The sequence below is a fragment of the Ceratotherium simum genome, chromosome 6 (assembly GCF_057802395.1).
Source record: "Ceratotherium simum simum isolate JZ-2026a chromosome 6, ASM5780239v1, whole genome shotgun sequence".
NCBI classification, from domain to species: Eukaryota; Metazoa; Chordata; class Mammalia; order Perissodactyla; family Rhinocerotidae; genus Ceratotherium; species Ceratotherium simum.
The window spans coordinates 63,021,999-63,263,334 of record NC_141905.1 but is presented as its reverse complement, the minus strand read 5'-3'; the positions used below and the strand labels follow the sequence as shown (position 1 = coordinate 63,263,334).

At 39.6% G+C, this 241,336-nt stretch overlaps 3 protein-coding genes across 6 annotated transcripts; all 3 read right to left on the bottom strand.

The window, feature by feature from the left end:
- Nucleotides 1-2,522: 2,522 nt before the first annotated feature.
- CNNM2 (cyclin and CBS domain divalent metal cation transport mediator 2) lies at nucleotides 2,523-146,400 on the bottom strand. 3 transcript variants are annotated; one of them, XM_004428022.3, is made up of 8 exons: nucleotides 144,580-146,400; nucleotides 35,858-36,001; nucleotides 32,497-32,634; nucleotides 30,269-30,438; nucleotides 18,350-18,443; nucleotides 15,397-15,462; nucleotides 11,318-11,502; nucleotides 2,523-10,620 (listed from the first exon to the last, which is right to left on the bottom strand). In XM_004428022.3, exons 1-8 carry the CDS (start codon nucleotides 146,195-146,197, stop codon nucleotides 10,411-10,413), a joined length of 2,625 nt encoding a protein of 874 aa, XP_004428079.1. In that variant the 5' UTR covers nucleotides 146,198-146,400; the 3' UTR covers nucleotides 2,523-10,410. The 3 variants fall into 3 exon arrangements, with proteins under 3 accessions (XP_004428079.1, XP_004428080.1, XP_087288658.1); XM_004428023.3 differs by lacking the exon at nucleotides 15,397-15,462 and having other exon boundaries at nucleotides 144,580-146,398; XM_087432532.1 differs by lacking the exons at nucleotides 2,523-10,620; nucleotides 11,318-11,502; nucleotides 15,397-15,462; ... (2 more) ...; nucleotides 32,497-32,634; nucleotides 35,858-36,001 and adding an exon at nucleotides 134,457-138,207 and having other exon boundaries at nucleotides 144,580-146,390.
- Nucleotides 146,401-158,124: 11,724 nt separating this feature from the next.
- AS3MT (arsenite methyltransferase) lies at nucleotides 158,125-173,291 on the bottom strand. Its single transcript, XM_004428021.3, has 12 exons — nucleotides 173,284-173,291; nucleotides 172,789-173,006; nucleotides 172,563-172,603; nucleotides 172,164-172,291; nucleotides 171,062-171,212; nucleotides 170,410-170,546; nucleotides 169,401-169,470; nucleotides 168,171-168,252; nucleotides 166,757-166,888; nucleotides 166,295-166,437; nucleotides 164,450-164,584; nucleotides 158,125-158,721 (listed from the first exon to the last, which is right to left on the bottom strand). The coding sequence occupies exons 1-12, from the start codon at nucleotides 173,289-173,291 to the stop codon at nucleotides 158,614-158,616; spliced, it is 1,353 nt and encodes a 450-aa protein (XP_004428078.2). The 3' UTR covers nucleotides 158,125-158,613.
- A 4,694-nt stretch (nucleotides 173,292-177,985) lies between these two features.
- BORCS7 (BLOC-1 related complex subunit 7) lies at nucleotides 177,986-186,705 on the bottom strand. Of its 2 annotated transcripts, none has more exons than XM_004428020.3 (5): nucleotides 186,530-186,705; nucleotides 179,981-180,043; nucleotides 179,833-179,876; nucleotides 178,829-178,865; nucleotides 177,986-178,320 (listed from the first exon to the last, which is right to left on the bottom strand). In XM_004428020.3, exons 1-4 carry the CDS (start codon nucleotides 186,665-186,667, stop codon nucleotides 178,841-178,843), a joined length of 270 nt encoding a protein of 89 aa, XP_004428077.1. In that variant the 5' UTR covers nucleotides 186,668-186,705; the 3' UTR covers nucleotides 177,986-178,320; nucleotides 178,829-178,840. The 2 variants fall into 2 exon arrangements, with proteins under 2 accessions (XP_004428077.1, XP_004428076.1); XM_004428019.3 differs by having other exon boundaries at nucleotides 178,845-178,865; nucleotides 186,530-186,702.
- Nucleotides 186,706-241,336: the final 54,631 nt, after the last annotated feature.

The window sequence follows — 241,336 nt, the reverse complement described above, 5'->3', positions numbered from 1 at the left end:
GCAGTGGGTCCAAAGATTGAGACATAAAAGCACACATTTGGACTAAGTAAGAATTTCACTGCTGGTCACAGCTTTTTCAGAACTACCAAAATATATTTTAAAGAGGTAGGATTCCAAAAGAGTCTAAGACCCAGAGCAGAGTGTTGCTTCTCTGTATACTATTCCTGTTAGAAGAATGTGCTGGGGAGTAAGTGGGCCATGGGCAGGCACTCAGGGCAGCTGTAATTGAGCTTGTTAAAACATGAATGTGAGTTTCTCTCTGTTGCCAATAGTTTAAGGAAGCCAAACTCAAAATGTATACTTTTCCTTTTTTTTTTTTTTAAAACCTGAGGCGTCTTAGACTGAGAAGACAGACTCCCAACTCTTCAGAATTTCTTTCCTAGGTACTTGGAAAACACTACTTATTTTTAGGCTGTGTAAAGCACCAGGCACTCCTTCTTGGGTGGTAGACTGAACTCCCAGTGTTAGGGCATGTACAGGCTAACAGGGACCCTGCCACACCGAGCAGGTGATCAGAGGCACAGCAGACCCCAGCCCTGCTGGGTTCCCTCTGCAAGAGGACTTGCCCCACACATTCATCTCTGCAGGGATAGTCAGTTAAAGCTCAGGTAGTGTGTTTCAGCAAAGCTGCTTAAAGCCAAGACAGTGTAATGTTCCCTTTAGACTTTTGGTTTTCTCCTACCATAAGCATAGGTCTGCTGAGAGCTAAAATAAGAAAGCAAGCCCTTCAACCTACCCCTTCCAAATAGAATAACTTAGAGCTGCAAATCCTTCAGTCATGTATTGTTTTTAAGCAACCACTTTAAAAAGCTACTTGCAGTTACATGTCAGATTTAAAAGTACTTTGTCCATGTTTAGATATTTCTAAAGCAGATTTATTTAAGAAATATTTTGTCAACAACTTTAAAGCCCTGCAATTTTTCCAAGGCTGCCAGAGCATTTAAAAATACTCTGCTTATTCACCACAAATAGCCTGAGACAAACAGCTGCATATTTAAGTCTGCATTAAGGGTAGGAGCCTTGTCCACATTCCATGTTATGGAAACTATTTAACCTTTCTTTGATGGTGGGAAAAATGGTAACTATGATCTAGCTATTGCCATACAGTTAATGGCCCAGTTCCTCACTTGGTTTAGTGGTTTACGTCTCAATACTTAGGTTTCTCATGACATTCTTTCTTGCTGACTAGAGCATTGAGTTGTTCTTTAAAGTTTTTCCTCAAATGGAACAATGTCAAATAATACACAGCTTTGGGAGGCCCTGAGAATGAAATCTCTACCGTGGAGCTACCTGAGCAGCCTTGAAGATAGAAGAAAAAGGGTGCACTACACCCAAGAACAGGAGGACAATGCACATGCACAGCAGCCAGGAAGCAGAGCCAGGGGACTTCCAGGAACCCACACTGTCCCATCCTACACCTCTGCTAACAGTGACGTGGCATTTCACACTGTTCTCACTGCTGAGTATGTAGAAATAGCGGAAAGCAAGTCATCTAAAGAGAATTCATTTGCTTGCAGAATGAACAAGGCAGCTTTTCTGTTTAACCTGACAATCTCAACTATCTTTACCTGTCCTCAGACTCAGTGTCTTCATCCCAAGGCTACAACAATCTGACTTGTCCCACCAAAGGTATGTAATTTTCAAAAATAAAAATATATACAGTAGTTTAAGTCCCTCTGAAGAGCTTTAACAGAAAAAGGCACTCCCAATTGAACACAGAGCATTTCGTCTCAAGCTTGCTGTTACTGCAAGTCTAATCTATATTTTCCAATTTAAAACAAAATGACCAGTTTTTGGTCTGGTCCCTTTATGTTTCTTTGGATACCTTTGCTCTATTTTATTACTAGAAAAAAGGTGGATTAGACAGATTGCTTCATGAATCAAATTAGGTACAAATATGTCCCAAATGCTCTGCTCTCCCATTGAGCTCTTCCTAAAGCCTTGTCTGGCCAGGGCTGTACAGGAGGCCTGAAGAGTCTGCGCCAACATAAACTTCACCACACACACTGGAGTGCAAGCAGCTGGGTGCACGTTCTTCCCATGAAAGGCAGCAGTAGTCCTTCCAAGTCTCACAAGTTCCTGAGATACTTGAAAAGAGGATTTGCCAAGCAAACCTTCCCAACACTGAAAAATGTTTATTAAATGTCCAGTCTTGTTTGAGAGAAGGTTCTCACCAGAGGTCATCTTTGACTTGTGGGTGTGGGTATTCTGAAGCAAGTAACTTCATTTTTGGACCCACTGCCCTCAAGTCAATGATGTAGCAGAATTGTGGTAGGGAAGCTGGCTCAATCTAAAAATTCCTGTCATGTGTTGGCCTGTTTGAGCACTTCCCAATCACTAATTCCCTTGCAGGAAAAGCACTTTGACCAAGAATTCTGGCAGCTGATTCCTCACTCATCCACCAGGGGAGATGGCATTGACACCAGAATGTCACAAAGGGCCCTATATTCCTTTGTTCTGGGACTTGCTCAGAGTAAGAGCACAGATGTGAGGATCTTGGAGAGAAAATGATGAAACAATCATACAAAGAAGGCAAAAGACTTTATTAGCCATCTATATAATTCAACTTTTTGGCTTTAATAAGGAATCATCTCTTTATTAAATTCAATTACGTTCAAAAAGCATAAAATAAGTTTTCAGAAATCAACCCCAGGTCAGTTTGTACCAGTCACTTTCTCTACAAGACCCTCTGATCACACTCTGTCCTCAGAAGTGCTGAGTTGAGAAGAGGTACTGGGGAGTAAAATTTGTTATATGAAATAGAAACCCCAGAGCTTTTTTCACAATACAGCTTAGAAATGAACCAACAGTTGGGGACCCCATGGATGCAGAGGGCAAGCTGAGGCAAATCTCATCTTCACCGTAGGAAAAATCACCTCTATTTTCCTTGGAGAATTTGTCCCAATTTGAGCTCAGGACTCATCTAGACAAAGTGAGTTAAGTAGGAAAAACTAAGCAAAGCAGCCAGCTGGGAGTGGATGTGCTGCAGAAAGACTTCCTCCTCTGGTTCTGCTCTGCTTCTAAGGAAAGCAAACAGGTTCCCAAAAAGCTAACACTTCACTGGAACACAGAGCTACCTCTTTCTACTTTTCAAGAAATCGGGGGTAATGATTGGGGAGGTGGGAGTGGTGGTTAGGTCAGACAGTGGCTCAAAGCCAATCTTGTCAGCAGTTCATCACTGAAATGTCTCCATTCACAGGACAAGGGTAAGTAAAATAGACCACAAACACCATGGTTAAACAGTACAGTGGGGAAAATAACGGACCAGTCATCAAGAGGCTCAATTCTCAGCATGATCCTCTTTGGAATGTAAAATAGAGACTAAGAGTAGAGGAAAAAAGATGTGGTCTAGGAATGGATCCCAGAGGGGCCATGAACCTTGACCGGAAGATCCTCAGGGTCTGGGCACGTGAGTGAGGAGGGTAAAAAGGAACAGAAGACTTGAAAAGAAGTGACGGGAGAGGATGTGGGCCACACACACTGGATTATAGGGGACGTGAGATGCCTGCTGAATCCTGAAGAGCATCTGAACATGACTCAGCTCACTCACACTTGGTGTTTTGACTTGAGGGTGAACCATCTCTGCCTGCTGTAGCCTTTCTTCTGGGCTTCACATAGCAGAGGAGGACCTACAGAGCCCTTTTCATCTCCAAGAGCCAACTGAAAGGCTTGAATGAGGCCTTTGGTCTTGCCTAGGCAAAAAAGAGCTTAGACATGTGCCCAGCTGAACTGTGTTGTATTACTGACGGAGCAGCAAATGTCTGGGGTAATTTGAGTGGATATCCTCAGTGTCCTTATCGAAAATGAACTCATACGGGACAGACTACAATCCTTGCAAAACAGAACAGCCCCCTGGAATTGGCTGTATCAGGCTGTGAGCTGGAGGCACAGTTCTAGCACCCACTTCTCTTCTGACATAAGACTTTGTGGTGTACATCCAAAGGAAATGCCCTGATGTGTTGCCATGCCGACAACCAATCTCAGCTTTCCGATCAGTGAAGCCATACAATTGGGCAGGGGACTGAAGCTGGTGTTGCAGAGATGAAAGGGGAAAGACGGAACACACATCCGCTAGAAGGGTAAACAGAAAATCATCATTTATCTAAATAGAATAATAGAAATGAACAAAAACCTTTTAAAACAATCAAAATTTACAAATAAATTGGTACAAAATAAATAGGAGAGATTGTAAATCTACAACATCATTTGAATTATAAAACGCATTCATCATGACAATCAGCTCATGAAACCTATACATGTCAATTGTGCTTATTTAGGTTTATGTACACAGCTCTGAATACTGTGTTCAGAAAACTTCACTGCAGAAAAGCATGAAATGTACACTATGATACAGTGAGTAAAGGCTGAGGAAGATGACAATCAGACACAAAGCAGGGTATTACTTGAAGGCCACGGCAATGTTGGCATTGGGCCTCAAAACCAAGAAAAGGCATATCAGAAGCCCAGATGGGCAGGCAGCCTCCATGGCCCAGAGAGATGGATTCTGCAATCCAAGGTGGGAATTAGAGGCCATCACTGTTGTAGGGCCAGGCCACTGACCTGGCTTGAGAGGGTAGGAGTGAGGAAGGAGGCTCTGGTCTCTCAGCCATGCTGTACCACTACATAGAGAATCAACCCAGTCACCAGGAAACCACCTCTAAAGTATTTCGTGGAGGTACCTGAGAGGCCCTGCCACAAGGTAGGAGACCTGACTCCATTCTCATCCCGGACACTGGTTGTCAGGGGACGCTAGGACCAACATAAGAGCAGCAACCTGCTTAAAACAGAAACAAGAACAAAACTGCTGCCCTCTCACCCACTTTGAGACAACAGAACCCTAGGATCCATGGATGAGGGGCTCCAGAACAGATCTTGTCTTCGTCACAGATGATGTACTAACAGTAGAGGCATATGTACATAATAAATAATAATATAAAATAAAGCATATACATTTGTGGATTTAAAGGACTCCAGAAACAAGAAAAGTCAATGAACTGATACACTCCACCTACACAGTAGACTTCAGACAGGGAATAACAAATCAGAAGCTGGACTGGGGCTCTCTGGGGAATGAGAGTCCTGAGGCCTTATTCTTCCCCACTCCTTTCTGTTCCAGGAGCCTGAGACCAGCTGTCTACACCCAAGGGGCCTGGGCCTCCAACAAAAAGGGCAGGCACCCAAGCCCCACCAGGTCCACTTGATAGTTCTCTCCAGGGTTAATCTGAAGAGGACTCTAGCCCCAAAAGAATCACTTCCCGAGTGAATCCATGTTGGTCTGATGTGGGCAAATGCCAGAAGATACTCTGCCAAATGACGCAAAACAATACCCCTGGTCATTCTTCCACTTTGTTCATGTTTAATACCCAGTGGGTATTAAAACTCAAGAACATTGTGTACTCAAGTCTTTCTTATAGTATATGTTGGATCTGTGTACATATAAACCTTGGCACACAAACTCCTAGAACTTTATTCTCTTGCCACTAGAATCTTTGTTTCCATGTTGCTTCAAGTACAGCCTGGTATTTCCCATCAAAAGATATTTAAAACAATTCTAGTGAGATGATGTCAGTGGCTCTAGCATATACAGAGAGAAAGCTTACTTGAGCTGAGGCAACCACAAAGATCTAAGAAGCAAAGGAGGTCCCCAGCCCAAGATCGTGGGAGGAAAGATGCTCCAAGCTCTGCGGCTGCTATGAACTGCCGTCTCCTCCTCCTGTCCTTAGGGCTGACCAGGGACTCTGGAATCCTCAGACAGGACAGAAGGAAGCAGAAGGAAAACCAGCATGTAAGCATTAGCTGTGGGAAGAATGCCTGCACGTGGTAGAGGAGGAAGGGCCTCTGTCGCTGCCTTGAGGGACAGGAAAGTCAGCAAGCTTGGCATGGGTGCACCACTCACCCTCAAATGGAGGTAAATGAACCTCAGAATTCTCTGAACTCATCTCTCCTATCAGCCCACTTGAATGCAAAAGAAAAATGAAAATATAAATATTTGCAAATGGCCCTGAGGTATAAAAATCCACTGAGTAGGTTGCTCATTGATAAATTTACATCGGAAACATTTCTGAATCCCCAAATCACCTTCATATTGAACTCTCTAAATCTCTCCTAATTCTGGGTTAACCTACAACTCACCCAGATACCGTTGCTGGACAGAAGCACCACTGACTAGCCCAGTGCTCAGAATAGAACCAAACCTGATCCAGCACAAGAGCCTGTATCCTCAGTAAGAAAGTGAGCACTGGTGCCTCAGAAACCTCTACACCCTGAACTGCCAGCTCAGCCTTGGAGTTCTCCTCAAACCCCTGGAAGAAAAACCTGTCTCTGGGATCAGAGCTGAGAGGGGAGTTGTTGCCGCTGCCCATGCCACCAGGAAGCATGGGTCGTGTGATGGTACCAGCCAACCCTCCCTGGAAGCCTCTTGCTTGGAATCCCAGGGAACAAGGTGAGCACCTTCCTGCGCCAGCCCAGATGAGTCCTCTGCCTGGGATCACCCCTGGGAAACACTGGAGGAATCCTGGTCTCCTGGGCCCAGGAAAGGCAAAGATGGCCACAGACCCCTGGTTGGTTTTCAGATGATGGGGTTTTGTTTTTGTTTTTGACCAGCCAGGGCCTACTTGGGTCTGTTCCTCAACATGAAAGAATTTGAGGGCAGAAGTTCATGGTCCCTGCTTAGCCTAAATTCCTGTTGCTTTATTTCCTAGGGAATGCAATTCTACTTGTATCTACCACTATTTTTCTAGACTTGTAAAAGCTGGTCCTTTAGTCATACAGCACTGAGGCTAGCACAGGTAAATATATTCACAGTTAATGTTCCATATTAGTGTGAAGTTTTGCATAAAATGTTTGCACAAAAGTTCCTTGAAATAACATTAGAAAGTGGCAAGATGCCCTACTCCCTCCCACTTGAGGAAGCCAACCATATCAGCAAGGGCATGGAGCTCTCTTCTGGGAGTGAGGTGAAGAGGGAGGGAAGAACAGAGTTAAATGGGGTGCCCTTTCAAATTCAAATTATGTAAGAACCAAGGCTTAAGCTAGTTAATTAGCACCCCAAATCCATATACAAATCTTAAAGTTCTGTTTTTCTAAGAGTTTAAATATATGACTTGCCTGCTGAATACAGAGCAGAGAGAAATAAAGAGAGGGAACCTCCAAGGCAGTAGGAAAAAAGCCCCCTTCATTTATAAAGAGAAAGCAGACTATCCTGGGAACACCTGGATACTAAGGATCCAGTTACAGATGGAAACTTCGGGATGTGAGTGGCTGCTTAGGAGCCGGAGGAGGCTCCTGGTCTGGTCCCACAGAGCTGGGGCAACAGAGGCCACCATAGAGGTGTGAGGCCCTGGTCTGACACCAAGGGCTCCATCAGAATTCAGGACCCCGGGACCTGTGTCTGCTCCACAGCCCACTCCCCTCCGTGCTTACAAAGCCAGCAGCCCCAGGAGAGGACGACCCACGAGTGTGTGCTAAGGACTGCACATTGAGATCTCAACTATTTGATGGTCTTTCTCTGCCTGATTCCCATTTACTTTATAGACATGAACTGCATAAACCTTCAAAGCCAAAATCATTCTGCTGCTGCCCCAGGGAAGCCATGGGCCAGCATTTCTCCTTCGACAGCCCGAAGTTAGTTTCCAGGGAAAGTGGGGCCTGGAAGAGGAATGTGGTCACTCAGACGTCGAATGTTATTTGAAGGGTCTTGAGCTCTCCCCAAAGCAGATGAAACTATAGCCAAATGTTAGCCTTCATTCCTTCAGGGACCAGACAGGAATTATTTTGGATTCCCTGTTATAAAAAAGTGTGCATAATCAAAGGTAAAGAGTGGTTTATAGAAAATAAGTACAAACTTGGGAGGCTAAAATTTCATCCTTTGGGAGCCCCACTGCAAAGCCACCCCTGCCATCTCCTTTATAGAGAGGACTTTTCAAAAAGCCACCACACTGAGCAGATAAGACAGTACTGAGAAGTTATCTGTTCCTCCCTGAAGTCAAGGAGGCAGCAGCTGGAATCCTCTCTCCACTCCCCGGACTCTTACAGAGCTTTAGGATTTCTGAAGGAATAGTGGGGCTCTGAGAAAGATCTGACACATTAACTAACTCGGATTCCAGAGGCTCCTTCCAGGAGCAAGGCACCCCGAGACAAACTGTGTGTGGAGAAGCAACCAGGAGAGGCTGATGGGGTGATGCTCCTGAAGGCCAGAGGAACCACGGCTTGGCAGGCCAGGCTCCACCAGACCACAAGAAAGGCAAGTGCTGTCCGGGCCAAGAGTGTGGCATTGTTGTTGGGGTTGTTGTGAGCCCCCTCCCGTCCCCAGGTCCGGGTTTCACCTCATTAGTGGAAATTCACTTCTGCACACCCTACAGATAGTCCCAGTTCCTGCGTCACACTGGGGTTGTGCTCAGCTAGATGCATCTTAAGAAACAGAGACCTTTTAACTTGGATGGATCTGTTTATAAAAGGGGATACTCACGGTGCAGGGTCCCACTAATGTCAAGCTACACGGTGGGGGATCCATCCCATGGCAGCAGGTTGGATGCCAGCAGCAGGCCACTTAGCCCCCTTAGAAGGCACCTCCCTGCCTCTCTACCAGGTGAGGCCAGCACTTCCCTCACTAAGGGGCTTGGCCCCTTCTGAGGAAGACACTCCAGGACTGACATCCTAGAGGAAATACTGCGCCAAGCATGCATATGACACTGGAGCCACCAAACTGCTTACCAGGAGGCAAGCCCAGCACGTGGCTGGTTATTCCCCAACCATAGCTCCCGCAGCCTGGGGTGCACATTTCTACCTTGAGGAGGGGCTTCCCTTTGTTCAGTGAGACCCAGTGGAGACGACGCTGTCTTCTTGGCTAGTGACTGGATGCAGCGTGGACTGACAATTCTATATGAACACTGTGGTCGGTATCAATTCATTTCAGTGTACGAACGTTGCCAACAAAACGTACACATCCCTTGGGCTAACACTTAAAACACAGATAAGATAGTTAAGAATTCAGTCACTCAAGAAATATCTCCTGACATTAATTCCACTACATGTGATGAATTTGGTATTAAAATAAGATAGAGACACACATGAAATGGCCACAACACACATTTGGTTTCTGAATCCCTGTTTGGGGCCAAACTGACCCTGGCTGTACAGGCAGCCTCTCTGGCGTGGGCCGCATCTGAGGCGGGAGGCACGGAGGTCCTCGGGCAGGGGACACAGCCACTGCTGGGCCCCACGGGCCCAGGGACAGAGGGGAAGAGGGACAGTTGGCTCCCTGGAAGGAGGGGCAGGGGCTGACAGTCCCCAAAGTTCCCTCCTTTAAATACATGGGTCTAGAAATGCCTTCTCGGCATGGAGCACAGAGCACAGCTGGAAGGTCCAAATCCTTTTCTGACAATGACACACATCCTGGTGGGAAGAGGAGGAGCTTGACCTCCACACCACATGTTTACTCAAAAGCCCTGTGGAAGATTTCCATTTGGCATCTGTGTAGCAGCATCTTGGGTTAATAAGAGCAAGGATGGGGAGGTGGGTGATGACACTCTGGAAGCTGGGGCACAAGGCTGGGGAGGAGGCCGGGCTGAGCCAGAGATCCCAGGCTGTAGGAATGTCAGGATGAAGTCAACTTGCCTCTTGCCAGTGATAAACCATGGGTTTAAAATTCATTAACATTCATTTTGGTGATAAAAATTCCTTAGAGTGGGAGCAAAAATCACATTCCAAGCAAATGTTAAACCTTTCTAAGGGAAAGGGGCACAGTTAAACACTAACTTAAAACAACACTGAGCTCAGAGGCAACTGCAGGTCCCTGTAGAGGCTCCACCCCACAGAGCCGACAGACTCGGCAGGTCCGCAGCAACACAGTTTTCTTCATTCATCCTTCAAGTTCAACAGCGACACCCACTAGGGCACAGGGGAAGGGTGTCCCACCCTGGGAGGGCCAAGGAAGGCCCCTGAGGGGCAGGTCCATCCTATTAGGGTCACATCATGGGGTCACAGCAGAGTTCAGACAGAACAACTTAAAACTCTGCAAAAGACACTTTTAAAAAACATGATCTCTTGAAAAAAATAAATTGCAACAATTCTCAACTTCATGCAAATCGAGGAAGGAGGAGAGTGAGTTATGATAAAAGGTACAGCTGAAAAAATAAACATGATTCTATTCGGGTGGAAGAAGTTCATCTCCAAAATCTCAAATGCCACGCCCTAGCTGTCGATTTCACATCTCTGATTTCCATTCTTCCCCTTTCCATCCTCCTTTGCTGCTTCCAGGAAGGGGACAAAGTCTTTGGTCTCAGGATGTTGCAGGATGCAGCATGGCACACAAGCTCACACTAACGGGATTCATGGTCAGATGGAGGATGAGGCTGAGCGGCCTGGCCTGGGGCCTCGGGGTGGGAAGGGTGAGGGCTGGTGGGGGCGCCCCTAGATGGCACCTTCGTTGTGCAGGCTGTGATTGGCCTTGTTGTGCGTCACACAGTTCTGTTCATTGAGAAGGTTGGCCGTCTCATCTGGCAACCCATCGTGCAGCTCCGTAAGAGTCAATTCAATTTTAGTGTTTTCACTGTCTGAAGACTGAGGAGTTTTGTCCATCCGGGATGCCATCAAGGCATTTTGGTATTGCTGTCTCGAGATCTGGGGCCAGAAGATGGCACAGAAAACAAACCAAGATAATGCTTATTTTTAGGTTCTCTTGTCTCAACATCATATTACACATTAAATCCTTTGAGAGGCCCCTAGTAGTACCTCTAGGAGAAAAATCCTTGAGTACAAACTGAGCCAATTTTGAAAGTTCAAGTTGATTCTGGTGAACAAGTCTGTTTTTACTGATACAAGCCATTTCCAAATTTTGTCTCAAAATTTCAGAGACTGGAAAATGGAGATAGGCTTCTATCAGCTAAAGCTGGTTCGTTCTCCAAAAGACGTCTTTATTTCAGATTAAGAAAAGAACCCTGTCTCCAGGGCAGAAGATAAGCGAAGGGTTCTTCCCACCCCATCTGGGCAAGTCTGCTGAGTCTCCGACCTCAGCCGCTTAGGAGCCAGAGCCACTAGCGTCGTGAGCTCATGAAAACTCACTGAAATAGGGTCACTCTTTTCCTCACCATTCCCAGTCCTCGCACCCTGAGAAAGCCACATCTGACTGGGCAGCTTGTGTGATAGAGCCAAGGAGATCAGTGTTTTCCCAACCCAAACCTTGGGCACAGGGGCCAGGGGCAGGGCACCTGCAAAATGCCAAAGGGAAAGCTCGGGGGAGGGGCTGCGGAGCCGAACAACTTGCTGTGGAAGTTGACCTCCACCAGCCAGGTCCCGCCAAGCCCCTCTCTCCTCTTACCTTAACAAACTGGAGATCAGACAGGGCTCGCACTGAGTAATCAGGGATGTAGACTTGAAGGAATGAAGAATTGAGCTGGTTATTGCTGCTCCCCAGCGTCGGTGTTACTGCGTCAATCCGGTCACTTCGACTGAGAGAGTCTGAGTGATTCAAGCCACATGGGCGAGGAGGTGACTTGTTTTCACCTGGAAAAGGAGGAGAAAAACCCAACAACCTTTTATGTGAGGTAGATACAAGCAATAAAGTCAGCTCTTTATTTTCCAAATAATAAAAAAGTAATAATTAATAGACAAGCTCAATCAACTTGTACCAGACGTCTCAGCCACAGGGCTCACCACGCAGGGCCTCCTCCGGCCCTCTCACTGGCCTCCCGTCAGCGACGGGGTCCGTTTAGTTCAGCTGCTTGGCCCTGTTCATATGAACAGACACAACCCTCCCCGAGTCTCCGATAGCAAAACCCTGGGGCTGCACCCCTGTGTCAGGAGCATCATGGAGTGCTGTGAAACGCACAGACCAGGGGAGGCGAGGCCCAGGACACAGAAGCTACTTGATACAGAACATGGGCTATGGGAAGGCGGCACTGCGTTATCTTGCCAGAAGCAAAAGCAAAGGACTCTTGAGAGTCCTTTATAAGTCAGTATATGTCTTAAAGGGATCAGAATAGTTCTGTCTGCTCAGGCTATACACCCAGCCAAACCTATTATCTTTGTCTCTGACCCTGATAAAATCCCCCTGTCAGCAGCCCGAGGATGTCTCAGGACTTCAAGATCACTAGAAGACACCAAACCCTTAAAGGGTTTGATTAAGTTCCCTTAGGTGCTGCGGGATTCTTCAGTAAGACTGACAGTAGTCTTTCATTAAAACAAAGTCAAAGGAAATTCAGGTGAGTCGAAGCAGTGTTGCTCTTAAAGGCAAGTTCACTGTAGCTTCTAACATAAATTTCATTAAAAATAATTTTTTATTTTAAAAATTCCATTTTTGCTTTTCTAATCAAATCTAATGCACAAATATTAACGGGGTGCCCATGCTGGATAGGTCCTGAATTGCAAAATGTCACAGGATTGGAGGGGACCAATTCTCCCATCTGATGGTTGGCTCCTCTTTGCAATGTGTCCCTAACACAGGCTCCCACAGAGGAGCTGGCCTTTGGCTGGTCCCAACCTTCAATTATTGGAAAGTCTGTCATCATGCCCACCAAAATCTTACTCTCAACTTCAAATGACAGTCTCCCCTCCACTCTATGGAGCTCTGAGTAACTTTCATTCCTGTGCTACTCGAAATAGCCCTTTAAAGTCTGGAGATAGTTATGTTCTCCTTCAGTCTCTGTCTCCAGGATAAATACTTCAACTGTTCCTCACCTGACGTGTTTTCCCACCCCTCACTCCATCCTGACCACCGTCTGAGATTCCATTCAGTAAATGTCCCTCTTAAAATATGACACCCAGAATCAAAACACGGTAGGTATTCAAGGAACCTCAGATGACAAGTTCACTTTCTCCTAAATTTTTCATGTCACAACTTTCTCTACAATTTTCATGTCATGAACCGATGGTTTCCACTGCCAGTCAAAACTGAACTCACAGTAGCAGTTCCTCTTGTTGCTTCCACTTATCTTCTAAGAGAACAAGGCAAATTAATAATTTATCAGTTATTTTCTATTTAGCAGAACAGAACTTTGATCAGATGACCCACCCTTGCTAAGCTTCAGATTCCTTATCCATAAAAGGCAGATAATAGTCATACCTACCTCATAAGATCTGATGACAATTAAAAAAATAATGTACACAGTGCTTAGCACAGCATCTGACACCCAATAAGTACTCGATAAATGAGCCTTGTTAACATGATATTCTTTCCTGTTGGCTTCTTCCCAGCCCTCTCCACCACACCCCTGCCCTCACGATCAAGCCTTTCCGTACTTGTGATAACTTTACCCAGGCTGACAGAGCGAAGAGTTCTTTGAAACAAGGGATCCCACTGTATCCCTGGGCTTCAGCCCCACATCCCATCACCATTTCTACAGATACCTTTGAAATGGTGTTTACTTCTGTGTGTTAAAATTTAAAGGTTATAAAAACAGAACATTTAAAGAGCACTTTGTTTACTGATCAGACCCTGTGCATTAGCAGGTAGATGTTTGAGGCCTGACATAGTACTTCTGAGTCTCCTGTTACTTTCTCCCAAGGAAGATTACAGGGCAATTTCTCTGGTCTCCCAAGGTATCTAGACAACTTCTTCAGACAGCTTCCTCACAGACAGCTTCCTTCCTCTCAACCTGCTGCCCTCCATTTTTGTGAGATGGGCCCTCTCCTTTGCCAGGAGTCCACTGCCTAGCGTCACAGCCACGTCTGGGGAAGCGGACCCTGTTTTCCAGGACCTCTCCTTCTGCAGCTTGAGGCGCACCCAGCATGATCACCATGCAGTGAGGTGTCTGAGTAACCACACCAGGGAGAATAAAGTTTATAAAGTTTAAGTGGCCATCCCTCAGCTCAGGTCATGTTTTGTTGCCAAATTTATGTGCCAAAATTTTATGACAATAATTATGAGAAAAGCGTTCAATTTAATTCTTCTCTGCCTTCTCAGAATTGTTTTCTTTCTGCTTTTTGTCGTTTTATTCATCCCACCTAGGAGTCCCTTCTTTTTGCTAGTACGCTAGAAAGATACTATAAAGAAACATTCCCAGCCTCCTCCTTGGAACCACAAGTCACCTTTTGGAACAGGAGAAATCATTGGTTTAGATCAACTCCCATTTATCAGGTATCATATTATTGTAATGCTATCCCTGAAGGCCTGGGCCCAGAAAATGGATTTTTCTATTACTGGATCACTGGGAAGAGCTAAAAAATCTCTAAGTTCCGTGGAAAAAATAAAATTCAAATGATATTTCCATGAGCTTCATCCAAAAGTCACTCGACTACAGCATCTGTGATATTTTAAATGGACAGCAGATGCCAGCAAATAAAATGGGGAGAAAAAAACACAAACATATATACATATACATAAATACATATTTATGTGTATAAATATGTGTGTACCTACGTGTCTGTGTGTATGTATGTATATTCTGCCAGCTGGTTTGATTCAAATAGCCCTATGAATCATATCTTACCCCCAAATACCCCAAACTTTTTAAGATCAAAGATTTGAGGGAACATTAGCTTCTTTCTAAGACAAGTATCACCTCCTTTACCAAATATCAGCATTTTAGAGTTTTGCTGAAATTGGATTATGAAACAAATTTCATCAGTCATATTTTTAAAATATAAGCTATATGGAACAAAATAAACACAGAAAAGTTGTACTACCAAACATGAAAGCCCAGCAACTTTAATTAAAGAAAGATTAAACCTTCGCCTTTCTTTTTAGCAGCTGGACATATCAGCCAGGCATGACCAAACTCTCCTGCAGGGCAGTAACCAGCAGCTGGTTAGGAATGTACATGGTACTAATTTCAAAACAAAGAGAGGGAGACAGGAGAAGTGGGGCCACCTGCCTGACAGAGAGCAGAAATACATGCCGCCCGTTCACATGGATGCTGGAAAAAGGACCAAAGAGACAGGAATGTGTGGGCCTCTGCAGATGCAGTTCTCTGCTTATTTACCAAGAAAAGTTCATAGTCCTTCAGGCTTTTGGCTGAACGTGTTCTGCAGAAGTATCCTCAGGTTTTGAGGCCCTTGGGGCCTCTGCAAACTCCACACAGCATGACTTTGCTGACGTCAGAGAAAGAACCAAAAGCAGCCGCCTTTGCTGCCCTGAAAATCGAAGGTCAGCAGTGTGTTTAGGGGGTGGGGGACAACAACAGCTAGATGATCCACGTCAGAATCATTCCCCCTGCCCATCTTTCATCCCGTCACGTTCCAAGATTCCCTTCCAGTCTCCCAAACCCTTTCTGCATCTGTCGTGGGCTGATACTTCCCTCGATAGCTCGCTATTAAGTCATAGAAACGTGGAGTTTTAGAGCTCAAAGAAAAACTGAAAATGGCCTTGACCAAATAAAGGGAGCAGACCCGGCAGCCAGGCTTTTGTGGGGTGAAGGGAGGCAATCAGGAGAACGATGAAAAGGAAGCATGCAGAATTACCTGGAGAACCTGCTGCTAACAACTCTGTTCTGCTGACAACAAAGGTACGAGACAGGGACAAAGGAACTGAAAAATGGAGAAAAACAGGGTGAGACCATATCAAAAGGCAAGAAAGGAGATCTCTGCAACAGGGAAGAGGAGTGGATACCTATTCTACCAATATGAGCATTCAATGCCGGAAATGCAAAAAGTCTCTATGATATCATGTAAACAAAAAGAACACACACTGCTTTCCAGAAAGAGGACTACAGGGAGGCTGAAATCAGGAGAAATCCTATTCACATGCTTCTTTACTAACCTAGAAATCTCTTAATCCGTTAATACCCAATTGGGGTTTGTAGCTCAAAACACGCTCTTCTTAAGGACTTAAATCACAACTAGTCACACAAAAGCGTAGCTCAATTAATCAACCGCCCCAAGAGCATGCCCAAGCCGCCTGTGCCGGCACCCCAATACTCATTCACTGCACAGCCTACAGCATCTTTACCTGTGGCAAGCACTTAGTTATTCAATTCATTTACATTCTTAATTAGTCTGATTGTAATTCTGACCTGATGCTTTGAATTGCTTTGGAATACTTTGAAATTTCAAAATAGAGGAAAGTAAAAAGAATGTCATACACAGATTTCCTGGGAATGGCAGACCAAAGTCACCCTCATCACCCCTGACTCAGAGAGAGAGCTGTAGCTTCATGTGATTGAAAACTCTCATCGACACTGCCCTACTGGGCAGAAGTCATATTTTCTGGGCAGGTCTTGATAAATGATTGCTGTAGGATTTTTCTAGGCAATCTGCATTAATAAATAGAAACATTGTCTTGAGATTACTGTACTAATTGCATCTCTCAATGAATATAATGAAATCTCAATCCTAATTGTAAAGTCAAGTAAACTACTGGGCGTTGTAATAAGTAAGACGCTATTAATGAAATTCCCTTCCTTCCTAGCATTTCCAAATTAGGTAAGGCCACTGCAGCCCCACAGGCTTTCCATACAGAAGGCCGGCTCTTGAATCCCTTTTCTGAGTGGGATTTATGCTTACACAAATCCATAGTTCAATGTGAACTGGGTTAATATTTAGGTTTCAAGAACCAGTAATCAATAAAAATGTACAACTTACTCCTCCAGCTTTCTTTTCAAAGCCACTTTATAAATCTGGTTCCGCTAACCTGGGGCTAATTTTAGGCTGGTTGTCAAACAACTGTCACAGTCTCAATACCTAACTGTTATACCAACATTTCCTCTTGTGCTTTAAAGGTCACAAAGCACTTGTGGTAAGTGTCATCACATTCTATTCTTCTAAGAATCACAAGCGGTAACCTTATTATATCCTTTAATAATGAGGAAGCCAAAAGCCTTTCTCAAAGTCAGGCAACCCACATATGATGGAACTGAGGCTGTAAGCCAGCTCTTCTTGGCCTGGTTAAGAATCTCACTGTCTCCTCATTAGCAGTGAAAACAAGATGCCTTCAAGTTTACAGCAGACAACTACTAATTAAGTGGGGTTAGGCAGATCCATGTTCACACTGGGTGTTAGTCAGCAATTGACGATGGGGACACTGGCCCATGTGCCTCAAAAACCTGCACCAGGATAGTGAGAAGATGCATCTGGGGCAGGGGAGGTTTAGAAATGGGAGAGAATTCTTGACATTTCCCTGCCTTTCTAACTGGAACATCCTTGGGTATCTGAGACAATGCGTGGCGCAGTAGATGAGAACCATCCCCTCCTCTTTTGAGACTGGTTTTCAGAAGCGACAGCTTTCTTTTAGGATGGGTTATTTTTAAGTTTGAGGTTTGCAGAAGTTGTTTCCTAGCACAGCATGTCATCTGGCATTTTGGCCACAAGGTGGCACTCCAGCACCTCTGTATACCTGCCTGCCCTGTTCCAGCCTGGGTAAGGTAGCAAGCACATGCGCACACACGCTGTAAAGCAAGCAATGCAAAGAGGGACTGTCAAGTCCCATCCCAGAGGAGAACTAGGCATCTGTGTCCATGTTCCTACTAGGACAGACACCGCTTGCTGTCATTTTATGCTCAGAGCACTTCGCCAGTACCCCACAGCACACCCACCCTTAGCTGGATGACTCAACTGGCCACCTCTCTAGATAAGAGCTGGCTATGGGCAATAAATATATATATTAACAACCTCATTCATCGTCAGGAAAATGCAAATTAAAAAACCTCCAGGATAGTAAACACTTAAAAGACTCAACATCAAGTGGTGGATGTAGAGCAAATGGAACCCTCGTTAGCACAGGTAAGAGTGCAAACTCTTACAGCCACTTTCGAAAACTGCTGCGCAGTAGCTATTGAAGCTGAAGATACCACTTCCTGTGACCCCGCAATTCCCAACGGAAACGCACACACGTTCACCAAAAGACATGTACAAGCGTGTTGTTCACAGCCACACAGTGCAGAGTAGCCCGAAACAGCAAATGACCCCAGTGTCCAACAGCAATGAAAAGAATAAATGCATTGTTGCATATGCACACATTGTTGTATATGTACAGCAACGAGAAGACAAAAAGTATAAGCACACACAACAATACAGATGAACGTGAAAGAAGCCAGGCTCAATATAATACATCCTGTATCATTCCATTCATATAAAGTTCAAAACTAGGCAAGACTAGGCAATGCTTAGAAGTCAAGAAATTGGTTACTTTTGGGGGATAGTGACTAAAAAGAGAGCGAGATGGTGGGGATTCTGTGGGGTTGATGATGTTTTGTCTCTTGTCTGGGTGCTCGTTTACAGGAGTGTTCAGTTTGTGAAAATTCATGGAGGTATATACTAGTGATTTGTGCAGTTTTTTTTGTATACAGGATATACTTCAATAAAAGTTCAAAGAGTAAATAAATAAGGTTAGCTGGCAGGTAGAGAGAGAAAGATGACAGTAGAAGGGCATTATTTCCTAAACATAGCCCTGCCCTAAGAGGCTGAGAGGGAAACTCACCTGGAGAGGATGTAAGGGCCATTACACCATAGTATGAAAAAGCACTCGCTTCAAACTTCATACCTTCTTTCCCAGCTTCCACTTCCACTTTCCCCTGTCAAAAGAAAAGGGGAGCATTTTCAGTCCAATTACTTGAACCTATTTGCACACTCTATGCAAGATTTGGTCCTTCCTCAGATTTTTGTCTAAATTCCTTTTCCAACAGTCCCAAGGAAATAAGGCCTCAGATAATCTTTCCCACTTAGAATGGTAGATAGAGGAAAGGGTTAATTCATCTTAAATATGAAAATTGGATTTGGCCAGAGACACAGAGATGACAATAAAAGCGTGATGTTTCATTTCTGTGAGTCCACTTAATATTTTCCCAACATCCTTAGTTCATGGATTCTTCCCATTAATAATAAAAAGCCTTCCCAGTAATAAAAAGATGGTGTTCTTGCTCCATCAGTGGGACAAACACTGAGAAGATGCTCAGTGAAGGTCACCCAAGCTGTCCTGCAGGAGCCCGAGTTGGAGCAGAGTCAGAGTCAAAGGTCAATATGGTCTGTGGCCATAGAGCAGAGATGACCAAACTGGTTCCCAGGGACAGAACTCACTCTTGTCTCACGGTGTCCTGACCCACTGAGCAGATACCTTGCAGGTCAATCCCTGGTTGTCCAGACTCCCCACAGGTGCTGCCACACCATGGTACTCTCTCCTCACTGTCTTGGAAAAGCACCTTAAGAAAGTCTCCTTCCACCAGGACAAAACCTCTCCTAAAGTTTTCCCTTTTCTTTCCTTTTTCTAACTTGTATACAATTTTTCCTTCACTCTTTTATCAGTTCCTCTGGGATGGACTAACTACGCCTTATTTATCCCTATAGCCTTAGAATCCACCATAATCCCTTCATGGTAGGTGCTCAATCTGCATTTTCTGGGCTATTTGAAATACTCTGATAAGTGAGTTGCTCTTCTAGATTTCCAAGCCAAGAGTCAGAATGGCTCTTGTTCATATTACCTATAATTGCCTCTCCAGTGAGAGGGTACCTCCATGGCACATCCTTTATAATGGGTAAACAAAAATTAAGCTACCACTTATTGAAGAGGAACTGTGCTAACAATTCACAGTGCTTTACTAATTCATTCAATGCTCATAACTCTATGAAGCAGACACAATTATCGGCCTCCTATGAATCAGGCGAGTGGGGTACAGAAAGATTAAGTAACAGAAGAAAAAGCTCTTAATCAATATGCTACACTATGCCACCCACTAATGGAAACTCTATTATTTTGATCACTCCCTATACGATTCTACACTAAATTCCCAATTATGGAAGACTTCTCAAATCATTTTTTCAGAAAACTATCTGTTGTTTCTCTTTTTGGTTTTCCTTCACTCAATGGAAAGATTGGTTTTACCAACCCCCAACCAATTCTCTTGCTATAAGAAAGAAAGTGAAAACTCCACCCATAATATAAAAATCAATCTGCAGACAAATAGGTGCTGAAAATCCTGACCAGGCAGAGTCCCACAGGGATGCTGTGGAGCCTTGTGAGAAGACAGTCCTTGCCCTCTGAGAGCTTACAATCCAACAGGTAGAGGAGAGGACATGACAATCAATGATACAAGGCAGTAAACCAAAATTCTATGTGAGGAAAAGGACAATAAGAATATATGGAATTCAGAGAAAAATTACCTCCTGTTCTTGTGTAAAGACAAATTTTATACAGGAAGGAAAATCTGACGAGGAGTAGGATCTGATTGAGCCAAGAGAAGGGAATGGTGTGAAGGAAGGTCTGAGGTGGGTGAGAGCAGACTGCAGGCTCACTGGGTTTGCACAGGGAAGAAGGGGGAGATGGGTTTGGAAAAGCAGTGTGGTGAGCAGGTTAGACTACGGAGCTCCTTGAATGACGATGACAGGCTAATGAGGTCAGGGTCTTGAGCAGAGGAATATGGTTTCAGAAAGATCAAGTCTAGACTTACACTAGGGTGGTAACCATAGGATTGGAAAAAGATTGCTACGAGAGAAGCTATGGACAAGGAATCATCATGATTTGGTGAAACCATTAGGGAGAAAGAAGTGTAAGGGAGGGAGGGGGAGTCAATAATCACAACAAAAGTTTGCTCAGTGACCTGAAGAAGGGACACCAGGCATGGAGATGGAAAAGTTGGGAAGGGGCTGCATCAGTGGTGGGGCTGGAAGCAGAAGACAGATTTCCTTCAAGAACAAGGCCTTTTGAAGAGTCCATCAAAAAGGCTGAAATGGAAGAACGAAGGTTAAGAGAAAGACCAGAACTGGAAATGGAGATCTGGGAGTGGATGAGAGGGAATAAGTGGAAAGAGAAAAGGACCAAACTACAGCCCATGATGGAGAGCAGGGGGAAGACCAGAAAACAGTGTGGAACCAAAGGAAGAGACAGACCAAAGCAGAACTAGACCCCTGCAGCAGCAGAGAAACCAGGGAGGGGAGAACCTCATGAACAGAGGGAGGGTCAGAGAGCAACATGACTGAGGAGGTGGTGGCCTTCAGGAGTATTTTCCTGAAGAAACTGACAGCAGAGGGAAAGGCAGAACAGACAGGAGAAAGCGCAGCCATCAGGTCTACGAGGGGAGAAACAGCATCAGGGTGAGGAGGGCAGCCTCGGGGTCAGGTGAAGGCTGATTTGCATCAGGGAATCCAGGGCACACGTGAAAGCCGCGCGGCAGGAAAGTCAGTATGGCGGGAGAAGACGTGGTAACTGAGGGAGCAAAGCCAAAAGCTGGCGGGAGAGAATGGACGCAGGGCAGTGACTGACCTCAGAGGAGGCAGGGTCCCTTAGGAGAGGAGGGAGGAAGGGCATGGGTAGGGATAGATAATCCAGAAATGCTGAGCAGTAAACACGGAAGTGCCTGGTGGCGAGTATCTTCTCAATTACTTATCCATTTCTTCATGGACTAGTACCTGATGTTGTATCAGATAGCTAATACGTATGTATACGTTATTTGAAAATGTCTGCCTCTGTAGCTGTAAGCTCAAAAGTGGCTGCAAGACCATCTCGCAACTTGAATTTCTATGCAGAAAATCAGGAGGAGGAATCAAATGCAATAAAGCCTCATAATAACTTTCATCTTTATGGATATCCAGTTGACCGAGATCATTTGTTTTACGAGTTACAGGGTCTTCTGTGTTCTGTGTCCCTGCAAATAGGTGTCAGTTCACAGTTCTTTTGTGATCAACTGTCAGAACCAGCAGGGCAACCATCAGTCCCAAATAAAGGCTGTGAATAACAACACCCCGTCTACCTCTTGGAAAGGACTGTTCCTGGGCAGTACTCATGACTCGTGCTCGGAACCTCTGCCCAGTCAACTCAAAGGAAGTGATCCCCAACCCTTGCTGTGCACTGGAAACAGCTGGGGATCAAAAAAAAAAAAAAAATACTGGGCCAGCCCTGGTGGCCTAGTGGTTAAGTTCAGCACGCTCCACTTCAGCGGCTTGGGTTCAGTTCCCAGGCGCAGACCTACACCGCTCTGTTAGCAGCTATGCTGTGCTGGTGGCCCACACACTAAAAAAGAGAGGAAGATTTGCAGATATTAGCAGCTCAGGGTGAATCTTCCTTAGCAAAAAAAAAAAAAAAAAAAAAAAGACGTCTGGCGCTCGCTCCCAGGCATTCTGATTTAACTAGTATGATTTAACTAGTATGGGGTGCAACCTCGGCATTAGGATTTTAAAAAGCTCTCTGGGTGCCGGCCCAGTGGCATAGTAGTTAAGTTCATGTGCTCTGCTTCGGCGGCCTGGGGTTCGCAGGTTTGGATCCCGAGCACAGACCTATGCACCACTTATCAAGCCATGCTGTGGCAGGTGTCCCAGATATAAAGTAGAGGAAGATGGGCACAGATGTTAGCCCAGGGCCACTCTTCCTCAGCAAAAAGAGGAGGATTGACAACAGATGTTAGCTCAGGGCTAATCTTCCTCACCAAAAAAAAAAAAAAAAAAAGCTCTCCGGATAATTCTAGCATGCAGCAAAGTTTGGGAATCATTGCTTTAAGGCTCTGTTGGTGAACAATGGCCCTAGCTCTGGAAACTCTGTGTACCCTGGCCTGTCAAGAGACTCCCCCAAAGTCACAACGGCTGTGAGTCTGCTACTTAAACAAGGACACCTGTCTGAAGATCCAAAGCTCTAGACTGGCCCTTTCCCTGATCTCTCTTCTGGACAAGACAGGCCCCAGGCAGGGGACGAGCGGCTATCTTCCTTCTGCATTCTGCCTCGTCCAGCTCCATCAGGCTACAAGGCAGATACACTAGGTCATGGGTTCCTAGATGCTTGGGTTCCAAGAACTAATAAAATGCACCTCCATCCTCAATACTGGGGACGGAGAGAAGGCTCCCAAATTTTTATTTCTTAAAATAGAGACATTTTTAGAAACACAGCTATCTACTGTTACCATTTCATGAAAGACCAGACATTTTAACCCCCCAAATATAGAAAATATACAATTTCAGAACAACAGACAGGTCTTTAAACTGAATACATATAATTTTTTATGAAGAACTCACTGCAACTGTATTTTTCTCATTTTGCCTCAAACTGGTGAAAATTTTGTCAAGTATTGGCATTCAGGAACCACTGCACTAGACTAACTTTACTTCATTTATAAAATTGCAATAGATTAAAGGATGCCTGTGGTTCTTTTAGTTCTAACATTCTATGATTCTACAATTCTAACAGTTTAAACTGCCCATCCCTCAACCCCTCTCTACGGGAGTGAAGCTTCTCTGGCAGGGAAGTTTTAGAAACATTGAGGAAACACAACTTTTATTAATTTGTGTGTGTCAACGGCTCCAAAAAGTGACCATTTTCAAATAAACCTACCTGCAAAATTAGGGCATCCACATGAAGAAATGGCTTGCCTGGCTCAAAATCAATCAGGTATCTTCTTAGATAATGAGTTTTCCCACATAAGGAAGGTGCTACGTATCAATTTTACTTTTGCAACATTCATAAATTTACTCTAGCATATCACCAAAAAATCAGGACAGGACATGATGGACTCCCAAAGTGGGCTAGAGCCTCATGCTGTTAAACTGACCAAAGAGGAAGAAGGCCTCACTGTTCTGAGTGAAATCGGCTTCCCGAGTAAAGTTATCATCACAGAATCCTACCTGTCATGGGAAGAAGGCATTAGATAACTCTTCTCAAAGTTTCTCAGTGTCCACAAAGTACTCAACAGTCTCGCGCTGTACCTGGCCTCAAGATGGAAGCCTACACTATCCTAGGCAGCGCAAACCAGATCACGTGACCAACGGATGCCACGGACTCATGGAGACTTCCTCAGACACCATACACTGAGCATCTACTTGGTCTCCCGCTCACTCTTGAGTTTTTTGTTTTGCTTTTATTTTTTAAATCACCATCACAAAGTATTCAGTGGGGCTTGACGCCTGAAAGGAGGTAATGAAATGCCAGTGGTGTGAACGCCAGGTTGTGTTCACCAGCACTGCCCAGCAGTCCCAGTAAGAGAGGAAGCATGATCCAAAGATGTCTGTGCATGGCCTTGGGTGACCCTGGCGCTCAAACATCCTCTAGCACTATTTTTCAGTCTGGAGTTTGCAAATGTAGTCCTGGGACTCTGCAAGTTTGTGTCATAAATGTTTAAATTTTTAAAAAAATTTTTGATGGTCAAAATCTAATTTACACATATTTTGGACCATCTAGTTGACCATCTTCTAACCAAGTGCTGCCACCAGATGTCAGTGCCAGCATCTGCCCTGGTGTTCACCATCACACTGCCAAGAAGTTGCTACTCGAATCACCATGGTAAGCCTTGCTACTGGATCACCTGGGAGCCTGTTAGAAATGCAGCATCTCAGACTCCACCCCAGACCTACTAAATCACAGTCTGCATTTTAACAAGATCCCCAAGTGATTCCCATGCACATCCAAGTGGGAGAAGCACTGAGCCAAAGAGAAAACAACAGAGGAGGACCAAACACATAAATAATTCAGTCACAATCAGTGGAGGCCAAATAACAGCACAAGACACTGTACAAATATTCAAAGTAGCTCAAACTGAGCAAAGGCTGGAGGGTTCAGTCATTGCTGGGCACCTGGAGACCCAGGTGTGCTGAATGTGCTAGAGCTCCCTGCCACAGTGCTGGGGCCAGTAGCGCTTTCCCATCAGCCAAACAATGTCACTCATACATTTAGAATTTAATGGTAACTGCAAATTTATTTTGGTTTATGGTTGTATATAAGAGTTGTAAGAAAAAGGAGCTTAGGCCTAGTTTTATATTTATACATATTTAAGTAGCATAAAAAAAAGTAGGGTCAACCGTGGGTGTCCAAGTAATTTTTTTCTTTAAAATGGATGTGTTATCTGTACTTGACTCAAGATTAAGGATCCATTCTTCACTGGGACACACAGACCCTGCAACTCAAAAATCTGCGAGAAGGTTTGGTATTGAAGGTTTAAATTCCTCTCCTAACAGCAGGTGATACGGTATTCAGTACTATCAAGGGCTGTGTAAGTTCTCAGATGCTACGGATGCTCTCAGAAAAGAACGGATGATTTTACTCTGTAGGGAAAAATCCCTTTCAAACCCAGGTCAGAAGTCCTAAAAAGAGAGTGTGGATGGGGCAGTTAACAACAACAAAAATCTGAGGCATGAAATCAACAAGAAAAATTAACACCAGAAAAAAAATGTATTCCTTTCTATTGATTATAATTGGCAAAGAAAAAAAACCATTCCTTTTGTTTTCTTATTATTCTTTATTTTACTAAAATCATAATCTGGTGATGTGATGTGGAACAGCAATCCCATTAGTTTTTATTTGCTTATTTAGACAATTTACTCCCCAAAGGACCAACAAATCCTTCACTATTAAACACCAACTGTATAGATTGTATAGAGATCTATTCCTCTATTTTTATTTAAAAAATGGTTTATAATAGTTATAATTACTGCGCACACACTACTTTATTTACTTGACATATTTTTGCATATGCTTTCCACGTCTTTCATTATTACATAATGATCCCTCGAAGGACCACCTCAATTTGATTAGCTTAGACGTATAGACTATTTCTACTATTTCATAATCAATAGATTTGCTATAAATATACTTGCACAGATAGCGTAATAACACAATGATTTCTTTAGATGCACAGGTGGGAGGCATTGTACGTACATATTCCCAAAAGGAGGCTGCCAGTTTAAGGACCTGAGGGCTTTTACAGCACTTTTTCTTTTTTGTTCTTGATTGTGGATTTTTACAAAGATTTTGTTTGTTTGTCTTCTAAAGTCAAGAATGGATTGCTTAATTTTGTCAGCTGCCTTTCTGATACCTACTGATATGAGCATAATTAATTATGCTAATTAATGTGGCATATTTTGGTTTTGTTGTCCTTATTTTAAATCAACCCTGCATTCCTAAGATAAACCTAATTCAGTCTCAGTCACAGTGAATAAGTCTTTGGGTATGCTGTTGTCTGTTACCTGTTACCTTTTTATTTAGGGATTCTCCCATAGACTGGCCCATAACATTATCAAACTTCAGATTAAGCCTATCAGTCTTAAAGAATGCTTTTGACTATCATACCATCTTGTTCTATTTGTATAATACAGAAATTGAGTTCTTTAAAGTTTTAATTTTTTTCAAGCAAGTCCTTTGATTCTAGGTACTTTTGTGAAGAGAGGGGAGAACTTCCCATTTTGTTGTTTTCTCTTTTATCACATTCATTATGCCAATTGAATACTGATTTGGTTAATTTTTTAAAAGAACCAAATCTTGATTTTATTTATGGGTTGTAAGGCTTTTTCACATTAAAATTTATTTTCATGACAATCTTTACGATTTAATTTGTTCTTCTTTATAGTTTGCTGCTTTGCTCTTTTTCTAGATAATTATAGATTTTTTTCTTAAGTAGTTAGATGAATAAAATTTCTTAAAATTTTGACATACTGCATATATGGTGTTCACATTATTTAACAATAGTCTTTTATGATACTCTATATATTTTCTCTTTAATTTAGTTGCTATTTAGGGTTTTTAGTTTGCCACTAATAACATTTTTTTTGGCTGAGGAAGATTTGCCCTGAGCTAACATCAGTTGCCAATCTTCCTTTTTGCTTGAGGAAGATTCACCCTGAGCTAACATCTGTGCCAATCTTCCTCTATTTTGTATGTGGGTCACCACCACACACGGCTGCTGATGACTGGTGTAGGTCCACACCCGGGAACTGAACCCAGGCCACTGAAGCAGAGCACACCAAACTTAACCACTAGGCCCCAGGGCTGGCTCCCCACTAATAATATTTTTAACAATTATTTATCTATTTAAATAGGTAGTACACACACATGGTAAGAAATTCAAATTCAGAGGGAGAAATAAGTCTCCCTTCCATTCTATTCCCAGTCCTCCAAGTCTCCTCCTTAGAGGCAACCACTGTTACCAGTTTCTTGAGTAACTTTCCAGAGATACTTCATATATATGTGTGTGTGTGTGTAAAACACAGCTTTTTCCTTTATACAAATGAGAGCCCATTATACACTCTGTTCTTTGCCTTCCATATAAACCTTTGTAAGAGAACTGATCACAATTTTTAAATGGCTTAGTACATTTGAATTATGCATTTTACGTCTAATTTTATTTCATTATGATCTAGGCAGGTGGTTTTATGAAATTTCCTTCTTTCTAAATTTACTAGAATTTACATGTGACATAGTAAATGATCAATTTTTATGGAAGAGTCACACAAAACTTTTTAAAAAGTATATTACCCTGGCTTTATACTTAATTTTCTCCAAATTTCTGTTAAGTTTATTAGTTATGCAATTTAAAACTCTAACATTTTTTCTTGGTATGCTTGCTCCTTTATGATGGTGGAAAAAAATTTCCACCACAATTACATTCCTATCTATTTCTACTTTTATGTATTTTGTTAAGTTATTTAAGGCATGTAGAGCCAATGACATTTTCTTTGACTATTTATTGTACTTGTATCACTGCTTTTATTGATCCCTCAGTACATTTTAGTTAAAAAATCTACTTTTTCAGATACAACTTGAAATTGTAGCCTTTTTATACATATGTAGTGGGAGGTACGTGCCTGGTAACTTATAGAATACTATTTTTTTTTTTTTTTTTTTTGGCGAGGGAGATCAGTCCTGAGCTAACATCCGTGCTAATCCTCCTTTTTTTGCTGAGGAAGACCGGCTCTGAGCTAATATCTACTGCCAATCCTCCTCCTTTTTTTCCTCCCCCAAAGCCCCAGTGGATAGTTGTATGTCATAGTTGCACATCCTTCTAGTTGCTGTATGTGGGACGCGGCCTCAGCATGGCCGGAGAAGCGGTGCGTCGGTGCGCGCCCGGGATCCAAACCCGGGTCACCAGTAGCGGAGCATGTGCACTTAACCGCTAAGCCACCGGGGCGGCCCTAGAATACTCTTTTAATTAATCTTACTTAAATGATTTGCTTTGAATAAATTAAACTTTATTTCAACTCGGGTTTAAACTCAAAGTGATGTGTTTCTATTTATAATTATATTCCAAACATCAACTACTTAATAAAAGAGGTTTTTCTAGCATCTGCAGAAGAGGGCAGCTCCCAGGCACTGGGGCCAGGAAGGAAAGGCAGATCTTGCTGCTTTCTCCTGATTTAATGCTCTTGAAATGCAGTGGAACATGCTCAATAACCTGGCATGAATTTCCAGTGTTGGATTAGTGACATTTTAGGGTGGAATATGCTTTGTGAGTGATGAGAGCTATGCTGGGTTGACAGGGTATTATGGTATTTCATTTTGTTATACTCTGGATACTTCAGGTAACTGGCTGGCCTGCAAGAACATGATTTTCACCCAACTCTATAGTTTAAACACCTCCAAAAAGCCCTTTTAATCTAGCATGTACACTGTTTATAAAAAAAACCCATGACATCGTCAGTTCAACAATTCAAAAAACCTGTCACGTTTATATAAATATTAACATGACATAGGTATTCAAATACAGGTACATATACATAAATGCCTTATCCAGAATATCTTTATTTTAAAGGCTTACTTGTAAATGGACAGGGATTATCAAGTCCCTCTTCCATAAAATCTATTTTTAGGTCCACCAGATAGAAATGGCTTTATATACCAATAGAGCACTACTGAATCACAACTTCATATATGCGAACTACATAAAAAACTGACAATTAAAAGCCACATAGTTTCTAATATTACTACTGAAATTAACAATGTCAATCCTCGAAGTTCTTCTAAATAACCATCCTTAATGTAATTCAAAGTTTGTCTAGGTTTAAGGAATATATTCACATCTAGCTTTTATGAGAAACATGAATGTTTTATCTCCTCAGTGCAGTAAATAAGCCCCCTCCAAGTTTCAAGCTTGTCTACCTCCAGAGAAAAAGAAAAACACACTTCAGGATTGAATGAGGCTAAGATTAGTAGAAGAATCAGGATACTGAATTAGAAAACCTGCCAACAGAAGTTTCCAGGAATGACGGTATGAAAGCAGCATGTAACCAGTTAATCCACGGATTTTTCTACAGTTCCTCACTTTTGCTTCCAGACGCCACAATACTGCCCAAACATGGGGTGTGAACACAGCACTTTCCAGAGTTTCTGACATCTAGACATCTTATAAGAGTTAGTTTCAGGGGCCGGCCCAGTGGCTTAGCGGTTAAGTGCGTGCGCTCCGCTAATGGCGGCCGGGGTTCGGATCCCGGGCGCGCACCAACGCATCACTTGTCTGGCCATGCTGAGGCGCGTCCCACGTACAGCAACTAGAGGGATGTGCAACTACGACGTACAGCTATCTACTGGGGCTTTGGGGAGAAAAGGGGGAAAAAAAGGAGGAGGATTGGCAATAGATGTTAGCTCAGGGCTGGTCTTCCTCAGCAAAAAGAGGAGGACTGGCATGGATGTTAGCTCAGTGCTGATCTTCCTCACACACACACAAAAAAGTTACTTTCAAATTAAAAGAAACTTCTTAATTCATTTAGATAATGGGAACTTGCTGGACTCATGTAAATTACATGAGCCTGCTAAGTACTAATTATACTCTTTCTTATAATGATACCTCCAACTCACATCTAGGAAGTAACCAAGAAATATGAGAACGCTTAAGGGGCTAGTATTCTTGTATTGAAATAAACTCAGATTTCCAATAAACGTAATTCTTCAATAAAGAGGTACAAGAAGTCAATAAAACTAGCACTTTATTCACTGTAATGTTCATCTTAGTCTCATGCCAAGGACAGTGTCCTATTAAGTGAAACTGTGATATAACAAGGGCCTCCTGTCAACTCAAGCACCAAAGCCCCTCAAAGAGGGTTTGGAATGAACTGACCTTCCAACCTAACCCAGTGGATGATGTTATACTGAGAAGGAATTCAATTACCATGGCCAGGAGAGGCTGTGATTATCACATCAGTTCCTCTGCAAAACAGAGTCTAGTTAGTAAAGTAATAAAAACAATAATCAATCGATTATTTTGATAGTGTTAAGGGAAGAGATAGTAAGATATCTCTAGGAAGCTGTATAAGACCAAGTCCTAATGAGGGGTAGAAAAAAGACAAGATGATAAAAAGAAGACCCAAGGAACTCAAGACACAAATTTCAAATGCCCAGCCAAGATCTGGCCATGTACAGGTAATTCCCCAAACTCTTCAAAAAATGCTAACAATTGAATTCACCATTCTTCACTTGACTCAATGCCTCGGCAATCACTAAAGTGCCCTTCAGTAGTGGAAATTAAAGTAACTAATGACACTGCTTTACACTGGAACTATTTTACAGACATAAAAACAGAGAGATTAAATTCTCCCACTTATAAAGCTACCCCAGAAGTTAAGTATGTAAACCTTGACACCCATTCACTGACACCAAGTCTCCCCAGAACTGGAACGATCGGTACTCAATGAGATCAAACAACTAACGAATAACTCTTCTGACCTGCAGAATGAGAACGAAGTAGTCTACAGGTTTGTTTCGCTGGTAGAGGTAGTGTTCTGGTGCTTTCTTGTTCTTCTCATCATGCTTCAGCTCCTGGATGACATTGGGGTGCTTTAGCAGCCTTAGCAGAATCTTCTCTGACATCTGGGATGGGCTAAATGCTTCTACTTCTATAGATATAAACACAACTTGATATTACACTTCAAATGGATGGAAAAAATTATACTAGTGATTAAGGTGTTTAGATAACAAGAATACTTAGAATCAAAGTGATACAATATGGATAACGAGACTTCCGTTTGGTGATCCACTGGGGGCAGGTTACCTGGGAAAAATTAGAAAATGCTGAATTCTCATATTTGTTTCTTTTAAATTCTTCCTTTTCAACCTGTCATTTGTTTCAGTTCTCATAAAAATACCCTAATTTTCTGACTGATAACAAATGAAAATCAACCAGAAGCAGGCTCCTTCACTGCCAGGATGCCCTTCAACAGGCCACACTAGTCTGACTGTCCAACGACAGCCAGAGGAAGAAGCGCAGGTCAGGAAGCATCAGATGTGGGTTAGTACCAGGTGCACAGACACAGCGCTCCACATCTCCCTCTCCCACCCAGCTGCCCTGAGGAAGTCTGGGAGCAACGGAAGGCAGAGATTCGGAATAAACACAAGGCGCGTGCACACATCAACATGCACTCCAACTTGCCAATTAAAAAAAAAGTAATGTTGATCTGTATTTATAAAGATATCAATTTTATTTAAGATAAAGAACCCAAAATTACTGATTTAAGGGTGCTATCCTGACACTGGACTTCATGGAATCTCAGAGGCAGAGTAGGATAACATTTAGTTTTAAAGTGTGGTTCTTAAATGATGAAGACTATTATCATAGCAGAATTGAAAAAGAATAATAAGTAAGTTAAAGATATTGTTTATAGGTTTTAAAATTTTTTAAATTATGCTATATGTGAAAATTATAAATTCTGTATTAGCTTCTGTGACTTTTTTGTAATAACAAAATAAGATAGTACATTGCAGACATTTTGGAAAATACACAAAAAGAGGAAAATAAAAATTACCTATAAACCAACCACTCATAACCCTTCTGAGGAATTGGTGAGCATTTCTTTCCAGTAGGCATCTTGCCTAGGTATCTGTGCCTGTATATACGTGTGTGTACACACAAAATAACAACTATAATCTTACTGTACACAAAGTTGTATATTTCTTTTTTCTCGCTATTAAATCATGAGTATTTTCCCATATCAGAAATATTATATTGTGAGCATTTCCATATATCTGAAAACATGATCTTAAAGAGTGTATAACGTTCCATCATGTGGTTGCTGTTAGCCTTCTTTTCAAAATATCTTAAGTACACTGCATGCAGTTGAAAGGTACTGGCTGCCCATCGTGGACACAGACGTCTTCTACAGGCCACTGGGTACTTTCAGATTTTCTCACACGTCCCCTGGCCAACAGAGCTCACCCTTCACCTAGAGAGGCAATTGGGGATGTGAGAAGGATTAGTCAGTCTCTTAAGTCCATTCAACCTTGACCTCTCTGGAGCAGTCAGTGCTGGCCGGGTTGGTGGTTTTAATAATGTGAACACTTGCCTCCTCGAATGGGCCCAAGTTAACAATCTGATTTGAAGAGGCCGTCAAGAAATCCATGTTAGAGTTCTTAGAATTTCTGATTTCGTTAAAACCATAAAAGATAGATTTAATTTTTAAAATCTATTTTTCTTCTTCACAAATCATAGCACCTGTGTTACCACTGATGTCCAACTGTTCTTCCAAGGCAAGCTGAAGAGAGAATTACTCAGCTGTCCAACAAACAATGAGGTGGTGTCTGGTTCACACTGTCAGCCTACTCCACCAGCTGGCTTTCCCCTGGGCTTAGTTGGAAGCAGATGACCTGGCCTACTGTTCACATGCAGTGTGGCACTAACATTCATCCTTACCTTTCAGACCAATTTTAAGTTACTGGTCCACCCCTGGTAAATGTCTCAGAGGGTTCATGCCGACACTGAACATAGGAGAGGAGAGAATTTAAAAAGAAAAAAACAAAACAAAACAAACAAAACAAAAAAAAACAAAAAACAAAACACAAAAGTGGCATTACTTATCACCCCATTTCCCAGTCTCCACCCCCAGCCCACCCCTCAGCGGTGGGTGAGAAACAGGCTCCAGGGTTGGTAGAGATTTCAAACTGTGATAAGCTGCACTTGCCTGTTGCTAGGAAACGGTGCATGGCCAAGAGAAGCTGTGGTGATATTTTAACCTTCATCTCGCTGTCTGTCTGCTTAAAGGCGGAAAAATCTTGCTTTCTTTCACGATGGGCCACTTTCTTTTTTGTTCTGTTATCAGCTGAGGGAAGAATGAGAAAAGAAAAAAGTAAGGAAATGCATTCCATTAAATCATGGCTCTTTTTAAATGAAAATGACAAAATATATCGGAAAGGCTAGACTCTCTCTCCAGATGGTGGGCACTCTGTGTACAAATACCACATGGAAAGAGGAAGGGAGAGAGAGAATCCTCATCACATCAGTGCAGCAGTCATGAGACAATCCAAAGTAAGAAATAACAGGCAACCTGATTAGTAGCAACTATAAACATACCTCATGAAGACCTTTAGAGCCCTTGAAAGTACATTATTGGGCAGCCTTGGACAGAAACCCTCATTGATTCTATACAACCACATAGCAGCAGAGTGTGTAGCCTGGAGCACACACAGTCTCCTGCTATTCAATGTCACCACACCGCAGTGAAGAACAATCTTTGTGCCACAGAAGACCCAGGGAACTGTGTCCCTGCCTTTGAGAGGCTCCTAGCCTCTGCCAAAACAAAACACATCAAGAACACTTTCAAAGAACAATATTTTAATAATAATATCTGTGAGCTTCATTTCTACCCCAGACCATGAGACCCTCAAGGTCAAGCAAATATGAAGAAAGGGATAAAGGTCAGCGAATTTCCTCTGTAAGAGGCTAGACAGTAAATATTTCAGGGTCTGCGGGCCATACGGTCTCTGCTGCAACTACTCAACTCTGCTGATCAGCAAAAGCAGCCATATGTAAACAGATTAGCATGGCTGTGTTCCAATAAAACTTTACTATGGACATGAAATTTGAATTTCATGTCATTTTCGCTTGTCACAAAATAATTATTCTTTTGTTTTTTTCCAACAATTAAAAAATGTAAAAGAAAAACATTCTTAGCTTGTGGGTCATACAAAAAGTGGTGGCAGGCACTTGTGGGCTGTAGTTTGCAAATCCCTGATCTGGAAGGTGTCTAATGCAAAACCTTTAATCAGGTTGCCTGTTATTACTTACTTTGGATTATGTCATGGCTGCTGCACTGATTTGATGAGGATTCTCTCTCCCTTCCTCTTTCCATGACAAAGAAGTGGTCAACAAAACAAAACAAAACAAAACACTAGGTTAAAGACAAGACCCCAATCGCTTGCTCCTTTCCCAAGAACCACAGGTGTTTGCATTACCATTTCATGCCTAGGGCAAAATGGATGGATTACTAGGCTTGTTCTGGGGAGAAGGCAATTACAACGTATAATTTTCTTGTCTCAAATTCTTTTGAGAATCAGACAGCATAAACCAACACAAAATTTTACAATAATTTTCTAATGGCAAAGGCAGTCATCATCCCTGATCTCCTATCTAGATCAAGAATATATGTGGGCCGGCCCCGTGGCTTAGGGGTTAAGTGCGCACGCTCCGCTGCTGGGGGCCCGGGTTCAGATCCCGGGCGCGCACCGACACACTGCTTCTCCGGCCATGCTGAGGCCATGTCCCACATACAGCAACTAGAAGGATGTGCAGCTATGACATACAACTATCTACTGGGGCTTTGGGGGAAAAATAAATAAATAAAATTAAAAAAAAAAAAAAGAATATATGTGAAACCACAAGTTAGCATTTCGTTATCAGTAAGTCACGGCAGGCAACGCTTCAGTAGGAAATCAGTCTAATGGAGGTTTAAAAGCTAACTGGAGTGCAAACATAAGACCTCATCAATGTCTAGATTCTGTCTCCTATGCTGAGGACTACCCCTGGGGAAGCACATCAACACAGAGAGACACACTTGGTGTTAAACAGTCACCAGTTAAACAGACAGACGAAAAGAATGTAAACACACAAATAATATTCTCTATCATGAGACCTCGACCTCCTCCCCAAGTGTCAAAGGATAAAACGCATAGGCACTGGTGTTTTTTAAGAACACTATAGGGCCGGCCCGGTGGCTTAGCGGTTAAGTGCACGCGCTCCGCTGCTGGCGGCCCGGGTTCGGATCCCGGGCGTGCCCCGACGCACCGCTTCTCTGGCCATGCTGAGGCCGTGTCCCACATGCAGCAACTAGAAGGATGTGCAGCTATGACATACGGCTATCCGCTGGGGCTTTGGGGGAAAAAATAAATAAATAAAATCTTTAAAAAAAAAAAAAAAAAAAAAAAAAGAACACTATACAGATGTGAGGAAAAAATAAGACACATTTTCAGAAGCAGGTCATTAGCTAAATATGAAATTCATTCTTTTAACGGTGCACGGAAGACTCAAATTTAAAATGAGAGACATTCCCTTCTGGTGGGACTGACTAAAATCACTCTGCTTTGGGCAAGGCCGGCTTTGTCCCAGGTGCCCCAGGCCATTTTAATGGTCTATTTCCTCCTCCAAGTCATGTTTTAAAAGCCAAACGGGACAAATAGAGCCCAGATGCTCTTTCTCTATCCCATCTTTGAGAGCCCCAAACATCTCAGGCCTTGGGCCATCTTTGGCATTTTTAAACTCTGGAAAGAGTCTGACTTTGCTAAGGGTGAGGCTGAGGAAGAAGGTTTAGGCTCCACAGTCCAACAATCCAGCTGTGTACTTTCATGAGACAGGATTCAGGTTCAACACCCAGCCCAGGATCAAGCCTACCCTTGGGCAAACAGGTACGGGTAGTCCCCAACCCCCCACCCATCCCCCAAAAAAAGAAGGCAGAGAAGCAGGAAAGGGAAAAAAACATTCTTATTTTGTACCCTACCCTGTCCTGCCTCCTATACCCCTACCTCGCCACCACTGCCCCAACAAAACTACACTTGTAACCTCACCTCTACCCTTGCCCATGGCTTCTGAAACAAGGGAATTGAAACAGTTGCTATCCATCAATTTAACAAATCCTCCTCACTTTTTAAGTACTTGAATTACGACCTTAAGTAGAAAAAGAAATTTATCCAAAAACAATTTACCTAGTTGTGTAAAATGAAAATTTAGTAATGAACAATTCTTCTTCCACATGTAAAATAAATGTAAAAACCAAGAGTGGAGTTTTCTGTTCAGGGCAAGTAACGCCCAGCTCAATGGTCAGAAGCAGCTGGCTTTTCAAACAAACATGCCACTTAACATTACAAGATCTGCCTCTTCCTTCTCCCCCCGATGAAGGGACTGGAATACACTGACAGGTTGTATACAGCCTACACACATGGCACGTAATTAGAAACAGAGGCAAACAACTGGAGAGATGTCAGATGACCCACAAACAACGTGACCAAAAAAGCAAAGGTTTTGGGAAATTACACTGAGACAATGCTACTCACTGTATAAATCTGTTTCATCTAGAATCTCAGATTTGATGATTTCTTCAATCACATCTTCTAATGTGACAATTCCCAGAACTTCATAAAACGGATCCCCCTCTCCCTCATTGTTTACTCGCTGCACAATAGCCAGGTGAGATTTACCTGCAAAGAAAAGAAAACAAAGTTTAAGACGTAATTTTCTGAATTTCCTGAATGAAGCCTTATAGATGATTATGGTAAAAATAGCAGCAAACAGATACCCTATTACCAAAGTTTGCATTTCAGCATTTAAAAAATGTATGGAATGTGGAAATACCACAGACAAATGGAAAAATTTCATGAGCCATCAAAACAAGACCAGTTAAGCCAGAAGACTGTCACCTTCTACACACACTGTCCTGCACCACAATACATTTGCTTCCTAATGGATTTGGTCTTCAGTAATGGCAGCTCTTCCTTTGTGATCTTTTAGAAACTGCTACTTTACTTTAGGAGAGCAATTCCCAAAGTGTGGTCCGTGGACCCATAGGGATGCCCAAGACCCTTTTAGGACGTTGGCAAGGTCAAATTATTTTCATTAGAATACTAAAACGTTCCCGGCCTTTTTCACCGTGTTGATATTGAACCAATGGTGCAGAGGTGCCGAGCACAAATCAAGGCAGTGGTAGCAAACTCTACCAGTGGTCACTGTATTCTCCACGACCACGCACGGAAAGAGGGAAAAATGTTAGTTTCTCTTAAGAATATCCTTGATCAAGCAGTAAAAATTGTTAATTCCATTAAATCTTGACCCCGAATACCTGTCTTCTAATATTCTATGTGACAAAATGGGAAGTGTCATGAAACACTTGTGTTGCATTCTGAAGTCTGACAGCTGTCCTGAGGAAAAGCACGTGGGCCATTGTTTGAGGTGCAAGTGACCAGCCATTGTTTTCACTGACATGATTTTTACCTAAAAGAACGGCTTCCAAACAAACTATGGTTATTTAGATTTGGATATTTGGCAGATATTTTCTTGAAAATGAACAAACGAGCCTGTTACGTTAAGGAAACAACAGCAGCTTCTGCTGCCAATGATAAAATTTGAGCTTTCAAGGGAAAATCAGAATTTTGGGAAACTTGTATCTACCATCATGAGCTTGAGAGCTTCTCAGTGAAGACTTTTCTGGTGCAACAGGTAGTGATATTAACAAATGTGATTTTTTAAAACATTGAATAATGAAATGTGTCAACATTTCAAAGATCTGTGAACCAATATTTTCCAAATGACCATGGTAATGACGTTACCAAATCACGCAGGAGTAAGCGATCTAGCAGAGTGCGAGACATAACAATGGATTTTTTTAAAGTAAACTTTTTAGTTTGCAGTAATTTTAGATTTACAGAAAAGTGGCAAAGATAGTATGGAGAGTTCCTATATACTCGTCACTCAGTTTTCCCCATTGTTAACATCTTACATTACCATGATACATTTATCAAAACTAAGAAATTGACATTGATACAGTAAGTAAATTCCAGACTTTATGTGGATTTCACCAGTTTTTCCACTAATGTCCTCTTTCTGCTCAAGTATCCAATCCAGAGCACCACACTGCATTCAGCTATCACGTCTCCCCGGTCTCCTCCGGTCTGTGAGAGTTTCTCAGTCTTTCCTGGTTTTTTATGACATTGACAATCAAGGAGTACTGGTCAGGTATCCTATAGAACGTCCTCTGATTTGGATTTGTCATGTTTTTCTCATGATTAGAGTGGGGTTACAGGTTTTCTAGTTACCTCATATCAGGGTCTACATGACACCCACATGACATCACAGGCGATGTTCACCTTCACCACTTGATTAAGGCAGTGTTTCCCAGGTTTATCCACTGTAAAGTTACTAATTTTTCCCTTTCCCTAATTCTATTCTTTGGAAGCAAGTCACTAAGCCTAGCCCAACCCCAGGGAGGGGTGAGGGGTAAGAATTAAGCTCTTAATTCTTGGAGTGGGGGATTATCTACATATATTATTCAGAATTCTTCTGTAAGGAAGATTTCAGACCCAAGGATTTTAATGTAGCAGTGCATCAAAAGTCCACTGGTATAGTATCAAAAGAGAATATCCACGATTGTCCAAAAAGGCTATTAAAATACCCTTCCCTTTTCCAAATACATATCAGTGTGAGGCAAGATTTTCTTCACATACTTCATCTTCCATTTAACTAGATATCTAAAAAAGAGATATGCGAAAAGGTACACAATGCCACTCTTCTTACTATTTTTATTTTGGAAAATAGGTTTTTTTAATGAAAATGTAATTTATGTTAACCTGTAATGGATTTATTACTGTCTTTTGAAAATGAATTAATAAGTAAACAAGTAAATGTTTTAAATTTCTCAGGTTTAATTTCAAATACAGTAAATATCAAAAGATATAACCCACAGGGAAGAACACGTGCTCTGAGTCGAACAGTCCCGGATTTGAACTTCAGCACTGCCACTTATTAGCCATCACTAGCAGTGTGATCATGAGCAACTACACAACTTTTCTAAGCCTCAGTCTCCTCATCTCTAAACCAGGCTCACAATAATGCTGCCACACAGGGCTGTTATGAATATCAGAGATAACGTTGGTAACTGGCAAAGACAGTGCCTGGGATCCACTGGGTGATCAATAAATGGTAACACATTAATTTATTAATATTCTTTCCCAATTCTAAGGCACCATCAACTTATTACCAACTTAGAGGGAAAAAACACTATATTAAATGTACACCTTGATTAAAAGATGCATCTCAATTTCAGAAAGATCTTTTAAAATATCAAATGCTTCTCTCAAATACCAATACTGGTTTTCCCAATCCAAGGCATGCGAGACATCTGAAACATATCCTTAAGTTAAGCCAAGCAGACATGATCTGGAAATTTCATAATCAGTCAACATGTATATTGTTTTTTTAAATGACAGGGTGGGGTTTTCGGGGGGAAAGGGCTGGGGGAAGTCCTTTAAATAAAGTTTACTTAAAACCTCAAATTGGGCGAGTTCACTCAGACACAACCAGCCAGACAAACTAAAAATATGCTGCAGGCCAGGTCCGATCAGGTTCCCAGCACTTACTCAGAAACTGGCTTTGGTTCTGTGGGTTTGTCAGCCCCTTTCCGCTCTGCCTCAGGCCCCTTTATAGGCAACAACGTCTGGAAGCCTAGAAGTTTAGATTATTAAACAATTAGGCATCCTAACAATTTTCATCCTTAGCATGCTCACGCTCAAAGAATGAAAATATTTTGAGTAAATGAGAGTAGGAGGGAAACTTATCAGCAATAGATATAAACATCGCATCAGGTCAAGTCAATTCTAGTTGAGTCAATTCAGCCCAGTCAGTTTCTCACATCTGCTTTCCCAAGGACCCAAACATAAGCAGTTAAAAATTCTTGGTGAATGCTGTCTGTCGAAAGTTAAATTCTTTTGCTATTCCCAGCTTGTGATCATTTAAAAGGAATTTTCCAAAGCAAGGTCTAATATTAGACTCAAAATGAAGTTTCCATTCCACTGAGGCGCTATTCTCACCAAAGTAACTACCGCATAATCAGATTGTCTTGGAGCTATTCGTTTAAATGCAGATGGACATACTTGAAATACCAGCTCGATAGCACCAACGGATCTGACTGGAAAGGGCCTTACTCTAGGAGAAATTATGTGAGTTAGGCTTCTTAGATTGAAAATTCTTAAGTTTTCTTCCAAGCTCACATGTAGCCTTCTACACCCCAACCTCCAGTGTTAAAGCTTCTGCATCTGCAGAGTTACATTCTTTGAGCTTGGAATTCCTGGTGAGAAGTCCTGTTTTTTGAACCTTCTTCCTGGTAAGCAGTACAAAATAAAATGACACCCCTCTTCTCTAATCAAGCTTTTGGAGAACAGGGATACAATGCACCTATCCCCCACTTCAACACTGACTGCAGGGAGTTCAGTTTTCAGCCTCGTCAATGGAGCAATCAAAAGGAAAATGTAAACAACTTGTCCGTACAGAAATTCAAAAAATTGAACTCAAATACCATCCTCCTTAACCTGAGTATTGGAGGGATTAAGTCAGGACTGAAAGCAGAAAAGCAACTTTGGGAAACTAATAGAAAACTAAGCCAAAAACTGAAAAAGATTATGAATTGATAGATTCTTAACTTCCAAAGAGTAGAATGAAAATATAGCAATCAATACAATATGCAATTATAGGCACTAAATAACACTAAAACTTTTAAATATACACAGATTAAATAAACTTGATAAACTGTATGTAGAACAAATAAAGCATAATTGCTGTCACAGTTACGGCTTGGAGACGGCCCTTTTTGGCTAGTTGTAAGAGGTCTTGCAGTATTCCAGTCACTTCAAAATCTTCTGAAATTTAAACCCCTAGCCTCTCTCCCCCTATCTGGTCCTAGAAATGGAGGACAAAGGGATCACTAAGTCAGGCCTAAGAGAATCTAAGCAGGCCTGTCTTCAGAGTATAGGGATCTATTAATATATCTCTATTCAAATTCAGAATCATAAGCAAGTTATTATGAAACGTAACCTAGACTGTTCATCTTTCCTTAACTGCTACATGCTCAAGGCAGGGCACCTGTGCAGATGAAATTACAAGAACATGTCTTCATTGTGAGATGGACTAAGTAATGAAAATAATCTATACACGGTAAAAATGGGATCAAATTTCTGCCTCTGCCTGCTTCCACTGCTCCCCAAATCAAAGTTTATTACTGGTATATTCTCTCTGGAGAACCAGCCCAGAAGGGTAGCAAGTTGCCTCATTTGTATCTTTTAACCTTACTACAATGCTAGGCTCAAAGTTTGAATGACAGACACCATTTATATTTTGACAGGAATAATTAACTAGATAGTGATTAGACTAACAAAGGGTACCTGTAACTGCCTGATGAAAATATGGACTCATTTGCTATAACACAAGTTTGATGTCAATAAAGTGAAATGGAACAGTAGACAGACTAATTGAAATAGCTAAGGAAGAAAGCCAAGAGGGTAGATGAAATAGTATGGAATTAGGAACAATTTGACACAGCTGTGCTAATAAAAAGTGAAAGACAGTAGTCAAAAAGACCTAATAATGCCAGCACAAGGCAAACAGAGTCCATGGGGTCCTAAAATGCCACTCAAACAGCAGGAAGAAAATAAACAGAAGATTCAATAATGAGAAACTAAAGCAAAACATTTTACACTCTCCATTACTGCTGTGTTGCACAACTCCAGGGGGCACCATTAGCACAGAACGCAAGGCCTAACGGTTCCTCTGAAGTTGTGCAACACTGTGGCCCCTCACTAACCAAGGGCAGGGCAAATGAAGCATTTGATATGCCTTTGTTTTTAAAGGATTCCCAGTCTATCTAATATAAAAATTATAATAATTCGGTAAGTAGGAATCAATAAAGTTTCTAAGAGTAAGCTCTATGGGACTAGTGATAAAAGAAAAAAATACTCTATAAGCCAGAATTTAGGTCCCACATAACCAAAACAAAATGGGATGGAGGATGTATTTGAATGCATCAAGAAAGTCAATACACTTTACTTATAATTAGAATTAAATTTAGTCTGATTTACAAAAAATGAACAAACTGATCAAGTGAGCTAATATATATGAACATAATTTATAATCCACAAAATACAATGCTATGCAAGTACCAGTGACCTATAGTCACGCAAATTCATTCATTCACTCAATAAATATTTACTAAATGCCTACCACGTGCCAGGCTCATATCTCAGAAAACAAAACAAAGTACCGGCTCTCAAGGAACATTCTAGAGGAGGAGACAGACACTAAAGGAAACAGACAATAAAAAAGCATGTCAGACTGTGTAAAATGTGCTGCGGAGAACAACAAAGCATGGGCAGAATTTTTTTTTTTGGTGAGGAAGATTAGCCCCGAGCTAACATCTGTTGCCAATCTTCTTCTTTTTGCTGAGGAAGATTGGCCCTGGGCTAACATCCGTGCCCATCTTCCTCTACTTTATATGTGGGACACCTGCCACAGCATGGCTTGATTAAGTGGTGCATAGGTCTGCACCTGGGATCTGAACCTGTGAACCCTGGGCCGCCAAAGCGAAGTACATGGACTTAACCACTACGCCACCAGGCTGGCCCCCATAATTATTTAATATAGGATAGTCAGGTTAAGTTAAGTTCGGCACGCTCTGTGTCAGCAGCCTGGGTCGCAGGTTTGGATCCTGGGCGCGGACCTACACCACCTGTTGGCAGCCATGCTGTGGCAGCAACCCACATACAAAACAGAGGAAGATTGGCACAGATGTTAGCTCAGGGACAATCTTCCTCAAGCAAAAAAGAGGAAGATTGGTAACAGATGTTAGCTCAGGGTGAATGTTCCTCAGTGAAAAAATAAATAAATAAATAAATAATATAGGATGGTCAGGGAAAGGTCTCTCTAATAAGGTGACATTTGAGCAAAGCTGAGGGGCTTTAAGTAGCCAAGTGAAGCAGATACGGGACTGGGTAGGTTAGTTCAGGTGGAGGGAACAACAGAGGCCCTGAAGAGGGAGAGGCTTGACGTGCTTGAGGAAAAGGAGGCCAGTGCGGCTGGAACAGAGTGAGCAAGAGGGAAAGAGGCAGGCGAGGGCGGTGTGCAGATCATGTAACCATCACACAGACTTTAGCTTTTACTCTGAGGTGGGAAGTCACTGGAAGATTCTGAGCAGAAGAGTGACATGATCTGTATTGTTTTAGAAGGATCACTCTGGCTGCTGGGGTGAGAAAAGGCTTGGCAGCTGGTGGGAGGAGGAGGGCAGTGGGGAAGGGCAGCCGCAGTGAAGAGGGAAACCCAGTTGGGAAGCTATTTCAGCAATCTAAGCGAGAGGCGATGGTGGCTTGGACCAGGGGGTAAGAGCGGAGGTGACAAGAAGGACGTAGATTCTGAATATGTATTTGAGAGAGAGCCAACAGGTTTTGTTGATGGACTGAATGTGGGCAGAAGAGAAAGAAGAGTCAAGGCTGACTGTAAGGCTTTTTGGCCTGAGCAACAGGAGGAATAGAGTTGCCATTTACTGAGGGAGGACTGTGGGAGGTGCACGTTTGGAAGGGAAATCAGTTCAGTTTTAGACAGGTTAAGTGTGAGACAGACATCCTAGTGGAAATGTCAACTAGGCAGTTACATACCTAAGTCCAGAATTCAAGAGACTGAGAGAGACGTGGGCTAGAGACGAAAGTTGGGGATCATCAGAGCTTAGATGGCGGTAAAGCCGGAAACCGGATGACATCACCGAAGGAGTGGGAGTGGACAGAGACAAGATCCCAGCACTGAGCCTGGGGCAGGCCAACTGTCTGTAGGTTAGGAAGTTAAGATATAACCAAAAAGGAGACTGAGAAGGAGAGGCCAGTGGGGAAGCAGAGATAAAGAGAATGGTGTTTTGGAAGCCAAACTAAAAAAACAATTTCAAGAAGCAGAGAGGAGTCAAAAGTATCAAACGCAGCCCAAAGGTTGTGAAAGATGATTTTGGTGACAAAAGATGCTCAAGACAAGAAAGGTCACAGATGAAGAATCTAAGGATTATCATTTAAGAGCCACGCCCAAGTCCCTGTCCAGTGATTTCCACTACAGCCCTTCCTGTTGCTGACAGAGAGACATGAACCGGCCTGCTTCTGCCAGGCAGCCTGACCCAGAGAGAAGAGGCCTATGTCGTTAGGACAGAGGTCAGCTTGTCCTCTCTAAAGTAACACCTCCTCCTTGAGTACCTACTTCTGGAAATGATCCCATTAGATTCCCAATCACTCAGGCTTAAAACTCTGAAGTCATCTTTGCCTCTTCTCTCCCTCATTTCTCCCCACCCTTTTTTTCTTCCTTTTTAATGAAGAATGAATGAATGAATACCTACATACAGTAAAGTGCATAAAATGCACAGTTCAGTGGATCTTTACAGATGTGTGCACTTGTGGAGCTACCACCCAGGAGGGGCTAACAGGAGTCAGGGCAAAACAATGGACTCAGCGGTGAGTGAAGCAGGAGGCTGGGGAGGGGGGCCGGAAGCAGGGAAGAGGGAACAGAGAGTGACAGGACGAGTGGTAAGTAGGGTAAGCAGACTTCACGTTCCAAGGCGGAAACAGGCCTACCTGTGGCCTCTCCAGTAGGACCTCCTCTGCCCAACCCCTTCTCTTTGTTGAGGGCAGGTCCCTAAAGGAAAGGGAGAGCACGCGGTGGTCGAGCAACATATTATCTGATGCTGATGAAGTGGCAATACAATCTCAGAACAAGGTGATTCTCCTACCATACTTAGCCTTATCTAGAATATTGTATTCGGGTCTGGGTTTTGTATTTTACAAGAGGCAAATAGAGGAGAGAACTACCAAGATCCTGTAAGATGTAAAAACTATGTCACATGAGGAACAAATAAAGAAGCCGGAGACATTTAGCTAGAAGAGAAACCCGAGCAGGGATGAGACATGACAGTAGCCTTCACATCTCTGAAATGAAAAGCAATCATTTGGTTCTAGTGCCTACTCACCCAACAACTTGTTCCCCACACTTGTACCTCAATTCACCACAAGGTTAATCGTCTCCTTGATTAGATCATAAACTCCTTGATGACAGGGGCCTTGGTTTTATTCATCCTTAGATTATTCCTCAGCCCCAGCCCCCAGCCCCCAGCCCCTGCCAAGTCTACACAACACCCAACACTCCAGTCCCTTCCCTACTCCTATATACACAAAGGTAAAACTTATTAAACCACAACATAATCACATTATTCCATTACTCAAAACTGCTCATTTCCCAACAACAATCAAATTAAGGAGAAAACTTCTTACAGTAGGGTTCAAAGACCATCAGAGCCTGGACCCCAACTGCCCCATCCTTCCATCTTGGGTCTCCACCTTCCTCTTCTTATGCTCCCATCATCCAGCCAATCGAATGACCTGACTTTCTCCAGTCATAACCTCCATGGTTCTACTCATCCCTTCCTCTGCTCTCCTCACTATTCTGATCCTTTTTAATCCTTTAATCCTTTTTAATGTTGCCCTTAATTTAGAACTCCACTCAAAACATCACCTTCCCCAGTAAGCCTTTCTGTGTGCCCAAAGGTAGAAATTGTCTTTTCCATTTCTGAACTCCTATAGCATTATCTGAATTTCTCTTAAGGCAGTTGGCACTTTCTGCCTTATGTTAGGTTTGTGATCTCTCCTGCTAGACTGGAAGCTCCTTGCCTATCTCCCATAGCACCTAGCTTGATGCCCACTCCACCTCCACAGAACATGCAGGAAGGAGCCTCTCCCCGGAGGAAGGGTTCAGCAATCACAGCATGCCAACTCTTGCACTCACTGCCCTAACACAACCCACTGGGCCTGCCCTGCCACAGCCACACCTGGGCTCTGCCCTGGCCACACCTGAGCCATGCCTTAGCCACATCTGGCCTCTAGTTGTGCCTAGGTCTCTATACGCACGTTACTCTTAATGGCAGATAGGTCCTTTCCCTATGCATTTCCCTCTCAATTCCACAGCTGCAAAATAAAAAGAAAAATAAACCCTGAATTACAAGCCACAGTACACAAACACATAAAGCCATTTTCTCACAGATTTTTGTAAATTAATACATGAATGAATTCTTATACGTGCCTTGCAGGTCTTCAACTGACTAATATGGTACTAGATCTAGTATTAAAATATGAGACAATGGTTAAACTTGCTTAAGGAGAAGCAATACCATTTCATTTAGGGAGCTATCACCTAGCTATATCCACAATATTTAAAGCTAAAACAAAAACAACAAACTTCATGTGTTTTTTTTAAAGTACTTATTTTACCTTACCACCCCCACCAGGGCTAAGTGCATTTTTTCCAATTGAATTTTCCCACCATAAAATACACCAAAAAAATGTGACACAGATCTTAAAATAGTCCTATATAAACAATACACGAGTATATATATAGAAGCACTTGCTTTATATAGAAGTCACTGGTTTTAAGTGATCATAACTGTTGCTATTCTGGGAGACAAAAGCCCCCTTTTACCAAAAGTTTTACTACTTCCAAAAATTCCAATGGCTGACCAGTAAGTGACTGGCCCAAACCTCCCCGGCAGGACAGGTCCTCTACTCCAGACATGTGGAGGTCATCTCAGTCATCAACAGTCTCACTCCCAGTTAGGTCATGTCCACAAGGAGGTTTACTGGGGTCGAATACAGAATCATGGTTTCCTAAAAAATCTAATTTTTTTGGCAGGGGTAGGGGTTTATTTGACACAGATAATATTTCCTAATAGGACCATTTCCTGGATAGAACTCTGAATTAATCTACTAATTTCGTAGATTATAATAGCTCTCAGGGAACAGGCCTGCTATTTGTTGGCCACTCAAACTCAGAGTAAGGAGGTAGCCACTCACTGAGATCCTCAGCCTCTAAAGGACTTTTTGTTTTTTTAAGGAGAACAAAGCAGATGCCTTCCCTGATGGTAACTGCAAGGACCTGGGCACAGTGCACGAGCCCACAGGAGTCAGAGCACACAGGCCAGGTTTCCCAGGGCCCAGCCCCAATGCTGCACCTGGAGCTGACCTCTCATTGTCCCAGGCTTCCTTCTATTTGCTATAAATACTTATTTCTTAACATTTAAACTGAGTTTGGTCCCACCTTCCCATTCTTAACTGTAGTTCCTTATTCTATATCCCCAAAATAGAAATACCTGAGAAGGAGAAAAAAATTAGGTTGAAAATACTTTTGAAGACAATTAAGTTTAAAAGAATTATGTTTGTAGATATCTTTAAATGTTATTATTTATTTATTGTTGACTGGTTGAATTTCACTTCTCCATAAAAATCTCTCATGCAGTAAGATCAGAAATAGTATACACTGAGAAAATCCAATGCATGTGGTTCTCAGATTTTGATAGCTACATCAGGGGAGATGTGGGGAAGGCATGGCTGCCTTTGAGAACATCACTACTTACATGTTAGGAAAGTTCCTGAAATATATTAAAACTATAGATACCTGCCGGGCACATTGTAGGCATACAAATATTTATTGAATGAGTGAATCCACAAATTTATCTAAATCCTTTATATTTTTATTTTCAATCTATACAACTTTCTAACCTAAAATATTTTATTTGTCCTAAAACTACCTCCTGCACATTTTTACGGCTTTCCTCCAGGTTTATATTTTAGATTTTTGTTTGGCATTATTTTTGAGATTATAACCATATCGTCTCTCAGTCATCGTCATTATAGAGTGAAGACTCCATCATTTTACAACATGCCCAATATTTCATCTAAGAATTTAACCTTGATTTTTACAAAACATTTTTATATTAAACACTACACTCAGCTATCACCTACTATTTTCTTATCAGGCATATCTTCTTCCACTCAATATATACTGAGTATGTACTTTATTCCCAGCACAGGGCTAAGAATATACAGATGTCTACCTCCTTAAGAAAACATGATTATTTTTAAAAAGATTAGAAAATGATTATTCACATTATGAAAGGATTCTTTGCTTTATAAAATGGATCATTTTTAAATTAGAATTTTTATTTTGAGATAATTGTGCATTCATATGCAGTTGTAAGAAATAACAGAAAGATGCTGTGTATTTTTACCCAGTTTTCCCCAAAGGTAACATCTTGCATAACTATAGCACAATACCACAATGAGGATATTGACATCGATACAGCTGTGGTAAAGAACATTTCCATCCCCACAAGGATCTCCCATGTCACCCTTTTATAGCCGCACACACTTCCCCTCTCACCCCCCAAAGCAGATCATTTTAATAGTTGCTCTGGTGAAGTAAGTGCTCACAAAATGGCAATCAATAGGAAAACATTTCAGTCAACAAAAACTTATTTTACTTGCAACTTCTGAAAACTCAAGAGTGGGTCCAAGCCTAACAAGATTAGCTGACCAGGCTTCCCTGGTGAGGCACACAGCGGGTAGTTATAGAACTGTGAACGCTCAGGTAGGACTGTCTTTAGAGAGGAGTAGAGACACCAGCGTTGATTTAGTAAATGTCTGCAGAGGCACCTCTGCAACAGTATTATTTTCTAGGCAGCTCCTCTTTAGCTTCTCTCAACGTGATGAATTTTTTGATGTGGCAACTTGGATAGGTAACAGTTTCCAGTAATTCAATTAAAGACTTATCTAGGTACTGCTGGGAAGGGATTTTGCGGACCTAATTTAAGTCCCTAATGGGTTAACTTTAAGTAAGGGTGATTATCCTGGGTGGGCCTGACTTAATTAGTGGAAGGCCTTAAAAGCAGAGTGAAGGCTTTCTGAGGGAGAGAAGAAATTCCATCCGTCAAAAACGGCTGTAGACATGCCCGTGGGCTTCCAGCCTACTCATGATCTTCCCTTCCTGATGACCTGTCTTACCAACTGTGGACTTTCCTCAACAGCCCCCACAATTACATAAGCCTGTTCCTTATAATAAATCCCTTAATGAATGTTGTGTGTGTGTGTGCCACTGGTTCTGCTTGTTGAACCATGACTGACAGACTCAGGATCCACACCACAAAGGGATTCAGAAAGCCGATACCAAAGGAAAATTAGCATTATACTGTGTTTTCATTTCCCAAACCCAAGTCAATGGAAGATTGATTGTCTATGAAAACAAACTAATACTTGTGCGCTGTGCTAGAGAGACCTGTTCAAGGAACTTCCTGGTAGAAATAGCAAGTAAATAGCAAGTAATCTTTTGGAACAAAAAAATTAACCTAAACTTTGGCTGTATTTAAAAGACAAGAAGCCAAATCATTTACTTCAATCCATCCAAAGACAGCCCTTTGGCCCTCCCACCTAGGTTAGGATTCCAGGCCCCAAACAATGGATGGGCTCACATTCCCACACCACCACCAGATTATTCTCTCTCTTCCGTTTGTTTGTCAGTCTTGCTGCCAGATACTTTAGCCAGAAACCCAAGTGAGGCAATTAATGTAAGATTCCAGTCATTATGTGACTTGCTTAATGGCCCATCCAAATGATTTGTGAGAAAATCTTGTGAACCAAGAGAACAGAAACTGAAGAGTTTTTTCCATTATTCTCTCTCCCAGAGTATTTAAAGACTTGGATTTTCCCATCTTTTGGGGAAATATTTTCTTATAAATAGTGAGGCATGCCGGGCATCTCCACTTCATCTTTTTTGGTGGTCTGTAACACTCACTGTATACTCACTGGAATGTTTTCCTAGTAAACGATTAGCAATGGAAAACACGGCTAAAACAAAAAGATGGCTTTCAGACTGAGATGATGGGAACCTTCCTATCTTTCCCAAGAGATAGGTAGTTCTTCTATAGAACTGTGGGTTTATTTTAGTACCAATGAGTCTATTTCTGTCTTTCCTCAGACTTGGAGCCTTCAGAAGGACAAATGAGGACTGCCCATACTAGTGAGGTAACAGACCAACAGACTAGTAACAGTCCAACATATCCAATAATAAGAGATTTTAAAAAGAGAAGTATACTTCTGCTGCTGAGGCCAAATATCAATGTTTTAATTTTATGATTTGCTCTTCTGGTACCTCCTTGTGTCTTAGTTTTTGGACCAATAATCATTTAGAACTTTGTTTTACAGCCCAAACCTCTTGATTTCAACTAAACTGATTTCTTGGATGATTTCTACAACACTAGTAGACAAGATCGGTAATTACACAAAGTCATACATAAAAACACGATCCTCTTGTGATAGTCACAGTGAACAAAAACTACCTAAGACAATGTGCTAAAAACTCCTGCAGAGCAAACCACACCATACATTTGCTTTAGGAGTAGGAAATTTAAGGACAGGAGTGAGGTCATCAGTTCTTTTTAAACCTGCTTCAAGGGGAAACTAAGGGCTAATTTTGTTAAAAGAAGAAAAACATTATCCCCTTTTCTCACTCAAGTCTCCTGTTGACCTGCCTGATGACCTCAAGGTGGAATGAGGATGTGAGATTGCCATTATACAGTGAATATAAGTTAATAATAATTATATATTATTATATAGTTAATAATCATGTGATGAGGGAACAGGGCTATCAAAATTATCAGAAGTCACTGAGTCCTGGAGTTGGAGAGAAAAAGTCATCTAGTTCAAATTCTTATCCAATGCATTAACCCCTTCTGCGAATTTTGTGCAAATAATAATCTTGAAAAAAAACGAAAGGGGTAAAAGTATTTTGCGGTTTTCCTTATTGTCCTGAGATAAAAGAAGTCCTAGCATTTTACTCATCTGTTTCCTGTCCTTAGAAACCTCAAGCACTTCATTGTCATTATGGAGGAGAAAAACGATGTAATCAGATGATGTTAAAAACCAAACATTTTCTATTATAAATTCCTTCACAATTCCTTCTCACCATCTCCATTATCTCTCTTTCCCCTCAGTATCGCTTAAAAATGTGTTGGAGATATAAGAAAGAAGTTTTTCTATTTCTATGAGGAAAAAATCACCCCCTAAATATCCATCAATAGAAGCCTGGTTAAACAAATTCTAGTATATGCATACAATGGAACACCATGCAGCTTATTAGAAAGAATCAAAGTAGACCTACATAAACTGTTGTGAAAAGTTACCAAAAATACTTTATTAAGGAAAAGAACTGGAATACTATACCTAGTATGATCCCATTTGTATAAATTGTATATACATAGAAAAATTCTGACAAGAAGTAGTTAACATTAACATGTTGACTGAAATTTGTAGTAATGTTACAAGTGTGTGTCCTGCAAACAGAGTAATTCCGGTAAGATCTCCCTGGTGTGATTCTCATCAAAAAGGAAAAAAGAATGTAGATTTATAATTGCATATACTGCGTGACTGTATATAATCCTAATAAGAGAGAATGTTTGACTAAGAACCTATGAGAACAGAATCCTGTCAACATCAGACACCTGTTAAGCGCTCACTTCAAAATCCTCCAGGCCCCACTGCCTACTCCTTCCACTGCCACAGCACCAGTTCCACACAGCTTTGGAGTGGCTTCATGCTCGTGCAATCAGTGCAAGCGACATCACCTCATGACACAGCTCATGTACAGCTCAATATGCCTCTCACTTCTGCCTTGGTTCTTCTCCTGAAACCCACTCTGCAGTTATGCATATGCAATCCAGAATCGGGGAGGAATTAATGCCCATAGGAGGATACTTCCCCACCTTTTGTACTTGAGCACAGTTCTGAGAGCATTTCATAAGGCTCCTCAAAAGGTCCTAGGTAGGATAGAATACCTATTGCCTATAGCCATTGCCAATGCACTACCACATCCTTGAATTTTCTCTCCCTCCTTCCCATTTCACTTTCCTTGTGCTGAACTCTGCTCCTTGGGATCCCATTTCAAATAAACTTCCCTGTATGTAAGGTTTTGTATCAGGCTGACGTTCAGGCTAAGACATCATCAGATGAGTGGAAAGTTTTTCTACTAACCAGTTTCTGGCTTCATACCTGTCATCCTCTTCTATTTCCAGGATTCCAGTGCCAAATGTGTTAGGACACATTCATATCTTGACACCACGCTGCTCCTGCACTTCTGTGTCACAATACTGGATAAGGTGGCACAGTGGGCGAGGATGTTTCTCAACGTCATTCCAACACTGGAATGGCTAGCAGTAACTGAAGTGACTCCAAACCCAAACTAAATGTATCCCCAGCTCAACTTCCCCACAGCTAGATTCCCAAAACTGCCTGGGACATTGCAACATCACCAGACACAAGGAGAGTGAGAGGGTAATTCAAAGGGGCAAGAGAGCAAGTTTGACCAAGTGTACCTAAAATATCTGGATTTTGCCAATTTTACAAAAATATATGACCAGGTAAACACATTTGCTAATTAACTTTATGGTAAATCTGCTTTTCACTATGTACTAATCAAGAAACGGTAACAAAAGCAGACATAACACATAGACTAAAAACTCTGAGATCTATTATCTTCTCTCCTAAACTTCAGATACAAAAATATCCCAATTGCCTACTTGGTCCTCTTCACTTGTCCTGCAAGCATCTCAAGTTCCACACATCCAGAACTAAATCTACCACCTTCTTTACCAAACGGTTCCTCCACTTCCATTCCTCTTGCTGACCAACTGCCCCAGTATTTAGCAAATGTGAAATTGTGGAAGTCACCTCAGAGGCCTCCTTTTCATCTGGTTTCACCCTGCTTGACAAATTGGTTACCAAACATTGTGATAAGTTCTAAATTTAAGACTACTTCCTAAGTATCCATTGAATCTCTCCCATATTCTCCGTCCTGGTTACCAGCTCACCCTAGTTACAGGTCCTCATTATTTCTCTTCTGAACTGCAACAACCTTCTAACTTTTCTTTCTAACTTTAATGTAATCTCCTAAAGCCATTTCACTGATGCCATAGTAATCTTCTTGAAAAGCAAATCTGAACATGTTATTGTCCTGCTTAAAATTCTTTAATGGCTTCCAATTCCATTTAGGATAGCTTAAACGCTTCAGTATGGCCTACAATGCCCATGATGACCTGATCCTTAGCTCTTGATGAGCCTCATTCTCCTACACCTTTGCTCATTCCATGTCAGAGCACACTTTTTGCCATTCTCCAAACTAGATACCCTACTTCATGGTTCCCTCTGCCAAGAACACCTTCCTCCCCTTGGCTCCTTTACTCTTCCTCTTCCTCAAAGACGCAATTCAATAACCTCTCCTCCTGGAAGGCCTCCTAACCTCACCTATGCCAGCTGGGTTTGGTGTCCTCTCTGAGTGTTCCCATAGAGCCTTCACTAGCTCCATCAGAGCATGTATTATCGTGTATTATAATTTTCTCTCTCCTCTACTATACCATGAGATTCTTCAAGGCAAGAGTTCTCTTTCACATCTAAAGCCTCAGAAGGTAGCACAGTGCCTGGTATACAATACTCTCAATAAATGCTGAATAAATAGCTCAAATTAATCAGAAGAAAATGAGAAAGGGGATGAAGATTAGGGAAAAAATGGTATTATCTTTGCAAGCTCCCATCATAATTGGAGATTGTTTTTCTTCCTGGGACACAACGTAGTACATGAGGCTAATCAGTAACTGCTGGTTGATGATAATTTTAGCAACCATTTCCAAGAATACTGACCAATTGTTGTTAGCCAATCTAAGGCCTTGTACATAAAAGACTCTCATTTCTTATTTAATTTAATTATACTGATTTTACTATTTAACTCATAATTGGAGGCAAATTCTAGGAAAGTTACAATAGGGTTTGTCCCCAGATGAAGCCACCTTGAAAAAACAAGTAGAAATCAAACCCTGTGCTCCTTCCTCTTGAGCTCGAGAATATCTTCAAAGAATTTCCATTGTCTTCTTAAACATACAATAGGAATTTAGCCTGGAAACTGAAACTCAGATACACAAATATGACGGCTTGCAAGTAAAAAAAGATTTGCTTTTAGCTTACTGAATGAACGAATTCTCAAAAGAACTCAATGTTCATTTGCTTACGTAAAGATCTTTAAAAATAGACCATCCTTTTGATGGATCTGCCCCTTGGTAAAAATGACAAGTTTCAAGCTTTCTGGAAATAGTTACTACAACTACAACTACCTGATAAGAACATTATTTTAGTTCCTGACATGACATTCAGAAGAACTACGTCACCCTTGGTCACTGATCCCTCACTAAAAAGTCACAGTTTGTAGAGCTCAAATATGTGTGATGGGACCCTAGAGAATACTGTCAGCGGTTAAGGACCCTAGAGAATATTGTCAGTGGTAAGTGGTTTAGCTTGAACTAAAATTAGACAGATCTGGGTTTGGATCCTTTGGTTCTGCTACATACTAGCTGTGTAACCAAGGACAAGTCATTTACTCTCTCCTGGCCTCTCACTTTAATCATCTGTAAAATAGGATAAACCCTAAGTTTACTATGAAAATCGAATGAAGAAGTTTAGAATTTAACACAGTACCTGGCACGCAGCAAGTACTTAATATGATTATATTATTGAGGTTCTCCTGGTTTTGGAAGCTAAAAATCATCTCAAATGTACATGTATAATACCTTTTCATATCTATAGAAACAGGATCTTGGAATCACTGGGATTATTTAGCTACAAGTAGCTTCTTTTAAAATATAGGTTATTAGTTTCTATTGAAGAGCATAATTTATATCATCTGAGCATGCAACCCTACGTAGGCTTGTTTTGTTCTTCAGTACAGCAACTCTGCAAATTGTTCACTCTGTTTCTCAAAACCAAAACTCTGCAGCTAGGAGGATCAAATGGGTTATGCAGATTGTCCTCCCTCCCCTCTCACCTCTAGAAGTAGTTGCTCCTGCTTACTGGATGAGGCAGTGGGGCGGGCGGCCCATGAAGGAAGCTTGTACAGCCACTGCCTTTGTCATATTTCCTCTGTGAAGAAACAGAAGACTTCAGTTCCTGGGATTGGTTAAGCTCTAGAACAGAGAACTAAGGAACTACTTTGTATTCTCCTAGGAATCTCATCTCTCTTTGTGCATAGTGCCATTGCAACAAAACTGTTAGACATTCTTTGCATCTTTGTCAGGAAACTGGAATGATAATAAACACAGGTGGCTAGCAATACACAAATAAATTGAAGGAAATTGGCACAGAGCAGAGAAAGACTCAAAGACTGAGGGAATGAGAAGAGAAAAAAACCAATGGAAGAATAAATGATATACAATGACCATACCAACTCTGACGTTTGCAAAGATATTGCAAAGATTAGTGTTTAAGATCAGAATTCACTTGAGGTCAATACTGTCTCCTCTGGTGCTCATCATAGATTCATTCAACAAACATTTTTATTGAGCACTCACTATATGCAAGGCACTATGTTAAGCACTAGGGATTAAAACAAAAACATACGAATAAGACTAGTCTCTACTGCCGAGGAACTGGGAGTCTAGTGGGGAAGAGAAGGTAAGTAAAATCACAAAATGATTTCACTCTCTCTTAAGTGATCTCCATGGAACAATTTGCTAATCCACTGACACACTCCATTCTCTCTGTAAAACACACTGAGGCCCAGAGCACACTACATGCTTTTAGCTAGTAGGCTACCATCTAGTACTCTGCATACTCTACTTCCATAGATTAAGTAGAATGTTTACTAAAAGTTGGTTATTTTTGTTCCCAAACCTATTTGTGACATCTGTACTTGATGCTGCAATTATGTAATTTAAATATTATAGAAACTGATGAGAATAAAAAGAGTTGTTGATTCCATGGAAACTATGATGAATCCTCTAGAAAGAATCAGTAAAAGCAAGTTGCTTTAAAACAAAAAAGGCAGAAACATATTGAATTAGCAGTGGGCAAGAGAATTATGAAAAGTAAGGAAAAATCTAGAAAGATTTGGCAGTGGCATTGCTTAAAAAATGCTCTGTAATGCTCATTCCACTTAAAAAGAAAAGAAAAGAAATTTAGAGAAGATTTAGAGAATTTAGAGAAGATACATTATGGATGCGGGTTACACACCATTATAGGTAACGCCAATCAGTGAACCCACACTCAAAGAAAATGCCTTGGTCCTACATCAGAAGAATACTATTTTCCAATGCCTGTTGAAATAAATTAATACAGGCAAAGAACAGTAATGGCTGCTAAAACCATTAGGGGAAAGGCTGATGGAGAAAAGAATATTCATGTGGTGCCAAAGTGTCGCTCCACAGATTACCATGGATTACTGCGATAATACTTGGAAAGGGGAAGACATATCTTTACAATGGAGACTGCTGGCAGTCACCACCTTAATCGAGTGATCAAATTTAATATCCTTAGTAGTGGACAACCAGATTTTATGTGCCACCTGATGTGATGAACTCTGAAGTACTACATTTCATCCTCTACAAATTACTCTTGTTTAATCAAGAATTTGGATCTAACTTGCAGTGCATAGGAAATACAGGAGATAGAGAAATTAGTTAAATGATAATCATGAGAAAACAATCATAGAAACCCAAAATGTAGGACACTCTACCAAAGAACTAGCCTGGATTCTTTACAAAGTTAATGTCATTATTAATTTGGTTGGTGTTATTATAACATCAATTTGGTTACATAAAATCTCTCTTTTTTTTTTTAGAGTTACAAGGGGGTGAAGTGACATGATGTCTTGAATTTGTTTTTAAAATATTCTAGAAAAGAAAAAAGATAAATGAAGCAACTATGGCAAAATGTTGAATTTATTGAATCAGTGATGGATATATTGTGGTCCATTGCCTATTTTTCTACTTTTGTATACGTGTGAAATTTACCAAAAATAGAAAACATTCAATGTCATGAAAAAACTGAGGGGGGATTATTCTAGCTTAAAAGAGACAAAAGAGACATAAACAAATGCAATGTACAGACCTCGACTGAATCCTTGTTAAAAAAAAAACTATAAATGACATTTTGGGAAACTTACAAGTAGAAAAATCTGAATATGGACTGGGTAACAAATGATCTGAGGGAACTATAAATTTCTTAGTGATGATGAAATTAGGATTATGTAGAAGTATGCTGAACATTCAGGGTGAAATGTCATGGCGTCTACAATCTACTTTGAAATGGTTCAGAAAAAAAATTAAGAATTATCAAATCTAGGAGATAGGTATAGGAATGTTCATTACACAGGAATACTCATTATACTAGTCTTTCAACTCTTCTGCATTTTTGAACATTTTCATAAAAGTTTTAAACAGTTTGTCAAATGATGGCAAATTTTTTTTCAAAATAATATATTCAAGGTATGTATATATAATTTTTAAAATTCTATACTTCAGTTAACTTTGTTGTTTAATGAACCAACTAAAGGTCAGAGGGGAGAGGTTCCAGACAGTGGGGCACTGATAAATGTTTAACAACCAGCTCTCTGCAAAAACAGCGCTGGTTTGCAGCATTTGCCAATTTCCATGGTGTAAATATCCCTACCATGACCAACTCCAAGTTACTAACATGAGGTCACTGAACACAGAGTTGGGAAGAGATGATGAGTACAACTGGTCTTTCAAGCAAATAGGAGTTTCAACACACCACTGGATCCAGATTATAACAGAGACACTTCAGCTATACCAGGAGAGAAAGAGAAGATGGTTTGCAGAAAACAAAGCAAGAAGCAAGGGCATCAGCTGACAAGGCGGGATGAGGGAGAAAGAGGTTTAAGCACAGAAGACAAAGTATGATAGTATCTTCCTCAAAGGGCTATTATGAAAATTAAATAAATTATATATAAAATATTCAGCACAACGCTTAGTATACAATAATAACGAACCTAACCAAGCACTTCCTACTATTATTATTTCCTAACCTGATCCATAATCTAAAAGGTCATCTCATCTTTTGAAGAAGTCATACGGTGGCTGCCTCTATGGAGGGGAACTGAATGACCCGGCAACTTGCAGACAGGGGTGGGAGGGAGACACTTCACAGTTTTGAGCCTTTTAAATTTTGAAAAATATGAATGTATTACTTAATCAAAATACAAATGAAATTCAAACCTATAAATCTTAGGATATAAGTCTCTTGAAAAAGCTCTGCTCTTCTCTTACCTTAAGCCACTAACCTGACATGTAGGCAGTTGTGCATTCTTCCCTATCATTCCTCATATAAGAATTTAAAATCAACAAAGGCAAACCAATAAGAAAAGTTCCAGATCAGTATGCCCAGCTGACATGGTAGAAGCTGGAGTTTCACAAGTCTATTTATACATGGAGAAGTCAGAATCTTTGCTGCCTCAGGACCCATAATAAAATTCACATGAAGTCTTCAATCACTCAGAATGCCACATTTCACTCAAAAATACATTCATTCAACAAATCTTTACTGAGCATCTCCTATGATTTTGGGCCTAGGAACACAGAAATGAGTAGAACACTCTCTCCAACCTTAAGGAGTTCTAACTTGGCCTGAGAAAGTCTCCTTTACCAGGATTTATCTTATCTTAGCCAAATATCTTCAGGCTGAAATTACTACTAAAATATACACTATATTAACAGTAGAAGCAATTCTTACTTAAATGAATCAATATTTTCTCCTAAGTTTGCTGGAAAACACATTTTGTTAAATGAATCCTGTTTTGAAACCATAAATTAGGGGTGTATTCTTCTGGGGAAAAAGTCCATAAAATGATTCTTAGATAATTAGCAGTGGTAAGTCCAACTCCACAGGACTCCATGGCTCCACTGGCAGGAGTCAAGTGAAGCAGCAGAAATCAAGAGGAAATTGCAACACTTGGAGTAAGACAATCCCCCTGCAGGTCTCCTCCATCACTAAGGTCAAGTGGGAGCCCCAGAACTCTTTGTGTTTCTGGCAAGACCACTCCCCTCTTCCCCCTCAATACTCACAGGCTCTTCACCACTGCCTGCCTTGGAACCATCAGGACTAATGTCATCAGGCCCTTTACGGTGGTCATCACAAGAAGCCCAGGACTCCAAGGCCATCCCTTATTTTTTGCCAGTCTCGAGTGGTTTCCTCACACACACGCATTTAATACCCCTCTGCTAAGGACTCAGGAGAACGCCGTGCAGATCTCTGGAGCTCTCTCCTCTCTGATATTCTCTGAATTCCAGTCTCTCTGACCTCCCAGAATTCTCAACTCTGTCTCTTCAACTCAGGGAGACTTCCAGGCTCTGTTCAGGTTGCCCCTCCTTGTACTACAACCTCCAGGTAGTAAGCTGTGGCAATCAGAAGGCTCACCTTCTCTCAAGGATCATTTTCCTGCAGTGCCCATGGTCCAATGTCTGAGAAGCGTTGTTTCAATACACTTTATATGGTTTTCTACCTGTTTAAGGAAGAAAGGTAAATCCGGTCCCTGTTACTGCATCATAGGCAGAAATGCAAGTCTGTCTTCTAATGTTCCAATTTTCCTTCCTAACTTAATCACTTTCTTCCACGGCTACTCCTTTGACCTTGTCATTCAAAATTACTGCCACCTCTCCAGGATCTCAATTCCAAAGATCTAGTCTCCAACCACCACCTCCTATCTTTTTATATCACTCCTTCTATACCCCAATTCCAACAATCCTTTGCTTCACTTCCATTGTTCCTATCACCTTCACATCATCTTTCCCCTCCCAATCTAGTTCTAATTCATTCCACTGTCAATCACTTTAATTGGACTCTCAACAACCTGGCCCTTCTCACCTCATCTTATTTGCTTGGCTAAACCACAACCCAGGTTAAATCCAACTCACTATCCAAGAAATAATACATATTTTATATTTTCATCTTATTTGTTGTCTTCTATCCCACTAGAAGGAAAGCTACATGAAGGCAGGGATTCTCATTCACTTTGTTTATTGTTGTATTCCCAAAGCTCAAAACAGTCTCCAACACAGGGAAGATACTCATTAAATATTTGTTGATTGGTTTAAACAATAAAATCCAACACTCAAAATAAGTATTCAAATGAAAATACTAAAAGTAAAATGTATCATATCTAGAACATCAAACTGACCATTTCTTGCTGTAAAAGAAGTCATCATTAAAAAAAAAGAGAGACAGGAAATGTATATATAATTTTCATCTCTGTTTTTTTCAACCTGCCCTTTACTGATTTAACAAAAGAAAAGTTATACATGGTTCTGACAAGACGGTAAACTAGAGTGGGCTCCCAACACAATCTTGGAGATTCCAGAGACAGGTTAATGAAACTGTCACACTAACATAAAAGCTGTGAGAAAAACCTCAGGCAACAGAAGGCAGCCAGGTTTCAGCTGGGAAGAGAGGCCCATGCTAGCCCAGAGCAGATGTCATGGAGAAGACTAGGTAGGGAAGAAGTTTCTTTAGGTGTGTCTTTTTCTTTCTTCATATTGCTCATGCTTTCTTTGCCCCCACTGCACACAGCACTCTTTGCACAGTTGGCAGTAACAGCACTCGTAGGGTGGTACGCTCAAGTGGGCTGGCGAGCAGTTAAATATAGGTGCAAGCCACCGCAAAGCACTAAGTGTACCTTCCTCTCCCTGCTCACCTTCACAGCCAAAGTAAGGTGATGACAATTGTCAGAGAAGACTCTTAGAGACACAAGCTAGTGCCTAGGCTTTGCTCAGGAGTCCAGGAATCCATCAGCAGATGAGATGGCTAATGCTCCAGAGAAAATGAACTCACAGAGAAATAGATGAACTTGTCTATAGCACAACTTTATATAGAGAACAACAACAAAATCAAACTGTATCAGCCAAACTCAAGTTAATGGATCAGTATGGAAAACAATAAAGTAGTAAATATCTTCAAAGAGATAACGGACGATAACATGAAATACAAAGCAAGAACAAGAAGTTTTAAAATAAGAACCAACTAGAGTTAATGGTACAAAAATTCTAAGAGCTGAAATAAAGAACCCAACAGCTGGGCTGAATAGCCAAAGAGCAGGTTAATGACTCTCCTAAAAGACATTAGGAAGGGATAAAAAGATGGAAAACATGAAGAAACATTAAGAGATAAAGGACCGAAGTGGAAGTGTCAATATATTTATGTAATAAGAGGCCCAGAGGAAAGGCCGGGGGGGCAGAAGGAGAAAATATTTGAAGAAATAATAACTGAGATTTTCCAGATTTAAAAAAGATGTAGGGGGGCCAGCCTGGGGGCGCAAGTAGTTAAGTGCTCGTGCTCTGCTGCAGCGGCCCGGGGTTCCCCGGTTCAGATCCTGGGCGCACACCGATGTACCGTTTGTTAAGCCACGCTGTGGCGGCGTCCCATATAAAGTAGAGGAAGATGGGCACAGATGTTAGCCCAGGGCCAGTCTTCCTCAACAAAAAAAGAGGAGGATTGGCATCGGATGTTAGCTCAGGTCTCGTCTTCCTCACACACACAAAAAAAAGATGTAGTGGCTGGCCCAGTGGTGTAGTGGTTAAGTTTGCGTTCTCTGCTTCAGTGGCCCAGGGTTTGTGGGTTCAGATCCCAGGCTCGGACCTACACACCACTCATCAAGCCATGCTGTAGTGGCATCCCACATACAAAATAGAGGACAAGTGGCACAGATGTTAGCTCAGGGACCATCTTCCTCAAGCAAAAAGAGGAAGATTGGCAACAGATGTTAGCTCAGAGCCAATCTTCCTCACCAAAAAGAAAAAAAAAATTAAAAACAATGAAAAGAAATTAAAAAGATGTAAGACCTCAAACTGAAAGGACTCACAAAAAGGGAATAGAAAAGGGAAAAAAATTGACAACTAGTCACAGTATAATGAAATGAAAGAATAACAAAAAAAGAAAATTCCAGAAGTCTACAGAAAAAGTAAGTGATTTATAAAGGAGAAACAAGAATCAGATTACTCCAGGATTCTCAAAAGCAACATTGGTTCTAAGTCAATAGAGTGATATTTTCAAAGGTATGAAGAAAAAGACTTCAAACTTAAAATGTATACCTAGTTAAATTATCATTTAAATACAAAGGTAAAATAAATATATCTCAGGCATACACGGCCTCAGAAGTTTTGTCTCACAAAAGGCCTTCTTAGAAGTATTCTAGCAAGAATAAATACATATTCTGGAATACGCTATAAAAATGGGAAGTAAGGGCAAGCAAATAATTTATTAAGTTTATTATTGTCTAAACAATGTACAAAACAAAAAAGTAAATCCATAGCAATTCCAGAACTTTTTTTTCTTTAAAAAAAAAAAATCAAAGCACTTTTTCAGGGGGCAGGTGGAAAGGAAGGTGACAGCATCTAAGATACTCATCTTTTTTTAAGTGTGGTGGGAGGGGATACATACATTTAAAGGTTTAAAAAAAGTCAATGGGAAAAACAAACATAAGTATGTATATTATCAAGTTAAGGGTTAAGGACAACTACCAAAAGAATAAAAATAGAATGTATAACTTTCAAACTAGGGGAATATTTGATCTATCCAACAGGAGGTAGGAAAAGAGGAAAGCAAAAAGAAACAAACAGAAAACCTGAAATAAAATGGCTAAAAAAGTCACAACACAGAAATATTTTATCATTGATATAAGTGGATTGAGCTCACTGACATTATTCAGAACGACTTTTTAAAAAAGGTATAAGTAATATACGCTCACTATAGAGAAAACATGAGAAAGTAATTTGGAAAACAATTAGTCTAATGAAGAAATTAAAAATCACCCATAATCCCACCTTTCAGACATTTTTCTCTGCTAAAGTGTGTATATGTGCATACATATATGTTTATACATATAAAAGTATGTATATTTTTCACAAAAAATACCCTCTTTCTGCACTTAAGTCTTGAAAAATCTTTCCACATCTATTAACATAGAACCTTATAATGATTTGTAGTGGCTAAACAGTAGTTCCCTCTATGGATATAACAATTATGCCTATAAAACAATGTATGTAATTCCTCTAGGTTAGACGTTTCCAATGTTTCCTTCTTTCACATAACGTTTGATACTTGCTCCTGGTAAAACTTTTCTTCGCTGAGTGCCACCTGCACCTCTGTAGGATTTGGAGGAGGCCCACAGAATTCCACGTGGTAATACTGCCCCCCCTCCATCACCGGGCTCTCCTTCTCTACTGGAGAAATCTCATTACCACATTAAAAGCCTGAAACATTTCCCATCTTTGAAACCAAAAAACTTCTCCATAACCCCTCTCTCTTTCCTGCTATCACTCCATTTCTCTACTTCTCTTTAGAGCAAAACCCTCGAAAGAACTGTCTCTATTCACTTGTCTCCCTTTCTTCACCTTGCATTTTCTCTTAACATGTTCCAAATCAGTCTTGTCCAATGAAACCACTCTTGTGAAGATCTCCAATGATCTTTCCTTTGGCTAAATCCAATGATCAGTTCTTAAGCCCTCAGCTTATTCAATTTTTGATTACTCCTTTCTTGAAACACTCTCTTTACTTTGCTTCCACCACACTTCCCTGGTTTTTCTCCTTAATGGCAACTCCATCTCAATCTCCTTTGCTGGTCCACTCATTCCCCTGACCTCTAAAAGTCAGAGTACTCTTGAACGTCATTCTTGGATCTCTTCTCTTCTCTATTTGTACCTGCTCATTTGAGTAAAGATCTCATTTAGTCTCAAAGTTTTAAATATTACCTATATGCTGATAACCCCTATTTATATCTCCATCCAGATCACTCCTCAGAATTCCAGATTTATATATCCAATTGCCTACTTAACATCCCCCACTAGGCTGTCTATCAAGTAGATCAAACTTTATTTTTCTAAATCTGTTCCTCCTTTGGTGGGGGAGGGATGAATCAACATTCACCCCGGTGCTCAAGCCAAAAATCTAGGCTTCATCCTTAGTTTTTCTCTTTCTCTTACTTCTAAACCTCTGAAAAATATCCAGAATTTGGTCTTTTCTCACTATCTCCACTTCTACCTTCTTGGTCTAAGCCACCATTATGTCTCATCTGAATTGCAACAACAGCTTACTAACTGGTCTCTCTGCCTTACTCTTGCTCTTCACAATAAATTCTTTGCAGAATAAGCCAAAGTAATCTTTTTCAAAAGGTCACTAAGATTCTGTCACTCTCCTGCTCAAAAACTTCCCAACACCTAGAGCAAAAACAAACCCCTTATCATGACCTACAGGGCCCCACTGATCCCCGCCAATCTTTGTGACTTCAAGTTCCACTGCTCCGGGCCTGGCTTCCTCCTCTCCAAACGCTTCTTGCTGTACCTTTAATATGCCAAACATATTCCTGTCTAGGGTCTTTGCTCTCCCTGTTCACACTGTGGACCACTCTTCCCTAGATTTTCATGTCATTTACACCCCCACTTCATTCAGGTCTCTGCCCAAATGTCATGTCTTCATGAGGCCTTCCCTGACCCTCTTATCTAAAATAGCCCCCTCCTGCCCAAGTCAATATGTCTTCTTTCTGTGCTATGTGTAGCACTTATCAGTACCTGATATTATATTTCATATTTATTTATCTGCTTACTCTGCTCCTCACTTAAATACAGAACACACAAAGCCAGGGACGTTATCTTAGTGACACTGTATCCTCCATGCCTAGAACACTGTCCGGCACGTAGTGCACCTAGTAAATCTTTTTTGAGTAATACTGACTGAACATCCTCAGTCTTATCACGCATTCATCGATTAAAAGCTAATGAACCATCTTTTCCTACCCCTCCAAAATCGAGAGTCATCAGAGTGGAACAATGTTAAATATGTTATTACAAAATATTTCAGACATAAAAAACAGTATAAAATGAAACAAACATCCATGTACCTATCACCCAGTTTAAGGGATAAAATATTGTGAATATAGTTGAGCCCCATGAATATCCACTCCACTGAGGCAACTTAATATCAGGTTTGAAGAAAACCTAAAGGAGAGACAAGTGTTTGATTCAACTGCTATTTTTTTTTTTTACACAGAAAAAACTATTTGACAAAGCAGTAAAGAAAAACAAAAAAGGCCCAGGTTGCAGTGAGACCGGGGTTTTTGGATGGAGAAAACAAAAGAAAGGGAAGAAACAAACACTATGAAGTGGGCAGGAAGCTTCAGAGACCTAGCGGGGTATTCCCAGAGACGCCAAGAGGTGGCGACTGCAGCCAAGAGCAAGGTAACATCAGAGACTGGGGGCTGATCCGAAAGTCTGCCCTACTGAACATATGATTCCAGAACGATTACAAACGAAGCCTGGCTGAGGGATCAGGATCTAATTAGGTACATCCAATTCCATCACAGAAAGTTTAGACAATACTAATGTAATCACATAGTTTGGCATATACATCAAAGTTGGTAAGCAAATGTTGTATGTGACAGAGCGGAAACAGGCTGGTGTCTCAAAACATATGTGAGAAAAAGATGGAAAATCTTCAATGAGAATAATACTTGAAGGATTTAACAAAGTTAGAGTTAAACTGGAAACACCATGACTCATTATAAATAGATCTTTTAGAGCTTTGCCACTAAAGAGCAGTATCAGTAATCCAGCAGAACAATTTGATATGTAATCGAATCTCTGATACATCTAATAGAATCTAATACTATTCTGCCACAAAAGCTACTGGCTCCATGGAGAATAGCTGATTCTAGTCTGGTCTAGGAAAAGAATCAAGATGGGGCTGGAATATCTTGTTTTTGCCAGAAAGTCTAGAAAGGAGCCAGTTTAAAGGGTCAAATGGCAATCTGGCCATTAATTCTGTGAAACTTCATGAGTCTTAATGGTACTTAAAAGGGGAGAAATCTTATGAGCTATAGGGTTCCTGTGGTGAAAAGGACAAGTAGAGGTTAAAATCCAGCCAGGCTTAGCTAGCTGAACCTGGAGTCTTGACCTGGGGCCTTTTTGTAATTCATCTACCTAGAGGGGCAGCTTTCTCTTAATTCACAGAAACTGCTTGTGCCAGAGATGGTTCTGGGTATAGATTTATGTTGTATATGAGTTTCTGATAATATTTATAAAAAATGTTACATATCAATCAACCCAAATTACTTCATATGATTACTGGACCAAGGTCTATCAATGTAAATCAGACAGTAAAGATGCAAGTCGGGGTAGGGTCTGCAGAATCCTGTCAGCTCTAAAGTAGGTAAGAGACTCTGGTCAAAAATTGAATGAGTACAACATACAAAAAGAGGTACAGGTTTAGGGAGTCCCATCACTGAAAAGGGGTTTAGGCCAATAAAACAAGCCTGGGCAGTTACTGACCCCATCCTATATCTCCAACCCATAACCCTACAGTAGGTTTGAAATGGTAATTCTGTCCATCTTCATTGGGTAAGTAAATGTGTAACTCCTGAATGACGATAATATGCTCCTCAGTGTACGCTTTTTAAAAAATGTTTAAAGTTCTTAAGAGACTATCCGACCTATTAAAGTCCTACCTTAAAGACTTATTTATTTATTGGGAGAAGGTTGAAGTACTTGAGGAAATCATACATTAAATTCGTAAGTATGGTTTAAAATGTTTAAGGAACTCCTATCAAGTTTATAAATGGTATTAATAAGGGAATTTCATCTGTCAAATTTAAAAGCATTTGAGCATCAATAAAAGAAGAAGATATGTTTTGAATATTAACACACAAATAACCAAATTTTAGATTTATTATATTTTAAGTTGTGTTTTAAGGTTTAAAGAAAAATTGTCTTTTAAAATCATAATTTTTGGGCCGGCCCCGTGGCTTAGCGGTTAAGTGCTCGCGCTCTGCTGCTGGTGGCCCGGGGTTCGGATCCCGGGCGCGCACCGATGCACCGCTTCTCCGGCCATGCTGAGGCCGCATCCCACATACATCAACTAGAAGGATGTGCAGCTGTGACATACAACTATCTACTGGGGCTTTGGGGGGGGAAAAATAAATAAAATAAAAAATAAAATCATAATTTTAATAAGCCAAACTCTGATCAAAGTATAAGTAACTCAGGGGCTGTGTGGCATAGTGGAACCAGAAGCTGCCATTCAAATTCCAGCCCTGCTATCCCACCTTAGGCAAGTTACTTGAATTTTTGTGACTCAGAGGCTTCATCCGTAAAGTGAAATCATAACAGTACCTGCAACAAAGCCATTGTAAGGATTGAGGTAATATACACAAAGCACTGAAACAGTTACAGAGCAAACTGTAAGTGCTCTATAGATGTTAGCTATGATTATTACCATCGAGTGATTATCACCTGACAAGACTATGAATGCCCTGAGGACGAGAATAATGTCTTATTTGTCTTTCTATTCCTAGCATTTAGCACATTGCCTGTACCCAACGGGGACTCAATAAGTATTGTCTGAATTTAACTGACTAGTCTAAAATTCTAGCTACTAGGTTGTGGGCTGCAAGCCGTAAAACACAAAGGGAATCAACATGATAAATGGCAGGAGCAAAGATAAAAGGGCCAATAAAAACAAGACCCCCAAATTTTATACAGTCAAAAAATACTGTTTCTTGGAATGGTTTTTACTTACTCTCTAAGTTTCTCAAGGTCCAAATTGTACTAAGGGAATTTCTATCAGGACTGGATACTAACAGTTGATCAAAATCTAGACCTGGATCTAGAATTACAGATTCAGCATAGAATTTGAGATTTTGCACACACTCCCCACCCCCGCCAATAAATTTAACCTAACACAGTTTACTGTAGAATGAATTACTTTAACTTTTTCCAATCACCAAAACTTGTTTCTGAATTAAAGTATAATACAGTCTTAACCCATTCAATACAGGGTGCCCTTTTTATTTTCCATTGCTCTTGGATTTTCCAGCAGTTTAGTCTCATTTGGGTAAATTGCCAGTACTCTAGATGGAAAATTTCCCTGGTAGGTTGTTCCATTCACAGCCATTTAGAAAGCACTGCTTGCGTCAGACTCCGCTTTCTGCTTGGCTAAAGGGGGCTGTTACTTCAAACCCTAATTTTTTTTGGCATCCCGCAGTCACACTTCACTGAGTGCACCCTGTGCTTGCCTTCTACTAATGACCTTTCAAAGCAAAATGCTTTATCTAACTGCCCAAGTTAGCATTACCTTTCCTTAGAGAACAGATCAAGTCCACACAGGCTATAATTCCATCAACAGACATCACGTGACTGCAGTAACAGTAACAATAATTCAGAATTATTGAGGGCCTGTCTATGCCAGGCACTGTGTTCATATATCTCATTTAATTATCCAAGAACGCCCTGAAGAAGAGATTACTAATTCCATTTTATAAATCACCAAACTAACCTGAAAAAGGCTAACTAACCTTCCCTGAGTTTCTGTTCTCCCTTCAAAGGACTTTAGTAGATTACTCAAAACAGTTTTCTCTTGGGGCCGGCCCCGCGGTGTAGTGGTTAAGTGCGCACACTCCGCTTCCTCGACCCAAGGTTCCCTAGGGATCGCAGGTTCCGATCCCAGGTGCGCACCAACGCATTGCCCGTCAAGCCATGCTATGGTGGTGTACCACGTAATGTAGAGGAAGATGGGCACGGATGTTAGCCCAGGGCCAATCTTCCTCAGCAAAGAGAGGAGGATCGGCATCGGATGTTAGCTCAGGGCTGATCTTCCTCACAAAAAAAACCCCCACAAAAACAGTTTTCTCTTAGACTAGGGCCCTATAAACTACTGTCCTCATTTCACAAATTAAGAAATTGAAGATCAAAGATTATATAGCTAAGAAGTATACAGAACTAGAATTCAGGTTGGTCTGATTCCAAAATCCATATTGTTGATTATTTTGCTTTGTTATCTACACAATTTAATAAGGCCTTTCATAGAATTTCCTTCCATTCTCAGCTAAAGAATGAAAAAATCTGCCTGAAAAGGCTCTATTTATTTTGTATTGTACTTCTCTTTTTATGTTTGAAGAAAGATGGGGAAAGGAAAAAGAAGAAAGGAAAGGCTGTGGTAACTTTTCTCTCCAAAGAGTCTGAGACTGTTATCTACAACAGCAGACTACACCAAACTGGCTTGAGTCAGTGAAATGTCATTAAGTACTGAACCCTCTAGAACATTCTCCAATGTTTTCAGAACATCAGTAAACTGCTTGGCTTGCAGGTAAATAAATTTGACCATTTTTTGCAATTCAACTCAAGATTTCTTTTTCAATAGATGTATCAAGTCATCTGTCTTTTCGCTCAAAACCCAATTATAACAGGTTATTCTATAACATGTATCATACAATGCTCTGCTCAGCTCAGTTTGATTGATGAACTTGCACTCACTTATTTTTAAAGGCTCTCATTCTATAATTCCTACTGGTAGAAAATATTTTCAGAATTCAACCTAGTATTCAATGCTCAGTTTAACTCACTTTAAATAAATTCAGCTATACCAGATTATTTCTTAACAATAGTTATCTCTAGCAAGGTTTTGTTGTTTTTTGGTTTTGTTTTGTTGGGGTGTTTTTGTTTTTTTAAATGAGCCTAGAATTTAAAGTGAGAACTTCAAGGAACATTCATGTGTTTAGAAATTATCAAACTTCCATTGAGTTCAATAATTTAATGTCTCCAACAACTACAAAATTATTAAATAATCCTGACCTGAAACCTACAGCTATATATTGTAATCTAATCTTACACAAAAAAAGTACAAAAGCATCTTCAAGATTACAGCTTAAAAATATTTATAAAATTGAGCCCAAATAATATCCTAATCATATAAATGAATACCTCCCTAATTCAGGAATGGACTGAGATGAAATTTACTAAGAAAATAGTTTTAGGTATTATATTTTAATGGTATTAATAAATCTACTACAAGTCTATTAAAGAACATTTAAAATAGACAAAAGAAGGTTTATTTTAGAGTTTGATACATATTGCACCAAAATGCTTTCGAGAAAGAATATGTTAACCTAAAAATAAAGAGCCAAAACAAGAGGCAAAGAGGCGTTTATTTTAAGCAAAGAATTGCAATTCTGGGAGCACAGAAACCCAGGTCGTGTCCTGATTACGGGAGAGGGGCTCAGGGTTTTTATGGGAAAAGGGGAGGAAGATGAGGTACGTTGTATTAAAGAAGAGTTCATGGGTGCTAGATGGGGTAAGGCTGGGTTTGTGCTTCATTGATTGGGGAGTGATTCAGTCATCAGCAAAGTCCAGCTCCATTAGTCCTTACAGACAGGATATTCTTGTCCTTACTGACTTCCTGGAATGTTGTTGGCACTTTGGTCCAGTTTGGAAGATAAAGAGACAAGACGTGCAGGGCAATTCCTCTGAAATGGCTGCTCTGGCTCTATTTTAACATGGTTCCACTCATGTCATCTTTCACAAGTGCAAGACAAAGTCTATTTTTCCATACCTCAACATTGGATTTTGCCCATCTTTGCATTTAATGAAATGCATAAAATATGATGTCTTGTTTTATTTGATTACTAGGGAAATTTAACATAGTTTTTTATGTTTATTGACTACTGGTATTTCTTTTGTTCATATCCTCTATTTTTCTACTGGTGTGTTTATCCTTTAAAATTTTTTATGCAAAAACTCTTTGTAAATTAAGTATTTTGTGCTGTCATTTGTTTTGCAAACATTTATCCCGATCTGTGGTTGCCTTTTAAAATAGTTTATGGGTTGTCGCCAAATCTGTCAATCTTTTTCTTCATGAATTCTGGATTTTGTATAATCTTAGAAACGCCTTCCCCAATCAAGAGTATGAAAATAATGTATTCTCCTACAGCTGATCCATCTGGATTTTGTTCTGGCACAAGAAGTGGCCACCTGCTTCTTTTGAATGTCCCATATACTCCTAAATTCTAAAATTCTTAAGACATGTTGATCAAAAAGTTAGTGTGTGACACGCATATTTTTCATGATTTTATAAAATTTAGTTTTCATATTCCACCCTCATTAGTTGTCATTTGTTTTTCCAAACAGGAATACTTATATCTTAGCCAAGTCATCCTCCTAACTATTTTAGTTACCCTGTTCCAGCTCAGTCATGTTTTTCTTGTATTATTGCATTCAAAACTTAAACCAAGCCTTCAGATGTAACAATATGAGATTTTAATACACGACTAGGATGGTGTCTCTGTTAGGTGTCACATTCCTTCTTAACAATGCCCAGTACTTTATCCACCAAACTATACTGAACCACTGTTTTTACAATATGGTCTACAATAAATCTTAGCTCCTATTCCTCTGACAAAAAGTATATACTTTATCCTTGTCCACACTGAATCTCATTTGTCAAGAGTTTGATCACTCACATAGGGACATAAAAAATTCTTAAACATTATCAATGATACTTAGGAAGTTATAACATATGCAATCTTTCATACATTGCTGGTGGAAGTGTTAACTACTTTAACTTCATCGGAAGGCAGTTTGACCAAATCTACCAAAATTGCAAACACATATATCCCTTGATTTAGCAATTATATTTCTGGGAATCTATCCCACAGGTAAACTTATACAATGTAAAATGACATATGAACAGAAAATTCTTTGTTGCACTGTTAATAGTAGTAAAAAGTTTGGAAACAAATATCCATTAATAGGAGACTGGTTGAATCAATTGTGATACATTCATAGAATAAATACTGTGCAGCCATAAAAAAAAGAATGAGGATGTTCATTTATGTACCAATATGAAACTATTTCTAAGATATATTTTTTAAAAAGCATAGAAATACACATACAATATGCTATCATACGTAATAAAAAGGAGAATACACATTTTATTTGTGTATTTCTGGAAGGATAAACAAGAATTAATAACATTGGTTGCCTTCAGGGAAAGAGTACTGGTAATAAGGGGAAGAAATTTCACAATATATCTATTTGTACTTTAAACATTTTTATAGGGCTGGCCCCATGGCTTGGCGGTTGGGTGCGCGCGCTCCGCTGCTGGTGGCCCTGGTTTGGATCCTGGGTGCATATCGACGCACTGCTTCTCCGGCCATGCTGAGGCCACGTCCCACATACAGCAACTGGAAGGATGTGCAACTATGACATACAACTATCTACTGGGGCTTTGGGGAAAAAAAAGAAAAGGAGGAGGATTGGCAATAGATGTTAGCTCAGAGCCGGTCTTCCTCAGCAAAAAGAGGAGGATTAGCATGGATGTTAGCTCAGGGCTGATCTTCCTCACAAAAAATAAATAAATAAATAAATAAATAAATAAAAAGTTGTTTATATACTGTGAATGGATTACCCATGCAAAAGAAAAAAATTAAAACAATAAAATGTTCACCATTGCTTTTTGAATGTTCTTTTTAAACTTATTTTTACCTGACAATCACAATTTGTAGGCTTTTCAATTCATTCTCACACTATTTTTCATTACATATCCTTTGCTTAAAATAGCTTTTTTACATTGCCAATGGTCACAGAATGCTTTTATTAAGCAAAGATGAGATTCCTATCGACAAACACCTTTCCTAAGTACGTGCAGATATTAACTAGATATCTCCTATGTGCCAAGCACTGTGCTGGATGTTAGACTTAAAAAGACATAGAGTCTCTACTTAAAGTTATGTCACTATTATTACCCTTTTTTTAAAAATGAAAATAGTTTTCCCTGATTACAAAAACATAATATAGGCTCATTGCTTAAAAACAACAACAACAAAGAATAATGGAAAACATAAGAAAATGAAAATCATGTTTAAGCTATCAAGAGACAATGATTATGAATATTTCACGTTTATCTTTCCAAAGGTTTTTTATTTCACATATATCTTTTAAAAAACCAAAATGGTGGTCATATTATACATACATAGTATATATACTATTTGGCAATGTTTATTTTACATTTGAAGAAAATATATAAAAATTTTCCTATATTATTAAATACAATATTGAAATATGTTCTAAATTGTTTTAAATCAAAGTAATATATATATGATTAAACATCTCCTGCTTATTTCTTCCAAAATGTTCCAACTTCTTTTAACCAGTTTCCTTTGGAATTATTTCCATATCTCTAATGTTTCTACCATTATTTCTTTTATGAAATTTTGTAAGATTTTAATGAAATAACCTTTATTAGTGAAGTTCAATGAGATCTTTGCATTTCACGTCTCTACTAATTGTAAAAAGTCTTAAATCTCCTCTATTTGCATGTGACAACTACAAACCCAGACTGATATCGGTATGCTGCATTGATGAAACAAATGCCTTAAGACGAATGGCTGTAAACAGTGTAAACATCCAAAATAGAGAACAGCTGTATTAAGTATTTCTTGATTTATCCCTTTTAGACACGGTCTATGGACTTCAACTCAATACGGATCATTTTCATCACCTCCCATCTCTAGTCCTCCCCTCTCCCAATATGGTTTTAATCAGTAGGTGTACATTCTTTTACTGGTTACCTTCATAACTTAAAGTAATATAATTATACCTTTATTTTCTTTTCTATCATTTATAGACAATATCCTTTGACTTACCCCTTTTAAGATAACGATACTGGCACTCCTTTTCTATTTACCTCTCTTCCCCTCCTCTCCCCTCTCAACTTCTATCATCTAAATCTATTCATTTATACAATAGAGTTAACAACATCATGTCTAATGGTTGCACCACTTTCTCTTGTATGGATACACCATAATTTACCTGATTAAACACCTCTACTGAATGGATATAAGTTGTGCCCAATTTTTTACTCTTAAAAGCAATGCTGCAATAAACATTCTTATATACATCTTGTAAACGTGTCCAGTTTTTTCTTGAAGACAAACTCTTAGAAGTAGAACTTTCCGGGTGAAAGGCACCTTGTCAAGGCCAAACTATCTTGAAGAAAGATTTACAGAATGAGAATATGTGGATTACTTTTAAAGACTAGCTTTAAAAATTGATTAGACGGGGCCAGCCCAGTGATGTAGTGGCTAAGTTCACAAGCTCCACTTTGGTGGCCCGGGGTTTGCAGGTTCGGCTCCCAGGTGCAGACCTACACACCACTCATCAAGCCATGTTGTGGCAACATCCCATATACAAAATAGAGAAAGACTGGCACAGATGTTAGCTCAGGGCCAACCTCCTCAGCAAAAAGAGGAAGATTGGCAACAGATGTTAGCTCAGAGCCAATCTTCCTCACCAAAAAAGAAAAAAGAAATTGATTAGAAAAATAATCATCCCTGAACTTTCATATTTTCTTTCATACTTCTTTTTCCCAAAATTGAATTTTATTGAAAGGTCTGGTTCTCATTAAGTGTCACATAGCAAAATGTATTATTTATTTACATATATGTGCATTTGAATAATTCCTCTATTATATTCTCAAAAAAAATCACAGAAATTAAAATGTTTGGTTATATTTACATATTCTTAAAGTGGCGCTTTTGACAGTTTATATGAAAAAGCCATATAACTCTTTTTTCAAACATAAATCACAATTTTATTTCTGATCTAAGGTATTACATGATTATTAATGCCTAAAATTAGTCTCAGTAGAAAACTTCTAAATGAATCACATACTTCTCAAAATTTCAAAATTGATCAATCAACTAATTAAAACATACATACACACACACACACACACCCTTAATGAGACCATGTACCTTTTTTGAGCTTAAGAATACACAGATTTTCTCCTGAGGATATCTTTCTTTTAAATATTGTCTCTAAAATCTAATTACTGAGCAATACTTCTCTGGTTGAATCTTAATTTTTAAAAGTCTACTCAAATGTCATAAACCAATATGAAATTTTTCTTAAGAATTATTTTTATGTGTCATATTTTTAATAACTCTCAAAATCTTCCCATAGCTGAGTGTATCAGTTGTCTAAACTGAAGTGTCAGTTGTCTAAACTGACAGGCATTTAGCTAATATTATAAACTGTATTATAATTATAAATGGAAGTTTGAAAAATGTGATTTTTCAAATGCTTAGGAATATGCATTTCAGAGTCCACATTTGTGAAAGTACAATGTGAGCATTTGAAAAATTCTTTTAAGAATTTATTTCCATTTTAATTTCTGACTTAATATTTCTAATTTAAAGCTAATCTATACACAGTGTGACAGCAGAAGTGGCTTCATGGGCATGCGACCTAGGCAGTTGCACAGGGCCCCATGATCTGAAGGGCCCCATGCTTGGTTTAATGCTCTTCTTTTGCTGTCACAAAATTCTTAATTTTTGAGCAAGATACCCCACATTTTCTTTCTGCACTGGACCTCAAAAATTATACAGCTGTTCCTGGATGACAGTAAGCCCCCCCAATAACTTAAAGCTAAGATAAATAAGGTTTCTCTCTAGAATTGAAAACAGAAAGTAGCAAAAACAAAACAAACCCAGCAGTTCTCTAGCACAAGAGATTGTAAATATGTAACTGAAAAGATCTGGAACACACAAAACTCCACTCAGTGGGATTTAGGAGCAATCTCAGAGAAATAGAGCAATAATGTGATTATTATTTTAGTGAAGAGAAACTTACTATATCCAGCTTTATGAACATAGCTAGAAGGGCAATCCCTTAAAAAAGAATGAGAGAGAAAAAACAAAGAGGGTAAGTTATGCATATCCAGCCATGAACTGCTCATGAGCAAGAATGCCCCCACCACTCATATATCGCTATCATTAAGGATTCATTGGGTTATCAGAGCTTAAGGCCTCAAGAATAAAAATCACATAAACATCCATTTAAGTAAAAACATATGCCATAAGACAAGTTTCAAAGGATTAAAATCTTAGAGTATTTTCTCTAATCACAGTGCCGTGAACCTACGAAGCAGTAACAAAAAGATAAGTAGAAAATCCCAAATACAGTTCTGAATTAACTATAAGTAAAAGAAGAAACCACAAGGAAATTAGAAAATATTTTAAGCTAATATTAAAAATAAGACATATAAAAACTTGTAGAATGCAGCTAAAGCTGTGTTTTAAGGAAAATGTATAGCCCTATAAAAAAGAAGGCTCAAAAATCAATAATTTAAGTACCCATCTCAAAAAATTAGAAAAAGAACAGCAAATGAAACCCAGAGAGACTAGAAGAAAGAAAATAGATAAGAGTAAAAAATAATGAAATAGAAAACATGCAATAGAAAGATTCAATAAAACAAAAGTTGGTTCTTGGAAAAGACAATCAATAAGCACTTGGTAAGACAAATCAAGAAAAAAAAAGAGAGAAAACACAAATTACCAATGTTAGGAAAGAAAAGGGGCATTAATAACTACAGGTCTTGCAGATATTAAAAAGGTTCTTACGAACATGTTTCGAAAAATTTTCAAGTACACGTTTCTGAATATTTTCAAAAATACATTTGAAAATTTAAATGAAACAGAAATTCTTAGTAAAACACAAAAGCTGATTAAGAAATAGTATAGTCCTGTATCTATGAAATACATTAAATTCATAACTAAAAATCTTCCCTCAAAGACATCTCCAGGCTTGGGTGCTTCACCAATAAACTCTTCCAAACATTTAGAGAAGACACAAATAATGATCTTATATAAACTCTTCCAGCGACAGAAAAAGGGGAATAGTTCCCAATTCATTTTATGAGCCCAGCATAAAATCTGACAAAGATATAACAAGGAATATCACATACCAATCTCCCTCATTAACATACATGTAATAATTCTTAATAAAAAACAGCCAACCAATCCAAAGATATATATAAAAGGGATAATACATCCCAAATTCCAAGAATAGATCAGTTTAACATATAATTCATCATATTAACAGAATAAAGGAGAAAAGTCACATACAATCACTTCAATAAAAGGAGAAAGAGCATTTGACAAAATCCAACATCTAGCCATGATTTAAAAAAAACATCAACTTAGGGCCAGGCCGGTGGCACGAGTGGTTAAGTGTGCACACTCTGCTTCGGTAGCCCGAGGTTCACAGGTTTGGATCCCAGTTGCGCACCGATGCACTGCTTGTCAGGCCATGCTGTGGTGGCGTCCCATATAAAGTAGAGGAAGATGGCCACGGATGTTAGCCCAGGGCCAGTCTTCCTCAGCAAAAAGAGGAGGATTGGCAACGGATGTTAGCTCAGGGCTGTTCTTCCTCACCAAAAAAACAACAACAACAAAAAATCACCTCTTAGCAAATTTAGGAATATAAAGAATTTTTTAATCTGATGAAGGGTATCTACACAAAAGCAAACATCATACTTAATGGTGAAATGGGAAATAAGACAAGGAAACTCACTATCACTTTTATTCAACATTATACTGGAGATCCTAAGCGGTATACTTAGGCAAGAAAAAGAAATAGAGTATAAGGTTTGGAAAGGAAAGAAACAAAACTGTCATTATTTGCATATGACATGATGGTGTTCACACAAAAAAAATCTAGTGGTTAATTTCGGCACACTCCACTTCAGCTGCCCAGGTTCACGGGTTTGGTTCCTGGGAACGGACCTACACCACTCACCAGCCATGCTGTGGTGGTGACCCACATACAAAATATAGGAAGACTGGCACAGATGTAAGCTCAGGGACAATCTTCCTCAACAACAATAACAACAACAAATCCACAAGATTCTATATACAAACAATAAAAATTACTAAGTGAATTTATCAATATGCTTGATTAAAGGTCAATATACAAAAATCAATTGTACTTCTACATATCAGCCACCAACAATTCTTAAATAGAAATCTAAAAATAAAACCATTTACAATAGCATTAACAAATGAAATACTTTAACTAGTATAATAAGACCTCTAGACAGAAGACTATAAGTGTTACTGAAAGAAATTAAAGACCACATCAATAACAGCAGGCAATAACCCATGTTTAGAGATTTGGATATTGTAGAGATACCAATTCTTCCTCAAATTGATCTATAGAGTCAATGCAGTCCCAATCAAAATTCTAGCAAGTTTTTGTGTGTGGAAACTGATACTAATTATTAAATTTAGATGAAAATGCAAAGGTCCAAGAAAAGCTGAGACAATCTTGAAAAGAAATACAAAGTTTGAGGACTTTATTAGCAGATATCAAGTCTTATATAAAACTAAGGTAATTAAGAGTGTGGTCCTGAAACAAATAGAAAATGATTGATGCAACAGAATAGGGAGTCCAGAAACAGACTCACATATACATAAACAAAGGAATCTCATACACTGCTGGTAGGAATGTAAACTGACACAACTACTTTGAAAACTGTTTGGCCTCATTTACTAAAACTGAACATAAGTACATCCTATGACCTTGCTACTCAGTGTGGTCAATACAACTGGCATCCCCTTGGGCTGCTAGAAATGCAGACTCTCAGGCCCCATCCCAGATCTACTGAAGTAGAATCTGCTTTTTAACAAGACCTCCAGGGGAGGTCACATCACAGTTTGAGAAGCACTGTCCTATGACCCAGCAATTTCACTCACTAGTATACACCCATTGGAAATGCACACAGATGTCTCCCAAAAGACATGTACAAGAATATTCATAGTAACACTATTAATAGCCAAAAAAACAGGAAACTACCCAAATGCTGAACAAAAGAATAAATTGTGGTATAATCACAAAATGGAATACTACTCAGCAACGAGAAGGAAGACTCTATAACTACAACTCACAAATATAATGCTGTGTAGAAGCAGCAGACCAAAAGAACACATCTTGTATGTTTTCATTTACATAAAGAACAAAAACAGGAAAAACTATCAGTGTTGAAGCCAGGGCAGTAGTTATTACCTTTAGGAGACAAACAGTACTCCTTCCTACAGTTACTGCTTCTTGATATGCATAGTTTTACATGTAAGGGAAAATCCATCAAGCCGTATACTTGCATTTTGTGAAGTTCATTAAAGGGGCCAGCCCATGGCGTTGTGGTTAAGTTCGGTGTGCTCCACTGCGGCGGCCCAGGTTTGAGGGTTTGGATCCCGGGCGCAGACCTATGCCACTCGTCAGCCATGCTGAGGTGGCAACCCACATACAAAATAGAGGAAGACTGGCACAGATGTTAGCTCAGGGCTAATCTTCCTCAAGCAAAAAAAGAGGAAGACTGGCAACAGATGTTAGCTCAAGGCAAATTTTCCTCACCAAAAAAAAAAAAAGTGCATTAAAAAGTACTGGAAGGTTAAATGGGTCAGCTATATAGTATATGAATTATACTTCAATCTGTTATTTTAAAAAAAGTTCTGAAAGGAAGTATACCAAAATCCTAAAAATAGTTACCTCTGAAAAATGAGATTTATAATGCTTATTTTCTTTTGTTTGCTCTTCTGAGTTTCTCATTTCTTATTTCCTTCCACTAAGGACACTAATTTAATAAATCATTTTACAAAGTTTTGTAGAGAAAAACTGGGAGATTATCCCTAGTGGTAACCTCCCAACGGTATCCAAGTCACTTCTCAATGACACTGGGGAACCATTCGAAAACTAAGTAAATTCTTATTATAACTGAACTAAAACATGTTAATTCTAAAAGCTTATTTATGGCACCTATATACAAGGCAAACTAAAACAAAATTTATTCTACGAATTACCATAATCTTTTCCAGTTTTTGAAAAGTTCCTAAAGAGAATATGAACCCAGCTAGCTCAGGTAGAGAAAATACAAACAAAACTTCAATGCCTCAAGTTGAGTTCTGCAGTATTTGAAAAAAATCTTAACCAGGAATATATATGACTTTTATCTTGTTAAGCTATAGTATCTTTTCACGTCAATATTTTTAAACCTTATCCCTCCCCCTTTTCAAACAGCTTTGACATATAATTCACATTCGGTATATTTCACCCATTTAAAGTATACAATTCAGGGCCTGCCCCGTGGCTTAGTGGTTAAGTGCATGCGCTCTGCTGCTGGCAGCCTGGGGTTCGGATCCTGGGCGCACACCGACGTACCACTTCTCTGGCCATGCTGAGGCTGCGTCCCACATACAGCAACTAGAAGGATGTGCAGCTATGACATACAACTATCTACTGAGGCTTTGGGGGAAAAAATAAATAAATATATTAAATTATTAAAAAAAAAAATCTCCTCAAAAAAAAAAATAAAGTATACAATTCAATGGTTTTTAGTATATTCACAGAGTTGTGCAACCATCACCACTATCTAATTCCAGAACTTTTTCATTACCCCCCATACCAAAAAACACTTGTACCAATCAGCAGTCACTCCCGTCTCCCAACTCCTGACCCCCACCATTAGGCAAGTACTAATTTACTTTGTCTTTCTAGATTTGCCTATTCTGGACATTAAACAGTTTTTTGTAGTTTGCAGAGTACAAGTTTTACAATTCCTTTGTTAAGGTTATTCATAAGTATATTGTTCTATTGTAAATGAAATTGTTTTCTTAATTTCATTGTTGGATTTTCCATTGCAAACGTGCATAGCAATGCAAGTAACTTTCCTATACTGCCTTTGTACCCTGTCTGCCGCTCTGCTGAACTCATTTATTAATTCTAATAGTTTTGTAGTGGATTCATTAGGATTTTCTATAAACAAGATCGTGTCATCTGCAAATCGAGATAGTTTTACTTCTTCCTTTCCAATATGGGTGCCTATCTTATCCCTTTTTTTTTTGTGAGGAAGATAGGCCCTGAGCTAACATCTGCCAATTCTCTTCTCTTTTGCTGAGGAAGACTGGCCCTGGGCTAACATCCATGCCCATCTTCCTCTACTTTATATCGGACGCCGCCACAGCATGGCTTGACAAGCGGTGCGTCGGTGTGCACCGGGATCCGAACCGGCGAACCCTGGGCCACTGCAGCGTAGCACGCGCACTTAACTGCTTGTGCCGCCGGGCTGGCCCCTATCTTATCCCTTTTTAAGGGCTATATATTATTCATTCTCTTATAATCACATTGACATTTTAAAGACTATCCTGCCTAGAGGCAAGGCAGTATTTTTCAAGTTCTTTGAATTTGTTCACTTTGATTTAACATATATACATGAGGAATACATGTTATTTTCTGTATAACAATATACATGTTATTTTCTGTAACAAAATAGTAGCCTGAGAATAATACACTATAGTATAATACTTACATGGAGTTACATTTGATAGCCAAAGAAAAGAGTGGAAAGTACTTATCTTTAAAAGTACTGAGTAGCTTGTCAATTATGCATATTGATATGGTTAGCCAGGCCATTCTAATTTCCTTTGCTACTGCACAAAATAAAGCTCTGAGGCGCTTCCTTGTTCTAGATGCAGGTAATACTTTGCAAACAAAAGAAGTATGCATTCACTGAGCATCCACCCCATTGCTAGAAGTCACATTTGCATTAATAAGTAAGAAAGCCACAAGGATGGCTTCAGTATAAATAGGGGACTAATCCTGCTTTTGCAAAGCAGGATACAAGTACCCATGAAAAGAGCCACCTATCCATTATAAGAGCCACCTAAGTGGGTACAATTTAACGTAGCATCAAAATAGATTTTACAAACTCTCTCTAACTTAATCAGATATCCAGTACCAGGGAAAAAAATAAAATAAAAATAAATTTAAAAACCCTGGAATGCTGACTTAAGACTATAAATATGGTATGTCCTGTCTAGTGCAAGCCATGCTAAACATGATTTTTTATTCTCAAGGAGGTATGTGCTCTAAACCTTCATGAAGTCTAGAGGTAACATCACTTTATTCTTTTATTCTTTCAGTGTTTCATTCTTTTAGTTGCTACATATTATGATATGCTCAAAGTTATTTTAAAGGGGGAGGAAATGAACTATAAAATCATGTTAGAAATCTAATGGGACTCCCAAGAAAATAAAAGTAAATGTATCCTTCCTGCTTAATATTGTAGCTTTCTTTATCTCTGGACAAAACACATTACACTGATTTAACTTTGTTTCTAACTGCAGAGAAACTTCATATAGAACCCCACAATGGTACGTTTAATCTATACTATTTGGGTCTTTTTCCTGAAGTGTCTTTTCATGGAAAGTATACTTTACAAATATTTCATAGACTTCATTTAAATATAGGTGCCCTATAGCACATGAAATTCACATTTTAGACAGATGCTGCATACATAAATATTAAAACCAGAAAGCTAGAGTTCACTTCAAAGCTAGAAAGCATGTCATTGTGTAATCTAGTCCAGTCTGTTTTCCCATTATTTAAATTATTCACCAGAATTTGAAACAAACTTTTACATACACTCAATCTCTAGATTATAAGCCAGTGTATTCCTAAAAATGTTTCTAAATCAATCAGAAAAAAATTTCCCACAGGAATGATAAGTTGTAATAAGATTTTTCATAAAGAGCTATTTATTAGAGTTGCTAAAATATATTATTTAAAATACAGTATTGACTCAGCAATAAATATAGTCAATAAACTTTTCTGTGCTGTCCTAGTAATCCAAGCATTAACTATGATAACATAAAACATTATTTTTAATATTTGCTATGGGAAAAAGCAAAGGAAGTTGCAACTTCAGGAACACAACTTTTCTTCTTTACCCCCTTTAGCTATGGCTATGACCACGTGGCAAGAAATTAAGAAAAGTGCAGAATGCCCTTATACACACTGTGGTAATGTTCATGCAAGATGTTCATGAGCCATGTGCCTTTTGTATTTCAGAGTGCCCGTATTCTTTCAAATGGTATTTCAAATTCCAACAGAAAAAACATCTCTATTTTATGTCATTTGAGGATATAGAAAATACCAATGAATTAATTGTATATGGTCAGATAAACTAAATATATTCACTATCATGAATATACTCACCCTCTTTACTTGAGGAAGACAATTATTTAATAATCTACATTTCCAAATGCTCAATGAGGTTTTTCACTCAGGTGACAAGACTTTTCATTTGTGTTCTCCAAAAAGTATCAGGCTTAAAGAGAAGGGCAAACATATGTCAACATAACCTGAAACCTAGTCATTCCTTTCCCCTGGACCTCCTCTGGCATTAGGGAACCTGGATTTGCCTTGGTAATAACAGGCTATTGAGGGACCTGGTGCAATGTTCCTGGAGTGAAGGGTCAGATCCCCAGGCCAGGAACAGTTGGTTCCTAACAGGGCTCATTAGCACACTCTGTTCCCTCTGACCTGTGAACCTATTGCTACTGCAGCCCTCCCAGTCACTTCCTCCACAACCTTTCTTACCAAATCCTCAACCTCACTTCTTTCTTTCTCTCTCTTCTCTATCCCTAGCCCTCAAATCTACTTACTGCTTGCCCTAAATGGATACTTTGATCATTCTGTTTGTTTATACTTTACTACCTGTTGTTTCATAAGTGGGCTCTAGAACTAGAAAATACTCCTCAGGAACAAGGACTCACCTGGAGGTATCATCAAAATGTAAATGTTTCAATATTAAGACAAAAGTGTTATTTTTCACACAGTTATCCTAGAAATCCAGTACTGTGCTGTTAATGGGTGATATGGAGTCCAATTCCCTGCCCCTTGGGTCTGGGCTGACCCTACTGACTCACCAGTAACTACAGAATGAAGCAGAAATGATGTAATTTCTGAGACTAGGTCAGAAAAACCATAGCAGTTTCCTCTTGCTCTCCTGGGATGCTTGACCTCTGGACACTGCATCTCCAAGGCTCCCTGTCCGGACTCCCTCTCTCAGAATACAGCCACTACACTGTGAGGATTCAAGTTACATAAGAGGCCATGTGTAGGTGCTCTGGTCCACAGTCTCAGCTGAGCCCAGCCTTCAAATCATCCCAACCCTGTCACCAGACATGTAAGTGAAGAAGTCTCCAGATGATTCCAGCCCCAGCTGTCTGAGTCATCACCAGCCTTTCAAGTCTCCTCCGCTGAGGCCCTAGACTTTGGAGTACAGAGCAACCCATCCCCAGTATGCCCTGTTTGAAATCCACAGAATCTGTGGGTGTGATAAATGGATGTTTTTAAACCAGTAACTTTTGGGGTAGTTTGTTACACAGCAATCAATAACCATAACAGAGTTCCCATAGTTAATCATGAATTCCAGAAAGAGAAAACAGAAAGGAGAAAACTATCAAAGCAGTATTTGGAAAAAACACGCAACTTCAAACTAAAATTGCCTACCAATGGCCAATTCAACGAGTTTTAAAAGGTCTATGTTAAGACATATCATTGCAGTCTTTCAAAACGTTGAATATAAAATCAGTAACCTACAACGGAACAAGAATAGGATAAGACTGGCCCCCTCATCATTAAGACTGGATGCTAGAAGACAATAAAGCAATCCATAAAAATTCTCACAGAAAATTCTTTTTTTTTTTTTTTTGTGAGGAAGATCAGCCCTGAGCTAACATCCATGCCAATCCTCCTCTTTTTGCTGAGGGAGACTGGCCCTGAGCTAACATCCGTGCCCATTTTCCTCCACTTTATATGGGACGCTGCCACAGCATGGGCTCACAAGCAGTGCGCCAGTGCACACCTGGGATACAAACCCGGCCCGCCAGCAGCAGAGTGCGCGCACTTAACTGCTATGCCACGGGGCTCGCCCAGAAATTCTTTTCAACCTAAAATTCCATGCCCAACCCAACTAGCCACCATATTTACACACTGAACAAAGGAATTCAAAGTGTACTTTCTTCACATCCTTCCACAGGATGCTCCTTAAGGATATGTTCCATCAACATCAGGGAGAGTGTCAAGAAAGGAGAGGATATGGGATTTAGGAAACAACCTCATCTAGGAAAGCAGTAATGGGAATTCACAGAATGACAGCTATGAAAAAGGCCTAGAGAGGAATCAGTCCAGTTTGGAGCAACAATGGGTTCCATGAAGGTTTCAGGGAAGGGAAGGAGCACAGCACTCAGTAGAATATGTTATATAATGGAGAGTCTGAAAATAATTGAGGATGTAGTAAAGGCAAACACCTCAAACAAGAAAGGCAATTAGAAAAAAAAAAAACAATAATGCCACACTACAAGAAAAAAAATATAATCAAGGTACAGTACTAGGGCATAAAGTGAACAGTATTTCTATAGTCATAATAATGTAAATGATTTTCAACTTTTAGATTCAACCTATACACAAATCAAAGAAGTCTGAATTACAGTTACATTACATGATGAAATTACATCAGCTTTGATAATATAAAAGTCCTTCACTCTTTATAATAATAAGTAAAAAGAAAGATGTCAGAAGTTGGGATTATAAGAGGAGAGATGAAAAAAAGGTAGAGGCACTTTACTGTTCTAACTATTGAAAACAGAAAAACAACAGAGAAAATCAGTAAAACCAAACTTTGGTTCTTTGAAAAGATCAATAAAATTGATAAGTCTCTAGCAAGACTAATAAAGAAAAAAAGACATAACACCAATTATAATATCAGGAATGAAAGGAAAAAAGGGGATTTCACTAGAGCTTAAAAGGATAAGAAGACAGTAAAAGGACAAGAGAATTTTATAAACAATTCTACATACATAAATTCAACAACTTAGATGAATGGACCAATTCCCTAAGAATTCAAAACTATTAAAACTCATCCAAGATGACATAGATAACCTGAACATTTAATGAAATTTAGTTGTAGATAAAAACTTTCTGGGGAAAAAAAAAATCTTCAGGCCCAGATGATTTCACTGGCAAATTCTACCGAATGTTTGAAAAAGAAATAACACCAATTATATACAACTACAGAAAATAGAAAAGGTACACTTCCCAACTCACTTTATGAGATCAGCATTAACCTGACACCAAAGCCAGACAAAAACACTATAAGAAAAAACTACAGACCAGTATCCCTTGTAAACTTATATGCAAAATTCTTCAACAAAATATTAACAAATACCCAGTCAAACCTAAACAACAATCCACTCTGGCCATTGGAAATGGATAAGGCACACCATCCTCATAGCAAACTTTACACCACATGAGTTTATCAATGCACACAGGAAGTAAACATAATTATCAGAAATCCAACTACTATGGTAGACTCAAAGGGGAGTACGCATCATCCATTTATTCAATTAACATTTCCTGAATATCAAGTTCTGTAAGCCAGTTACAAAAACAAGTAAGACAAGGACTATGTCCTAAAAGAACCTACCATCTAGAGAGAAGATACAGATATGTATGATAATACTTTTAGTCAAATGGCCTCTTTCAGGAAGGCTGATTGTGCAAGGTAGAGGATAAACTGATCTACCCATTAATAGGGCAGAAATCACCTGTTTGCCACTATCAAAAATCTCTCCTAGAGCATCTATACCTGGGAAGGCTGTAATTATGATCCCCATTTTCCAGATCAGGAAATGGAAGCTTGGAGAGATTAACTTGATTTGTTCAAGACAGATCCCACAGCTGGAAAATGATAGCGCTGGGGTTCAAACCCAGGGCTGACACCAAACCCATTGCTTTTATTTTATTTATTTACTTATTTTATTTTTTTGTTTATTGCAGTAACATTGGTTTATAACATTGTAAAAATTTCAGGTGTACATCATTATACTTCTATTTCTGCATAGATTACATCATGTTCACCACCAAAATACTAATTACAACCCATCACCACACACATGTACCGAATTATCCCTTTCACCCTCCTCAATCCCCCCCCTTCCCCTCTGGTAACCACCAATCCAATCTCTGTCCCTATGTGTTTGTTTATTGTTGTTATTATCTACTACTTAATGAAGGAAATCATACGGTATTTGACCTTCTCCCTCTGACTTATTTCACTTTGCATTATACCCTCAATGTCCATCCATGTTGTCACAAATGGCTGGATTTCATCGTTTCTTATGGCTGAGTAGTATTCCATTGTGTATATATACCACATCTTCTTTATCCATTCGTCCTCTGATGAGCACTTAGGTTGCTTCCAAGTCTTGGCTATTGTGAATAACGCTGCAATGAACACAGGGGTGCATGTACCTTTACAAATTGGTGTTTTCAAGTTCTTTGGATAAATACCCAACAGTGGAATAGCTGGATCATAATTGGAAAGGAAGAAGTGAAACTGTCACTATTTGCAGATGACATGATTTTATATATAGAAAACCCTAAAGAATCCACCAGAAAACTTTTAGAAGTAATAAATGAATATGGTAAAGTTGCAGGATACAAAATCAACATACAAAAATCAGTTGCATTTCTGCACACTAACAACAAAGTAGCAGAAAGAGAAATTAAGAATACCATCCCACTTATAAGTGCAACAAAAAGAATAAAATACCTAGGAATAAACTTAACCAAAGAGGTGAAAGATCTGTACACCGAAAACTATAAAACATTTCTGAAAGAAATTGAAGAAGACACAAAGAAATGGAAAGATATTCCGTGCTCTTGGATTGGAAGAATTAACATAGTTAAGATGTCCATACTTCCTAAAGCAATCTATAGATTCAATGCAATCTCTATCAAAGTTCCAACAACATTTTTCACAGAAATAGAACAAAGAATCCTAAAATTTATATGGAACAACAAAAGACCCCGAATAGCTAAAGGAATCCTGAGAAAAAAGAACAAAGCTGGAGGTATCACACTCCATTGCTTTTAACTACGGTGGTAACGGTGTGGCAGGCCCGAGACTCAGGGACAGGCAAGGAATCACACTCCACTCACAAGGAGGTAGACAGCGCAGAGCTCCACCTCCCAGCCCTCCCCTGGGTGCATACTCGCCCTCCCATTCATTAGCATCCCACATACAAAGGAGTTGGAGCTGCTCTCAAACAACGTCACCCCCCATTAAGGTGAGTACTTGAGCAAAGTCTTTGAGCAAAAAAATATGTTTACTTTGGGAGTAAGAAGAACGCCTGGGTATGTGATTCCTGCCCTCAGAGGGCTTAGTCTAGTTTATACCCAAAGATTATTTGCTCCAAGTGTCCACAAATATGTGGTATGCTCAGGGACTGTAACACATATGCACATACATATCTATGTGTGTGTGTGTAGCAGATATAATAGTCACATAAATGCACATACATACGGAGAGAAAAGCTGTAGATTTTCTCAAAAAAAAAATCCTAGTATTTCCACTCTACTTAATAATGTAATAGTTCATATAGGTGAGCTAAATGTACCTTTACCCTATGAGGAAAAAAACCAAGGTTCTCTTTTACTCTTTTTCTCTTTTACTCTTATTTAAGGGTATAACCAAGACTCTAAAGGTTACTGGTTAAACTTAAGAACTCTTTCAAAATAGCCTCAAGCACTTAGAAGTATCATTTACATGCAAAACTAAGGCTCAGGTAATTGTAAATTCCTTAAGGATCATACTAGGTAACATACTGTGGTTCAAGTTTTTAACGCACATATATGCAAACGGAAATGTAACATGCCTTGAAAAATACTCTGTATTTAGGATTTTAAGCAAGTTTAGACTCCCCTTCCCTCTACTCCCTCAAATATTACAAGTTAGCATGGCTTTACTATACATGGTGGAATTTAAGAAATAAAACAACCAAATTATAATTAAGCAAACCAAACATGAAAAAGTGGGAGATCACCATAATAGAGAAAATTAAATGGCACAATTCAAATCCTGAGATTATAAAGCACAATTTTAAAAAGTAAGTAATCAAAAAGAAATAAAAATAAATACCCATTTTAATCAATGTCTTATTTTTGTCCATTAATTATTTCCATCCCGTTTTAGTTAGGAAGGATTTCATGAGGCAGGCAAAGTAAAGAAAGGGGACACACTCTTTCAAAATCAAAAATTTCCTAGAACCACAATGAAAAATATAAAAATTGGGTCTCAATCTTGGAGATATCTCATCTTACTCTCCAAGAATAATGCAAATTCTCCTTTTAGTTTGGGGATGGGGTAAAAGAAACAGGAAGGTAAATTTCCACAAAGATCTTTAAAGTTCCACACCCTCAAATAATCATTCAAGGCACTGCACAATAAAGAAGGGACAAACACGCTGCCCTCACACCTCGCACATCAAAAAGAGGAAAGGAGGGGCCAGCCCTGGTGGCTTAGTGGTTAAGTTTGGCATGCTCTGCCTCATCAGCCAGGGTTCGGTTCCCAGGCACGGACCTACACCACTCATCTGTCAGTGGCTGTGCTGTGGTGGCAGCTCACATACAAAACAGAGGAAGACTGGCAACAGATGTTAGCTCAGGGAAAATCTTCCTCAGCAAAAAATAAAAGGGGGGAGGAAGATAAAGAGTATCAAAATTACACTAGAGATCACTTTGCCACATTACGAAAATCTGGATAAAGGTCAGTGAGGGGTGTTCTAGATCAGGAATTAGGCTTGTTCTGTCCTCACCCCTTTCATTGGCCTTTGCCCTGTCTACTTGAAAGCTTAATGAACATGTTACAGTGTTGTTATTCAACAATACTGTTCATACAATCACTAATGACCTTAAATGAGCCAGTAGCGCTATAGTTTAGCAAATGAGTGAAGAGGACATTAAAAAAACTCCCAAGTATCTTTAAGTGCTTCATTTTCTTAGTGCAGTTAGTCATGACTCACTTCAATTAAGAATGCACATAAAGGGGCCGGCCCAGTGGCGCAGTGGTTAAGTTTGGTGTGCCCAGTTTGGGTGGCCTGGGGTTCACAGGTTTGGATCCTAGGGGCGGACCTACAACATTCATCAAGCCATGCTGTGGCGGCATCCCACATACAAAATAAAGGAAGATTGGCACAAATGCTAGCTCAGGGCCACTCTTCCTCAAGGAAAAAGAGTAAGATTGGCAACAGATGTTAGCTCAGGCCAATCTTCCTCACAAAAAAAATAAAATAAAATAAAAAAATGCATATAAAGCAAATATTTTTTCTTCCTTAACATACAGGCCAAGCCTAAATAAAAATAAAAATTTATTTGCTGAAGTAGCTTCAAAAAAAAAAAAATGGAGGAGATTAAAAGAAAAAACAAGACTATATCTAAGTTTTTAGAAAAGACAAAAGTTACTCAGTGAATGATGTGTAATTTTCTTCAGGAACTGTTCAAGACAGCTGAGAAGATAATGGAAGGTTCCCCTGCTCATCCTGACATCTTGCCAGGGCTTTAGCAACGGTAGTTTGCTTATCTATCTAGACAGAAGTTACTCAGTGAAGGGGGACTGTTAAAATTACTCTTATCTACCTAATGGAACTCAATATTCACAATTAAAATTGGCTCTGTCTAGTATATAAAAAACCCAAGAGAACAAGAAAAACTCTGAACTACACAAAATGAACAGTACATTATTATAAAAGCCAATGGAATCTGACAACTAGGGTGACTATAGGCTATTACTTATTCTAAATCCTATACCCAGGACTCCTAATCTGCTTAAGTTGTTAGGAGTCAAAAACTACCCCCCTTGAAAGGACTCATTCACAGGTAACTCCTGGAGCAATTGAGAAAATCGGTCACAGAAGTCATTACAGCCTCGCTTCCTGGAGAACAACCTCATTGACCAAAGCACCATCATGGCTTCGATGCTGGACTCAAGAATCTCGTCTCTAATTATGGATGGAATGCTTACTTTTTTAATGCTACTTTTAGGTATAGTTAACAACTGCCAAAAAAAAAAAAAAAGAGAATTTTATGATGGAAGAGAAGCTGAATTCACTTGATGCTCTAGGTAGGCTGCAGGATCTAGATAGCCCCAAAAACTGTGTGCCAAATGGTGTGCATGCGTGTGTGCATTCTTCTGGGGAAAAGGTCCATACTTTTTGTAGAATTCTCAGAAGGATATGTAAACAAAACTTTTTAAAGAACTACAGACCTAGAAGATTCCTTCGGCGTCGAATGAAAGCGCTTTCACGGTATGGGTGTCACTAACTTTCAGGCAGACCTCTGAGCTTCCACAGGTTTCAGTCCAAAAGTAATAATACTACTGGTTACAGTTAAGGTTTGGGGCACTGTCTTTGTCCCACACATTTTCAGTTTTCTAAATCAATTAAGTAATCTGGTGCATACAGTGGGTTCCGAACAATAGGTCTCCAGATTTATCTACTGCCTAGTTCAGGCCTTCACATTGAGGCCTCATAGAGAAGCCGGTGGACTCTGACCTTTGGCTCCTGTCTTATTCTCTCTGGAGCCTCCCTGTCCTCTAATTTAAGAAACAAAAGAAGGATAATACTGGCCCCAAACATCTCATACAATTGTTGGGAGGGACAACGTTGAACTAAAGAAGCCAATGTTCACAATACACTGGGCCATCTTGATGCCAGTTTCAGCACAGTGATATAATAACACGGCAACAACAATAACACGTCCCCACAAAACAAAAACTTAAAACAAAAACAAAAACCTAGCACCTCCTTATAGGATGCTTCTTATAGAAGCATAACACAACTCAGGGCACTGTACCTAGAAATGCTCTTCATACATCAAAATCCCATGGAGTCCCACCTCTCAAGGATACAGCCATGGATTCCTTCTCACCCCAACTAATCTGCCTCATCCTCTCTCTCTGCTAGTCTTTTTTCCCTAGAGAAAAATGCTCATCTCACTACTTTATCCACCCTCCTTTTCTGATTCATTCACCACAAACTGGGGCTAATATCACTTCCCTGGGTGGAAGGAGGGAGAAAAGGAAGATACTACTATATACTAATAATTTTCTATTTTTGCTTTTCACTGGGTCACACATATATAGCAATGATCTCTGTAAACTTCTAAAGCCTTATAGAACTATAGTAAGGTAAATAATCACCATCAATTAACTCATGAATCGTAATAACGAATGGCCTTCCGTTGAGACTCTCTTTATCAATTATATAAAAAAATTTGTACCAAATACCCAGAAACTCTCTCAAATCCAATTTCACATTACTCACATGTTTAAGGACTTAAAGGAGGAGAGCCTTATCATTTATCTGATAACTAAACCCTACACCTTACTATTTTCAAGACTCCAACTTTCTCATTCACACACACACACACACACACACACACACACACACACACACACACATCCCATACCCATCTTTTTCTAGCAGTATCTTCAGCTCAGCCTTTCCCTTCAGTCCCACTTGCCTTACTCAGGCCCATCTGTGCATGCTCATGCTGAAGCCTTCCACTGTCACCCCAAGAAGAATCCTCTCTTTTCTATATTCTAGCACATGTTATACACTGAGATGCTGGGATCCCCTTCTTCACGGGAAGGACTCTTATTTTGAATCTCCAGCATCTGGCAAAGGCAGGCACTCAACATTTGTTGAGCAGTGAATAAATGTTGTCTACCTACCTCTGAGACTCTGATTCATATTTATCACTCTTTTTCAAGCCTTGGCTTCAGATTCATGTTTGTCTCTGAAGACTTCCCCAATTAACCGACTCTACACCAATCCTTCCATTACTACCAACACCATCTCAGCAGTCCTTCCTTCAGCAGATATTCACTGAGCCTCCATCACAAGCCACGCACTGCTCTTGGGCCTGGGAATAAAGCAATGAACTAAACAGACAAAAATCCCCGCCCTCATGGGGAATACATTCTAATAGGGGAGAAACATCTCATATTCAGTTTGAACTTCATTATAATTCACTTGTTTTGATTCTTTATTGATTGAAGTGACTGTCTAGACTCCTATGGTAGACTGTCTGTAAAGATAGCTACCAACAATTCCTCCTATCCCTGTAGGCATATGACTGCTCCTCTCATCAAGAGGTAGGGTCTACTTCCTCTCTACTTGAACCTGAGCCAGCCTTGTGACTTGTTTTGATCAATGGAATCTGCAAAAGAGACTGCTGTGGCAGTCCTGGGCCTAAGGCCTAAGAGGCCTGACAGCTTCTACTCTATGGGAAACCAGACATCATGTAAAGAAGTCCAGGCTATTCTGCTACAGGTAAGGCCATGTGGAGAAAAGGCCCTGAGGATGAGCGACCACGTGGCAAGAGAGGACTCCTGGAGGAGAACCATGGCACTCCAGCTGACAGCCAGCCTCTGACATTTAAGTGAGGCCACCTCAGGCCTTGCAGCCCTGTCCAGCCACCAGGTGAATGCAGCCACAGGAGTGAGCCCAACAAATGCCACCTGGAGCAGAAATAAGCCATCCTTGATAAGTTCCTTAACTACAGCATCATGACCAATAAAATGGGTGTTGCTTTAAGCCACTAAATTTGGGAGTAGTTTGTTAGGCAGCAATAGATAACTGAGACATTACCTTAATGAAACTATGCTCCTAACCAAAGTCACAGAAGGTATCTTCTACATTTTTATAACCCTTTGTTATGTCCATTATGGTTAGGCAAAAAGTAAACACCTAGTCGACATTTGATGAGTGAATATTTATAAAACTAAATGAGAGAGAGGATTCTGGGAAGACAGCAGAGTAGGAAGCACCAGGAATCTACCTCCCTACCTAGATAACAATTGCACTGGCACAGTCTATCTGATGTAACTATTTGGGAACTCTGAGGTCTGCTGAAGGCTTGCAACTTCCAGGGGAAGATTTGGATGGTAAATTATAGTTAATATCAGTCAATTTTGGCTCCTAGCACAGTAGCAACTACCCATCCCCCATCCCCACCCCATTGGCAGGCAACTGTACATGTGTTCCTGGAACAGCTACACACAGGTTGTGGGAGCTAGGGTGGGCAAAAAGGACCCTGTCCTCCAAATACTGGGGATTTCTAGTCATAGTGCACACAAAGAGGTGAGCAGCCATTATTGTTGTACCTCCCCCCACATTGCAAGCCCCTCCTCTTCTAGCTGAAGTGACTTCCAGGGAATTTAAGGGCCAGAGCCCTTTTTCCCTCGTTAATTTTTCACTTTTTTCTCTTTCAGGAACCAGATATTAAAAACTAGAACATTCAAAAACAACTGCATATATAGAGACAATTAGAAAGTGGCTGTGCATGCCCAGGAAAAGGCTCAGAAAAGACCTGAGAAGACCTCACATTTACACCTCAGGCTAATCCTTAGCACAGAGACAGCCTACAACAATGAAAAACAAAAACAAAAAATAAGATAATAACCAAAAAATGCAAATCTTGGGGCAGGGGCAAATCTGACTACAAGAGTTACCATATCATTAAATTCAAAGATCCAATGTTCATCAAAAAATCACAAGGCATAGACACAAAGAGGAAAGAATAGCCCATTCAAAGGAAAAATATAAACCAACAGAAACTGTCCCTCAAAAAGACCTAAAGGCAGATATAATAGACAAAAACTTTAAAACAACTGTCTTAAACATGCCCAAAGAACTAAAGGGAGGCCGGCTCCGTGGCTTAGTGGTTGGGTGCGCGCGCTCTGATGCTGGCGGCCCGGGTTCGGATCCCGGGCGCGCCCCGAGGCACCACATCTCCGTCCAACCCGGGGCCGAGTCCCGCGTACAGCAACTAGAAGGATGTGAACCTACGACATGCAACTATCTACTGGGGCTTTGGGGGGAAAAAATGAATAAATAAAATCTTTAAAAAAAAAAAAAAAAAAAAAAACTAAAGGGAGATGTCAAGAAAGTCCAGAAAACAGTATATTAAAAAAATGGAAATATTAATAAAGAGACAGAAAACCCAAAAAGAACCAAAAAGAAATTCTGGAGCTGAAAAGTACAATAACTAAAATGAAAAATTCACTAGAGGGATTCAAAGTCAGATTTGAGCAAATAGAAGAAAGACTCAACAAACCTGAAGATGAGACAATGGAAATTGAGTCTAAGGAAAAGAAAAAGAATGGAACAAAAGCAAACAGAGCCTAACGGATCTGTGAGACACCATAAAGTGGACCAACATACACATCGTGGAATGTCTCCCAGAAGGAGACGAGAGAGAGAAAGGGGCAGAGGGAATATATGAAGAAACCATGATTAAAAACTTCCCAAATTTAATGAGATACATGAATATAAACATTCAAGAGGCTCAATGAATTCCAAATAAGAAGAAATCAAAATGACTCACACCAGACACATTAAAAGCAAACTTTCAAAAGCTAAAAAGACAAAGAATCTTGAAAACAGGAAGAGAGAAGTGAATCATCACATACAAGGGACCCTCAATAAGATTATCAGTGGAATTCTCATCAGAAACTTTGGAGGCCATAAGACAGTGGGCTGATATAGTCAAAGTACCAAAAGAAAATAATCTGAATAGTCTTACAACTAATAAGGAAATTTAATCAGTAATCAAAAATTTCCCAACCAAGAAAAGCCCTGGAGCTGATGCCTTCCCTGGTGAACTCTACCAAACACTTAAAAAACTAATACCAATCCTTCTCAAATCTTTCCAAAAAATTAAGGAGGGAACACTTCCTAACTCATTCTGTGAGGACAGCTTACCCTGATACCAAAGCCAGATAAGGACACCACAAGAAAACTACAGACCAACATCCTTTATGAACATTGATGCAAAAGTCCTCAACAAAATGCTAGCAAACAGAATTCAGCAGCATATTAAAAGGATTATACACCATGACCAAATGAGACTTATTCCTGAAATGTAAGGATGATTCAGCATACAAAAATCAATGTAATATATGCCACATCAACAGAAAGAAGAAAAAAAGAAAAAATCACCACATGATCATCTCAATTGATGCAGAAAAAGTATTTGACAAAATTCAACACTCTTTCATGAGAAGAACACCAAACAAACTAGGAATTGAAGGAAACTACCTCAACATAATAAAAGCCACGTGTGAAAAACCCACAGCTAACATCATACTCAATGTTGCAAGACAAAGCGTTTCCTCTAAGAGCAGGAACAAGCAAGGATACTCACATTCAGCACTTCTATTCAACACAGTACTGGAAGTTCTACCCAGAGCAATTAGGCTAGAAAAAGAAATAAAGGCATCCAAAGTGGAAAGGAAGAAGTAAAATTATCTTTGATTGCAAATGATATGATCTTATATGTAGAAAACCCTAAAGACTCTGCAAAAAAACTATTAGAACAAATAAATTAAGTAGCAGGATACAAAGCCAACACAGAAAAATCAGTTGCATTTTATACACAAAGAAAAATTTGAAAAGGAAAATTACAAAACTGAAAAGGAAATTAAAATTACAAAACACTTCCATTGACAATAGCATCAAAAAGAATACCTAGGAATTAACTTAACCAAGGAGGAGAAAGACTTGTACAATGAAAACTACAAAACATTGCCTAAAGAAATTAAGACATAAATAGAAACACACTCCATGTTCATGAATTGGGAGACAATATTGTTAAAATGTCTGTACCACCCAAAGCGATCTATAGATGCAATGCAATCCCTATCAAAATCCCAATGCTGTTTTTGGCAGAAATAGAAAAATCCATCCTAAAATCCATATGGAATCTCAAGGAACTCCAAATAGCCAAAACAATCTTAAAAAAAGAAGACAAAACTGGAGGACTCACATTTCCTAATTTCAAAACTTAGTACAAGGCTACCGTGATCAAAATAGTGTGGTACTGGCATAAAGATAGACATACAGCCCAATGGAATATACTAGGGAGCCCAGAAATAAACCCTCGCGTAAACAGACAAATGATTTTTGACAAGGGTGCCAAGACCATTCAATGGGGAAAGGACAGTCTTTTCAACAAATGGTGCTGGGAACTGGATATCCACATGCAAAAGAATGAATCTGGACCCTTACCTAACATCATATACAAAAATTAACTCAAAATGAATCAAGTATCTAAATGTAAGACCTAAAAGAATAAAACTCTTAGAAGAAAATATAGGACAAAGGCTTCACATATTGGATTTGGCAATGATTTCTTGGATATGACATCAAAGGCACAGGAAACAAAAGAAAAATTAGACAAATTGGACTTCATGAAAACTAAAAACTTTCTGCATGAAAAGACACTATCAACAGAGTAAAAATGCAATCCAAAGAATGGGAGAAAATATTTGCAAATCATATATCTAATAAAGGATTAACATCCAGAATACATAAAGAACTCCTAAAACTCAAACAATAAAACAACCCAATTTAAAAATGGGCAAAGGACTTCAACAGACATTTTTCCAAAGAAGATATACAAATGACCAATAAGCACATGAAAAGATGCTCAACATCACTAATCATTAGGGAAACGCAAATCAAAACCATGAGATACCACCTCATACCATGAAGATGGCTACTATCAAAAAAGCCAAAAACAGTAAGTGTTGATGAGGATGGGGAGAAACTGGAACCCTTGGGCACTGTTGGTGGGAATGTAAAATGGTTCAGCAATTGTGGAAAACAGTATGGTAGCTCCTCAAAAAATTAAAAATAGCATAACCATAGCATCCAGCAATTCTACTTCTGCGTATATACCCAAAAGAAATGAAAGCAGGGTCTTGAAGAGATATTTGTATACCCATGTTCATAGCAGCATTATCCATAATAGCTAAAATGTGGAAGCAACCAAAGTGTCCATCAACTGATAAATGGATAAGCAAAATATGTACAATTTTATGTATATTATTATTCACTCTAAAAAAGGAAGGAAACTCTGCAATATGCTGCAACATGGATAAACCTTGAGGTCATTAAGCTAAGTGAAATAAACCAGTCACAAAAAGACAAACACTGTATGATTCCACTTATATGAGGTACTTATAGTAGTCAAAAATCATGAAGACAGAAAGTAGAATGGTGGTTGCCAGGGGCTGGGAGGAGGGGAAATGGAGAGTTATTGTTTAATGGGTATAGAGTTTGTTTTATAAGATGAAAAAGAGTTATGGAGACGGATGATGATCATGGTTGCATAACAATGTGAATGTACTTAATACCACTGAACTGTGCACTTAAAAATGATTATGATGGTAAGTTTTATGTTATGTGTATTTTAAAATAAAAACTAAATGGGAAATACATAAGCATGGAAGACGTAGAGTATTTTATTTTCTAGAGCAGAGGCCTCAAACCATATTTTGCCTGTGTATTCTATCAGTTAATTATTAAGCACACCTCCGCAATATATTTATATGTTATACACAAATATTACTAAATTAATATATCATGAAATGCCCACAAAAATAAATTTAAGAATATATAAGTAAAACTATTTATATAATATATACTTATGTTTAAATATACATGTAAGTCCTACTGCATCCCAGTGTTTGTGCATGCAACTTAACTTGGGGACTACCGCTTTAGAGTATATAAATTTCCCTGTCATTCTCTAATTCTTTCTTCCTCCTTCAAACTCTCTCCCCTTTGCCTTTGTACCCTAAACTATTCTGGTTTTCTTTTCCTTCAGCAGTTCCACTTCCTCCTTTCACCTTTAAAATACAGGTTTTCATATGTGACGGTCTGCTCTTCTGGGTACACCCACCCTTGGCAATTTCATCTTGCTCACTGACTAACCAACAGCAGAAGTCTTCTCAGCCTGTTCTTTTTCTCTGTATTAGTCTACGACCACTGAACATTTACACCTGAACCAAACATTTACACCTGAATCAAAAGTCTGACCACTAGTATATGGTCTAGCCCACCCTACCCACACTTCAATGCCCACACAAAATCCCTACAATTGCTTATCTAGCTTCTGCTGAATCACCCCCAATACAACTCTACACATCTAGGGGCAATACAGTTTCAAACCGCTCCACTTATTGGAAATTCTACTTATATTAGGCTGAAATTGACTTCCCTGTAACTTCCATACTGGTTCTAGTTTTGGCTTCGGAGGTCTCACAAAATGCCCCACCACCACCTACACTCAAATTTAAATCAAATGCACTATCTTGGAAATCTCTGAGATTCAGTGGCAAGGCATGATGACTTCCTCTAAGTAAAAACAGGGCAGGTGAACTAGTTCATGCCCTGTAAACCAAAACAGGCACTGAACACTACAGGGGAATCAGGGCAAGTATAGAACAATGTCTAGGGGGTAAGGCACAGTTTAGGTAAAGAGATGGTAACACAGGTATAAAAAAACTATGGGTCCCCAAGCTGATGGATAATATACCAAAGTCTGAGCATGCCAACAATTATCATTTGGGAGGTCTCTCCTCAGTTGGCAGGGCATATTTGTTCTCTGTTTAGAGAACTAGGAAAGTCCTCCACACTCCTAATTCTGCTTTTACTACTGTCCCTTGATGAGCTGTTGTGAACTGATGACATTGTAGATTAAAGAGCTAGCCCATCAACCCGGTCTGGTAATTTAAAAACAAAACAAAAACACATTATACTGTAGAATAAACCATAAAGTGCTTACCTAACCACCAGGAGCTCTGGGGTACTCACCACTTGGTCATGATGTTGGAGCGGTTGATGGCTAGAAGGAATGTGACTAAGAACAGCCAGTAAGACCCCAAGGAAGAATTTGAAGTACTGTAGGGTGACATGTCAGCCAAGAATATATATAGCCACAGACTACCAAAGGGAAGACAAATAAGACTGTAGTCTTCTGGCCTGTTTAGGGCTATTCATTTGGAATCAAGGGACCATCAAGATTTCTGAGATTTAGTTCTGATGATGGAAACTTGGTAGGTAAAGAAGACTTGCGAGTTCTGAGTGATGTTTTAAGAACACTTGGCTGTATCAGACAAAATACGAAGATACAGAGGAGGATTCCTAATTAAGTTAAACATGAGGGTGAGAAGAGGAAAAACATGTTTCAGATAGAAAGAAAGAAAGACATCAACTATTCAAATTCTTTTGGGAAATAAACAGACAAAACAATCTAGAGCAATTTAGAATTCTCAAGGTCTGCCAAGGTTTCCTACACAAAGCAGGCATTTTGTCCAATTGCTACAGAAAGAAAAGATTTTCCCTTTCATATTTCCCTTTCATGTTAGAAAAGATTAACAAAATTCAGTCTTTTTCTGTCCTTAACAGAGACTGTAATTCAAAAAAGAATAATAAGATTATCACACAAACATATTTAAGTTATATTTTGGGCTTGGATTGTCAAAGTAATCTCTTGTTCTAGACAGAGTATTTCCTAAGCCTTTATACATACTTCTTTAAAATTACTAATAACATCAAAATTTGTTTCCGGCAAAAACCTGGTACACATAGAGACTTGGAGCCATTGCTATAACTAGCATTCCCTTACTTAATGGCTATTGGGAACTATAATAATAGAAATTACTGTTATTAGTGTTTCTCTAATTCTATTAATATATAAAACTTTCTAAAGTCGTCCCACTCTTCAGCTTTCTTAAACTGGCCAATTTAGCCTTGGCTATTCCACTAATTGTATAATCACAGAAGTCTGTAACTCTCTGGTCTTCACTCTTTATCCATAATGTACATTCATTTATTCACTCATTCAACAAATATTTACTGAGCAACTAACTACTGTCAGCCAATGGCAGCCTCATAAGACTTATAGTCCAAGTGCTACAAAAAATGAAAAGGCTAAACTAAGATGTTATTGTCCCTTTAAGATCTAAAAGTCCATAATTATATATATAACTTGTATATTTACTACTTAATTGAAGCATCCAAAAAAAAAACACTTGTCCTTAATAAGAAATATCAATATTTAGACCACATCTGAGCAAGGTCTGTTCCAATCCCGGGAGCAAATTTCCAGCTCTCTCACAAGTTCCAGTCCTAATGATTAAAGTCAATATCTGTGTTGAACAAACAGTGGGTCACAAAAATACGACTCTTTCCAAATTATGAAAAGGCTGGAATGATTAAATAGAACTAAACATCATAGATTGAATGGTTATTTAAATCTAAGTAAGCTCATGTTTGAGGAACAGTTTTTTAATAGTTAGTTACTGAGTTTATTTGTAGAAGGCTTTCTATAACTTAGGTTAGTTTAATTAATGTTAATTTTTCATACATTCAGAAGTTCATACTATAGTATAAGTTTACTGAATGCAATACCAACCACAAAACTCTACTGCAACTCAGTCACTGATGAACTTAGAAACATGTCTTTACTCACTCATCTGAAATAACAATGAAAGTACTGTATTGTCATCTAATTCAGAAGTCAACAATAAACACTCATATATATCAGTAGGAATACTCTGGTTTCCAGCTGCTTGCAAGTTCCAGAGTCATAATTAATACACTGATGAAAATAATTACTTATATCTGGAAGTCCTACAGCCACAAAGAACTAACTACTAATCAAAGCTTTACAGTCTTGATTACACAGGAGAATGCGGCTTGGCCCAAAAAAAAAAAAAAGCGGAGCCAGCTTCTCTCTCCTGCAAATTGGTAATGTTTTTCCTCTCTTTTCTGCCAAATCCTTTTTTTTCTTTTTTTAATAAGGAAGATTGGCCCTGAGCTAACATCTGTTGCGAATCTTCCCCTTTTTGCTTGAGGAAGATTGTCGCTGAGCTAACATCTGTGCCAATCTTCCTCTATTTTGTATGTGGGATGCCACCACAGCATGGCTTGATGAGCGGTGTGTAGGTCCGCACCCAGGATCCAAACCCACGAATCCCAGGCCACCAAAGTGGAATACACGAACTTAACCACTACCCCACCGGGCCAGCCCCTGCCAAATCTTTGAAGAAGGAACACACTTCACATGCAAAGACTCAATAAAAAGAACCTAAAAATACCTCATATTCCTGAGATTTAATCATAATTTATCTGATAAATATTCATTGTGTACTTACTACTGCCAGCTCTACGCTAATCCTCTGATAGACATGGTCCCTGTCTTCAATGAAGGTTAAGGTCTAGTGGATAGACCAATATGAAACAACCAGTGTGATAAACACTGTGCAAGAACAATAACAGAGTGCTAATAGAGAGACTCAGAGGAGAATCTAACCAAGGAAGGCAAAGAATACCTCCTTGAGAAAGTGATATCTAAACAGATATCTGAAGGAGGTTAAATATCTTAAATTTTTTCTCTGCACATTTCCACAGATAATTTTTTTTTTGGTCAATAAAAAGGTTGACTCTAATTCCAAAACAGAATTTTTTTTTTTTTTAGTATGCAGCTGGTATACTTAAAATATAAGAAAAGCACTTATGCATTTCTGTTTGCCCTCTGCCATCACCATGTGAAAATCACACCTTGGCCAGATTGCTGGTCCCCCAAGGAGGATGAGACACCTCAAGCAGAGCGAGGTCACCCCAGTCATGCCAGCAAAGACCATCCTAGATCAGCCAATAGCCAGCCAACTCCCAACCAAGGTCAGCAGAGCCCCCTAGCCAACCACCCCAGACATGTGACCAATAAATACTTATTGAGTACAACTGACGTTTCTCAGTTACCTGCCTTGCAGCATTATTATGGCAGTAGACAACTGATACACAAGATCTAAAGAAATTTACCATTCCCGCATCTTTTCTCTGGAAACTACTGAAGGATAAGTTCTCCCAAGATAAATGAATAAACCAAGAAAGACTCCAATTTGGGATCCAGAAGTGAAGGATTTAACACAGGAGAAAAGATGAAGAGAATTCTTTGGTTAATTTGTGAAGGTAAGATTCAGGGCAACAGGCCAGTATGGTTCTACAGTTCTAGTCGACAGTTCTAGGAGAAATACCTCGAAAACAACCTAAAGAACTGATATATAACCTGATGTGTTTGTTTCAGAATTCTAGCAGAGTACGGAGATAATAAGCTAGTGATGTGAAGAAGAGTATGCAAACAAGAAAATAAGAGTTATGGAAAATTCCAGAGGAAAAAAAAGTTGTTGTATAAGAAAAGACATGTGATCATAATATATTACTTGCTCCCAGTGAATAATCTTTACATTCTCCTAATAATGTGAACACAACACATTAGTTTGATAAGAGAAGTTAGGGAACACTTCCCTGAGAAAGTCACATCTTAAGACACCTGAAAGCATCTCTTTAAATTTTTGATAATTATACTGGGAAGACAGGGGAAAAGAAGTATGTGTGTGTGCTGGAGGGAGGGAGGAAGTGAGAGCAAAGAAGATCCTTATCTTCTAGTGTAAGAAGCCATTAAATAAGATCTAAAACTGAAATAAAGGAAGTAGTAATTTAACAACAAATTTTAGAAATTTCAAGTTTAATAGCATAAGAAACAGCTAAAAGAGTTGAAAGTATTTAACTTTGGAGAGCGGGAACTGGGAGGAGACAGAAGGTTGTTACTTTTAATCATAAGCCCTGCGTCTTTTGAAGCTATGCGTTTATTTTATAAAAATTAAAGTAATTTGTATCATATCTTCCATTCTCTTCAAATTCCTATTTTCACACTTTATGTCTATTACAAGTACTCATTTTATGCATTAATTTATTCATTCAACTACTTATTGAGCAGTAGCTACTAATGTCACTGTTTTTGATGATAGGGATATAGCAATTAACAAAAAACAGTCTCTAGTTGGCTGGGGTGGGGGAGACAAATATATCACATACATAATATATACATAATATTTATTTTAGATATATTGAACATATATTACAGATATATATGCCAGGTAGTAAGTGAGAAGAGGACAAATAATGCAAAATAAAGGAACAGAGATGGATAGGAAGGGCTATTTACATATGCTGGTGACATTTAAGCAAGCGCTTGAATTTAATAAGGGAGCAGGCATCTGCAGATATGTGGCAGAAGAACAAAGGAGGTGGAGGGAGCAGCTAGTGCAAAGGCCCTAAGATATGTGTGCTTAGCATGTTCAAAGAAAAGTAGGGAGACCAGGTTATATAGGACCTTATATGCCATTATAAGAACTCCAGCTATTCTTCTGAGTGAGTTGATAAACTATTGACGGGTTTTCAAATGAGGAGTAATAGGAGTAAATTTTTTAAAAAGATCACTTGCTGGGGTACAACCACTTTGGAAAACTGTTTAGTAAAATATAAGGCTGAACCTATACATAGTCTACAAACCAGAAATCCCACTCCTAGGTATATACCCAACATAAATGCACACATATATCTAGTACATGCCAAAAGACATGTACTAGAACGTTCATAGCAGCATGATTCGTAATAGCCAAAAACTGGGAACTATATGAACGCCCATCAATAGTAGAATGGATAAATAAATTGTGGAACAGTAACACAATGGTATAGTATGCAGCAATGAGAAGAAATCAATTTCATGCAGTATCATGGATGAATCTCACACACATAATGTTGTATAAAAGAAGCCAGATGCAAAAATCACATATTGTATGATTCCTTTTACATAAAGTAAAAAACAGACAATAACCTACGCTCTCAGAAGTCAAGACAGTGGTCATCCTTGGGGGAATAGTGACTGGAAGGGAACATAAGGAGTTGCTGGTAATACAGGTGTGATCAGTTTGTGAAAATTCACTGCAAACTCATAATATGTGCACTTTTCTGTGTGTTTATAAATGTCAGTAAAGTTCTTTTTTAAAGATAAACCTGATTGCTGTGTGGAAAATGGATTCTAAGGAGGTGAGGATGAACAGCAGGGAGACCAGTTAGGAAGCTAATCTAATTATCCAGTATAAGATGATGGTGGCTCAGGTGGTGGAGGTAGAGATGGTGTCAAGCGGCCATATTTTGGAAACATTTTGAAGCTAGAGTCAGTATGATTTCCTGACAGATTAAACATAAGGGTGATAAAATAGAACTAAAGGATAACACCACGGTTTTTACCCTGACAACCAGAAAAACAGAAGTGCCTTAACTGAAATGGAGAAGACTGCAGCAAGTGTAGATCTGGAGAGTGTGGGAAAAATCAAGAGTCTAGTTTTGAACATATTATGTTTGCGATGGCTCCAAGCAGAGCTGTTGAACATATAGTTAGATATATGAATCTGGAGTTCAAGAAAATCTGGGCTGGAAAATAAATTTGGGAGTTGTCAGCAAAAGCATATAGTCAGTTTTAAAACTAAGGGACTGACTACCTCAGCCAAGTGATCAAGGTTAACATCAATAGTGATTAAGTCATGTTGACAGTACATACCCTTGATATGAGGTGATGAGAATGGCACTTTACTTTGTGGTCTTCCTCCCAAAACTCTTAACTCCTGACAAATCATTCTACAAAATACCTGACCAGTACTCCTTAAAATTGTCAAGATCATCAGAAACAAGGAAAGTCTGAGACACTGAGGACTGGAGATTCTGTCTATAAGCATCATTCCTCCTGTTCACCTATTTTCCTCACTTCTCCTTCCTTCTTGCCTTCACACTGCCTTTCAGCTCAGAGTGACCTTGCCTCCACTCTGTTTCTCTCTCTGTTGGACAGCACTGTCCAACAGAAAGTCATATGATGATGGAAAGACATGGGCTATACCTGGGCTATCTAATACAGTAGGCACTAGGCACATGTAGCTACCGAGCACTGACAACATGTCTAATGTGATTGAGGAACTGAATTTTTAACTTTATGTAATTTTAATTAATTTAAATTTAAATAGCCACATATGGCTACTGGTTATTATTTGGACAGTACAGCTCTAGAGTTCAGGGTCTCTTATTTAATCCTTTCTTTTCCTGACCCTATAACCAGCCATGATACCTCTGACTCTCCATACTTGATTATCTTGGCTCTAGAATATCTTTAAACAATGTCTGAAGCCAGATTTCACTTAGTCTTGGTTCCTATATTTCTACATCTACATAGTATGAATGGAAAAGGACAGAAGCCACATGGTCCAAATGATTTCCCTCACTAATCTGCCTGTAACTCAGGCCTCAAAGGTCACTAATAGAGATTGATTCCTATGAATTTAAGGAGAGTGTTTCTCAAATGTGAATTTTTTTTGCAGGAAAAAGAAAAAGATTCCCAGTGTTAATTATAAAACCAGATATTAAAAATTCTTTCAGGGGCTGGCTCAGTGGCATAGTAGTTTAAGTTCACGTGCTCTGGGTCAGCGGCCCAGGATTCGCGGGTTTGGATCCTGGGCATGGACCTACACACCGCTCATCAGGCCATGCTGTGGCAGCGTCCCACATACAAAATAGAGGAAGACTGGCACAGATGTTAGCTCAGGGCCAATCTTTCTCACCAAAAAAACAAACAAAAACTCTTTCAAATTAAACACAAAATATGAAAACAATATTCAAATTAACGATATCAACTTAGTGAGATGGCAATGAATGTCATCCTGCCAAAACTAAACCACTATTCACAATGTGAATACGGTACCAACTCATACAGCACATACTGCTACCACTTTCCCCTATTCAAACAATTGTAAAATCTTCATTTGTACAGTGTGTCTTTACAGCCATTAGGTATGAAGACAGCATTCTATTAAGTCCCTTTCTCATTAGCACACAACAATTATGAGAGTATAATTTGGTACTGACCCAAAAATGAAGTGCCAGGGCTCAGCGATAATGTAATCAGCCAGAAGATCCAGAGTACACACACATTAATTTTGAAAATTATTGAAATAAATAATTTTTTAAAATTTTTTCACAAGGAACTCAATGATCCTGAGAGTAAGGTCTCAAACCGAGAACTCCAGTTTGAGAAACAAACTATTCCCAGCTGAAATACAAACATCCATGGAAGAGTAACTAACAAGAGCTTGTCATAATCCAGCTATCAGACGCTTTCCACCCTGCAGTCAGATGAGAACAGCTCCTCACAAAACTACTTTCACAGAGGTTAATGTCTTTATTTTTTTAATCTTTGCATTAGGGACAGAATAACATAAGTAGCCTCCCCATACCCAATACCCAATTAACCAATTACCAGCCTGCAAAGGTTAAGTTTTAATAGCCAAGACAAGTTGCATAGTAAGGTTACCAGCAACACCTCAGAGAAGTGCCAAGACAATGAAAGAGAAGGTAAAGGGGCTCCTATTTATTCACCAACATTTATTAAACCCTTACCATACATCCAACCAACTCTGAAAGTCCAAAAACACAAACATGGTCCTTGTCTTCTTGAAGCTTACAGTCTAGGGGGTTTGAAAACACCCAACCAATTACAAAGCAGTTTGATACATGATATAACAGCCAAAGTAAAGTACCAGGTAGGCACCTAACCCAGATTTGAAGGCTGGAGGAAGGTTAAAACATGAAGGATGAGTTGAGTATGCCAAGGGCTGCAATTCTGCCCTCCTCTTTACTACACTCTTCTTTCACTAATCACAGGACTCTACCCATGGTGCTTTTTCTCTTTTTAAATCCACTATCCCTCCAAAGATTTTGCAAACTTCAAAGAAAATTAGCACAAGCATGCATGTTTTAGTCTATACAGGGCTCAGATTGCTTTAAGATCTTCTCTCAGCTTCTAAACCTCTCAGTCTGCTCAATGACCTTACACTCATCAAATATTATTTTCATTAACCACTCTTTTCTGAATTTCTCTCTTCTCTACTCTTAAGAATGTCAAGGTTCCTCAACTGAAAGGACCTAGTGAGTTTCTTTCAAGAGAAAGGAGCAGAATTTCACCTCAGACTGAAAGTGGCCCATAGTGCCACTAGAGGGATTTACCACAAGGAGATTCTCTTCTCCCCTGCGGTAAGAACATATTTCAAACTGCTGACTTCATTGTAACTATGATCCCCAAAGCTGTGGCCAAATTCCAGAGGGGCCAATTATAATCCAGCTAAATTTTCTCATAATTTTAATTGGCTACGCTTCTATTACTCCATAACCCTAAACTACTGCCTAGCATTTATTACAAGATCGTATACCAAAGAATTTTACAATTGGAAGGAGTCCTTAGAGATCATTTAGCACAATGGTTTGCAGACCATTCCAGAGAAGTACTTCACAGGCCCTGCCAACATAGACACTCCAATTTTAACATACTAAAGAATTCATTAATTCGGTTTTATGAAGACTCTGGCATAAAGCTCCTCCCTGCCTTCTCAGTGCATGTATATTTTCAAGTTCTTATAATTGTGGCAATGATGAGAAAAGGCTGTAACTCTGTGGGGGACCTTTTGTAAAATAAAAAAAAAGTTTCCACCCCACACAATCCACTCAGGTAAACCTGCTCAAGTAGCTTCACTATCCAGTTCGTTGTCACCACTCTGCTCAGTTCAACGTCATGAAAGGCTGAAGCGCATCTGCTGGCTCATGCTCTCTAAAGGCATTAGTGTCGGTTGCCAAATAAGAAATGAACTTGATAACATGTTAGGTTATGATAGTATATTAAAATTTGAGTGCCAAAATAAACAGATGTTTATTGCCTTTTCAATTTATAATGAGGAAAAGTGAGCAGTTGTTAGTGATTCAACTTAAATCCCCAAAAACATGGCTGCCAAATGATTGGTCAACCAATGCCCGTACACCTCTAGCGACAAGAAGTTTACTATCTTCCACTCAATCGTTAGACAGCTTTCACTGTAAATTATTGCTTAAACTGAGCTTTCTCCTGTGGCTTCCATCCATTGGCCTTAGTTCTATTCCCTGGTACCACAACGTACAAATCCTCTTCCTTTACAAATATTTGATTGTGGTCCCCCTACGCCCCAAGGTGTCTCATCTCCAAACCGAATATTCTTTCAATCATTCTTCCATATGTGGCTTTGAGTCCCTTCACCATCCTGTATATTACCTCTGAATATACTCCAGAATCTGTATCCCAGAACTGTCCTGGATTCTACGGTTGTATCCACCCTAGTACAGAATAAAATAGAATTATCATCTCCCTCAATTCTAGATATTCTTTTTTTAATAATACACCTGAGATTTGACTCTTTTGTTGCCACATCTCACTACTGACTCACACTCGGCTGTTGACCAATGACCCAAAGTGCTACTCTAAGCCACATATCCCTCTCAACATCATCCTGTGTTTACTTATGCAATTGGTTTTATGGACCAAAATAGTTAAACTTCATCTTACAACCACTTCATCATCTTAGTTTGACAAAAACATGATTGAATTCCAGTTTGGACATGTACATGTCCTCTTTATCCTAGACCTATTGTATTTTTTGTGCTCTTTTCTCTCCTTCATTCAAAGGAAAAGCCTGATCAGGTTACCTAGCTTCAGGCTCACACACACTAACCCACACATCATTTCCAACTCCTCCATCTCAAGCCAAAAAGAATCATTTCAAACACATCTTCACCTGGAATTCAGCTCTTCTCCAAAACCACGGTCAGCAAGAGGAAAAGGTGAGGAAACGATATTACCTGATTCCTTCAATATCTTTCTTAAAACTCTCGAGTTCCTAAAAAGTTTCCCTATTCTTTTTCAATAGTTATCTCACCTGCAGTAATTAGCAGCAGCAACTGCATGAAGGACACAGATGACACAGAAGCTGAGCTGTAAAGGACTGGTAGGATTTAAATGGGCAGAGATTTGGGGAAACAGTAGGGAACAATTCCAGGTACGGATTCATTAAGCAAATATACAGAGGATGAAAAAATGGGATGTATGAAAGATACCGTTAGCTTAGTGACTAAAAAGGTGTACAAGAGGAAGTAAAAGGTTAGGGAGGTAAACTAGTATTTCATTCAAAATGTCTGAAATGTCAGGCTAAAAGGTCTGGACTTTGTTACAGTTGTTTGTTATTAAAAGTTACTGCATAAAGTAGTAATTTAATCAGAATCATAGTTGGAGAAGATTAATCTGACCGCAATGTATAAAACTAATTAGAGAGGACGAAACACTAGAGGAGTAGAGACCACTCAGAACATGAAGACCAACGTTGAAAAAAATTGTACTGATGTGCTATAGATACAAAAGTGAAAACAGAAAAGTATCCATATTTCATTGAATCTAAGATGATTTTAAGATGCACCATTACCTTATGCACAACTATGAAATAAAAAATGTTGGCAAATAAACTATGATATACTATCATCCCAATTTCACAGATGTTAAAATATGGGGAAAAATGCATTTTATAATCAATAAAATATACCCTATAGTTTTGCATTTGTTTAATATAATTGGCTCAAAATCAAGAAACTTGATTATTTTCAGGGTACAATACACAACAGTTTTTCTTCTTACCAAGTGCATGAAATCTCTCCTTACTAGTTCTTCAGACCTGTCATAGGAATTCAATGAATGTAGGTGAAAGTAACCAACTAGCACCACTCCCTTCATTCTCTTAAAGAAAAAAAAGTCTGCTTTCCATACTGTGAATTTTAACCAGGGTTTCACATGAGAATCATGAGGGGAGCTTCTTCCTCTCCCTTCAAAACAAAACAAAACACAGAATTGGACTCCACACCTGATCCACCAAGTAAGAATATCTTGGTTGGAAACCACAGCATATGTACTGAAACACTCTTCTAAGGTACTATGATGCACCTCTGATCAGGAATCACTGAGTTAAAAGATAGTTACACTGAAAATATTAAGGCACAGAAACCCTTTCTAAGCATAACTCCAAAACCAAAAGCTATAACTGCTCGGCAGATTTGACAACATAAAAATATAAAACTTATGTGGGCCAGCCAGAAGTGGCATGGTGGTTGGGTTTGGCGTGCTCCGCTTCGGTGGCCCCTGTTTGCAAGTTTGGATTCCGGGCGCAGACCTACGCCACTCATCAAGCCATGCTGTGCCGGCGACCAACATGCAGAGCAGAGGAAAGACTGGCACAGATGTTAGCTCAGGGCTAATCTTCCTCGCCAAAAAAAATAAAATAGAATAATTAAAAAAAAAAAAAAACTTCTGTAAGGAAAAATTCCACCATAAGTTAACAAGAAAAATGATAAATTGTGAGAAAATACTTGCAGATTATGCGTTAATGTCTATAATATATAAAGACCTCTGATCAATTAGTTAGAAGATACTAACAACCCCAAAGAAAAATAAGCAAAGCAATAAATAGTCAATTCATAAAGGTACAAACAGCTAATATATGAAAAATGTTCAGTTTCACTAAAGAAGTGCAAATTATAACAATGTGCTATTTTTCATTTATCAAATAGGCAAAAATGTTAAAGATGAATAATAACCAGTGTTAGTAAGGCTAAGTGATGCATATGAGCATCATTTGTACAAGCAAGAACCTTAAAATTCATCAATAGTTAAGTAAATTATGGCAGAATCATACAAAGGAATGCTATGCAATTGCTAAAATAAATAAGGCAAATCTATATGTATGCACATGGAAAAATGTCCACCATATGCTGTGCCAAGTTAAAAAAAAACTTTGATTTTAGAACAATATGTATCCTATAATTTCATTTTTGTAAAAGCCACAAAACTCAACTGGGTATGTTTATAGTTGTACAGAAAAAAGTCTAAAAGTAAACAGACCAAATTCTTAACAGTGATGACCAGTAAGAGTTTTGGTGAGGGGGTGGGTGATGTGGATGATGGAGAGACTTAACTCTTACTTTATATACTTTCTCTATTGTTTTAATTTTTACAATGAGTAATTTTTAAAAATTATTTTATTGAGGTCATATTGGCTTATAACATTGTGTAATTTCAGGTGTACATTATTATATATAAGTTTCTTATAGAATGCATCGTGTTCCCCACCAATAGTCTAGTTTTTATCCGTCACCATATATACATGCCCCTAAACCCCTTTCACCCTCCCCTCACCCCCTTTCCCTCTGGTAACACTAATCTGCTCTCCTGATCTATGTGTTTATCTTCCACATATGAATGAAATCATATGGCATTTGTCTTTCTCTGTCTGACTTATTTCACTTAGCGTAATACCCTCAACGTCTATCCATGTTGTCACAAATGGCACGATTTTGCCTTTTTTTATGGCTGAGTAGTATTCCATTGTGTGTGTATATGTGTGTGAATATATATATACCACATACCACATCTTCTTTATCCATTCATCTGTTGACAGGCACTTGGGTTGCTTCCACAATGAATGTAGGGGTGCATAAATCTTTTTGAATTACTGATTTCATGCTCTTTGGATAAATACCCAGTAGTGGAATAGCTGGATCATACACTATTTCTATTTTTAATTTTTTGAGAAATCTCCATACTGTTTTCCACAGTGGCCGTACCAGTTTGCATTCCCACCAGCAGTGTACCAGGGTTCCCTTTTCTCCACATCCTCTCCAACACTTGTTATTTCTTATCTTGTTAATTATAGCCATTCTGACAAGTGTGAGGTGGTATCTCATTGTAGTTTTGATTTGCATTTCCCTAATAATTAGTGATGTTGAACATCTTTTCATGTGCCTTTTGGCCACCTGCATATCTTCTTTGGAAAAAAGTCTGTTCATATCCTCTGCCCACCTTTTGATTGGGTTGTTTGTCTTTTTATTGTTGAGCTGTATGAGTTATTTATATATTTTGGAAATGAACTCCTTGTCGGATATATGATTTGCAAATATTTTCTCTCAGTTGGTGGGTTGTCTTTTTGTTGGTGATGGTTTCCTTTGCCATACAGAAGCTTTTAGTCTGATGTAGTCCCATTTGTTTATTTTTTCTTTTGTTTCCCTTGCCTAAGTAGACATGGTACTCAAAAAGATGCTGCTAAGATGGGCGTCAAAGAGTGTGCTGCCTTTATTTTCTTCTAGAAGGTTTTATGGTTTCAGGTTTTACATTCAAGTCTTCAATTTATTTTGAGTTAATTTTGTGTCGGGTGTGAGATAACGGTCTGCTTTCATTCTTCCACACATGCTGTCCAGTTTTCCCAGCACCATTTATGGACAACTTTCCTTTCTCCTTGTATGTTCTTGGCTCCTTTGTTGAGGATTAGCTGTCCACAGACATGTGGTTTTATTTCTCGGCTCTCGATTCTGTTCCACTGATCTGTGTGTCTGTTTTTCTGCCAGTACCATGCTGTTTTGATTACTATAGCTTTGTAGTATATTTTGATGACAGGGAGTGTGATACCTCCAAATTTGTTTTTTTTCTCAGGATTGCTTTGGCTACTCAGGGTCTTTTGTTGTTCCATATAAATTTTAGGATTCTTTGTTCTATTTCTGTGAAAAATGTCATTGGGATTCTGATTGGGATTGCAGTGAATCTGTAGATTGCTTTAGGTAATATGGACATTTTAACTATGTCTATTCTTCCAATCCATAAGCATGGAATGTCTTTCCATTTCTTTACGTCTTCAATTTCTTTCAATAATGTCTTGTAGTTTTCAGTGTATAGATCTTTCACCTCCTTGGTTAAATTTATTCCTAGGTATTTTATTCCTTTTGTTGTGATTGTAAATGGGATTGTATTCTTGATTTCTCTTTCTGCTAGTTCCTTACTAGTGTATAGAAATGCTACTGATTTTTGTATGTTTATTTTACAATGAGCAATTTTTTAAAAAAATTTCTCAATTCATTAAAAAGTATTGGTTGCACATCATCACTTTCCAAACTTAGTACAAATAGTTAACATGAGACCTTCATCTATAAAAGTTCCATTCCCTTCACCCTTCATTTTCTGGGAGACTTTCCTAAAAGGTCCCAGAGACTAACTTAACTCTTCTAACTAGAGCCATCAGCCAGGAAAGAGCTCATTAGCAAACAAGTATTTCAACATTTCAGTCTCTTTCCTTCCCAGGCAGGCAATAGTCTGCAAATGTCCTTGGGTTTTTCTGTAGCAAACTGGAAACCAATGCAAGAACTGAACCAAAACAACATGTCAGTAGTAAAATCTTTTCTTTGACTAGGCAACATCTGGAACAGGTGAGAGAAATTAGAGCAGAAGTCGGCAAACATTTTCTGTAAAGGAGCAGCTAGCAAATATTTTAGGTTTTATAGGCCATACAGTCTCTCTGTCAACACTACTCAAGTCTTGCCATTATAGTATCAAAGCAGCCATAGATAAGTAAATGAATAGGCTTGGCTCTGTTCCAATCAAAATCTGACACTGAAATTTGAATTTCATATACTTTTCATGTGTCACAAAACAGTATTCTTTTGATTTTCTACCATTTAAAAATGAAAAAAAAATTCTTTACTCTACAGGCATACAAAAGCAGGCGGCAGGCCAGAGGCAGTAGTTTGCATCAGAAGATGATTGTACAAATCTCAAAGAGAGTGAAAACAAGCAAACAACAGTCTCTAGTAAAATACTGTCTGGATTCTTTACATACAAAAATTCTTTCCAGGGTAAAATATATAGCTGGTGAACCACAGAACCAATGTCACTATTTTAAGAGGAGCTTTCTCTCAAATAGCTGACAGAATTTACATTAAAAGGGATCCCTAGTCATTAGAAAAATGCAAATTAAAATCACAATAAGATATCACTACACTCCCACTAGAATGGTTATAATGCAAAAGACTGGCAATACCAGGTGTTGAAGATGTGGAAAAACCAGAACCCTCAAACATTGCTGGTTTGTAAAACGGTACAAGCACTTCGGAGAACAGCTTGGTAGTTTCTAAAACGTTAAATATGTACGTACTATATGATCCAGCAATTTCACTGCTAGGTATCTACCCAAGAGAAATGAAAACATATGCCCACACAAAAACATTTATGCAAATGTCCAAAGGAGTATTATTCATAATAGCCCCAAACCTGGACACAATACAAATGTTCATCAACTAGCAAATGAATAAAAATGTGGTTTATTCATAGAATACAATTAATCAATAAAAAGGAACAAACTACTGATACATGCAACAACAAGGCTTAGCCTCAAAAACATTATGCCAAGTGAAAGAAGCCAGACACAAAAGACTATATATTATAATATTCTTCACCCAATTCCAATGTCTGGGGTTTTTTTCCCCCACACCAAGCAATTCTCCGACACTAGCTAGGTGTCCCACAATTCAATTCAATTCAATTCAATTCTGACATTATCTATCCGGAGATAGCAAGATATTCCACAGGTTAAGGGCTTAGTCCCACAAGACTGCCCCACTTCAGATGCCAATTACTAGTCCACACTGTTATCTGTGCTTCTGACCAACTGGCTATACATCAGAGGTTTCCACCACCCCCTCCTCGGGTTCAATTAATTTGCTAGAGCAGCTCACAGAACACAGGAAAGCAGTTTACTCACTAGATTACTAGTTTATTACAAAGGATATTAAAGGATATGAACCAATAGCCAGATGGAGAGATACATAGGGTGAGGTCCCAAACAAAGGAGCTTCTGTCCTGGTGGAGTTTGGGGCCTGGCACAGCGGCACATGGATGCGTTCTGGTTCACCAACCTGGAAGCTCTCCGAACCCTGTCTTTTGGGTTTTTATGGAGGTTTCATTACACAGGCATGATTGATTAAATCATTGGCAGCTGGTGACTCAGTCTCCAGTTGCTCTCCCTTCCCAAAGGAGGTCAGGGGGTGGGGCTGAAAGTTCCAACCCTCCAATCACATGGTTGGTCCCCCTGGGCATCAGCCTTTATCCTTAAGTGCTTTTCAGAAGTCACCTCATTAACATAAACACAGCTTCAATTTGTTATGAATATCAAGACAACTTCATCACTCTTATCACTAAGGAAATTCCAAGGGTTTTAGGAGCTCTGGGCCAGAAAGAGGACAAAGACCAAATATGTATTTCTTATCATACATCACAGTGTCACATTATATGATTCCATTTATATAAAATTTCTAGAAAAGGCAAATCTATAGAGACAGAAAGCAGATCCAGTGGTTGCCTGGGGCTGGAAGTGAAAGCAGGGATTGACCATAAATCAGCAGGAGGGAACTTTGGGGGAAGAAGGCAAATGTTCTAAAACTAGATGGGAGGGTGGTTGCACAACTCTATAAATTTACTTTAAAAATCATTGACTTGTACACTTACAATGGGTAGATTTTATGGTATGTAAACTATACCTCAATAAACTGTTTTTAAAAGGGGAAGGAGGGGCCAGCCCCATGGCATAGTGGATAAGTTTGGCACGGTCTGCTTCAGTGGCCGGGGTTTGTGGGTTCAGATCCCAGGTGTGGACCTACACCACTCATCAGCCATGCTGTGGCTGAGACCCATGTATAAAGCAGAGGAAGACTGACACAGATGTTAGCTCAGGGCTAATCTTCCTCAGCAAAAAAAAAAAAAAAAAAGGTGGGGGGGAGAAGAAGGGAGACCCTAGATAGCCCAATGGACCTACCAGTTGGCTCGCAGCTCTCTGCATGCTCCCAGGCATTTCCTGATTCTGTGCCTTTGTTCTGGGTACTCCTAGAGGGCCTCCTTAACCAAGTACCTCCTTCTGGAAACTTCTCCATCCCACCTCACTCCCAAGGAGACTGCTTCTTCCTTTGAACCTTCCCAGCACTTTGTGCTCAGCACTTTTTATCTTAGTCTCCCTTATGCATAACCTCTTAATTCTGTGATCAATTCTTTGAGGAAAGAACTGTGAGTCATTCATCTATCTATTCTTTTTTACACCCCACAAAGAGCAGGCACTCAATGAATATTTGTAATATTGAGTTACAAAATCTACGGGATTAGGCAGTTTCTAAACAAAACCCTCCTCTACGTTAGCATGAAGAGCGGCAAAAATCTAAACCTTTAAAACTACCACCCTACCTCGTACTCCCTCCAAAAAACCATTATCTAAATTGCTCCCAATTTTTCAGAAAACATTTCTAGTTTATTCATTCCAGATTTTTTCAATTTAATCAAGCAAAGACAAAAATCACAAACCACATTTCAATGCTGAGCACGAGCAAACTGTTGACAACTGAGTATGAAATCTACAAGTCGAAAAGAACTTGAGAGACAAGAAAATACGGCTCCATATACCTCAACCAAAGCCAAATTTCCACCAGCATAAAATTCCCAAACTAGAAAGAATATCATCTCTAAAATGATGGTAAAATCCTGGTTAAGATGAAGATTCTCAGCTTCTCCTTAGATCCTCAATGATAAAGGCTACCCTTTATCTTAAGAAGTTGTTAGTGCTGGTCACTCTCGCCTAAAACAGAGAAAACAGACAACACAGACACCTTGAAGCTCAGAAACGTTCTAGCAACTACACGACTTCTCAAATGCTGGACCTCAGTTTTTTTACTTCTTATATAAGGGACTTCTGAAAATTATTTGCTCTTACTTTCAAAGAGGGTAAGACAACGCAATTTCTTTTTGAAATCACAATTTGCGTCAGATGGAATTTAATTCTCCCAAAAATGATTCACAGAGATAGAGTATATAAAGGCCAAACACTGATAAGGATAAAAAAGCTGACTCAAGACTAGAAAAACAAGCTTTAAAAGAGTGACCCAGACGCTATGGGGGATTAAAAGCTATCCACTGGTAATCTTCAATGAAGAAATCACTGAGATTTTAAGAAGTTCAGTTTTCAGTGAAACAGCCAGTATTAACTAAGAAAACAGTCTGAAGTGACTACACTACCCTGGATTGGAGGCATACTACTGCAGCTACGGAAAAATTGATTTGCCACTTGTCTTTTCACTCATCTCTGCAAATAATTAGACATCTATATTAAACAGTTGTGATTTTATTAAGTATAAACTCTCTAGTATTAAACATCTGTGTTTTTATGAAATAAATACTGTATAAACCATCCCAATTTGAGAGTAACAGGTTCATCTTCAAGAGGGAAAAAAGAATATTGAGAGTATTTTTAATTTTTCATCCTTTAATGGCTGATCCTCCAAACAAGCCCAGACATGGTGGGGAGGAACTTCATTTATTGCAAGCTATGCCTCATTTACAATATCTCATTGAATCCTCACCTGAATCCCATGATGTGTTTTAAAGATGAGAAGACTGAGAAGCAGAAAGGAGAAGGAAAACTTAACGCCCAGAGCTGGCAAGTAGCAGAGCCAAAGTTTACACTCTTCCTACTATATCACACCACCTCCCTAGGCTGAGCAGTTTGTCCAGTTAACTAGCTCTAACTGCCAGTTAATTAATTACAGGACACTTGATACCAATACTACTCTCTTGATTTCTCCATTAAGAACATCTAATTTGGGGCCAGCCTGGCGGCCTAGTGGTTGAGTCCAGTGTGCTCTGCTTCCGCAGCCCGGGTTTGGTTCCCAAGAGCAGACCTTCACCACTTGTCAGCAGCCATGCTGTGGTGGCAACTCACATACAAAATAGAGGAAGACTGGCACAGATGTTAGCTCAGGGAGAATCTTCCTCAGAAAAAAAAAAAAAAAAGAATATCTAATTTTCCCAATTGATTATTTCTATAACTTTTATTTTTTATTTATTTATTTTTTTAAATTTTATTTATTTATTTTCCCCCCAAAGCCCCAGTAGATAGTTGTATGTCATAGTTGCACATCCTTCTGGTTGCTGTATGTGGGACGCAGCCTCAGCATGGCCGGAAAAGCGGTGCGTCAGTGCGCGCCTGGGATCCGAACCCGGGCCACCAGCAGCGGAGCGTGCGCACTTAACTGCTAAGCCATGGGGCTGGCCCTATAAGTAACTTTTAATATTACTTTACTTTATGTGTAAAATTACATTTCATTACAATTGGTAGACTACAAACTCCCTGAGGATAGGCTCAATAAATATTTGTAGAATACTTTTAAAAAACCATTAAGCCACTCTGAAGTTCGTTACCTAAAGGATTTGTATTGAAACATCTGCCTCTTTCCTTCATTTATCCTAAAATAAAATAAAGCATACAAACAACAGTCCATTTGTTTAATTTAAAAAAAGAACTAAGGGCACCGGGCCCGTGGCTTAGCAGTTAGTTGCACGCACTCCGCTGCTGGTGGCCTGGGTTCCGATCCCTGGCGCGCACCGACATACTGCTTGTCTGGCCATGCTGAGGCAGCATCCCACATACAGCAACTAGAAGGATGTGCAAATATGACACACAACTATCTACTGGGATTTTGGGGAGAAAAACGGGGGGAAAAAAAGAGAAAGAGGATTGGCAATAGTTGTTAACTCTGGGCCAGTCTTTCTCAGCAAAAAGAGGAGGATTGGCATGGATGTTAGCTCAGGGCTGATCTTCCTCACACACATAAAAAAAGAACTAAAATCTAATCTAAAAAAGAACTAAAAAAATATGATTCCATGACCAGAAAAAATTGCCTCCTTTGAATTTCCACACACTTTGTGTCTGTCTCTTTAAGCCCTTATCATCTCACATGTATATTAAAATTATTTCTATGCATGCTTTATCTTCTCTACCAGACTTGAAACAAATTTAATATGGTGCACAGCATACAGCATAGCAGATGCTGAATAAATGTTTAAATGAAGAAAATTCTTTCTCTTTTTTCCTACATTTCCATCATATAGATGCTCAGAATCAATGTGGTTAATAAAAAAAAGAAAAGATTTCTACAATAATAATGAGATTCTCAGGGAACAATCAGCCCTGAATCAAAGTTGATTTCTGTCATCAGGTTCTAATTAAGAACGGCAGATAAAGCAGATGGAGAACAGCTTTAATCTTCATGCTAAGTTGATCCTACTCTGGTGAAAACACAGAAAAATTGTTTGGACAAGCCAACTGAACAAACATGATATTGGATGTCTGGAGGCAAGTCATTCTTAAAGAGTCTTCTTTCCACTAGATGGCTATCTGAGCTTTAACCAAGAGAGTCAGTCAAAGGGAAAGGGATCACTTAATGTTACTGTGCATTTCAGCTAGGCCAAGCAAAGTGGGTGGTGGTAATGGGGGAAAAAAAAAAATCAAAGACAGGGAGGGGTCTTTTTTTTCCCCCTATTAAAAAGGTTTCCCCTTTTGGAACTACTTACTTAATCCTCTTCCCATTTTACTTGCTTATATCAATATAGAAGTATTTTCATAGAACTGACGAAATGGTGCCAAAGTTCTCATCAAAGAAGTTTAGCATTCACTTACACTGATTTGCCACTTGATTTCTGATGCAAGCTCTCAGGACTTTGTTTTGCCCATCTAAATGTGGAAATTTACCTACATGAAGTATTTCATTTTTTTATGAATGGCTCCAACATAAAGGTAAACATTAAATATTAAACGCTACCAAATAATTTTTCCATTAAGTATAATGTAGTGTGATCTATAGAGTAAAACTCTGGCCATATAAAGTGAACCACTTAGGGCCATTTGTTCAAAATCATTATTCTATACTAATGTTTATTCACTTCTTTCTGATTACAGAATAAATGCTCATGAAATTTGGGGAAACTTTGAAAAAGCATTTTATTTTGTTTCTCTCTAATCTTTAAAAAATTTTTCTATGCAAATATATTGATTATTACAAAACTGGTATAATATTGTAATATATAATGTTATAATATATAATGAACTGTTTCCAATATTTTTCTGGTATGAATAATACTTTGATAACCATCTCTGTGCATAGTTCTATGTCTGACAGGAAAGATGTCCTCAGGAAAGACGACTAGAAGAATAATTGCAAGAATCCCAAACACAAATGTTTACCAGAAAGGGTGTGTCAAGTCCCACGAGCAGTGAATGCCCATCCCCTCATACCAGGGTCAACACTGAATTTTACCATTAAAAAAAATTTTTTTTTGCTAATTAGGCAAACACTGGTATCTTGCTGTTTTAATTTGCACTTCTTTTATTACCAAGTGGAATTTTTCTTCACTTTTTAAATTTTAAGTAGCTTATTTCAAATCAGAAGTCTGTTTTTCATTAGTATGATTAGACAGCCTTCTTTCAAACTTTGTAAAATTTCAACTGGCTCTAAAAGACTTTATTCTATACCACAACAGATTTAGCTATTCTTAGACAGATTAACCACTGCAAAGAAAGAGTAACATCTTTAAAACAGAAGTTTCATATAATCTAAGTTAACTTAATTTTTAAATCTTACCATTGAATTTTACTATTAAAATGCTAAGCTAGTTACACTGCATTAAATCCAGGAGCTAAAAACAATGTAAAATTCTCCATTTCACAGGAAGAAAAACATTTCATTAATGTTTCCCCCGGAAAATGCAAATATTTCTTTTTATAAGATATGCTCAAAGTGAGTTACCAGAGAAATAGCCTCAGCATTGCAAAAAATATAGTTAATCCTTGAGTATAAGTAAATGCTTTTTCTTTTCATATTCCCAGCATCTTACATTATAAATGAGAGATTTCCCGGCTCATCATGAACACTTAAATATCAGTTAAAACAGCAGAATCAAATTATTCAATGATATATTACCAGAGCTTGGTGTTGCCTGTTTTAGGTTACATTATTTGATGCAGAAAGGACAATACAGAGGTAAAAATGGTCTGACGGATCTGGTAGGATGTTTCTGTGTAGCCATTTAAAATTATGTTGAGTTTAAGACATGACATTAAATAGAGGTAAAAAAAGATACAACACTATAATCTCAATTATGTTAAAAATAAATAAAGATAAATATACACTGGAGGAAAAAAGATACGTCAAAATGTTAACAGTAGTTTAATCTCTGTGGTAAAAACACAAACGAAGAAAAACAAATGGCATTGCTTGCAATAGCAATAGCGATGTACAACAGTACGCACATTAAACTGGAAAGTGGTACTGAAACGCTCAATATACAAAGCATCCACCATGTTTTAAATGAAATGCAAGCAAAGATAGTGTTTTTTAAAACCACTTTTTCTGAGCATTTATGTGTCAGGCACTGTGCTGAGCTCTTCACATGGATTAGTTCATTTAACCCTCTCACAACCCTAGAATACATTACTACTCTTCTCTCTCTTTATTTTATTTCTTTTTTGCCGAGGAAGATTCGCCCTGAGCTAACATCTGTTGCCAGTCTTCCCCCCCTTTTTTTTTTGTTTGGGGAAGATTCGCCCTGAGCTAACATCTGTGCCAGTCTTCCTCTATTTTGTATGTGGGTCACCGCCACAGCATGGCCACTGATGACTCACATAGGTCTGTGCCCAGGAACCAAAACCAGGCCGCCGAAGCGGAGCACGCTGAACTTAACTGCTAGGCCATTGGGCCAGCCCCCTACTATTCTCATTTTAAATATGAGAACACTGAGGCTTACAGAAAAGCTAAAGTAACCTGCCCAACGTCATACAACTATGAAGCAGAGGAGACGGGGTTCGAAGTCAGATGTCTGATGCTGACTCTCAGGCTTTTATAGAGAATGAGAGGTTGGCATTTCTTCACTAACTAGACTGAGAGTGTAAGCCACATCAAATATTCCAGACTGAGATTCCAGATACAGATTGTAACTTCCTGGGTTACAAACACACCACCATTTACTCTTCCACAAAAAGCTTGAGAATCCCTCCTGAACAGAATAACATATTTAGTTCACTTTTCTTGTGTAGTTTATTGGTAAATGTGGTATTTTATTGTTCTACAATAAAATGATCTCACTCAAAACTTCCAAAACAAGGATAATCACTTCTGCCTCACAACCTGACAGCACACGTTGCATTCTGGCTATCATCTAAAAAGGGCTTGTAAAAGCACCAATCTGAAATTGCTTCACAAACCAAAGCACAATGTCCAAGCTGTAAAAACTGAACACAGGTTGCTGGAATTCAGAACAAGTCAACTCAGACTCAACAGTCTATACAGGAAAAGGGAATCGTTTTAAGGTGAAGCCATGCCAAAAACCATTGACTTCAAATTATATTCACTTTAATTCTTTTGCTTTCCACACAATATTGCTTTTTGAAACTAAGTGTAGAGAAGAATCCCAAATTATTCAACATAGGAAGAAAACATGAAAAGCAGACCTTCTAAAATAGCACACAATTCATTACTTCCAACTTTCTCTCCCAGAGCAACTGCTACTTAGTGTTGTATTCTAGACTGCGGTAGGTGTAGGGATTTATTACAGAGAAGGAAAAAGTAACGCCAAAGTGAGCAGTCTACCAGTCTAACATAGTTCAAAATGCCAGATTAATTACTATATGGCACCTCAAACCATATCAAAATTAAACAGAGAAATTAGTCAATGTCTTAAAAAGATGGTTTTCCTCTGTCAGTGCTAGGACAAAAGTCAAGACACCTCAGACCTGTAAGAAATCCTGACCTAAAGAAAGGCTATCAAAAGAGCCATCTTTAGTGACAAAAAAAGCCGTACAACCCTAAAAACAATAGTTTGTTAATTTCTTAATATATTAAGTGACTAAGCATAACAGATGCTTGATAAATTTTAGTGAAAATATAATTACCTAATGCATAAAGTTCAAATCACTCATCCAAGCACTCAAAAACTTTCGCTTCTAGACCAGTTTACCTTTCAGGCCCCATCCCCCACTGCTCTCTCTTCTTTGCCTTTCTTTCCCACTCATCTCTCAAGAGGAAATGCCCTCTCCCACCCCTACATCTCTACCATCGGAAATCCTACTCATCTTTCAAGGTCCCCCTCTGAAGAGGACTTCTCCTTGAAGTTCTGTCCTTCCCCAAGTGGTTCTTAACAACGTTCTTTTATCTATCTCAAAGCACCAAGTTATCCAATAACTATTGGCAACATCTTTCTCCTCAGCTAAGAGACTGCTGCTAATCCCTGGACCGAACAGGGGGCCAAGATTCCTCAGCTCTGCACCAGCCACATAAGCCTCGCAGCTTCGTGCACTGCACAGTCAGCTCAATAAATACTTTTTAATAGGAGATATTAAAGGTTGATCTATATCAGGTCCCTCGCTGTCCTACAAATATTTATTAACTGATTTATGAACTTCCAAAAACCGAACTGTTAAAAAATAAACAATTTTACAAACAGAATGCACCGTGGTTAAGTGTCTTTGAGCAGTTTGAGATTCAATTCCCACTCTGCCACTTACTTACAGAGTAACCTTGAGCAGTTACTTGGCCCTTCTGAGCTTCAGTTTCCTGCCTTGTAGATTAGGAATAATAATCTCTATTTCACTGGGCTGCTGTCAGGTAAAATTAAATACCACAGCACCTGGCACATAGTAAATACTCAATACATGGAGCTACGGTTACTATTACATGAAAACTCTTCCTTTTTCTAGACAAGTTTTAAGTAACAATCTAAATAAAACCTGAAACCAGCATTTTTTATTTTTTAGAACTTTATTTCCCATAGATCTTCCCCGAGAAGTCACACATCACTATCCATGAAGTTCCATAACATAACCGGTGGGATACTGACATTTTAAAGTTCAGCAGACTGACTCAAGAGAATAATTAGTTAGTTTAACACATATCAAAGTCAAATTTTCTTCTCCTTTACACTCATCAGTAGGAAATAATTCCAAGTTTCCTTATAATATACCAATTGACCCTACGATGACATCATCAACACATGGGTCTATCGCTGACCCTATTAGCACACCCTATGTGTTTCCAGCACAGAACCAGGAAGGCCTTCTGTTTAAGTATTGAAGCAGAATTACTTTTTAGGTACAGTTGCACTGATATATTTAAGAGGCATATAACATGCCCCACAGGGCTTCTACCAGAGGGGCATGGAATACTGTGCTGCCCTAACACCAAGGTTCCTCAGGAGACAAATCCCAGTGTTCCCCAGTGCTATGCTAATAAATCCCAACAGGCTTATCTGAAACAGTACTTATTTAACATTTTTACAAAAAGAGTATTAAGATCAGCACCCAAAAAGTTTAGACAAATAACCACAAAACACATATCAAAATAGAGGAAGATTCAGTTCGGCAAGTTCTCGTTAAAAGCAGGCAGGCATGCTCAAAGCCCACAGAATGATAAGCGCTTAAAAGAAATAATTTCCCATTGTCCTCAGGAGGAACTAAGATTACAGAAGGGGGAAAAAATATGAGTATATCTTGCTTAAAGAAAGAGAGATATTCTAGGGGCCAGCCTGGTGGCGTAGTGGTTGGGTTTGAGTGCTCCACTTCGCGGGCCAGGGTTGTGATCCCAGGTGCGGACCTATACACTGCTCGTCTGGCCCTGTTGTGGTGGCATCCCATATACAAAGTAGAGGAAGACTGGCACAGGTGTTAGCTCAGGGACAGTCTTCCTCAAGCAAAAAGAGGAAGATTGGCAACAGATGTTAGCTCAGGGCCAATCTTCCTCACTAAAAAAAAATAAAGAGATATCCTAATAAAGTTTCTGTAAAACAAATACTAAGTGACTTTTATCTTGTAACTCTTGCTTTATCATCATTTTATTGAAAAAAGTGTCCCCTTAAAATTACAGTTTTCCCCATCAGTTTCAAAGAAAAATAATCGCTTCCTGATAAAATATTAATACCATACAAAATAATCATATGGTATTAACTTTTAAAAAAGTGCACAGTAAAAAATACGGTAAAATTGTTTTTCATGGGAGCCGGCTTGGTGGCGCAAGCGGTTAAGTGTGCGAGCTCCACTTCAGCAGCCCGGGGTTCACAGGTTCAGATCCCAGGGGTGCACCGACGCACCGCTTGTCAAGCCATGCTGTGGCAGCGTCCCACATAAAGTGGAGGAAGATGGGCACAGATGTTAGCTCAGGGCCAACCTTCCTCAGCAAAAAAAAAAAAAAAATTGTTTTTCATATTATTTCCACAAGGTAATGCTTAAAGCAATTTAGCTAAGTTCTTTACCAACCTGAAACTTTAACGCCTATAACTTAAAAACTTTTCATTTTTACCTTAAATGTACTTTCTCCTACGAAATTAATCAACCAACTACTTTCTGGACATCTTGCCTGACAACACTTATACTTTCTTCTTGTTAAGGAAGTATCACCACAAAACAAATGAAATGAGCAGTATTTACCTGGGACTAACTCTCGGCCCAAAGTCCTTCCTCTGGGCTCCCCCAGCATCCTGAGTATGGCTCCACAATGGGAGTTACACTATAATCTATAATCATAGGTTTGAGTCTTCTCCCCTACTAGACAGTGAGTTCTACAGTGGGCATGTTTTAGGCATCTTTCTATAACTAAAACAGTGCCAGGAACAGTATGAGCTCAATAAATAAATATTATCAAGCAGATTGGCAAACTGTGCCTTTATTAATAGGCCTTTTCTCAACCAAATAGTTGGAATGGAGTGTGTTTCCTCATTAGAAGGTAGTAGTGATTAAAACGACATCCAGTGAGCCTGATAAAGCAATGCTCATTGTCAGATAGGAGTTTGCTGCCTAAATTTAGGTTTAATGCACAGGAGCTGAACATTTCAGTCTGTGTGGTATCAGTCAGAGGATACCTAAGTTCTCCAAACTGAAGGTTCTGCTCCTAAAAAAGGCGGAGTGCCATAAAAGAGAGAACAAGCGGGTTTGAGGTCAAACACCTAACTTCAAGTCCCAGGTCTACTTCTACTTACTGATCATATGATTTTTGGCTCTTTGGCCCTCAATTTCAGAGATAATACCCATATTTGCCCCTCTCTCAGTACCAGTGAAAAGAGGTTTGGTTAAGTCCTGTCTTTTTCAGCATCTTGAGAATCAGTCCGCCTCTCCCATCCCAACCACCATCTCCTTAAGCCCAGCTGTCATCATCTCTCACTGGACTTTGGCAATAGCCCCCAACTGCCAGCCTCTCCACATCCCTTCTCACTCCTCTCCAATTGGTTTTCCACACAGAAGACAGTAATTTTTTCAAAATGCAGCTCTAATCAGGTCATCATATACCCCCAATACTTCAAAGGTACATTACTGCTCTTAGAAGAAATGCTAGAACCCTTAGTATGGCCTGCAATGGCTTGACTGGTATAGTCTATGCTTACTTCTCCAGCTGCATTTTCTGTCACGCACTACCCGCCAACACACACAAATTCTCTGTGTTCCAGCCACACTAATCTTTTTTCAGTTCCTTGAATATACAATGTCACCTCCCACCTTATCATATCATAATGTTCTCTTTTCCACACCCAAATTTCCCCTAGTTGGCTCCTACTTATCTGTCAGATCTCAAGTCACTCAAAAGTCACTTCCTTTCCTCACGTCCCACCTGCCAATATTCTCTCACAACACCAAGCACTTTTCCTCCAGAGCACATCCCATGATAGCAAGTTTATGTGTATGATTATTTGATTCATGTCTATCTCCCCCACTAAACTGTAAGCTCCAAGAGACAGCAACAGTCCTACTCATCAATAAGAAATACAGAATATGTTTCAAAAAAGAAATGATTTTTCGAAACTTGATAATAGAAAATTATGAGACAAGTGTTTTTACTTGTGTGTTTTCAGTGTTTTTCTACATTTCTTCTTTGTAAGTATTTCCAAATATTTTAAAAATCCTGGCCGGTATCTAAAATCATCACAATGTGAAACACTCGAAGACTAACACATTTTTCTAAAACATAGAAACAAAGGCATTCCACATCAAAAGCTTTTGCCTGCCTGAACTTATTTATAGCTTTATAACACTGTGAAACATGGCTATTAAATATAAAACTGAACCTTTTATAGGTTTATTTTAAAACCCAGGAGACTATAAAAGGATTATAGCACCTATGAAGTAGTAAGAAAACGATTAAAACGTATGCCAGAGAAGGGATTACAAAACATATGACTAGGGAATTTATGGCAACGAGGTTAGTAACTATAAACTTGTCCAGAAAAGCCAGTATTTATAAGAAAAAAACCCAGTTCTTTCATGGTTCACACTTCCTGCCTTACCAACATTTACTGTTAGCAAAAAGTTCTGGTATTTGGCAAAGAGTTATTCAAAATATAAGAAGAAGTATATTTTAAAGAAAAAAAATGGACACTGATATATTTAAAATGCATGTGTTTTGTTCCTTCTCAGAACACAATATTGTTTTCTCCAAATTGCTACCTCTGATTAGCATGTTGCAGGGTTTTCTCCTTATTTGAAAAGTAAAAAGCTGGAAAATAAGTACCATGTTGAAGTCCCCAGTCGTTTCTCAATAGTGCTTAAAGCCCTATCCTGGATATAAATCAAAGTAGTTAAGTAACTCTTGCAGACTACAGAAAACACTGCAAATTCAGAATTGAAGGAACAATGCCTCATAGGTTTTCAATTATTAATGTACTTCCCCTGAGGCTTAACCTACCTAAACTGAGAGTGAAGACTTGGGGCTAAAGAGTTACATGAGTAGTGGAGAATACTTTAGCTGGAACAACGACTACCACAAGTGCTTTAAAAAGTCCTCATGGTAGAAACTGCTCCAACAAGAGACTTTTCTGGCAATACAAGTGTTCAATTAGGATCAGTAAATGGACCCTAGGTATCCCTAAAAGCGAAATGGAAAAGACTCAGGACAGCATCTAGTGTACACTATACAGAGGGCAAAGAATCCGAAAAGCCAGTCAAATCAACTGCTCAAATTGCCCCAAACACAACTTTTCTGATTCTATGTCTTTCCCAGTATTGTTCCCTCCAACTGAAATGCTCTGACCCTTATCTCAGCCTTTGGCCTCCTTCGAGACAGCCCTAAGAACACCTCCTTCCCCTCATTACTAAAGCACTTCATAATATTCCCTATAGCACCAATTAACTCATCCTGTCTTTTTAAATTTTTATTTATTTTTTTTGTATGTGAGGAAGATTAGCCCTGAGCTAACCTCTGTTGCCAATCCTCCTCTTTTTTGTTGAGGAAGATTGGCCTTGAGCTAACATCTGTGCCCATCTTCTTCTATTTTATATGTGGGACGCCTGCCACAGCATGGCTTGATAAGTGGCGTGTAGGTTCGTGCCCAGGATCTGAACTGCGAACCCCGGGCTGCTGAAGCAGAGTGCACAAACTTAACCACTACACCACTGGGCCAGCCCCACATTCTGTCTTTTTTATAACTACAGTCAGGACTTTACCCTCTATGTTCCTTGAAGACTTGCATAACATATAAAATAGCTTCTCACTTTCTACACTATCTTGCACATTATAGGTCAAGTATTTATGGAAGCTGTCAGAACTGGAGGGACTTGGAGGTCTGAGTCTCAACCATGTCTTTATGGTAAAGCAATCAATGACGACAGAGCCAAAATGGCTTCACTGATAAAGCAAACTTCGATTGAGCACTCTAGGTGGCAAGCCCAGAGATGAACTAAACAAAATTCCCGCCCTCAGTGAGCTCACAGTCCAATAAAAGAGAATAACTGTAAACAACAATTACCAAAAGAAAAAAAAGATCCATACGGTGATATATGAGGTGTGAACAGGGTCCTATAATAACAAAAGAGGGCACCTAACTCAGCCTGCTGGTAGGTAGTTAAAGGCCTCCTCTGCAGAACTTAGCTCATGTAATAAAAAGAGAAGGGAAAGAGGGGAAAGCCTCCTTGACATTGGTCTTGGCAGTGATTTTTTGGAATTGACACCAAAAGCACAGGCAACAAAAGCAAAAATAAACAAGCAGGACTATAGCAAACTAAAAAGTTTCTGCACAGCAAACAATCAACAAAATGAAAAGGCAACCTAGGGCATGGGAAAAAAGTATTTGCAAACCATATATCTGATAAGGGGTTAATATCCAAAATATATAAGGAACTCATACAACTCAGCAAAAAATCAAATAACTGGATTTTAAAAATGGGCAAAGAAGACATACAAATGGCCAACAGCTCAACATCACGTAATCAACAGGGAAATGCAAATCAAAATGACAATGAGCTATCACCTCACACCCATTAAGACGGCTGTTATCAAAAAGTCGAAAGATAAGTGTTGGTGAGGATGTGGAGAAAAGGGAACCCTTGTGCATCACTGGTGGGAATGTAAATTGGCACAGCCATTACGGAAAACAGTATGGAAGTTCCTCAAAAAATTAAAAACAGAACTACCATATGATCCAGCCATCTCTCTTCTGGGTATATAACAAAAAAAAAATAAAATCACTATCTTAAAGAAATATCTGCACTCCCACGTTCATTGCACCATTTTTCACAATAGCCAAGATATGGAAACAACCCAGGTGTCCATCAACAGATGAAGAGATAAAGAAAATGTTATACACACATACACACAAACACACATACACACACAGAGGAATATCATTCAGCCTTAAAAAAGAAGAAAATCTCGCCATTTGCAACAACATGGATGAACCTAGAGGATATTATGCTAAGTGAAATAAGCCAGAAACAGAAAGAAAAATACTGCATCTCACTTATACGTGGAATCTAAAAAAAAAAAAAAAGTGGAACTCATAGTAACAAAAAGTAAAATGGTGGTTACCAGAGGCTGTGGCAAGAAAAGGGGAGATGTTGATCAAAGGGTACAAACTTTCAGTTGTAAGATAAGTTCTGGGGACCTAATGTACAGCATGGTGACTAGAGTTAATAATATATTGTATACTGAAATTTGCTAAGAGTAAATCTCAAGTATTCTCACCACACATACACAAAAAAGATAACTATGGGAGGTGATGGATATGTTCATTAACCTGATTGTGGTTATCATTTCACAATGTATACATATATCAAAAACATCATGTTGTATACCTTAAAAACATATAATTTTTATTTGTGAAAAATAATTCTTTTTATCTAAAAAAATAAAAATAAATTTAAAACAGAAGGGAAGGAAGAAGGCAAGAGGCCAAAGGAACAGCACATAGGAAGACAGAGGTGAGAGAGCACAGAGCTCTACTTTAGGCTGGCTGGAGCTTAAAGGATATAGGAGGGGTGGGGTGGGGAGAGGAGGCTGTCTGCCTCTTTTGAACAAACGAATAAAGGAATGCATGCAAAAGAAAAACTAATACATGCTTTCTTTCTACTTGCAAAAAATTTATACTCTATTTGAGGTAATACATATTCGTTTTGTGTTTTGAATTATTGGTTAAGAGGCAGCTGGAAACAGCACTATATTAAGAACCAGGAAACCCAGATTCTAGTCCTAACTTTATCACTAACTACACAATTGCTCTTGGGCAAAACATTCAATGCTCATCTAGAAAATAAGATGTTTGAACTAGATCCACTACTATCTCTTCCTCTCTCAAACATCTATCTTCACACTAGAATGGAAGAAGGGACAGATTACTACAGACAAAGACGGACAAGGGAGACTTGGCAGAATGACACTTTTTAAAAGGAGAGAGATGCCAAACCCATTAGATGAAAGTTTGTGGGGGTCCAGGATATGTATACAATCTCAAAATATCACCCCACAGATTACTCATTAATTATTAAGGGAGCAGGGTACTTTACAATGTATTATTCTTGACAAAAAAAACGATTTAACCTTGATTCTAATTATAAGGGAAAAATCAGACAAACCCAGATTGTGGAACATTTTGCAAAACAATTAGCCTAGACTCCAAAAATGTCAATGTCAAGAAAGAAGAAAAGGAAAGGGAACTATTCTAGATTAAAGGAAAGCAGGTAAGTGTTGCAGTGGAAGGGCTGAAATTGTAGATAGGAAGGCCATAGGGAGCCTCACTGAAGTGATCTGAAGGAAGAAGGGAACCATAAAGCTGTCTTGGGAAAGGATGCTTCAGAGAGCGGGAACAGCAACTACAAGCGCCCTAAGGCAAGAGGACGCCTCGAGTGCCTGCAGTATTCAAGAAAGAGCCAGAAGGCCAGTGTGGTTGAAGCAGAGTCAGGAGAAAAGGAGTAGGAGATGCAATCAGAGAAGGGGTCCTCATCCCACGGGCCCTTGATGGCTGCACATTATCATTTTTTTCTTTTCTCTTCTTTTTAATTGTATTTTATTATGGTAAGAATTCTTAACATAAGATCTACCCTCAACAAATTTTTAAGTGTACAATACAGTATTGTTAACTACAGGTACAACATTGTACAGCAGACGTGTAGAACTTATTCATCTTGCTTTTATCATTTTTTCTATCTTGGCTATTTTGACACGTAAAAAGATCATGTATTTGTCTGCTTGGGCTGCTATAACAAAATACCACAGATGGATGGCATAAACAACAGACGCTTATTTCTCACAGTTCTGGAGGCCAGGAAGCCCAGGATCAAGGTGCTGGCCAATTCAGTTGCTGGTAAGAGCCCTCTTCCTGGCTTGAAGATGGCTGCTTTCTCACTCTGTCCTCACATGGTAGAGAGAGGGTGATCTCTCCCTCCTCCTCTTCTGATAAAGCCACTAACCCCATCATGAAGTCCCCGACCTCATGACCTCATCTAACCCTAAGTACAACCCAAAGGCACAATCTCCAAATACCATCACGTTGGGGGATTAAGGCTTCAATATATGAATTTAGAGGGGTACACATAGCAGATAGTACCTTATTAATTATAGGCTTTTGATAAACTGGTAAGATGAAAGACATGTTTAAGGAAGAGCAGACTGGCAGAGGTATACTTGATGAAATAGACAAAATAAGGGAAGCCATATTACAAGTTTTACAATAACCAAGATAGATAGATTCATTCATTCAAAATGCATTTATAGAGCACCTAAAACATAGTAGGCACTGAACAAGGCACAAACAAAAGGGACTAAGGGCTGGAGTAGTAGCAGTGGGAATGGAGAGAAAACAAAAAAGGTAAGAGGCATTTTCAAAATAAGTCAATTAAATTTGGTAATAAGATATAGGGGAGGAAAAAGAGTATAAATTCACATGTATTGCAAGTTACTTGAGAGCAGGAAATATATCGAATTCATTTTTATATCCCACACAGTTCTTTTTATGATGCTCAATAAATGATTATGGATCAAAGATGAGTCAAAGAAAGTTTTCTAAAGATAGGAAAAGACCACGGAAGGGAGAGATAAGGACAAAATCTTGGAGAATGCTCAATTAGAAATAGAAGGAAGAAATCAGGAACCTAACAGGAGAAAGAAGGGAGTCAGCAAAACAGGAGAACCAAGACTGTGCTGTGCCGCAAGAGCCAGGCTGGTTACAGAAGAGGCATCCTCGCCTTAGTGCCAAAAGCAGCAAAGGAGTCAAAGACGCTAGGAAGGATGACAACCAAGATGTGGATTTGGCAATAAAGGAAGTCATTGGTTGTGACAGGCTGAAGCCAGTTTCTACAGGATTAAAGGTGAAGCCAGGGGCAAGGAAAAGGAAGCAGCTATCTATTCCTTAAGAAATCTTGCAGTAAAAGAAGAAAGGAAAAATAGACAGGTGATGATTCCCTAAGACATAGAACTCTGCCACAAATGCCTACATCAGCCTCTGAATGTGCAGTGAGGCTAAGCAAGCCTTAAGGAAGTATTTACAACATCTGACCTAGTTGGGAGCCTCACACAACAGGTGAGTTGAATGAATACATGCAAGATTCTATCTTTATACCATGTATGAAGAGACAGCAAATCTTCACATTTGTTACTAATAGCTGGTTTGGTAAGTGGCCTTAAGAGGTCACAGAGAAAGTAATACCTGTAGTAATAACTGCTGGTTTGCTGGATTTTAGCTAATTCGCGCTAAACCAGCTTAAGTCAATTAAGGTTCTTTTTTCTGTTTGTTTTAGTCTCACTAGGAAACTATTAAAGGCTCTCCTCAAACATCCAGAGATGTTTGGCTGTCCACTCATATTTAAGAGGCTTACACTTAAATGCTGCCTGGAAGTTCTGTGTCAACTGATGAGCTTCACTGTAGAGTAACAAAACTTTTATATATTTTTAAATATCAAGGAACTGAGTAAATAATAAAATTGACTGTCTAATATGTATGGGACTATTTAAGAGCAATAATGTTTTTAAGTAAAGAAAATATCAAATTCTCTTCCTAAAATGCTTAGTTTCCTTGGGAGGTTAGATAAAGGAGTAGAGGCAAAATCCATTGTCATAATTTTATGTCATTTAAAGCAGGACTTTAGGAAAGATGTCTAAATGACAGCTAACATCCTACAAATAAATATAAAGTTTCTGTATACATTCAGGAAAAAAAAGAAAATCATACCTTTTTATCTGTCTGACATAAATGATGTATAACAGATGCATAATTTTATAGGAATATAATCAAATCAAATAAATACCTGATCCTCACCAAAGTTAAAATGTCTTTATTTTAGCAAAATGTATAAGATAGTCTGGAAACTATTGAGCTTCAAGCATGTGTGGTTCCAGAACATTCCTTTTATTGTCTCCATTTAACAATCATCACTGGATTTACAGTGACGTTTTCTACAGATAAAAGGAAACATCAGTTTCCAGAATCTCAATGTGCCCAAATGAGAGATATCTTGGGGTTACAACTTTATGCAAAAAGTACAAATCTAGTTGAAACTCAACTACTTCACCAATCTTTATTTAATAAGGACAATCAATTAAGTATCAAACAGCTTCATTCCAGGCAGCCCAGATACAAATCTAAACAAACTGGATTTTGTCACCTAATAACACGTTTTGAAAACAAATGCAACTCAAAAACCTAAATTCCTTTTTTTCACATGCAAAATTATTATTTTACTAAACTGTTGTGCACGCACACACACAACCACACATGCACACATATCTTATGGGCTTTAAAATCCTATTCATCGGGGCTGGCCCCATGGCATAGCGGTTAAGTACACGCGCTCTGCTGCTGGCGGCCCGGGTTCAGGTCCTGGGCACGCACTGACGCACTGCTTATCAGGCCATGCTGTGGCGGCGTCCCACATAAAGTGGAAGAAGACCGGCGCAGATGTAGCTCAGGGCCAGTCTTCCTCAGCAAAAAAAAGTGGAGGATTGGCATCGGATGTTAGCTCAGGGCTGATCTTCCTCGCAAAAAAATAAATAAATAAATAAAATGCTATTCATCTTTCACCTCAAACACTAAAGATTCTAATGAGAGGGATAAAATGGCACAAATGATAGCATGGCTGTACCATAACAAAATATTCCATATTTCCTAAGGAAAAAGAAGGATGAATTTCACCTAAATACACTGAATTTCACTTAAATACCTAAATCAGTGGTTCAGGTTACAAAATTTATACTTTCAATTAACATTTTAATGGATTTTGTTTCCCCCTAAACATTACAAAATACATGCTTAAAAAAGACTTGAAGCAACGTAGAAAAACATACCTCCTCCCCTAAAACCCACCATCAAGAGGTAGTCATTGTTAGTTAACATTATGGTTAGTATTCTTTTAGTCTTTGCAGGTAAATGTATGTATACAGGAACAAGGAAATAAAAATTTTAAAGAAAAAACCTAAGCAGATGGTCCACACCATATGATTACAACAGTACCTTATCTAATTGACTTGCTTCCAGCAGAATCTCACCCCCGACCCCAGTCAGTCCCGTGCCCCTAAAGTATAAACACTGGGGCAAAAAAATGCCTCTGCTCAGTAATCAGCACCACAGAGACCAAACTAGTCCTGCCACACCTTCAATCAAGGAGGCACACTAGTGACTAAAGGAAGTAAATCTTGAAGGAAACAAGAGAGTATGTTGTCTTGTTCTAGCTGTTTTTAATGTTTCCTCTTAAAACCTGCTCAGATATTTCCATCTCTTGCGTGATTCTCAGGACTGCCTAAGCCCCAAATGCCATTCTGCAGAGGCTCCAAGTTGAGTCAGCACATTGTTTTTATGATTGCAGATGGGCAAATGGAAAAACTGAGGCTTTGCACACTGGCATAAAGATCAGATGATGCCCTCAGTCTCTCTTTGCTAGCTTGGGAAAACATTCTCCCTCTCAGATTACCAAGCCCCCACTCCCTTGCATAAAAAAAAAGAAAGAAAGAAAGAACAAACAAAAAACAAGCCGAGTTTTATTTCCTCTCTTCTGGTTACCTGGTACCCAAAAACCTCAAGGATCATACTGATGATGGCAGTATGAAATGCAGAGTGACTAAAAGTCAGGGTTTTTTCTAGTCTCTGTAAAAATGACCCAAAGAAGACCCTTGATAAAATGGCCTGGAGAAGAAAGGCACTACAAAACCGTTTAGATATTAAGCAAACACAGTCTTTTCTGTGCTCATCTCCTAAGCCAAATCCCAAATCTGATACAAAGCCACTTTAAATAGCAGATAGAAACAGATCAACTTTGAAACTCCCAAACTCCAGCTAGTTATAACTTTGGTCTCTTTGACCGAAATATTTCATACAGCCTATTTCTTTTTTTCCTATATCTAATCTGAGATAGAAAATTTACTCTTTCCTATCAAATTTCCTAAAGAATGACATTGTCAACAATGAACAGCAGGTGCTTCACTCTATATATATGAAACTGGCAAGTAAAATGCCTACATTTTTTTAAAGAAAAAATAAAATCTACCACAATCACATAAAAAAATCACATAAAAAAAGATAACTGCAAAAAAAACTCACGTTTTTTAAAAGCATTTTTATATTTTGAGAAGTATTTGTTACCCAATAAACGAGTTCAGCAAGGTTGCAGGATACAAGATCAATATACAACAATTATATTTCTATATACTAGCAATGAACAATCTGAAAATGAAATTAATAATTCCATTTACAATAGCATCAAAAAATAAATTTATTCCTAAGTATTTTACTTAACAAAAAGATTGCAAGTACACTGAAAACTACAAAACATTGTTGAAGGAAATTAAAGACCTGAACAAATGGAAAGATATCCCATGTTCAGGGATGGAAGATTTAATATTGTTAACACTGCAATACTCCCCAAACTGATCTACAGATTCAATGCAATCTCTGTCAAAATTCCAAGTGCCTTTTCTGCAGAAATAGACAAGAAGATCCATGAAAAATTCATATGGAAATGCAAGAGATCCTGACAATAAGGAAAAAGGAGCACAAAGTTGGAGAATTCATACTTCCCAATTTGAAAACTTACTACGAAGCTACAAGAACCAAAGCAGTGTGGTACTGGCATAAAGACAGATATAGACCAGTGGAACCGAATTTAGAGTCCAGAAATAAACCCTCATGTTTATGGTCAACTGACTTTCGACAAGGATGCCAAGCCAATTCAATGAGGAAAGCAGTCTTTTCAACAAACAGTGCCGGAACAACTTGATAGGCACATGCAAAAGGATGAAGTTAGACTCCTATCTCACACTGCATACAAAAATTAACCCAAAGTGAATTAAAGGCCTAAATATAAGAGCTAAAACTACGAAAGTTTTAGAAGAAAATACAGGCACAAATCTTTGTGACTTTGGATTAGGCAATGGTTTCTTAGATATGACAATAAAAGCACAAGCAACAAAAGACACAAAAGAGATAAACTGGACCTCATCAAAATTAAAAATTTTTCTGCTTCAATGGTCACTACCAAGAAAGTGAAAAGACAACTCACAGAATGGGAGAAAATATTTGCAAATCATATATCTGATAAGGGACTAGTAACCAGAATACATAAAGAACAATGACAACTACAATTCAACAATAAAAAGACAACCCAATTTAAAAATGGGCAAAGGATCTAAATAGACATTTCTCCAAAGAAGATATACAAATGACCGATAAGCACATGAAGACATGCTCAACATCATTAGCCATTAGGAAAATGCAAATGAAAACCACAATGAGATACTACTTCACACCCACCAGGATGGCTATAATTAAAAAAAAAATAAAGGACAATAACAAGAGTTGGTGAGGATATGGAGAAATTGCAACCCTCATACATTATTGGTGGGAATGTAAAACGGTTTCCAAAAGCAGCCACTTTGGCAAACAGTATGTCAGTTTCTCAGGGCTAAAAAGTTACATATAACCCGGTAATTCTACCCCTAGGTATATACCCAAGAGAATTAAAAACATGTCCACACAAAACTTGTATACCAACGTTCATAACAGCATTAGTTACAATGGCCAAAAAGTAGAAACAGTCCAAATGTCCATCAACTGATGAACGGATAAACAAAGTGTGGTATATCCATAAAATGGAATATTTTTTGACCATAAAAAGGAATGAAATACTGATGCATGCTACAACATGGATGAACCTTAAAAACATTATGCTAAGTGAAAGAAGCCAGACACAAAAGGCCACACTGTGTATGATTTCATTTATATGAAATGTCCAGAATAGGCAAATCCATAGAGACAGAAAGTAGATTAACGGTTGCCAGGGACTGTGGGGAGAAGTGAATGGAGAGTGCTTGCTAATGGGTACAGGACTTCTTTTCAGAGTAATAAAAATGTTACAGAAGTAGGCAGCTGTAATAGTTGCACAATCTTGTGAATACACTAAAAACCACCAAATTGTACACTTGGAAAAAGTGAATTTTATGAATTATATCTCAATTTTTTAAAACTTAAAAAGAACCATTTGTTTCAGCAGTAAAATGTTCCTAAGGAGAAATGGAATGAGTTCCCTAATATGAGCAAAGGTTAGTTTTCCCAAGATCAGGACTCATAATGTTCTCAGCAGATTTTAATTTTTTCCAGGTATATTATTGTACAAAGTTAACAAAGAGGTTTCTGCAAAGACTGGCTATGATCTTTCTATCCTACCACATCAACTATTTTCACTTTTTCCACGTTCTCTTCTAGTCTGTAGACATGTATATTTTTACATGTCTATAATCTGTGCAAAATAATCAGTATAAATTTTCTCATATTGCTATACGGCCTTCAAAATTATCATTAAACGGTTGCAACTGGTTGACATCTACAATTTTCTTAACTCCTTTCCCTCCATGCCCTGCCTTGAAGTGTTAGATATTTAAGTTATTTCCAGTTTTCTACTATTTATAGATAATGTTGCAATATACATGCAACATGAAAAGCCAACATAGCTCTTTTCTTCTCTTGAATTATATCATTGAATTAAGATTTCCAGGGGAAAAAATTATTAAACCAAAGAGCAGGACATTTTTTTTTTTTTTTTTTTTAAAGATTTTTATTTATTCAGTTTTTTCCCCCCAAAGCCCCAGTAGATAGTTGTATGTCATAGGTTCACATCCTTCCAGTTGCTGTACGTGGGACTCGGCCTCGTGTTGGAGGGAGAAGTGGTGCCTCGGGGCGCTCCCGGGATCCGAACCCGGGTCGCCAGCATCAGAGCGCGCGCACTTAACCGCCAAGCCACAGAGCCGGCCCAAGCAGGACATTTTTATGACTCCTGGTTGCCTTCCAAAAGAATTACAAATCTACCTTGTTATACATGACAAAAACTTGCTATATTAGACATTACCATTTTTTATACTTTTGATATAATCAATGTTAAAAGATTTTATCAGAGTAATTTGAGACCTTCCTTTAGTCTTCAATCTCTCGTTATTTAAAGGGCTTCCAAAATTCATGACTACTTGCTCTATTTCTTTTAAACTTCGTTGTCTTTTTCACTTATAGTTAAGGAGAATGAAGAATTTTTTTAAACTCAGTATTCTTACTCGAAGGAGAATAGAACATGTAATCAATTGTTCTGTTTTCCTTAAAAATATATACACATGTGGCCATGTCATCAAGTAACAGCAACTGCTAGAAAAGTAACAAAGCCTAGAATTCAATCACAATAGAAAGGAAAAGAAAAAACCTACAATATTTAAGCACTTTCAAGATTTCAACATCCCTAACAACTATGAGCACAATGGCCTAAGGTGTCTTCTTGACTAGCAATCTCTAGCCTAGAGAGAGACCAAGAACAATGAAGAGCCTATAGAATCATCACGATAAAAATAATGGTTAACTGAGCACTAAGTGCCAGATACTATTAGAAGCATTTTTACATTCATTATCACATTAATTAAGTACTCTCTGAATTAGAAAATATCCCATTTTACTGTGGAAAAAACTGAGGGCTAAAGAGGTAAATTACTTGTCCAAGGTAGATCCAGAAAGAGCACATTTTTCCTAACCTTTGCGTTGGCAGGTGCTATCCTCCCCACCGGGTGTGAATTCAAAGAGAAACATTCCTACCTAGATCTGAGAGCAAGGAGGGGTTAAGGATGAAGAAAGAAGGATATCACCATCATTCCAGCAGTGTTTATGATCAATGGTAGCAGGAATGTAAAACGGGGAGTGTTAGCAGGCCCATGATCTCCATCAACTCCTAAGTCAGCCTAATAAACATATTATCTACAGAGGGTTCTTGTTATTAGTCCCCTAGCTCCCCCTTCCAGAGCGTGCCACCCCTAAAATCCCTCTATGTGGACGTTCTGGAGTTGCCAGTGTGTGTGATGCTGAAGGAAAGAATGCTTCTTCTTGTCTCTGCTTTTCAATGTTGGAGGACTTGAAGTTTCTTGTTTGTGTGTTCTGAGAAAAAGAAGATGAAAAGATAATACTAAAATTATATTCAATCCTAGTCATCCATTTCCATGTATTTAAATTTAATAAATATTCTTTATATGCCAAGCAAACCTTACTGGAATTGAAATAGACTACCAATAAAATACATGCATTTAGAAGGAAGGGCCCCTTAGAAAGAAATATACTACTTTATATGCAACTAAAGTAAACATCTAATTAGAGTCCAGAGGTTTATTCTTAAAAGTTTAAGTAACCCAAAAGCAAATAAAACCATAAAATATTATGTTGGTTCAGTCTATTTTGTGGGTTTTCCTGGTTAATAATATTTTAAAGTGTGCTTAGATTTGCTAATAATTAAAATTAACCAGTCTCTTACAGTAATTCGGAATGTTTCAGAATTTAAATAAGTCTGAGGCCTTTTGTGGGGAGGGGACAGGTGCTGTGTAATCCCCATAAAAACCAAGAGAAAAAGCAGAACAAGGTCCTTTCCTGTTTCATCCAGATCATACCAAGTCAGAGCTGGTATTCAACTATGGTGTCTCCTGACCTAAGAGGCTATGCTCAGGCTTCGGTGATTCTATTAACACAAATAACCTCCAAAAATCAGACACAATTCTCTGTAAGAATTTAACTTGCATTACACAAAAAAAATTTTTTAAAAAAACTGAAAAAGGACACATAGATGCATGAATGGGACACAGGCTTCAAATGTTTTGATGAATATCTCAATGGAAAATTTACAGACCTGTACCGCAAACAAAAATTAAAAGAGCCAGGGGCCGCCCAGTGGTGCAGCGGTTAAGTGCGCATGCTCCGCTTCGGCGGCCCTGGGTTTGCGGGTTCGGATCCCGGGCGCACACTGATGCACTGGTTGTCAAGCCATGCTGTGGCAGCGTCCCATATGAAGTGGAGGAAAATGGGCACAGATGTTAGCCCAGGGCCAACCTTCCTCAGCAAAAAGAGGAGGATTGGCATTGGATGTTAGCTCAGGGCTGATCTTCCTCTCACACACACACACACACACACACACACACACACAATTAAAAGAGCCAAAGAAGTTTCACCTCACAGTCCCAAATCCAATCTTCATTCCTCTCATAGAAGAAACAACCAAAAAGAAAATACATCACTCAGTGACATCCAAAACAAGTTAACTGAAAAGAAACACCTTACTTAACTACCTGAGGCTTCAAGCAAAATAGATATCAATACCCATTTCCTAAAATACCTTCCTAGTCTGACCTTAGCAGAGTAAAAAACTCAACTAAAGTAGGCTAAAATAAAACGAACTCACACATTCAGACTTATTTTCTAAGAAACAAAATGCCTGTCAAAGATGGCTTGAATCCAGCATATCAAAAATATTGACATCAAAATCACGAGACAAATAAAAACCAATGGCAAACCTGAATATTTGCTTTCTCAATGATGCAGCTACCTTCAACTCTGGTCAGAGTTAAGGTACCTTTAAGTTGGGACCAGAAAACCAGCTTGTTGGAGTGGAAAGAATTCTAGTCTAGAGTCAGGGACACGGGTTCTAGTTCTGTTGATGCTACCAGCTAGGTGAGTAGCCTTAAGCAAGTCACTTAACTTTCTCACCTTCTCAGGGTTTACTTTTCTTATTTAAGAGGTTAAGTAGACCAGTGTTTCCTAAACTCACCTAACCTCAGGTTAACTGTTAACAATATGGATTCCAAGGCCCCTTCCCTGGAGATTCTGCTTCAGGAGGTCCCTCTGAGTGAGGCCTGGGACCTATTCTTAATAAGTGATCCAAGTAATTCTTATCATCTGCTAAGTTTCGCAAACAGTGGATAGATGATCCTCGAGTCGCCTGCCTTCCAGCTCTGATTCTATACTCTGGATATTTCGTAATTGTGTTCTAAAATCACATAAAATTAGAATAGCCTGAAGTGTGTTACTGCACAAAAATAACAAATGTACAAGATCATAGAAACAAATACATCTCCCCCCATACCCAACATCATTCATACCTTTAAACACCAATAAAAACATCCTCCTAGATTCTAGGAGAGTGGAACATTTTATTCAGTGAGAAAAAAGTTTTTATTTATTTATTTATTTTTATTTATTTTTAAATTTTATTTATTTATTTTTTCCCCCAAAGCCCCAGTAGATAGTTGTATGTCATAGCTGCATAGCCTTCTAGTTGCTGTATGTGGGACGCGGCCTCAGCATGGCCGGAGAAGCAGTGCGTCGGTGCGCGCCTGGGATCCGAACCTGGGCTGCCAGCAGCGGGGCGCGCGCACTTAACCACCAAGCCACGGGGCCGGCCCGAAAAAAGTTTTTAATGTTAAACTCTCAACACATTAATGTGAAAAGATTTGTTGTGTTATAGGAAGAGACAATTGTACACCTAATGTTTTAAGTAAAAACTATACATTGCATTCTTCCCTTAAAGGACATTATCTGGTGATCCTACCTGCTCCTAGCTAAGAAAAAGCTAGGAAAAGCCTGCCTAAGTCCCTAGCAGCTATAAAACAAGCATCCTCTGTAATACTGGAATGCAATTGTTACAACACTAAAAGAAAACAAAACAAAACAACAATAACTGGTTACTAATTCTTCAAATTCAACCCCAGTGGAGACAGCTGGGTGGCTAAGAGTCCACAACGTTTGTTAGGAAGGTTTTATCAGGTAAATGGAGAGCTTCTGCACACAAGGTAGCAATCTTTAATTTTGTGTTTCTTTCCTCTACACTCTTTTAGACAGTTTTTCTAAAATTCTCATAATCGTCTAGGGGGATTTACTTTTATTCTTTTAGATTTATAAGTAACTACAAAACTAACAAAAGAGAAAGACTGATTGCATGACGCACAGGGGCAGAGCTGTAAGGATGGTCATTAGCAACCAATTATTATATAGGTGGCTACAAAAAATGTAAATAAAATCAAGATTAAAACACAAAACTGAGTTTGAGTCACCTTTGCAACAGAAACAGATAAGAAACTAAGAGTGAAACATTACTACATACCACTTTAGCTGTTAGAAAAACAGTTGTCAGGTAGTCCACTAAAGTAGCACACAAGTATACTATAACTTTAGGATAAAACGTTTCAAAATAAATCTTGATGCTTGACGCTTGACGTGGAAATGTGGGAAAGAGAATTCTTTAGATTTACGATCACACAGGCCAAAAAATTAATTTATTTTAATGGCAAAAGTGGGGACACCAATTGTTATGGACATCACAGAACCACTGGATTTAAAGCCATACATATGTTTAAAGGCATTTCTCTATCTGTTGCCCAACAAGCTCCCAGGCAACGTTTTGACAAAAGACCACACCTCACACTCACTTAAAACAGAAATGTGCCAATCAGGATCCAGGGGACCAGAATACTAGAATGTGAAGAGCGCCGTCACACACACCTTAGTTAAAACCCCAGGTCAACAAATTGCTGCGTGACCTTGAACAAATCATTTAACTGAAGGCTCAATTTCCTCATGTGTAAAATTGAGATAATGCTTCACTCAGCCATTATCAGATTTAAACAAGGTGATTCATGTAAAGCATCCAGCCCTGTACCTGGCACAGAGCAAATAACTAAGAAATAATAATAATAAGCTAACTGTAAAATTAGCATAATTACTGTCTTCCAACCTCAAGTAAAGCTAAGAGTTTCCTGGAAACCAACCAAAAAGTTCTAATTGTCAGAAAGACAACATTCACATCTGCTTATATAAAGGTAGTTTTTCATTTCTTTCCACATTACAGAAACTTTCCCCTCCTTAGTAAAGAATAACTCAGACTAATGATGTACAGCCATATACAGGAAAGGCTGAATGCAGACATTCTCAATTAGGAAGGGTAATTTTCAATGAGATCCGGATTAATGATCTAACCAGTTTTGGGGACTACAGTTGGTATTGTTAGGAGAAAGAGGGAAAGAGAGGAAGAAAAAGCCTTCAAACCATCACACACACCACTATTCAATAGAGAAAAATAACAGACGGTTGACTGTTCACATTATTTCATAATTGAATTAGAAAATGAAGAAAAAAATTAAGTGAAATATTTTACCTCATACAGAACAACGAACTAACACAGCTGTTAGTAAGGTTAAAGGGACCAAACTCATCAAGAAATCAAGAAAGGGAAGGTGAAATAGCAATTATTCCTATAGTTTAGTAACAATGCCCACTCTATCCCTTTAAGATCATGGCTCAAATTTTCCGTTTGCAACCGTCTTTGCCTGCTCTTCCGAATATGCCACCAGCTTGAATGTACCTTTAACTTGTACTATGTTCTTAACCACTACATCATTCTGATTAAGGACAAAAATAAAATCCTGTGTATTATTATTCTTCTGGAATTCATGGGAAAATATTAGTAATCCAATCATTTAAAGAATACATGTCAAAGAAAATACTAGAGAGAATTTTGGGGAGAAAAAAAGTTCCTCATTAAAATAAATTAGTCCTAGGAAAATTGTTCAAGGTCAACCAAAAACAAGTTTCAAAATAATGCAAATTTTGAAATTTTGGGTTGGGGCAAGATTAATGAGTTGTGAGGTGCAGAGCTAAATTCTCAAAGAAAAAAGATGCAGAAGTGAAGAAAAGACGTCAGCAGGGAGTACACACCAGTGCTATCGATCCATCAGCAGACGTGCAAAAATTCTGAATAATAAAAAAAAACATAGAATAAGTTATCTGTATCAATATTGGGCAATTTAGCAACAGAATGAAAATAAAAGTACTATTTCAGAGGCATTTTCAAACATTTCAAGATAACTTTCTGTATTTCAGATATTACTGCAAAATGAAAGAAGAAACTCGTTAGATACTCTAATTAACAATTTAGTAGTGAAAGAATAATGACACCCCAAATGAAGTTCTGTCACCTAGAGATAATGGACATTTTCTTTTTCCTGTTTAAGAATCCGGAAGAATGTCCTTCTGCTTTTAAATGCAAATTACCAATCTTCAAAGCACATTCTGCTCTATTCCTTTATCTGAAAATTACTGCAATGTGATCCTGTTCCAGAGAGGACACCATTCAGGCAGGAAAATGGAATTAGGACAACCACATACCCTGTGAGTATGTTCAGATCATCACATCCAGTGAGCTGTCACCACTCACACATCGCCATTTTCAGTGAAGAAACCACTACTGGTGCCCAAAATTCTATTTGAAGAAGGAAAACTTAGTTTTGAGGACTATCAGGTCGTTAAAGGTTACATACACATTTTAATATGTGTGCAAGGACGAGCATCATAGCGATTCAAACACTCAGCATCCCTTGTTTTCAAATAACAACACTAGCTATTTACTGGAAACATTTTTAAAGGTAGAATATCAGTAACAATAATATGAGTTGCTATTTACCTGTTCAGTACATGGTAAAACAAACAAACAAAAACCACCACGATGCAAACAGAGGTGAGAACACCAGACTCTGCACTTCTCTTCTCTGTTATAACTCCCTGGAACAGTCAGCGCTGACTTGGAGACATACTTCAATTTCATGTACCAGGTGATCAAGGTTAAAAAGAACACTTTTAAATCCGAAAGACTCAAGAAATAAATAACCATAATAGGGGGATTCATCCCATCGTTAAAGGTTCAGGCTTTCTGCCAAAACCACACTTGATTTGGGAAATTTTACTTGTTGTCAGAATATAAACAAATAGTGAAGAAAGCTAGACAAGATAAAGCCTCGTAAAAGGTTAACTTACCTCTAGCCTTTCCAAGTTATATATTAATAACTAACTTTAGTTTAAAAAAAAAAAAAACTCGTTTCTAGCTAAGGCAAGTCACGTCCAAATGAGTGAATTCTTTTGGTGATATATGGCTCGCTCCATCCCCTATCCTCAAAGGCAGACCTCAATCTTCCCCATAGGTCACCAGACAACCAGGAACAGAGCTATTGAAAATGCACTTCCAATCTCTGAAACATCAGTGAATGTTTAAGGAGGAGGAAAAGGATTGTATTTGGTTTAGAAAAGCTATTTAAATGTTTTCCAAATGCCTGCGGTTAGTACATATCCACCAAATGGCATAGCATGACATCAGCCGGCCCCTACTTGCATCTACCCACTCAGAACCCGGGCAATGAATGCAGCAGACCCCTCAAGACCAGAAGGCTGGGCAGAGCATCATGCACAGAAAATAGGAAGCCTGCTTTTTGATATGGGAAAAAGCAAGAGAAGCCAGTCTTGTGCTTTTATAGAACCTAGAAGCTCTTACTAGTTTAATCCATCCCCAAATCCACGCCACCCTTTCAACTTTGCAATTAAGAGAGAGGAGAAATTCCGGTCAGCTCGCCTTAGAGGGTTGGTCTGAGGGTAGAGGGCTCAAGGAGGGAGGAGGATCGAAAGAGAAAGAGCAAGCCAACGAAAGATACCAAAATTTCCCACCTTTCTTAAATTCTTCCAGCATAGCATCCAACTTGGTGTCATTGAAAACAAAGTGCAAGGGGTGGTTATAAAATTTAGTGATGGTTTTCAGGGGAGTACAGTCATCTGGATCCACGAAGGCCAAGTCTTTGACAAAGAGGAGGTCCACGATGTTGGAGCGCTCCCCCTCAAACACTGGAATGCGAGTGTAGCCGCTCTCCATGATCTCCGACATGGTGTTGAAGTCCAGAATGGCTTCGCCGGTGATCATGAAGCAATCCCGGAGGGGAGTCATCACGTCCTCCACTGTCTTGGTGCGGAGCTCCAGCGCGCCTTGGATGATGTTCAGCTCCTCCTTTACGAGGTCGTTGTAGGGGTCGGTGACCCGGAGCATCTCCAGCAGTTTTTCCCGGTTATAGACGGTGCCTATCTCCTGGCCCAGGACGCAGTCCAGCAGCTTGCTGACCGGGTAAGAAGCGGGGAAGGTCATCATCATGAAAAACTTGGTGAGGAAGATGGTGTTGGCCCCTACAGCCAGGCCGTGTCGGGAGCAGATGGCCTGGGGCACGATCTCCCCGAAGATGACGATGCCGATGGTGGAGACCACCACGGCCACGAGGCCTGAACCGGCGATGTCGTCGAGCAGGATGGTGAGCGTGGTGTTGACCAGCACGTTGCCCAGCAGCAGCGAGCACAGCAGGTAGTTGCCCTGCCTGCGCACGGGCTCGATGCGCTTGGCGTAATTTTTCTCCTTCTCCGTGCCGCAGTTCTGCACGATGCGCAGCTCCATCGGGTCCAGGGCCATGAGCCCCAGGTTGAGGCCGCTGAACATGCCGGACAGGCACAGGAGCAGCGAAATGAAGATCACCTGCAGCCAGAAGGGCAGCAGGAACTTCTTCTCCTCGCCCACGATCATCTTGGTGTCCTCGCCGTCGTGGTAAATCCAGGTGGTCTCAGCCCACGGGGGCGGCGGGAGCCCGGCCACCCCGGAGCCGCCCTTGCCTCCGACAGTGCCACCCGCGGACGCCGGGCCGCCGGCGCCCAGGGCGGGCGTGGAGAGCGACGTGCACAGGTAATAGGACTTGCTCTTCTCCATCTTGCGCAGCGGTTTGATCTCGATCTCAATGATGCCCGATGTACGGCGGTTGAGAATGATATGGGGCAAGATGATGATATCTGAGGTACGGATGCCGCAGCGCTGGGGGCCGCTGTCCGGCTCTGGCGGCGCCGGGCCCCCCAGCCCGCGCTCGCCGGGGCTGTGGCGCTGCCGCTCGTGCTCGGTGAAGGCGATGCGGGACCACGTCTCGTTGTTGATGTTCTGCCCGTACACCCGCAGCTTGACCCGGGTCCGCTCGCTCACCCGCAGCGCCCCCCCTTCCATGAACGACACGTCGTTCGTGTCCTCCAGCCGCAACCCGATGATCACCGTCTCCTCGTTCTCGCCCGCCGCTGCGCAGCCGCCCGCGCCGCAGCAGCAGCTCAGCAGTAGCAGCGGCAGTAGCCGCCCCGCCGCCTGCAGAACCCACCGGCCGCGGGCGCTGAGGCTGCGGCGCGCGGCCATCTTCCAAGTGGGCAGTGCGGCGACTGCCTGCCCGCCCGCCATCTTTACTTCGGGTTCACAAGCGCCACAGCCAATCATACGGTGGCTGCTCCAGCTGCGGCTTCATCCTTCCCACCCGACGGCGCGAGCGCAGGCACCGGCCCCTGAGCGAGACTGCAACAGAGCGTCCGCACCCAGTGCTCAGCAGCCCGCCTCCTTGACTGACACTGACTCGCCCTCCGCCAGCCAAGGACCCTCGAGGCTCGCGGGAGGGGGGAGAAGGAGGGGGGAGCGCCAGCCCCTCCCGCGAGAGGCAGGCCAACCAGCCAATCACGAGCGGGCGCCCGACCTCCCAGCCAGGGGACTGGGATGGGGGCGTGGTCTCGAGCGGCGCCGCGGACCAATGGCAAGGGAGGTGGGTGGGGCGATGAGGGGGGCGTCCTCCCCAGCACGCCAAGTTTCCAACTGAAAGGCGCGTGACTCTTGTGTATGTGCGAGGGGGGGAGGTGTGGCCAGCCGGGCCCGAGAGCCAGTCACAGACGAGAGCTGTACGAAAGGGGGTGGGGCCTCCAGTCCGGCTGCCAATGAAATGAGGCCGTGCACAGCTCCGCTGCTCCTTGAGGGGCCTCGCTAGCAGATCCCCGCGCCTGGGTCGGCGTGGTTGGACTAATGTCCCGCGGGGCGAGTCGACCGGTTCTGCCTGTACTGCTCTGCCGGCTCCCCAGTGCTCAATACCCGTGAAGAGAGGGCTGCGCCTTCCTGCCCCAGGAGAAGCCCACTCGGCACGGCTTAAGATGCACATTAGCCTAAAAAGAATCCGGGGTGCTTGACCACGCCACCCTCCTGTATCGTGCGCGCCGCTCCGCCCGGGATAAGCGGCGGCCGGGTGACCCCAGCACCCACCGACCAGCTCTTCTGGATCCTCTCACTTCTTACAAGAGGCGCGCACTCTGCACCTGGCGATCAGGTGGCGCCACCTGCCGGCCTCTTGGGAGCCCTGCAACGCTTTCCAGGTCCGCGGCAAACTCCAAAATGTATGCTCGAGGTGGGGAGGTTAGAGTGCAGCAGTTTCCCAAACCTCCAAGTCATAAGAATGCCCTCGTATTCTTGCTGAAAATATGTATTCCCTGGACCCCCTTCCATACGTGCTGAAGGGGTAGAACCCAGGAAAGTTTAGGAAATGGGAGAGGGCAGACATCCTAAGTAGACCCATAAAGGCGCATTATTAATCACGTTGACCAAACCCTGCTGGTTCATAGGTCGCTCAGGAGAAAAAAATCTTGAAGACCTAGCTCCCCAGGACTCCCAAGCCCACTGTCTGGAGGAGACGCGGTAGCAGAGTGGCTGCCAAATTTGTCTTTTTCTCGCAAGTTAAACATCCAAGAGATAATTGCTTTTTTTTTTCTTTTTATTCTGCAAGCACATTTTCATCCGTTTTTGTAAACCAATCGGACGTTTCTGATCAATATCTTGTAGAGATGATTGCAGTGACCTCCTAACTGGCCTCTCTTCTACACCTGCCTCCTTCCCTTCTCAATCCAGCAACCAGAGTGGTTTTGTTAAATCAGACCCTGTAGCTCCCTTGTTTGAAAACCTCCACTGGCTTCCCCATCTCATCACAGTAAAAGCCACAGCACCCAACAATATCCGAGGAGGCTCTCAACAGTCTCCTACCTCCCCTTACTTCTCTGACATCATCACCTGCTGCTCCAGCCAGATTCTCCCAGCTGCTCCTCCTCTCCAGGAGTGCTCCCCTGGGAGCCTGTATACTCGCTGTTGTTTCCCGTGCCTGGGACTCTCTTCCTCCAGGTGTCGACATAGCCCCTTAGTACACCTCCTTCAAAACTGCTCAAAGGCCACTTTTTTTTTTAACTTGTAAACAAATACTCCCTATACTCCATCTCTGCTTTATTTTCCCTAATTTAGTTTATTATCTGTCTCCTTCTGCTACAACTTGACCTTCCTAAGGTCAAGTTTTGTTCACTGCTGTATCACCAGGACCTCTTAGAACAACCGTAGTTGTTCAAAAAAGTATTTGTAGAATGTTAAAGAAATGAAAGAATTTTTATTCCAATTATTTCAAATAATGTCCCAACTCTAGTTTCCAGCCCTTCAGTTTCTGCTGCTGCTTCTCCCACCCCCAATTCTCATACTGCTATATTTGGAAAATAAGTTCAGAAGAAAAAAACCCAATTCACAGACTTGGCATGCATTTATAAAAATAGCGTTATCGAAGTTTAGAAGAAAAACTGAGATTTTTAGGGATATATGACAGAAGTTAAGGATAGCTATGGTCCTTCTAAGTCAGCTGATTGATAATGAAACTGTTTTAACTTCATAAAAAGTTTGAGTACCAGTGTGTTTAAGGGAGCTAAGAGGGAAGATGATTAAAGGCTCTCAAATGCTGAATGTACACTGTGGGATAGGAGTATGGACAAAGGGGTGGGGGAAAGTCTGCCAAACCTGCAGACATATCCTGTGGAGCTCAGAGAAAGCTAGAACAGTCAGGAAAGTGTGGCATTCAGCAATTTAGAAGCAAGTTAGAAATTCAGGGGGCTGGCCCAGTGGCATAGTGGTCAAGTTCGCACACTTGACTTCAGTGCCCTGGGGTTTGCAGATTTGGATCCCAGGCGTGGACCTATGCAGCACTTATCAAGCCATGCTGTGGCAGCCATCCCACATATAAAGTAGAGGAAGATGGCCACAGATGTTAGCCCAGGGCCAATCTTCCTCAGCAAAAAGAGCAAGATTGGCAACAGATGTTCGCTCAGGGCTAATCTTCCTTACCAAAAAAAGAGGAAAAAAGAGAAATTCAGGACTTTATAGCAAAAAGGTCAGAAAGGACTGACCAAGACAATTTACAATATAAAATAAGCCAAGCTCTAATTTACACAGGGGATTGTTGAGTGATGTTTATCCTGGGTGGTGGGGGTGGGTCATATTCATCATGTACACCCCAGACACAGAGCAATCTAGACACCTAAGCCAAGTCATTTTTCCTTAGCAAGAGGGATCTTCCTTCAAGTCTGGAGGATTCTTAGCTCAAGGAGTTATCCTCTCTTTAGCGAGGGGCTGCTGGTGCAGGCTTATCCTGACTTCCAGGGGCTTCCCAGTCTGTCCATCTGGATGAATGCAGGGCAAGGGCATTCATCTTCTGGGGATCTCTTTTTAAATCTGGAAGAAAAAAAATATGACAAAACTCTGAATTCTGATCATATTTCACCTCCAAAAAGGGTTACAAAAGGTCCAAGACTGCTAAATGGTTGCTGCAGACGTCTAATCCTAGGTAGGTTCTGACTCCGACCTTCAGGAAGTCATTTAGGTAAAGCCGCAGTGTCCTAGCAAATACCTTCCCTAACTCACTGTCTCTTGCCAGAATCCTTCACTGGATACTACAAGGGACGAGGGACCATTCAGTTCTCTCATCTGCAAAGGAGAAGCTCCCACGTCTGCAGGTTCCGGGATTTGGGCGGGCACTGCATCCAGACCTAAAAGTCTTTTAGAGTTTGATTTTCTTAAAGATTGCAAGTAAAACACCAAATGGTTCTCTATACATTTTGTTTCTCAACAGAAAGCTCTAATTTTATAAAGAAGCGTCCCCTCCCCACCCCCACCCAAAATTGCCTAGCTGTAGAAAAGTATTCAAAGTTATTGCTTCAACAGTGACATTTTAATTGCTCCAAAGCACCAGGTCTTCTGAGGAAAAACAGGAACTGGGCAAATGCTGGAGTTTCCCAACTTTCCCTAAAACCAAATAGTCCCCCTGAGAGAGATTTCTCAGAAGCAACATTGTCCCCTTGTTTAAATACATAGAGCTCTTTTAGCTCAGATGAAAACTTGCCACAACAGTGGGCAAAAAACCCCAAATCAAATCAAATCAGCAATGCCGTTTACCCTCTCTAGAGGACTTTTCAGGCTTTTTGTTTGGGGCTTTCCTATTTCTTCCTTTTTTAGATATTTTCTGGACGTAGTCACTGGGGTAGGAAGAGAAAGAAAAATGTGGCTTTTTGACGGAGTTGTGAGAAAAGCTTCCTCCCTTGAGGAGGGCCCAAGCTCCTCAGGTGCAGCCCTTCCCGGGAATCCCAAGTCTCCAGGGTGCTCAGGTGGGTGCGAGGGAGCCACCCTGCCGATGGCGGGTCACCCCTTGCCACTTCCACTCTGCCGCCTCCTTCCACCCTCCCTGCACTCCCTGGGCTCCCGGCCCCTCCGAGGTGCACTGGATACACTGCTGTTCTCCCAGGCAGCCTGCCTCTCCTGACCCTCCCAGTGGGGCAGCCCCAAGAAGTCTCCTGCGCTCTGTGCTGTCACCCACTTCCTTCCTCCACTGCTCTCTTCCTTGACCTTCGGGGCTTTCTCTCTTTTTTTGGTGAGGAAGATTAGCCCTGAGCTAACATCTGTTGCCAGTCCTCCTCTTTTTGCTGAGGAAGATTGGCCCTGAGCTAAGATCTGTGCCCACCATCTTCCTCTATTTTATGTGGGATGCCTGCCACAGCGTGGCTTGATAAGCCATGCATAAGTCCACGCCCGGGATCCGAACCCATGAATCCCGGGCCGCCGAAGCAGAGCGCACAAACTTAATCACTATGCAACTGGGCCAGGCCCCCACTTCTGGGCTTTCTGCTGCTAGAAGCCCACTGTTTGCCCTGTGCCATGACCCCTGTCCTCCTGATTGCCAGGCCCTGCAACTTCAGCACTTTCTAGACTCTTTTAGGATGTTCTTTCTGACTGCTGTTCCATCTAGTTCCAGCCTCCAGCTCAATCTTGGACAAGGAAAGGTTCTGAGCTTGATTATCGTTATCACCCTGACTGAAACACTCAACCCAGGTTGAGATTGTAGGGAAATTCTTCACTTACATAGTTTTCAAATGTTGACCCATGTGAGTATTGCCTGTTCAAAAATCTAAATTTAAAAACCACATGTGTGGAGTGAGGAAGAGGAGGGAGATAAGGGAGACTCTGACAGGAGAATGGTAACTAGAAATGGGACCGCAGGGGAAAGAACAGATCCTGGACATCCAATTCTGAGCCCTCCCATAAAATTCAGACCTGCATGGGTCTGATACAGAGCTTTAATTTATGATCATGACTAGCATAAAATGTCAGTTTTCTCATAGCAGCTAAGTTCATTCTCATGGTCTTTTTTCCACAACCTCCAAAGCTGGAGCAAAAATTCTACTCCAGTAATAAGTCCAACCCCCCATGTATAGACAAACAATATGTCAGATCTCAGTGGAAAAAAATTCTGTGCCTATTTTTAGTTCCTCTGAGATACCTAGTTGTTTTATTTTAAACATGATTGAACTAAAGATTTAACTTATTTCTCCTCATTTGTTAATACCATGTCTCAATTCTCTGCTTCCTCTTTAAATTTTAAAGTTTGTCTTAGTTCTCACCCCATTTTTTCCTTTTTCTTTCACTCATTCAATAAAATATATTTTATATCTAATAGGCATTGTGGAGCTGTAATACTGAATCAGAAGTTACCCAAAAAAACTTACTGGTATGGAGGCTAGGAAATGTGTATATAAATAACTACATAATACAGGATAGAACATCAAATATCTTAAAAAGAAGTACAAATAAAGTGGAGGAATTGAGGAAAGCTTCATGGTCCCTTAGTCGGTCCTTGAAAACTAGATAGGTTTTAGATCTGCAGATGTAAAAGCTATTCCAAGAAGGGTGTCTTAGTCAGCTTGGGCTGCCAACAAAATACCACAGACTGAGTGGCTTAAACAACAGAAATTTATTTTTTCACAGTTCTGTAGATCAAGGTCCTGCGGGGTCAGTCTCTGGTGACAGCTCTCTTCCTGGCTTTTGTCCTCACATGGCCTTTCCTCTGAGCATGCAAAGAGAGAGGGTTCAAGCTCTCTGGTCTCTTCCTATAAGGACACTAATGCTGTTGGATCAGGGCCCCAAGCTATGACCTCATTTCACCTTAATTACTGCCTTAGAGGGCCATCTCCAAATACAGCCACACGGGGAGGGGGGGATGGGACACAAACATGCAGTCCATGACAAAGGGACTGAGAGAGAAGAAAGAGGAAAAAGGCATTCTAAGGGGGGGAGTGTGAGGTGAGGTTGGAAAGGGAGCAGCAGTTCTGGAATACCATGTGGCTGAGTTTGATTCCACAGCCCTTGAAGAGGAACAGTAGGAATAACATTGGAAAGTTGGTCAGGGTCGGTTTGTGGTGGGTTGAATGCCAGGTTTAGGAGTTTAGATTTCGTTCTGTAGGCACTCAGGAGCTATATAAAGTTCTGAGTAGAAGAGCTGTATTATAGGCAGATTCACTGACAGGTCCCACTGCAGTGATGCTGGCCCCTGCCATTTAGGGATTTAGGGAACTCCTGCCACTCAAAGTAGAAAAAAGCTTCACGGTTCACAAAGCACTTTCTCAAATACTACCTTGGACTGACCTTGACAATTAGGACTCAGGGATACACCACTCTCCAGCCACGTGTAGGACAAAGAAACAGAGATAACTATCTCCTGCCACAGGAGCCCCCAGAACACCAAGATGGGACACCACACCCTCTGTTCTGGAAGTCCATACCTGAATCATAGCTACTGCCACTGTGGTCTGTGCAGTAATCATGAATCTTCAAGCAAACATAAGGTTTCCCAGGTTGGCCTGGCCTGCTGGTCATGAGTCAGACTTTCCGATATATTTTTTTAAACTTTAAAAAATTTTTGACATATAATAGACATACATAAAAATGCATAAAACATAAATGTATAATAGGTGGCCATATAATTTGTCGTCCAAAACGACCCATTTGAGAGTGAAAAAGGGTACTATTAATAATTAACCTAGTTTAAGGCTTAAACTGGGACAGTCCCAGGCAAAGATTATGTTCACTTTATAATAATTTATACTGGTAAAGGGAACCACCCCTTAGTTGAGAAAACCTCTATATATGCCTTCTCGATCACACTCCTCTTCTCTACCCTAGATGTAACCAGGATCCTTACCTTTATAGTAATCATTTCCCTTTGTAATTGCTGTATTTTTAAATTTGAGAATTCCATAAAGGAGAGAGCAAGGACAAACCCCATGATGCAATGGTAGAGGAGTCAGAAGACCTACTTCTAGTCTTCGTTCTAATACTTCTCAGACTGTACTCCCACCGTGCAAGATTTAAATATCCTCAGCCTTGGCTGTCTCTTCTGTAAAATTAGAAAAATCAGCATCGTGAGGGAGGTGTAAGGGAGTTATTTTCAGTAGAGAAACAACTTGGGATATTTGGCACGCTTTATATCCACACAAAGCAATGAATCTTCCTCATTACCATGAGAGATCACCAGTTTTAAAGGGTTTGGTAGGCTTTATGGGCTCCTGTTATATTATTTAAAAGCAAAAATAATAATACCTCCTTCACAACATTTCCCTAGTTAGATCCAGTTGAAAAGAATAATAAGGTTAGTAAGAAAAAGAAAATAAGGACAGTTAATAGAAAGATTAACCACTGAGCCTAGACGCCACACAAGTCCTTCTGCACTTGCTGCGCAAACCTTTCCTCCCCAGCAACTTGACATTTTGAGGCTTTCCTTTCCGGAGGATGCTCATTTAATATTCACAAAGAAAAATCTGTGAGGGAAGCTTGTTAACTCTGGGAACAGAGAATAGACTGTCCAGGCCACCTCACCTGACACAATTAACCTCTGAGTTATATGTCAGATTACCATAAGCAGCTCCGGCACCCTTTGGTCCCCTTCTGCAAGCATCCCCGCAGAGCTCCACGTGCCCTGCTTGGCTTCTGCTTGTAATGAATTAAATATATAAGTCAGAGTCGTAGATTAAGCGATAGACCTGCCATCATTTGAACTATAATGGGAAAAAAAACCTCACTTGTAACTTTGATGAAACTGTGCTATTCTAGTCCTAAAACAGGGCCGTCAATTCAAAAGCCTACAGGGGCAGTAAAGTTGATTGGTAGGGATGGTGGCAAACTGTCTAAAGGGACATGCCCCATCTGAAGGGGAAGCCATTACTCACTCTGGCCATGGCAGCTGTGCAGAAATGCAGGGCTAATGTTGCCGGCATTTCCAATTTTTCCAGAGAAGCCAGAAATTCATATTTTATGTAAAATCTTCTGATTTATACATGAAGGCAACTCACTCAAACAAGTTAATGTGACCTCCCCAGAATCTAGACCTATAAATCTGTCTCTAAGCCTGGAAGGGAACTTAGATTATGTCGAGTTCCGTACCCTCATTTTACAGATGGGAAAAGAGAACCCCAAAGCAGACAAAGGATTTTCCTATGGGCAAGTAACTGGTTCATCAGCAGAGCCAGATCTAGAAAGAATACCTGCTTTCTGTCACCTGTATCATGTTTCACTCCATGAGTGAGAAGGTTAATGGCTTTAGGCCTAGTGTTAAAAGTTAGCAGACCCAAGTCTGGCTTACAGTGCACACAGAACATCATCAATTTACCATTCTACTTTTTTACTCTCTCTGGCTTCTGGACAATGTGTTGAGGCATTCTGCTATTATATGAGGCAATGGAGTAGCATTAGGGCAGAACAGTTTTGTCCCAAATTGATTTTCCCCTCACCTGGAGCACATCACCACTGCAAGGCTCTGCTCCATGAAAGGAGGGTCTAGCCTGTCCCCCTTGGGGAAGGGGATTGGTACGGTCGTCAGTCCAAGACAAGCAAGGCTCCCTCAGCAGGAGAGAATTAAATACAAAACTTACATTCACATAACACTCACATTAACCTCAGTGGGAGCTGTGCTTACAGGAACTGCAGGATCAGCAGTTGAATAGAGACTGGAATGAACCAGTAAAGCTCAAATCATTGTATAATTCCAGCTTCATATTTGCAAAAGAGTTCATTTTTATGATCTAGTGAGATCTCCCTCCACTGACTCTTAGGGCACGGTCTATAAAAGAACCCTTGTTGAGACCCAAATTGTGGTGTGTGTGCAACTGAAGAAACTTGGCAAATCACAGAAGTTAGGACAGGTGCCAACAAAGCTTAGAAAATATGCTTAGCTGTTTTTGTCTTGTTGACCCATGTGGTTCATAATATTCCATTGCTGGCTATCCATGCCTAGGACAGTGCCTGGTACACAGGAGGTACTTAATTAATATTTAGTGAATAAATGAAAGTATGGTTGGATAGGTTGACAGTCCTTGCTAGGCTCACTTAGTAGACCTCCCAACATAATAAGGCAGAATTAGTCACTGCCTTGGCTACTTCCTTGGAGCCATCCAAGGAAAGGCCGAGAATCAATGAGGAGCAGGTTCTGCTGTCTTCTTGGCACAAAGCCATGACCTTTTCAGCTATGCATGGCTGGAAGTGAGGGTGGGGGTGAAGGTTCTATTTAGGCCACTGCTGGGCCTCCCCCAGTAGGTAGACTGAAGAGCCTCTGCAGGCATCCATGATTTTTAAATAAATCCTCCCCCTGTGATAATGAAGGACTGAAAATACTGTATTTGATACAGTGATCAATGAAGAGAAAATCTGCTCCTTAAACATCTTTTGAAAAGGGTTTGTGGCTAGGGAAGAATTAGGCCCCTGTTTCTGTGGCTCTGTATTAAATGATGGCAGAAGGTTAACAAGGCTATAATCTAGGTGGTGGGTAAATGGGTAGTCACTATAATTCAATACACTTTTCTGCATATTTGAAAGCTGTCTCAATAAAATATTGGGGGGAAAGTCACCTGCTGTCAAAAGAGCTACAGGCAGCTTCCTAAACCACGCTCTGGCAGCAAAAGCAGCATTGGTCTTTAGGTGGTCCTGACATCACATGCTGGTAGCAACCACAGAGATCTAAACCAGTAATAATCTAAACCATGTGCCACGCACTCTTTCAAAGAACTTCGAACAAATGAGGAAACAAAGGCACAGAGATGTTAAATAATTTTCTCAAGCCCAAAATGCTAAGTGGCAGAGTTAAGAGGAAAAAAAAACTATCAAGTTTGGCATCAGGTTTTTGCTCCTTATCATCATTCATACTACCTCTCACTCTTAAAGGAGAGATATCCTCACTTATAAGGGTTGTACGTTCCTAGTTGTCTATTTCACCTATTTTGAATATTTAAATAACTGCTTATAGCATTTTTCTGGACAAAACGTCTACTTTAATTTTACGTTGTCTAATATATATTTTTTCTAGATTCCAGGTCAAATACAATTCTTAAAATGTATATTTTTGTTGGAAAATAATGTATAAAGTATGTTACTCTTAGGAAAAGAACACCATGAATTTCCATATTCCAGCTCAATCTCCACTCAACATCTTTTTGGGAGAACTGAGAGTTCAGAATGACAAATGAAAGACTAATATCTCCTCTCTCTAAATTCAGAAAAGCCTAATAAACCAAGTAACCAGAACATCCTTTCTTTTCATCATTTCCCCTCTAGCAGGACCATCTTATGCTCATGGATACTGAGGTATGCTTAATCCCAGCTGTACCATTCTAACAAATGCTGTCACTAAAGTAGGTAAAGACTGGGTAGATACTGAACTCTAGAACCAAGAAAGCACTGTTTAGAATCAAGGTCACTGAGTTGAATAGGGCTTAAAAGATACCACCCAGGGCTGGCGCTGTGGCCTGGTGGTTAAGTTTGGTGTGCTCTGCTTTGGTGGCCCAGGGTTCGGATCCTGGGCGTGGACCTACACCACTCGTTGGTGGCCATGCTGTGGCGGCAGCTCACATACAAAATAGAGGAAGACTGGCACAGATGTTAGCTCAGGGAAAATCTTCCTCAGCAAAAAAAAAAAAGATACCACCCAGTCCTCGCCTCAGTCTGTAGCAGTAAGTCAGCGTCTATAGCTGAACCCACTCAGAAATCTGAGAATTTCTCCATTTTTTACAGCTTTTTTAAAAGAGGAGTCTGGCCTGTAGAATCCATTCCAATGTTTTACAAGGCCTAAAAATTCTCAGACCCCTGAATAAGAAATCTCTTGGGCCATGCCAGCGCCCCCCTGGTTCTTTTTGCATTGAGCTCAGAGCAACTGGCTGAGATTTTCATATTAAAAGTCTTCATTGCTTAAAGGTTGTTATTACAAAACTGAACTATCAGCTCCTAATGACAAGGACCATGACTTATATATGACACATACCTTTCTGTGTCCCCTGACAAAGTCTTCAATTTATTTAATCATCCTTGAAACTTTCCTTAATGTTCTTCATTTCTAATGATGTAATCATCCTTGAAATATTCCTCAATCTTCTTCTTTATGGAAACTAGAACTAAATCTAGGGGCCAGCCTGGTGGCGCAAGTGGTTAAGTGCGCATGCTCCGCTGCGGTGGCCTGGGGTTCGCCGGTTGGGATCCCAGGTGCACACTGACGCACCACTTGTTAAGCCATGCTGTGGCGGCGTCCCATATAAAGTAGAGGAAGATGGGCACAGATGTTAGCCCAGGGCCAGTCTTCCTCAGCAAAAAAGAGGAGGATTGGCATCGGATGTTAGCTCAGGGCTGGTCTTCCTCACAAAAAAATAAAATAAAATAAAATAAAAAATAAATAAATCTAATACGTTCCTGAAAGTTTAACCAGGGCACCTTGTAAAGGAAAAGAAATCCACCATTTAAAAATGTAAACATCTCCTAGCTCTTCTTTTTTTTTTTTTAAGTATAGGTTTTGTTTGTTTGTTAGAGGAAGATTGGCCCTGTGCTAACATCTGTTGCCAATCTTCCTCTTTTTTCTTTTTTCTCCCCAAAGCCCCAGTGAATAGGGGCTGCATTGTACATCATAGTTGTAGAGTTGTAGCTCTTCTATGTGGGACACTGCCTCAGCATGGCTTGATGAGCGGTGTGTAGGTCTGTGCCCGGGATCTGAAGCAGCGAACCCCAGGCTGCTGAAGTGGAACACGTGAACTTAACCACTATGCCAGCAGGCCAGCCCCTTCCAACTCTTCTTTTAAAAATTATCAAACTCTTTTCCTGATCCAGTTCGGATTTACTACAGATAGTCACTATGTTGTCATACATGAGGGTGAATTGAGGTTAAAGAAATTATTCATTTGTTTTCTTCATTCAATTGCAAATTTACAAAAAAGAAAAACTATTTGATTTAAAAGACCAGTTACCTCAAGAGCACTCCTACCAAATGTGATTTGGCAATCTTTTGGAATGATTAGCATGATTTCAGTAGGAGCCTGGTTTAATGAGCAAACATGGTGAAAAGTCCAAAAGGTGCTATGCAGGTCCAAGGGAAGATGTTCTTCCTGAGACCCTCTGCCAACCATTATTTCTGAAGGCTTCTTGCCCACTGGCCTTGACTGCATCTCAGTTCCATTTCTGACCAGTAAGTGGCACCAGAACTTTGAATTTGTTGAGATAGAGAAAAACTCAGCTTAACTAGTCTTTAGGTGATTTGCTGTGAATTTTTAATTAAAACCTTCTAAAAATGATTCATTTATTTTTATCAGTGATCTAGAATATGGTGCTTTTTGCTGTTTATTCTTTCTTGTGGTTGTGCTAGGGGGAAGAGCAGGATAAGAGATATATGTAACTCATTCCTTCGCCTCCTGCCCACTGTCTTCTGGTCAGCAGTAGTTTTAGCAGCTTTTCTTTGTGCCACAGCAGCCGCTAGCAACATCAGGGGCACATCTGGAGCTCATGTTGTCAGACACTTCTGCAAGTTTGAACGGATCTGTGATTACATCCTGTCAAAAGGCAAACCAAAATGAAAGGACGAGTTAAAGGTGTTTTGATGGACCCAAACATAATATTTCAGTTTGATTTAGGTTGATTTACCCAGAAGGGAGATAAAACTTTACAATTCCTTGGGGTCCTGGGAGTAGCATCAGTCATTCAGCTATAAAGGTAGCCATCTTCTTCCTGAAGCTTCTCATCAAGTTCTTACTTTCAAGGTAAACTTCATTTCAGCTTCTTAAAGGTAGTCCCTATTGATCCAGGAGAGTTGATTTTGCATTGTTTTGTTTTGTGGGAGTCCCATTTGTATGTGCCTTTTACCCTTTTGGAACTGAGATTCTGAAATATTGGAACTACTTCCCTTTCCTTACTCTAATCTCTAGAAACATATGCAAGACAAGAAGGTAAGTCCCAGATACCAGGGCATCGTTAGCAATTGCTGATGTCCAGATGTTGAGCTTGCCAACAATGGCCAGTAAGATCTCAGGGCAGAGGAAGTGGAATTTTCAAAAGATAAGATGGCTGTCTTTATTTTTCCTCCTTTCACCTCCATGTGAGATACCTCCAATAGCAGCAGCACCAGTGGGGCCAGAGAAAAACCAGGAACAAAGACAGGAAATCAAGAGCATGAACAAGCCCCCTTAAATAATGATAATGAATTCATGAAACATAAATTTACACTCTTACTATTTATTGCTGGCACTGAAAATAGAAGGGTGAACAAGACAGGCGCAGACTCTACATTCATGAATGACAGTCTTATGGACCACTGCCTTTACTGAAGTAACTTACTAGCGGCCTTGGCCTCTCTGGCCCTCCATTTCCGCCTCTCTAAATGAAGAGGTCTGCCTGGATATGGGCTCCCTAACAGGCAGACTAGCATCTGCCAGGGGATCTTAAAGCCTGGAAGAGGGCTGGCTATGCTGGTTGCTGCTGCCAGGCCTTCACATCCATTGTATTTCCTCCACTCAGAGCATTGGAATTGCTGGTCAGAAGAGTTAGCTTCTCCTCTTTTTCACCCAGGAAACTGATTTTCCACACTCTTCTTCTCACTCCATGTCCTCTCTACCACTAGGAGATAGTGATATCAATATCACTTCCAAGTGCATGCTCCCAGCCCTAAAAGATCTCAAGACTGGAAGGAAATAAAAGGTGGGATAGCTTGATAAGCAGTCCTTTCCAGCATCAACATCCTGTGATTCTATGAAAAGTATAAATATGAGAGGTAGTACAGCATGTTGAGTAAGAATGTCAGCTCTAGAAGCAGACGTGCATTCAAATTCACCACTTTCTAGCTATGTAAAATTGGATTAGTAAATTAATCTCTCTGAGCCTCAGTTTCTTCATCTGTAAAATGAGGATATTAAGGGTTGTTGTGAGGACTAAATGACATGGTGCCCAGAACATATTAACTATTCAATAAAGGCTAGGTCCTCTATATTATTACTATGGTTGTTCGTGTTATCACTACCACTACTATTTACCGAAGCAAGACAGTACATAGCACAAATCCTATTTGCATCGTTTCAGATGCTGCAGTGTTTTAATAATGTAATTCTTTTAATAGCAAAATATACTTTGCTTGTCAAGATAAGAAAGGAGGAGGAGGAGAGGAAGAAAAAAGAAGAAGAAGAAAGACTCTCAAAAACAGTCACTATTGAGTCAGCCCTCAGTAAGAAGCAGCACTTTTCATTCCCCATTGCAGCAACTGGTGGGAAGACGTAAGGAGGAGCATTCCCTGCCTGCCGTCAGCCTGTACTGCACTCTAGGGTTTATCATAAAGGTCTTCTATAAAACAGATAGGAATGTCCTCCCCAAGAGCCCAAGGTTATATTTCTAGGACACACAGCTGTTTCATTCTTTAAATCTTCCTTCAGTGTCAATTATTCTCATTTCAAAATCTTGGAGCTAATCTAAAGGCATTGGCACATCTGTAGGCTGACAGAAATGAAGCAGAATAGAAAGGAGACTGTTGGGATAAACCAGTTCAAATACATAGACTGTTACCATTGGTATCTGAGGTCAAGAACCCTCCTGCACAAGCCGTGCATGCACACCAGGGGGGAACGAGAAGAGCGATGCTGGGAAAAAATGGTCTTCTGCAGAAGCAAACTCATTTAACTATATTTTTTACAGCCACAGTACCCTGGAAATGCTGTAGCTGGAGGAAAGACTCCCTTTACTTGTAACTATAATCTTCTGACAGCTTTTATAGTTAGTACTCAGGAGACCAGGTTACAGGAGAATTAGAGTGACGAAAACATTTCAAAATAAACATTGATTCCAGCCAGCAAGGTTTTGTTATCAATAAACTCCCAAGAGTTTCAAAATACCAGTAACACGTTTGTGACATGTTTAATATACTGAAAAATCAGAAGTCAAATTTCTCTACTTTCCAAAAATCACCTTCTTAGAAAAACAGAAGAGTAACAATTGCAGAGTGCTCAAGAATTTAATAAAGCAAAGAAAGTAAATCACTCTCCAGCTCTATATTGAGCTTGGGCTAGATTCATGCTGATAATAGTGGCCAAACAAGAACATGTTAGGTTTTTTGACTCTAGGATTCTCTCCTCTTGTGTTCAATTAAACTTTCCCAACTGCAAATTTACCTTTTGGAGAGTGATCTCTAAATAAGCTTTACTCTTAAAGATTGCTGACAAAATAACAAAAGGAAGAGAGAAAGGCACAACAGTTACTTGTATATCAACTGTATCCAAAATTACTACAAAATACCAGCAACAGAAAGCAAACATTCATGGAGAAAGGTTACAGAATTTCTGAGCCCAGGAGAAAGGGTATATGGGAGAATGATAAAAGAGTCCTGTAAAGGTGGTTAGAACTCAAATACTTAGAACCCAGTTCCAAGCGACCAAGAATCTTAATAAGTACACGTCCATAACTATAACTGCTTCTATTTCTTGAGTACGTATTATGTGCCAGGATTGGGCTAACATTTTACATATGTTTATTGCTCCATTTGATCCTGACAACCTGAGGGAAAAAGGGTTTAGGGAGGTTGGGTAACATACCCAAGATCACACGTAAGTGGCAGAGCCAAGATCTGAACCTAGTCTATCTGACTCCAAGCCCATGTACTTAAACCCCCATCTTGCCACAGCAACATTGGTATCTCATTTCCCTGGCCTCCCAAAATTCCATGCCTTGAGATGCATCACTGTTACGACTTTGGTGAGTGTTAGAAGTTCTGTCAGCCAAAAGAAACTTGAAATCCATCACTAAGCCTGTTCTAAATAATAAAATATTATCAATTAATAAATGGATTAATAAAATAATTATGATAGCGTGAATAGTGGAAAAGGTACAAATATATAAAGAGAGAAAGGCAAAGAGGGATGCTAATATCTGTTACAACTACCTATCTGCCTTCTTCACAGGGTAGTTGTGAGAGATGATCTGCAATAAATTGTGAGAAAATGCTTTAGAAAATGCTATACCAATATTTCAGATGCTAGAATAATTATAAATATGAATCTAAAATATTTTAGAAAATAGTCATTTTAGATTATAGTGGAATACTGGCTCAAATATACATTTAAGAAATTAGGATATGAGAGAAATTAGCATTTCAAAACTGTGGAGAAATGATTTAATAAATGAATAGGAAAATTTGAACTAGTTAGTATTTGGAAAAATAGTCACACTCTACTTCAATATCTATGCTAAAATAAATTCCAGATGGATTAAAAATTTCAATGTGAAAAACAAAGCCATGAAATACTAGAAGAATCTTCTTGATCTTGGATTAAGCAATGGATTCTTAGCTATGACACCCAAAGTACAAGTAATCAAAGAAACAATAGATAAATTGGACTTCATCAAAATCAAAACCTTTTGTGCATCAAAGGACACTATCAAGAGAGTGAAAAGACAGTATACAGAATGGGAGAAATTTTTGCAAATTGTATATCTGATAAGGGTCTAGGATCCAGAATATATAAAGAACTCTTAACAACTCTACAATAAAAAGACAAACAACCCAATTAAATAATGGGCAAAAGACGTGAATAGACACTTCTCCAAAGAAAATATACAAATGATCAGCAAGCACATGAGAAGACTCTTAGCATCATTAGTCATTAGGGAAATGCAAATCAAAACCACAATGAGGTAACACTTCACACCGACTAGGATGGCTACAAACAAAACAAAAGAGAAAATAACAAGTGTTAGCAAGGACGTAGAGAAATTCGAACCCTTGTATATTGCTGGAAGGAACGTAAAATGGTGCAGCCACTGTGGAAAACAGTTTGGTGGTTCTTCAAAAAGTTAAACGTAGAATTACCATGTGACCCAACAATTCCAGTCCTAGGTAGAGACCCATACGAATTGAAAACAAGTACTCAAACAAGTACACGATGCATATGTGCGTGCATGTTCACAGCAACACTACTTACAATAGTCAAAAAGGGGAAACAACATACATGTCTATCAACTGATGAATGGATAAACAAAATGTGATATATCTATATAATGGAATATTATTCAGCCTAAAAAGGAATGAAGTACTGATATATGGATAAACCTTGAAAACATTATGTTAAGTAAAAGAAGCCAGACACAAAAGGCCACATAGTGTATGATTCCACTTACATGAAATGTCCAAAATAGGCAAATCCAGAGACAGAAAGCAAATTAGTTATTGCCAGGGGCTGGGGAGAGGGCAGGTGACTGCTTAATGGGTATGGGATTTCTTTTCGGGGTGATGAAAGTTTTCTGGAACTAGAGAGTGATGACAGTTGCACAACCTTGTAAATGTACTAAAAGCCATTTAATAAATGGCTACTACCACTAAAATGTGCTAAGTTGTACATGTTAAATGGTTAAAATAGTGAATTTTATGTTATGTGAATGTTGCCTCAATTTTTAGAAAGTACAAAAAGAAAATACAGGTAAATTTATAATGTTCATATTAAGCAGGTCTTTCTAATCATACTGTCAGAGGCAGAAACCATAAGGGAAATGACTACCTGTACATAAAAATTGAAAATGTCTATTTGGGGGGAAAAAAAGCAAATAAAAAGATAAATGACATGCTGAGAAAAAATATTTGCAAGATATAATAGACAATCTCTTATACAGCAATAAAAGGCAAATACCATTCTAATAGAAAATGGTTAAAGGAATTATATAGGAAGTTCACAATGGATGAACTATAAATTGTCAATAAATATACCAAAAAGTTCAATATATGCAAAATAAAACAACATTATTTTCTGTCTATTGGACAAGCAAAGATTTTAAAAAATAATACCCAGTATTAGTAAGACCACAGGGAAAAAGTATCCTCATACGTTGCAGGTAGGCATGTAAACTGGCACAATCTTTCTGGAGGGCAATTTGACTATCTCTATTAAAAGACTTAAGAATATGTATGTATAATTTGAATAACTTTTTTTCCAAGGTAGCTTTTAACCTTTTTTGTATCTGGACCCCTTTGAGAATCTGATGAAAGTAATAAATAAACCCTTTCCTGAGAAAATACACATGTAATTTCCTGGATGTCCTGAAGTCCATTTATGGGCGCACCAAGTTAGGATTGAAAAAAATGAAGTTATGAAATTAATTCAAATCATTTTATAGATACAAATATGCTAGAAACAATTTATGGTGGCCAACTAAAAGAAGAATGATTTGTTTCTTGCTTTAGTCGTCTGTGGCAAGCATAATGATTTTTGAAATGGTTCTCTTTGAGGGTAGGGAATTGAAAGCCAAACAAACCTTCGATTCTAAAGCAGAACAGCCTCCTCCGGTTGGCAACTTCTCTCCAATTGATCTGATCAGAAAATCTTGGGCAAATCGTGAGTTCTTCAAGACAGCCGCTGTTTCTTCATCCACTTCAACAATTTCACCTTCCTGAATGGTAGCATGGAAAACACATATTAAGAAATGCCACTTTAGTCTCAATAGAAGAAAATGCCCAGAAGTTTTACTAATGAGTGGCATTTTGGGATAAAAGACTATACTTCTGACATGGTATTCTCTCATGTTCAGACCCTGCTGCTAGCTTCATGCTCATTTCAAGATAGAATTGACCGGTGTCATAATCAGTTTTTCTTTGGTGGCAATGTCAAAAAAAGGACATTTATTGCTCCAGTATTTAGTTTCTACTCAGAAAGAGATGTAGAAAACCACTGTTCTCTGGGCTTCACCTTATTCACCACTAAAGTGAGAGCTTTGGACTAGTGGTTTTTAGAATGTATTTCCATGAATACCAGGGTGCCTGGGAGCTGTGTAAAGGGCCCACAATTTGGGAAGCAGGAGTCAGCACAGGAGATTCTGGGCTATCACCTCTGCTCCCATCAGGTATACTGTGCTTTTATCCCTTCAGATATTGGGGTTATGTAAAGGAACGCCTGACACATAGTAAGTATTGGTGTTTTAAAAAGATTTTGCTTAAAAAAATAATTCTGCTATTAAAAATGTTTTTTGGAAAGCCACTAGAGCAGAGAAATGGTTTCAAAGACCCTTCCCACTGTGATTCTGTGAATCTGCTGGAGCAGGCAGTACATCAAGGGCCAGTATATCAGTGAAAAAGCATTCATGGCTCCACTGCACCAGGGAGTATGTAGGAAATCTGAAGATGCTATTTGGACCAAAAAATCAGAGGAGCAAAGCAGTAGGTCCTTCCACCTTTGGGACAAAGAACAACTGTATCTTCTATTTACTAAGTTCCCAGTATGTACCAATGTTGTGCTATATTATTGCTAATCTTTCTAGAAATTCTGCAAAGTAGATATTATTATCCCTATTTTTACAGTGGAGCAAACTGTATCTCAAAGAATTTTGGTGACTCATTCAAGTTTACCCAAGTAATAAATATAAAGCCAGAATTTGAACCCAGGTATCTGATTCCAAAGCCTCTACTTTTCCCTTTGAGAAAACAAAGCCTATTCTTCAAAGAGTAGTAGAAATTCAATGTGTCATCATTAAACACTAACAATTCCTTAATTCCACGATACCATTATGCAGTACTCCTATTCTTTTCCATCCTGCTTCTTTATAATTCCATTAATCTGACATCTGAATGATGCCATGAAAAATTTTCTTAGGTATGATAATGGTATTGTGGCTATGTAGGAGAATATTTTATTCTTAGGAGATGCATGCTAACATACTTAAGGGTAAAATTTCATGAAGTCTGCAACTTACTTTTAATGATTCAGCAAAAGTATATATACATACACACACACATACACATAAACCCCAACATCAGAAAAGTGAGAAGCAATACAACATGAAGAAAAGGTACCTAGACCAAAGGTAAGAGTAGAAAGAATGGGAGCTGGCCCTGTGGCATAGCCGTTAAGTGCGCGCGCTCCGCTGCTGGCAGCCCAGGTTCGGATCCCGGGCGTGCATCAATGCACTGCTTGTCAGGCCACGCTGTGGCAGCATCCCATATAAAGTAGAGGATGATGGGCACGGATGTTAGCCCAGGGCCAGTCTTTCTCAGCACAAAGAGGAGGATTGGCATGGATGTTAGCTCAGAGCTGATCTTCCTCACCAAAAGGAGAAAAAAAAAAAAGAGTAGAAAGAATGCGAGAAGGCATGGAAATTTCAATGTACCTTAAAGGTGAAATTTGCATCAAATATTAGTTCTTTTTCGTGTCCAGTGATTCCTCCATTGTAAATAACTTGGCATCTTTTGGCTGGTTCTGTCTTAGGGAGTTTGAAGAGGCGAAATGTTGCAGAAACGAAACGATAGTTACCTAAAAACAGAATTTACTCAAGCTTCACCTCCAGCACTCGAACAGCTAGCTATTGGTTTGCTCAGCAGATGAAGAGTGTACATATTATAAAGATGATTTTCTTCTTTGCATGCCATCAATTATCTTTCTGGGCACTTCACTCTATTTACTGAGTAACTTCAAAGTGCTTTATTAAATATCAAACTTTGGTTGCCATTAAACAGGAGACAAGATGGAGATTTCCAGATGATACAAAGTCTCCCTCAATGAAACACTTGCTAATCACCAAGTTTGAACCATTAGGCGTGCAGTTATAATATTCCCTGCCATTGTTCCTTACCGATCACTCTTTCTAGTTCCTTGTTTTGAACTGTAATGAGATTGGCAGTGACCAAACGTGGAGGGCAGAACCCAATTTTCTGGGCAAGGATGGCAAGGTCCTTCCAGTACAAAGCACCACCCAGGCACTCACCTAAAAAAAGAAAAATCACAGACCAACCAATATAACTAGGTATTAAGGGAATTACTCTTCTATATAATTGATTAGGATATGGTATTAGCTAAAACATAGGTCCTAGAAATAGAAGAACCACCTGAGTGTCCCCCCAAGATCTAGAAAGCCAGGGTCAAAACTACCTATGCCAGCTAATGGTCTCTGGGGACCATTCTTCAGGCCCCTTCTTCAGGAACAACCTAAATTATCGCCAATAGAGAAATGGTCAAATAAAGTATAGTACAGTTGTGTAATATAAATATTTAAAAAATGTTTTAAAAAATTTTAGGCTTAGGAAATATGCTAAATAAAATTAGAATACTAAATTCTATATATAGCATGCTACCAATTTTATGATACACACACAGAAGAAAAAGCTAAAAGGATATATATTAAAATGTTAAAGAGGTTATTGCTGGGTTATGTGATTAGTAGTAATTTTTTCATTTTCTTTTTGTATTTTCCAACTTTTTAACAATATCCATTGATTATTGTATAATAAGAAAAAAGTTAACATGACTTATTTTAAAAGTAAGAAGTTTTGGGGCTGGCCCCGTGGCGTAGTGGTTAAGTGGGCACGCTCCGCTGTGGGTGGCCCAGGTTCGGATCCCAGGCACGCACGGATGCACCACTTGTCAGGCCATGCTGTGGCAGCGTCCCACATAAAGTGGAGGAAGATTGGCACGGATGTTAGCTCAGGGCCAGTCTTCCTCAGCAAAAAGAGGAGGATTGGCATGGATGTTAGCTCAGAGCTGATCTTCTTCTTCAAAAATAAATAAATAAATAAATAAAATAAAAGTAAGAAGTTTTGATTCCCTAGTCAGACTGATCACATGCATGCATTTATCTCCTCAACTTCCAAAGACTCCATTAAAATGAAAATAAAGGAATAAACAACACAATGATGATGAGAACATTAGGCAATTAGAGGGCATCAGTTCTGGACCAGTTGCCCTTATTTCCACACTACAGTTCTCAAAGTATTTTTCACATTTATTACCCCATTTAATCTTCATAACAGCCCGATAAGGCAGATTGCATTATTATCTACATCTTACAATTTGGAAACCGACTCAAAGAGATTAATTAAATTATCCAAGGTCATACACTTTTGAGTGGCAGAGGAAGACTGGAACCTAAGCCTCCTGACCTAATCCCACATACTCCCACATCACAAAGTCTCATCCTGGGTTTTGGTAGAATGGAGCTCTGTACATGAACAAGAAGAATCTGCCTTAAAACAAAATAAAAAAACACTTACCCCATAAAACTTTGTGCATCCTGATTTCTTCTGGCAATTCAAGGCTAGCATAGACGTCACTGAAATATAGCTCCCCACCATGCTGAAACAGCAGAATTAGTCCAAACAAGGTTAAAGATCACATTAGTCCCAGATAGCAAAGAAAGGAATGAGGGGATAAAATCAATTTAAAAAACCAACGGAAGTGCTCGACCTGAATAGCTGCCTCCCTGGTTACGATCAAGAGCCAAGGGCCAAGGTAGTTTTCAGTGACCTCCCCAACAGGTAATAAGATAGCTTGCCAAGAGTGTCTCTCTCCTAAATAAAGATACTCAGGTTACCTAAATTTTTAGCCATTCTGAACCAAATGCAGTCCCAGGTTGTAATTAACAGAAGTAGAAAATAGTATTCATAAACTCTTCTGCCTTAAAAATTATATAACTTTTTGTAATGCTGCTGTTTACTTTTATGACAACATATATTTTTTAATATTTTTAAAATAATTTTAACACATTTTTTCATATGCCTTAAAATCTCAGGCATATGAGTGATCAGGAATTTTAAGATTTATTTAGCTCATTTCAAGAGTATGGAGGTCTAGATTCTACAATAATGTCTCTACCCTTTACAAGTATATCTTGGTGAAGACAGTGAGCTGGTCTACAAAATGACATGCTAATTAAGACATTATTAAATGATTTCTACATAGATATTCTTATTTGATATCTACGTCAGCCCTGTAAACAAAAAAATCTCAGAATATCTTCTATCATGAAGATACCCATCTCATTATACACATGGAGGGTGTGGAGCTCCTGCAAGTTTTCCTTTTAGACGTAAAAGTTCCATCTTCTTTGACTTCCCAAAGATCTGGAATCTTGATAGGTATGAAATAAGTAGCCCTGAGAAACACTGTTTGAGCTAGAAGAGTATATTCATAGCAACCTTTAGTAGTCAGTCCAAAGGTCCCTGCAGCTCTGCAGGTGCGGTCCTAGGATCAGGTAGAGCAGCAAACAGGAGGAGAGACAGCCAATAAAAGAAATATTTTAACACATCCAATGACAATCAGACTCTCAGATTTATTACCTTCTGCAACCTGAAAGGATAAAGAATTCATATCTAGGATATTTCTGCCACTCCTCTTTTGCGCCACCTCTTTTTAATTTAGTGGATAAATTAAGAGAGTTTGAGCTCTGAGCTCAAGGGGGCAAGAACAGGACAGGTCCCACCTTGTCCCCCTTGTCCCCTCACCTTTAACACACGATGTACCTCCTGCAGCATTTGTTGTTTATCAGGTACAAGGTTAATGACACAATTTGATCTGAAAAAGAACAGATGGAACGTCAAGCAAATCTGCACACTGGTCAGAGATCTCTAAATCCTTTTAGTCCCTCCAGATGGCTCCCACCATTTCCTCAAAGCTACACCATTCTTCCTGCCTCCCTCCTCTCTTCGCCACACTCAGCTTCTTCCCACAGTAAGGGAGATGGACAGAGTGTTTAAAATCTCAGTAAATTGGTAGCAAGTTTGAGTGCACAGAAAAAAATATCAGGGGGCCGGCCCCGTGGTGTAGTGGTTAAGTCCGGTGTGCTCTGCTTTGGCAGACTGGGTTCGCAGGTTCAGATCCTGGGTGCAGACCTACAGCACTTGTCAGCCATGCTCTGACAGTGACCCACATACAAAATAGAGGAAGACTGGCACAGATGTTAGCTCAGGGGGAATCTTCCTCAAAAAAAAAAAAAGAAAAGAAAAAGAAATCAGGCTTACTTTTCACTTGTTTATGCCCTGGTGTTCACCATGCAACAAAATGACCCAGGACCAGGTGCCTACTGCACAAGGCATTTCTTCTGCCACATGTAAACAGGCTAAGTTCTTCAAGGCAGCTTTATTAAGGCTGATTTGGGCATTATTTGACAACAACAACTCAAAGGAAAAAGAGAAACACAGAATCCTATAATTTGCGAATATACTATAATTTAATAATATTAAAGATAACAGGTCACTGTGTATTGTATGAGCAGACTCTGTGGTCTTGGTGGTCTTCTGGGCTCACTGGTTTATGGTTAAGTTTAAATAAGTTCTCTCTTGGGTTAGTATGTTCTGCAGCTGGTGGGCTACAAGAAGCTCAGACCAGCTCCCTCCGTTTCTTAACTCATGCTAAGTCTAGTTTACCACCCTAACTGAGAGTGTAAAAAGTGACGACATCTGTGTGTTCAATAGGAAATGGGCTATATTCATACCAGTAAGGATATAGACCTACATAACAATATCGTAACTCTCATTCTTGATTCCAGCCTCTCCCAACTTCTCTATGTAGCCATGAACAAAAGTCACATTGGGTGCCTGGAAGCCATATTTTTCCATGTGATAGTCAATATACTTTTTAGCCACTTCTACCTAAAGGAAGAAAAACATAGATTTGATAATCATCATTTTGTAAAATACACTAGTTTTTTCCTAAAATCTTCCCATTACTAATGGAATATATTTCCCCCAGACTATTTTGGGTGAGTATACAAGGTTCCTCTGGGCATGTAGGATATACTACAGCCTAGAACAACTCAGTGGGGCACAAACTCCCTGCTTGATACATGGGTTTTGCTTGAATAAACTCTTCATTCAACAACAAAATCTTGTAGGAAAGATGGCAGAAGGAAGGAAAAGATCAAACTCCATTGGGTCATCATGATATTCATATATCAGATCAAACCTCTGACTCTGTGTTCTCCCAGAAGAGCCCCTAAATGTGAAAGTTCTCAGCTTGCAGGGCAGGAAGCATTAGTGGCACAAATGAGCATTGCATGTAGCAACCTTCTTAAGTTATCCTTGAAGAGTCACAAAGGAAACAACTTTATCTCTAAAGGAACGCTTCCAAGAATTTTTTCCTCTTTGTCCTCCAACCATTGCCTTACCTGACCTTCTGTCATGTCTATTCCAGTGACATGTCCCTTCTCGCCAACCAACTGACTAAGTGCATAGCAATCTCTGCCACTTCCACTACCCAGGTCCAAAATCCAGCAGTTTTCCAGGCTCTCAGGGATGACCAGACCACAGCCATAATACCTGGGAAACAGAAAATACATATATACATATTTTTTCCCTCTGGAGACTGGAAGATGTAGAATCACTAAATCTTATAAATCCTTCCTCCCTCTCTCCTTTCCTTCCTTCCTTCCGTCATTCATTCCATTTCTATTTTGGCGTTTAGTCTCCTCCACTAAATTGGAAGCTCCATGAAGGCTGAGACTCTATCTGCTTTGTTTACCATTGTATTGTTGGGCATTGTGCTAAGACACATAAGCCATCTAAAATATTTGTTGAATAAATACATTTACGCATTAGCTGAGCATCTAATGCAGGTCCAAGACTGTGCTAGTTATTGACAAAGAAATGTCAGACAAGAGTCCTCTCCCCTAGATGTATTTAACTGGGGTGGCACACATGAGCACAGAAAACATTTTCCACGATTTACTGATAAACTGAGTGGCACAGGCAGTAAGCGCTGTAGTGTTTGGAGAAGGGGTTGCTCAAGGATTGGAGAAACCTTCACAAAGTAGGTAGGACACCAATGAGGTGTTGGGTGGGCAGGATTTGGAAGGTAGAAAGGAGAGGGAAGGCATTGCAGATTGATAACTGCATGCTAGGCAAGCAGAAATCATCTTGGCAGTGCTGACGGCAGGAGGGGGTCTGGCTAGCGTATATAGTATATAGTATATAGTGCATCAGAGGGAGCCAAGGTTGTTCAGGAAGTGAGGGTCAAACTACTGGACGGTCTTGAATGTCAGGTCCAAGGAGTGTGAATGTATCCTGGGAGTAAAGGGAGGTGGGGAGGGTCACTGGGAATTCTTAAACAGAGCAGTAAGGTGACCAGTGCTGTGATTTAGGAGTTTTATGATAGACAAGGCCAGCGGGATGGATTGGAGGAGACCAGTTAATTCCCTAGTGACTGGCATCACCATGTTTTGAGAAAGATGCTCTCTGGGGTCTTCATGGGGGCAGCACAGGGCAAGCTACCTCAAGGTCACTTCCTCATGTACATTCTGCAGGGCTTCCCGGATGTGCTTGGGGACCGGCCCGGCTGCGGTGACACAGGCATTGGTCTGGAGGTCGGCTCCTTTCTTCAGCACCTGCCCATAGTAGGTCTGACCCAGGGCCAAGGGCGGGGTGAGGCGTGAGAGAAGAGCTAGAGCTGGTGTCCGCGATGCGAAGGTTCCCATGCGCGCCACCGGCCCCATCCCCACCAATCCAGGCCTGGCCGGCCTTTGCTCCCTGCAAAGCTCTGAGTCCAGACTCTGCCCTGCCCCCACCCCAGGGTTCCTGGGGGCGCAGGGGCGCTGGCGGGGCCTCCATGAGCCTAGGACTCCCACCCAGCCCAGGATCCACCTCGGCCTTTCCAGGCCCTAGTGCTCTCACCTGCACGTCCTTCCAGATCTCAGCGTCGCGGGGGGCGGCCACTGCCGGGAAGGGGAAAAGGTAGCTGAAAGGCGAGGGTGCTGAGCAGGGGCATGGGGCAAGGGGTGCGCCGGGACAGAGCGGGGCTAAGAGGCGGGCGGCAGGCCCGGAGCGCTAGCGGTGGTGGTGGTGGAGGGGGAGACAGAAGGCCGGGGTCCTGCCCTGGGGGCCGGAGCGGCACACTCACTGTCTCCTCGGTCTGCGGACTCCAGGTCTTGGGTCCCTCGCAGCCCGCTCCGCAGGCCGAGCGCGCCGGAGGCCCCGCCCCGGGGCAGGCAGGCCCGATCTCCGGCCGGGCGGGCTCTGAGCCGGCCCGCCCGGGGGTGCAGGAGCCCACGGCCGCTTGCAGCCCGACGCTCAGCCGAGCGCAGTCTCACCACCTGTTCTCTTGCTGCGCTTCTGGCCCTGCTGGGCCCAAAGTCATCTTAGCTGTCTTTAATCTTTCCAACCAGGAAGAGGATATTACTATTAATTAGCATCTTCCTTTACTGCTCGCTCTGATTTTCATTTTATAAATCTCCTATTCTGACTTAAACAAACACCCGTATATGATTTTTGCCCCTTTTGGAAATGAAATCACCTTTCCTCAATCTATTTTTTAAGGTCAGGTTTATTGATACATAATTTACATTCAGTAAAATTCACCTTTCTTTAGTATACAGTTCTGTGAATTCTGACAAACGTATACATCACCACAATCAAGACTCTCACCCAAAAAAGTTTCTTCGTGCCCCCTTGTAGTAAATCGCTTCCTCCCACCCCCAGCTCCTAAAGAACTATAGATCTGTTCTCCCTCCTTTTCTAGAATGTCACAGAGATGGAAACATATAGTATGTAGCCATTCTCCGTCTATTTTGAATTGTATTTAGGAAAGCAACTTTGCTAACAATTTTTAACCTCTAGTAATTTTTGGTCAATTCAATTGTGTCTTCTAGGTATCGTCATTTCATCTTCAGAAAGTTTGTTTTTAATTTATTTTTTCTTCCACCGCTATATTTGTATATCGTATTTCCTTCTGTGGTTGTAATAAGCATTTCTATTCATTAGGACGGTAAGGAGATATGGGGTTCCAAGTGAAAGGATATCTAAATGGAAGATTAACTAAATTATACTCATTTTTCAATCTCATCTGCCAATAATGATCTTCCCTGATGTCAATTAGTTCTTGTTAAATGTTAATAGGAAGGTGTTATATATTTATATTTTTAATAAATTAAACCCATGGAAACAATCTTTCTTGGAATATTTTTATGTTAGAATATTTCCAACTACTAAGTGTGTAAAAATAAGTGTTTTTATAGGTATCAGTTTTTTGACAATCATATAACAGTGAAAACACTCCTAAATATCAGTTTTCAAGATACTCTCTCCATGAAATTAGTTCCTCTAGAAAAGCTCTTTCTCACTCATTGTTAAAATGCTATCTTTATCTTGAAACGACAGATTAGAGGGAGGTTGAGGAAAGGGCTCGATCATTTCCTACTTGTTCACTCATACTTGCTTTATTATATTATCTTCAATTTGTAGTTACTCACAAGAACCATTTGATAAGCCTTAAATCCACTTAACCACACACAAATAAACTGCAATAAGGCAAACCACCATCAACCAAAATCGAGTTATTCCGTTTTCCCTCAGGGCTGATTTTGGACCTGATGGCTTGTGACCATCATCCATACTGATTGGTCAGTGCCTCAACCACAGTTTCTTGTTTAATATCACCCCTGTTAAATGATACGTATGCTATGTGGATCCGTATGCTACATAGACCAAATTAGTGCTCTCATATCAAGCCATATTTTAAATATTAGCAAAAGCTAATTTTCTTTTAAGATAAAAAATAAACATACATAGAAATTTTCATATTTTCTTCCCTTACCTCCAAGGATGGCCTTGTGCATGCCTCCACATATCCCACCTTGGAAGCTACTGGTCTGACAATTCCAGGATGGTCCAGAAAGCAGATTTTGGTTCAGCACACAGAACCATCTTTCAAGAAGTAGAGCTTTCCAAAATGGCCAGCATCCCTAAGTAAAGGATTCTCCAAACACTGGAAGCATTCAAGCAGAATCTAGTTGACCAGCTCAAAGTTTACTTGCCAGAGGTGCAGCAGCAGGAGTAAATGGATTGGATTCAATTACTGCCAAGATCCTTTCTTTTGTATTATGTTAAATACTAGAAATGACAGGTAGCACCTTTGTCTATTCATAAGGGAAGTAACAGATAATAGAGAGCTAGATTAGTAGTTAAAAGATCTACCATCAAGCTCACTGACCTCGGCTAAGTCATTTCATCTTCCTGGCTATGTTTTTTCACCTGTAAAACATGGGGCCAGAATTTAATAACTTTTGAGGCCCCAATACAGCTCTAATATCCTGGGGTTCTATGATTCTTTCTTCTTCAGCAAATATTATGTTGGTTCTTGGTTTTTAAAACATACTTTTTTTTTTTTTTTTTTTTTGAGATTTTATTTATTTATTTTTCCCCCAAAGCCCCAGTACATAGTTGTCTGTCATAGCTGCACATCCTTCTAGTTGCTGTATGTGGGACACAGCCTCAGCATGGCCGGAGGAGCGGTGCCTCGGTGCGCACCCGGGATCCGAACCCGGGCCGCCGGCAGCGGAGAGCACGCACTTAACCGCTAAGCCACGGGGCCGGCCCTAAAACATACTCTTTTAGAAAGAAATTCCCTTTTTTTTAGTTTTAAGTAAAAATAGAAATTGAATTTTTTTCAAATGCCTTTTTGGTGTACATTACAGCGAGATAAGATTTTATTGTTTTTTATTAATTGTTTTTGCAGCTGTTATATCACCTTTGTGATTCCGGAATTATGTAATTCTTCAAAATATTTCTCTATTCAATTTTTTGAGATTTTATTAGGATTTTTGCTCTGTTAATAAGACTCTCCTAAATTTCCTTGTGTCATCTTGCTTTTTATTTTTTAAAAGGAAAATCACATTTACTTCAGCAAATGAATTGAGTATCTTACTACCATTTTCTATACTTTATTTTTGTGCTTGTGCGTGTGTGAGAGGAAGATCAGCCCTGAGCTAACATCCATGCCAATCCTCCTCCTTTTTTTCCCTTTTTCTCCCCAAGGCCCCAGTAGATAGTTGTATGTCATAGTTGCACATCCTTTCTAGTTGCTGTATGTGGGACGCCGCCTCAGCATGGCTGGACAAGTGGTGCGTCGGTGCGCGCGGGGATCCAAACCCATGCCGCCAGTAGCGGAGCTCGCGCACTTAGCCGCTAAGCCACGGGGCCGGCCCCAATACTTTGGAAGTATATGGAAATGATTTGTTCGTTGACAGTTTGGAAAAGTCTCAGGAAAACCATCACAAGCAAACAGTATTTTAATTTGTTATTCTTTGACAATTTATGGATTATTTCTCATAATGAGTCTGGACATATTCTCTTTTAAATGTCAGTTTTGTAATATTATATCTTTATAGGGAGCCAGACATTTCGATACTGGTAATCAAATTTTTAGCATCAAGCTGACAGATAACTCTTTTCAGATCTAATTGATTTATTTTATGTATCTCCCACTCAATTATAAATTTACTAATTTGTACTTTTATGATTTAGCTGTCACTTTACCAATTTAATGTATAAGAACCAATTAATGGTTTCATATATTTTTCTAATTTTTGTCATTCATTATTGATTTTCTTATTTCCATTTTGATTTCTTTTGTTCTCTTTCTAAATTCTAACCATATACCCCTTAAAAAATGAAAATGTTTATTTCCACCCTTATCCCTAATATAGAGATTTAAAGCATGATTTTTTTTCTTTATAGCACTGCTTTGGTATCATCACATAAATTTTCTTGCATGGAATCTGAATTTCCATTATCTTAAAAATAATATCCTCTAGGGAAGGGGGGAGGGAGGAGGGTGAAAGGGATAATTCGGTACATGTGTGTGGTGATGGGTTGTAATTAGTATTTTGGTGGTGAACATGATGTAATCTATGCAGAAATAGAAGTATAATGATGTACAAAAAAAAAATAAAAAAGAATAAAAATGCATTTATACTCACAAAAATAATAATAATAATAATATCCTCTAGTATGTCTTCTATAACCCAGATGTTATTTAAAGAAGAATTTATTTCCATATATTTGATCACCAGTTAACTCTACATAAGCTGTTCATTTCTATAAAAAACAAACTATCAAATTATGTATATATTTCTGCCTGTTCTCACATTTCTGGCAACTTTTCTTTCATGTATTTGGCATTATGTTCTTTAAAATGACTAAATTCAGTACTACTAGGTTTTCATTATTTAACGTAAATTTTATCTTTATTTACCACTAATATTTTGATTGTGAAATTTATTTTATCAGATACAATGTAAGCAATCATTGCTTCTTTAATATTTTTCTAGCATGATGAAGAAAACTTAGATCATAGCTTTATTTTAATTTTCTTTTCATCTTAAGTATTTCTTTGCTTCTCGTGTACTTGGATGATTAGACTTTGTTTTGTTTTCTAAATTGGCAACCCTTCTTTTTAAAGGTAAATTGAGACCATTTACATCTAATAGTTGTAATAAATGTTTACAGAATGAATGCATAAGTGAATTCCTTCATACCTAGGTTTTTGGGTTTTTTTTTACCACACGTTAATATGCATATGTATAAAGAGGGATAAATGCAATTTGATATGATTGGTCAACCTGACGATATACAATATGAATTAAGCTGGACTCTTATTTGCTTTTTTTTCCTTCAGTGAAAACACCATTTTCTTATGTCAGATTTCTCCCAATCCCTTAGAAAATTAAGAACTGAACTAGAACAGTTTTAAATTCAAACAAAGTTAAAGATATTCAGACTTCACAGGAGACAATGGTAATGCCATTTAACAAGATGCATTCAATGAACAGAGGTAAATGTCTACAAACATAAGGTTTCCACTATGGCACAACCCTACACTGCAATTACAGGAATTCAGCTGCCTTTGCATTTGGCAACAATGTCATACAAGTGAATTTGCTGATGATTAGCAAAATTACAAAATGAACTCAAGGCCACTTAATCAAGAGTCACAACAACAAAGAAACACTAGGAATGCAGGTCAAGGCAGGAGGTTGCAGCTGCCCGGATATGATACCATTTGCCTAATTTTCACTTGGGAATTTGCTACAATGAATAAAACAAGTATCTCTTCTGAACTACTAGAAAAGAAAAGAAAACAAAAGGTATTACCTATCACCATTCTGTGACCATGAAATTAAAATATTTTCTGAATGTATGATTAAAAGAAAAAAAGTCTAAAAAGCAAATTAATCATTCTTATGTGTTCACAAAAGAAGCTCTATTTGTGAATTTAAAACATTACTCAGTATTTGCTTAAGGATCACATTCAGACAATATGGCTTTTGACATATTAAAGTTCTAAGACATCTTTTAATTTTGCTTTAATATCAAACTAAACAGAGCAACTTAAAAACTCAATAAGGGCATGAGTTAGTCCAATTCAAGAAGTGCTTCCAGAATTCAAGCACCTAGCTTCTTTGCAGGAGAAACTAGACATCACCACAAATCGTTTCTCATTTAACTTTTGGAGGAGAAGATGGAAAACCAAACCCACAGCACAATGGCTGTGTAAGATATTGCCTCCTCAGCATCAGTGCTTTAGCCCTCTTATAAGCCGTTCTATTTCAACAGATGATTCAACTGGTCCTGTAGATCTGATGACTGCTCAACACTAGAAATTAGAATAGAGAAACAGGTTTATCTGGAATGAACAGTAAAGACATCTCTTTGTACAAACCATTTGTACTTTAATGCGTAAGTACTGCTAAAGCTAAATGAAATTTATATTGGCCCACTAAGGTTCCAGAAGTGTTTAAACTAGGAAGAAAGTTTTGTAAAGCCAATTAGTAGTGTAAACAATATTGCAAGGGTCAGATTTAATCCACTTAAAAAAAAAAGGCTGTTTAATGACTTTAGCACATTTACTCTACTTAATGAATATTACCAAGGTAAAAGGATTTCTACTCCTTAAGGTTGGTTTCTACACCCTGTAACTTTTAGAAAGCCTTTACTAGCAGTGAATTGACTTACTGCACGTCTTTGAAATATACTGTCCCAAATGAGGTATCCCAGAGCATATGTCAATTTAAGGGCATATGTCAAGCAGAGTTTTTCACTGATCCTAGGCCCAGCAGTATAATTCCCCCTAGCCTGCTTCAGTTGGTCCCCCACTCCCCTACCTTTGGGGCTACTTACTTCTTCTGAATAGCTTCTTGCCTAAATCAGAAAAGGAAAGAGGAAAATAAATATAAGAAAACTCAGTGAACTAGCAGAAATTATTTGTGGCCAGACATATATAGGCAAAACAATTTCCAGCTTATGTCACATCCTATATTTCTGTCCATCCTATCCGAAGATTGTGCTATTGAACCACTGTTCAAGATTTGAGTGGATGGATTCCATGCTGAAAGGATGGATTCTAAACCTCAAGAGGTAATAATACTCTATCAGAGTGAGGAATGTGTCCAACAAACTACATGCATGGCTCAAATTCAGCTTGGATATGTGGAGTCAAACGGTCAAATATCTGATATGTACACATCCAAAGAATGAACATCTAGCTATTTAAATATCAAGAGTTAAATTCCCAATCATACATTTCCAATAGGTACATAAATATAATATTAACTACATAAAATATGAAACAAAATGAAGTAACATGAAAAGCTAATTAAATTATAATTTTATCCAAAATTACAATAAAGAAGAAGTCTCTGTATTTCAAAATCTCCTGGATGATTTACATGTAGCTAGGGCTGGGTTACATGTGAGGTACAGGTCACAATTACACTTGATTCCCTCGTGAAGGAACAAATGCCCCAGGAGAAACCTCTCGGGCACAGTCAACAAATACTGATTAAGTGCCCACTAGGTGTCAAGCATTGTGCTAACACGGTCCTGGCATGGGCCCTGCTCTTATGGGGTGTACAGTTTCTCCCTCTGAGGAGCCCTCAAATGAACACAGAGAGGTTCACAAAAGGTGGTCCCTGCTCCAGATCTCACCTCCTACCCCAACTTCTGCAGTCTCAGGCATCTTTTCCAGAGGGAACTCATCCTTGACTAACCCTACCTTTACTCCCAACTCTTGCCTCCAGAAGAAAATGTGCCAAAGCACAAAGGCAACGAGCAGCAGCCTGAGGATAATGACTTTGTAGCAAGTGGTCACTGGAGAGAGCATACTCACTGGTATTGAAGATGTGTTGTTATTATTGCCATTTTCCTTAAACTCTGCATTTAAAAAAAAAAAAAAGAGAAATAGAACATTCCAATTCTCTTGTAGCCACATAAATGATGTATATAAAACCCAATTCATAAAAGAAATTGTTTCTTACATCTTCTGAGTGCAAGATGGCATCTTCCTGTAGTACCATGTTTCGAGCTGCCTGACCCAGCAGCTGGAAGACAAAAATAAAATGGTAATAATCAAAATTTCCAAACTTCCTGTAATCTTCGCTCTACAGCTGTTATACCACTGCCCTCTCCCCTGCCCCACCACCCCACCCCATACAACTACAAACACTCCACATGTAACAGAGGATAATTTTCCATTTGTTCATGTTGAAAATTCATCTCGTCACTATGGCAGTTCTGGCATGGGGTCGACATCTATTCCAAAGGCCACTGCCTGAGAAATCAAGAGCCCCATAACTGCTGAGGTCTCTGCACAGCTTGTTACTCAAGCGCCGAGAGGAGACGTCTGCAAAAAAACTTTGGCTCCACAAGCCCGGGGAGAACCGAACTTCTGATTCTTTAAGACCAATTTGAGATTTGGGACGGTTTGACGGGAGTGAGGGAGCAAGACTTAGGGTAGGATTGAAAAGGACAGAAGGAATGTAGCTGTTTAGAAATGGAATGAGAGGGCCGGCCCCGTGGCTTAGCGGTTAAGTGCGCGCGCTCTGCTGCTGGCGGCCTGGGTTCGGATCCCGGGCGCGCACCAACGCACCGCTTCTCTGGCCATGCTGAGGCCGCGTCCCACATACAGCAACTAGAAGGATGTGCAGCTTTGACATACAACTATCTACTGGGGCTTTGGGGGAAAGAAATAAAATAAAATAAAGAAATGGAATGAGAGAGACAGAGAAAAAAGTGGCATGGGAAGAAGCTTGGGGTTTCAAGTGGGAAACCACCACATGAAGGATGGCCAGATCGGGCTGGGGAAGAGAAAAGAAAGGAGAATGTGGAAGCAGATTTTCGTGAGTTCACTGATAGTGGGGCCCCAAGACCAAGAGAGGAAAGCTGGGCTCTGACTCAGCAGGGTGGCCCATATTAAAGGAGACCTGACTCAATGAGCACTGAGAGGCAAGAAGAGATCAGCAGAGGTTTCTGGCCTACTGTTGCACCCTGTTCATGGTGGACATGAAGTCCAGCCATGTAAAGAGAGCTACTGTTACGTGTATCCTTCTCTGTTCCTTGGGTCAGAGAGATTCTCGTGAAAGGGGACACTGCTACAGGCCCCAGATTCCTTCCCCCACAGCAACTTTTATTTATTTATTTCTCTCTTTCTCTCTCTTTTTTTTTTTTTGTGAGGAAGATCGGCCCTGAGCTAACATCTGCCAATTCTCCTCTTTTTTTGCTGAGGAAGACTGGCCTTGGGCTAACATCCATGCCCTTCTTCCTTTACTTTATATGGGATACCGCCACAGCATGGCTCAACAAGCGGTGCGTCAGTGCGCGCCTGGGATCCAAACCCGCAAACCCCGGTCGCCGCAGGAGAGCACGCGCGCTTAACCGCTTGCACCACCGGACCGGCCCGTCTCTCTCTCTTTTTTTTTTTTTTTTTGCTGAAGAAGATTCGCCCTGAACTAACATCCATTGCCAATCTTCCTCTTTTTTTTTTTTGTTTGAGGAAGATTCGCCCTGAGCTAACATCTGTGCCAATCTTCCTCTATTTTGTATGTGGGTCGCTGCCACAGCATGGCTGATGAGTGGTGAAGGTCTGTGCCTGGGATCCAAACTTGTGAACCTGGGCCACCAAAGCAGAGTGCACGAACTTAACCACTATGCCATGGGGCCTGCCTCAATTTATTTCTCTTTTTAATGTAAGTTTTAAAATTAATAAACACTTACATGCTTGTAAAGTCAAAATAATAAAATAAGACCTTCTAACTCTATGCCTTTCCCTCTCTTTTTTTCCTCTCTCCTATGCACAAATATTTTTATTAGTTTTTGGTTTATCTTTCCATTGCTGCTTTTTTTTTTTTAATCATATGAAGTTCGGGATTTTTTTGTTTTGTTTTGAGGAAGATTGGCCCTGAGCTAACATCTGTTGCCAATCTTCCTTTTTTTCTTTTTTCTCCCCAAAGCCCCAGGACATAGTTGTACATCCTAGTTGTAGGTCCTTCTAGTTCTTCTATGTGGGACACTGCCTCAGCATGGCTTGATGAGTGGTGAGTAGGTCCGCGCCCAGGATCCGAACTGGTGAACCACTACACCACTGGACCAGCCACCATTGTTTCTTTTGAAAACAATGGACATATGTAAATATTCTCCCCCTCCCTTACTTAAAATATAACATACTATTCGCCCTCTTCCATACCCTGCTATTTTCACTTGACAATACATCCTAAGATGGATCTGCAGCAATATATATTGAATCTCCTCATTGCTCTTTTATAGCTGCAGAGTACTCCACTGCAAAGATGTCCCATAAGATTATTCAACCAGTCCTCCACTGTTGACTTTGGTGCTGCTTCCAGTCTTTTGCTATTATACGTAGTGCTACAAAAAATACCTGATATATTTTTGCCAGCATATCTTTGGGATAGACTCATAGAATCGTGATTGTGATTGCTGGATCAGAGGGTTTTAATTTTGCTACATATTGCCAAATTCCCCTCCATTAATGTTATACCATTTTACATTCCCATCCGCAAAGAATGAGAGTGCCTATTCCCCCTTGTGGCCACTTCTAAGCGGCAAACTCCAAACTCCTATAGTTGAGGGATGGTGACTGACAAACTGATGGCAGAAAGAAAGAGTTCTAACAGAATCTACCTCATTCATTCACTTAGTCATCCAATAAATATTAAGTGCTTATGATATGCCAGTAAGAGACATAGCCCCTGTCCTGAGAGGCTCATAATCTGGGGTAACAAAGAGGACACAGGCACTAGAATGAATACTTTGTGGTACATGCTGACGGAGAAGCACTCGATGCCCTGGGAGTGGGGGGTGCTGGGGGTGGGGGTGGGGTTGTCTAACCCATTACAGGAGTAGGTGTTTAGGGAGGACTTCCTAAAAGAAGTGACTTCTAAGCTGAGATCTGAAGGCTGGGGTTTAGAATACCTCTTAAGTGTAATTTTACAGAAAAGTAGCATGATCAGATTTACAGTGTAGTAAGCAGAATGGACTAGAGGGGGGAATGAAGGCAGAGAGATTGGTTAGGAGAACCTTACAGTATTCTAGGCAAGCAATGAGAGTGGCCTGAGCCACAGAAGTGGCAGTAAAAAAAAAAGCGGGTGGGGGGGGCGTTGAGAGACATTTAGAAGATAGACTCGGGGGACATGTGACTGCCTGGAATGCAGGGGCTGTTGTAAGGCCAAGGCCTTTTCTTTGATGACAGTATTCATTGGCATTCTCCATCATTTTGTTACATAAACCAACCACGCACATAACATATCATCTAAGATTTCCAGTTTTGGTTTCTTTAAAGTGGAACAACATCTTGAATACACCTGTAAAACTGTCTGAGTACAGAACTTTTTAGATTTCTACATATTTTCCCCCCAGGCTTTTACCATTGTCTTGCTCATAATTAACTCAATAGCAGTTTGGCTTACTACTCATTTTCAACAAGTATTTCTGATTTTTAACTTAATTTTCATAGCAATAGCAACCCTCTTTTTGCACTCATATTTCATCATTTTCCACATTATTTCATTAACTAATGTATTGCAATAGCAAGTATAAGTGCCTTACATCAGTTTAGAAAAACACAATGGACTCTTACTAAGCACACAACTCAACTGGCAGAGCAGATGTGCAGGTGTCACAAGCATTCACGGTGCTGTGGGCAAAAGCTGGTATGTTTTCCCTCACTTTGTGCTCCAGCCATACTGGCTTTCTTGCATTCCTGCACACATTCCCATCTCAAGATCTTTGCATTCGCCACCTCCTCTACTTGGAACTCTCTGCCTCCAGATGTCCATATGGCTTGCTCCCTCACTTCATTCAAGTGTCTGCTCAACTGTCACCTCCTTAGAGAACCCTTCCCTGACCACTCTATTTAAGGTAAACCCTTTCATCCCTCTATTCCCAGCTTTCTTTTTCTTCATAGCATTTATTACCACCTGATTTTTTTGTTTCATTTGTTTGTCTGTCTCTTCACTAAAATGTAAGCTTCTAAGTACAGGGACCTAGTTTTGTTTACTGCCCTCTCACTTGTACCTAGAACAGTTCCTGGCACATGGCAGACACTCAATAAATATTTGTTAAGTGAATGCTGTGGAATGAGTGTTTTACACTTGGAAACTGTCAGCTAATCAAACAAAATAGCTATGTGGAGACTGCTAGAGAGAAGAAATGCTCTGTGGGCTAAGAAGGATTGAAAATCAATAAGACACTCCAATAACCTCATAGTCTAGTAAAAGAAATGGCAAAAATATACAAGTAACTATTAAAAAAGGCAATATGGTATGTGACAAGCGGCATGTAAGAGATCTAGTAAAAAGATAAAGTTCAGAGAATTGAGAGATGACATATCAACCCTGTCCCAGAAAGCTGGACTGATTTCAGTTTAACTCAATCCACCCCCTTACTGAGCACCCACTCTAAATCTACTACAGAAGAAGCCCATGTGAAAAATACACAAGGGAGGGGAAGGAGTAAGCCATATTAGGGCAATCAATAATGGTACAGCGGCTTTTTGGCCACTTAATCCAGCTAGTACCACAGGAAAGGTGGTGCCCAGGAGTATGGGCCTAGAACCGGTCACCTAGGTCTGAATCCTAGCTCTACCCCTTCCTAGCTACTGTGTTACCTTAGACAAGTTAAATTCCTCTCTATATCCTCTTTGCAAGAAAATTACCTTCTTATTAGTATTTGTAAAGGACTTCATGAATTAAACTACAGAAAACACAGCAGTGCCTAGCACACAGCAGATAGTCAATAAACGTAAGTTTATTATGATGAATATGGATGTTCAATACATACTGGTGGTTAACTGTAAACACCATCTATTTTTTTACATTTATATATTTATACTATTTCTTTGAAAAAAGATTCAAGGCAACTTATACCAAACCAAATACACGTGTGTCTGTGTGTATATATGTATATGTATATACATATATATACACACACACATATTTACACACACACACACACACATATATATATACATGTTTTTTAAACAGAATCTAAAAGCCATGAAAAGGAGAAGGAAGTAAATATGTCTACCACTAAAACTGACATAGGAACTTCTGTGCAACCAAGGCAAAAAGTGAAACACAATGAGTTGCATAATTCTTATTTGGTAAAAGGCACTATAACTATTCTTCAAAAAAGATACTTTCCTCTGATACTGAATCCTAAAAAAAGCATATCATGTGGGGACCTCACACAAAGCATATTTGGGATCACCAGATCAATGACTTCAACAATAGCCTTATGGTAAATGCAAAGACTTTCTTGTAGCCACTATCAATAAAAGCTAAGGACATAACACAAAAGCTAATTCTGCAAAGACAATTCTACCAGACCCTAAACTAACATGAATAAAGCTGGCTATGAACATTCATATACAAGTCCAAAGACTCGTGCACATATTATTCTTGCTACTGCAACTATGTAACTTGATGAAATAATATAGAAACTGATGAAATACGAGTTTAAAAAGAGAAAGTTGCTATGGTTATGAAAACTAAATTGAAATCAGAAACACCTGTTGAAGATAAGTAGCTAAGACACGCTGCTATTGAGTTAATTATGAGCAAGACAATAGTAAAGGCCTGCAGGAGAAATTCAAAGAAGTCTAAAAAGACATGTACTCAGATTTTTTTACAGGTGTATTCAAGATGTTGTTCCATTTAAAGAAACCAAAACTGGAAATCTTAGATGGTATGTATTGTGCATGGTTGGTTTGTGTAATAAAATAATGGTCATGTTTTCACTTCTCTTGAGTAAAAATCTAGGAGGGGAATGGCTGGATCATTAGACCCATTTTGTTTGTGGATGGGCATCTAGGTTGTTTCCAGTTTGGTGCTATCATGGATAAAGGTGCTATGAACATGTACAAGTCTTTGTGTGGGCATATATTTTCATTTCTTTTGGGTGAATATCTAGGAGTACAATGGATAGGTCTTTTTTTGGAGAGAGACAGAATGTACACATATCAAGCTTTCTGGTGTGAACAGCCATCAAATAATTCCATTCACGGAACCAGCCAGAGGATGATGAGGGGGAAATCAGGGCAAAGGAGATAGCTAATCTAAAAAAGAGAAACAAGAATGTGGCCAGAAAGAAGTTAGAAAAGAATAAATCTATAGACAGATGATGCACAAAAGTGTGGAAAGAATCTGGGTTGTTGAGGGCAAAATCATGCGGAATTTGAGGGCCGAAAGGGACAGATCTTCACTAGCGACAACCCCGAGAAACAAATGAGGAACTGGTTAGGACTTCTATCTCATTCACCGTCGGGCGGCAATCTCCGCTTTAAAGCACAGACTCCCATGATCTCGTTTCTTTACTCCCATACACCGCTAGTCCGACCCAAAGAACTACAGATCCCAGAATACAACACGCGCCCTCCACGAACGACTTCTAGTCTCCCGCACCAGTTCGCAGCCTACAATTCCCAGGATGCAACGCGACCCTCCTCCCACAGCTATGAAAGATGGGGAGTCCCTGGAGCATTAGGCCTGGAGAGTCCACTCCCAGCTCACCTCGGAGCTCCGGGAGCCCTTCAGCACCTGCTTGGTGAGCGCGATCACGTCAGTACCACAGGTGTTCACCTTTTCTGTGAGAAGCCCCTTCACAGACTGGCCGAATCGCGCCTGCGAATCCGGCGTTCCAGTAGCCATCACCCCAACTAGTGAACGCCTCCGCACAGGCGATGGCGAGTCGCTGGGGCCAAAAGACCGGCAAAGCGGAAGGGAAAGAGGAGGTCTCTCTTTTCCTACCGTGGGAAAAGGGAGAGACGCATGTGCCCAGCGGCCGTTGACCTTTGCTAACTTTAAAGTCGTTTGAAACATTCAGCTGATATCCTGAGGAGGAGAGGGCCCAGGCAAACATCTTGGAGGGAGTGGAGGACAATATCAGTAAATCAGTGGTTTAGAATCAGAAGGGCTGGATTATAGTCCCACTTCTGCCGTTTACTTGTGTGACTGCAAAGTACTCAAACTGTGCATGTGTGTTCCTCGTCTGTAAGATTGAAGTAATAATGTTAAAGTCTCCAAAGGGTTATGAGAATGAATTAAGATCATTCAGATCAATTTTAATAATCATTTCATGAACTAAATATCAAACTGTGCTAGGCTGAGGGTAGAGATAGAAATGAGATACAGTCCTTGTCTCCAGGGAGCTCCCAGGATAATGAGGTTGTTACTGCCCAAAGTGGCCTCATCTGCCGGTGGCAAGACATGCCAATAGTCAAGAGGCAAGGTGATAGGAGAGAAAGGAATTTTTATTACAGCTTGCTAGCAAGGGGGAAGATGGCCAACTAATGTCTGAAAGAACCATCTTCCAGAACAAAGACTATAGGCCAGTTATATAAGGGGCTGGTCTCTGGGTAGGGGAAGCATCTGGTCTGTGGGTGGGGGCATCCATCTGATCTCCGGGTAGTGGCAGACATCTGGTCTTAGTTCCTTATAGTCTTTTGTTTTACTGGATATGCGTCAGAGACCACAGCAATGCCCTATACCCTGATCTTTGGGTTGTCATTGATAATGGCTATCAGCATAGACTCTCTACCCCAGGGGTCATCACATTCATAAGGAACTCAAAAGAACAAAATTATCAACTTACAGCAGCTAGGAGGAGCCATAAAATCTACAGAGCATGTCTGAGTTAGTTAATCAGAAGTATTCAAAGTTACAATAGGGTTTGTTTTCTACAGTATGGCTTCTCTTATGTCAACCTTGTGTAGAGCTGGTGTTACTGCACCAGGTCTGTATTTGCTTGCAGCCCGAAAAGCCAATCACCAAGATGATGAGGTTGCAAAGAGAGAGAGGGTTTAATCACAAGGCAGTCAAGTGAGGAAAATGGGAGAACAAGTGTCGAGTCCACCTCCCCAGAAATAGGGACTCAGGGATATTTAGGGGGTAAGGGGCAAGGCGGTCTGAAATGTGGAAATAGATGATTGGAGGTGAGGAGAGTGAGGTAATTGATGATCTGCACAAGCGTAGTCAGACTTCATGCCTCTTCATAGGACGCATGTTCACAAAATGGCAGCGTTGGCATGATCTGAAGGCGGAGTTTTTAGCCTCTTGACATCAAAAGGTTGCTTATCGGACATCTGTGTGGGCCCAGTTGATGAGTTGGTGGTCTCAACAGGCCTGAAGTGGACAAGGAGTTCTAATTCCTGAAAATCAGCTCAAACATCCATTACCGTGGTGACCCAGGCTTCAAGGAGATGTTATCTATAGGAACCTAGTGGGAGTCAGATAGCATATTGCCCAAACAGCACAGTTAACAATGGGCAGGGGAACAACTAAAAACTACAATCAGTAATTGCAAAAAGGAAAAAAAAAACCTTTAGTTCCTAGTTACTTAATCATCATTGGCTAACTGTTTGCCAGTTTCACTGGTATCGATTCCCCCCTTTTGTTGTTCATCCCTCAATCTGAAGGATATCCTGTTGTTCCATCTTATTGAACCAGTCTCTTAGTAAGACAGTGATGCAAGTGGGCTCCCAAAGTTAGGCCTATATTGTGTAAGCAAGTAACCAGGTATTTAATAAGAAGCATTTCCGGAGACAAAAAGAACAACAAGGTTAATGGTGGGAGCAAATTATAAACCAGTTTCTGAGCCCAGGGGGCAGCCAGTCAAAAAGATTTCTAGATGCCAGAGTCGAAGTATCTTTTGCAGTTTGAAATGTCTCTGATGATGTCACTGGGTATTCAGGTATTTTTCTCAGTGGCTTACATAGCAACAGACATGAATCTCTCTTAGGTTTATATCAAGTCCTCCACCTTCAGTTTGCAAGGCTTCAGGAAAAAGTAGGTTCAGTTCTCAATGATTCCAAATGAAAATGATGGAAAAAATTGAAAACGTTAGTTTGGAGATTTGCAGCCAGATATTTCAGGAGACTAGAAGAATTCAGGATCCAGTCCAGTTAACAGATATAAAACAAAAACCTCAAAGAAAATTAACAGAACTAGAATCTAATATCCATGAATGTGTACTATAGTGTCTACTGAAACATAATTTTTCTCTAAAATCATCCTCATTTTTTATAAAAGATAGCCAAATTAAGACTAACTGGTTTGCAAAATAAGTCGTTTCAATAAAACTTGATCCAATTATTTACATAAGTACAGCAAGAGTAGCTATTGATCATATAGACTCTTTTAAATCTACTTTGCTGGAACTGTTTCTTTCTACTGATGTCATAATAGTTTATAACATTGTGAAATTTTAGTTGTACATTATTGTTTGTCAGTCACCATATAAATACGCCCCTCTCGCCCCTTCCCCTGGTAACCACCAAACTGTTCTCTCTGTCTATGTGTTAGTTTATCTTCCACATATGAGTGAAATCATATGGTGTTTGTCTTTCTCTGTCTGGCTTATTTCACTTAACATAATACCCTCCAGGTCCATCCATGTTGTTGCAAAAGGGACAATTTTGTCTTTTTTAATGGCTGAGTAGTTTTCCATTGTATATATAAACATCTTCTTTATTCAATCATCAGTCGAGGGACATTTGGGTTGCTTCCACTTCTTGGCTATAGTGACTAATGCTGCAATGAACAGAGGGGTGCATAAGCCTCTTTGGATTGTTGATTTCAGGTTCTTTGGATAAATACCCAGTAGTGGGATAGCTGGATCATAAGGTATTTCTTTTTTTTTCTTTTTTTTTTTTTTCAGTATAAACTTTCACTCAGCTTTAATTACAATTATGCATTTTAAATTCAAACAGGTGACCAAAGGTAAAACATTCATTCAGAAAAATTTGATTACAAAGGTGGGCAACTGGAAAAGAATTTTCTATTAAAAATACTTAGTACCACAGGTATTCCTGTACTTACAAAGTATAAATAGATCTAGGAAGTAACCTACTGGATTTCTATTTTTAATTTTTTCAGGAACTTCCATACTGTTTTCCATTCCATTCCACCAGTTTGCATTCCCACCAGTAGCAAATGAGGGTTCCCTTTTCTCCACAACCTCTCCAACATTTGTTATTTTTTGACTTGGTGATTATTGCCATTCTAATAGGTGTAAGGTGATATCTTAGTGTACTTTTGATTTGCATTTCCCTGATTATTAGTGATGTTGAACATCTTTTCATGTGCCTATTGGCCGTCCGTATATCTTCCTTGGAAAAATATCTGTTCACATCCTCTGCACATTTTTTAATTGGTTGTTTGTTTTTTTGTTGTTCAGTTGTGTGAGTTCTTTATATATTACGGAGATTAACTCCTTCTTGGATATATGATTTGCAAATATTTTCTCCCAGCTGGAGGGTTGTCTTTTCATTTTGATCCTTGTTTCATTTGCCTTGCAGAAGCTCTTTAGTCTGATGAAATCCCACTTGTTTATTTTTTCGTTTGTTTCCCTCATCTGAGTAGACATGGAATTCGAAAAGATCCCTCTATGACCAATGTCAAAGAGTGTACTGCCTATATTTTCTTCTAGGAGTTTTATAGTTTCAGGTCTTTTCTTCAAGTCTTTGATCCATTTTGAGTTAACTTTTGTATGGCAAAAGAAAATAACCTACTTTCATTCTTTTGCATGTGGCTGTCCAGTTTTCCCAGCACCATTTATTGAAGAGATTTCCTTTCTCCATTGTATGTTCTTAGCTCCTTTGTTGAAGATTAACTGTCTGTAGATATGTGGTTTTAGTTCTGGGCTTCAATTCTGTTCCATTGATCTGTGTCTGTTTTTGTACCAGTACCATGCTGTTTTAATTATTATAGCTTTGTAGTATATTTTGAAGTCATGGATTGTGATGCCTCCAGCTTTGTTGTTTTTTCTTAGGACTCGCTTAGCTATTCAAGGTCTTTTGTTGCCCCATATGAATTTTAGTATCCTTTGTTCTATTTCCGTGAAGAATGTCATTGGGTTTCTAATTGGGATTGCATTGAAACTGTAGATTGCTTTGGGTAGTCTGGACATTTTAACAATATTGTCTCCCAATTCATGAACATGGGATGTGTTTCTATTTATGTCTTAAGTTCTTTAAGCAATGTTTTTTTAGTTTTCATTGTACAAGACTTTCTCCTCCTTGGTTGAGTTAATTCCTAAGTATTCTTTTTGATGCTATGGTGAATGGAAGTGTTTTGTAATTTTGTAATTTCCTTTTCAGTTTTGTAATTTTCCTTTTCAAATTTTTCTTTGTGTGTAGAAATGCAACTGATTTTTGTGTGTTGGCTTTGTATCCTGCTACTTAATTTATTTGTTCTAATAGTTATTTTGTGGAATCTTTAGGGTTTTCTACATATAAGATCATATCATTTGCAAACAAAGATAATTTTACTTCTTCCTTTCCACTTTGGATGCCTTTATTTCTTTTTCTAGCCTAATTGCTCTGGGTAGAACTTCCAGTACTGTGTTGAATAGAAGTGTTGATCTTTGTGCTGATCAAAGTGGATATCTTTGCCTTGTTCCTGATCTTAGAGGAAACACTTTGTCTTGCACCATTGATTATGATGTTAGCTGTGGGTTTTTCACATATGGCTTTTATTATGTTAAGGGAGTTTCCTTCAATTCCTAGTTTGTTCGGTGTTCTTCTCATGAAAGAGTGTTGAATTTTGTCAAATACTTTTTCTGCATCAGAAGAAATGATCATGTGGTGATCTTTTTCTATTTTTCTTCATTCTGTTGATGTGGCATACTATGTTGATTGTTGTATGTTGAATCATCCTTACATTTCAGGAATAAACACATTTTGGTCTTGAGTGTAATCCTTTTAATATGCTGCTGAATTCTGTTTGCCAGCATTTTGTTGAGGATTTTTGCATCAATGTTCATAAGGAATATTGGTCTGTAGTTTTCTTCTGGTGTCCTTATCTGGCTTTGGTATCAGGGTAATGCTGTCCTCACAGAATGAGTTAGGATGTGCTCCCTCCTTAATTTTTTGGAAAAGTTTGAGAAGGATCGGTAGTAGGTTTTAAAAAGTTTGGTAGAATTCACCAGTGAAGCCATCAGCTCTAGGGCTTTTCTTTATTGGGAAATTTTTGATTACTGATTAAATCTCCTTATTAGTTATAGGACTATTCAGATTATTTTCTTTTGGTACTTTGACTATATCAGCCCACTGTCTTATGGCCTCCAAAGTTTCTGATGAGAATTCCGCTGATAATCTTATTGAGGGTCCCTTGTATGTGATGATTCACTTCTCTCTTCCTGCTTTCAAGATTCTTTGTCTTTTTAACTTTTGAATGTTTGCTTATAATGTGTCTTGATATGGGTCACTTTGATTTCTTCTTATTTAGAATTCATTGAGCTTCTTGGGTGTCTATATTCGTTTATCTCATTAAATTTGGGAAGTTTTCAACCACTGTTTCTTCAGATATTCCCTCTGCCCCTTTCTCTCTCTCTTCTCCTTCTGGGACTTCCGCGATGTGTATGTTGGTCCACTTTATGGTGTCTCACGATCCGTTAGGCTCTGTTTGCTTTTCTTCCATCCTTTTTCTTTTCCTTAGACTAAATTTCCACTGTCTCATCTTCAGGTTTGTTGAGTCTTTCTTCTATTTGCTCAAATCTGCCTTTGAATCTCTCTAGTGAATTTTTCATTTTAGTTATTGTACTTTTCAGCTCCAGAATTTCTTTTCGGGTTTTCTCTCTCTATTGACAGAAGACAGTTCTTTTAAAGTCTTCGTCTAGTATATCTGCCATTAGGTCTTTTTCAGGGACAGTTTCTGTTGGTTTATTTTTTTCCTTTGAATGGGCCATAGTTTCCTGTTCTTTTGTATGCCTTGTGATTTTTTGATGAACATTGGACATTTGGATCTAATGATATGGTAACTCTGGAAATCAGATTTCCCCCTTCCCCAGGGTTTGCATTTTTTGGTTATTATCTTATTTTTTGTTTTTGTTTTTAATTGTTGTAGGTTTTCTCTGTGCTAAGGATTAGCCTGAGGTGTAAATGTAAGGTCTTCTCAGGTCTTTTCTGAGCCTTTTCCTGGGCATGCACAGTCACTTTCTAATTTTCTCCATATGTGCAGTTGTTTTTGAAGGTCCTAGTTTTTAATGTCTGGTTCATGAAAGAGAAAAAAGTGAAAAATGGATGAGGACAAAAAGGGCTCTGGCCCTTTAAACCCCCTGGAAGTCACTTTAGCCAGAAGAGGAGGGGCTTGTGACATGCGGGGACGTCAAACAATAATGGCTGCTCACCTCTTTGTCTGCACTATGACTAGAAATCCCTAATATTTGGACGACAGGGTCCTTTTTGCCCACCCTAGCTCCCACAACCTGTGTGTAGCTGTTCCAGGAACACATGTACAGTTGCCTGCCAATGGGGTGGGGATGGGGGATGGATAGTTGCTACTGTGCTAGGAGCTAAAATTGACTGAAATTAACCATGATTTACATCCAAATCTTCCCCTGGATGTTGCAAGCCTTCAGCAGACCTCCGAGTTCCCAAATAGTTACATCAGATAGACTCTGCCAGTGCAACTGTTGTCTAGGTAGGGAGGTAGATACCTGGTGCTTCCTACTCTGCCGTCTTCCCAGAATCCTCTCTCCCATTTAGTTTTATAAATATTCACTCATCAAATGTCGACTAGGTGTTTACTTTTTGCCTAACCATAATGGACATAACGCAGGGTTATAAAAATGTAGAAGATACCTTCTCTGACTTTGGTTAAGAGCATAGTGTCATTAAGGTAATGTCTTAGTTATCTATTACTGCCTAACAAACTACTCCCAAATTTAGTGGCTTAAGGCAACACCCATTTTATTGGTCATGATGCTGTAGTTAAGGAACTTACCAAGGATGGCTTATTTCTGCTCCAGGTGGCATTTGTTGGGCTCACTCCTGTGGCTGCATTCACCTGGTGGCTGGACAGGGCTGCAAGGCCTGAGGTGGCCTCACTTAAATGTCAGAGGCTGGCTGTCAGCTGGAGTGCCATGGTTCTCCTCCAGGAGTCCTCTCTTGCCACATGGTCACTCATCCTTAGGGCCTTTTCTCCACATGGCCTATCTCTAGCAGAATAGCCTGGACTTCTTTACATGATGTCTGGTTTCCCAGAGAGTAGAAGCTGTCAGGCCTCTTAGGGCTTAGGCCTAGGATTGGCACAGCAGTCTCTTCTGCAGATTCCATTGATCAAAACAAGTCACAAGGCTGGCTCAGGTTCAAGTAGAGAGGAAGTAGACCCTACTTCTTGATGAGAGGAGCAGTCATATGCCTACAGGGATAGGAGGAATTGTTGGTAGCTATCTTTACAGATAGTCTACCATAGGAGTCTAGACAGTCACTTCAATCAATAAAGAATCAAAACAAGTGAATTATAATGAAGTTCAAACTGAATATGAGATGTTTCTCCCCTATTAGAATGTATTCCCCATGAGGGCGGGGATTTTTGTCTGTTTAGTTCATTGCTTTATTCCCAGGCCCAAGAGCAGTGCGTGGCTTGTGATGGAGGCTCAGTGAATATCTGCTGAAGGAAGGACTGCTGAGATGGTGTTGGTAGTAATGGAAGGATTGGTGTAGAGTCGGTTAATTGGGGAAGTCTTCAGAGACAAACATGAATCTGAAGCCAAGGCTTGAAAAAGAGTGATAAATATGAATCAGAGTCTCAGAGGTAGGTAGACAACATTTATTCACTGCTCAACAAATGTTGAGTGCCTGCCTTTGCCAGATGCTGGAGATTCAAAATAAGAGTCCTTCCCGTGAAGCAGGGGATCCCAGCATCTCAGCGTATAACATGTGCTAGAATATAGAAAAGAGAGGATTCTTCTTGGGGTGACAGTGTAAGGCTTCAGCATGAGCATGCACAGATGGGCCTGAGTAAGGCAAGTGGGACTGAAGGGAAAGGCTGAGCTGAAGATACTGCTAGAAAAAGATGGGTATGGGGTGTGTTTGTGTGTGTGTGTGTGTGTGAATGAGAAAGTTGGAGTCTTGAAAATAGTAAGCCGTAGGATTTACTTATCAGATAAATGATAAGGCTCTCCTCCTCTAAGTCCTTAAACATGTGAGTAATGTGAAATTGGATTTGAGAGAGTTTCTGGGTATTTGGTACAAATTTTTTTTATATCATTGATAAGGAGAGTCTCAATGGAAGACCATTTGTTATTAAGATTCATGAGTTAATTAATGGTGATTATTCACATTACTGTAGTTCTATCATTCTTTAGAAGTTTACAAAGATCATTGCTATATATGTGTGACCCAGTGAAAAGCAAAAATAGAAAATTATTAGTATATAGTAGTATCTTCCTTTTCTCCCTCCTTCCACCCAGGGAAGTGATATTAGCCCCAGTTTGTGGTGAATGAATCAGAAAAGGAGGGTGGATAAAGTAGTGAGATGAGCATTTTTCTCTAGGGAAAAAAGGCTGGCAGAGAGAAAGTTTGAGGCAGATTAGTTGGGGTAAGAAGAAATCCATGGCTGTATCCTTGAGAGGTGGGACTCCATGAGATTTTGATGTATGAAGAGCATTTCTAGGTACCTTGCCCTGAGTTGTGTTATGCTTCCACAAGAAGCCTCCTATAAGGAGGTGCTAGGTTTTTGTTTTTGTTTTAAGTTTTTTGTTTTGTGGGGACGTGTAATTGTTGTTGCCGTGTTATTATATCACTGTGCTGAAACTGGCATCAAGATGGCCCAGTGTATTGTGAACATTGGCTTCTTTAGTTCAACGTTGTCACTCCCAACAATTATATGAGATGTTTGGGGCCAGTATTATCATTACTTTGTTTCTTAAATTAGAGGACAGGGAAGCTCCAGAGAGAATAAGACAGGAGCCAAAGGTCAGAGTCCACCGGCTTCTCTATGAGGCCTCAATGTGAAGGCCTGAACTAGGCAGTAGATAAATCTGGAGACCTATTGTTCGGAACCCACTGTATGCACCAGATTACTTAATTGATTTAGAAAACTGAAAATGTGTAGGACAAAGACAGGGCCCCAAACCTTAACTGTAACCAGTAGTATTATTACTTTTTGGACTGAAACCTGTGGATGCTCAGAGGTCTGCCTGAAAGTTAGTGACACACATACCGTGAAAGCACGTTCATTCGACGCCGAAGGAATCTTCTAGGTCTGTAGTTCTTTAAAAAGTTTTGTTTACATATCCTTCTGAGAATTCTACAAAATGTATGGACATTTTCCCCCAGAAGAATGCACATACGCATACATACAATTTGGCACACAATTTTAGGGAATATCTAGATTCTGTAGCCTACCTAGAGCATCAAGTGAATTCAGCTCATTAGTTACTAACTTCACCAAGGTTGCTTGAATGAGTTGAAATTCTCTTCCATCATAAAATTCTCATTTTTTTTTGGCAGTTGTTAACTATACCTAAAAGTAGCATTAAAAAAGTAAGCATTCCATCCATAATTAGAGACAAGATTCTTGAGTCCAGCATCGAAACCATGATGGTGCTTTGATCAGTGAGATTGTTCTCCAAGAAGCAAGGCTGTAATGATTTTTGTGACCAACTTTGTCACCTGTGAATGAGTCCTTTCAAAGGGGGCTGTTTTTGACTCCTAAAAACTTTAGCAAATTAGGGGTCCTGGGTATAGGATTTAGAATAAGAAATAGCCTATAGTCACCCTAGTTGTGAAATTACATTGACTTTTGTAATAATGTACTGTTAATTTTATGTAGTTCAAGGTTTTTCTTGTTCTCTTGGGTTTTTTATATACTAGACAGATCCAATTTTAATTGTGAATATTGAGTTCCAGGTAGATAGGAGTAATTTTAACAGTCCCCCTTCACTGAATAACTTCTGTCTATATAGATAAGCAAACTACCATTGCTAAAGCCCTGGCAAGATGTCAGGATGAGCAGGGGAACTTTCCATTATCTTCTCAGCTGTCTTGAACTGTTCCTGAAGAAAATTACACATCATTCACTAACTTTTGTCTTTTCTAAAAACTTAGCTATATTCTTCTTTTTTCTTTTCATCCCCAATTTTATTTGAAGCTACTTCAGCAAATAAAGTTTTATTTTTATTTAGGCTTGCCTTGTATGTTAAGGAAGAAAAAATATTGACTTTATGTGCATTCTTTTATTTTTTTTTGGAGAGGAAGATTGGCCCTGAGCTAACACCTGTTGCCAAACTTCCCCCTTTTTGCTTGAGGAAGAGGGGGCCTGAGCTAACATCTTGTGCCCATCTTCCTCTATTTTGTATGTGGACGCCGCCACAACGTGGCTTGATGAGTGGTGTAGGTCTGTGCCCGGGGTACGAACCTGTGAATCCCAGGCCGCTGAAGCAGGGCTCGCCAAACTTAACCACTGGGCTACTGCGCCAGCCCCTTTATGTGCATTCTTAATTGAAATGAGTCATGACTAACTGCACTAAGAAAATGAAACACTTAAAGATACTTGGGAGTTTTTTTTAATGTCCTCTTCACTCATTTCTTAAACTATAGAGCTCCTGGCTCATTAAAGGTCATTAGTGATTGTATGAACAGTATTGTTGAATAACAACACTGTAACAGCCCCTTATATTTCATGTTCATTAAGCTTTCAAGTAGACAGTGCAAAGGAAAGGGGTGAGGACAGAACAAGCCTAATTCCTGATCTAGAACACTCCTCACTGGCCCTTTATACAGATTTTTGTAATGCAGCAAAGCGATCTTTAGTGTAATTTTGATACTCTTTATCTCCTTCTCCTCCCCCCTCTTTTTTTCGCTGAGGAAGATTTGCCCTAAGCTAACACTTGTTGCCAATCTTACTCCGTTTTGTATGTGAGCCACCACCACAGCATAGCCACTGACAGATGAATGGTGTAGGTCCGCGCCTAGGAACTGAACCCTGGCTGATGAGGCAGAGCATGCCAAACTTAACCACTAAGCCACCAGGGCTGGCCCCTCCTTTCCCCTTTTTGATGTGCGAGGTGTGAGGGCCGTGTGTTTGTCCCTTCCTTACTGTGCAGTGCCTTGAATGATTATTCGAGGGTGTGGAACTTGAAAGATCTTTGTGGCAATTTACCTTCTCATTTCTTTTTTTTTTTAATTTATTTTTTCCCCCCAAAGCCCCAGTAGATTGTTGTATGTCACAGCTGCACATCCTTCTAGTTGCTGTATGTGGGACGCGGCCTCAGCATGGCCGGAGAAGCGGTGCGTCGGTGCGCGCCCGGGATCTGAACCCGGGCCGCCAGCGGCAGAGTGCACGCACTTAACCACTGAGCCACGGGGCCGGCCCTACCTTCTCATTTCTTGCACCCCATCCGCCAACTAAATGGAGAATTTGCATTATTGTTGGAGAGTAAGATGAGATATCTTCAAGATTGAGGTCCAATTTTTATATTTTCCATTGTGATTCCAGGAAATTTTTAATTTTGAAAGAGTGTGTCCCCTTTCTTTACTTTGCCCCCCTCATGACATCCTTCCTAACTAAAACAGGATGGAAATAATTAATGGACAAAAATAAGACATTGATTAAAATGGGTATTTATTTTTATTTCTTTTGGATTACTTACTTTTTAAAATTGTGGTTTAGGGCCGGCCCCGTGGCTTAGCGGTTAAGTGCACGCGCACCGCTGCTGGCGGCCCGGGTTCGGATCCCGGGCGCGCACCGACCCACCGCTCCTCCGGCCATGCTGAGGCTGCGTCCCACACACAGCAACTAAAGGGATGTGCAGCTATGACGTACAACTATCTACTGGGGCTTTGGGGGGGGGGGAATAAATAAATAAAATCTTTTAAAAAATAAATAAATAAAATAAAATTGTGGTTTATATTCTCAGGATTTGAATTGTGACATCTAATTTTCTCTGTTAGGCTGATCTCCCACTTTTTCATATTTAGTTTGCTTAACTTATAATTTGGTTGCTTTATTTCTTAAATTCTATCAGGTGTAGTAAAGCCACGCTACCTTGTAATATTTGAGGGAGTAGAGGGAAGGTGAGTCTAAACTAGCTTAAAATCCTAAATACAGAGCATTTTTCAAGGAATGTTACATTTCCATTTGCATATACGTACATTAAAAACTGGAACCACAGTATGTTACCTAGTATGATCCTTAAGGAATTTGCAATTACCTGAGCCTTGGTTTTGCACGTAAATGATACTTCTAAGTGCTTGAGGCTACTTTGAAAGAGTCTTTAAGTCTAACCAATAACTTTTGGTTATACCCTTGGTTATACCCTTAAATAAGAGTAAAAGAGAAAAAGAGTAAAAGAGAACCTTAATTTTTTTCCTCATAGACAGGGTAAAGGTACATTTAGCTCAGCTATATGAACTATTACATTATTAAGTAGAGTGGAGCTACTAGGATTTTTTTGAGAAAATCTGCAGCTTTTCTCTCCATATATATGTGCATTTACTTGACTATTATATCTGCTACACACACGTAGATATGTATGTGCATATGTGTTACAGTCCCTGAGCATACCACATATTTGTGGACACTTGGAGCAAATAATCTTTGGGTATAAACTAGACTAAGCTTTCTGAGGGCAGGAATCACATACATACCCAGGCGTTCTTCTTACTCCCAAAGTAAACATATTTTTTTTTGCTCAAAGACTTTGCTCAAGTATCCACCTTAATGACGGGCAGTGTTGTTTGAGAGCAGCTCCAACTCCTTTATATTTGGGATGCTAATGAATGGGAAGGGGAGTATGTGCCCAGGGAAGGGCTGGGAGGTGGAGCTGTGCGCTGTCTACCTCCTTGTGAGCGGAGTGTGATTCCTTGCCTGTCCCTGAGTCTCGCGCCTGCCACACCATTACTGCTGTAGTTAAAAGCAATGGCTTTGGTGTCAGCCCTGGGTTTGAACCCCCATGCTATCATTTTCCAGCTGTGGGATCTATCTTGAACAAATCAAGTTAATCTCTCCAAGCTTCCATTTCCTGATCTGGAAAATGGAGATCATAATTACAGCCTCACCAGGTATAGATGCTCTAGGAGACATTTTTGATAGTGGCAAACAGGTGATTTCTGCCCTATTACTGGGTAGATCAGTTTATCGTCTACCTTGCGCAATTAGTCTTCCTCAAAATGGCCATTTGACTAAAAGTATTATCATACATATCTGTATCTTCTCTCTAGGTGGTAGCTTCTCTAGGACATAGTCCTTGTCTTACTTGTTTTTGTAACTGGCTTATAGAACTTGATATTTAGGCGTCGTCCCGTGGCGTAGTGGTTAAGTGCGGCACTCTGCTGCTGGCAGCCCAGGCCCGGATTCTGGGCACACACGGATGTACCACTTGTCAAGCCATGCTGTGGCGGTGTCTCATATAAAATGGAGGAAGATGGCCACGGATGTTAGCCCAGGGCCAGTCTTCCTCAGCAAAAAAAAAGAGGAGGATTGGCATGGATATTAGCTCAAGGCTGATCTTCCTCACAAAACAAAAAACAAAAAAAAGAACTTGATATTCAAGAAATGTTAACTGAATGAAGAGATGATGCATACTCCTTTTTGAGCCTACCATAGTATTTGGATTTCTGGTAATTATGTTTACTTCTTATGTGCATTGATAAACTCATGTGGTGCAAAGTTTGCTATGAGGATGGTGTGCCTTATCCATTTCCAATGGTCAGAGTGGATTGTTGATCTGGTTTGGCTGGATATTTATTAATATTTTGTTGAGGAATTTTGCACATAGGTTTACAAGAGATACTGGTCTGTAGCTTTCTTATAATGTTTTTGTTTGGCTTTGGTATCAGGTTAATGCTGGTCTCATAAAGTGAGTTGGGAAGTGTACCTTTTCTATTTTCTGTAGATTGTATATAATTGGTGTTATTTCTTTTTTAAACATTTGGTGGAATTCAACAGTGAAATCATTTGGGCGTGGAGATTTTCTTTTCCCCCAGAAGGTTTTTATCTACAACTAAATTTCATTAAATGTTCAGGTTATCTATTTCATCGTGGATGAGTTTTGATAGTTTTGAATTCTTAAGGAATTGGTCCATTTCATCTAAGTTGTTGAATTTATGTATGTAGAATTGGTTATAGAATTCTCTTATCCTTTTAATGTCTTATTATCCTTTTAAGGTCTGGAATGAAGTCTCCTTTTTCCTTTTATTACTGATATTGTAATTGGTGTTATGTCTTTTTTTCTTTGTTAATCTTGTTAGAGATTTATTTTATTGACCTTTTCAAAGAACCAAAGTTTGGTTTTACTGATTTTCTCTGTTGTTTTTCTGTTTTCAATAGTTAAAACAGTCATGCCTCTATCTTTTTTTCATCTCCCCTCTCATAATCTCAGCTTCTGACATCTTTCTTTTTACTTCTTATTATAAAGAGTAAAGGACTTTTATATTATCAAAACTGAAGCAATTTCATCACGTAATGTAACTGCAATTAAGACTTCTTTGGGGCCGGCCCCGTGGCTTAGTGGTTAAGTGCACACGCTCTGCTGCTGGCGGCCCAGGTTCCGATCCCAGGCGTGCACCGCCGCACCGCTTCTCTGGCCATGCTGAGGCCACGTCCCACATACAGCAACTAGAAGGATGTGCAACGATGACATACAACTATCTACTGGGGCTTTGGGGGAAAAAAAAAAACGAAGAGGATTGGCAATAGATGTTAGCTCAGAGCCAGTCTTCCTCAGCAAAAAGAGGAGGATTAGCACAGGATGTTAGCTCAGGGCTGATCTTCCTCGCCAAAAAAAAAAGACTTCTTTGATTTGTGTATAGGTTGAATCTAAAAGTTGAAAGTCATTTACAATATTATGACTATAGAAATACTGTTCACTTCATGCCCTAGTACTGTACTTGGATTACATTTTCTTTCTTGTACTATACCGTTTATTGTTTTCTAATTGCTTTTCTTCTTTGAGGTGTTTGCCTTTATTATATCCTCAATTATTTTCAGATTCTCCATTACATAACATATTCTACTGAGTTCTATGCTCCCTCCCCTCCCTGAAACCTTCTGGAGCCCATGGTTGCTCCAAACTGGACTGATTCCTCTCTAGGCCTTTTTCGTAGCTGTCATTCTGTGAATTCCCATTATTGCTTTCCTAGATGAGATTGTTTCCTGAATCCCATATCTGTCCTTTCTTGACATACTCCCTGATCTTGATGTAACATATCCTTAAGGAGCATCCTGTGGAAGGATATGAAGAAAGTACACTTTGAGTCTTTTTGTTCAGTGTGTAAATATGATGGCTAGTTGGGTTGGGCATGGAATTTTAGGTTGAAAAGAATTTTTTGTGAGAATTTTTATGGATTGCTTTATTGTCTTCTAGCATCCAGTCTTAATGATGAGGAGGCCAGTCTTATCCTATTCTTGTTCCATTGTAGAGAACTGATTTTATATTCAATGTTTTGAAAGACTGCAATGATATGTCTTGACATAGACCTTTTAAAACTCGTTGAATTGGCCCATTGGCAGGCCATTTTAGTTTGAAGATGCATGTTTTGCCAAATACAGCTTTGATAGTTTTCTCCTTTCTGTTTTCTCTTTCTCGAATTCATGATTAACTATGGGAACTCTGTTATGGTTATTGATTGCTGTGTAACAAACTACCCCAAAAGTTACTGGTTTAAAAACATCCATTTATCACAACCACAGATTCTGTGGATTTCAAACAGGGCATACTCTGTATGCCCTGTACGGGGATGGGTTGCTCTGTACTCCGAAGTCTAGCACTTCAGTGGAGGAGACTTGAAAGGCTGGTAATGACCCAGACAGCTGGGGCTGGAATCATCTGGAGACCTCTTCACTTACATGTCTGGTGACAGGGTTGGGATGATTTGAAGGCTGGGCTCAGCTGAGACTGTGGACCAGAGCACCTACACATGGCCTCTTATGTAACTTGAATCCTCACAGTGTAGTGGCTATATTCTGAGAGAGGGAGTCCGGACAGGGAGCCTTGGAGATGCAGTGTCCAGAGGTCAAGCATCCCAGGAGAGCAAGAGGAAACTGCTATGGTTTTTCTGACCTAGTCTCAGAAATTACATCATTTCTGCTTCATTCTGTAGTTACTGGTGAGTCAGTAGGGTCAGCCCAGACCCAAGGGGCAGGGAATTGGACTCCGTATCACCCATTAACAGCACAGTGCTGGATTTCTAGCATAACTGTGTGAAAAATAACACTTTTGTCTTAGTATTGAAACATTTACATTTTGATGATACCTCCAGGTGAGTCCTTGTTCCTGAGGAGTATTTTCTAGTTCTAGAGCCCACTTATGAAACAACAGGTAGTAAAGTATAAACAAACAGAATGATCAAAGTATCCATTTAGGGCAAGCAGTAAGTAGATTTGAGGGCTAGGGATAGAGAAGAGAGAGAAAGAAAGAAGTGAGGTTGAGGATTTGGTAAGAAAGGTTGTGGAGGAAGTGACTGGGAGGGCTGCAGTAGCAATAGGTTCACAGGTCAGAGGGAACAGAGTGTGCTAATGAGCCCTGTTAGGAACCAACTGTTCCTGGCCTGGGGATCTGACTCTTCACTCCAGGAACATTGCACCAGGTCCCTCAATAGCCCGTTATTACCAAGGCAAATCCAGGTTCCCTAATGCCAGAGGAGGTCCAGGGGAAAGGAATGACTAGGTTTCAGGTTATGTTGACATATGTTTGCCCTTCTCTTTAAGCCTGATATTTTTTGGAGAACAAAAATGAAAAGTCTTGTCACCTGAGTGAAAAACCTCATTGAGCATTTGGAAATGTAGATTATTAAATAATTGTCTTCCTCAAGTAAAGAGGGTGAGTATATTCATGATAGTGAATATATTTAGTTTATCTGGCCATATACAATTAATTCATTGGTATTTTCTATATCTTCAAATGATATAAAATAGAGATGTTTTTTCTGTTGGAGTTTGAAATACCATTTGAAAGAATACGGGCACTCTGAAATACAAAAGGCACGTGGCTCATGAACATCTTGCATGAACATTACCACAGTGTGTATAAGGGCATTCTTCAGTTTTCTTAATTTCTTGCCACATGGTCATAGCCATAGCTAAAGGGGGTAAAGAAGAAAAGTTGTGTTCCTGAAGTTTCAATTTCCTTTGCTTTTTCCCATAGCAAATATTAAAAATAATGTTTTATGTTATCATAGTTAATGCTTGGATTACTAGGACAGCACAGAAAAGTTTATTGACTATATTTATTGCTGAGTCAATACTGTATTTTAAGTAATATATTTTAGCAACTCTAATAAATAGCTTTTTATGAAAAATCTTATTACAACTTATCATTCCTGTGGGAAATTTTTTTGATTGATTTAGAAACATTTTTAGGAATACAACTGGCTTATAATCTAGATATTGAGTGTATGTAAAAGTTTGTTTCAAATTCTGATGAATAATTTAAATGGGAAAACAGACTGGACTAGATTACACAATGACATGCTTTCTAGTGTCGGGGGAAGAGGGAGAATCCCCCTCTGCCCTTTTCTTTAAGGTTCTTATGGCTGGCCAAATAATCAACAAGACAGGTTAGCAGGAGAAAATAATACCAAGTTTAATAACATGTATACATGGGAGAAACTCAGAAATGAGCAACTCGTCCCTCTGTCTAAGCTGCTTGCTTAAGTATTGCAGCTAAAGGCGAGGAGCGTGTTGGGGGTGGGTAGTGGCCTGGGACTTCAGAGGGCAGGAGGACAATTCTTTTTGGGGTCATCTATAGCTAATGTGATCAGGGAGAGACAGAGTTTTTTGATAAAAGAGGCTTGGTGCCTTTTCTATTGTAACATTTATCCTACATTATCTTTATAGCCATCATGATAGAAGATCTGTTCCAGGAAGGAGCCACCATGTCAAATTCTTTAGGCAGTTAGTGGGGGAGGTCAAATGTCCTCAGAGAAAACAACCAAGGTAAAGAGATAGATTTCAGAGTGGCCAAATCTTGATCTCCCACAGCAGCATCTGTCTAAAATGTGAATTTCATGTGCTATAGGGCACCTATATTTAAATGAAGTCTATGAAATATTTGTAAAGTATAATTTCCATGAAAAGGCACTTCAGGAAAAAGACCCAAATAGTATAGATTAAAGGTACCATTGTGGGGTTCTATATGAAGTTTCTCTGCAGTTAGAAACAAAGTTAAATCAGTGTAATGTGTTTTGTCCAGAGATAAAGAAAGCTACACTATTAAGCAGAAAGGATACATTTGCTTTTATTTTCTTGGGAGTCCCATTAGATTTCTAACATGATTTTATAGTTCATTTCCTCCTCCTTTAAAATAACTTTGAGCATATCATAATATGTAGCAACTAAAAGAATGAAACATTGAAAGAATAAAAGAATAAAGTGATGTTACCTCTAGACTTCATGAAGGTTTAGAGCACATACCTCCTTGAGAATAAAAAATCATGTTTAGCATGGCTTGCACTAGACAGGACATACCATATTTATAGCCTTATGTCAGCATTCCAGGGTTTTTAAATTTATTTTTATTTTATTTTTTTCCCTGGTCCTGGATATCTGATTAAGTTAGAGAGAGTTTGTAAAATCTATTTTGATGCTACGTTAAATTGTACCCACTTAGGTGGCTCTTATAATGGATAGGTGGCTCTTTTCATGGGTACTTGTATCCTGCTTTGTAAAAGCAGGATTAGTCCCCTATTTATACTGAAGCCACCCTTGTGGCTTTCTTACTTATAATGCAAATGTGACTTCAAGCAATGGGGTGGATGCTCAGTAAATGCATACTTCTTTTGTTTGCAAAGTGTTACCTGCATCTAGAACAAGGAAGCGCCTCAGAGCTTTATTTTGTGCAGTAGCAAAGGAAATTAGAATGGCCTGGCTAACCATATCAATATGCATAATTGACAAGCTACTCAGTACTTTTAAAGATAAGTACTTTCCACTCTTTTCTTTGGCTATCAAATGTAACTCCATGTAAGTATTATACTATAGTGTATTATTCTCAGGCTACTATTTTGTTACAGAAAATAACATGTATATTGTTATACAGAAAATAACATGTATTCCTCATGTATATATGTTAAATCAAAGTGAACAAATTCAAAGAACTTGAAAAATACTGCCTTGCCTCTAGGCAGGATAGTCTTTAAAACATCAATGTGATTATAAGAGAATGAATAATATATAGCCCTTAAAAAGGGTTAAGATAGGGGCCAGCCTGGTGGCACAAGCGGTTAAGTGTGCGCGGTACGCTGCAGCGGCCTGGGGTTCGCCGGTTTGGATCCCGGTGCACACTGACGCACCGCTTGTCAAGCCGTGCAATATGCATATTGTATGCATATTTCTATGCTTTTTTAAAAATATATCTTAGAAATACTTTCATATTGGTACATAAATGAACATCCTCATTCTTTTTTTTATGGCTGCACAGTATTTATTCTATGAATATATCACAATTGATTCAACCAGTCTCCTGTTAATGGATATTTGTTTCCAAACTTTTTACTACTATTAACAGTGCAACAAAGAATTTCCTATTCATATGTCATTTTACATTGTATAAGTTTACCTGTAGGATAGATTCCCAGAAATATAATTGCTAAATCAAGGGATATATGTGTTTGCAATTTTGGTGGATTTGGTCAAACTGCCTTCCAATGAAGTTAAAGTAGTTAACACTTCCACCAGCAATGTATGAAAAATTGCATATGTTATAACTTCCTAGGTATCATTGATAATGTTTAAGAATTTTTTATGTCCCTACGTGAGTGATCAAACTCTTGACAAATGAGATTCAGTGTGGACAAGGATAAAGTATATACTTTTTGTCAGAGGAATAGGAGCTAAGATTTATTGTAGACCATATTGTAAAAGCAGTGGTTCAGTATAGTTTGGTGGATAAAATACTGGGCATTGTTAAGAAGGAATGTGACACCTAACAGAGACACCATCCTAGTCGTGTATTAAAATCTCATATTGTTACATCTGAAGGCTTGGTTTGAGTTTTGAATGCAATAATACAAGAAAAACATGATTGAGCTGGAACAGGGTAACTAAAATAGTTAGGAGGATGACTTGGCTAAGATATAAGTATTCCTGTTTGGAAAAACAAATGACAACTAATGAGGGTGGAATATGAAAACTAAATTTTATAAAATCATGAAACATATGCGTCTCACACACTAACTTTTTGATCAACATGTCTTAAGAATTTTAGAATTTAGGAGTATATGGGACATTCAAAAGAAGCAGGTGGCCACTTCTTGTGCCAGAACAAAATCCAGATGGATCAGCTACAGGAGAATACATTATTTTCATACTCTCAATTGGGGAAGGCGTTTCTAAGATTATACAAAATCCAGAATTCATTGTCGGGGGAAGAGGGAGAATCTCCCTCTGCTCTTTCCCTTAAGGTTCTTATGGCTGGCCAAATAATTAACAAGACAGGTTAGCAGGAGAAAATAATACCAAGTTTAATAACATGTATACATGGGAGAAAGCAGGGACACTGCGTTTCTCAACACAATAGCAGAAATTCTCGTCTTAAATACCATGTCCAACCAAAGACAATGAGGATGTTGGGGGTGGGGGTGTCAGTTACAGGAGATTACCACTAAAGCACACTAAACAAGAGTAAGGTTATTATGCAGCTTTAAGGCCTCAACTCCCACATTGGTAAGCCTCTAGAAATGAGGCCATCCCCTTCTCTTCTCAAAACAGAGAGGGAGATACCTTTACAAATGGAGATTTCCCTTATAAATGTAAATGATTGTCTGGCAACTCCTCGCAGGGTCATCCAGGGTCATCCAGAGAATGTGGCCAGAGAGACAGAACTTCTGATGAGAGGGGCTTGTTGGTGCCTTTCCTATTGTAATCTCCATCCTACATTATCTTTATAGCCATCATGATAGATCTGTTCCAGGAAGGAGCCACCATGTCAAATTCTTTAGGCAGTTAGTGGGGGAGGTCAAATGTCCCTAGAGAAAACAACCAAGGTAAAGAGATAGATTCCAGGGTGGCCAAATCTTGATCTCCCACATCATGAAGAAAAAGATTGACAGATTTGGCGACAACCCATAAACTATGTTAAAAGGCAACCACAGATCGGGATAAATGTTTGCAAAACAAATGACAGCACAAGATATTTAATTTACAAAGAGTTTTTGCATAAAAAATTTTAAAGAATAGACACACCAGTAGAAAAATAGAGGATATGAACAAAAGAAATACCAGTAGTCAATAAACATAAAAAACTATGTTAAATTTCCCTAGTAATCAAATAAAACAAGACATCATATTTTATACATTTCATTAAATGCAAAGATGGGCAAAATCCAATGTCGAGGTATGGAAAAATAGACTTTGTCTTGCACTTGTGAGAGATGACATGAGTGGAACCTTATTAAAATAGAGCCAGAGCAGCCATTTCAGAGGAATTGCCCTGCACGTCTTGTCTCTTTATCTTCCAAACTGGACCAAAGTGCCAACAACATTCCAGGAAGTCAGTAAGGACAAGAATATCCTGTCTGTAAGGACTAATGGAGCTGGACTTTGCCGATGACTGAATCACTCCCCAATCAATGAAGTACAAACCCAGCCTTACCCCATCTAGCACCCATGAACTCTTCTTTAATACAACGTACCTCATCTTCCTCCCCTTTTCCCATAAAAACCCTGAGCCCCTCTCCCGTAATCAAGACACTACCTGGGTTTCTGTGCTCCCGGAATTGCAATTCTTGGATTAAAATAAACGCCTCTTTGCCTCTTGTTTTGGCTCTTTATTTTTAGGTTAACATATTCTTTCTCGAAAACATTTTGGTGCAATATGTATCAAACTCTAAAATAAACCTTCTTTTGTCTATTTTAAATGTTCTTTAATAGACTTGTAGTAGATTTATTAATACTATTAAAACATAATACCTAAAACTATTTTCTTAGTAAATTTCATCTCAGTCCATTCCTGAATTAGGGAGGTATTCATTTATATGATTAGGATATTATTTGGGCTCAATTTTATAAATATTTTTAAGCTGTAATCTTGAAGATGCTTTTGTACTTTTTTTGTGTAAGATTAGATTACAATATATAGCTGTAGGTTTCAGGTCAGGATTATTTAATAATTTTGTAGTTGTTGGAGACATTAAATTATTGAACTCAATGGAAGTTTGATAATTTCTAAACACATGAATGTTCCTTGAAGTTCTCACTTTAAATTCTAGGCTCATTTAAAAAAACAAAAACACCCCAACAAAACAAAACCAAAAAACAACAAAACCTTGCTAGAGATAACTATTGTTAAGAAATAATCTGGTATAGCTGAATTTATTTAAAGTGAGTTAAACTGAGCGTTGAATACTAGGTTGAATTCTGAAAATATTTTCTATCAGTAGGAATTATAGAATGAGAGCCTTTAAAAATAAGTGAGTGCAAGTTCATCAATCAAACTGAGCTGAGCAGAGCATTGTATGATACATGTTATAGAATAACCTGTTATAATCGGGTTTTGAGAGAAAAGACAGATGACTTGATACATCTATTGAAAAAGAAATCTTGAGTTGAATTGCAAAAAATGGTCAAATTTATTTACCTGCAAGCCAAGCAGTTTACTGAAGTTCTGAAAACATTGGAGAATGTTCTAGAGGGTTCAGTACTTAATGACATTTCACTGACTCAAGCCAGTTTGGTGTAGTCTGCTGTTGTAGATAACAGTCTCAGACTCTTTGGAGAGAAAAGTTACCACAGCCTTTCCTTTCTACTTTTTCCTTTCCCCATCTTTCTTCAAACATAAAAAGAGAAGTACAATATAAAATAAATAGAGCCTTTTCAGGCAGATTTTTTCATTCTTTAGCTGAGAATGGAAGGAAATTCTATGAAAGGCCTTATTAAATTGTGTAGATAACAAAGCAAAATAATCAACAATATGGATTTTGGAATCAGACCAACCTGAATTCTAGTTCTGTATACTTCTTAGCTATATAATCTTTGATCTTCAATTTCTTAATTTGTGAAATGAGGACAATAGTTTATAGGGCCCTAGTCTAAGAGAAAACTGTTTTTTGTAGGGGGTTTTTTTGTGAGGAAGATCAGCCCTGAGCTAACATCTGATGCCGATCCTCCTCTCTTTGCTGAGGAAGATTGGCCCTGGGCTAACATCCGTGCCCATCTTCCTCTACATTACGTAGTACACCACCATAGCATGGCTTGATGGGCAGTGCGTTGGTGCGCACCCGGGATCGGAACCTAGGAACCCTAGGGAACCTTGGGTCGAGGAAGCGGAGTGTGCGCACTTAACCACTACACCGCGGGGCCGGCCCCAAGAGAAAACTGTTTTGAGTAATCTACTAAAGTCCTTTGAAGGGAGAACAGAAACTCAGGGAAGGTTAGTTAGCCTTTTTCAGTCTTAGTTTGGTGATTTATAAAATGGAATTAGTAATCTCTTCTTCAGGGCGTTCTTGGATAATTAAATGAGATATATGAACACAGTGCCTGGCATAGACAGGCCCTCAATAATTCTGAATTATTGTTACTATTACTGCAGTCACGTGATGTCTGTTGATGGAATTATAGCCTGTGTGGACTTGATCTGTTCTCTAAGGAAAGGTAATGCTAACTTGGGCAGTTAGATAAAGCATTTTGCTTTGAAAGGTCATTAGTAGAAGGCAAGCACAGGGTGCACTCAGTGAAGTGTGACTGCGGGATGCCAAAAAAAATTAGGGTTTGAAGTAACAGCCCCCTTTAGCCAAGCAGAAAGCGGAGTCTGACGCAAGCAGTGCTTTCTAAATGGCTGTGAATGGAACAACCTACCAGGGAAATTTTCCATCTAGAGTACTGGTAATTAACCCAAATGAGACTAAACTGCTGGAAAATCCAAGAGCAATGGAAAATAAAAAGGGCACCCTGTATTGAATGGGTTAAGACTGTATTATACTTTAATTCAGAAACAAGTTTTGGTGATTGGAAAAAGTTAAAGTAATTCATTCTACAGTAAACTGTGTTAGGTTAAATTTATTGGCGGGGGTGGGGAGTGTGTGCAAAATCTCAAATTCTATGCTGAATCTGTAATTCTAGATCCAGGTCTAGATTTTGATCAACTGTTAGTATCCAGTCCTGATAGAAATTCCCTTAGTACAATTTGGACCTTGAGAAACTTAGAGAGTAAGTAAAAACCATTCCAAGAAACAGTATTTTTTGACTGTATAAAATTTGGGGGTCTTGTTTTTATTGGCCCTTTTATCTTTGCTCCTGCCATTTATCATGTTGATTCCCTTTGTGTTTTACGGCTTGCAGCCCACAACCTAGTAGCTAGAATTTTAGACTAGTCAGTTAAATTCAGACAATACTTATTGTGTCCCCGTTGGGTACAGGCAATGTGCTAAACGCTAGGAATAGAAAGACAAATAAGACATTATTCTCGTCCTCAGGCCATTCATAGTCTTGTCAGGTGATAATCACTCGATGGTAATAATCATAGCTAACATCTATAGAGCACTTACAGTTTGCTCTGTAACTGTATATTACCTCAATCTTTGTGTATATTATGCTTTGTGTATATTACCTCAATCCTTACAATGGCTTTGTTGCAGGTACTGTTATGATTTCACTTTACGGATGAAGCCTCTGAGTCACAAAAATTCAAGTAACTTGCCTAAGGTGGGATAGCAGGGCTGGAATTTGAATGGCAGCTTCTGGTTCCACTATGCCAGACGGCCCCTTAGTTACTTATACTTTGGTCACAGTTTGGCTTATTAAAATTATGATTTTATTTTTTATTTTATTTTATTTTTCCCCCCCAAAGCCCCAGTAGATAGTTGTATGTCACAGCTGCACATCCTTCTAGTTGATGTATGTGGGACGCGGCCTCAGCATGGCCGGAGAAGCGGTGCGTCGGTGCGCGCCTGGGATCCGAACCCAGGCCGCCAGCAGCAGAGCGCGCACACTTAACCGCTAAGCCACGGGGCCGGCCCAAAAATTATGATTTTAAAAGACAATTTTTCTTTAAACCTTAAAGCACAACTTAAAATATAATAAATCTAAAATTTGGTTATTTGTGTGTTAATATTCAAAACATATCTTCTTTTATTGATGCTCAAATGCTTTTAAATTTGACAGATGAAATTCCCTTATTAATACCATTTATAAACTTGATAGGAGTTCCTTAAACATTTTAAACCATACTTACGAATTTAATGTATGATTTCCTCAAGTACTTCAACCTTCTCCCAATAAATAAATAAGTCTTTAAGGTAGGACTTTAATAGGTCGGATAGTCTCTTAAGAACTTTAAACATTTTTTAAAAAGCGTACACTGAGGAGCATATTATCGTCATTCAGGAGTTACACATTTACTTACCCAATGAAGATGGACAGAATTACCATTTCAAACCTACTGTAGGGTTATGGGTTGGAGATATAGGATGGGGTCGGTAACTGCCCAGGCTTGTTTTATTGGCCTAAACCCCTTTTCAGCGATGGGACTCCCTAAACCTGTACCTCTTTTTGTATGTTGTACTCATTCAATTTTTGACCAGAGTCTCTTACCTACTTTAGAGCTGACAGGATTCTGCAGACCCTACCCCGACTTGCATCTTTACTGTCTGATTTACATTGATAGACCTTGGTCCAGTAATCATATGAAGTAATTTGGGTTGATTGATATGTAACATTTTTTATAAATATTATCAGAAACTCATATACAACATAATCCTATACCCAGAACCATCTCTGGCACAAGCAGTTTCTGTGAATTAAGAGAAAGCTGCCCTTCTAGGTAGATGAATTACAAAAAGGCCCCAGGTCAAGACTCCAGGTTCAGCTAGCTAAGCCTGGCTGGATTTTAACCTCTACTTGTCCTTTTCACCACAGGAACCCTATAGCTCATAAGATTTCTCCCCTTTTAAGTACCATTAAGACTCATGAAGTTTCACAGAATTAATGGCCAGATTGCCATTTGACCCTTTAAACTGGCTCCTTTCTAGACTTTCTGGCAAAAACAAGATATTCCAGCCCCATCTTGATTCTTTTCCTAGACCAGACTAGAATCAGCTATTCTCCATGGAGCCAGTAGCTTTTGTGGCAGAATAGTATTAGATTCTATTAGATGTATCAGAGATTCGATTACATATCAAATTGTTCTGCTGGATTACTGATACTGCTCTTCAGTGGCAAAGCTCTAAAAGATCTATTTATAATGAGTCATGGTGTTTCCAGTTTAACTCTAACTTTGTTAAATCCTTCAAGTATTATTCTCATTGAAGATTTTCCATCTTTTTCTCACATATGTTTTGAGACACCAGCCTGTTTCCGCTCTGTCACATACAACATTTGCTTACCAACTTTGATGTATATGCCAAACTATGTGATTACATTAGTATTGTCTAAACTTTCTGTGATGGAATTGGATGTACCTAATTAGATCCTGATCCCTCAGCCAGGCTTCGTTTGTAATCGTTCTGGAATCATATGTTCAGTAGGGCAGACTTTCAGATCAGCCCCCAGTCTCTGATGTTACCTTGCTCTTGGCTGCAGTCGCCACCTCTTGGCGTCTCTGGGAATACCCCGCTAGGTCTCTGAAGCTTCCTGCCCACTTCATAGTGTTTGTTTCTTCCCTTTGTTTTGTTTTCTCCTTCCAAAAACCCTGGTCTCACTGCAACCTGGGCCTTTTTTGTTTTTCTTTACTGCTTTGTCAAATAGTTTTTTCTGTGTAAAAAAAAAAAATAGCAGTTGAATCAAACACTTGTCTCTCCTTTAGGTTTTCTTCAAACCTGATATTAAGTTGCCTCAGTGGAGTGGATATTCATGGGGCTCAACTATATTCATAATATTTTATCCCTTAAACTGGGTGATAGGTACATGGATGTTTGTTTCATTTTATACTGTTTTTTATGTCTGAAATATTTTGTAATAACATATTTAACATTGTTCCACTCTGATGACTCTCGATTTTGGAGGGGTAGGAAAAGATGGTTCATTAGCTTTTAATCAATGAATGTGTGATAAGACTGAGGATGTTCAGTCAGTATTACTCAAAAAAGATTTACTAGGTGCACTACGTGCCGGACAGTGTTCTAGGCATGGAGGATACGGTGTCACTAAGATGACGTCCCTGGCTTTGTGTGTTCTGTATTTAAGTGAGGAGCAGAGTAAGCAGATAAATAAATATGAAATATAATATCAGGTACTGATAAGTGCTACACATAGCACAGAAAGAAGACATACTGACTGGGGCAGGAGGGGGATATTTTAGATAAGAGGAGACTTGAAAGGCTGGTGATGACTCAGACAGCTGGGGCTGGAATCATCTGGAGACTTCTTCACTTACAAGTCTGGTGACAGGTTTGGGATAATTTGAAGGCTGGGCTCACCTGAGACTGTGGACCAGAGCACCTACACATGGCCTTTTATGTAACTTGAATCCTCACAGTGTAGTGGCTGTATTCTGAGAGAGGGAATCCGGACAGGGAGCCTTGGAGATGCAGTGTCCAGAGGTCAAGCATCCCAGGAGAGCAAGAGGAAACTGCTATGGTTTTTCTGACCTAGTCTCAGAAATTACATCATTTCTGCTTCATTCTGTAGTTACTGGTGAGTCAGTAGGGTCAGCCCAGACCCAAGGGGCAGGGAATTGGACTCCATATCACCCATTAACAGCACAGTGCTGGATTTCTAGCATAACTGTGTGAAAAATAACACTTTTGTCTTAGTATTAAAACATTTACATTTTGATGATACCTCCAGGTGAGTCCTTGTTCCTGAGGAGTATTTTCTAGTTCTAGAGCCCACTTATGAAACAACAGGTAGTAAAGTATAAACAAACAGAATGATCAAAGTATCCATTTAGGGCAAGCAGTAAGTAGATTTGAGGGCTAGGGATAGAGAAGAGAAAGAAAGAAGTGAGGTTGAGGATTTGGTAAGAAAGGTTGCGAAGGAAGTGACTGGGAGGGCTGCAGTAGCAATAGGTTCACAGGTCAGAGGGAACAGAGTGTGCTAATGAGCCCTGTTAGGAACCAACTGTTCCTGGCCGCGGATCTGATCCTTCACTCCAGGGACATTGCACCATGTTCCCTCAGTAGCCTGTTATTACCAAGGAAAATCCAGGTTTCCTGATGCCAGAGGAGGTCCAGGGGAAAGGAATAGGTTTCAGGATATGTTGACATATGTTTGCCCTTTCTTTTAACCCTGGTATTTTTTGGAGAACAAAGATGAAAAATCTTGTCGCCTGAGTGAAAAACCTCATTGAGCATTTGGAAATGTAGATTATTAAATAATTTTCTTCCTCAAGTAAGGAGAGTGAATGTATTCATAATAGTGAATATGTTTAGTTTATCTGACCATATACAATTAATTCATTGGTATTTTCTATATCCCCAAATGAAAGATAAAATAGAGATTTTTTTCTGTTGGAATTTGAAATACCATTTGAAAAATATGGGCACTCTGAAATACAAAAATCACGTGGCTCATGAACATCTTGCATGAACATTACCACAGTGTGCATACGGGCATTCTTCAGTTTCCTTAATTTCTTGCCACACGGTCATAGCCATAGCTAAAGGGGGTAAAGAAGAAAAGTTGTGTTCCTGAAGTTTCCACTTCCTTTGCTTTTTCCCATAGTAAATATTAAAAATAATGTTTTATGTTGTCACAGTTAATGCTTGGGTTACTAAGATAGTAACATTTGTTATATTTGCCAATATTTTGTTGAGGATTTTTGCATCTATGTTCATCAGCAATATTGGCCTGAATTTTCCTTCTTTGTATTGTCTTTGTCTGGCTTTGGTATCAGGGTGATGTTGACCTCATAGAATGTGTTAGGAAGTGTTCCATCTTCCTCTAATTTGTGGAATAGTTTGAGAAGGATAGGTGTTCTTTGAATGTTTGGTAAAATTCTCCGGAGAAGCCATCTGGTCCTGGACTTTTATTTTTTGGGAGTTTTTGATTACTGTTTCAATCTCTTTACTTGTGATTGGTCTATTCAGATTCTCTATTTCTTCTTGATTCAGTTTTGGGAGGTTGTATGAGTCTAAGAATTTATCCATTTCTTCTAGATTGTCCAATTTGTTGGCATATAGTTTTGCATAGTATTCTCTTATAGTCCTTTGTATTTCTGTGGTATCCATTGCAATTTCTCCTCTTTCATTTCTAATTTTATTTATTTGAGGCTTCTCTCTTTTTTTCTTAGTGAGTCTGGCTAAGAGTTTGTCAATTTTGTTTACCTTCTCAAAGAACCAACTCTTTGTTTCATTGATCCTTTCTACTGTTTTTTTTTTTAATTTCAATTTCATTTATTTCTGCTCTGATTTTTATTATTTCCCTCCTTCTGCTGACTTTGGGCTTTGTTTGTTCTTCTTTTTCTAATTCTGTTAGGTGTTGTTTAAGATTACTTATATGTGAATTTTCTTATTTGTTAAAGTGGGCCTGCATTGCTGTGAATTTCCCTCTCAGGAATGCTTTTGCTGCATCCCATATGAGCTGCTATGGTGTATTTTCATTTTCATTTGTCTCCAGATATTTTTTGATTTCTCTTTTAATTTCTTCAGTGATCCATTTGTTGTTGTTTAGCATGTTGTTTAGTCTCCACATCTTTGTCACTTTCCCGGTTTTTTTGCTTGTAGTTGATTTCTAGTTTCATGGCATTATGGTCAGAAAAGATGCTTGTTATGATTTCAATCTTCTTAAATTTATAGAGGCTTGCCTTGTTTCCCAACATATGGTCTATCCTTGAGAATGTTCCATGTGCACTTGAGAAGAATGTGTAATCTGCTGTGTTTGGATGGAGTGCTCTCTGTATATCTATTAAGTCCATCTTGTCCAGTTTTTTGTTTAAGTCCACTATTTCCTTGTTGACTTTCTGTCTGGATGATCTATCCATTGATGTAAGTGGGGTGTTAAGATCCCCTACTGTTATTGTGTTGTTGTTAATATCTCCTTTTAGGTTTGTTAATTGTTGCTTTATGTACTTTGGTGCTCCTGTGTTGGGTGCATATATATTTATAAGTGATATGTCTTCTTGGTGGAGTGTCCCTTTTATCATTATATATTGCCCCTCTTTGTCTCTCACTACCTATTTTATCTTGAAGTCTACTTTGTCTGATATAAGTATGGCAACACCTGCTTTCTTTTGTTTGCCATTAGCTTGGAGTATTACCTTCCATCCTTTTACTCTGAGCCTGTGTTTGTCTTTAGAGCTGAGACGTGTTTCATGGAGGCTGCATATTGTTGGGTCTTGTTTTTTAATCCATCCCACCACTCTGTGTCTTTTGATTGGAGAGTTCAATGTATTTACATTTAGAGTGGTTATTGATATACGAGGGCTTAATGTTGCTATTTTATCACTCATTTTCTGGTTCTTCTGCATTTCCTTTGTTTCTTGTCTCATGTGTTTTAGCCTACCAATTCAATTTGGTAGTTCTGTATGATGGTTTTCTTAGTTTTCTCTTTATTTATCATATGTGTCTCTGTTCTGATTATTTTTTGGTGGTTATCATGAGCTTTGTATAAAAAAATCTCATAGATGAGATAGTCCCTTTTCTAATGGCCTCTTATTTCCCTAGCCTATGTCAATTCCATCCCCTTTCCTCTTCCTCTTCTAAGACATTATAGTCACAACTTATTCCATCTTGTGTTGTGAGTTTGTGGTTAAAGTGATGAGGTTGTATTTATTTTTGGTGTTTTCCTTCCCTTTATCTTTGATGTTATAATTAAGTCTTTGCTAACCTGTTCTGATAGAGAGCTGCAATTTTTCTGATTTTGTCTACCTATTTTTATCCTTGCTCAAGACTTTGTATCCCCTTTCCCTTTTTTTTTTTTTTTTCAGTCATAAGGGCCTTCTTGAACATTTCTTGTAGTGGGGGTCTTGTGGCAATGAACTCCCTTAGCCTTTGTTTATCTGGGAAAGTTTTTATTTCTCTATCATGTCTGAAGGATATTTTCACTGGATAGAATATTCTTGGCTGAAAGTTTTTGTCTTTCAGAACATTGAATATATCATTCCACTCTCTCCTAGCCTGTAAGGTTTCTGCTGAGAAACCTGCTGAGAGCCTGATAAGAGTTCCTTTGTACTTTTTTTTCTTTTTTGTGTCTTGCTGCCCTTAATATTTTTTCTTTGTCATTGACTTTTGCCAGCATTACTACTATATGCCTTGGAGAGGGTCTTTTTATGTTGATATAGTTAGGAGATCTATTGACTTCACTCAATTTTATTTCCAGCTCCTTCCCCAGGTTTGGGAAGTTCTGAGCTATTATTTCTTTGAACAAGCTCTCTGCTCCTTTTCCTCTCTCTTCTCCTTCTGGAATACCTATAATCCTTATGTTGCATTTCCTAATTGAGTTGGATATTTCTCGGAGAATTTCTTCATTTATTTTTAGTCCTAGCTGTCTCTCCTCTGGAGCATTTCTGCATTCCTATCTTCTATATTGCTAATTCTTTCCTCCATATTGTCAGCTTTATTCTTTAAAGATTCCAGATTTTTAAAATCTCCTCCATTGTGTTTTTCATCTCCAACATTTCTGATTGGCTTTTGTTTATAGTTCTAATCTCTTTTGTGAAGAAGTTCCTGATCTCATTGAACTATCTGTATTTTCTTATAACTCATTGAGCTTTTTTATGATAGCTATTTTGAATTCTCTGTCCTTTAGGTTATAAACTTCTGTGCCTTCAGGATTGATTTCTGTACACTTGTCATTTTCCTTCTGGTCTGGAGATTTAATATATTTTTGCATACTGTTTGATGGTGTAGATTTGTTTTTCCTCATAATGATAATATCTGGTCTCAGCTTCCACCTGCTGCCACTGGTAGTGGTCAAGAGCTGTGTATTCTGAGCCTGCTGCCATCTGCGGGCACTCTGGCCGACTGGCTGAGCTGAAATGCCGGGCGGGGGGAGAGGCGCTTTCTTTTGCCTGCCTGATCCCAGGGGCTTCTCGCTCTTCCCTCACTATCTGCTCTTCTGGGGTGCTAGCTTGATGAAGACGCCCCTGCAACAGTTCAGTCACCTCCGTGTGGGAGTTTCCCACAGGCTGTGAGGGAACTTGGAGAGTGACAGTTTTCCCACGGAGGGCTGCCCCTCTCCTCTCTCTCTCTGAGACCCCTGCAGTCCCAGTCCCAGGGTTGCTGCCACTGGGCATGGAGAGGAGTTCTCCTTACCTCCTTCCACTTCCTCTGGGGGGTACAGCACCTCCACCTTCAGATGTATGGCTGTGTGGGTCTCTCAAACATCTTTTGTGTTGTGTGAATGTCCTCTGTTGGTATGTGAATGTTCTTTTTGTTGTATCTTAGCAGGGAGAGTCTAAGGGGAGAGCTCAGTCCACCATGATGCTGATGTCACCAAATGCTGGAACTTTTTATAAGGAATCTCAGATTGAACTTCAAAGGCCTCTCAAGGCCAGGAAAGCCAAGCCAAGGACTTATCATCAGATTTCACGTGCAATACCTACAGATTTGGGTGACTTCCTCTCTGTTTGAGGTCCCCCCAAATGCTTTGAGGTTCCTTGCAACTGTCAGAAAAGTGACCTTCCTTAATCACCTATAAGGTTGCTGGGAACTCTGTAAACAAGGTACCAGGCCAATATTTCCAAGTGGCTTTATTCCATAAAGTCCAGTCTTTGTTCCTCAAAATCTGTCTGGTAATATCTGAGTCTAAGCCTGTTTCTCTGAAATATGACATTCAAGTCAAAGCTTTGGCAATATAACCAGTGTTTCCAATTGTGTCCTATTATAAGGAGAACAGATTCTTATTGAACTTATGCAAATAACTGTATTGCCATGAAAACAATATTCACTCACAAAAAGTTTCCAAATTTTGGAGGGATCTGGTAGGGAGAAAAAGATAAATGTTTCAATTCTGCTTACAAAGGTATAATTTGCCAAATTGCTATAAGTCATAGTTAGCTTGAGAGAAAAGAGAAAAAGATTTCCTTAAATCTAAATAAAAATCCAAAAAAATTTTTTAAAAATCAGCAATATTTCTTTTTGGTTTTTTTGCGGGGGGAGGATGGTGAGGAAGATTGGCCCTGAGCTAACATTTGTTGCCAATCTTCCTCTTTTTGCTTGAGGAAGATTGTCACTGAGCTAACATCATGCCAATCTTCCTCTATTTTGTATGTGGGATGCCACCACAGCATGGCTTGATGAACAGTGTGTAGGTCTGTGCCCGGGATCCAAACCTGTGAACCCTGGGCTGCCAAAGCAGAGCACATGAACTTAACCACTACGCCACTGGGCTGGCTCTCAGCAATATTTCAAACGAAAGTCGTAAAACTTGACTCATCAGTTCATTGAGTTCTGTGTAATCAATTCTTTTTGTGTGTGTGTGAGGGAGATCAGCCCTGAGCTAACATCCATGCCAGTCCTCCTGTTTTTGCTGAGGAAGTTTGGCCCTGAGCCAACATCCATGCCAATCCTCCTCCTGTGTAATCAATTCTTGATCTTCATCTTCTGTTAGCAGTTTTATGAGGTCAACTTTTTCTCTGTTAGAGTTCTGTAATTTCTTACCCAGTTCAGTTTTATGATCTGAAATTTTATCAGAAACCTATATTCTAGAGTTAAGCACCAGAGGCCTTTCCATAAATTCCTCTGAAGATGAAACATATTTTGCAAATCATCAGAGTAAAACAATAACTGTCTGTAAACAACAAGACCCCAAAATGGCAATTGACAAAGATATTTGGTTAATTTTGTGACATACAACACTTTAAAATAATAACCAGAATTATGACTGATAACCAGAACAGATTAGAATTTTAGGAATGTTATATAATTTTTAAAACACTTATATCAATAACATTTACCCACATAATCCCACCTAAGAAGATTTATCATCACTTATTTGACAATGCTTCCCATGTAATTTAACAGACCAAATAAGCCTAATTAGTTTAGTATCTTCTTTATAGGAAGAGAGAGAACAAATTTCTTTGAGTAGTCTAACTGGGCTAATTGGAAATTCTCTAAGTTTCTTTTTTTTTTAAGTCAAAAGACAGACTTTAATTACATATATTAATTATAATTTTTAACCTTTACAGATCTTTAGTAAAAACTAAAAAGCAATTATGAACTGTCTTTTATATCAGCATTCTAAACATTTTTCATAATTTCTAGAAACTATGCTACTTCATAGTACAATTTTTTAATTAAAAAACAAGACATGTTTACTAATAGACTCAAACACTTTTTAGTTTCTCTGTAATAAGAAGCCAAAAGTAGATAAACTTAGATATGTTTAGCAATAATGATTCAGGATTTTATATTATTTGAGAATGACCCAGATAGTCAGTGAGTTTTTTTATCATTTAATTTTACCCAAGAAACTTCAAAGTTTTAAGTTACCAAAAAGAATTTGGAAGCTGTCTTTTCCAAGTACACAGGCCATAAAACATAATTATTGTACCCAAAAACTCTTACCCATTTTCCTCTATCTAAATCATTTGTTTCCAACAATATATTTAGATTACCCTTGAAAATTTCATGAGACGTTAGACAAAATTAGCTATCATTTAAAGCTATTTTTGCTGACAAATTTGTAACAGATAACATGAGCTTATTTGACTCGTAAACCTAGGCTGCGTGTCTGCATCATATCCAAATACAACTCTGAGAACATGCTTATTTTAATCAAAGCAACACTTAAATAAGCTTTCAGTTACCAAAGATTAATTTATATCATGTTAACTTGAAAGACATTCAGGTTAAATTCTATTACATTTAGAATTTATGTAAGTGCTTACTTTAAGACAATTAAACAGAGCTCTTAATTTTGGCCATACCATCCAGAGGTAAAATATCACACATATATAGCATACATATAGAAACACATACACAGAGTCTCCACAGCTATTGTTTTAAAATTACTGCCATGAATCAGGTACAGTGATATAAATCTCCCTAGTTATGAATCCAAATTTTGTTGTAAGCCTTTTTTTACTAAAAGACACTCAAGATGCTAGACTTGGGGCCAGCTCCATGGTGTAGTGGTTAAGTTCTCGTGCTCCGCTGCTGTCAGCCTGGGTTCGGATCCCAGGCGTGCACCAATGCACCACTTGTCAGGCCATGCTGTGGTGGTGTCCCATATAAAGTGGAGGAAGATGGGCACAGATGTTAGCCCAGGACCAGTCTTCCTCAGCAAAAAGAGGAGGATTGGCATGGCTGTTAGCTCAGGACTGATCTTCCTCACAAAAAAAAAAAAAAAAAGATGCTAGACTTTTGGTGAGGGTGCTCTTATGGCCGTTTTTTGGCCTTTTTCCTTTTTTTTTCTTCAGTCGTAGGAATTGGCGATGGGCTAGATAACACTTCCCAGCAAGGAGAGGCAATAATCCTTTCTGAGATAAAGGAACTGAGTGGAATCTGAACTGCCTCTACAGCTGCATTTCCAGTCTTATAAGGATTTTTGTGTGTGTGTGTGTGAGAAAGATCAGCCCTGAGCTACCATCTATGCCAATCCTCCTCTTTTTGCTGAGGAAGATTGGCCCTGAGCTAACATCCGTGCCAATCTTCCTCCACTTTATATGGGACGCTGCCACAGCATGGCTTGATAAGCGGTGTGCTGGTGCGTGCCCAGGATCTGAACGTGTGAAACCCGGGCCGCCGCAGCAGAGCATGAGCACTTAACCACTGCACCACCGAGCCGGCCCCAGGTTTTTTTAAGGACAATTACTCTTGATTTCTCAGAAATTGGGTTGTAACTTAAATGACATTATAGAGTGGTCTACCTGTCCAACTACATCACAAAGACACAGAGAAACCACTCGGGTTTCCTCCAAGATGGAGTTTCTGGGGCATAACCCATCCAATTGAAATTGTTTCCAATTAGTTAAAATGCACCCAAGGGATGAGTCTCTGGGGATGCTTGGGGTGTTCCCACGGCAGTAAAGCCAGTGTCCAACTGACAGGGGCCCTGGAGAAGGGTACGGAACCCAACTGCAGGCATCAATATAGTTATAAGATTTAGTCAAGGCCCACCCAGCCTGGGCACTTAGTCCCTGAGCCACACAAGGCAAGCCAGGGAGGCAAGAGGCAAAGGCCCTCCATGGACTGACCAAATCACGCTTGCGAATCTGGCGTCCCAGTCACCATCACCTCAACTAGTGAACGCCTTCACACTGGCGATGGTGAGTCACCAGGACCAAAAGAGCAGCAAAGCAGAAGGGAAAGAGGAGGCATCTCTGAGACAGGAACCAGCCTAACAAGACAGGGCCATCTGCAAAACCCCTGGCCTAACAAGATAAGGCCCCTAACTAATCGGCAAGCTAAGAGAATCAGATAGAGGCCACCAAGATCCACATTCCGAAGCCTCCAGACTCTCCTGGGCTTATGCATGCACCCTAGCACCCAGGAGTCCACTGAAGGTGACCCTACCCCCATTACCATAGTAAAAATCACACCCAGGGGTGGAGAGCTAGCATGCTAATGACACATGCATGCATGTGGTGGCATATTGAACAACAGCACAAGTGCGAGCACAACCCCGCCTCTAAATGCCATGACAAAGCACTCCTCCCCAGCCATTGCCTAATAAAAAGCCCCACAGTCCCCCTGCCTAACGAGCCAGTCACCTGCCCCTTTCCTTTCCACACTGGTTCCCTTGTGCCTGTCCTGTGCACAAGCTAATAAACTTTTACTTTTCTACTCCCATTTGTTGTCTCTCTTGATTTCCATCCTGGGGAACAACAAGGACCCAATGTGCCAGTAACATCTTGGCAACCCAGATGAGACCTTCTTCAGTCCCAGTCAAAGATTGGACAGGCCAGCACTGGACTGGCCTGGCTGCCCGGATATGGACATAAGTGGCCACAGCCGAACCTTTGTTTCAGGCTCCAGCGTTCAGTAAGTCAGGTTGAGGCCTGGGAGCCAACACCCTCCAGTCCGACTAACTTTCTTAAAGTCTCTCTCTTTTCCTTCTCTCTCTCTCTTTTTCTCTTTTATCCTCTTTAGGAGAATCTTCTCTCCTCTGGTTTCAGGGGCACCATGAGCCCCTGGATCAGTCATTAGCCTGACAATCTGGTTTTTCTAGTCTCGGAGAGTCTGTGTTCCACCTCTGAGAGCTCTCCTCTGGTTCTGGGCCTGATCACCCGGAGACCTCAAGTGAGGTGCCCTCTCTTGGCAGTCCTGGTTTCTGTTAATCTGTTTGGGCACCTGGAGTGATTGCAGATTGACCTGTGTGTCAGTCCTTTGACTGACCAGGCTGCAGTCTCTGTTTTCAGAGAGTCCGCATTCCACCTCTGGGAGCTCTCCTTTGGTTTTTGGGCACCTGGAGTGATTCCAGTTTGGCCCCTTGCTCAGTTATTTGACTGACATCTGGAACCTTGGTTTTGTCTCCTGTCAAGAACCTGTTGAGTATTTTAGGCACCTAATCAGTCAGTTATGGGGACAGGAGATCTATAATTTATTCTGTAAACTCTCCTGCCCAGTAACTGTTGTCTCTGTGACTGTCATCTTGATAATCCTTGGGAAGAGGCTGTAAGGATGAGACCTGATCACCTCTTTCCCTGTCTGTCTCGTTCATCACCTCCTCTGTTGTCACCAAGTCAAGGTTAAGTTCAGGCTGGACCTGAGCAGAACCTGGACCTTCTGTAAAAATCGAAAACTTGAAAAACTTTCTGCCAGGGATTTAACTCTCAACCCTGGCTTTGGGAGGCCCGGCCTCTGGCCCACTCCAGGCCTTTGCCTCTTGCCTCCCTGACTTGCTTTGGGCCAGCTCAGGGATTAAGTGCTTGGGCTGAGTGGGACTTGACTAAATCTTATAACTATGTTGATGCCCACAGTCGGGCTCTGCACCCTTCTCCAGGCCCCCTGTCAGTCGGACACCAGCTTTACCACCACGAGGAACACCCCAAGCATCCCTGGAGACTCACCCTTCAGGTGCATTTTTACTGATTGGAAACACTTTCACTTGGATGGGCTATGCCCCAGAAACTCCATCTTGCAGGAAACTTGAGTGGTTTCTCTGTGTCTTTATGATGCAGTTGGACACGAGATCAACCTATAATGTCATTTAAGTTACAACCCAATTTCTGAGAAAGCAAGAGTAATTGTCCTTTAAAAAGTCCTTGTAAGACTGGAAATCAGCTGTAGAGGCAGTTCAAATTCCACCCAGTTCCTTTATCTCGAAAAGGATTATCATCTTGTCTCTCCAGGAACTGTTATCTAGCCCATCACTAATTCCTAGGACTGAAGGAAAAAAAAAAGGAAAAAGCAAGAAAAATGACCATAAGAGCACCTTTGCCAAAAATCTAGCATATTGAGTGTCTTCTCCACAAATATTAGTAAAAAGTATTAAAACAAAATTTGGATTCATAACGAGTATATTACTGTATCTGATTGATGGCAATAATTTTAAAACAATAGCTGTGGAGATTCTGTGTATGTGTGTCTATATGTATGTTATATATATGTGGTATTTTACCTCCGGATGGTATAATTTCTAAAGAACTCTATTCAATTGGCTTAAAGTAAGTGCTTACATAAATTCTAAATGTAATAAAAATTAACCCTAATGTCTTTCAAGTTAACATGATATAAATTAATCTTTGGTATCTCCAAGCTTAAGTTTGTTGGTTTGATTAAAATAGGCATGTCCTTAGTTATCAGCATCGGATATGATGCAGACATGCAGGCTTTATTCTACATTTATTGGTCAAATAAGCTGATTTTATCTCTACTACAAAACTGGTTAACAAAAATAACTTAAAATGATGGCTAATTTTGTCTAATCTCTCATGAAGTCTTGTAGGCAATCTAAATAATTATTGGGGCCGGCCTTGTGGCTTAGCAGTTAAGTGCCCATGTCCGCTACTGGCGGCTCGGGTTTGGATCCCGGGCGTGCACCGACGCACCACTTGTCCAGCCATGCTGAGGCCACGTCCCACATACAGCAACTAGAAGGATGTGCAACTATGACATACAACTATCTACTGGGGCTTTGGGGAAAAAAAGGAGGAAGATTGGCAATAGATGTTAGCTCAGGGCCGGTCTTCCTCAGCAAAAAGAGGAGGGTTGGCATGGATGTTAGCTCAGGGCTGATCTTCCTCACAAAAATAAATAAATAAAAATTTTTTAAAAATCTAAATAATTATTGGGAACAAGTAACTATGTAGATGTAAAAAAGATGAGTGTTGCGTAAACTTTTTTTTAACAATAATTATGTGTTATGGCATGTGTATTTAAAATAACTTCCAAAATTTTTCTGGTAACTTGAAACTTTGAAATTTTGCTAGGAGAAATTAAGTGATAAAAATTCACTGTGTATCTAGGTCACTGAAACATTATTGCTAAACATGTCTAAGTTTATCTACTTTTGGCTTCTTATTACAGAGAAACTAAAAGGTGTTTGGGTCTATTAAAAACATGTCTTGTATTTTATTAAAATGTTGTACCATGAAGTAACATGTTTTTTAGAGATTATAAAAGGTATTTATAACATGCCAAGCCACAGAAAGCTAATGTAAAAGACAGTTTATAATTGCTTACTTCTTAGTTTTCACTAAAAATTAAGGGTTAAAAATTCTAATTAGTATATGTGATTAAAGCTACTAAAAATTAAGGAAAATATGTTTGCATGCAAGGAAAGATGTGTTTTCAGTAAAGAAGGTATAAAGAATGGAAATTTTTGTTTGGTTAAGAAAGATAAATTTGTCCTAAAGTACTAGGAGGAAAAAAAGGAGGCATAGAACAAATTCTGAATGTAAAAAGAAAGTTATAGAAGGTTTATGAAAGAGAAATTCTGAAAAGAGTTTTGCACATCATCAAGTTGGCTAAAATTAAAATAAATTTAATTAAGTAAATGAGTTTTAATATCAAAAGTAAACTGATGCAAAATTAGAATTTGTTTTTTTCCCCTCTCTTAAAGGGATAATTTTCTTGAACTTTTAGTTTGCTTTTGGTAAAGAGATTATAAAAGGTCTTTCCTTTGAGTAGTTTACCAGAAGGGTAGGGATTTTGTGTTTTATCAAAATAAATTTTCTATATTGTTTTTATCAGGTCTTTAATCACAGGTGCTAAGGTTTTTCATATTGCCATTTAATTTTCTGCATTTGCCTGAAAATCGTTAATTGTCACCATGGTTAAACGAGTAACTAAGTATTGTTTCATAGGGACCTATGATATTGTGTGGGTAAATGTTATTGATGTAAGTGTTCTAAAAATTATATCACAATACTAGAATTCTGATCTGTCCTGGTTGTCAGCCATAATTCTAGTTATTATCTTGAAGTGTTCTATGTCACAGAAATAACCAAGTTTGTCAATTGTCCTTTTTAAGTCTTTTGGCATTTACAGACAGTTATTGTTTTACTCTGATGCTTTTGCAAATGTTTTCATCTTCAGACAGATTCATGGAAAGGACTCTGACACTTATTCTAAAATACAGGTTTCCGACAAACTTTCAGATTATAAAACTGAACTGGGTAAGAAATTACAGAACTGTAACAGAGAAACTGCTGACTTCCTGAAAGTGCTAAGAGAAGATTAAGATCAAGAATTGTTACACAGGACTGAATGAACTGATGAGGATGATTATAATTTATATGACTTTTTGTTTGAGATATTTCTGATTTCTTTTTTTCTTTCAGATTTAAGGAAAACTTTTTCTCTTCTCTCTTAAGCTAACTATGACTCACAGCAATTTGGTAAATTACACGTTTGTAAACAGAATTGAAACATTTATTTTTTTCTTTCTACCTGATCCCTCCAGAAGTTGAAAACTTTTAGTAAGTGAGTATTGTTATTTCATGACAATATAGTTATTTGCATAAGTTCGATAAGAATCTGTTCTCCTTATAACAGGACACAATGGGAAACACTGGTTATATTACCAAAGCTTGGACTGGAATATCATACTTGAGAGAAACACATAAACTCAGATATGACCAGAAAGCTTTTGAGGAACAAAAATTGGACTTTATGGAATAAAGCCACTTGGAAATATTGGCCTGGTACCTTATTTACAGCATTCCCAGAAACCTTACTGGGTAAGTAAGGAAAGTCACTTTCTAGCAGGTGCCTGGAACCTCAATATTTTGGGGAACCTCAAAAGAAGAGAGGAATTCACCCAAATCTGTAGGTATTGCAGGCAAAGTCTGATGACAAAGTCCTTGGCTTGGCTTTCCTGGCCTCAAGAGCCCTTTAAAGTTCAATCTGAGATTCCTTATAAAAAGTTCCAGCAAAGCAGGTTTAAAAGAGCCTACATGATCAATTGCTATTCTTGCTGTACTTATGTAAATAATTGGGCCAAATTTATTGAAAATAGGTATTTTGCAAACCACTTAGTCTTAATTTGGCTATCCTTAGCAAAAATTAGGGTGATTTCAGAAAAATTATGTTTCAATAAAAACTATAATACACATTTGTGGATATTAGATCCTAGTTCTGTTAATTGTTTTTGAGGTTTTTATTTGCTACCTATAAACTGGACTGGACCCTGAATTCTTCTAGTCTCCTGAAATATCTAGCTACTGTCGGGGGAAGAGGGAGAATCTCCCTCTGCCCTTTCCCTTAAGGTTCTTCTGGCTGGCCAAATACTCAACAAGACAGGTTAGCAGGAGAAAATAATACCAAGTTTAATAACATGTATACATGGGAGAAAGCAGGGACACTGCGTTTCTCAACACAATAGCAGAAATTCTCGTCTTAAATATCATTTTTAGCCAATGACAAAGGAGGATTTTGGGGTGGGGGGAGTCAGTTACAGGAGATTACCACTAAAGCACAGTAAACAAGAGTAAGGTTTATTATACAGCCCCAAGGCCTCATCTTCCACATTGATAAGTTACTAGAAATGAGCTCACCCCCCCCCTTTTCCCAATACAGAGAGGGAGATACCTTTACAAATGGAGACTTCCCTTGTAAATGATTGTCTGACAACTCCTCGCAGGGCCATCCAAAGAATGTGGCCAGAGAGACAGAACTCCCGATAAGATGGGCTTGTTGGTGCCTTTTCTATTGTAACCTCTATCCTAAATTATCTTTTATAGCAGTCATGATAATAACCCCTTCCTAAAACAGATTTTTTGGTTTTAAATTTTTTAGGCAGTTTGGGAGGGGAAACTCAAATATTTTTCCTGAGCTCTCTGAGTCCTTATTGTCTTCAGCTCGAAATAATCCGCATACCAGAGTGGTGCTTCCTGGGGCAGCTTGCCCTGAGCACCATCAGTTCCCTCCTCTGAAACTTCCCTAGAAGTTTCACATATTAAAAGCTGAGCTGGTGACTGTGGAGAGAGAAATCGTGTTAGTACCCGAGTGATAAGAAGTCTGTAAAGAGAGAAAAGAACATAGATTAGAATGAGGATGAACAAGCAGAAAAGAACAAATCGGAGCACATTTCCCCACACTCCATTAAACCAGTCCCCCAATCCTGGAAATAAGTCAGTCTAATAAAATGTGTGAGCTTCGTTTATCTGATGAAAAATGTCCATCTTTTCTTTTAATAGATTTAAGTTAGATATTACTTGACCTGTTTGATTTACATAAAAGCAACATTTTTTTCCAATGATTGCACATGCTCCTCTTTGCTGGGCAGTGAGTACGTCCAGAGCACGTCGATTTTGGAGCACCACAGATGTTAGGTTGTTAATCTCTGACTGGAGTATGTTCAAGGTTTGCGTGGTGGTGTTGAACTCTTGTTCTATTATCATAGAGAGATTTAATATTGTTTTTTTCTAACTCATAATCTCCAAAGCCGGGGAATAGGACTCTCAAGGCTGAAAAGAACTTGGAGTTGTGATACACAAATGGATTTTCCACGATTTTTCGACTGGCACGTTTATGTGGCACAATCTTATGAACAAATGAACCCAAGTTTGTAATTTGGCTAGTATTTAAGGTGGAGTGTTTGGTGACAGAAGGAGCCAGGTATCTAAGTCCGCATCGTCTTGACCAATTAGGTGGGAATCCTTTATACACTTGTTGTCGCATAAAATGAAAAGACCAGTGTAGTTTAAAGACAAGGTTAGAATTGAGTCTGTAGTTCCCAGGATCTGGACTATTTCATGATCTGTGCCACTTGCACTGTTACTACCTAAACATCTCTATTTTCCATGAGCTCCTGTCAGTCTGCGAGAACAGAATAGATTGTGGAATAGCTGGTACAGGAGGCCTGCAGTCTGATTTTGGCAGCTATAAAGCCTGGTCTTGTCACCTGACCAGGTGAGTCCAGATTTTTGATCTACCTATATATAGTCTGTGGCATTGGGCAGCCTAACCATGCGGATAGCTGCGATACCCCAAGTTGTACACGGGTGGCTCGTAGGCCATCTAGAGCACTTGGTGATTTGGCAAATGTTTGTGCCAGAGGGAGTAGTGATAGAGTCACTTACAATTTCCTTGAGAGTTCTGAAGATGCCACCTGTGGAATCAAACCACAGAATTTGACTGCAATATTGTCTCGGTATGTCACCCAGGAAAGGTCCAGCGCTATGTTTACTTTTAATGCAGAGGGAAAAACTTTTACCTATTGCTTGTACTTGAGCAAGGGACAGTCTTTGACCTTTTAAGTAGTCTTTTTGGGGCCCAAGTGACTCACCAGGAGAAGAAGCAGAGTGAAGTTTCCCTTGTTGTGGATACCATACTCTGTTATTTATCTATTTTCCGTACTTAGTCTACCAGGTGTTCATATCAGCAGGAACAAAGACTAGTTCAGGTTCTTTTGCACTATCTAGCTGTTGACATAACCAACAGTCAGATTGATTATTAGCGTGGCTAGGGCTTGGTAAACTGGCATAAGGGGGTGTTTGGTCTGTGCCCGACCTGTTGAAAAGGAGAGGGTTAGTAAAAGCAAGACACAGATCGGAAAAGAGCCCATAGCGGAGACTTAGAGAGGGGAAGAGGGACAGATAGAGACCAGCACTCTCCAGTCAGCTTTCTAATAAATGATTAAAAAAAAATATATATATATATATATCTACTAATAGTTTGTGTGTGTGAGTGTGTATATATATAGGGAGTTTTGAAGCAAGGGGGAGGAAATGGGTCAAAGTAGGTTTTTTTTGATCCGTGATCTTGGGAAAAGCTGTCTACTTCGTGATGTCGGCTGCTTCTGGGGCCTGGGTTTTGGCCCTCGAAATCTTTAGTTTAAGGTCACCTGTGGGGATTATCTCTCAGTTGTCTTGAGAGCGATGTTCTGGGTCTATTTTGGCGTGGCTCGCATGGATCCAGGAAGATTTTTCTTTTATTTTGATGGCAGTGCAGGTCGTCAGTAAGACTTTATAAGGTCCTTCCCAGCGAGGTGACAGTGCGTGTTTTCTTTTAAAGACCTTGATGTACACCCGGTCTTCTGGTCGAAAGGGATGGCAAGTCTTGTCAGAAGGTGGTGGCCATGCCTCTTTTACCTGTTGACGATATGCTTCAAGTATACTAGTTAATTTTTGTATATAACAAGTCATAGCATCAAATTGTTCACTTAAGTTCCCATAATATTCATTTAATCTAGGAATTGAAGGTTTAGAGACACCAGTAGGCATCGGACGTCCAAAAACTATTTCAAAAGGAGTCAATCCATGCCTTCTATTTGGAGTATTTTGACTCTTTATAAGGGCCAAGGGCAGAGCTTCTGGCCATTTAAGTCCAGTTTTTTGACAGATTTTTCCTAGAGTTCTTTTTATATCTAGATTTTTACGTTCCACTTGCCCTGATGACTGAGGGTGATATGGGGTATGAAATTTTAATGAATACCCCAGAGTTTTTGCAAGCAAGTGGTTTATCTCTGCTGTAAAATGAGTTCTTTGGTCTGATTCAATCTATAAAGGAATGCCAAAACGAGGAATAACTTCAGTTATTAATTTTTTTTACCACTGTTGTGGCATCTGCATGTCCGGTCGGATAGCATTCAGTCCATCCACCAAACATGTAGACAATAACCAAACAGTGAGAGTAACCTAAAGCTGAAGGCAAGTCTATAAAATCCATTTGGAGTGCCGCAAAAGGCAGCGTGGGCCTGGGAGGACTTCCTGGATCACACTGATTTCTCCCAGAGACTTGGTTAGATTTGCAAGTTGTGCACTGGGAGGGGATTTGGTCAGAAATTTTATGGATGCCAGGGCAAAACCAATTGTCTTTCAGTTCCTTAACTATCCGCCGTTTGCACATATGTCCCATTTGGTGGGAGATAAGTGTAAGCCAAAAAGTCAAAAGAAAAGGAGCTACTGGAAGTCTATTTGGTCTAATGTATAATCCATCTGATAATTGTTTGGCACCCTTTTGTATCCAATTGTCTTTTTTAGATAGTGGGGCATTTGCCTGATAGTTAATAACATCAGTCAGGGATAAAGGCAGGTTTAAGAATTGGGTGGAAAACGGATAAGGGGGTCTATAGTGAGCTGCATGTTTAGCAGCTCTGTCAGCCCTGTCATTCTCTAAAGATATGACATCAGTCTCTTTAGTATGGGCTGAACAATGAACAATGGCAATTTTTGAAGGAAGGTGAATAGCTTGTAATAAGGCTGTAATTAAGTGTCTATTAGCAATAGGAGTTCTTGTAGAAGTTAAGAATCCACGGGATTTTTAAATTGTGCCAACAGCATGGCAGACTCTAAAAGCATATTTGTGTAAACGAAAGAAAAACAAGGTTAATGGTTAGAGCAAATTGTAAACCAGTTTTTGAGTTTAGAGGACAGCCAGTGAAGAAGAATTTTAGATGTCAGCGTCAAAGTATCTTTTGTAGTTTAAAATGTCTCTGATGGTGTCGTCAGGTCATCTCTTAAGTTTATATCAAGTTTATCAGCTTTAGTTTGTAAGGCTTTAGGAAAAAGGGCAGGTTCAGTTTTTAGTGATTTTAAATGAAAATGATGGAAAAAATCAAAAACGTTAGTTTGGACATCTGTAGCCAGATATTTTAGGAGATTAGAAGAAATCAGGATCCAGTCTAGTCAACAGATATAAAACAAAAACCTCAAAAGACAACAAAACTAGGATCTAATATCCGCAAACTTATACTGAAATAGTTTTTACTGAAATATAATTTTTCTCTCTAAAATCACCCTCATTTTTATCAAAGATAGCCAAATTAAAACTAACTAGTTTGCAAAATAAGTCTAGCTTTAATAGAGTTGGCCCAATTATTTACATAAGTATAGTAAGAATAGCAATTGATTACATAGGCTCTTTTAAATCTGCTTTGCTGGAACTTTTTATAAGGAATCTCAGATTGAACTTTAAAGGCCTCTCGAGGCCGGGAAAGCCAAGCCAAGGATTTTGTCATCAGACTTTGCCTGTAATATCTACAGATTTGGGTGAATTTCTCTCTTCCGAGGTTTTTCCAAAATATTTTGAGGTTCCTTGTACCTGCCAGATAAGTGACATTTTTTACTTATCCTGGTAAGTGTTGCTTGGAACATAAAGGTACCAGGCCAATATTTTTACGTGGCTTTATTCCATAAAGTCCAATCTTTATTCCTCAAAAGCTGTATGGTTATATTGCAAATATGATGTTTCAGTCACAACCTTGGTAATAGAACCAGTGTTTTTAATTGTGTCTTGTTATAAGGAGAACAGATTTTTATTGAACTTATGCAAATAACTATATTGCCATGAAAACAACAATATTTATTTACTAAGAGTTTTTAAATTCGAGGGATCAGGTAGAGAGAAAAAGATAAATATTTTAATTTTGCTTACAAAAATATCATTTACCAAATTGCTATAAGTCATAGCTAGCTCAGGAGAAAAGAGAAAAAGTTTTTTTTAAATCTGAAAAAAACAAAACATTAAAAATTTAGCAGTACTTTAAATGAAAAATCATAAAAATTATAATCATCTTTATCAGTTTATTCAGTCCTGTGTAATCTATTTTCGATCCCAGTCTTTTTGTTAGTAGCTTTATGAAGTCAGCTTCTCCATCAGATTTCTGTAATTTCTTACCAAGTTTAGTTTTATGATCAGAAAGTTTGTCAGAAACCTGTATTCCAGTGTAAATATCAGAGTCCTTTTCATGAATTTTTCTAAAGTTGAAACATATTTTGTAAAAGCATTAGAGCAAAGAAATGTCTGTAAACAACAAGATCTCAAAATGGCAATTGCCAAAGAAATTTGGTTAATTTTGTGACATACAACACTTTAAAATAATAATAACCAGAATTATGACTGATAACCAGGACAGATCAGAATTTTAGTAATGTTATACAATTTTAAAACATCTATGTCAATAACATTTGCCCACATAATAGCACCTAAGCAGGCTTATCATCACTGTTTTGACAATGTTTTTCATGTAATTGAACATATTGAATAAGCCTAATAAGTTTAGTATTTTTTCCCTTATAGGAAGAGAGCAAATTTCTTTGAGAAGTTCCAGGGCCCTTTGAAAATTCTCAAAGAAATAAAAGTTAAAAAAAAGACTTTAAGATATGAATTTTGGGGGAGCTTGTCAAAAATATAAACAATCAAAGCAAACAGAGCATTAACAGTCTAAAAGCCTTAATAGAGAGACCTCAGTCTTTTGAACGTAGGAAATTATTTTAACAGTTTTTTTTTTTTTTCTGTCTTTTAGGTAGACTTACTCAAAGGTAAAGAAAAATCTTTTATAACCTCTTTATCAAGTTTAAGCAAATTATCTTTTTATGAGAAATTTTAATTTTGCACCAGCTTACTTCTGCTATTAAAACTTATTTATTTAATTAAATTTATTTCAATCTTAGTCAACTTGACCATGCAAAAACTCTTTTTCCAGAATTCCTCTTCCACAAACCTTCTATAACTTTTTTTTTTTACATTCAGAATTTGTCCCATGTCTTTCTTTTCCCTCCTAGTACTTGAGGACAAATTTATCTTTTTTAACCAAACAAAATATTTCTATTCTTTGTACCTTTATACATCTTACTTTCCTTGTACACAGATATATTTTTCTTAATTTTTAATTACATATACTAATTAGAAATTTTAACCTTTAGAAACCTTAATTTGTGAGTAAAAACTAAGTAAACCATTATAAACTTTTTTTTATATTAGTATCTTGTGGCTTGGAAAATTTATAAACACTTTATAACTTCTGGAAACACATTACTTTATAGTACAATCTTTTAATAAAACACATGTTTACCAATAGACCCAAAACACCTTTTAGTTTTCCTGTAATGAAAAGCCAAAAGTAGACAAATGTACATTTAGCAATCAATGTCTAATATCTTATCTTATTTGGAAATGATGATACTCAGAGAATTTTTATCATAAAACTTAGCAAAACTCTCAAGTTTTAAGTCACCAAAAAGAGTTTGGAAGCTGTAACCACCATAACACATAATTATTGTTTAAAGTTTATCCAACATTTATCTTTTTCACAACTATTTAGTTATTTATTCCCAATAATTATTTAGATTGCCTACAAGACTTCATAAGACTTCAGATAAAATTAGCCATCATTTAAATTACTATTTTTGTTAACCAGTTCTGTAATAGAAATAACATCAGTTTTTTTTTAATAAAATTTCATGTAAATTTCGTCACCTCTTATACCTTTAAACATAATTATCATTAAGATTTTTATCAATAGGTCTTGGTCTTCTAATTTTGGACAAGAGAAGCATTCCCAGTCAGACATTTTAAAACATACTCAGGCAAAGTTGATGTAACCTCTTTGTATAAAATTAGCTCAAACATTCCAACCTTTATAATCTTATCAACACTTACACTTTTACATGTTCTCAATTTAATTGTAACCTGAGTCAAGGTCTTAAGACTAGTCAAATTTTTTCCTTTTTTTTTTTTTGGCCTTAATTCTTAGGTACCAATTAAGCAATTATGTGAGAGCTCTCAAAACATTTTTTTTTTTCCCCAATTTAGAAGTTTTTCCAATTCAAAGGATCCGTCGTCTGGCCATTGACAGTAGGATCTTTACTTGTATATTTATTCTAATAGTGACTCGAACCAATAAGCCTTTTTAAGGAAAGACCCGGAGGTAACTTTCTATGCTTAGAATAAATCTTCACCATGGACGCAAGGGGCGTCCCTGGTGAGGGCGCAGATGATGTAGCTCCCATGATCCACAGAATTTACTCCCAAAGATATTCAGAGACAGTAAAGACCTTCGTTGCAGAGGCGGTAAGGATGGTGTAGTGAAAACGGTGTCTCCGGTCTCTCACAATAGTGTGGGACGCCTCCAGTCACAGACCCGCTAATCTGTGACACCGGGCAGGCGATACTGGAATGGGATTTTTCCAGCACTAACAAGCAACGAAGGTAAAGACGACAAAAGCCCTTATGGACTGGGCCTTTTATGACAAACTCCCCTGAGAACTTGGCACAGCCGGACAAAGAGACAGTTCGGAACCCCAGTCTACTCGACTGGCCACCAAGGTGCACCCCGGTAAATGTACCTTCCGTATGGTGGAGACCAAGGAGAATATTCTCACTGGTCACAAAGCCAAGTTTTCTCAGGACACAGAACAAGACAGAAGGAAAAACCTCATCCAGTTTTTTTTTTGTTTTTTTGTTTTTTTTCTGTGCACAATGACAGCTTTAGCCAAGCCTTAGGTCTCTTGGAGCCAGAATAATACCTAGAGGGGGAGGTGCCGCGGGGTCGGGGACTGTGTGCTTTACAGAGTACCTCGTCGTTGCACGGACATTTTCTTGCAGTTGGCGGGGGACCTGTGTCATCTACCCCGTTCTGTGACCCAACTTATCCTGACACGGGAGTCTTCTGAAAGTGGCGAGTGCCCTAATGGCTCTTAATTGCTCGACCCGCGCCCACCAAATTTGCGGCCTTTTTGGCTTCCAAGATGCCCTCGGCAATGGCCTTCACTTCATGTGTATAATAACCCACAGCAAAGTTTGTATACGCCGGTCTGGTGAGACCCGCAAACTCACCAGTCTGTGGGGCCGGCCCGGACAGCAGGCTTATAGGGCCTATGCCTGCGTCCTACCCTATGGTATTTCTTTTTTATGACAAAAGACACAGACAAAAGAGAAAAACAGACTATCTCTGGGAGGAAAAGGGATCAAGATCAAAACCAAGAGTACTCTACCAAATTTAAACCAAGAGTCACTAAAAGCCCAAGAAACTAGTTTCTCAAATATTTTCTCCTGCCAATCTAAATTTAGAAAGAGAAACAATTTTCACCATATCCTTCCGCCGGACTCCGCAGATAGAGATTCCGGGAGGCTGACATGGTAAGAAGTCTTACTTTTTTGCCGGCTTTTGTCAGGCGTTCTCGTATATCATCATCTGCAGTAGTCCAGGGAGAAGGCAGGTCTTCCAGCCAGAGAAGGCAACTTGCCAGCCAGTGTGGCTCCTGGCTGGCTCGCCAAAACTGTCGGGGGAAGAGAGAGAATCTCCCTCTGCCCTTTCCCTTAAGGTTCTCCTGGCTGGCTCGCCAAAACTGTCGGGGGAAGAGGGAGAATCTCCCTCTGCCCTTTCCCTTAAGGTTCTTCTGGCTGGCCAAATACTCAACAAGACAGGTTAGCAGGAGAAAATAATACCAAGTTTAATAACATGTATACATGGGAGAAAGCAGGGACACTGCGTTTCTCAACACAATAGCAGAAATTCTCGTCTTAAATATCATTTTTAGCCAATGACAAAGGAGGATTTTGGGGGTGGGGGGAGTCAGTTACAGGAGATTACCACTAAAGCACAGTAAACAAGAGTAAGGTTTATTATACAGCCCCAAGGCCTCATCTTCCACATTGATAAGTTACTAGAAATGAGCTCACCCCCCCCCTTTTCCCAATACAGAGAGGGAGATACCTTTACAAATGGAGACTTCCCTTGTAAATGATTGTCTGACAACTCCTCGCAGGGCCATCCAAAGAATGTGGCCAGAGAGACAGAACTCCCGATAAGATGGGCTTGTTGGTGCCTTTTCTATTGTAACCTCTATCCTAAATTATCTTTTATAGCAGTCATGATAATAACCCCTTCCTAAAACAGATTTTTTGGTTTTAAATTTTTTAGGCAGTTTGGGAGGGGAAACTCAAATATTTTTCCTGAGCTCTCTGAGTCCTTATTGTCTTCAGCTCGAAATAATCCGCATACCAGAGTGGTGCTTCCTGGGGCAGCTTGCCCTGAGCACCATCACTACAAATCTCCAAACTAATGTTTTCATATTTTTTCCCCATTGTTTTCATTTGGAATTATTGAGAACTGAACCTGCCTTTTTCCTGAAGTGCTGCAGACTAAAGTTGGACAACTTGATATAAACCTAAGGGAGATTCATGTCTGTTGCTGTGTAAGCCACTCAAAAGATACCTGAACACCCATTGACATCATCAGAGGCATTTCAAGCTACAGAAGAAGCTTGAACCCTGACATCTAGAATTCTTTTTGGCTGGCTGCTCCCTGAGCTCAGAAACTGCTTTATAATTTGCTCCCACCAATAACCTTGTTTTTCCTTTTTGTTTCACTAGAAATGACGTATGTTAGTAACTCAGGGAAGGTTGAGTTATTAACTTAAGAACTGGGAAATCTATGAACAAGTGTCCTGGCTTCACCGATATAACCAAGGAGCAGACCCCAATCAGGCGTGGTCACTGATCAAGGGTACCCTCCCATCCCTCACCTGGTTCCTTCCCTTCTTGGGACCCCTGGTAATCATCCTACTCCTATTAATTTTTAGTCCCTGTCTTTTTAACCTTCTTGTCAAGTGTATGTCCACTAGGCTCCAACAATTCCACGTTAAACTGATGGCCATGCAAGGATTCTAGCCACTTCCAACGGCCGACCCACCTGGTCCTCATTCTCATTCCTACCGGACCCTGCAACAAGCCGAAAAAGATTTTTACTTCTCCTGGATGTAAGGTCCCCTTCTCAGTGCCCCCTGTCAGCAGGAAGTAGCTTCAAAAGAAGAGACCTTCGCTCATGATCCTTAAGATTAAGGAGGATAAAATCTCTCAGGGGGCCGGCCCCGTGGCTTGGTGGTTAAGTGAGCGCGCTCCACTGCTGGCGACCCGGGTTCGGATCCCGGGCTCGCACCGACGCGCTGCTTCTCCGGCCATGCTGAGGCCGCGTCCCACATACAGCAGCTAGAAGGATGTGCAGCTATGACACACAACTATCTACTGGGGCTTTGGGGGGAAAAAATAAATAAACAAAATCTTTAAAAAAAATAAAAAAAAATAAAATCTCTCAGGGGTGAAGGAGACAGAAACCAGCCTAATGAGACAGGGCCATCTGCAAAGCGCCTGGCCTAACAGGATAAGGCCCTTAACCAATCGGCAAGCCAAGAGAATCAGATAGAGGCCACCAAGATCCACATTCTGCAGCATCCAGACTCTCCTGGGCTTATGCATGTGCCCTAGCACCCAGGAGTCCACCCCATTACCATAGTAAAAATCACACCCAGGGGTGGAGAGCTAGCATGCTAATGACACATGCATCGCACATGGTGGCATGTTGAACAACAGCGCAGGCACAAGCACAACCCCGCCTCTACATGCCATGACAAAGCACTCCTCCCTAGTCTTTGCCTAATAAAAGACCCCACATTCCCCCTCCCTAACGAGCCAGTCACCTGCCCCTTTCCTTTCCGCACTGGCTCCCTTGTGCCTCTCCTGTGCACAAGCTAATAAACTTTTACTTTTCTACTCCCATTTGTTATCTCTCTTGATTTCCATCCTGGGGAACAGCAAGGACCCAATGTGCCAGTAACATCTCTTTTCCTACCAGGGGAAAGGGATGCATGCGCCCAGCAGCGGTTGACCTTTGCTAACTTTAAATTCATTTAAAATATTCAGCTGATATCCTGAGGAGGAGAGGGCCCAGGCAAACATCTTGGAGGGAGTGGAGGACAGTTTCAGTAAATCCGTGGTTTAGAATCAGAAGGGCTGGATTATAGTCCCACTTCTGCCGTTTACTTGTGTGACTGCAAAATTACTCAAACTCTGTGTCTTGTGTTCCTCATCTGTGAGATTGAAGTAATAATGTTAAAGTCTCCAAAGGGTTATGAGAATGAATTAAGATCATTCAGTTCAATTTTAATAATCATTTGATGAACTAAATACCAAACTGTGCTAGGCTGAGGGTAGAGATAGAAATGAGATACAGTCCTTGTCTCCAGGGAGCTCCCAGGATAATGAGGTTGTTACTGCCCAAAGGGGCCTCATCTGCCGGTGGCAAGACATGCCAATAGTCAAGAGGCAAGGTGATAGGAGAGAAAGGAATTTTTATTACAGCTTGCTAGCAAGGGGGAAGATGGCCAACTAATGTCTGAAAGACATCTTCCAGATGTCATCTTCCAGAACAAAGACTATAGGCCAGTTATATAGGGGGCTGATCTCCAGGTTGGGGAGGCATCTGGTCTCTGGGTGGGGACATCCATCTGATCTCCGAGTGGTGGTAGACATCTGGTCTTAGTTCCTGATGGTCTTTTGTTTTACTGGCTATGCCTCAGAAACCGCAGCAACGCCCTATACCCTGATCTTTGGGTTGTCATTGATAATGGCTATCAGCATAGACTCTCTGCCTGGGGGTCATCACATTCTTAAGGAACTCAAAAGAACAAAGTTATCAACTTATAGAAGCTAGGAGGGGCCATAAAATCTACAGAGCACATCTGGGTTAGTTAGCCAGAAGTCATTCAAAGTTACAGTAGGGTTTGTTTTCTGCAATATGACTTCCTTTATGTCAACCTTGTGTTGAGCTGGAATCAATGTGTGTAAAGCGAGGAACTAGGAAGAAAAATTCAATAGAAAAACTGGCAAAGGACACAAATAGGCAATTTAAAAAAATCAAATGGCCAATAAATGTGAAAAATGCTCATTGTCCCTAGTAATTTTTAATGATAAATGACCTCTTTGTTCTATTACAATCAAACTGATTATCACCTTGGAAAAGAATTAATATATGAAATGTTTCATATAGCTCTATTTCTTTTTTAGCTAATGCATAAGAGAGATGAGATTGGTGTTATGTTGCAAATTTTGTTCAAACTCACCGGTACTCAATGTCAACATTACTTTCTCTTCCAAGTGTCTAGATTCATATGTCTGTTGATTCATTTAATTCTTGTTCTTAATCAATTTTATTGAGGTATAATTTATTTGCAATAACTACATTCTTTTAAAGTGTACAGTTTGATGAATGTGACAGATGTATATACCTGTGAACCACCACTAAGATACAGAACATTTTCATCATGCCCAGAAGTTTCCAGGTGCCCCTTTACAGTCCGTGTATCTCTCACCCCAGGCAACAACTGATCTGCTTTCTAGCACTGCAGATTAATTTGCATTTCTATAATGTTATATAAATGGAATCATACAGGAAGCACCTTTTTTTGGTCTGGCTTCTTTCTCTCAGCATAATGATTTCGAGAGTCATCCACATTGGGTGGATGTATCACCACATTGTTGGGTGTATCACTAGTCTGTTCCTTTTTATTGCTGAGAAATATTCCATTGTACGGATATGTAGTATCTCACATTGTTTATCCACTCACCTGTTGATGGACATTTGGGTTGTTTCCATTTTGGGTCCAGTATGAATAAAGCTGCTATGAATATTCATATACAAGTATTTATGTGGGTTATTTTCATTTAGCATGGGTAATATCTAGGAATGGAATGAATGGGTCATATGGTAAGTGTTTAACTTTTCAAGAAACTGCCAAATCATTTTCCAAAGTTAATTATCATTTTACATTCCCAACAGTAGTGTAGGGGACTCCAGTTGCTACATACCCACAAACTTAGGAAAAGATTG

Coding starts and splice junctions, on each gene's coding strand:
- AS3MT (XM_004428021.3), bottom strand. Junction 171,213..172,163: donor CATGAGGAAGTGACCTTGAG/GTAGCTTGCCCT, acceptor TCTGTTTCCCAG/GTATTATGGCTGTGGTCTGG. Junction 170,547..171,061: donor TAGACATGACAGAAGGTCAG/GTAAGGCAATGG, acceptor TTCTTCCTTTAG/GTAGAAGTGGCTAAAAAGTA.
- CNNM2 (XM_004428022.3), bottom strand. CDS start 146,197: ATGATTGGCTGTGGCGCTTGTGAACCCGAAGTAAAGATGGCGGGCGGG. Junction 15,463..18,349: donor GGCCCTTACATCCTCTCCAG/GTGAGTTTCCCT, acceptor TCCATTTTTCAG/TTCCTTTGTCCCTGTCTCGT. Junction 10,621..11,317: donor CTGATCTCCAGTTTGTTAAG/GTAAGAGGAGAG, acceptor TTCTGGCCCCAG/ATCTCGAGACAGCAATACCA.
- BORCS7 (XM_004428019.3), bottom strand. CDS start 186,667: ATGGCTACTGGAACGCCGGATTCGCAGGCGCGATTCGGCCAGTCTGTG. Junction 179,877..179,980: donor CCATCTTGCACTCAGAAGAT/GTAAGAAACAAT, acceptor TTTTAAATGCAG/AGTTTAAGGAAAATGGCAAT. Junction 178,321..178,844: donor CAAGAAGCTATTCAGAAGAA/GTAAGTAGCCCC, acceptor TCTAATTTCTAG/TGTTGAGCAGTCATCAGATC.